General features: G+C 38.6%; 1 pseudogene across 1 annotated transcript; it reads right to left on the minus strand.

Moving 5' to 3' along the window:
- Positions 1–27,656: 27,656 nt before the first annotated feature.
- On the minus strand, positions 27,657–45,868 carry LOC308241810 (large ribosomal subunit protein eL30-like; annotated as a pseudogene). The gene is made up of 3 exons: positions 45,857–45,868; positions 39,442–39,665; positions 27,657–27,992 (listed from the first exon to the last, which is right to left on the minus strand). The product of its transcript is annotated as a large ribosomal subunit protein eL30-like (transcript).
- Between the last annotated feature and the right edge of the window lie 242,490 nt (positions 45,869–288,358).

The raw sequence follows: 288,358 nt of genomic DNA on the forward strand, positions 1-288,358 counted from the left end.
AATTAAACTATCAATACTCTACTTCTTATGGCTCAGAAATAATGATGAATTAGCATTGGTAAATATATGAACTTTGTAGTTACTAAAGACTCTCAAAGTAAGAAAGCCAAATCTTTGTACCACTATAATCCATTTAAAAACCATCAAGCAATTTCTATTTTAATTTTCTATTTTCTAAGATTAAGGTCACTATATTTAAACATTATTATTTCCATCAAAAAGAAAATGCTAAACAGAAATATATTAGTAACTTAAATTAAGAATAAACAAGGATTATAGATATGTTCATTACCTAAAATTTTTCTACTTTTAAAAACAGTAATTTTTACTCTTGTACTTTTCCCTTTCACCTGCACACTGTAAATAATGCTATCTATATGGTAACATAATAAAAGAAAAGGACCAACAGTTCCAGAAAAGGACCAACAGTTCCATAAAGTTATCTTCTACTAATTACAACATCTGAATCCTTTTGGACTTTTTTTTTTTTAATTTGGTTGCTCTTTCTTTGTCTATGGTGTTATATTTCCTATTTCTTCACACTTGGTATAGATATATATATATTTTTCAATTTTATGCTGAGTATAGAGGCTTTTATTGAGGAGTATTTGGATTATTTTGTCCCCCATTAAAGGACATTGCATTTTGTTTTGCAGGAGTTTAATGTACTGACTTATACTGTAATACTGTCAGGTTTGATCTTATTCTTTGTTAAGGAAATTGTATTGTGTTTTGCAATGAATATTAGGGCATAACACTAACTACATGGTGTGGTTCCTACTTCTAAGCCAGGGCACTTCCTGGATTCTCCACTGAATGTTCCATATGCTCAAAGGAGTCTTTCCACTCAGATAGGGCTGGGACTCAACTGTCTACCTGTAGTGACCCACTCAGTCCTCATTCACAGGCCCATGATGATTCCACACAGACTTCATGGAGCCCCTTCTCTAATAGCTCCTGTTTTAAGATATTCAGAGCTGTACAATCTGGCTGCTCCAGAAGCCCAGAAATCTAATATGTTTTTTCTTCTCAGCCCAGCAACCTCACTGCTCATTTGCCTCCCCATTTTGCAGCATAGAGATGTCTCCAGGTGGAAAGTTGGGGCCACAGTGACACAATCATCAGGCTCACCTTGTGTGTTTCCCTTCTCTCCACTCTCACAGTTCTCTACTTATTGCCTCAAACTCGAAATGTTTTGTCTCACGTACTTTACCCTTTCATGGCAGTTTTTATGAACAGATCCAATCTGTTACCATTTATTGTGTCATGACTGAAACCAAGGGTCCCACCATAGTAACATGTAACCAATACAAATTAGATCTTATCTCCTTTTTGATTAACGATTTCACTGAATACCCATATACTTAGATTAAATCCATATTCTCTACCAAGGCCTATTTGGTTCTACAGAGTCTATCTCCTGCCTTCTTTCTAACATCATCAAATAAAAATCTTCGCGCTCACTCGACTTCAGACAGGCTGCTTCTTTCAGACCTTCAGCACACTCAGCTGGTCACTATTTCAACACCTCCACAAAAGATCTTCCATCTGCCTGAGATGATTTTTCCTGACTCTTTGTTTACTAACTATTACTTCAATTTTCAGTAAAAATGCCATTTTCTTTTAGGAGTCTTTCCTGACCACCTATATGACCTATGTTTCTTTCTTTCATAACGTTCTATTTACTTTCCTTTGTAGTCCTTTCTTTTATGTTGTCCAAATAGTTATATGGGTGTTTATTAGTAGACTAGTGGCCCGGTGCACGAAATTCATGCACAGGGGCAGGGGGTGTTCCTCAGCCCAGCCTGCACCCTCTCCAATCTGGGACCCCTAGGAGGATGTCCTACTGCCAGTTTACAGGGATCGGGCCTAAACCGGCAGTCAGACATCCCTCTCACAATCTGGGACTGCTGGCTCCAGCCACTCACCCCCCTGCCTGCCTGCCTGATTACCCCTAACCACTCTGCCTGCCAGCCTGCTGGCCCCCAACTGCCCCCTACCACTGGCCTGCTCGCCCCCAAATGCACCCCCCACCAGCCTGCTCACCCCCAACTGCCCCCCAGCTGGCCTGCTCACTCAAAACTGCCCCCCCCCCCCCGCTGTCCTGATCACCTCCAACTGACCCCCACTGATGGCCTGCTCACCCCCAACTGGCCCCCCCTGCTGGTCTGCTTACCCCCAACTGCCCTGCCCCCACCAGTCTGATCACCCACAACTGCCATCCCATCCTGGCCTGATCACCCCTGGCAACCCAAGCTCCCACCCCCTCCTTTATTTCTTTTTTTTTTCTTTTTTCAGCCCCTCCTTGAGCGGAGGCCAGGGCTGGCTGGAAGCAAGTATCTAGGATTTATTTATCTTCTATAATTGAAACTTTGTAGCCTTGAGCAGAGGCCAGGGCCTGCCAGGATGGGCAGGAAGCTTGGCTTCCTCCATTGCCGGGGAACCCATACCTCCTGCTTGCTCCAGCTCCATGGATGGTCGCCATCTTGGTTTGGTTAATTTGCATACTTTCTCCTGATTGGCTGGTAGGCATGGCTTGTGGGCATAGCGTGTTTCTCTTTTATTAGTGTAGATAATATAAATTCAGTGTCTTAGCCAGAGTTTTCCATAGAAAGAGGACCGATGGGTGTGTGTGTGTGTGTGTGTGTGTGTGTGTGTGTGTGTGTGGTTATAAGAAACTGGCTCACATCATTAGAGAGAATGAAAGTCCCAAGTTCTGTAGTCAGCAAGCTGGATACCCAGGAGAGTTGATGGCATTGTTCTAGCCAAATGCCTTAAGACCAGGAGAGCCTATTGTTTAACTTCCATTCTGAGTACATGTCCAAAGGCAGAAGACTTATGTCTCAGCTCAAAGACAGGCAGAGAGGGCAAATTATCCCTTACTCCACCTTTCTGTTTTATTCAGGTCTTTAATGGATTGGATGAGACCTACCCACATTAGCAAGGGCAATCTACTTTAATTGAGTCTGCTGGTTCAAATATTAGTTTCATCCAGAAACACCCTGAAAGACATGCCAGATAATGTTTAACCAAATAACTAGGTATCCTGTGGCTCAGTGAAGTTGACACATAAAATTAACCATCACATTCAGTAAATGTTCATCAAATGATTAGAAAAGTTGAGATCCAAAGGATGCAGGGAGCTAGTAGTATAAAATGTGGTAAAGGAAGATGAATCTAAAGGCAGTGGCATGAACATATAGAAGAGCTTGGACTAAGGAAATGAAGGAAGTCAAGGTGTTTGGTACTGAGTGAGTCAGATGGTGAGTGTTCTGTGATGAATTCTGAGAAACTGCAAAGTGCGAATGCCCCACATTGGGCTGTCAGTTGCGAGTGTCCCTCCCACGTCCTGCGTGGTTCAGGGTTCAGGTTCAGGGTTCGGGCTCTGGAGGAGGCCACATGCAAATGAAAGAGACTAGACAAGAAAATATTAATTTGGGAATTGGGAGCCAGGTGGAAGCCCAAGAGAGGACTCCGCTTTGCTCTGGCCTTGCCATCCTTTTTATTGAGGTCTGGGGTACACCCATAGCCCTTAGGCAGGCAATTCCAATAATAGCTCGATGATAGCCCATCAGCAAGGATTTACATGAGACTAAAAGGTGGAAGTTGCTTCAGCTCCCTTTGTCTCCACCAGACAGTGGGTGTATGGCTCTGACCTTGGCCAGAGCCTCAAGGTTGACCAGCCTCTGGGTTCCTTGTCCACACCTCTGCTAGTGAAGGCAATGGGCAGCTTCCAACAGCAAAGGGGCCAGATTATGTATGACTCCATTGTTTCTTCTTATTCAAACTTGAATGACAGAGTTTTGATTTGAACCCCAGCAGCCATCAACAGAGTCTCCACTTGTAATTGTGCTAATGCCTCTATTGTCATCTGGAGGAAAATATTCAGCCCATGTTTATATTCCTTCCAATAAATAAGTTTTTGTATAATCAAAAATCAAATAATGCACATATAAAATACTAGGCATAATTATTAGGATTAGAGGAAAAAAAGTGAATTTATGTTGCTAATTCACCAGAAGCTTAGGCAGGGTTCAGTAGCATGAAAAAATATAATTGATTATGGGATGAGAGTGAAGGAGATGAGTTTGGAACTGCATGTTAGTCTTTAATATATGAAGAAAAAACAATGAAGGGACTCATTTTAAATGGTCAGAGTTTCATAATGTAAAGATATGCAGTTCTCTAAAAAGAAAAAAAAAATAGTCCTCAGAGCAATTGGGAAATTTCTGAACTAGTGCTGAAAAGAGTAATATGGAAACATTTCAAGCACTTCTTGTACCAGCCACCTTCAATTATGAGGATATTTTGATAAAGAAAACAAGAGTATTTCCACTTCTTATGGACTCTAAACAGAGAATTAGTTAGAGGAGATATTTTATGCACAATTCTTTGTTTCAGGAATACTTTTCCAAAAGATATAAGATAGAATAAAAGCATAGAAATAAACCGAATGACACCCGGTAAGATGAAATATTTAATTCAATATTTGCTCCCACAAAAGCTTTGTTAAACCCAACATGCTAACAGTGTTATGACTTTTATACTCATGTGGAATATTCAGTTATTTTTTCAACAAATAGTACCTCACACATTAAGTTACTTATCCATTTTCAAAGCCCAAAAACACCTCTAAAAATACACGGCTTCCTATGTTCATTTTTAGGAAGAAAATGTCATAGGCTGGAGTATGTAGGATATGAATGAGCAAGCAGAATAAACCAGTAAAATTTAATTAGACAATTTAGCACTCCATAAAAGCAGCAACACATAAAAGCAGGGTGTAAATAACAGGAGCTGGGCACTGCAATTCCAGTCTTTGAGGAATCAAGAAAGGGGCACTGAGCGTAGCAAACAGACCTGCCATTTCTACACACAGTACCTTCAAACACAGTCGTCATTGAAGCAGCCTGTACAATTGGACATTCTGCCCATGGTGTTCTTTGCTTTTGTCTGGTGGAGGTGGGGCAAACACAATAGACACAGAAGTAACTTCATATACAACCAAAACACGATATTAAGACTTAGGCTTTTACATTAAGTGCAATGAGACGGAAAAATGGAAGAAAAATCATATGTTAACTGTACAATTTTCAAAACAATGTCTGCCACAGTAATCATTAACTAATTCCACTGAGATACTGGAAAAAAGAAAAAGGAGCTCAGAGGTGAAAGATATAAGGCATCTCTCCCTTAAAAGAATGAAAAGGAAGAACAGCATCCTGTGCTTCCATAGCAATCATTTCAGGAATCTGACTTGTATTTTACTGTGCTATCATATTTTTTAAAAATAAAACCTGGTTGTCAAGGTGTCTGTTACTTGGCCAATTCCAAACATATTTCCTATTAGTCTCAAATTTTTCTCAGAAATTTTCTTCAACTGAAGTTATTTTAAATATTAAAATATTGAAATTAAAAAATCAAAATAGAATATTTTTATATTTAATCAAAGACTTGATCTCAAGCTCTTTAAATTTCACTGACATTCAATAAAACCTACAAAATTGGATCTTTTTTACATAGGTTCTTAACTACTTTGTTTTATTCCTTGACTAGAGGCCCAGCGCTTGAAATTGTGTGAGACCCAGATCCGCCATGCTAGTGGGACCCAGACTCCCTCCTGCTGCACTGGCGGAACCTAGGCTCCCTCCTGCCATGCCAGTGGGACCCACACTCCCGCCACGCCACGAGACTGAGACCTGCCACGCCACGCCGCGAGACCCATCAATCCACCTCTTGGTGACTGGTTGGTTGGTCATTCCAGCGTTACGTTGTTATGGCCACTGGCTTTTTATAATATAGATTATTATTTTTAATTTATAATATATATATTATATAATTATATATTGATATTTTATTTTAACTTATAATTTAGCTTATGTTTCTTTTATTACATATATTTTATAAATTGCCTTAAACATTTGTGGAAGAATGCAAGGAATAAGAAAATAGGTATGTAAATAAATATTATAATATTTCAAAATAAAGTAATTAACATCAAATTTAGTTTTATTTTCCCACCAAGAGTAGGTTTTTGAGCAGAAGATCATACACTATTTTTCCCCCAACTATCTTATTGGCCTTAACATAAACATAAACACACAATACATATTATTCAGCTTACTATATGGATCAAGTCAATCATCTCTTTTTAATAAACCTTGTGTATTTTATTCTACCATCTTTTTAATCAATCTTACTTTATTTTAAATATGATTATTTATATTTTGTTTTAAAATAATTTCACACATATATAAAAATTGCAAGAATAGTACAAAGAACAGAAATCCCCGTATTTTTATTCATTCGGATTTTCCATTTGTTAACATTTTACTATGTTTGTTCCATCACCCTATCATTTTTACTGGGGAGCATTTATATTTCTTTGTGGGTGAAACAAGGACACTCTACCACATAAACAGGAGCAACCATAATGTAACCATTCAAACTTGAAAATTATACACCATCATCCAGTTTATACACCACCATTAAATTGTGCCAATTGTCTCAATAAGTATATTTTTCTTTTCTGGTCCAGCATCCTGGATAGGACAGGTTGCCCTGTTTCTTCTTTAGTTCCCTTCAGTCTGGTACAGTTCTTCAGTCTTTCTTTGTCCTCTGTAAATTTGAAAGCTATAGAGACTATCCCTGTTATATTTTATATGTCACAGCCTTTTGATAAATGCTGTGGGTGAGATACTCCAAAGAACATTCCATCATTTGTTTCAAACATACCTGTTTCTCATCAAATCTCTACCCCCAGCTCAAGCATCCATTCATGACTTCTGCATGAATCAAACACCAAAGGGAGAGTTGCCCAATGATTTTCTATTTCAATCATTAATTGTATATTTTTAATTTGACATTTTACTCTGAGGAAGAGCTGTCTCTTACCCCTATTTGCTTATGTATTATTTTATTTGTATCAATCTGGAAACCTAGATTTTTATTTTATCTATTGGATGTGAGCTCAAATTGTCCTGGTTTTGGCCAGTGAGAACTCCCTCAAGGCTGGCTCCTGTTCTTGTGTTTTGTTCTCATCAACTTTGTATGCTTCTTTATTTCCTGGCCCAATAAAATGTTCTAGCTTCATTTTATACTTTTCCGACCCCAGACCTACCACCAACCATTTTTTCAAGGAGCCCTGGTTTCTTTTGTTGAGGATGATATCCATAGATTGAGAAATGAGTATTCAGAGTGCTCATTCTCCTTACTGTGGTTTTATTTTATATTTTCTAATGAAAAGTTATTTTGAACATTTTTGATGCTTCCACATCTTCCAGGGGTGGGCAAACTTTTTGACTCGAGGGCCACAATGGGTTCTTAAACTGGACCAGTAGGGCCGGAACAAAAGCATGGATGGAGTGTTTGTGTGAACTAATATAAATTCAAAGTAAAGGAGCGGAGGGGAGAGCAAGAGAACCTTCTGCTCTTTCGGCTCCGCGGGCCAGATAGAACAGCCGAATGGGCCGGATCCGGCCCGCGGGCCGTAGTTTGCCCACGGCTGTCTTAGACACAAGAAACATGACCAGAGTGACAGTATGAAGATTTAGTTAACATTAATTTTTATACCCAGGTATTAATTTATACAATTTATATGTATTAATTAATTCAATCCTCTTAATAACCCAATGAGGAACATATTATTCTATTTATTTTGGAATAATTTTATGTCATTTTTACATCTATATTTTACATTTATAGAAAAATCACAAAAATAACATATAGAGTTCCAGTACAGCTCTCATCTAGCTTAAAATCTTATACTACTATGGTACATTTGCCAAAACTATGAAACTGCCATAAGTACATTTCTATGAATCAAACTCTGTGCCATGTATGGCTTATGGTGAATATTATCTATGTATTTTGATGCATGCATAGAGATATGTATCTGATACCCCAGTACTATACAGAACAATTCCTTAATCCTAAAATTTTCCTTGCACATTCTCTTGTAGTCAGCAGTTCTTCTTTCCCCCAACCACAGACAACTGCTAACCTGTTTGTCCTTATCATTTATGCTTTTTCCAGAATATCATATGAATGGAATTCTACAATATGTAGATTTTTAGGTCTGTCTTCTTTCATTTATTTTTTATTTTTTTATTTTTTTAAAATATATTTCTTTATTGATTTCAGAGAGGAAAGGAGAGGAAGAGAGAGATAGGAACATCAATGATGAGAGAGAATCATTGATCGGCTGCCTCCTGCACGCCCCCTCCTAGGGATCAAGCCTGTAACCTGGGCATGTGCCGTTGGCTGGAATCAAACCTGGGACCCTTCAGTCTGCAGGCTGATGCTCTATCCACTGAGCCAAACTGGCTAGGGCTGTCTTCTTTCATTTAGTAAAATGTATTTAATATTCACTCATATTGTTGCATGAATCAATGGCTCATTACTTTATCTCAAAATAGTATTGCATTGCATGGCTCTCCCACAGTTCATCAGTTTTCCTATTGAAGGACATTTTGATTGCTTCAAGCTTTGGTCTATAGTGGGTAAAGCTGCCCTCAGTATTCTCATACAGATTTTCTGTGTATATGTTTTCAAATCTCTTGGATATATATAATAATCATGGTATTGTTGGGTTGTATGGTAAGGTTTTATTTGATTTTATAAAAATTTGCCAAATATTTTCCTAAACTTGTTCTACCCTTTCATAATCCTATCATCAATGAATGAGAGTTCCTCTTATTCCACATCCTCACCAGCATTTTTTGTAGACAGGTTTTTTGTTTTTGTTTTTGTTTTTGTTTTTTTTCATTTTAGCCATTTAAGTAGCTGAGTAGTTTTTTATATCTTCCTGTGGTCTTTTTTATACCAGAGGCCCAGTGCATGAAATTCGTGCATGGGTGTCTGTGTGTGTGTGTGTGTCCCTCAGCCCAGTCTGCACCCTCTCCAATCTAGGACCCCTCAAGAGATGTTAGACTGCCCATTTAGGCCCAGTCCTGGTGGGATCGGGCCTAAACAGGCAGTTGGACATCCCTCTCACAATCCAGGACTGCTGGCTCCCAACCATTCGCCTGCCTGCCTGTCTGATTGCCCCTAACTGCTTCTGCCTTCCAGCCTGATCACCCCCTAACCCAGGGGTGGGCAAACTTTTTGACTCAAGGGCCACAGTGGGTTCTTAAACTGGACCAGAGGGCCGGAACAAAAGCATGGGTGGAGTGTTTGTGTGAACTAATATAAATTCAAAGTAAAGGAGCGAAGGGGAGAGCAAGAGAACCCTCCGCTCTTTCAGCTCCGCGGGCTGGATAGAACAGCCGAAGGGGCCGGATCCGGCCCGCGGGCCGTAGTTTGCCCACGGCTGGGTTAGTGCCTTATTTCATTAGATGAACAGTTAACATCAATTATATGGCCAAAAAAGACCCATAGCTAGCTATAGATTCAGTTACATTTTTAACATATGTACATCCAGTTATATTCTTTTAACATATTTAAATCTGTTAGAAAAGAATGTTAGATTGAAAAGAATGTTAGGAAAACACAGCAATAAAAACCTATCAGCCCCCCCCCCCAACAATAACTTAAAGTGTATTATTTAGTGATAGTAAGTCAGTACAGGTAATATATATATTGAGGATGGTAGATATTTTTCAGTATATATTTGACATATAGCATCAATTCAAATCACATTTATCTTATTTATTTTACTCTGTTAGGAACATAAGGTTTTCAAATTTAGCAAACTTAAGAAACAGTAACATTTATTAGCTAATGTTACAAAATTCAGATCCTCTGTCAATGGTTCAGTTACAAACTACAGATACCAATGGAGGCTTATCTCCAGGAGATTGCATGTGAGAGCTTTTTTTTATTCCCTCCTTGCCTCTTTTGAAGTGCTTAAAAGCGTGTCAGAGGACAAACAGCACCCAGTATCACAGTTACATTCTTCATGCTTTCTTCTGTTATTACTTTCATGGCCGGTGAGAGATTTACAAATGATCTTTCTCACTCTTCCAGTCAGATTCAAGCACTTTCCTGATCCCTTTTCTGCAAACTCCTGGATATGAATGCATTTGGATATACTGTACCAGCCGTGGGCAAACTACGGCCCGCAGGCTGGATCCGGCCCGTTTGGCTGTTCTATCCGGCCCGCGGAGCCAAAAGAGCAGAGGGTTCTCTTGCTCTCCCCTCCGCTCCTTCACCAGCAGCAGTGTTAACATGGCAACGTAGGGAAACACGGCCGCAGCTCCTTCTTCTGAGTGGGCGGATTTATATCCGCCCATTCAGTAGAAGGAACAACCTCTCAATCTTCCAGAGGCTCCTTGTAATGCCCGCGGACGCGTCCCCCGACATCACCCTGGGAATGCGTAGACACGTTATCGTGGTGATGTAGGGAGACACGCCCCTGGAGAGCACAGTATCAGAGCATTAGCTAAAAAGGAGACCAACAACACTGTTCCCACTGAAGGTGATGTTTTCAAGACCAAAAACCTTTCAACCCAGTCTACATTGCCATCTACATCTACGTCCCGGGCATAATTTGGAAGTTGCACTAAAGAAAATGTTTAATTTACTGTTTACACATTTTCTTCTTTTCTATTTGTTTTAGTTTTAAATTATTTTATTATATTTAAGTTTAATTTGAAAGGCTTTTGTACCTTTCCTTTGTTAGGCAATTTTATTTTGCCTTTGCCATCTTCAATATAAGGTATGTTATTGTGCTATGATTCCTCCATTTTTTGAAGTTTCAAATTATAATAATTAGTGTTTACATTCTTCTTGTTAAAATGTTTGAAATGAATAAAACTATTGAAATAAAAAAAAGACCGTACTCTTTTATGTAATGATGTTTACTTTGAATTTATATTAGTTCACACAAACACTCCATCCATGCTTTTGTTCCGGCCCTCCAGTCCAGTTTAAGAACCCATTGTGGCCCTCGAGTCAAAAAGTTTGCCCACCCCTGTACTATACTCTTCTTTCTGCTTTTCACTAAGCACACGGAATAATACACTGCTTCTTCCTTAGACTCTCACCCTGAAACAATAAACTTAAGGTTCATTATTTTATTTTTTTCTCTCTATTTTGTTTCCATCACCATTTATCCCCCCATACCGTCTTCCACCTCTCCCCATACCCTCCTCCCAACAATCATCACACTATTGTCCTTGACCATGAGTTCTCTTTTTTCCTTTTTTATTCAACCTCTCTACCATTCCCCCAACACCACCAGAACTGTCTTGCCTGCTCTCTATCCATTATTTTAAATTAGACGTCCGGTGCACAGGATTCGTGAACAGGTGGGGGGCATGGCCTGTGGGGATCGGCCCACTGTGGGAACAGACACTCATCCCAGTCAGCCAAGCAGCTGCGGACCTGCCCTCTGAGTGGCTGCTCCCTGATCCGGTATCTTCTGTGGAGCTGGAGCACTTGCCTCTCCAGGAGCCAAAACTGATAATATTTTCCCCCCAAATCTAAACTATTCTGATAAGGTATACCAAGAGATAATACATTGTATGTTCAGAAAAATATAATTTAAAAGATTGGAATGAATGTTGTTTACTTTCATGTAACTCAAGTGGATAATCTATACTAATAAAAGGGTAATATGCAAATTAGACAAAATAGACCAGACATCTTCTGGACATCATTCTGGATGTCCCTTACCAGTATTTATATTTTTATTTTTTTACATCTTTATGGGCTCAGAACGCTCTGGTCCCTGTTGTATTTGCACACTCTCCACCTCCAACCTCCACCTCCACCTCCACCTCCAATTATGGCATCAGCTGGCATCAGTAATAATAAGGCTCATGATTGGAGGAAGCCTGTTTTGACAAGGTATGGGCAGCTATGCACCCATGAGGCTCCTTCCTCAGCTGACCTCCATGTATAAGACACCCCTCAATTTTCAGTCTAACTATTTTAGGAAAAAATAGCGTCTTATACACGGAAAAATATGGTATTTTACTTTACCAACAGACTGAGATAATTTTTCTCTTCACTAAGCAAGAACATTAAAAATGTGTGACACCAAGGAGATGTTGTTTTTTTTTAATAGAGTCAGAAAAGTAGAGTCAGAGATGTCAATATGGGGGAAGAATCATTGACTTCTTAAAGAAAAAGGTGACACTAATGTCTGAAGTCCTTGGAGACATAAAAAAGATGATGGTATGTGGTTGACACAGACTTTCTACCAACAAAAGTGTGTTATTTGCATAAAGCTTTTGTTTTAGTGCAAACTTGTATGTAGGGGGGACAGATGGTTATAAGAGTTATAAAGGTAGGACATGCTTTTGTCTTGTTCACATTCAAATGCAAATTTGAGGGACAGTCATACAAGGTCTATGCCTGCATTAATCTATTATTTACTAGTCAATGTATCTGGTTAACCCATGAAAACTTCTACCTTGTAATTCGTATAACAATTACTACAAAAGGTAATTATAAGAATGAAATGGAACAATAATTATAAAATACCTAGAACACTGGGAAACACTAATAGGTATTAAATAATTTTGTATCTCTTTTTTTTCTTTTTCTTCTCTGCTTATATTTTCCTTTGCATGGGGGTGGTAGTTTAAAAGTCCAAATATTAGATTAAGATTTATAATGGGATAAGTTATAATTTAATTTACTTAAATTATAATTATGACAGATTACTATTAGCATGGGGGAAATTACTTTACACAGTAAAGAGGTTACTGAGAGATTATGAGGCCATAGAGATTAAACAATTTTTCAGAGATTATAACTACATCATCTCAGAACTAGATTAAAATTCAATTTACAGACTTAAAACTAACCCTTAGCCAACAAAAGGGCTATGCCCTAATGAGAAATGAATTCATTTTCTGAGGGAGGTTTAGATGACTGAAATGCTTTCTTTAAGATTAAGGTTGTGGCATGTGATGGCTGCATTGAGCTCCTTATAGGGAACTCCACTTGTCATTCCTCTGCAATGCTCATAGGGAGTTGAATAATGAGCTAGCTTTCACATGGAAGGACTCTGAGCTGTATTCAAACCTGTTAGCTACCTAGTTTATTCTTTCAGCCATAATTGTTGAAACCAGGTCCAGTGATCCAATGTCAGTGCTCTGTTCCTTTTTCTCGTGTTTTTATAAGGGGCTTCTCTCTGAGCTGGACCAAGTTCTCTCATACAGAAGACGCCACTGTAGACAGTTAGGACTTTCTACCTTGTATTCATTGCATAGTAAAATATTGTCCTCAACAGTGCACCAATTTTATCTGTTATTTTGGTTTAACAACACTGATTCATATTAATAAACATTTTAAGTTTTAAAAAATCCAATTTTCATCATTTATTTTTATTCTTCAAACTTTGTCTTCAGGAGAACACCGAAATACATAAACCAACTACTAACAGAATTAAAGGGAGAAACAGATAAAACACATAGTTGGGGACCTTAATACTCCATTGAAGGCTCTAGATATATCATCTGAACAGAAAATCAGTAAGAAAATATTGGCATTAAATGACACATTAGACCAAATGGACATAATTGATATTTGCAGAATCTTCATCCCAGAACATCAGATTATACATTCTTCTCCAGTGCACATGGAACATTCTCAAGGATAGACTAATGTTGGGTTAAAAAAACTAGCCCCAACAACATACTACTAAAAATGACTGAATCAAAGAAAAAATAAAAGATGAGATCAAAAGATATATCGTAGAGAGAGCCCTGGCCAGTGTGGCTAAAAGGTTAGAGCATCAGATCTTGCACCAAAGGTTCATGGGTTCAATTCGTGTTCAAGGGCATGTATCTAGGTTGCATGTTTGATACTAGTCCCCACTGGGGCCCATGCTAGAGGTTACCAATCAATGTGTCTCTCTCACATTGATCTCTTGCTCTCACTCTCCCCATTCCTTCCTTATCTCCCTCCACTCTCTCTGAAAAAGCAATGGAAAAAAAAATATCCATAGGTGAGAACTGAAAAAAAAAGATATATATTGAAAAATGAGTATGAAAATATAGCATATCAAAACTTCTGGGATGCAGTGAAAGCAGTAAAAAGAGGGAACCTTAATACTCCATTGAAAGCTCTAAGATATATCATTACAGGTTTATCTCAAAACACAAGAGAAGTCCCAAGTAAACAACCTAACATTATATTTTAAAGAACTAGAAAAATAAGAACAAATGCAACCCAAAGTCATCAAAAGAAAGGAAATAATAAAAAAATTAGAGCAGAATTGAATAAAATAGAGAACAAAAAGTTTATAGAAAAAAATAATACAACAAAGAGGTGCTTATTTGAAAAGATTAATAAAATTGACAAACCCCTAAGAAAAAAAAGAGAAAAGACTCATATAAACAAAATCAGAAATGAAAGAGAAGTTACCATGTAAAGCATAGATAGACAAAAGATCATACCAGAATTCTATGAAAGACTGTATGCAACCAAATTCAATAACCTAGAAGAAATGATAAGTTCCTAGTAATCTGTAACTTTCCTAGACTAATCATGAAGAATTGAAAAATCTATAAAGACTAATAAAAAGTGAGGAAATTGAAACAGCCATCATAAATCTCCCTCCAAAATAGTAGTCCTGGACCATACTGATTCACTGGTGAATTCTACCAAACATTCAACCATTTGATACCTATCTTTCTCAGACTATTCCAAAAAATTAAAGAAGAGGTATACTTCCTAACACATTTTATGAGGTCAACATAACTCTGATACCAAAACCTGGCAAATATAACACACACAAAAGAAAACTGCAGACTAATACCTCTCATGAATACACATGCAAAAATCCTAAACAAAATATGAGCAAATTAAATACAACAATACATTAAAAATAATAGATCACACTCAAGTGGGGTTCATTTCAGGGTCCCACGGATGGTTAAACATACACATATTTATCAATGTAATACACCACATTAACAAAACAAGGGATAAGAGTCGTATGATTTTATCAATAGATGTAGAAATATATTTGATAAAATACAACACCCGTTTATGATTAAAACACTCAATAAAATGAGCATAGAAGGAAAATACCTCAGCATAATAAAGGCCATATATGACGAACTCTCAGTCAGTATCATTCTCAATAGTGAAAACCTGAGTTCCCTCTAAAATGAGGAATAAGACAAAGATGCCCACTCTCACCACTCTTATTCAACATTGGTCAGGAAGTCTTAGCCAGAGAAATAAGGCAAAAAGAAGATATAAAAAGCATCCAAATTGGGAATGAAGAAGTAAAAATGTCACTCTTTGAAGATGGCTTGATTCTGTGTATAGAAAACCTTAAAGACTCCACCAAAATATCTATTAGAAACAGTGAACAAATACAGTAAACTTGTAGGATACAAAAGCAATGTACAAAAATCCACTGTTTTCCTATATACTAACAATTATACTTCAAAAAAAGAAATTAAAAAAAATTTTCTTTTGAAATTACAACAAAAACAATAAAATACCTAGGAATAAATTCAATGAAGGATGTGAAGGTTGAAACATCTGGATCTTGGTTGTGGAGAACATTTTATGAATTTGACCCCAAAGGCAAGGGAAGTAAAGGCAAAAATAAATGAGTGGGACTATATCAAACTAAAAAGCTTTGGCACAGCAATAAAAAGAGACCAGAAAACAAACAAAAATAACCCCACAACCAATCAAATGGGAGATGATATTTGCAAAGAACAATTCCTACAAGGGATTAATATTCAAAATATTTAAAGAACTCATACAACTTAACAGCAAACAAACAAAATCCAATTTAAAAAATGGGCAGAAGACCTGAACAGACACTTCTCTCAAGAAGACATACAAAGGGCCAACAAATATATGTAAAGATGTTGAACTTCACTAGCTATTAGGGAAATGCAAATCAAAACTACAATGAGATATCACCTCACACCTGTTAGAATGACTATTATCAACAAGATAAGTAATAACACGTGTTGGAAAGGGTGTGGAGAAAAAGGAACCCTCATTCACTGCTAATGGACATGTAAATGGGTACAGCCCCTGTGGAAAACAGTATGGCAGTTCCTCAAAAAATTAAGAATAGAATTACCATATAACCCAGCAATCTCTTTTCTGTATATTTAACCAAAAAAACTTAAAAACATGTATTCACAATTATATATGCACCCTTATGTTCATTGCAGCATTATTCACAGTGGTCAAGACATAGAAATAGGTAAAGTGTCCTTCAATAGAGGATGGGGACAAAGAGATGTGATACATATATACTATGGAACACTACTCAGCCACAAGAAAAGATGAAATAGTGCCATTTGCAACAAAATGGATGGACCTTGAGAATATTATGCTAAGTGAAACAAGTCAGTCAGAATAAGCTAAGAACCATATGCTTTCACTCATATGTAAGATATGAAACTGAAAGTCATGGATACAGAGAACGGTATGGTGATTATCAGAGAGAATGGGTGAGGAGGGAAGTAAAAGGTAAAGTGAGCCAAATATATGGTGACAGAAGATGTTTTGACTTTGGGTGGTAGTACACAATGCAATATATAGATTATGTATCATAGAAATGTACCCTTGAAACCTATATGATGCTATTAACCAATGTCACCCCAATAATTTTAATAACAAAACTTTGCCTTCAGATTTGTTAGACTGAGTTAGTCATATACTAGTTAATGTCCTAAGCACTATTATGCAAATCTTCCCAATATAAAATTGATTAATTAATGGTTCTTTTAAAGTAGAATTACATCTTTCTAAGAGAAAGGATTCTAATCATGTTTTATTTTTCAACACTATTTGATATATTTTAGTTGAAATAATACATTAAAATTAAATCTGAAAATTAAGTTATCTGATTGTTAAATAAGGTTTCATATTGATACTGTAATCGTATAGTAATAATCAGGATGGATAGAATTAGCCTCTCCTCTGTTTTTATTATGGAATTTTTATTCTTTTCCAAAATCTGTCAAAAAAAAAAAAAAAACACCATAAAAGTAAATGATTATTTTTTTTTCTAACATTGTATTTTGTCAGCAAACTATTTCTGAAGCAAAACATATTCAAAGGAGAAAAGAAATGGACAGAAGAAGGAAACATAAAATACATTTAAAAAACACACACAAAGAAATGAGGGTAAATTGCATTCTGAATTATAATACGTTATAACAGTTGAAGTACATTTTAAGTTAGAGTAGTTCCAAAATATTTCAGAACAAATAGAGTGATAACCTTCTTATTATAAATACCCAAATAGACAAAAATAAAGCTAATTAAATGATTTTTTTTTAATACAGGTAGACCAGAACTACAATGAGGGCAATGTCAGTGTGGCCAGACTTTGGGGTTATAAATGAATAATCTGTAAATTGAAGCAGATTTGTATTTTAGGGGAAAAGATAAAGAATGATTCATGGTCCAAGAAAAAGGGAAAACTGAAAAAAGTGTCACAGAGCTAGTAATAATGGTATGGCTGGCTTGGATATTGTGACTTAATTTTTTCAGCCATTGGTCACTGCAATTTTTAGAATTCTATGGTTCATGAGCACTCAGTGTTAGAATTTCCTACATTTTATTTTAGCTTCTCTTAGCCACTGTTGTAATAAAGTGATAGTGCTTTACAGACGCTATGTGGTCAATGAAAATTTAATGTATGGATGAATTAGTGGATAAATAAATACCAAAAATGCATATAACCTTAAAGGAAATAATTCACTTCTCATATGTGACCAAATAATCCCTTTCATATTAATTAATTAATTAATTTTATATAGTTCTCATTACATACAATATTATAAAAATAGTATTTATTTACATCCATATAGAAAATATTTCTCAATATAAATAAAAATCTACCAAAAATTTTATATATGGAAAATGTACATTTCCCAGGTGCACACATTTGTCAGTTGACCTAAAAAAAATTTGTTTTTCTTTTAGCACTTTTAATTCTAATATGCCTGAAAGGCAGAAACTACATTATTATTTGGAAAGTATATAGATAAAAAAATAATATGTAGTTAATAAGTATGTTAAACATTTTAATCAATGTTAAAAGACTTGTTTATTTAATGAACTATATAACATTGAAGACAGTCTTTCCAGAATCTTGTGAGCTGGAGGAACAGTTTTCAGAACATAATCTTTGGTCTTTTCGATTGTAATTTTGTTTTAAAATAAAGGTAACCATTGTATAGATAGTGGAATATTCAACTCTAGAATCTTAATCCAAACTCTTAAAAGAAAAGGTTTCTTGTCTTAATAGTCAGGTAAGTTTATACCAAAAGGTCTTAAGTGAATGGAAGACCACATCTTGGCATTAGTACTTTTTTTTTCTGTTTAGTTGATGAAATATCTGATTAATATTTTCAGGGTAATAGTTGAAGAAAATGAAGGCAAAAAAGAAAAAAAAATCAAGAGCTCATGGACAATAGTGTAGAGATTGCGAGGGGGAACTCGGGTGGGGAGGTGAAGGAAGGTATGGAGGTGATAAATGGTGATAGATGGAGACTTGACTTAGGGCACTGAACACATCATACATTGTACAGATGATGTGTTGTAGAACTGTGCACCTGAAACCTATATAATTTTGTTAAATAGTGTTACCCTAATAAATTTAATAATAAAATAAAATAAATTTAAAAACAAAGGCAAAATAAATCACTATATAGGTGGTTGATTTCCCTCAATAATGAAGATAATGTTATAAGCCTTCAGGTACTAAGATATCTTTTTAAAGATTTCATGCTATATAACAAAAAAGGAATCAGTGAATTCATATATATCAACCTCCTAATGAAGAGATTCTAAATTCAGTACCAATGAATGTGCCAGCCCTGAAAATAAAATCATCAGAAACTGAGGAAGATAAGAATGTTAGATGCATAGCAAAAGACAACGGGTGGTTTCAGAAATTTTGGACTGAGCCTCTAGAAACCAAATTTAGGTTAAATTAGAAATCTTTACTTCTTTTGTATTCAGCTGCAAAAGCCACCTGACAATCACTGGGTCCCTCCTGCTGTTTAAAATGTCCCAAGGAAAGAAACATGACATTATATCTTTTTGTTTCATTTCAGTGAGTTTACTTTAAGGTCTTAAAAATAAGAGAAAATATGACAAGAATAACCAACAGCTTTTAAATATTATTTGTATATTTACTGCCTACTTTTATTTTTTCTCACAAATTTCTTTTTGTCATCTTTCAGCTGATTGTTTCGATGAATACAATTCTGCTAAGAAAAACGCATATTTAAAACATGAAATTTCCTGTATGTCATAAGTAAGACTAGGAGCCCAGTGCACGAATTCATGAACTTTGAAAGGAACTGTGGGCCACGAGGTTGCAGTAGGCACAGGGGCAGGTCTCAGCCTATCCTCCACTCCCCCACCCGGTCCCTCCCGCTGTGGCTCCAGGTCCCCTGTCTGCCAGCAGCCCCGCTCCTGCCGCTGTCACTCCCACGCGCTAACAGTGCTGGCCCTGCTGGCATCCACTGACAGCGCTGAGCAATTGGGCCTGGCACCAGCAGCAGGTGCAAGCAGGGCTGGCACCGTCAGCAGGTGTGAGTGGTGGATGCTGCCCCCATCACCCCTCAAAAGCAGGGGGAGGTGGAGAAACCCTGCAGGTACTCAAAGAGCATTACAAATGAATACCTTTCACAAAAATATTTAAAATTAATAAATCCTCTAAAGAGTTTTACAAGTTTATTTGACCAATATATCCTTTTAGGTGACATGTAATCAGTCCTCAACAGAGTCTCTTTAGGAAAACATACCCTGTTAGGGAAAAGTCCTGGCCTAGCAGTACATAGCACTGCTTGGGATTTCAACATCTGGCATTGACTACCTTTAGGACTTAAATTAGTCAATAAATTTTTTATTTTATTTGTAAAATGTCAAACCACCATCATATATTTTATTTTTTGGATAAAAGAAGAATATTGTAAGTAAATAGATTTAAGGAGAATATGCCTGAATTAATTACACTGCCCTTTAAACTGAACTAGCATATTCCTTGTCCTATGGCCTTTTTGGCATCTAAACATTCCAGACTTCAGCTGCATATTAGAATCATTCTGGGAACTTAAAAACAATCAATGCCCAGACCCTTTCCTAAATCAATTAAATGAATATTTTGGGTTGAGGCCAGGCATTGATGTTTTTACAAGCTCTCAAGATGATTCTAATATACATTGAAGGATGAGAAACACTGTGGTAGACTATATCCAAAAGGAAAAAAAGCAACCCTTTGAGTCCATTCTGAAGAATTGTCCAAAAAGAATATTGTATCAGGTAGTGACACAAGTCCCTTATCTTATAATACTTGTTATCTGACTCAACTTTCCATCCTATGCTAGTTACTCTAGTTACTGGGGTTCATCTGGTAATCTGGGAATAGGAGGTGAAGAGCAGAGGTGGCAGGCAGCAAGTGAAAGGGCAATGGTATTGGTTTAGCTTGGTTTTAGGGATGGTGGAAGGAGGCAGGAACTTAGGTTAGTGTTTCTCAGTCAAAAAGGGAGATATGGAAGAATGATTTACAATCATCCAGGGTGTGCTTCTAAATATTCAATCTCTTTCGCTTCACCCCACACACATTCAACTGCTCTGGAAATTTTGTGTAACTCTCACCTCTGCACTGGGAAGCACTAACCTAAAATTTTCATTTCCAGTTCAGGATCTCCGGTGGACACCATTCATATTGGTTAAAATGCAGTTAATTGTAAAATGCAAATACCATGAAGGGTAATACTGCCATTTATTTTTTACCTTAATGTAAAAAAATGGATAAGAAAAAAAGCTTTTAGAAATTTTGAAGGCCAGAGAAATAGAGAATGAATCACGAGTGAATGTGGGATGTGAAGGAAACAATGGAATATATTTCAATAAGCTTGAGGTATTGAGAGCATTTTTACCTATTTGATAACTTAACATCTACCTGAGCATTATAAGAAATGTCAATGGGCAGATATAGAAAGCCATAGAGAGAATAAAAGGTGCACAAAGGAGTTTACGGCCGGGAAAGAGGCAGCCTCTGCTAGTTTTATATAGTCTTTATTATTTGTATGACTCAAGATCTGGGTATATATGAGATTATATGTATCTTGTTCAGAATAATATCACCAATGAAATTATTGCAATAGCTTAATTATTTTGGAAACAGTAATATAGAGAACATTTTATCAGCATAGCAGCCTACCTTTTCAAAGCTAAATCAAGAGCCACAATTAATCAAATTTATACTTTTCTAAGTTCCTAGTAGTCCAGTTCAGTTTGAGTTAAATAAATTTGTTCTCTTAACCGATTTTTTTTCTTCCAATGGTTATCTTGTTCAAAATTACTGATATCTGGAAACCCTTGCTCTTTCAGCAAAGCCTCATATTGTAGCAGCCATGAATCAATAGCTCATATTGAATTGAGAGAAATACTGACTAAACCTCTTGCTACAAGACAGCAGTTGCTTCTCACTAACAATTAAATCGCCATGTAGGCTAAAATCCATCTTTCATAATAATCACCATAATGTTAGCTTATTTGATTCCATACTTCCAAAAGATACTGACTGTTTAAATCTACTGTTATTAAAAAATAAAATTTACAAAACTAAATCCAGCCTTCCTCATATCTGGCTTCTCTTAGTCAAGTCGTGGCAGCCTGGAAAGACTTTCTTATTGCCCTGAGCAAGCAGAGGTGAATTCTGGGTAACAAATACAATAGAGATTTACTGACTCTAGTCCAAGCTGTGACTCATTCCTCAGTCTGCCTTAAACTGAAGTTATGTGGTTTAAGTTATGGATGGGAGGGTATGAGAGGAAATGCCTGTGGACTGAGATGGCTTAAAGGGTACCTGAGAATCATAGGAATAGCATCTCGCTAGCAATCCTGATGAAACCTTGACTCATGATACCCACTCTCTAAAATTAGTGAGTGATTTCCCTATATATTGTCAAAAATTTTCCAGATTTTTCCAAAGCATTTTTGAGCTGACAAAAAATTACATCTGTTGCCCCTGTGCATGAAAATTCATGCACTGGGATGGGGGGGTCCTTCAGCCCAGCCTGCGCCCTCTTGCAGTCTGGGACCCCTCGGGGGATGTTCACCTGCTGGCTTAGGCCCGCTCCCCGGGGGATCAGGCTTAAGCTGGCAGTCAGACATCCCTCTGGCAGCCTGGGAGCCCTTGGGGAGCGGGCCTAAGTTGTCAGTCTGATATCCTTAGTGCTGCCATGGAGGTGGGAGATGCTTCCGCCACCACAGTTGTGCTTGCAGCCATCAGTCCCACTTGTGGCTGAGCAGAGCTCACCCTGTGGGAGCACACTGCCACCAGGGGGCAGCTTCTGCTTTGAGCGTCTGCCCCCTGGTAGTCAGTGTGCGTCATAGCAACCGGTCATTCCAACTTTGGGGTCAATTTGCATATTACCCTTTTATTATATAGGATATGTTAATTAGGTTAAAACTAATGTTGAAGCTAGTGTTCAAGTAGTAAAATATCTCAAGGGTGCTTTGTTTGATATTGAGACATTGTGAGGGATCATGCTACCTGCTTTATGAAACAAGACTATCTCAATATCATAAAAGTCTAGAAAAATTGCTCACCAAAATTAATTCCGATGTACTCTATGCTTTAAAAAATAATGTTTAAAAATTCATTTTTCTTCTGAGGAGACTGGCAAATGATGCAATTATTATTTGTATACTAAAAAGAGTACACTAAATATTTAACTATTTCATTTCGCTTTAACTATAAAGAGGGATATCTAAAATTCACTATTCACAGAGACATGATTAAAAATTATTAAAACTAAAAAGTAAATACATGAGGATAAAAATGAAATTAACATGATGAATAATATAAATGTTCAATAGATAGATAGATATAAGTAGACTGGAGGCCCAGTGCATAAAATTTGTGCATGGGGTGGTGGTGTCCCTCAGCCAAGCCTGCACCCTCGACAATCTCGGACCATCCCTCTCACAATCCAGGACTACTGGCTACCAACTACTCGCCTGTCTGCCTGCCTGATTGCCCCTAAAGGTTTCTGCCTTCCAGCCTGACCACCCCCTAACCACTCCCCTGCCAGTCTGATCAATGCCTAACTGCTCCCTTACTGGACCAATTGTCCCTAACTTCCCTCCCCTGCCGAACTGGTCACCCCTAACTGCCCTCCCCTGCCAGCCTGGTCGCCCCCAACTGCCCTCCCCTGCAGGCCTGGTTTTCCCCAACTGCCCTCCCCTGTAGCCCAGTCACCCCTAACTGCCCTCCCTTGCCAGCCTGCTCACCCAGAACTGCCCTCCCTTGCTGACCTGCTCACCCTCAACTGCCCTCCCCTGTAGGCCTGGTCCCCCCAACTGCCCTCCCCTGCAGCCTGGTCCCCCCCCAACTGGCCTCCGTTGCAGGCTTGGTCCCCCCTAACTGCCCTACCCTGTAGGCCTGGTCCCCCCAACTGCCCTCCCCTGCAAGCCTGGTCACCCTTAACTGCCCCCCCCCTACAGACCTGTTCCCCCCCCAACTGTCCTCCCCTGCAGGCCTGGGTCTCCCCACCTCAAGTGTCCTCCCTGCAGACCTGGTCCCTCCCACCTACTGCCCTCTCCTACCGGCCATCTTGTGGTGGCCATCTTATGTCCACATGGGGGCAGCCATCTTTGACTACATGGGGGCGGCCATCCTGTGTGTTGGAGTGACAGTCAATTTGCATATTACTCTTTTATTAGATAGGATAAATACAAACAAAGGTTCAAGGAGAGGAATCCACAGGTGTAACAAACTTTTGTGGAAACAATGCGATTTCAGGCTTGGGCATCTATGAAATATGCTGCAGGGATTATGTAAATCCCATTGCTTTCTGGCATCATTGTTTCTAATGCTTAACCCTTTCTTAATTGTATTGTTTCTCTGTACGTGTTTTTGTCTTGCTATTTTGAAGATTGTCTTTCAGCAATTTCACTTTGATGTATCTAAGTCTAGATATATTTGTGTGTTTTCTACATGGGATTTTTTGAGTTTCTTGGATCTATAAATTGATATTTATTATTATATCATATATGGGAATTTTTGACCATTACTTTTTCAAATATTTTTTCTACCCTTTTATGTTTTTGCAATCTATCTGGCAGTAACATTATATCCATGTGGATATGCTTATGATTTTCTCATAGGTCTCTGAGCTTCTGTTTAATTTTCTTAAAACTTTTTTTTTCTCCCTGTCTTGAGAATGACTAATTCCCATTGATCAATCTTCAAATCTATTGATTTGTTTTCCTGTTATCTCAAATATGCTATTGAGCCCATATAGGAAATTTTCCACTTCATTTATTGTATTTTTTTCAATTCTGAAATTTCTGTTTGTTTGTTTTTTATATATTTCTATGTATTTATTTTGATTTCTTATTTATTGAGTCACTGTAATCATACTTTAATTTTTTAAACATTGTGTTTTTTAGTTCTCCAATCATAGTTATAACAGCCACTTTGAAGTATTTTTTCTGTTAAATTCAGAATTTGGGCCCTTTAAAGACAATGTCTTTTCTTTAAGTATGAGTTACACTTTTGTATTTGTTTATATATATTTCAAGTTTTTGTTGAAATTAGTCATTTTAGATAATACACTGTAGCAGCTTTGTTTTCTGATAGTTTCCCTTTTCACATTTTCATTACTGTTGCTTATTTTATTTATTTATTGTACACTTGTCAATAATAAATATATCCAAAAAAAGGACTAAACTGAAATAGGTTCTTATTAGCCAATTTGGGATAATGGAGCATCAAAATGAATAGTAAAGTGACAATAGTATACTATAACACATTAATCTAAATAAATTGATGAGTCTATGAAAGATACTTGTAAAAGAGGGCAGGACACTCTTCTTTCTTTAAATATATCTTTATTGATTTCAGAGAGGAAAGGAAAGGAAGAGAGAAATAGAAGCATCAATGATGAGAGGGAATCATTGTTTGGCTGCCTACTGTACACCCCTTACTGAGGATTGAGCCCCAATCCGGGCATGTGCCCTTTACCAGAATCAAACCTGGAACCCTTCAGTACGCAGGCTGACCCTCTATTCACTGAGCCAAACCAGCTAGGGCAGGACACTCTTCTTTAACAGAAGGCATTAAAAGAAGAATACCAAAAATCTATACTAATAAGAGAGAAATATGGTAATTGACCATCACTCTGCGACACCCACAGCCAAGCAGAAAGGAATATGCAAGTTAACAGGACAAAGATGGAAGCAGCCACAGAGCAGGCCCGAGAGAGCAGGAGGCTTGGGTCGCCCCCGGTGATGGAGGAAGCTTTGCTTCCTCCCTCAACAGGGGCGACCCAAGCTTCCCGCCCACCCTGGCCAGCCACTGAAGGAGGGGCCTGTGGGCAGCAGCCACTGAGCCAGCCTGAATGCATGGGAAGCTTTAGTTGCCAGGCCTGGCCACCGAGGGAGGGCTCTGCAAACGGCCCTCAGCTCCTCACCCAGGCTGGCCACACCACCATCGGGGTGAGGGTCCCTGCTGGGGGACATGGCCAGCCTGAAAACGGCCCTCAGATCCTAACCCAGGCTGGCTAAGTCCCCATGGGTTGAGGGTCCCTGCTGTGGGGTATGGCCAGCCTGAAAACAGCCATCAGCCCCTCACCCAGGCTGGTCAGGCACCCTAGCAGGGACCCCCACCCTGAAGGGGGTGTGGCCAGCCTGAAAATAGCCCTCAGCCCCTCACCCAGGCTGGTCAGGCACCCTAGCAGGGACCCCCAGCCTGAAAGGGATGTGGCCAGCCTGTAAACAGCCCTCAGCCCCTCACCCAGGCTGACCAAGCCCCCCCAGCAGGGACCCTCACCCCATGGGGTGTGGCTGGCCTGCAAACTGCCCTAGCCCTTCGCCCAGGCCGGCACTGTCCCCAGTGGAGACCCCCACCCCCATGGGGGCATGGCCGGCTGCAAACTACCACAGGCCCCTTGCCAGGGCCACCTGGCCCCCAAGGGAACCCTCACCCTGATCCTGGATATTCTTCAGGGCAAACCAGTCAGCCCCAACCTGTGCACCAGGCCTCTATCTATACTAATAAAAGGGTAATATGCTAATTAGACTGGGAGACCTTACAGGAGACCTTCTGGACTTTTTTCTGGACAAAGCCATGGTGGCGAGGCTGAGGTAGAGGCAGTTAGGGGCCAAGAGGGGAGGGCCAAGTGGGTGATCAGGCCAGGATGGGAGAGCAGTTGTGGGTGATCAGGCCAGTGTCGGGGGGTTGTCGGGGGTGATCAGGCCAGCGGGGGGCAGTTGGGGGTGAGCCGGCTGTCAGTGTGGCTCAGTTGGGGGCAATCAGGCTGGCGGGTGGGGGCAGTTGGGGGTAAGCAGGCTGGCAGCAGGACAGTTGGGGGCAAGTAGGCCAGTGGGGAGGGCAGGTAGGGGCAAGCAGGCCAGCAGGGGGGGGGGCAGTTAGGGGTGATCAGGCTAGCAGGGGGGAGGGCAGTTGGGGGTGAGCAGGCTGGTAGGCAGAGTGATTAGGGGCAATCAGGCAGGCAGGCAGGTGAGCTGTTAGGAGCCAGCAGTCCCGGATTGCGAGAGGGATGTCCGACTGCCAGTTTAGGCCCGATCCCACAGGGATCAACCTATGAACCAGGAGATCGCGGTTTGATTCCTGGTTGTGGGCTTGATCCCCTATGGGGAGCATCTGATCAATGATTCTCTCTCATCATTGATGTTTCTCTCTCTCTCTCTCTCTTTCTCTATGAAATCAATAAAAATATATTTTAAAATATTGTTCTGTTAACAGACAAAGGTGTAATAAAGTTCTGTAATGGGAAGATAAAGCTACCACTGGGTTTTTTCTTATTTGATTTTCATTATTGTCTCATTTAACTTAAGTCGGTTAGAAAATCTACACATATTTCACACATGCTGTAAATAATGCATTCCAGAAAGGTAATAGAATTTGCATTTTTACTATCAAGCACTGCACTTGAATAGCTGTGCTTTAAGCCAGTTTTGTGGTGTTGGTTTGTTTTTTGTTTTTGTGATCTGTTTGTTTGTTTGTTTTCTTTCCCACAACTCTGTGATCTCTTTCCAGTAACTAACTATTGTAAGTTTCTGGCAAGCCTCCCAACATGAGAGACTGTGTTAGTAGACTTTGCCTTGAGCTTTGCAGGCCCCCTGTGGCTGGTTATAAGAGGCAATGGAAAAGGAGAAAAGTGCCGTTTGCCAGCCAGGACTAAGGAGAGAAATAACACAGACACTTTGAGACTCATATTCAATTAACCTTCCCTGCCTCCCAGCATTTTCATGGCAAAACCACTAATTTCCACAAAACTTATAGACAATTCAGCAAATATTTACTGAGTTCCCATTGTGTGAAGCACTCTGCCAAAGCAAGAAGGAGAGGAGAAAGGGAAGTAGGTGATTGATGAGGACAAGGGGTAAGAGTCTTAAAGTCTATAATTTTGGAATTAAATGGGTTCAGATATTTTTAACTTTTTTCCTCATTAACCTGTAGGTTTAGGCAAGTTAACTTCTGTAATTCTTTGTTCTCATTTGGATATGGCTATAGAAAATTAAATAAAAGTAAAATTATGTCTGAGTAATATTCCATTGAATATATAGTAAACATTTATCCACTCATCTCTTGATGGACACCTAGGTTGCTTCTAAAATATTGGCTATTGTAAATAATACTGCAAAGAACACACAGTGCATATATCTTTTACTTTTTAAAAACAAGTTCTGGCCAATTTTATTAAAGTAAAATGTTGCATGATTTACTTTTCACCAGTCTGTGCTGGTATGCATGTAATGATAGCAGAATCACCTGGATCAATGATAGCAGTACACATACTCTGTAGTATTTTTCACACTTGTGCCCAATTCAGTATTATTGTCACTGTGATGATTGGCCAACATGGCATAGTACTCTATTTCAGATTTCCTCAAGGCTGGGCAGTTGTTGGCAAGGATGACCAGTTTGCTTTGCCTTGTTTGATCATTTTCAGAGGCTGCTTGTACCCCAGTACATACTTTCCACTTTTTATACAAGTTGGAGCCTAGACTTGATCCACTCCAGCAACTCTTTTGTCTTCTTTGCAGCCACTATCTTCCTGCCTTAGGTGTGGCAAGGCCTCTAACTAACAGCCACCAAAATGGCCAGGGAGCTAGAAAGGCAGGAGTGCATATATCTTTTAAAATTAATGTTATCTTCTTTGGATAAATACCCCAAAGTGGAATTGCTGGTTTGTATGGTAGTTCTAGTTTTACCTTTTGAATAAAACTTCATGGTGTTTTCCACAGGGGTTGTACTATTTGCAATCCCACCAATAGTGCAGGAGGGTTCCCTTTCCTCTACATCCTTGCCAACAGTTATTAAAGAATGAAATCCTGCCATTTGCGACAACATAGATGAACCTATAGGGCATTGTGCTAAGTGAAATAAGTTAGATAGACAAAGGCAAATTCTATATGATTTCCTTTATATGCGTGATCTACAAAACAAAATAAATGAGTAAACAAAACGAAACAGAAAAACACCCATAGCTACAAAGAAAAAAACTTGTGGTTGTCAGATAGAAGGGGGTAGGGATGGGCAAAGAGGTGAAAGGGATTTAGAGGTACAAAATAAACAGTGGAGAAGTAATATATAGCCTAGGAAATAGAGTCAATATTATCATAACAGTGACAGATGGTTGCTACACTTATTGTGGTGATCACTTTGTAAGGTATATACATCTCAAGTCATTCTGTTTTGCACATGAAACTAATATATTGTATGTCAACTATATATTTTTTAAAAATTATAATTAAATACAAAAAATGCGAAAGTTTTGAATAAGTCAATAAGGAAAATTAAAAATAAACAAAATAGAGTGAATCAATATAATATTTTAAATTCTTGGTCTGCTACCTTGTAAGTGATTGAAAATAAGAAATGAATAAAACCAGTCTGGGAAGCAAACCAGTGTTTGGAAATATTGGCAAAACTTCTAGAGAAGAGAAAGTCGTGTAGACAGGATAGGTAGGGATTCAAAATCTAGGGTGTCTGATGGAGCTGAGTTATGCATTTATGGACAGTTTAGCTATAAGAGTACCTTCATGGTGTGCTGGGGCAGATCACAGCATTCCTTCCTGGCACTGCAGTCTAGGAGGGATAGTTTAATATTAAATAGCAAATTATAAGAGAATCCAGGATTAAATAAGTATTAAAAAGAGGTACAAACAACACAGAGAGAAAACTAAAATAATTTATTCCAGCTAAGTTGGGCAGGATGATAAGGAAAGGTTTCATAAGAGAGGTAGCACTGAATTGGGCCTTCGGGATAATGGCAGTATTGGAGGCAGAGAATGGGGAAAGATTTACTCAATGTCAACTACGTGAGAGCACAGGAAGTATTATAGAAATAAAATAGTATTAAAGAAATTATAAATGCACCAGAGGACTAAGCTATGTGAATTAATTGGAGATGCTTTTATATGCACAGAGGGCAAGTAAAGCCATACAGGTCACCAGAGATAAGAAAATAAAATGAAACCTGAGGACTGAACCTTGGAGTTTGCCAAAATTTGGATTTTGGGTAGGGGAAGTAGAGCTACCAGTGAACAATGAAACAAAGACATCTGTGGGGTAGGAAGTAAATCAGGAGCATATGGGAACTAAAAAGTCATGAAGGAAGTAATTCAAGACTAGGAATTTATCATCTGTATCAAACACTGTTAAGATTTGAGTGAAAAGGAGGCAGATAGATAACTGATAATTAATTTAGCAAGATGGGTAACTTTGGTTTAGTAAAGAATGGCTTAATGGATTGGTGGGGATAACATCCTTCACTAATTTCTAGAGAGAAGATAGTATAAAAAATTGAAGACACAATTGATAAAATGTTAAAGAAATTTTATTATAAAGTTGTGTTAAATCCTAATATCCTACAGCAGGGTGGGGAATGTCTGGCCCATGGGCTGTACAAGACCTGCAAAATCATTTGTTCTGGCCCTGCCAAGGCAACGGCAAGGGGGACTCAAAATTCAATAAATCTAAGAGTTTTCTTTCATAGCAGCATAAATTTATATTAAGTGAATTATATTAAGTGAATGATGTTATAAATATCCAAATGGCACTTGACAGAGAAAAGGTTATCCACCCCTGTCTTATAGGATAGCAAAGACATGTGACTGTGAACAGACGGGAGAGAGAAATTAGCTTGCACGTAGACTGAGAGTGATACTCATTGTCCTTGACTACACTCAGAAGAATACATTCAAATGCTAGAGATTCACGTAAGAAACCAATGTAACAATCTTCTCAGCTAGATTTGGTGCTGAGTCTGAACTACAACAGCAGCATTGGAGAAGGAGGGAAACGGAAATACTAATGAGACGATGGTGAGAATAGGGTTTGCTGAGTGGGTTTAGAGGGAAGAAAAGTGGCAGAGACGATGCGATGGTATTCAGGTTGTGTGATTTGGTGGATACCATTGCTTGGACAGAAAGCAGGTGGGTGACCATTAGAGTGGACGCCTGGTTCATCACACTCTCACACCTCTGAGGTTCGCCTCACTCTGCCCATGTGAACTTAAATGGCAGGTGTCAGTCAACTGACCCACAGTGAGCTGATCAGATGAATTTCTCATGACTGTGCAACCGGAGGTAGGGAAGAAGATACAGTCAGAGCCTCAGAACTGGAAGCTTCTAGTATGGGAATCAGGAGCTGTTGACAACCATCTCCCCTATCCTGTGGAGCAAGTGTGTGTGTGGTTTTTTGTTGTTGTTTGTTTGTTTTTGTGTGTGTGTTTTTCAATCCTCACCGAAAGATATTTTTCAATTGATTTTTTTAGAGAGATTGGAAGAGAGCGGGAAAGACAGAGAGGAATATCAATGTGAGAGAAGTACACCGATTGGTTGCCTCCTTCACATGCCCCAACCAGGGCCCCAAGCCTAGGAGTGGCCTGCAACCAAGGTAAATGCCCTTGACTAGAATCGAACCCAGGGCCCTTCAGTCCACAGGCCAATGCTCCATCCACTGAGTTATACCAGCTAGGGCACAAGTGTGTTTTTATTGGACTGAATAAAACCAGCACCTAGAAAAAAATTAGGGAAGACAAGTGTACAGGCTGAATATGGTTAGTCTAGTCATATCCTAATATTTCTCTAATACATCCTTCTTTAGCCTAAGTTAGTTAAAGTGGAATTTCTGTGTAAAGAGTGCTGGTTGATTAAGCAGTAAAATATACTCAGCTAAATTTTGCAAATATTAAGTGTGAGATATAAAAAAACAATAGTGGAGATACACAACTGCGGCACCCACGGAACAGCTGCGAGCCCCAGAACAACGCTCCCCAATTGGCGCAAACACACGGGTTCAGAGGAGCTCTATACTCCACCACGGAAAGGTCAGATTTCACTTAGGATAAGGTGAGGTCTCTGGTCCCAGGGCGAGAGAGGAACGCGCGTTTTGCGGGAGCTGGAGGACCAGGGAAGTCCGTGCCTAGAAAAATCCATGGCTGTTGGGGCTGGCGTGATCTGTGAATGTGGAAGGGGGTCCTCAGAGCTGCTAACAGAAGGGCTCTCTAAAAAGCAACCCATTTTGATCTGAAGTGCAGGGACACCCTAAGAATTTCAGGGGTGTGCTAGACTTACGCGCAGCCACGGAGTGCGCACACTTGGGCTTTTTCCTCTTGAAATTCTTGCTTCTGATTACTAAGCCCAATACATAGGATCACCCAGTTGGGGACACCCTGGGAGACTGCAGGGGAAAGTTGTTTTTCTGGAACCTGGGGATTGGAGTGGGGAGTGACCATCAGAGAGCCAGCTCTGAGGCAGCCCACTCCTACAAACCGGTAGTGAGTGCCACAGGGAAAGAAGGCTCTAACACTCCCTAGAGAGGCCATAGATAAACCCGGAAGTCAATCCAGAAACACTGCCACCCAGGGGCTGAATCACAAATTGACTCTTGTGTAATCAAAAATAAAGGAATACGAATTAAGACACACCACCTGCTTAAAATCAGGACTGGCTTACATCACTGAAGAGCAGTGGAACGCAGGGAACTGCAATACTGTCTGGACTGAGAAACAGGCGTGCCAAACAGAACAACAGAGGAAGTGAATGACCTTCACTACTCCACATTTTATTTTTATTTTTTATTTTTTTATTTTCATTTTTTGCATCTTTTACTCAAGAAACTAATTTTTTTCTTTTTTCCTCACTTGATTTTACCTTTTTAATTATTACATTTTTATTTTCAATCCGTATTATTACTACTGCTATTTTATCTTTTTTTTTTGTAAGTGTCATTTTATTTTCTCTTCATTTTGTTTTGGGATTAATGTTGTACATTCTATTTTTATCTTTCCTTTAGCATCATTTTACTCTATCTCAACTCTATCTTTATGCCATCACTCTCTTCCTCACTTTTCCCTTTTCAGTGTCCTGTTTATCTTACCCCTTTCCTGCTTTAGATTTTCCCTATTCTTTCTGTTTACCCCCGTTAAAATTTCACCCTACTTATATATCTAATCTCCAATCCCCTGCTCCAAGTCCATACACACCTCTCTCTTCACTGTCTTAATTATCCAAAAAATTGTTTTTCTCTCTGTCCTTTTGTTGTTGTTCACTTGAATGTAGATTATATCGAATTTTTATGCTTTTTTGTGAGATTGTTTTGCTTATTCTTCTTTTGTTTATTTTTTTGTTTGTTTAGTGCTTCTGTTTTCCCTTGCCTCACTCAATATTAGTTGGTGTTGTAGTTTGTATTAATATCCAGGTACTTGTTGCTGGCATTTGCTGGGATAAGTGATTGTTCTATTGGAGTTTTATCCCCAATATATATAGTCTGTTTCCCTTTCTCTCTTAGTCTCTTTCTTGTCTCTCTTACTTTTTTTTTCTTCTTTTTTTCCCTTTTCCCAATTTCATTTTGACACTCCTTTTTTTCTTCTTCTTTCTTTCTTTTTCCTCTTCTCCTTTCTCTCCTATCCCCTAATTTGCCTTTCTCTGGTGGTCACCTTTATTGGAGGTTATTAATATCATGAATACATTTCTGTTCAGTGCCTTGTGTGTTGTACCTGGTAGTGCTGTATTTTGTGCCTTTAAATCAACACAGGAGAGAGAGAACTACATAACCAGACACCCAGAGAAGAGAGACCATGGGGAGACAAAGACACAGCCCGCATATGAAAGAAAAGCAGGCATCACCAGAAAAGGAAGTAAACGAAATGGAGGCAAGCAACCTTCCAGAAAAAGAATTCAGAGAAATGGTCATAAGGTGGCTGAAAAGAATGGAAGACAAATTCAACAATATAAGCAAGAACCAAGAGGAAATAAAGAAGAACCAAGAAGAAATGAAAAATGACATCGCTGCTGTAAAGAACTCAATAGAAAGCATCAAGAGTAGACTAGAAGAAGCAGAGGACCACATCAGTGAGCTAGAAGACAAGATGGGAAAAAATACCCAAGTAGAGCAACTTCTAGAAAAAAAAAAATTAAAAGGCAGGAGGAGAGCCTAAGGGAACTATGGGACAATACAAAACAAAACAACATCCACATAATAGGGGTTCCAGAAGGAAAGGAAGCTGAGCAAGGAATAGGAAACCTCTTTGAAAAAATAATGACAGAAAATTTCCCTGATATAGAGAAGAAAAAACCCACACAAATCCAAGAAGCTCACAGAGTCCCAAGCAAAATGAACCCCAAAAGACCGACGCCAAGGCACATTATAATTAAACTGGCAAACACCAACGACAAAGTAAGAATCTTAAAAGCGGCAAGAGAGAGACAGAAAGTTACATACAAAGGAACCCCCATCAGACTAGCAACTGATTTCTCAACAGAAACTCATCAGGCCAGAAGGGAATGGAATGAAATATACAAAGTCATGCAAAGGAAGGGTCTGAATCCAAGAATACTGTACACAGCAAGGCTATCAATCAAAATTGAAGGTGAAATCAGGAGCTTCACAGACAAAAAAGGACTAAGGGAATTTATTACCACCAAACCAGAAATGCAAGAAATGCTAAAGGGTCTGCTGTAAAAAAAAAGGAAATAGGAAGCGAAGAAGGAACACAGGTGTAAAGAATAGGAATGGCGACAAATAAGTACCTATCAATAATAACTTTAAATGTAAAAGGATTAAATGCCCCAATCAAGAGACATAGGGTAATGGATTGGATAAGAAAACATGACCCATATATCTGCTGTCTACAAGAAACCCACCTCAGAAAAAAAGACGCACACAGACTGAGGATGAAGGGATGGAAAAAGGTTTTCCAGGCAAATGGAACTGAAAAAAAAGCTGGGGTAGCAATACTTATATCTGACAAATTAGATCTCAAACTGAAGGACATAACAAGAGATAAGGAAGGCCACTTCATAATACTAAAGGGAGCAATCCAACAAGAAGAAATAACTCTGGTAAACATATATGCACCCAATACAGGAGCACCCAAATACATAAAAAAACTCCTGGAGGATATCAAGGGAGAGATTGACAGCAATACAATCATAGTAGGAGACTTTAATACCCCACTATCACCATTGGACAAATCCTCTAAACAAAAAATCAGCAAAGAAACATCAATCCTAAATGACTCACTAGACCAGATGGAATTAATTGACATCTTCAGAACATTTCACCCCAAAGCCACAGAATATACATTCTTCTCAAGTGCACATGGGTCATTTTCAAAGATAGACCATATGTTGGGACACAGGCAAATTCTCTTCAAATTCAAGAAGATAGAAATCATATCAAGCATCTTCTCAGACCACAGTGGCATAAAACTGGAAATCAACTACAATAAAAACAACCCAAAGAAATAAACAGCATGCTATTAAACCATGACTGGGTTACCAGAGAGATCAAAGAAGAAATAAAAAACATCATGGTAACAAATGACAATGAAAACACTACAATCCAAAATCTATGGGACACAACGAAAGCAGTCTTAAGAGGGAAGTTCATAGCTCTACAAGCCTACTGCAAAAAAACAAGAAACAATGGTAATGAATTACCTAACCCTACAACTCAAAGAGTTAGAAAGAGAGCAACAAGAAAAGCCCAGTGTAAGCAGAAGGAAGGAAATAATAAAGATCAGAGCAGAGATAAACGACATAGAGACCAAAGAAACAATACAAAAGATCAACAAAAACAAGAGCTGGTTCTTTGAAAGGATAAACAAGATTGATGAACCTCTAGCCAGGCTCACCAAGAAGCAAAGAGAGAGGACCCAAATAAACAAAATCAGAAATGAAAGAGGTGAAATAACGACAGATCCCGCCGGAATACAAAGGATTGTTAAAAAATACTACGAACAACTCTATTCCAACAAACTGGACAACCTGGAGGAAATGGACATATTCCTAGAAAAATATAACCTTCCAAAACTCAATCAAGAAGAATCTAAACAGCTCAATATGCCAGTAACTATGGAAGAAATTGAAGCAGTCATCAAAGAGCTTCCAGCAAACAAAAGCCCGGGGCCAGACAGCTTCACAGGAGAGTTTTACCAAACATTCAAGGAAGAACTAAAACCTATCCTCCTCAGACTATTCCAAAAAATTCAAGAGGAAGGAACACTTCCAAGCTCCTTCTATGAAGCCAGCATCACCCTAATACCAAAACCAGATAAAGACAACACAATGAAGGAGAATTACAGGCCAATATCCCTCATGAATGTAGATGCCAAAATCCTCAACAAAATTCTAGCAAATCAGATCCAGCAGTGCATCAGAAAGATCATACACCATGACCAAGTAGGGTTTATCCCAGGAATGCAAGGATGGTACAATATCCGAAAATCAATAAATGTGATACATCACATAAACAAATTGAAAGATAAAAATCACATAGTCATATCAATTGATGCAGAAAAAGCATTTGACAAAATCCAACACCCTTTCTTGATAAAAACTCTCAACAAGGTGGGAATAGAAGGATCATACCTCAACATAATAAAATCTATATATGATAAACCCACAGCTAACATCATACTCAATGGGCAAAAACTAAAACCATTTCCCCTAAGAACAGGAACAAGACAAGGATGCCCACTCTCACCACTGCTGTTTGACATAGTACTGGAAGTATTAGCCATTGCAATTAGACAAGAAGAAGAAATAAAAGGCATCCAAATTGGAAAAGAAGAAGTAAAGCTGTCCTTATTTGCAGATGACATGATATTGTACATAAAAAACCCGAAAGACTCCATCAAAAAACTAACAGACTTAATAAGTGAATTCGGCAATGTAGCAGGATACAAAATTAATGCCAAGAAATCTATGGCATTTCTATGCACCAACAATGAACTTACAGAAAGAGAGACTAAAAAAGCAATCCCATTTTCCATCGCACCAAAAAAATTAAGATACTTAGGAATAAACCTAACCAAGGAGGTAAAAGACCTATATGCAGAAAACTACAGGACACTGAAAAAAGAGATAAAGGAAGATATAAACAGATGGAAGAACATACCATGTTCATGGATTGGTAGAATCAACATCATCAAAATGTCCATACTACCCAAAGCAATCTATAGATTCAATGCTTTCCCCATTAAAATACCAATGGCATATTTCACAGACCTAGAAAGAACTCTCCAAAAATTCATCTGGAATAAAAAAAGACCCTGAATAGCCACAGCAATCCTGAGAAAGAAGAATAAAGTAGGAGGGATCTCAATACCAGATTTCAAGCTGTATTACAAAGCCACTGTCCTCAAAACAGCCTGGTACTGGCACAAGAACAGACATATAGATCAATGGAATAGAATAGAGAATCCAGATATCGACCCAAACCAATATGCACAATTAATATTTGACAAAGAAGGCATGAACATACAATGGAGTCAAGACAGTCTCTTCAATAAATGGTGTTGGGAAAATTGGACAGATACATGCAAAAAAATGAAACTAGATCACCAACTTACACCATACACAAAAATAAACTCAAAATGGATATAGGACTTAAATATAAGACGGGAAACCATAAAAATACTAGAGGAATCCACAGGCAGCAAAATCTTAGACATATGCCAAAAGAACTTTTTCAGTGATACTGCCCCTAGGGCAATGGAAGCCAAAGAGAAAATAAACAAATGGGACTACATCAAAATAAAAAGCTTTTGCACAGCAAAAGAAACCATCAACAAAACAACAAGAAACCCCACTGTATGGGAGAACATATTTGCAAATGGTATCACTGATAAAGGTTTAATTTCCAACATCTACAGGCAGCTTATACAACTTAATAAAAGGAAGGTAAATGATCCAATAAAAAAATGGGCAACGGACCTAAATATAATCTTTTCAAAAGAAGTCAGAAGGAAGGCCAAGAGACACATGAAAACATGCTCAAAGTCACTAATTATCCAAGAGATGCAAATCAAAACGACAATGCGATACCATCTCACACCTATCAGAATGGCTATCATCAACAAATCAACAAACGACAAGTGTTGGCGAGGATGCGGAGAAAAAGGAACCCTCGTGCACTGCTGGTGGGAATGCAGACTGGTGCAGCCACTGTGGAGAACAGTATGGAGTTTCCTCAAAAAACTGAAAACGGAACTCCCATTTGACCCAGTAATCCCACTCCTAGGAATATATCCTAAGAAACCAGAAACACCAATCAGAAAGGATATATGCACCCCTATGTTCATAGCAGCACAATTTACAATAGCTAAGATTTGGAAACAGCCTAGGTGCCCGTCAGCAGATGACTGGATCAGAAAACTATGGTACATCTACACAATGGAATACTATGCTGCCATAAAAAGAAGGAATTACTACCATTTGTAGGCACCTGGATGGAATTAGAGAACATTATGCTAAGTGAAATAAGCCAGTCAATGAAAGAAAAATACCACATGATCTCACTCATTTGGGGATAATGAAAAACATTATAAACTGATGAACCAAAAGATAGTTACAGAGGCAGTAAAGCATCAAACAGACTGTCTAATTACAGAGGTAAGGTTAGGGAGAGGTGTGGGAAATAAGAGATCAACTGAAGGACTTGTATGCATGCATATAAGAGTAACCAACGGATGCAAAACATTGGGGGGTGAGGGCATGTATGGGAGTGGGGTGGGGGGCGGCAATGGTAAGATATGTACACATATAATACCTTAATAAAAAATTGAAAAAAAAATAAAATAAAAAAACAATAGTGGATTTTGAAAATTCAGACCTGGAATTCACAAACAAGTTAGAACTGCAGTTTAATAGTTTGGAATATAGTCAAATTATTAGGCAAGATGAAGGTTGCTCAATTTGTATATATAGGCATGGTAGGAGTATAGATTTTACACTATACACTATAGATTTTACACTATTGTCCTACCATGCCTATATATACAAATTGAGCAACCTTCATCTTGCCTAATAATTTGACTATATTCCAAACTATTAAATTACTAGTGTATATAACTGTTGAATATAAAGATGTAAAGAACAGCTGACTAAAGCCCACAGAAGATAATTTCAAGTAATCAGAGACATGAAGGAAAACAAGAATGCAGTGTCGTACAAAGCAAAGGGAGTAAGAATTTTAGGGAAGCACATGTCAAGGATGTCAGATTTTCTCAGAAAGATTAACTATGATGATCACTGTCACAAAGCCTCTGGGTTTGATATTTGATATTTGAAGGATAGTAAGAAACACTGAGGAAGCTATTTCAGTTTGATCAGCAGAGTAAAGAGAGAATCAGATGACCGGGTTTAGTCACTGTGTATGCACAAAGAGGAGATAGTTAAGGAAGTAGTGCTTTTTATGTGAAAGGAAGAAGAAAAACTGTAACTAGAGGGAAGACTAAGATGGATAAGAAGAATCTTAAATGTCAGTGATGCTCGAACATATTTGTTGCTGAAGATTGAATTTCAGGGGAAAGGGACAGATTGAAAAGCAAACGAAGAAAGAAAGGATGGAGCCAAGCTAGGAATGCAACACAGGATCGAATGAGCATTGGGCAGGTCATGTCTCCCCTGAAGGTAAGATGGCAGAAGCAATGAAAAGCAGAGCTATTTTCAGGTGAAAAAGTAGGGGATTTTCCTTATTCAAAGACCACAACTGAAGTAACAAGTAAGATAGAGAACTATCAGATATGAAGAAGGATTGTCACTTTTTTCCTTCCCTAGAACTCTGTCCACGATTTCCAACTGATTTTAAACATGTCAAACACCCAGGGACTGTGACATAAATGGATAGGATTAGAGGGAGCAAATACTGGGGTTTGCTCTGGGATCCGTATCCTGAAGAGGAAGACTCTGGATCTTGCCCTGCAAGGAAAGCCTTGCATTCCCAATGAGAAGGAACCTTTCTAGAATGTTATCTCCGTATACTAGCTAGAGCAAAGGACTATGAATTTGCTGATATAAATCTTTTCATAAAAGATGACTGATTTGAGAGGAAATTCATAGTTCCTGCAGGGCAACCAACCTCATGCTGCCTCAGCCTTGCAGTATGGATTTCCTTGTAAGATCCACCATCTTCCTTACCATAGAAAATTGTGTTATCAGAGATACTTGCTTTGGAACATTATAAGTGTATGTGCATACATATAAAAATACCATCCACTCACAATGGTATTCTGGGTCACTTTCAGGTTTACTGCTGGTTCTTTATTTGAATCCTGAATCAACAGAAAAGCACATTTGCACTCCAGCCTATGAGTCTGATACAGGGAGACATTGTAATTGCTGCGCATTCCTGAGTAATCATTTTCTGATGGGTTTATTGCCACCTCTGCCTTATCAGGGCATGGCACTGTTATGGACCCTGGTGATAAATTACCCTTTAGAGAGGGATAAGACAGTGCCACTTTAACAAGTGTAATAAAGCGCTTTTTATATTGGGAGAGTTCAGTGCATTTTCCATTCATCATACACCCTCAGTGATTTTACACAGATTTTACACTGTTGATTAGCTCATTAGTGGGGTTTAATTGGATACATTAACTGGCAGAATTACAGCTTGACTATGAACCAGAGGCTGCGGCATTATAAATGACAGACAAACCACAGACATGCATGGCCAGCCTGAAGGAAGTTCTTCTCTTTGATTAACTTTCATTAGATTTTAATTCTTTCCCACTCTTCACTCCTGTAATTGACTCTACATGAATATTTACTATGGATTGGATAAGTGAATAGATAAACTTAATGCACATTTTAACACTTCCTACTCCTTATAGTATTTTTTTCTGAAAAATAAAAAGAACAGTTTAAGAAAGTGATGAAATTAGCCTACAGGAAAACAAGAAATGCTTGTCATATAGAAATTCAATAAATTCACCTTTTTCAAAAGCCATAGTTTTACTGATTCATCGACAATACATAGTATGAATTAATTGTTCCCTGGTAGGCTGCATGTCAGTATCACATGGAAAGCATTTAAAAATACAGATTCCTGGATTATACCCTAATCTATCAAATAAAAGCTTCAAGAGGTAGGCCCAGACATCTTAATAATTGACGAATTCCCCAGCTGATTCTTTCACAGTGAATGTGGCACTGTGGTTAAAATAGCATGGAGTCTGCACTGAATATGAAGCAAAGTATTCACTTAGAGGACTTTAGAGGGATATGTTACCATCTGGAGAAAGGTCAAGGTCCTTTAAGAAAGAAGACAGAACTTCTCCCGTAGTTCTTGTTGAACTCTCTATGCATCTACTCCCATATTTTCATCAACTTTTTACTTCTTTTAGTCTTTATGAAAATACATTTTTAATTTTATTTTTTCTAAGAAATTTCATTTGCCTCAGTGGAAACTATAAGTATAGAGCTAATGTAAATTATTCTTTCAAAATATATCTTTATTGTTAGAAGTATTACATATGACCCCCTTCCCCCCACCCCATTGAACCCCTTCATCCTACACCCGCCCCCACCCCACAGGCCTTCACCACACTATTGTCTGTGTCCATCAGTCGTGCATATATGCATATAAGTTCTTTGGTCAATATCTCTCCCCCCCCACCTTTCCCTCTGAGATTCATCAGTCTGTTCCACGCTTCCATATTTTGTTCATCAGTTTATTTTGTTTATTATATTTAATGATATATAAGTTAGATCACGTGATATTTGTCTTTCTCTGACTGGCTGATTTCACTTCGCATAAAAGTCTCCAGGTCCCTCTATGCTGTCTCAAAGGATAAAAGATCTTTCTTTTTTACTGCTGCATAATATTTCATGGTATAAATGTACCACAACTTTTTTACCTACTCATCTACTGATGGTCACTTGAAATGTTTCCAGATCTTAAGAGAAATTAGCTACAATAATAACACTAAAACCCGAACACATGGAGGCTAAATAGCATGTTATTAAATAATGAATGGGTTACCAATGAAATCAAGAAAGAAATTTAAAACTTCCTGCAAACAAATGGAAATGAATACACAACAACCCAAAATCTATGAAACACAGCAAAAGCAATCCTGAGAGGTAAGTTTACAGCACTATAGGCCTACATCAAGAAACAAGAAAAATCGCTAATAAACTATTAAAATTTATTTTTGTTTTTTATTTCAGATAAGCTAATGATTGGTAATGGAAGAAGTGCTGGACCACAGTTGGATCAGGGTTCTAGTGTTAGCTTTGTTACTTTTGAGACACCTTTAGGAGTTTCCAACTTCTCTGGGCTTCAATTTGCTAGCCTCAAATTGGAATCAGTTATACATCATGTACCAGGGTAGCTATAAAGACTGAATGAAAATTTATCTGATTTTTGTGAGAATGGTGCATGTTGGAAAGGGCTATCTCCACAGGATAGGGAGAGTAGAAATCTGACAAATTAGGTAGCTAATTCACAAAGTAGCGTGTATAAGAAAGGGAGAATATATTTTACCTGAAAAACATGTACAAACCATGTCTCTAAAACAGAAAGCTGAGATAAAAGGAAACTTGCTGATGGTTAAAACTAGCTCACCTCTCTATCTGGTATTTTCAGGCTGAGGGCAGCCATGCACATAGACTGTCAGCCGGGAAGGCAATCACTAAACGAAGAGAAGACAAAAGGTCAAGTGTTGATTTGTAGTGGTGAGGGGAAAAGCACAGGAGGAGAATGGGGCTGAAGAAGAAAGAAATACAAAAATATTTTTCTGTGAGTTCTAGGAGAAGAGAAAGGCCAAGAAGTGAGAGGGGAAAAAAATACATTATATTGTCAGGGAGGGAGAGAAAGTACTATGATTAGAATGATGTACCTAAAAATGCAGGGGAGCAGTTACCAACAAGCTACTGTGTTGCAGGGACTTTGATCAATGATTTAACTGATGTGAATCCAAAGGATGCATTTACAGTGATTCTAAGTTCTGGAATTTAGTAGTTGATTTGCATTAAAAATCGTGATAAAACTTTTATTTACTCTGCAAAATTGTATCAAGAGGTTAACGATGGGTACTGAAATTCTACTATGAAAGGTAAAGGCAAATGGTCTCAGTGCCTCTCAGTATGAGTGAAGTAAAACTTTTAAAACACATCTTGAATTTCTTTTAAAACTTATCTTTATTCTTGAAAGTATTACAGATGTCCGCCTTTTTTTCTCCCGTTGACCCCCTCCTCCCTGGTCTTCACCACACTATTGTCTGTGTTTATGGGCTATGCATATATACATATAAATTTCCCCAGTTAATCTCTCCCCACCCATCTCCCCACCTCTGCCTGCACTCTGAGATTTGTCAGTCTGTTCCTTATTTCAATGTCTCTGGGTCTATTTTGTTAATCAGTTTATTTTATTCATTATATTCCACTATGAGTGAGATTATGTGATACCTGTCTTTCTCTGAGTAGCTTATTTTGCTTAACACAATGCTCTCCAAATCCCTCAATGCTGTCTAAAAGAGTAAGAGATCCTTTTTTATAGCTTTATAGTATTCCATTGTGTAAAAGTATCACATCTTTGTATCCACTCATCTACTGATGGGCACTTGGGCTGTTTCCAGATCTTAGCTATTGTCAATTGTGCTGCTATGAACATAGAGGTGCATATATTCTTTCTGATTGATGTTTCCAGTTTCTGACGATATAGACACTTCTCCAAAGTGGACATACAGATAGCCAAGAGACATATGAAAAATGCTCAAAGTCACTAAACATCAGAGAGATGAAAATTAAAATGACAATGATGTATATCACCTCACACATCCAGATTTTTTTCTAAACAAAATATGGCGTTATGTTTAGGTGGCCTAGACTCCAAGAAGTAGTAGATCAAAACTCCACACATGTCAGTGAGTTATATGTTTTAGAAACTTAGGTGTTTGGTAAGGCATGATTTTTCAGAAAAATTAGTATTTGTACTATTTTGCTGGGGATACCCTTGGGTACTTATTATTCCTCCTTATCTTTTAAAAAAATACATTAATGAGCTTTTTGGTAATAGCAGCCAAAATACATGTATAGTTTCCAAATACATGCATTTAAAAAATATTTTTTTGTGCTGTGAGAGCTAAAGAAAATGTAACCTATTAGATAAAGCTCTTCCATTTCAATTGGGTCTCTTTTTTTTTTCTGAACTTGAATAACATGCTATTTGTGCACCTTATGAAGTACCTCTCATATTTTACCTCCTATCATAGTTATTTGCATATGAACTTTATCTGTCTTCCTAGGTGATCTATATCTCAAGGAGAGAAATAGTGTTTAATAAAATATAAAATAGCCATATAGTTAATTATTATAATTCTCATAATACACATAAAGCTCTATTGAGAACAAGGAGTGAACCACGCAGAACAGAGAATGAAACATTCATTTATTGAGGCTTCCTTCAAAGTTCATACACTGAAGTCAACAGATCTCACAGCGTGGCGCAAAAGTTATGAATATACATTAATATTGGATTAACTATTTTTATATCTTGGTAGCGTCTAAAATGACTCGAAATAGGGGTCAATAAAATATATCTTTTAAGGGTATTGAAATGGGAAATAAAATATTATGCTCAGATATGAAAATAACTTGAAGAAAAATAGACTGGACAGAAATTGAACAATGTATTGAAATGAAATCACAAAGCGAAACAAAATATTATGTTTAAATATACATAGTGTAGGAGAGAATATTGCTTTAATATTGTTATAGAAAAGATTGGGAATCCAGGAAGAGTGCTAAAAAACAGAAAAAGTTGAAAATATATTTAGAATATAGATAAAATATCTCACTTTCGATTTCTCTAGTCAGAAATTCTGAAAAGCCTTATTATCCCCTGTCCCCCCTCCCCACTGGAGCTTAGACCTTGCACCTCTTGATTTAGACTAACTGAGCCATCACGTAGGGCAAAGATAGCAATGAGAGAAGAGACCCTACAAAAGGAATGGAGGCTGGAACTCGTCCCATTGTTTTTTACTGCCACAGAGCCCGAGAAGGCACTTTGGACATCAAAATTCACAGTTTTACTTACTGTACTACACGGGTGTGACTTCCTTCAGGTCTGGTTTAGGACACTCATTACCCATTGGCTCTGGAGCCAACACAGTCTCAGGCTGCTCAGCTGGAGCCCTGTCACTGTGAAAAGCTGTCACTAGTCTTCTTCCTCTAAGTCCAGAATCCATCCTGCACTTATTTCATACTGGTGGCTATGATGTGTTTCCAAACATGATAAGTCAATAAGAACCATGATGAGTACCTGCCTGACCTAATTTTTTCACTTATGGAGACACTTGCTTCCATTGAACTCTGTTGAAATCAGTGCCAATGTGCTGTCCAAGTCATCACACCCATTTTTATACTATAATTTGGAGGAAAGTAAGTCAATGACAGATCAGTTACAATATTAAACATATTGTCTTGAAACTCAACATATTCATTCATGAATCATTCATTCCATTTGTTTGTTCCATTGAGCAATTTCCAAATTAACATAAAATAATAATAAATAGAACTATAACAGAGTTATCATTGCTTGTTGATATTCACCACAATATAAACACGGATACTTACTTGTAAAGGATGGTGACAGGACTCAAGATGGCTAGCTGCAATTTGAAATTTAAATTTTGTTTCTCCAGAACTGTCTTGCCTTTTGGACAACTCCACTGCCTGTGTAAGGCCTAACCTATGCTAGGCATTCTGTAAATATTTGTTGCAAGGATAAGTGTGTCTCCCCAAGCTGGAGTGTTTCAGCAAACAGAAATTAGGTAAGTAAATAAAGCAAAAACAAGAGCTCCATATAATAAATTAACACTTACATCTGAATCAGAACCCAAATGCAATATTAGTTTCCAAAAGCACCGTATGGTGACAATGGAATATATGTGCATTCCTTTTGCCTTGTGTATTAGTCAGAATTCTCCAGAGAAACAGAGCCAGTAGGATATAAAAGGAGATTTATTATGAGGAATTACTCATGCGATTGCAGAGGTGAAAAGTCCCATGATCTGCTGTCTGAAAGCAGGAAGCCCAGGAAAACCAGTGGTATAACTCAGTTCAAGTCCTGAGACTTGATAACCAGGGCAACTACTGATGTAAATCTCAGTCCAAGAGCAGGAGAACATAAGGTAAGATGCCCCAGCTCAAGAAATGAGGCAGAAAAAGGGGCAAATTCCTCCTTCGTCAGCTTTCTTCTTCCACTCAGGCCCTCAACAGATTCAATGATGCCACCCACAGTGGGGAGAGCAATCTGCTTTACTGACTTCATTGATTCAAACACATATCTCATCTGGAAGCACCTCACAACACACCCCAAAATAGTGATGAATTAACCACATATCTAGGCACCTCCTGACCCAGGCAAGTGGATAAAATTAGCTCTCATTCCTGTTTTACATTATTTAGCTAGTTTGAGTATAGTAACTAAGTAGTTTAGTTATAGTTCAATTATACTATATTGTTTAGTTAGTTATGATATATTATGAAGTTTAGCTGTTAGAGGGTAGTTAGTGAGAGTAAAGAGTATATAGATGGAAGTGTGTGTTTGTGTGTGTGTGTTCACTACATGATACATGCCTTTGAACCTAGGACAACAAATAAATTGCATATTGCTTACCAACTCCGACATATTGGGAGCACTTACCTGGAGGATTGCCCTGAAAGTGATTGTGATACTGACTTTTGACTCAAAAGAAAACTTTCAAGATCAAATTTCATTATCAGTCATAGTCAGAAGCTGGGGGGATAGAGATAGCATATATGCAGTCTATTCTTATTTATGCACGTCACTGAAAATACATGTTAGCTATCTTTAGTAAAACATTAGATATTGCGATTTTATAATAAATCCCTACCCTTAAGCAGCTTTGAGTTGCAAATACAGATTGGATATAAAGGATCTTTAATATCAAAACTGTTTATGATATTGCTTATGCACAAGACTCAAGATGGGAATACAAAGTGAATAAGAAGCAGTCACTGGTCTCAAGGATTTTACAATTTAGTAGCTGCTCTTAACCACATATAGTGGCAGCCTAAAAAGTGTAGAGAGTTTAATGCAAACAGTGTTAGTAAAAGCTGGCCTTTGACTGTATTATCTATATACATGCTGTATATACTGTATACCTACTTGCAGTCCTCACCCAGCAAAGATAATAATAATGCAAGCAGTCTTGAGACAAAACAGCCATTTCATGTATTTTCCACACCAGTGTTTTCTCCCAGAATTGCGAATGCCTCTTTTTTTATTGCTGGCTCTTTTCTGCCCCAGATCACAGTGCTTCTGGAAGGCTGCTAGTGAATGAACAATTGTTTCTATTCTCAGGATAACATCTGTGGGAATACAACTCAAGCAGACATGCCCAGTTATGCAAACAAAAGCAACTTGCTTTCTATCCACAGAAAATCTGAGGCATGACCATGCAGCACCTGCTAGGAGGTCTGTGGGTGTCCTCCCTGTTACGAATTGCGGTTCTGATGACCTTAATTGTGTTGGAAAGAAGGAGAGTAGTGATTGGGTGGTTATTGGCTCAGAAATTAGGGCCGCCCATTGGAAGGCAGGTTTCTGGTTGAGGCATTTTATATTCAGTGCAGCTTGCTTATGTAAATGAGGAAAATGGCACACACACAAATCCTCAAAATAAAATGGCACACACTCAGCATTTCAATCTGAATTTTATCTTTCCCAGAATAGATTTATCTTTATAAAATGTCCAATCAGTCTTTCCAACCCTTGCACTATTGTTCTATTTAAATTAAACACATTTTCAATGAAATTATCATATTTTGCCATGTTAATTAATTTTTTGTTTTATTTTTATTGTCCCCTGTAAAAACATTTTGTTTATTAAGAATATAACTGATTACTGAATAAGTTAAGCTTTGCCATGTCATCACTTTCACTACTTAAATGTGTGTTAACCATTTAATAGCCTGTGAATTACTTAAATTTTTTATCATCTGCCCTAGTTAAGACTATCTGTCCCACCTTCATGACTCTCTATGACCTTATTTTACATCCCATTGAACTGTTCTCTGGAGAGCCTTCTCACTTTATTCATCTGTGCTTAACTTGGTCTCCTCTTTCCTACATGGAATCTTCTCTGGGTTGAATAGTTTGCACTTGGCCCTGGAGTTTTACTTTCCATCATTTTTTACCCTACGCTGTGCACCAGTATTTGACTCCATTATACTCCTTGTCCTATGATTTACAGTTACATTTGTCCAGTAAAAATTGCAGTGAAATATCCATGGATGTAAAATCAGAACGGCTATTACATTTCTGGCACCCTCTGTTAGTCAAAAATACTTAACAGTACTCTATTTCTTATACCTATAATCTTAGTCTTATGGCTTTACAGTTTATTCCTTTGGTGAAGGAACTTTCTAAAAAATAAGAAGTGCAAGAATGTGGAGAAAAGGGAACCCTAGCACACTACTGGTGGGAATGCAGATTGGTGCAATCATTATGGAAAACAATAATGAGTTTCCTCAAAAAATTAAATATGGAACTGCCATTTGACCCAGCGATCTCACTTCTAGGAATATATCCTAAGAATCTTGAAATACCAAGAATATATGCACCCCTAAATTCATAACATCACAATTTACAATAGCTAAGATCTGGAATCAGCCCAAGTGCCCATCAGTAGATGGATAAAAAAAGCTGTGGTTCATTTATACCATGGAAAACCATGCAGCAGGAAAAAAGAAGGATCTCTTACCCTTTGAGACAGCATGAAAGGACCTGGACAGTAGAATGCTAAGCAAAATGAGCTAGTCAGAAAAAGATAAGTATCACATGATCTCACTCATATGTGGAATCTAAATAACTGTGAGTGTACCCCCCACGTCCCATGTGGTTCAGGGTTCAAGTTCAGGGTTCGGGCTCTGGAGGAGGCCACACACAAATGAAGGAGACAAGACAAGAAAATACTAATTTGGAAATTGGGGGCCAGGTGGAAGCCCAAGAGAGGACTCCGCTTTGCTCTGGCCTTGCCATCCTTTTTATTCAGATGGTGGTATACACCCATAGCCCTTAGGCAGGCAATTCCAATAATAGCTCGATGATAGCCCATCAGCAAGGATTTACATGAGACTAAAAGGTGGAAGTTGCTTCAGCTCCCTTTGTCTCCACCAGACAGTGGGTGCTTGGCTCTGACCCTTGCCAGAGCCTCAAGGTTGACCAGCCTTCCGGGTTCTTGTCCACACCTCTCTGCTAGTGAAGGCAATGGGCAGCTTCCAACAAATAACAAAATAAACTGATGAAGGGAGTGGATCCAGAGACAGGGAAGAATGGAACAGAGTGCAGAATCTCAGAGGGAAGGTGGGGGAGGGTGGGTGGGTGGGAGGTAATCAACCAAAGACCTTGTATGCATATATGCATAACCTATGGACACAGACAATAGGGAGCTGAAGACCTGGGGTGGAGGACAGGGCAGACGGGAGGGTGTCAATGGGGGAAAAAGGAGGACAAATGTAATACTTTCAACAACAAAGATTTATTTTTTTAAACAAAGCACTTTTATCTCTCAATTATTAACCAATTAGTAGCAATGTTTGATGTATTAGGAATTCTAATGGGTAGCTATGGACAAAAGTAGGTAGGGCCTTATAGGAGCTGGAATTCATTTTAAAATCCTATGTAATAAAGAAGGAATATGCTAATTGACCATCACACCATTACTAAGATGGCAGTACCCACAGCCAATAAGAAGGGAGTATGCTAATTGACTGCCACGCCCTCAAATATGGCAGTGCCCACAGCCACAAGATGGTGGTGCCCAGTACCCTCAGCCCCCCAGCTGCCCAGGGCTGGCCCGAGGTGCAGGCAAGCCTCAGATGGCAGCTGCCCAGCCGATCAGGGCCACCGAAGGCTCAGGTAACTAGGGCTGGCTGAGGCTTGCACTGCAGGCAGTGGCAGCAGCAGAGGTGTGATGGGGTGTCACCTTCCCCTGATCGCCTGGTCGCCTACCACCCTGCAGGCCTCCTGGACTGTGAGAGGGAGCAAGCTGGGCTGAGGGACCCCCATCCAGTGCATGAATTTTCATGCACCAGGCCTCTAGTCCTATCTAATAAAAGAGTAATATGCAAATTAACCATCACTCTGCTACACCCACAAGCCACGCCCACCAGCCAATCAGGAGCGAATATGCAAATAAACCCAACCAAGATGGCTATGGCCACAAAGAGCAGGAGGGAGGCTTGGGTTTCCCTGGCAATGGAGGAAGCCAAGCTTTCTGCCTGCCCTTGCTGGCTTAGGCCTCCACTCAAGGCTACAAAGTTTCAATGATAGAAGATAAATAAACCCAAACAGAAATGGCAGCAGCCACGGAGCAAGCAGAAGGCTTGGCTCCGCTCCAGGCTACAAAGTTTCAATTGTAGAAGATAAATAAACCCCAGATACCAGGGCCTCCACTTGGGTTGCCAGGGGGCGTGGCCAGCCTGCAAACCACCACAGGCCCCTCACCCAGGCCGCCCCATGCCCCAAGGGAACTCCCACCCTGATCGGGGACCCCCTTCAGGGCAAACCAGCTGGCTCTCACCCGTGTACCAGGACTCTATCCTATCTAATAAAAGAGTAATATGCAGATTGACCATCACTCCAACACACAAGATGGCTGCCCTCATGTGGTCAAAGATCCTGCCCCCATGTGGACACAAGATGTCCACCACAAGATGGCCAGCAAGGGAGGGAAGTTGGGAGGGACTAGGCCTGCAAGGGAGGGCAGTTGGGGCGATCAGGCAAGCAGCGGAGGGCAGTTGGGAGGGACCAGGCCTGCAAGGGAGGGTAGTTGGGGCGATCAAGCCTGCAGGGGAGGGCAGTTAGGGGTGACCAAGCCGGCAGAGGAGGGAAGTTGGGGGTGACCAGCCTGCAGGGAAAGGCAGTTGGGAGGGACCATGCCTGTAGGGGAGGGCAGTTAGGGGAGACCAGGCCTGCAGGGGAGGGCAGTTAGGGGTGACCAGGCCTGCAGGGGAGGGCAGTTAGGGGAAAACAGGCTGGCAGGGGAGCAGTTAGACATCAATCAGGCTGGCAGGGGAGTGGTTAGGTGGTGATCAGGCTGGCAGGCAGAAGCGGTTAGGGGCAATCAGGAAGGCAGGCAGGCGAGCAGTTGGGAGCCAGCAGTCCTGGATTGTGAGAGGGATGTCCAACTGCCCATTTAAACGGGCAGTTGGACATTCCTCGAGGGGTCCCAGATTGGAGAGGGTGCAGGCTGGGCTGAGGGACACACACTCCCGTGCACGAATTTCATGCACCGGGCCTCTAGTTTATTATAAATGTGAGTCAGATTGAGATTGATAATAAGGTGAAGTCTGAGATATTTGTTTATGTTGTCCTTTGCCAAATAATATTTTTTTCATATTATGTAATTTATTCTGTGTGTGAAAATTTTTAGTCATTATTTGAACTAAGGTCAATGGCTTCAATATGTTTTATCCACTTCTATATAATATAAACATTCTGATATGTTCTTCTAATATGTTAGTAGATATTTTCAATTTACATGTACAAATTTAATCCATCAAAAAAATTTTTTGTTAGAGACTGAACATTATATTGTTGTTCTTCCAAATAGAATATTAGATACCCTGGTATCATTTTGGAACACTTTGGTCCCCCACTTGATGCAATTATTATTATTATTATTATTATTATTATTATTTCCACACAACTCCTTGGGAGCCAAATGACAGGTGTCTTTTCACTATTCCTTTTTAAAATATATATATTTTTATAGATTTCAAAGAGGAAGGAAGTGGGGGAGAGAGATAGAAAGACATCAGTGATGAGAGAGAATCATTGATAGGCTTCCTCCTATAGGCCCCACTCTGGAAATTGAGCCCACAATCCAGGCATGTTTCTTGACCAGGAATCTGACCATGATCTCCTGGTTCATAGGTTGACGCTCAACCACTGAGCCATGCTGGCTGGGCTTGACTATTCATTTTTAATACTTATTTAGCAATTTCACACTCATCCTTCCTTATGCACTTCAGAATCATTTGCTATAAAAAAAGATTATTTGTAATTCTGGTTGAAATAAAATGCATATATTTAAATAGATAACTATTTTACAATGTTATGCTTTTACTTCATTGCATCTATTTATTTATCCAAGTATCTACTTTCAATAGTGCATTTTTATCTACCGTGTGTGTGTGTGTGTGTGTGTGTGTGTGTGTATGTGTCTATGTGTGTGTACGCTTGTGTGCATCTGCATGCATGTGTGAATGCACACACATGACTGTGCAATTATTTTTATAAGGCTTTGATGATAGGATAATTCCAGCATTATAAATTAAGCTGGGAAGTTTTTATGACATTTTCTAAAGCATGAAAAGTTTGTCTCATGAACATATGTTAAAATTTCCAAGTAAGTAAAGCTACTGGGCATAGTGTCTTTTAAAATCATATACCTTTGAAAACATTTTCCTCTAAAGATTTGGAGTGTGGAATCTTTTATCTCTTCTTAGGCCAGTAAAAATATATGTTTTGCTGGAAAATCATGAAAGATATTATGCTTTTGCATAGAACTGTCACCTAATAATGGATGTCATTATCTTGTCTATAGTTCCAGCTTCTTAATCCTAAATTACATATTGGTGCATTTTCTTTCTCTTTTCTTAATGAGACTAATCTTTTTACAGAAAGAGAAGTTACCTCTATTTAGGATTTTAAATGTATTTTTTACATTAACTAATTTAAGTTTTTATTGTTATTAATTTCAACTCAATTTTTAGTTTATTTTTATAACTTTATAAAGTAAATATAACCTATATATTTTCTTTTATTTCTGAAAAATAAAAGTATTTAAACAAATACAGTTCATTTTTATAGGAAGCTCTAATAAGATATCTTGTCGCTTAAATCTCTTTCTTATTTAGAAATGCTATCCATTTTAAATTTTTTAGTGTTTCAAGCCATTTTATTTTTTTTTTTGTTTTCTCTTTAAATTTTATTTATTATTTTTTTAATTTTTTTATTGATTAAGGTATTACATATGTTTCCTTATTCCCCCATTAGTCCCTACCCCCCATTCATGCCCCCACCCCCCTGTTGTCTGTGTCCATTGATTAGGCTTATATGCATGCATATAAGTCCTTTGGTTGATCTCTCCCCCTTACCTCCACCGTCCCCCTAATGTTCAGCTACTTTTGTTGTTGACTTCTAGATTTATTACACTATAAGTATGAGAACATGGCTTGTACAATCAGGTTTTTTTTAAATACTCATCCGAGGATATGATTTTATTGATATTTTTAGAGAGAGAGAGTAAGAGGGAGAGGAGAGAGGGAGAAGAGAGGAACTTTGATCAGTTGCCTCCCATACAACCCCCAACAAGGGATCAAACCCCCATCCATTTTTGGTGCATGGGGTGATGCTCCAACCAACTGAGCCGCCTGGCAGGGCTGCAGTCACTATTTTTAACATTTACTGAAATGGTCTTTTTTTTACTCAAGAACAAGATTTATTTTGTAGAAGTTCAATAGACTAAAGAAAAGGATATGTTTTTTTGTTTCATGACTCGGGCATTCTTTAACTTTGGGTTTACATTCCAGTTTTCAAATTGCGTTCCCCTACTCCTGAAGCGAAAGTAATTGTTAGGATGTGAAACACCTGCACGGGTGAGACAATAGTCACCATCAGATGTTCTGCGAAGTGACGTGTTGTCCTGTTGCTCATTGGAGTCCTGCACCTGTTCTGCAATTTGGACTATATAATATGATTTTAGCTGCCTCCTCTTCTGCTTGAATTGATGTTTCTTTCTATACTATTAGCTAACATGTTATTCAAATTCCAAACATTATTATATTTCTCTCTTTTCTATTTCAGATCAAACCTTATTAACAAACCTGATTCCTACTCATTTTGTTCAGTCCCCTTAAGGTATACCCAGAAGTCTCAGGCTTTTAGAAAGGGGAAGGGAACACAATTAGCTTACCAAGAGCTGACACCTTAAAGGCACATTGTTAAAAATACCTATAAATCAAAACGCATAAAACGCATTAACATTTTTAAGCAGAAATGTCCCAAAGGCCACTTAGAGGAGGATGGATATGGGCTTTCTTTCCAAATGCTTCATATCATTTCTTTTAAAATATTTTTCTCTCTGATATTTTGGCAGGGGACAACCATGCTATTATATGTCTGCTTTATAAAAGCCACTTAAGGCAACTAATGTGAGAAAAATCAATCCGAGCTCACAATCCATTTTTAGTACCATTATAGTAAAACGTCTGTCTTCATATAACATAGGTGCCCATGTTTAAGATGCTTGAAGAAATGTACTACATCCATAAAAGATATAGTTGATGTAAAAGTATTGATTTTTTCAAAATATAAAGAGTAGGAAGTGCATTATTGAGTGGATATAATTTCTAAAAATTACCTGAGTGAAAATTCAAGAACAAGGGTGCATTTCTGGGATACCATTTTATATAATTTTACTCATACAAATAAGAAGTGGTTACCAAGCAGCAGCCCTCCCCACTATACCCAGGAGGCCCTTCAGGTCTGAGAGGAAGAAAAATGGGTCCATTTTAGTCTTCTGAGCTTGAGGTGTCTTTGATAATCCCAGTGGGATAGAAATCCCTAACAGAGTTGCCCACTGCTATCTTTATATCTAGATGTACCTTAGATTTCTATCATAACACCTAAGATATTTTACTTCATTTAGATTGTTCACACAATTAAATGTCCTCAAAAGCAAGGACTATCCAGAATCTTGTGTATTGTCTGATACATGGTCAGACAATACATGGTAAACGTGACAGGTTGTCTATGGGCTGGTTATATCACTGAATTTTTGTAAAGGTTCAAGGGCAAAGAGCAATACAGTAGTTTCCATGTACCCCACATTCTCCAGCAAGGTTCTACACACTTTTGTAATACATTAAAAGGGATTGTAAAAGGTAATATTTTGCCAGGAGAAGCCCATCTCTTCCTTTTGTTGTCGTTGTTGCTATAGATAGGGTTGGGGTATTGTGCAGGGTAAGGAGTCAGAATTTTTTGACATGAACTACTGTTGAAATTCTAGGGCACTTGGTCTCCCCACCATGGAGGAGGAGAATAAAGTGCTTCTCTATCATCTCAAGTTAATTGAATGGTGAGTACCTGCAGACCAAAGGATCAAGCAGGTACTAAAAGGGGGAGTAGATTCATGTCAAGGAAATTTTAGGTGCAAGTTCCATCGGGAGGATCTTTGAAGAACTCATAGAAAGCTAAAGAGTACTCCTTTGTCCCCCTGAAGACAATGAAACCTAATTAAAAGTTTAGCAAGCTAGTGAGGTCTTTGATATATCTTATCTCTCTTGTATCCACAGAAGCCCCATAGAAACCAGCATGTTGGGGAGGAGTAGAGAAGTAGTTCTCTAAGTATGGTCCTGGACTAGCAGGAGCAGCATCACCAGGGAACTTGTTAGACATCAAATTCTGAGACCTCACGTTTCTTATTCAGGGCCTCCTGAATAAGAAACGCCCAGGAGGAGGCAGAGTAACCTGTGGAAACAAGTTCCCCAGTTGATTCTGATTCCTGCTGAAGTCTGAGAACCATTGAGTTAGAGAAACAAAGAGGGAAATGCCATTCTTGTCCAAAAAAGTCCTGAGCTGTGGAAGGAAAAGAGCTCCCAAACAGATCAATATGACTTTTTGATAGGATATGAGGTTTAAATAACTAAAGTAGCGGCTTTTTCTTGCACTATAAAGGAACTGAAGTATTGACAGGCTATACTTGAAAGAGTAGAAAACAATGAGGTTAGAGAGTGTGTTGGATAATGAAAGGGGGAAAATAGCATTTCTGATTGTTCCTTACAGAGCTCAGTTCATTCAATAAACTTGTCAGGAATGTATCAAATAAATGTGTCTATGAATTTGAGTAACTGCACAAGTCTGAAGCTCAAATGACAAGTCAGAGGAAAAGATAATGGTTTTGTTTTATATTGCATATGGATACTAGTTAAAAGCCCTGAGAAATGTGGAGAATTGTAGAAAGGTTGGGGAACCAAAGACAGGACTCTGGAAATCCTAATTAAAAAAAAAAAAAATAAGAACTAGAGAAAGACAATTTCACAAGGCAGGTGGAAAAATAATTGTTAGAGATGTCAAAGAAAAGCTAAGAGAACTTGATAAAATATTCTACTTTGTAAGAAAGAAAATAAATTCAGCAGCCTTAATTTTCCATAGAGACCCAATCCAGTATGAGAGAATGTGGAGTAATTTTCTTTCCCAAGAAGCCCAGCAAGCCACAGAGGAGAAATAGGCCAGTGGCTGGGGGCTGGAGAGGAAAGTTGAAGGAAAGCTTTCAACATTAGAAAAAATGTGCAGATCTTTAAAAGTTGCAGGTTAAACGCCATTATACACGGAAAAGCTCGAAATTTAGGAGCAAGTAATAGGGACAGAACATTATCCAGAAGGACTAGAGGAAGTAAGGGATAATGGGCACAGGAAAACAATACATTTTATTAATTACAGAGCAGTTTGTTTAAATAGAATTTTATACTGGTTCATCACAAGAGCAATTGAATAACTGTTAACTATTAAAGTGTAATATTTAGACAGCAAATAGTTCTAGAAATCATTTAGTTAATCACTTAAAATAGTAAATTTTTTGTGGTTGTTAACATTCACCCCAGGATATTGCTTTTCATTGTGTTTTTGTTTGTTTGTTTGTTTGTTTGTTTGTTTTCAGAGAGAGAGAGAGAGAAAGAGGGAGAAACAAGAGAAACATCGATGTGAGAAAGACACATCAATTGGTTGCCATCCCCACTTGCCCCTCCCGGACAGGAGAGGGAACCCACACCCTTCTGTGTGAGGGCGGACACTCTAACCAGGGAGCAACAACGCTTAGGGCAAAAGTAGTAAAATTTAAAAAAATACTTCATTTTTATCTTAGGAGTTTTAATGTTATAAAATATTGGTTTATAATTTTTATTACACCCATGAACAATTAATTTCGAGCTGCATCTACCTTTTCTGAGAGTAGAATTTAATTCCACATTGACCTTTCAGTTATTATTTATATTATGGCACTAGGTATGATAGAAGAACAGTACCATCTTGCAATTCATATCCACATTGCTCCCCTTCTTTTATGTGGGTTTTGGCATTTATTAATTTAGTGATGATTGCAGTAAGAGCTATGGCTGTTCACCAGGAAATTGAAAACAGTACAAAATTATGTAAAAAATTTCCAATCTTATGACTCACAGCTTTTGTTTACACCATCATTTACTTATTAATTCTTTAAACAAACAGATTATGCCAGGTACTATTAGCTATGAGCACATAACAAGAACAGAACACACATGTCCCTGCCTTCATAGAAATTTAAGGGCCATGAGAAGGATATGGGAATTGACGAAGGGATCATCCAACAGTGAGATGCTTGCTCGGATGAGGTAACTGCCTATTGTGCAGGTGTACAGACAAGTGCTTGGCTGAGGACTTGAGAGGGGAAGTTAGAGAGCAGAGATGAGAGAAGGCATGAGTCTGAGGGGGTTTGAATCCACATTTGACAGTTATGGAGCATTAGTCACAAGTAGTGAGTGCTCCCAGAAGCAGGTAGAACAGAAATACAGAGGCCCAGAAATTACATTGAACAGTCTGGAGGTAAGTACTTAAGTTAAGGATCTGTTTTGACAATCTTAATAAAAGCAATGGTCTACAATATATGCATTGCAATTAGGATAAAGAGACATAGACAGATGTGAAAAAAACATTTTTCACATCTAAAGGATTTGCAACTGAAATAATTATTTGAAAACCCTGGTGAATGCAAGGAGGTCTCTAAAGACATGCACTTGAGTCAAGATACTGGTTGATCTTATCTAAGAAAGACAACAATTTACACCTCCTAACCTCCTCTCCAGACTGCATGGTTCAGTTCAAGATGCCAGGCCTGGTCATGAAAAGCAAGGATGGAACAAGCCTCAAATCTATGGCTGGGTTTGGGTAATAGGGGGTTCCACTATTATGATCAAGGTAACTTAGTGCAAAATATGGGGACTATTAGGAGTGGGCACAGATATTCTGGAAGATAGAGATGACCCCTTAAGTGTAACTGTCTCCCTTTGAGATTAGAAAGTGAAGTACAAGGTCCAATAGCAGGGTCACCAGCAAGGCAACATGTTGCCCTCTTACTCACACGACGAGTCTGCCTGCACAGAGGCATTGACTGTTGAAGGTGGCAACCACGGCACAGATTTCAGCACTGATGATAAGAGGCATCGCTGTCCATAACACAGGATCCTCTTTCTTACCCAGCTAATATAATGCTGGTCTGTCCCACATGTGGTAGGAGAAAGATAGAACATTATATATTTTAATCAAACATATTATATATATAACAGTTAAAGTAACTTGAGTAATGACCACGTTCAGGATGTGTCCAAGGGCATGGACGTCTCAAGCGATGCCAAATACGCTGGTCATTAGAAATGTCAGTTCAATGTACTGGGAATGCAGTGTATTATGCGGGGCTTTTATAATGACAATCACTCAGGGGATGATAGATTATTCTTGAATCTTCTACAAAAAAATCTATATCTATAAGAACACAAGTTTAAAGGGAGAGGATGAGAGTGTAGTAGATTGTAGTTATGGAATGGGAGTTTCAGAATTCACAGTGGAAATATTTGGGAGCATGAATAGAAGGAAGCATTACAAGAGTATAAAGATAGAACATGAAAGAATAACTTATAGAAGAAGCTTACATCTTGGGCACCGGTAAAGGGTTTCAAGGATGTGAAGAATGGTAGAGAGTAAACTTTGTGTAATAGGTGCATTTATTAAGACATGTACTAAGAAAATACCATATAAAGTTGGCTGGAAACACCATAAATGTTGTTATGCTGAAGTTGTGAGATCCTCTGCAATGTCATATGTTAAAAAACAGATTTCAAAAGTGCTTTGATTTTTATATGCCTTTAAAAAGCTAATGAAGTCACAAAACTTATGGAGAAATGTCACTATAATACTAAGACATTTTCTTATGTAGAAAACTTCCTAATATTTTATATTCATTAATCACTACTATTCCTATACAGATAAATGACATTTTCTTACTAATTTCATAGATCAAGCTTTTGGTTAAGAAAATAGACATTCTAATTCTATAACCATTAAAATTTTACCTATTTAATGCTTTTTCTCTGAGGCTACTATAAAATGTGAATATTTAATTAATGTTAGGGTCTTGTAATATGATTATCAATCTTGTACTCTGTCAAACAAATCATTTTATACATTATAATATATTCACTTTCTGACTTCCCAGAAATAATTTCAATAACTAATATTTTTAAATGTGACAGTTCCAAGAATATTTGTTTTTTAAAATGTGGCTTGAAAACTTTTAAATTTAATTCTTTATCTATTTGGCTTTAAAATATTTAAATGTTTCCAATTAAAATAAGAAAATTGCCAGGGTGAATAGGAAGGGCTGGATGCTCACTACAAGTAAACAATTCACATTTCTTCATAAAACATTTTTTCCACATCACCATGGTAACAGCCAAGAAGGTTGGCTGTCCAGGTTATATCACTGATGGTCAGTCCTTTCTTATAGAATCTAGTAAATGACTGTCAGGAAATGGTTTTACGCACTGACTTACATGCCAGGTTAAGCCAAGGAGGACTATGATTTTTGCAGAACTAGGGTTGATTTACAGATATATATTTTGGAGTATAAAATGACTCACTCTGTCACCAAGTTCATTTTACACATCAAGGACTTCAAACTTCTAGGTAAATAAGTTTTATTTATACAGGGGTAGATGGGAAAATAGGACTGTGTTCTATTGTGTTAGAACTGATAATGCAGATTTTGAGTAAATTTCTTGATATTTCATTTTAAAAAAACTTCTTACCGTCATATCACTTAAATTATATTGAATAAAATTAGATATTTTACCAGTTTTAGGTAAACATAGGGATTAAATCAATTATCAACCTGAATTTCTGCTATGGTGAACATCAGAGACAGAAGATATGGCTATATTTTCAATACCTTTACTGTCTCATCGTTATGAAGGGACAAATGAATCCGGATGTGTGTGCCTTCTCTGACACACATTGTTAAATTAGTATTTGTTCAATATTTAGGTACAGTTTGTGTTATTTATAACTCAAATTAATTAATATTGCCTTAGTGCAACACTGTAATGAAATATTTATGTATTTCAAATACGCATAGTTTTGTTTATATTTATGACAAAATGTCTAAGCTGCTTTTATAAGAGTCCTAATAAATTCTGATTAGAATTAACTTTACCTACTGAGTTAGAGCAAGGGAAGGGTAATTACTACAACTTATAAAAAGGAGAGTTAAAAAACACACACACACATAAAAAAAGACCTTAAAAAGGCAGAAATCCTGTATCTTCAGCAATTAAGAAAGTTTACATTCTCTTTAGAGACTACATTGTTTTAATCATGACTAAAGACTGTCCATTTCTGAGCAAGTCTGCTCCAGTTAAAGTTCTGAGAAAAGAATTGGCTTAGCCTGAGTCACATGTGATCCTCTACACAGGAGCTTGATATCTGTGGTCGGTAGCTTTTCAGCATCACACTGGACAGAAAGAAGGCATCTCAGGAGAATCAAGCCTGGACTAATAACATAAACACAGTTTATTTTTGTCATGTATTTGTGTTTTATTTTGATACATCACACATACACCCCCCCCACACACACACACACACAAACCCCTTCTTCCCCACATATATTTACTTCCAAAAATGTTCTTGTTTACACAATCAACCCACTTGTAATTGCAAACAAAATCACTGATTTGCTAAGAGTGGCAATCTAAAAAAATGTCTAGTTAAAGCCTACAAGGGCCAATGTCATGAGGCCTCTTTTCTCCAAATCTAGTATGTTTGGGGAGTGTTATGGACTTATGGAGGACTCAGTAATAAAACAAAAATATCGCCCAAAATCATGTGTAGTGGAAATTCAGAGAAAAGATTGAACTTCTCCAATCCTCCAGCCTAAAGCTTTCCAATAATTTAATTTTCTAGTCCATTAGTCACAACTCATGTATTAGTGGAGATCCTGACCCCAGGCCATCACTCCTTTTAAGCAAAGTATAAATGAAAATATAACGATTGAAATTTTTGCCTAATCAAAGTATTTTCCTTTTGTCCTCAAGGACTTCCTATTAATGAGGCTGTAATATTCCAATGCCCTCTCTTTGCTGTTGTCTGCATATTTTCAGAGCCAGCTGTAACTTGGACCAGGTTTCCATTCCTTAGTTAACTGATCTGAGCACTCCCCTGACTTTGGTGGTTGGCAGTGAGGAACTGGTACCTATGTAAGTAACTCGCTAATGCAACTGATGTGTTCTTTCCTGGGTTGCCCAGGCTTCCCTTACATGCACCAAGTTGGCCTGATACCCCAGAGTGGCTACACATTCCCAACTTTACAGCCAGATGAGTGAGAGAATCTGTGTCCACCTGAGATAGAGGGTACATCTTCAGACCAAGGATAAGTGTGCTGTCTCCCACAAAGCTCACTGATAAACCAGAATCTGTTCCTCAAGCCATCTGCAAATCCCTCCACATAAAACACTTTCTTTTTTAAAAATATATTTTTATTGATTTCAGAGATGAAGGAAGCGGGACAGAGAGATATAAATCATTAATGATGAGAGAGAATCTTTGATCAGCTGCCTTCTGCACACCCCATACTGGGGATCAAGGCCACAACCCTGGAATGTGCCCTGACCAGGAATCTAACAGTTACCTCCTGGTTCATAGGTCAACACTCAACCACTGAGCCATTCAGGCTGGGCATGAAATACCAATTCTATGTTTTCTTAATTTAAATGACCTTTGAATTTATGCTACCTAGTAAAAATAATACAAGGAGTATAGTATGAGGAACATGGTTAATTTTTTTCTAAAGCACATTTCTGAAGCACATTATCTTCAGACAGATAAGGCACAATAAAGATGATTCTCACAGGGATTTGGAAAATTGGATTTTTAATGCTCTTAGTTTTCCTAAGCAGTAGGATCAGCCTTAAAGTCCTACCTAGCAGCCAACTGTCAGTAAAATTCAGTAACTTCCACAATCAGTCTCTTCATATTATTTTTAGCAACAGAAGCAAACAGTAAGCTGTTCATTGTTCTCATATAAAGGTCCTAAGAGACAAAAATCTCAAATTTTGGTTTTGTTTTAATTTTTTAATTTAAATATTTCATGCTTGGAAAGTAATCTTCATTTTTGTGATAAGAAACATTTCCCATCTTCTTTGTCTTGATCTATATTAGCAGCTTTTTAGTCTCCTAAAACTTTACCAAGCGCTAACCATGAGGCAACATAGAGTAATTGATTAATGCAGTTGGCACTGAGAGGCATAGACTAATTCTATATAATCCAGAATATGAATAGAGACTTAGATTCAATTTACCCAATCTGAGTTTGATTACTATTTCCAAATAGACCATATTTCACAATGATCATTATTGTACAGTTTCCTTTCAGGTATCAATTTTTGTGTCATTTAGGTTATTTGGTTATCATCAACAAACTCCAACTTCAATGAACTTAAATAATAAAAGGTATAAAGGAGGATGAAAGAGGACTTATATTAATAATTATGTGGTTCAGACAATGAAAATCATCTTTATACAAGTTCTCAAGAATGACAAAATTGGGGCAGCTTGAGCATCTCAGCAGCAGGCACATTCGGACATCTCTTTAGAATGATGCAGTAACAATTCAGTACCAATCTCTTTATCCCTCTTTGTATCTGGAAAAGTGATTCTGAATCGGGCCATGGCTTTATCCAGGTGCTGAGCCCTGACCCTGGATCCGCAGACTCATCAGAATCATTGGGAGTAGAAAAAGGCCAGTTCCAAAGGAATGTTGTCTATGGGAAAAATAACAATTTTTGTGTGTTTTTTTTTCCCAGAAATATTTACTTCTCTCTTCTTTGAAGATATTTTTTTTTTACCTAAATAGAAATTTCCTAGTATGTGTTTTTAAAATTAATTATGACCTCCAAAAACAAAACAACATCATCAACAACAACAAAAGCTTGAGACAGAAAAAGCTTGAGAAAATAAAAAATAATACTGATTTTACCTGCTCTAGATCATTATAGTGAAATAAACATTGATTCAGAACTTGCTGTGTGTCAGGCATTGTTTTTTAAATAGAGTTTCTTAAAGTATGTCATTTAACCCTGATATTTACATGAGCTAGTTGTAAATATTATTCCTGTTAAGTAAGTTGTCCAATTTACCTAGCTAGGCAGTGGTAGAATTAAGATTAAAACTCAATTTTGTCTGAATTGAGAGTCACATTTTCAAAAACCAAACTATAAAGACTCATTTTATTACACTGATATGAAAATCTTGAACCAAAGAAGTTTTAAATGGCCAAAGAGTCCAAATGCTATACTAAGAAATGACATGTTAACTTAAATATTTGATTTCCTCAAGGTTTATATGAATAATAATGCTTATCAATTATGCAATATTTACATTTAAAACTCCTTATGACCAGAATTATTCTAGACTATTAGAGCATAATAATGTTATTTGAGTTCATTCTACTCTTTTGCCATAATTATCTGACACTTTAAATAGGAATCTATGTGATGACAACAGAGGGACATCGAGAGGTCCCCAATATATCCCCAAAAGGAATAATTAGCTTACTTCTCTAAGGTATTTGCCCAATTGACTTTTCTCACCTTTTTAGTTAAGTTTAACTGTATTCATCTATACTGGCAAGCAAAACAATTCACAATTGTTCACTCTTATCTTGACCTCTTCTCCTTCATGTAGACATCAAATCCATTTAAATACAGGTGTCCCTAAAGATGTATACACACTTTAAGAGTCAATTGCTTAATTTTGAAAATGAAATATATTTTAATAAACACTGCCTTTATAATTATTCAAAGTGTGTGTATACATTTCTTGGAACACCCTATATATGAAATGTCTCCCAAATGTAGCCATTTCTTTTAATTTATTATCCTTTTTTGGTTCAGGCCCTTAATATCTTTCAACTGCAAGAGCACTCTTAACACTATTTTTATATATACTGTGTTCATTTTTATGTATACTCTCTCACCAGATACATCTTCATTAAAGTGTCTGATCATATTTTCCTAAGTAAAATATTTCTGTTGGTTCACCCTTGCCTTCATTATAAAACAACCATTGCCATATGTTATAGAAGGCAACCAAACTGATACACAATTTGTCCTCAATTTACTACTTTTTTTTATTTCTTTATTGTTTAAAGTATTACATATGTCTTCTTTTTATCCCAGTGACCACTCCCCAGACTTCCCCCCCCACAACCCTGCACATGCCCTAACCCTCTACTGTCTGTGTCCATGGGTTATGTTTATATGCATGCATACAAGTCATTTGGTTTACCTTTTACCCTCACCCCCTCTCATCTTCCCCCACCTTCCCTCTGAGGATAAATGGTCTGTTTGATGCTTCTAGTTCTCTGGTTCTATTTTTGTTCATCAGTTTATGTTGTTCATTATATTCCACAAATGAGTGAATCATGTGATATTTGTCTTTCTCCAACTGGCTTATTTTGCTCAGCATAATGCTTTCCAGGTCCATCCATGCTGTTGCAAGTGGTAAAAGTTCCTTCTTTTTTTACAGCTGCGTAGTATTCCACTGTGTAGATGTACCACTGTTTTTTAATCCACTCATCTGCTGATGGGCACTTAGGCTGTTTCCAAATCTTAGTTATTGTAAATTGTGCTGCTATGAACATAGGGGTGCATATATCCTTTCTGATTAGGTTTCTGAGTTCTTGGGATATATTCCTAGACGTGAGATTACTAGGTAAAATGGGAGTTCCATTTTTAATTTTTTGAGGAAACTCCATACTGTTTTCCACAATGGATGTACCAGATGCATTCCCACCAGCAGTACATGAGGGTTCCTTTTTCTCCACATCCTCGCCAGCACTTGTTGTTTGTTGATGATAGCCATTCTGACAGGTGTGAGATGGTACCGCATTGTCATTTTGATTTGCATCTCTCGGATGATTAGAGACTTTGAGCATGTTTTCATATGTCTCTCGACCTTCTGTATATCCTCTTTTGAAAAGTGTCTATTTAGGTCCTTTGTCCATTTTTTGATTGGATTGTTTATCTTCCTTTAGTTAAGTTGTATGAGTTCACCATAAATTTTGGAGATTATTGGATATCAATTCACTTCTTTTATTGAACCAAATATAAATCATGTCTACCTTCTCCAAAAATCTCTGCTTCATATGACATCTCATATGTCCAAGATGGTAACTCACATTTATATTTGGGCTCCATGACTGTACACAGAGACATTTCTGTTGGTAGCCATAGCCTTTTCTTCATTCTCTTCCTGCATATCCTTATTATTATTTATAATATGCACGATATAAATATCACTTTCTGATTATCTCAGAGGGTTTACTCTGAAAGCTTACCTGCACCATAAGGGAATTACACATATGGGAAAAATAATCCACAAAAATTAATATGAACTCACTATTATCATAATTACTTTTAATTGTAATTATTTTTACATGGTTATCTTCCTGAGCAACCTCTGAATTTTTCAATAGCAAAAGAAATCTAGTTCACCTTGAGTATGCCCAGGGCCTACCATTAGGAAAGTCTTATATTTGGTGTTCAGTAAATTTTTAATCTAATAATTCAATAATTGAACTTCTGAAAACCTAAACATGAGACCTATCAACCACAAAAAATTCTCAGTTGTGATTATTTGATCTTACTGTGACACCTTTAATATATATATATATATATATATATATATATATATATATATATATGCTAGAGGCTCAGTGCACAAAAATTCATGCACTCAGAGAGGGGGGGTCCCTCAGCCAGGCCTGTGCCCTCTCGCAGGCTGGGAGGCTGGGAGCCCTCAGGGGGGTGTTCGACTGCCACAGAGGCAAGAGAGGCTCCCGTCACCACCCCTGCGCTCGCCAGCCATGAGCCCAGCTTCTGGCTGAGCAGTGCTCCCCCTGTGGGAACGCAATGATCTCCAGGGGGCAGCTCCTGCATTTAGCATCTGCCCTCTGGTGGTCAGTGTGCATCATAGCAACCAGTTATTCTGCTGTTTGGTTGATTAGCATGTTAGCCTTTTATTATATAGGATATACATATGTATAAATTTTTCCTTCAGAAGGCCTTACGGAAATGGTTGAACTGCTCTCAGAGTTACTTAATAATTATCTACATTTATTTTACCTGTAAAAAGGAAATCTGAACTTTGTGAATCAAAGAAAAGATGACCTTTTTTCACTGTCAGAAAATTAACAGTGGAGAGAATTATCTTAAAACAGCATGCTTGCTTTGAATCTTGTCTTACTCATTAAGATAAAAGGTGTTGTATTAGCTATTTTTATAAAGAATATGTTCAGATGATCAACTATACTTTGATGTATCCTTAAATATTCATCTTACCAGAATAATAAGAAACTTTTAATCAAAAAGGCTCCTAGGAAAGCTTGGCCTAGTGGGAGGTAGAAAGTGTTTTAAGTGAAGAAAATAGCAGGTTCTCAGGCAACTGGTACTCTGAGACCTCTCCAAATATGTCATAAATAAAAACCTTCAGAAGGGATTTCAGAATGCTCCATTAATTTTTCAAAAAATGTTTTATATGTTGCAAGTTTAAAAAAAATATTAACTTGATAACTCAGAAACCTAATGGAGATAAGTGGATAGTAAGTTTTTTATCTCCTTGCTTTTTCTTGATGTGAAGATTGTAAGGGACAAATGAAAGCCAAACAGAATGCATGGTTGGGTCTTTGAGAAGGTTATGGTTCTGTTCTTTGTTTGAACTCAGAATTGTAGGTATTCGGGGGGGTGCATATTTTAGTAATAAATTTAGTAGTTGTTTCAGGGACAACAATATTATGTGAGGCATCTTTGGGATACAGGACAGTGACTCCACACATCTACTCATGCAGCAAATATTGACAGACATTATTCTAGATGCTGGGAGAACCATGCTCCAAACAAAGCCTTTTTCCTCAAAGAGCTTACCTCCTACTGAGGAGAAATACAGAAAAATATAAATAAATATATAATAATATAATGACAGGTAAATAGATGGATAGAGCACATTTTAAGTTGATTAGGGAATGGCTCTCTAAGCTGGTTTCATTACAACCAAATAGGAATTACTAAGAGGGAAGGCCTTGTGAGAAAGGGAGAGAAGAGCATTTGCAAATGACCTGTGATGGGAAAAACAGTGTATTCCAGTAATAACAAGAGAGCAAATGAGAGCAAAGCCTAAGTTAGTAGGAGATGAAATCAAGACCTTGGGCATAGGCAAGATCTTTTAAGACATTGTAGGTTGTGGTAGGGTATTTGCATTTATTTCATTTTTGATAGGAAGCCAGTAAATAGCTTGAGCAGGAAAGCAATACAAGATTTGCATTCTCAAAATATGATTTTAGTCATTGAATTGTGGGGTCATTGTGGAAGTAAAGGGACTAGCTAGCAGGCTCTCACTGCCCTCACAGGCAACGGTGGCTCAGGGAGAAAATTTAGTGCTGAATAGTGTTAGAGTTGGGATATATTTTAAAGGTAGAGCTGGTAGAACATGTTGGTGGGGTGGGTATTGCATTACATTTTTTATGGCTAGCTCTGCCATAAAAAATTATAAAAGACTAGCTGGCTCAAATTATAGAAATTTATTTTCTTACATTTCTGGAGGCTAGAAGTCTGAGATCAAGATGTTGGCAAGGTTGGTTCCTTCTGGGATCTGTGAGAGAAGGTTCTATTTCAGGCCTCTTCTTGGCTTGTAGATGGTAATTCTCTCCCTGTGTCTTCTCACTGCCTTCCTTCTGTACCTGTCTATCCAAATTTCAAATATATATGAGCTATATTGGACTCAAGCCCACCCTAATGACTTTGTTTTATCTTAATTACTTCTGTATAGACCATATCACCAAATATCCTATATAATAAAGAGGTAATATGCAAATTGGCTGTCACTCCAACACACAAGATGGCCGCCCCCATGTAGACACAAGATGGCTGCCACAAGATGGCCAGCAGAGGAGGGCAGTTGTGGGCGATCAGGCCAGCAGGGGAGGGCAGTTGTGCGGGGGACAGGCCTGCAGGCTAGGGCAGTTGGGGGGGGACCAGGCCAGCAGGAGAGGGCAGTTGGGGGTGACCAGGTCAGCAGGGGAGAGCAATTAGGGGGGATCAGGCCTGCAACAGAGGGCAATTGGGAGGGACAAGGCCTGCAGGGGAGGGAAGTTGTGGGGGACCAGGCCAGCAAGGGAGGGCAGTTAGGGGTGACCACACTGGCAAGAGAGGGCAATTAGGGGTGACCGGCCAGCAGGGGAGGGTAGTTGGGGGCAACCAGGCCTGCAGGGGAAGACAGTTAGGAGCAATCGGGCCAGCATGGGAGGGCAGTTAGGCATGGATCAGGCTGGCAAGGGAGTGGTTAGGGGGTTATCAGACTGGCAGGCAGAAGCGGTTAGGGGCAATCAGGCAGGCAAGCAAGCAATTGGGAGCCAGCAGTCCTGGATTGTGAGAGGGATGTCCCAGATTGGAGAGAGTGAAGGCTTGGCTGAGGGACACACCCGTCCCACCCCCCATGCATGAATTTCATGCACCAGGCCTCTAGTAGTTATATATTGAGTTACTGGGTTTTGAGATTTCAACATATGAAATACTAAGGTGGGAGTTAAACAATTCAGCACATAACAAATATAGTTATTTTGGGTGAAAGAGAGGAGTCTGGGATACCTTTTAGGTATTAAGCTAATAAACTGGATAAATGAAATTTACATTACTTCAGGGTAAGAACATAGTTGGTTAAGGGGGAGAACAACCATAGCAGGGAAAAAAAGATTTCTGTTTTGGACAACTATAGTAGAAATTTTCATTATGTAGTTGGATATATAAGCCTAGCAATCAGGAAAAAAAAATATTAGGGTCAGAGAAACACATTTGAAATATATTTGACAGACACATGTGAAATGCATCAGAACAGAGATGGTGTTTAAAGCCAAGGGATGGATGAGAACACCTTGAAAATAAATGTAAAGACATAGTTCTGAGGACTTAATCAAAGGAAATTTTAAAAATCTAAAGCTCAGAAAAAGAAAAATGGAGCAATAGGAAAAGGATGTTGAAGAAGAACACTCATTGGTTCTAAAAGAAAACCAGTGGCATGAAGTTACTTAAGAGTCAAAGGAAGAGAGTGATTCAAGGGGAAGAGTTGTCAATGGTTTAATGCTGTTATGAAAGAAAGAAGGGAACTAACTGAGAATTTATCTTGGGTGTGGCAAGATGAAAGTCATTGGTGACCATCAAATAATTCCTTCAGAGTAATTTTGAAGAACAAAGATAATCAGAATGGGTTGAGAACAGAATGGCAGATGAAGACAAGGAAACAGCAACTATAGTGTATTTTGTGGAACTTGTTGTAAAAATAAATAACAACATGGATGAATCTTGAGAATATCGTGCTAAGTGAAATCAATCAGACAGAAAAAGTAAAAAACCACCATATTATTTCACTCATATGTAGGATGTAAAACTGAAAGCAACAAATGAACAAACAAGACATATAAGCGAATAAAAACTCACAGACAGACAACAGTACTGTGGTTACCAGAATGAAAAGTGGTTGTAGGGGAGGTAATAAAGAGAAATTGGGTCAAATATATGGTTATTGAAGGATATTTGTCTTTGGGTGGTGAACACACAATCCAATATCCAGATGATGTATTATGGAGTTGGACATTTGAAACTTAAATAGTTTTATTAACCAATGTCACCCCAATAAATTTAATTAAAAAAAGAAAATCACATCAAACACCTATTATTTTTGGTAAAGCATGATGCTTTAAGAGTAATCCTGTTAAATGGCATATGAAAAAAGAAAAAAAAAACTAAGAAATAAATGAATAAAATAAATAAATGTAATAAATAAAAAAGGTAAGTAGATGAATGGAGCTGTCATAGACAAGGTGGGGACCAGGGAGGCTGTGGAGTGTTTGTTCTTTGGGTTTGAAGTTGAGAAATATTGTAAGATATGTCTGTGAACTGAAGGAAAACAATTCAGGAGCATAAAAATTTTTATATACAGATGAGAGAGAATAATTCCAATAGCAAAATACTCGTGAGGCTAAAGAAATGCAATTCGTTGCACAATGTATTGTGATAGGAGGGAAGGCAGACTTTATGGAAACACATAAGAGTGGGTTATTAGATTTGTTGGTGGGAAGATAAGGTAATTCTAATCTGATGACTTTTGTCATTTTATTTGTTCCTTTATAATGAGACTGCAAAGTCTTTTCATAGTATACTTTCTAAAATATTAGTTTTAAAGCTTTATAAGGACACAAAGCATTCCCATTGTAGATTTTATATTGTGCTTATCATGATACTAGTGATTTTATTCCTTGTTTTTTAAACTTATGAGAATTTTTTTTCCAGAATAGTACAAAATCTGAAGATTCAAATAAGAAGTTGTAAAATTTTAAAAAATATTTTGGTGGAATGTTTTTTTAGTTACCAAAAGAGTGTTAAACTTTATGCTTATTTAAAACAATTTAATATGTGTTGAATGAAAAAAGAAAAAACTAAGGAACAAAATATGAGGCTAAATTTATTTCTCTTTCATCCTCATATCTCCCTTTCCTTTTCTCCCTATATTGATTTATTATTCAATTTACATGCCTTTCTTGGTTCTACCAATCACCTTTGAATTACTCATGTAGAGGTAATTACAAAGATAAATTACTAAGGATTTCTCATACTTTCTTCTTCTGATTTGCTGTCCTGATTTGCTGTCAGGTATTCAAATTATTTTTCCAGACTTCAGTTTTGAAAGATGAAAACTGAATTATCTATTCTGAATGGGAAAATGGAAAGGCAAGGCAGCAGACATTTCTAAACTTTTCCTTTGAAAGATGCCTTGTCTTTTTTAAACCATTCTGGATATGGCATTTTTAACCTAGAACAAAGGTAGGATCATAAAGATGGACAGCCATATGTTAGAAGTTAGAATACTGGTTACTTTTGCTGGGTAGAGGTGGATAATGGGTGGAAGGGGCATGAGGAGATTCTGGGGTGCTGATAAAGTTCTAATTTTTGTTCAGGTACTGTTTCTGGTTCATGCTCCAATACGGTCTGATAGCTTCATCAAGAAAAAATCAACCTGCACCCTCTCCCCTTCTCACTGTGCTATCCTCTGTTACACCTATTCAAAGAAGTTCTGCCAGGTGCACACTACATTTCCTGTTGGACTTGGATTTATGGTAGACCCTGCTCTAAATTTAGAGATGATTTTGAAGGGAAGAGCAGAGAGGTTAAGGCAATTAAAAAATCTCTGACACCTAGTATACATTGCCTGTGAAGCAAGTGCATTTTGAAATGGTTCCCCCTAGAGTGAGATTTTTCCCTAGATTTTTATCATTCTTCAGACAACCCGCTTCATGATGGAGACCAAGGATGGAGAGAGTTGGGGTTTATAAGGGATTCTCTTTAAGCCTATAGGACTGTTGGGTCTGTTGTTGTAATACTTGATATAAGGTCACAAGATTGCCTTTTGCCTTTCAAGCCAGGATAATATTTCTCAATGTCTTTTTTTTTTTAGTATAGTACAAATAATTAATTTTTAACGTAACTTTTACATTTTCCTGATAATAATGGAAATGATTCAGTGGGAAAAGTATAAAGAATAAAAATCACTTGTATGTAATCCCTACCTCCAAAATTATTAAAAATTCTAGAAACTTAGAAAGCTTCCAAAAGTGTTAAAATCTAGGGTAGAGGAAATTTCTCCTGACTTTTTCTAATAAAAACAAATAAATAGATAACTTTTGGAAATTGAGATTATATTCTTCATACTGTTTTGTCCTCCAGTTTTTACATTGAAAGTATCACAAACATTTCCTTACATCATTAATTATAAAATATAATAATAATGATTCCTTCATTTTATTTGTTTTTTAAATTTTATTATTTAAGGTATTACAAATAGTAGTACATATGTCTCTTTTCTTTTTATTTCCATCAATTAGAGATCCTATACATGAATTCTGGAAAACTCCATATAATGTAAACGTTTCTTCTAACTACCCATTTTATTATCTTTTCTCCCTTAGGCAGCAATTTCTAGATTGCTAAATTCTAGAACTAACATTTTTGAGATATGGCTTTAGCTAAGGCAATATAAAGGTTAGAGGTAAGAAATAGGAATCACTTCATATACTGTGATGACAGGTACATAAGACATGGAAAGCATATCATCCTATTTCAGGATAATTATGTTCTTATCAATCAATCAAATTAGCTTGAAACATATCTCTTGGTGGAAATGGAGGGAGCCATTATTTTTTAATGTTTAAATATGTGCTGCCTTTCAGAAACGTACGGTGACATTGAGAAGTACACACGAAACATTTCAAACTGAAAATGGATAAAAATTTATCTTGTGGATAATGTTAAGTTTTACCTGAAGGCTTACCTTTCGTTATGGCAATGGTGATGACATTGCACCACTTTAAATGCATCTGTATTGAGGTGATAAAACATGGCAAAATATTGGCTCCACAGAGAATTTCAATAATTGCTCTGACCCTAAAGGGTAACACATTAGGAACACCTCGGAGAGTCATGGAGCAGTGGCAGTGCCTCCAAGCAGAAGCTACCCTTTTCGTTAAAAAGCCATTATGTCCTTCTATGCCCTTAAAATGTAATTGGTGATGGCAATGGTTTAATCTCGCTTTTATATTTCTAAATAATGTAAATCATCACAAATCACTCTGAACATGGAGAACGTGAAGTAGAACTAGTCACTGATTTATTGCTTCAGTGAATGTCCAAGTGTGGCGAATGACCTTGCAATTTTGGGAATAGAAATTATGTCATAGTTACTGGACTTAGGAAATAAAAAGCAAACTAATAGCCTGACTCTACTTGGAGTCTTCTAATTTTATTCCACGTGATCTTTTGTCCTTGGTCTAACTGTGTGAGGTTTATCTAGAGACTGGATTTGTGAATGCTTCTTGACAGAAAATTATCAATTGTTTCCAAATTTTGCTACCCAAAGGAACACACACAATTAGCAGACTGATTGTTTTATTTATTGGTGCACAACATTCCTCACAAGACTGTTTCGCTTGCCCAGCAGATATGCTCCGTGCTCTTAAAGAATCTAATTTATTAGCTGAATCTATTAGGCTATCATTTTTATGAAATTAACTGTTAATATTATCATTATTATTTTTAATCTTCACCACATCCCCAATTTTAGGCAGAAGATATTTAAGCAACTCTCACCTAACACTCTGGAACCATTAAAATCCTCTTGCTGCTTGTCTATTTCAAATCTATTTGTTTCTGTTGGAAAAGTCAACTTTGTTTCTGTCCTTAGTGGCTGTGCTTTGGCTCATTAACTAGGATCCCAGTTATTCCAGAACTCTCTCTTTTTGCTAGGTTCTGCCTCAGTCAAACCTTCCTCCACTAATCTCCCCATCATCCCCACATTCCCAAAAGGGCATTTTTTTACCAAAATACATTTTGGGAAAACTAATTTCTCAAGCTGATTCAGCACAAACAGATGGTTCTCTGATCAGGTAAATTTGATAAATTCTGCATACTTTATGTGTAGTTTTCCATGTATACAAGAAGGTTGAATATGAAAGTTTTGGTTAAATTATAGCACTGTCTTCACCTTACCAAAAAACTTTATTTTTGCTAATTAACACCTATCAACAACTTTAACTGGAACCTTAATCACATAGGATAGAGTTTTCCCAAATACCAAAAAAGCACTGTGTAAACTTCAGACACTGCCTAGATACTTTGCAATGCCTCATTTCCCCCGATGGCCTTATGGCAAATGTTTAATATCACCTCTGTAGTTATAAAAATAATAATTAATAAGGACAGAAAAAACAGTGAGACCTCTGAACATTTTAAAACTCGTGTTATTTGAAACAATTCATATTTATTCATCCCAAATTGCCCAGCCCAAGGGGTGAAATATTGATTCATATGCTAATTAAATCTCACATGATTTTTTTTTTCAGTGGGTTAAGAATCAGAGTCAGACCATGTACCAGCTATAATTAACCTGTCTGGTCCACAGTTTCCTTTTTCATAAATTGAAAGCTATTTCAGATTATTGAGCACTAAATGGATCAATGTTTGTAACTTCCACTATGGTGCCTCATACACCCTGTATAGATCAGTTCCCTGTCTGCCCGCCTGAAGACTTCCCTGATGTTGATTTCCTGATTACTGGTCTGATCTTCAAAATATTATTTGTTTCTGGATTCCGTATTGCTGTTTCTCTACTTCCCTATTAGAAAAATGCTATGTCCCATTCTGCAGCCCTCTGATGACAAATCCCGTATGGGTTTGTATGACTATCTGTGACCTAGGCCCCCTGTACCATGTTTTACCCGCATGGCGAGGCCTCCTGCTGGCACCTGCTGCAGTGTCTGTACCCTGTGGGTGACCCACCCCGAGGAGACACCACAATCTGGCCACCCAGCCTGCTCTGTCCTATCAGAGGTGACCTGCCATCTCTTTTCCTGCTCCAGGATCAGACAGAAAATATTTACTTTATATGTTGAAGAAAAATCTCTTTTAAGTATTCAGTACTTTTGGATTTGCTACATGCCACATGGAAAATAGAGAAAGAAACACAAACCTGTTTACCATTTCATAAATTTTCCAATGAATTTGCATGTATAGAAAAACTAATACTTCCCAGTTCTGCTGATGAGTTTTTAAAAACTTAATATTTTTCTAAGTGGTCGAGATGATAAAACCATTTGTGCAAAATATATCTCCTAATAATGTAAGCCCTGTTTTCCAAAGGATTTTAGTTACAGATCATGTTAGTCTAATTTTATTTTTAAAAAGCATAACTATATGAACAATAAATATTTCCATTTGAAAAAATAATTCCTATTCCTGGGGGAAAATAAAAATGGTAAACTAAAAACTTAAACATACAGATCAGAACACTGTTTTGCCAATTATTAAAGATAATTCAGTATATGTAAATTTGTTGTTTCTATGTAAGCTTTTATAGAGACATTTTTCTCCAAGGAATTTTCATTTGAAGCTTTTTGGTGCCTAGATTAAAATCTGTAGTATGCACATTTTCCTGCCCAGAGACTGGGAGGTTACTCATAAGTGGCCTGCAGAAAATATTGGCAGTATTTTAATGTTGTTAAAATATTTCACAGCCAGAGATATATTTCCGTGTCAATCATCTCTTATCCCTAGGGAGCCCTGCACAGAGCTGAATGGGAATCAAAGTAGGCTTTGTGATTATTTGGGTCCGCCCAATCAGCAGCAATGCAGGACCCATCGGCAGAAGCTAAACTGGGCTGCATGGCATAGACTTGAACTCTAGTGCAGTCTCATACTTCTTTCTTGATTCTCAAACTTGGCACCAGCAAATCAAGCCTGCCTGTGAGTAAAGAGAAAATATTGCCTGACTAACCTAACATTGATAAAATGTCAACTAATCTAACCTTGCCTAGTTATGCTCCACAGGAGACAATATAAAGGGGGGGCGGTGGGGGGCGGGAGGGGGAGAGAGACAATATAAAAATTGGAGCCAAAACCGGTTTGGCTCAGTGGATAGAGCGTCAGCCTGCGGACTCAAAGGTCCCAGGTTCGATTCCGGTCAAGGGCATGTAACTTGGTTGCGGGCACATCCCCAGTAGGAGGTGTGCAAGAGGCGGCTAATCGATGTTTCTCTCTCATCGATGTTTCTGACTATCTATCCCTCTTCCTTCCTCTCTGTAAAAAATCAATAAAATATATTTTAAAAAAATATATATAAAAATTGGAGTGGGCTAAACTTCTGCCTTTAGGGCATGATCAGTGTATCTACTGGTGAAATGTGGCACAGGAAGTGGCCCTGCATTCTGACCAGATAAAACAAAAGGCAGAGTCCGAATGGGGAAGGAGAAGATGTATTTACTCCCAATAGCTTTGGTGCTAGAGATGAGAGGGGACTTTAGCCCTTTTACACAGCCTTCCTTCATTTATACTTTACCTCTTCTAGAGATCACTGAAGTGAAGCCAGCTGAGTGTAAACTTCGTCCAATGGGGGGCACAGACCTAGTCATATTCCCTGGTTGCTCTGGAGGAAAAATAGATATACATTAAAGCCACTTGAAACAATCAGCCACTTTCATCTTATTTGTATACTAGTGACCCGGTGCACGAAATTTGTGCACTGGGGGTGTGATCGCCCCTAACCACCTCTGCCTTGGTCCCGCCACCATGGCTTTGTCCGGAATGTCTCTTGGAAGGTCTCCCGGTCTAATTAGCATATTACTCTTTTATTAGAATAGATTACAATCACTTTGGCACTTTTTGCAAATGCAACACTTTCTACTAAATATTGGTGCCCCCCCCTCAAATAATGTATGCACACTTTGAATGATTATAAAGTCACTGTTTAGTAACATCCAGTTCATTTTCAAAATTTTAAAAAAATCTAAAGAAATGAATAATTTTTTCTTTGGCTAAAGCATGTTTTCAAACAGTTGACCAGTCTGGTCGAGGCACTGCTGATAACGGGAAGCAATGGAATCGCAAACATCAAGAATAGTTCTTTTGGTATTTATGTGGCTTCAATTTGTCAACTGTTGCTGGTTTTGTATCATGAACTTTATCTTTTATGTATTCCCATAAAAAAGTCTAGATAAATTTTCTTTGTTTAAAGCTTAGTCTGGCTTCATCCATTATTTCAAATCAGTTAAACCTGAAAAGGGGTGAAAATTAAGTATGTTATCAGCTGTTATAGTGTGTATACATTTTTGAGGTGGACACCGTGTCTCCAAAATGTATCCACATTTTGAATAACTATAAAGGCCATGTTTGTACATCAACTGCATTTTCAAACTTCCAGTAGCATTTTAAAATGAATTTCCTTTGCTCAAAGCTTAGTCTGATTGAAAAGAATCATCAATGGAGCTGTCAGCTTGTAAAGTGTCTATACATGTTTTGGGATACCCTGTATTGTATCGTCTTATAAAATAATCCTTGTACAGTCACGTGTCACCTAAGACTTTCTGACAACGATGGATCTCATGCATAACAGTGGTCCCATCTACACTAATAAAAGAGAAAGATGCAAATTAACCATCACTCCGCTACGCTACCAGCCAATAGGAGTGAGTATGCAAATTACCCAACAAAGATGGCAACGCCCATAGCAGCCAGGCAGCCAGCAACCAGCAGCCCCAAGCCCCGATCAGGGACAAACCTGCAGTGAGCCTGGCACCCCGCAGCCCCAAGCCCAACCATGGCGGCACTGGGGCTTGCAGGGGGCCAGATCAGGACACAAACCCGCAGGGAGGCCGGCACCCCGCAGACCCAAGCCCCCCCATGGCGGAGCTGGGGCTGCGGGGGGCCTGATTGGGTACACAAACCTGCAGGGAGGCTGGCACCCAGCAGCCCCAAGCCCTTGATCAGGGACACAAACCCACAAGGAGGCCAGCACCCAGCAGCCCCAAGCCCCAGATCAGGGCCACAAACCCGCAGGGAGGCTGGCCCCCTGCAGCCCCAAGCCCAGCCATGGCAGTGCTGGGGCTTCAGGGAGCTGGATCAGGACACAAACCTGCAGGGTGGCCAGCACCCCACAGCCCCAAGCCCCGGATCAGGGACACAAACCCACAGGGAGGCCGGCACCCAGCAACCCCAAGCCTGGATCAGGGACACAAAATCGCAGGGAGGCCGGCACCCCACAGCCCCAAGGCACACAGCTGAGGCGCTGGGGCAGCTGGAGGGAGTTGGCGGGGGGGGGGGGGGCAGTGGAGACACAAACCCACAAGAAACCTGTGGAAAGGGAGATAAACTATCATAACTTTATTTCCCTTTCCACAAGATGAGAAAACTGCCCCTATTTAGTGATGTGGCCCACACTTTTCTACAAGCACAGGGTTTGTTATGACCACTCTCAGGAAGTCAGAATACCGTCTCCAGGGAATAACACTACTGTGGCAAACCATCTAAGGGAGGAAACAAGCTTTTGTTGTGTTTATTCTGAAGGTCAGAGAACATGCCACCCCAACATATGCTGTGTTGTTATATTGATGATCTTGAGCTGCAGATGCTTGAAAAATAGCAAATGCGTGCAGAGGCTTTCACTGAAGTCTCCTGATCTGCCTAAAATCAGACCCCTCTAAAGGAGCTTAAATGTCATAGGTCCCCTTCACAGGAGAAGTGTCATCAGGCAGAGAAGACTGACTCCTGTCACAGGACAGGAGAGTAGAAGTTGACATCACACCCAAACTTTGTTACAAACTATTTCCCCCCACCCCCATTCATCTTTCCTAAAAATCATTTACTCTCCTCTAAGAGGCCTACATCTCCCATCCCCTTTCCCTAGAAGAAGGTATTTAAATCTGCATTCTAAGCCACCTTGGGGAGTTACTCATTTTCCCCTGGGATCTCCCACATATACATGAGGTACACGTTAATGAACTTTTGTTTTTCTCTTGGTGATCTGTCTTTCATTACAAGGACCTCCACTAAAAACTCAGAAAGGTAGAGGAAAACTATTTTTCCTCCTCCATAATTCTATCTTGGGAAATCAAGTCCCCAGCTGAACAATGAGGTTGGCTCAAGTTCCAAGCAGTCCCAACTGATGGGAGGGAAGCTTTCTTCTAGGGAGAAATCAATGATATTGGCATCAAAGTGGGACAGAGGGCACACGCATGGATGCTGGTACGAGTTTAAAGTGGTTCAACATTTTTGGAGGATGATTTGGCAAATTCGATAGAAATGTTCATGGTACATCCAAGAGTCTTCTAGGAATCACATCTGCTGAGATAAAGCACAAGTGCATAAGGCCTGGTCAGAACCCAAGATGCTACTGCAGGCTCCCCTTCCATGACAGGAAAACCTAGGAACAACCTGCATTTTTAGGACAAGGTGGCATCTATACTAATAAAAGGGTAATATGCTAATTAGACTGAACATCTTCCGGACAACCTTCCAGATGTCCTTCTGGACGTCCTTCCTGACAAAGCCATGTTGGCGGGACCAAGGCAGAGGAGGTTAGAGGTGATCAGGCAGGCAGGGGAAAGCAGTTAGGGGGATCAGGCTGGCAGGCAGGTGAGTGGTTAGGAGCCAGAGGTCCTAAGGGGTCCCAGATTGGAGAGAATGCAGGGCGAGCTGAAAGGACCCCCTTCCCATGCACTAATTTCATGCACCGGGCCTCTAGTCTATATATATAAAAGCCTAAGTGATAGCTATGATGAGCACTGACCACCATGGGGCAGACACTCAACACAGGAGTGGAAACCACAGACATGGAAATATGGAACAGACTGATGAATCTCAGAGGGAAGGGGGAGAGGGGAAGATGGGAAGAGATTAACCAAAGATCTTATATGCATACTAGAAGCCCAGTGCACAGATTTGTGCCCCAGTAGGGTCTCTCAGTCTGGCCTGTGGGGATCAGACCGAAACTGGCTCTCTGACATCCCCCGAGGGATCCCGGATTGCAAGAGGGCGCAGGCCAGGCTGAGGGACCCCACTGGTGCACGAATCCATGCACTGGGCCTCTAGTATGATTATAATAGAGCTGAAAAATTCCTGTTGCCTAGTGATATCATAGCTGTGGAAATGGCATAGCACAATGGCAATGCATTTCTCACATGTCTGTGGTGATGCTGGTGTAAACAAATGTACTGCACTGCCAGTCATATAAAAGTATAGCACATAGTTATATACAGTACATAATACTTGATTATAACACTGTGGATGAAAGGGGCCACATGCTGACCTGACAAGCTCAGGGAAGGCCTGAATGGCAGTCTTGCAAACTCAGAGACCTAAAGTAACTACAAAGGATGGTCTGAAAATTAATCTTAACTAAAAGCAGTTATAGTGGGTAGTTACATCCTAGGCCAGTATCTTCACTGACAAGGTCAACCTTTACCTTAACTGAGCCTATTTGTCTTTTTGCATCTATAATAACATATCCTTGAAAAGTCTGGGCAACTTGTAACTTCCCTTTTTTCAGACCCCTTAGGCACAACCTAATGTGCCTGGGAGGCAGGACAGATACCACAAATGCCTTCATTGTTATCATGTTAATTGTTCCTGCACCCACCTAAGTATGTGTCTATCATTTTACTTTTTATCCAATCCCAGAGGTTTCCCCACTTTGCTTTCTCCTGCCTTTCTAGTCTATCACCAATGGATTTCATGTAACCCACCTACGTCCCTCCTTTGATTACAATGTATAAAAATAGAGGAAAGCCTGCCATTCTCTGGAGCATTATCTCAATTCCTTGAGGTTCTGCTTCCCAGCAATTGTTGACAATCTGACTCAAATAAACTTACAAAAATTCTTTACAGGTTTGATTTTTTTTTATGTTAACAATACTTAATCTATATATATAAAAGGCTAAGGGACCGTCCAACAATCCATCCGACCAGCCAGTATATATGACACACATGGGCAATCCTATATTATAAAAGGCTAATATGCAAATCAATCAAACAGTGAAATGACCACTCACTATGACATGCAATGACCACCAGGGTGCAGATGCTCAATACAGGAGCTGTCCCCTGCTGGTCAGAGAGCTCCCACAGGGGGAGCGCCACTCAGCCAGAAGCCAGGCTCACCAGCAGGCTCAGTTTATCAATCATTGTTTTTATAATGTTGTTTTTATATTGTTTTTGTTATTTTTATATCATGTCTTTGTTGTTTTTATATCATGATGTTATTGTTTATTTATTAATCAATTTATATATTATTTTCATATGCAATTTGCTAATAGTCTTTTATCTCTGACACTTCCATTATAGAGAAAGGGCAAATAGTGATATTAAAATATTTTGTATTTTAATTTTATAATACTATATTATATATACTACTAGTGGCCCGGTGCATGAAATTCATGCACATTAAAAGAGAATTAATTAGAGGAAATATTTTAACATCACTATTTGCCCTTTATAATAAAAGTGTCAGAGATGAAAGAAAATTAGTAAAATGTATATGAAAATAATATATAAATTTATTAATAAATAAACAATCACAGCATGATATAACAACAAAGACATGATATAAAAACAACAAAAACATGATATAAAAACAACACTGATACAAACAATGACTGATAAATTGATTAAACTTATTCTAATATCTCCCTGTATACCACATTAAGAGTGAAAACACTTTCAGAGTGCTTGACTAATTTCCCTTGGGATGAAGTATTTACAATTTTAACTTTAACATCACACGCTCTTCGAACTCGAGAGAAAGCAACATATAACTGACCATGTGCGAAAATGGGTTCAGGTAGGAATATTCCTTCTCTGTCTAGAGTTTGTCCTTGTGATTTATTAATAGTCATCGCAAATGCTGGCATCACGGGAAACTGTCTTCGAATTAATTTAAATGGGAGGTCAGTGTCAGACGGGGAAAAATCAATTCTTGGAATCAGAACAACCTCTCCTTCTGCAGATCCTGTTAATACTTCAGCTTCGATAATGTTAGGTCACAAATCTTTTGATAATAAATCTAGTACCATTACAAAGACCCCATTTACTATTAAGATTTCTCAGTAGCATGATGATTGCACTCACTTTCAATTTTAATTTATGACACAGCATTCCCGAAGGAGTAATACTATTAAGAAATTTGATGGGAAAATTTTCCTTTACAGCATTATCTACCGAATCAATGGAATCATCACTCAAATATGTGTGAAAATCTCCATCGAGTATATCCAAAATTTCTTCATTTAATTTTTGAATGTGCCCACTTTTTCGACAAAGAATCACACATTTAGATATATTTTAATATTATCTATAGATATAGTATTTCCAAAAGTAACTTCAATAATAGATCCATTACAAATCATTTCACAGGGGATTTCAATAATATCCATTCCTAAATGAAAACTACTATCAAGTTTGCCATCTCCAAGTTTTACTAACCATTCACTATAAGTAGAATCCTCTGATCTCATATTTGTTTTAAGAGACAGCTTTCTGAAACATCCCCAAAGACTACAGTACTTTAAACTCACTTGTACTATGGCTGATCACATAGCATGTGGCACAACACTGAGACATTGTCAAAAATCCCCTCTGAGAAGGAGAACTTTCCCACCAAATGCAACCTTCAAATTCATAATTTCTCTTAGTAATCTGTCTATGGCGTTTATAGAATGACTTGATGCCATGGTGCATTCATCAATAATGAGAAGTTTGGCCTTTTTAATGGTTTTAGCAACTTCACTCTTTATATCGAGTCTAGAAATTGAAGTTTCATTTAATGGAATTGGTAATTTATATTGGGAATGAAAGGTTCTTCCCCCAAGAAGTAAATTTGCAGCAATTCCTGTAGACGCTGTGGGTAAAACAGTACCACCACAACCTCTAATATTATGTATTAAAACTTTATAAAGATATGTTTTTCCACTGCCAACTGGACCATCCAAGAAAAAGCATTTGGGGTGTACAGTTTGATCTTCGATGGCTGAAGTTATTCTTTCTACAACGCCAAAGTCCTGTGTCATCCCTCAGACTAATCCCTCCTATGGCTGCCTTACCCAGACCATAGACCTCCTGGCCAGGGCTTTGCCCTCTGCTCAGCCTCACCTCCCTGCTCATCCAAGATCGGCTCCACCCCCACTAACCCCCTGCTGGTCCCTTAGCCTATGTCATTCTCACTCACCCTCTCAAAATCCAGGACTTGAACCAGACCTCCGGCACAGGGGTGCAGAAGGGCATCCACCACAGCTCTGCCCCCACTGTGGACCTCCTGCTGTTCAGTCGTCCATCTGGTCATTTTGGTCGTGATGGCCTCTAGCTTTTTATATATTAGGATTTTGACATGTATTTTTTTGCAGTAACATAATTACCGCACAAATCTTTTAAATAATTTCCTTTTAATGTGCACGAATTCGTGCACCAGGCCACTAGTAATGATAATAAGCAAGTATATTACTTGTTTACGTATTTACTCTCTATCCTTTTTATCATTGTTTTAGAGGGCATTCTTTCTATGTATAAGAAAAACATTTGCTGTAAAACAGTATGCCATGTTATGCAACCAACAACCTCATTCCTCTTATGTTTACTATATCTCATAATTGCATCAGTTTCTCTTGTGCCTGATTTAATCTTGTGTTGTTTTGTACAGTAACATTCTGTACAGACTTGTCACCTAGGAGCAATAGGCTATACCACAGAGCCTGGGTATGTAGTAAGCTATACCATATATGCTGTGTAAGGGCACTCTCTGATGTTCACACAATAACAAAATTGTCTAAGGATGTACTTCTCAGAATGTATCCCCTTCATGAAGCAGCACTTGGCTGTGCTGGAGTTATGTTTGTGTGTCTGTTTCTCTATGCAAAGTAGAAATTACCTCATATATCACCTCCCTAGCATTTAACAATTTAAAGATTCCAATTATATCCTATGTTGTCTTAAGTTGAAAGATTATAGACCCTTGCCTAGGAAAATTACTAATCCTATCTAATAAAAGAGTAATATGCAAATTGACCACACCTCTGCTACACCCACAAGCCACACCCACCAGCCAATCAGGAGTGAGTATGCAAATTAACCCAACCAAGATGGCTGTGGCCATGGAGCGAACAGGAGGCTTGGGTTTCCCGGCAATGGAGGAAGCCAAGCTTCCTGCACACCCTGACTGGCCCAGGTCTCCTCTCAAGGCTACAAAGTTTCAATTATAGAAGATAAATAAATCTCAACAAAAATGGCTGTGGCCACGGAGCAAGCAAGAGGTTTGGGATTCCCCGGCGATGGAGGAAGCCAAGTTCCTGGCCTGCCCTGGCCTCCGCTCCAGGCTACAAAGTTTCAATTGTAGAAGATAAATAAATCCCAGATACCAGGGCCTCCACTTGGGTTGCCAGGGGTCATGGCCAGCCTGCAAACCACCACAGGCCCCTCGCCCAGGCCTCCCCAAGCCTCAAAGAAACCCCAGTCCTGATCCAGGTCACTCTTCAGGGCAAACCAGCTGGCCCCCACCCTTGCACCAGGCCTCTATCCTATCTAATAAAAGAGTAATATGCAGATTGACCATCACTCCAACACACAAGATGGCCACCACAAGATGGCCAGCAGGGGAGGGCAGTTGGGAGGGATCAGGCCAGCAGGGAAGGGCAGATAGGGGTGACCAGGCCTGCATGGGAGGGCAGTTAAGGGTGACCAGGCCTGCAGGGGAGGGCAGTTAGGGGTGACCAGGCCTGCATGGGAGGGCAGTTAAGGGTGACCAGGCCTGCAGGGGAGGGCAGTTAGGGGTGACCAGGCCTGCAGGTAAGGGCAGTTAGGGGCAATCAGGCTGGCAGGGGAGCAGTTAGGCATCAATCAGGCTGGCAGGGGAGTGGTTAGGGGGTGATCAGGCTGGCAGGCAGGTGAGCAGTTGGGAGCCAGCAGTCCTTGAGAGGGATGTCCGACTGCCTGTTTAGGCCCAATCCTACCTGGATCGGGCTTAAATGGGCAGTTGGACATCCCTTGAGGGGTCCCATATTGGAGAGGGTGAAGGCTGGGCTGAGGGACAACCCCTCCATGCACAAATTTCATGCACCGGGCCTCTAGTTTTATAATAATATATATGCCTTATCTAATTCATGCTATATTACAGTTACAATTGTAAACTATTCTTTCAGTTTTTCTTCTAACCAAATGTTTGAACATATTCTCCTAAAATGTTATTATATTTAAAGGAATGAAGAATATCACACATATAGAAATGAACAATAAGGAAATAGGCCCATGCATACCCACCACCAAGATTATAAAAATACCATATCTGTTTCTAAGAATCTAATTAAAATAGAACTAAAATGATACAAATGTAACTAAACCTCCTGAGTCACCTCTCTCAACTTTTCGTTTCACAGAGATAAGAAGAATCTCAAGGTTGACATATTCCATTTGTAATTCTATATTAGGATTTAGACACTTATATGTCATTACTAGTATAATATTAAGACTTTAAAATGTACATTTTGAAAAATTATATAGTTTCTTACTGCATGCATTTTTATTTCTTTGACCTAATTAATGTATCAAATTCATTTGCACTATTTGTTTTTGTCACACTTTTATCCATTTTTATCTACATTTTTGTACCAAGGAAGAGTTAAATTATTTTTAGTTCCTGATTTAAAATAGATTGAAATAATTAGCATTCTTTTTGCCCCTTTGTTCACAGGAAGATATACAAAAGTTTATTTACTGGGTCAAAGGATATATGTATAATCAACTTTTTTTATACTGCCAAATTAATTTCAAAATTATTTGTAGCTACAAAAAGTCCCATTTTCTCATACTATCACCAAATAACACTGTCATCAGATGTCAATTTTAGTCATTATGATGAATATAAAATAATATGTAAATATTCTTACTTGTATTTGTGCCATTTCTGGTAAGAATAATTCTATTCAGATACTTTGACATTTTTTCATTTTTTCATCTCTTCTTTCTTATTGATTTGTTGGAGTATTCCTCTAATTTCTTTGTCCTATTTGTACCCTGCCTAAAATATATTTTCCTACACTGATTTAATAAAGATATTCTCTCTCTCTCTCTCTTTCTCAATATCTCTCTCTCCTTTTTTTTTGGTGGGGGGCGCTGGGAAATAATTTAATCATGGCTGTTTAAACACAAATATATTTTGCTATTTTGCTTAAATCTAGTGAAGCAACATATCATAATTTGATTTTAGAATTTTTTTAAGAATTTATTTTTCTTTTTGATCCACAATGGATTTGTGTATTTTAAATAATCAGTAAAAGCTCATGAATCCTATTATTCTTTTAGATGTCTTAATCCTATTATTCTCTTTGTATATTTATAACTTTACTAGAGGCCCAGTGCATGAAAATTCGTGCACTCGAGGGTGGGGAGGGGTCTCTCAGCAGATGTCTGACTGATGGCTTAGGCCCATTCCCCAGGGGGAGCGGGCCTAAGCCACAGTCTGGCCTCCCTCTGCAGGAGGCAACCCACAGGCTGATGGGGGACGGCGCTGGCTGGCGAGCGGCTGGCCCTGCCCCCTGATTGCCCATCTGCCACCGCCGGTCACCGCCAACCCCCAATCGCGGTCCTCTCCCTCAGCCCGCTGGCACCTGCCTTGGATGGTCTGGCGCTGCCCATTCGTTCCACCATTCGGTCTATTTGCATATTAGGCTTTTATTATATAGGATTTCATTGGAAATTTATTTTGACATACTATGTGACATAGGGATCTCAATTATTTTTCTTTTTATGCATAGTTAGCTAATTTTCTCACTTATTTGCACTACTTTTTCATATACAGGGTGGGGCAAAAGTAGGTTTGCAGTTGTGAGTATGCAGAACACAGAGTTTATACTTGTATTATTAGTTATTAATTATCATATTATTTTCCATATGAGCAACTGTAAACCCACTTTTGTTCCACCCTGTATAATGATCACATGTCTGGATTTGGTCTGTTCTGAGACATTTTTTTTCATTTTTTCCAACTTTATCATCAAAGGAGTTCTTGTCTTTGTTTGATATGGGTAACAGTGCCCTTTGCTGCCACCATCCCGCCATTGAAGAAGTCAGGGCAACCAGCCTCCATGTGGCTGTACTGCTTCCGTCGGTGAGAGTGCAGCCGGAGCCCTGGAAGTCCTCCTACACAGGCAGCCCAATCTTCCTGTACTTCCTTCCGCCACTATCTGCCTGAGGGCCATGGTGAACAGTGTCTTTGTGCGTTTTATTACCATTTTTATACCAGCAGGCAAAATCAAAGAATTTCAGCTCATCTTTCTTGTCCTATGATTGTGTTTCTCTTTTCTGAGTACATCTTTCCCCATTCCCAACAGAGACACAAAGACTCACGCCACTCAGGAATTCTGGAAATTGTGCAGCCAATATTTCTTTTAATATTACCAATTTCCAATGGCATCTCCTTTTGGAATTCCTATAGGAGTTCATATTTTTTAAGATTCTCATTTTATTAACAGTATTTCTGAATTCCTTTATCCTAACTTTGAACTTCATACCTGTGCATTTCAGGTAATGTCCTGTATTTTATTGTGTGTGTGTGGGGGTGTGTGTGGGTGTGTGTTTCTTCATTGTGCTTTTATGCACAAACTTTGGTGCATTTTTTAAAATTATCTTCATTGCTAAAAGTATTAGAAATGTTCCCTTTTCCCCCATTGACAACCTTCCTTTCTTTCATCTCGTAGTTTCTTCATTTGCTTAGTAATTTAGTTAGTTTATTGTGTATATTTTATTTCAATGATTATATTCTTTGCTTCTAAGAATTTTGGTAGTTTGCAAAAAATAACTGACATGTTTTTCATATTTTCTTATTTTTATCTTACAGTAATATTAACTCATTGTTATGTCTTTAATCTTTAAACATACTTCTTTTGCATTTTAACAGATTCTTTTATCATGAAAATGTTTGAGGATTACTTAGCCTTCTGACTCTCTCCTGGTGTTGGTTTCTCATTAACTTCCACTCTGAAGCTCTACCTCAGTGGGCTTTATCAGCAGTTATCCTATCCTGTGGCCTGAGCCTTTAGTGTTTGATTTTACCAAACACTTAGAAATAGTTTTTACTGAGGGACCAAGTTTTATGATCTTTCCTAGTTTGGAGGATTTAGATCTAATGATCTATTCAAATAGGAAGTTTGCAAGGTGCAGGGCACAGTGATGAATTCTAACAGACTTTCTTTATTCCACCTGGTCCTCTGAGAGACAGACATGTTTCCTTTTTTGCTTATTTGTACCATTGTACAGATGATCTTTTCTCAGTTTATACATTTAATAATTTAATAGGTCTTTATATTCCTCCAAATTATGTTCAGGCTTCTCAGTTCCACCTCCCTGCACTTCACAGCACATGACCAAGTGAATGGATTAATGTGGTAGCCACCTTGACCCTTTCACCCCCACTTAATTGTTGCCAAAGTGGCATGAAAAGCCCTTGCTTTTGTTTTCAATTTCTCCTACATTTCCTGTACCTTGTCATTTTTTTTTTGTACTCCAATCTCAGGCTTAAATATGTGAAAATGTTTTATGCAGTTTTCTTAAATATTAGTTTTGGGAAAGTCTGCAATTTACCTCGTCAGAAACATCTTTGGAATGTGAAGTCACATGACTTGCTACTTAACTAGCTTTATCTAATGATATTAACATGTCAAAAGAGCTCTTATTCTGAGGAACTAAAAAGTAAAGTTTAAAAACACAAATTGTTATTTTAGCAACTTAAGCAATGATGTAACAGTGATGCACTATCAGTTCCTTAAAGTAAACAGAAACCTAAGAGTAACTTGATTATGAAGAAAAAAAAATGTCTACAGCATATCTATAATAATAAAAGGGTAATATGCTAATTAGACCCGACAGCAAACAACCTTCTCAACATCATTCCAGATGTCCTTCCAGACTAAGCCACAGAGACGGGGGCCGAAGTAGAGGTGGTTAGGGGTGATCAGGCAGGCAGGTAAGCAGTTAGGGGCGATCAAGCAGGCAGGTAAGCAGTTAGGGGCGATCAGGCAGGCAGTCAAAGTGTTTAGGAGCAATCAGGCAGGCAGGCAGAGTGGTTAGGGGCGATCAGGCAAGCGGGTGAGTGGTTAGGGGTGATCAGGCAGGCAGGCAGGTGAGCAGTTAGGAGCCAGTGGTCCCGGATTGCAAGAGGGATGTCCAACTGCTGGTTTAGGCCTGAACCCTGCCTAAACTGGCAGTTGGACATCTCCTGAGGGTTCCCGGATTGTGAGAGGGTGCAGGCTGGGCTGAGGGACCCCCCCAACTCTCGTTCATGAATTTCATGCACTGGGCATCAAGTCCTATATAATAAAACCCTAACATGCAAATCAACCTAACCACAGGATGACCAGTTGCTGTAATGCACACTGACCACCAGGGGGCAGATGCTCGATGCAGGAGCTGCCCCTTCGTGGTCAGTGCATTCCCACATGGGGAGTTCCGCTCAGCCAGAAGCTGCGCTCATAGCTGGTGAGCACAGAAGTGGTGGCAGGAGCCTCTGGCCGCCTCTGCGGCAGTACTAAGGAGCCCTCAGGGGATGTCCGACTGTGAGTGGGCCTAAGCCATCAGTCGGACATCCCCCGAGGGGTCTGTACTGCAAGAGGGAGTAGGCCAGGCTGAGGGCCCTCCCCTCCCAGTGCACAAATGTCGTGCACCAGGCCTCTAGTGGTATTATTTGTTTGCCAGTGCAAAGAAAATATTATGTCTAGAATTCTCTTAACTAATAGGCTCAATATAAATTAAAGAATAAGATTATGAAACATTTAGTTTGTCTTTGTTTAAAAACAAAAAATATTTTAAGTGTATTGTCTTAGTAACAATGGTTAAATTGCATAATCTCCTTGTATTTTTAGTATTTTCAACTTTAAAATGAGAATGAGAATTGATGTACTTCATGGATATATTGTGATGATTAAATAAAAATTTTAACCAACATAATTAGAACAACCTCTACTATGTTGTGAGTACAAGAGAAATGTTTGCTATTGTTCTTGCTACTAGTATCTGTTTTGGTAGCATACAGATGCATAAGAAAGAATCCTAAATTTATGTGATGGTTGATTTTGTGTGTTAGCTTGACTGATTGCAGGGTGATACAGACAGTCCTCGGGTTACGTCGGACTCAGCTTATGTCATGTCGTGGTTACATCGCCATCTTCCATTTATTTATAAAAAAAAGTTCTGTCATTTTGAAGTGTGTACATATGTGCTTTATGTTTTTTATGATTTATTTACCACAAGTAAAGGTCAGGAATTGTTATCTTTAAAATTCTTTTTACTGTTTCACTTCATTACTGCTGTGTATGTGCTCCATGTGAGTGATGTAGGTGCTTATGTAGGTGGGTTCAGACTTACAGTGAAAATCGCGTTATGTCACCATAGGAATGGATCTCCCATGTAACCTGAGGACCTACTATATTTGGATTAGTGGACCCAGTTTGAGTAAGCATCATCCGATCTGTTGAGAACCTGAGTAGAACAAAAAGTAAGAGGAAGAAAGAATTCGTCCTGCCTGTCCTGGTGGCTTGAGCTGGGACAGTGGTCGGCAAATTCATTAGTCAACAAAGCCAAATATCAACAGTGCAACGATTGAAATTTCTTTTGAGAGCCACATTTTTTAAACTTAAACTTCTTCCAACGCTACTTCTTCAAAATAGACTTGCCCAGGCCATGGTATTTTATGGAAGAGCCACACCTAAGGGACCAAAGAGCCACATGTGGCTCATGAGCCACAGTTTGCTGACCACTGAGCTGGGACATTGATCTTCACCTGCTCTCTGTGCTCCTGGTTCTCAGGCCATCAGACCTAGATTTGAATCTACAACATTGGCTCCCCTGATTTTCAGGCCTTCGGACTCTGAATCACACAACTGGCTTGCAGCCGCCATAATTACATGATCCAATTTTTTATAATAAATTTCATCCTATATCTATATCTAATTGGTTCTGTTTCTCTGGAGAACCCTAATACAACTTAGTATTGAAAACAAAAATTAAGTATTATACTAATGGATTCTTTAAAAAATATATATATATATATATGTTATTGATTTCAGAGAGGAAGGGAGAGGGAGAGAGAGAGATAGAAACATCAATGATGAGCAAGAATCATTGATTAGCTGCCTCCTGCATGCCCCACACTGGGGATTGAGCCTGTAACTTGGACATGTGCCTTGACCAGGAATCAAACCATGACCTCCTGGTCCATAGGTTAATGCTCAACCACTGAGCCACACTGGCTGGTATATACTCATGGATTCTTAAAGTAAAAAAATGTATATAGGAGATTGCAAATATGATTTCTCTCTGGCATCTGAGGTCTCACTTTGGGGAGATTCAATACAGAGGATTGATCAAAAGGGCTAGAATCTAGAATTATAAATGGTTTGTTCAATCACATGGCTGGCATGGATGACTTAAAACCTGGGATAGATGGATCTGTTAATGGGGGCACCTGCAGATGTCTTTTTCTGTCGCTCTCAGCCTGGTGGCCAGGTTCTGACAGGAAGTGTCCTCAGAGCTTCTGGAGAGGTCTGGTCCATAGTGTTATTTCTGTTTCACTGTATGGGTCATGATCACACCCATGGGAAAAGAACATGGATCCCACTTCTCAATGAGAGAAGTATCAAAGAATGCGCACCTATGTTTTAAAACTGCCACATCACTTATAAGTAATTTTTATTTAATAATCTGCATAAAGGCAGATGTTTTAAAATAAATTAGGTTTTACTTATAAAAGCTTGTTCAATATATCTACACTAATAAAAGAGAAACGTGCAAATTGACTGTAGCTCTGCTACGCCCACCAGCCACCCGCACCAGCCAATCAGGAGCGAATATGCAAATTAACCCAACAAAGATGGTGGCGGCCATGGAGCTGGAGCAAGCAGGAGGCTTGGGTTGCCCCTGGATATGGAGGAATCCAAGCTTCCTGCCTGCCCTGGCCAGCCCTGGCCTCTGCTCAAGGCTACAAAGTTTCAATTATAGAAGATAAATAAATCCCAGATAACTGCTTCCAGCCGGCCCTGGCCTCTGCTCAAGGAGGTGCTGAAAAAAAGAAAAAAAAAGAAAAAAGGGAGGGGCTGGGAGCTTGAGTCGCAGGTGGTGTGGCCAGCCTGCAAACAGCCATCAGCTCCTCACCCAGGCTGGCCAGGCACCCAAGTGAGGACCTCCACCCTGAAGGGGCTATGGCCAGCCTGAAAACAGCCCTCAGCCCCTCACCCAGGCTGGCCACACCCCCATGGGGTGAGGGTCCCTGCTGGGGGGCTTGGCCAGCCTGCAAACAGCCCTCAGCCCCTCACCCAAGCTGGCAACACCCCCATGTGGTGAGGGTCTCTGCTGGGGGCTTGTTGACCCTGCAAACAGCCATCAGCCCCTCACCAAGGCTGGCCAGGCACCCCAGCAGGGATCCCCACCCTGAAGGGGGTGTGGCCAGCTTGTAAACAGCCCTCAGCCCCTCACCCAGGCTGGCCACGTCCCCCCAGTGGGGACTCTCACCCTATGGAGGCGTGGCCAGCCTGCAAACCACTACAGGACCCTCACCCAGGCTGCCCCACCCCCCAAGGGAACCCCCACCCTGATCCGGGACACCCTTCAGGGCAAACCAGCTGGCCCCACCCATGCACCAGGCCTCTATCTATACTAATAAAAGGGTAATATGCTAATTAGACTGGGAGACCTTCCAGGAGACCTTCCTGATGTTCTTCTGGACAAAACCATGGTGGCAGGGCCGAGGTAGAGGTGGTTAGAGGCCAAGAGGGGAGGACAGTTGTGGGTGATCAGGCCAGGATGGGACAGCAGTTGTGAGTGATCAGGCTGGTGAGGGGCAGGGCCGTTGAGGGTTAAGCAGACCAGCAGGAGGGCCAGTTGGAGGTGAGCAGGACGTCAGTGGGGGTCAGTTGGAGGAGATCAGGACAGCGGGTGGGGCAGTTTGGAGTGAGCAGGCCATCAGGGGGGCAATTGGGGGCAAGCAGGCCAGTGGGGAGGGGAGGTGGGGGTGAGCAGGCCAGCAGGCGGGGCAGTTGGGAGTGAGCAGGCCGACAGGCAAAGTGGTTAGGGGCAAGCAGGCAGGCAGGCAGGCAGGTGAGCAGTTAGGAGCCAGCAGTCCTGGATTGCAAGAGGGATGTCCAACTGTAGGTTTAGGCCCAATCCCTGTAAACCGGCAGTAGGACATCCTTTGAGGGGTCCCAGATTGGAGAGGGTGCAGGCCTAGCTGAGGGACACCCACCCCGTGCACGAATTTCGTGCACTAGGCCACTAGTTGTTTGTATAATATGTAAAACATTTAACCAAGAACAGATTTTTTTCCATGTAGCATTTATTAAGGGTAGTTACAAGTATACCCTTTCTGAGTATCTGAAATTTGAATTTATGTGTCATTTGGATTCTATAAGTTCATATAGTTTTCCTTAGAACATAGCATACATTTTGTTGTTGTTCCTGTTAAATATTAAAATTTGTCACAATTTTCCAACAGTATCAATTATTAATGATCATGTATTAAGATTAACCATGTTAAGGCAAACTATTAATGGAGAAATATCACACATTGTGAAATATACTACATTTCCAAACAATTAATTTAAACATAAGTAGTATAATGGTGACATTTTTTGGGGGGAAAAAAGTAGGGTAATACCACCAGACAGAAGGTCACAGAGTTGCAGTAAACTTAAAATGGATAAAAGATTTAAATGTAAGTCAGGAAACCATAAAAATCCTAGAAGACACCATAGGCAGCAAAATCTCTGACATCTCTCACAGCAATGTTTGCTGATACAACTCCTAGGGCAAAGGAAATTAAGAAGAAAATAAACAAATGAGACTACATCAAAATAAAAAGCCCTGCACAGCAAAAGAAACCATCAACAACATGAAAAGGGAGCACACTGTATGGGAGAAAATATTTGCCAATGATAAATAGAAAAGTGGTTAATATCCAAAATATATAAGGAAGTCATACAACTTAACAAAAGGAAGAGAAACAATCCAATTAAAAAATGGGCAAAGTGTCTATTAAATAGACACTTCTCCAAAGACATACAGATGGACAAGAGACATGAAAATATGTTCAAAGTCACCAATCACCAGAGAGATGAAAATTAAAATAATGAAGTACTATCTCCTGTCAGGATGGCTACCATCAACAAACAATAAGTGCTGGTGAGGATGTAGAGAAAAGGGAATCCTAGTACATTGATGGTGGGAATGCAGACTGGTGTAGCCACTATGGAAAACACTATGGAATTTCTCAAAAAATTAAAGATGGAACTGCCATTTGACCCAGTGATCCCACTTCTGGGATTATATCCTAAGAAACCCAAAATACCAATTCATAAGAATATATGTACCCCTATGTTCATAGCAGTGTTATTTACAATTGCTAAGATCTGGAAACAGCCCAAATGCCCATCAGTAGATGAGTGGATAAAGAAGTTGTGGTACATTTATACTATGCAATACAATCCTATCTAATAAAGAGGGAATATGCTAATTGACTATCACTCCATCACAAAGATGGCTGCACCCACAGCTGAGGCCAAGTTCCCATAAGGAGCCTTAACGAGCAATCATCAGGGACCTGAGGCTATGTCCTCCCCCGCCCCCATGGGGCTTGACAGGGGACCTCAAGGTGCACTTCCCATCCTGGTGCTGGACTACAGGACCTCAGGCTGCACCCCCTGCCCCAGCGCCAGGCGGGTGGACCTCAGGCCATGCCCCCCACCAGGTGGGGCTTGCCAGGGGGCCTCAGGCCATGCCCCCCACCAAGCCAGGCTTGACAGGGGACCTCAAGGTGCACCCCCAGTGCTGGGTCAGGGGAACTCAGGCCCCACCCCCGCCCAGCTGGGTTTAATGGGGGACCTGAAGCTGCTCCCCCCTGCCAGTGGGGCTTGATGGGGGACCTGAGACTGCGTCCTCCTCCTGGTGCTGGGCCAGGGGACCTGAGGCTGAGCCCCCCGTCCTGGTGCTGGGCTAGGGGACTTGAGGCTATGCCCCCTGCCCGGCAGGGCTTGACAAGGGTGGGATTGGCCAGGTCTGGATCTAGCCCAATGCAGGGGGCCAGTGGGTCTGGGTCTCATGAGATTTTGAGGTGCATGTGGGTGGGCAGACACTTGATCCTGGGTCCTATGGTGAGCCCAGACTCTGACAGGAGGAAGGTTTTCATACACATTTTACTACTTTTCTTTCATCTCTGACACTTCTATTATAGAGAAAGGGCAAATAGCAATATTAAAGTATTTCCTCTAATTAATCCCCTTTTAATGTGCACAAATTCCGTGCACTGGGTCACTAGTACAGCAATAAAAAAGAAGGGTCTCTTACCCTTTGAGACAGCATGGAGGGACGTGGAGAGTATTATGCTAACTAAAATAAGCCAGTCAGAAAAAGACAAGTATCACATGATCTCACTCACATGTGGAATCTAATAAACAAAATAAACTGATGAACAAAATAGACACAGAGACATAGAAGCATGGAACAGAGTGTTGAATATCAGAGGGTCAACAGTGGATGGGAAGAGATTAACCAAAGAATTTATAAACCCATGGAAACAGACAATAATGGGGTGAAGGCCTTTGACGGGGGGTGTGTGCCAGCTAAAAGGTGTTAATAGGGACATCTATAATACTTTCAATGATAAAGATAAAAATTTTAAAAAGTGATAATATTAAGTAAATATTAATTTCAAATAATATTCATAATATTTAAGAAGTCTTATTACAGGGGCTCCCTTCAAAACTACCCTTAGGTAACTACTACAGCACCAGTAATAATGACTACTTTAGTCCAACCCTACTCAATTTTCAGTTGGAAAAATTCAAGTCCAGAAAAATTAAAGGGAAGCAGTTAGGTCAACAATCAATTAATTAGTATTAAAACTACACAGTAGTCCAGGTCCTAGATCTGTGGAGTTTTAGTCCAATATTTACATTATGCTTATTGTATTTGTGAGTATTATTAGCTCTAATATTAATAGTAAAACTGTACTGGAACAAAAAAAGGGTCATTTCTACCAACCAATTAAAATTTTGGTTATTTTTTTAAAAGAAAATGATTTCTCTCTCACCTTTTTTTTTTTAACTTGAATCTTTTTTCTCCCTGAGATTAAAATATGCACACAAATAAATATATAAATAGATAAATTGAGTGGATATTGTGATTCAAATGTAAAGAAGTCAGCAGAGCTTTGAGTTCATGGAACTTGCACTTGTAGTCAAGTGATGGACAATTAACCTTCAAATGATAATGTGATTTACCATGGTAGCAGAAATGTGAAGGGTTGCCATTGGAACCCATAACCCAACCCAGAGATTGTGTCTAACTGGCTCAGGCCTGATGGGGTTCAGAGGTATATTAGTGTGAACACACATGTGTGTGTGTGTAGAGAGGGTACATGCATAGCAGTGTTATTTACAATTGAGACATAAAAGACAGAATTAAATGTACAGTACGGTGGCTATCCTATCTAATAAAAGAGAAACATGCAAATTGACCGTACCTCTGCTATGCCCACAAGCCATGCCCACCAGCCAATCAGGAGCAAGTATGCAAATTAACCCAACAAATATGGCAGCAGCCACAGAGTTGGAGCAAGCAGGAGGCTTGGGTTGCCCCTGGCAATGGAGGAAGCCAAACTTCCCGCACACCCTGGCCGGCCCTGACCTCTGCTCAAGGCTACAAAATTTCAATTATAGAAGATAAATAAATCCCAGATACCAGAGCCTCCGCTTGAGTCACCAAGGGGCATGGCCAGCCTGCAAACCACCACAGGCCCCTTGACCAGGCCACCCCATGCCCCAAGGGAACCCCCACCCTGATCCGGGACACCCTTCAGGGCAAACCAGCTGGCCCCCACCTGTGCACCAGGCCTCTATCCTATCTAATAAAAGAGTAATATGCAGATTGACCATCACTCCAACACACAAGATGGCTTCCCCATGTGGTCAAAGATGGCTGCCCCCATGTGGACACAAGATGGCTGCCACAAGATGGCCAGCAGGAGAGGGTAGTTGGGAGGGACCAGGCCTGCAAGGGAGGGCAGTTGTAGGCAATCAGGCCAGCACGGGAGAGCAGTTGGGAGGGACCAGGCCTGCAAGGGAGGGTAGTTGGGGGCAATCAAGCCTGCAGGGGAGGGTAGTTAGGGGTGACCAGGTCGGCAGAGGAGGGAAGTTGGGGGTGACCGGACCTGCAGGGAAGGGCAGTTGGGGGGGACCCAGGCCTGCAGGGAAGGGCAGTTGCGGGGGACCCAGGACTGCAGGGGAGAGCAGTTGGGGAAGACTAGGCCTGCAGGGGTGGGCAGTTGGAGGGAACCAGGCCTGCAGGGGAGGGCAGTTAGTGGTGACCAGGCCTGCATGGGAGGGGAGTTAGGGGCAATCAATCTGTCAGGGGAGTCATTAGGGGGTGATCAGGCTGGCAGGCAGAAGAGGTTAGGGGCAATCAGGAAGGCAGGCAGGCGAGCAGTTGGGAGCCAGAAGTCCTGGATTGTGAGAGGAATTGGGCCTAAACGGGCAGTCAGACATCCCTCAAAAGGTCCCAGATTGGAGAGGGTGCAGGCTGGGCTGAGGGACACACACCCCCGGGCACGAATTTCATGCACCAGGCCTGTAGTAGTTTATAATACTGTGTTGAATATTTAAAAGTTTCTAAGAGGGCTGGCCATTGTGGTTCAGTGGTTGAGCATGGACCTAAGGAGGTCAAGGTTCGATTCCTGCTCAGGGGCACATATCTTGGTTGTAGGCTCAATCCCCAGTAGGGGGCATACAGGAGTCATCCAATCAATGATTCTCTCTCATCATTGATGTTTCTATCTCTCCTTCTCCCTTCCTCTTTGAAATCAATAAAAACATACCTAAAAAAATAAAAGTTGCTAAGAGAATGGATCTTAAAAGTATTCATCACAAGAAAAAAAAGTTTGCAACTATGTAAGGTGATATATCTTAGGATGTTAACTAGACTTATTGTGGCGATCATTTCATAATGTGTGCAGATATCAAATCAATATATTGTATACCTAAAACTGATATATTATATGTGAATTAGAGATAGAGAAATAAAGAGAGAGAGGAAAGAGAGGAATCCTAACCAATTCTAGAAGTTCCAGGGAGTTTTCTCAGAGCAGTGATCACTAAGTGACGCTGGAAAGGTTAAACAGAGCAAGGGGGCAATGAAAAGAGCAGCGTTCGCCCTAACCAGTTTGGCTCAGTGGATAGAGCGTCAGCCTGCGGACTGAAAGGCCCAAGGTTCAATTCTGGTCAAGGGCATGTACCTTGGTTGCAGGCACATACCCAGTGGGGAGTGTGCAGGAGGCAGCTGATCGATGTTTCTTTCTCATCGATGTTTCTAACTCTCTATCCGTCTCCCTTCCTCTCTGTAAAAAATCAATAAAATATATTTTTAATAAAAAAGAGCAGCGTTCATGGAAGTTATGTTTAAGCAGTGAGTGTGGACTGAATAGCAGGCTGTCTATATTGAAGAAGGGTTGGACTGATTGTATAACAGAGAGGAAAACAGCAGGAGTTTCTTTTTAGTTAGCCAATTAAGCTAGTCACAGGTTTTTTGAAAGATATTAGTTGAAGGTTTGGGTTGCAGTCCAAATGTAGCAGGACACAGGAATAAGAAACAGTCAGATCCTTTTAGATATAAGCAGCAGAGAAGCTACAAAGTCAGGAACAGCAAGCTCAATTCCAATCTGCTGCAAATGGTGGCAACAGCAAATGAAAGAAAATTCTTTATAGATAAAAAGTTATTGTGATTATTTGGCTCTTCTTTCTTTAAACAAATGAAGAGTCCTATACACAAAATAATCCTATACACAAATGGAAATTATAGTTACTTGTATAATATTTAAATATCACTTTTTTTCACAAAAATGCTGAATTTGTAGAATACACTGTGCACTATAGAATGCACTATATGGTGAAAACAAGTTCTCTAACGTTTACTGATCTGACTGAACCTGGTCTTCGGCAAACATCACAGTGTGTCTCTTTCCTTTTCCACTAACACTCATTTCATATCACTAAGCCAAAGCATGTTCAGTAAATATCCACCACTTTTGTCTTTATAGTTGGTGATTCTGCTTTGTGTTTTTTTAATATATATTTTTATTGATTTCATAGAGGAATAGAGAGGAAAAGAGAGATGGAAACATCTATGATGAAAGAGAATCATCGATCAGCCACCTCCTGCATGCCTCCCCCACATGAGAGGTCAAGCTTGCAACTCTGACATGTGCCCTGACCGGGAATGGAACTGTGACCTCCTGGTTCATAGGTCAACACTCAACCACTGAGCCATGCCAGTTGGGCTGCTTTGTGTTTTTAGTGAAAATAAAGTGAAAAGAAAATGATAAATCTTTTTAAAAGTTAAGTGAGATGACTAAGCTAGTGCATATACCATTGCTTTATTGTGCAATAAGTAAGCATCCACATTTACAATTTTTGAATCTCTTTTAGAACAAATACTTCTCCATGATTCCACTGCTTTTTGTGCTCATTTTTAAAAAGATGCACCTCTTCATTCATTCCTTACTAATGTATCATTTTGGAGTGTACCACCATTACAGCACAGTCTATTTATTATTGAAAACAGCATCCTGTTTTTGAGCCCTTAAAAATTTATCAAGCCCAGCTGGTGTTGCTCAGTGGTTGCGCATTGACCTTTGAACCAGGAGGTCACAGTTAAATTCTGGGTCAGGGTACATGCTGGAGTTGGAGGCTCAACCCCTTGTGTGGGGACGTGCGGGAGACTGCCGATGGGTGACTCTCTCTCATCACTGATGTTTCTATCTCTCTCTTCCTCTCTGAAATCAATAAAAATATATTTTAACCAAATTTTGTCAAGTTATTATGAAATAACTCTCTTTTCAATTTTTCAAATTTGAAATTGTTGCAAAAAAAGTGTAGTCCACCCCTTGGGTAAATTTGAGACCATCTACATAGAAGCCATAATGGAAAGCCCAGTTCTAAATGAAGTGGCCTCATGAAACAACATATTATGAGTAAAGAAAAGGGTATCTTTGAACAACCTTCAGAGATTCTAAAATGAAGAGTCCAGTAGAAGAGGGGAAGGGAAAAATGAAGTTTCCTGCGAAGGACTAGTTATAGAGATGGGAAGAAAGAGGGAGAGTGACACGTCATCTGTGCAAAGAGAAGGCTGTTTCACAAAGAAAGGAGCATTCAGCAGAGTAGACTGATAATGGGGGGTCAAGCAAGTGAAGAGTAGAAAATATTACCAGTTTTCAATCATAGCCATGGAGATGAGGGACTGATAATAAATAGCAGGAAGAAGATTAAAGAGAATATTCTAAAAAAATACTAAAACCTCTCTAAGTAAGACATATGATGAATATGTCCATGGATCACTGTCAAAGAATATATGTACATAGTCAAGATGATAGCAAATGGACAACACATTTCTAACAAACATTTAACACTTTTTAAAACAATTTATATGTGAAAGGAGAGACAGAGGACTGTCACTAAAGGAGGTACTGAGGTCCAAATGGAAAGACTCCAGGGAGAGAAAGAGTTTACAAAACAGAGCAAAGGAATAGTTAGTGGTATAAATGCTCTGAGAAGGAATGAGGGGTGATCTCCATAGCACCCACAGAAATTGGCTGGAAGTACCATGAGCTGAATTGCTCCTCTCTTAGAGCAGCAGAGAAGAATAAAAGGAGAAAAAGATGCTGGTAATTTTGGTAGTTTTGAAGGGAGCCTCTGTGATAAGACTTCTATTTATTTTTTGTAATTTAAGCAAAATAGGGCATAATGAAAGTCGATGATGATTAGTTAATGGTTGAACCGATCTGCTTATTTTGTAATTATACCCAACAATCTCCAGCTGCTCAGGAGCAGGCTGGGCTACAGAAGGTATATGGTTCCATTCAGAGCTGTGGTTTTTGCCTAAGACAGGTGTTATGAGAAAAATAGAGAGTTAAGGTAATTTGGGACGATGGCAAGATTGTTCTTGAAATGGTGCTCCTAGGAATCCAATCCAGCAGTGGTTACAATCAAAGAAAAATATTGCCTCCTGAGAATTCAGCTGAAATAATGGGGTCAGGGACAGAAAGTCTCCATGAAGGATCTTAAAGCCATCAGGGTGGCATTGAAGAAGTAAGCCGGAGGGAAGAAGATTTAATCAGAGACTGTGATTCTTGAGTTGGTGAAATTCATAGGTACAGCAATTTGGCGTGATGATAAAGTTTAAAATGAGGCTGTACTTGTACATTTTTGTGGAAATATTAATTATGAGAAAGGAATTAATATTAATGATAATTGCTTATATTTACTGAGGGCTTATTATGAGGCAGGTAGTATTTTATCTGCTATTTTTTCTCTGAACAATCTTGAAATGAGTTACTGTATTGTCCCTGTTTCACAAATGAGAAAGTTAAGGCACTACCAGTCTAGTAACTCATCTTCAGATCAGAGCTGTCTGCTTCAGAAAACAGTTGGGCAACCAGCCTACACTGACCTTAATTGCATCTTTAAAATGCCTGGCATGAGCTCTTCTATGTGGATGCTAAAGTCATCCAACATGTTAGTATTTGCAGCAGAAAAATAAGACTGGAATCAAAGTGTTAAACTTTTCAGTGAATGAGGAAAATTGGCTCAAAGTCAGATCACAGTCTTAATGGGGTGGGGTTCCACCGAGTTGCATGGAATCAGCTCTATTTAGTCAAGTTGAATGAAGGAGATAATCTGGTAAGTCTGGGAAAGAATGTGCTCTAAGGGACCCATCTGCAGCACATGGCCTTATGATGATGAGGGTAAGAATATATACTTAGCAAATATTTGAGATAGTTCCAGGAAAAAAAGGATTTTCAAGGAAGGCCCACTTTTCAGTTAAAGAAAAAAGGTAGAATGATGAAAATGAGACTGAAGATACAGGGGATATGTTTGTTCAGAAGAAAGAAATCCAGATAGTTCTGTGGAAGAGTTAGTGAGGTAAGTGGAGGAAATGGTTTGGGTAAAATGCAGAGGGCAGAGTGCACTATGAGAAAGGACAGCGTGCAAGGCCAGGAAAAGCTAGGGTTGCTTATACCTTCGGTAGTGGCCAATGAAACAGACCCCAACATTCCATCTGAAGAGCGGTTCGGGGCCTGACTTACATTGTGGGTTGAAGGCAGTCTCAGAAACAGCACACTTCAGACTATCCATTGGAGCACTTGCTGATAAAGACTCTGAGGTCACACACTATCTCAGCAGGAAAGATCAGTGTGACTGGATAAATGGCTCTACCAGGGAGGGACACAGAAGACTTTGGAGAATATGTAGCTGAGCCTGCTAATCCAGATTCGTTATTTATCTGCCAATCAGACCTTCCCTAAAAGTAGCATTTTTGTGATAAAATAATTAACAAAGAAGCTACTTATCACATGCTTTCCTAAAGAAATGATTCTTTATAAATTATGTTTTTAAGAGATTGGATTTAAAATAATGCACCAATCTGGGTCAGGAATAGATAGCATGCTCCAAATGTTAAGTTAAGAATATTGAAATAAAAGACTATCGACAGAGGTGAGAAGAAGCCTAATGGAACCAAAAGAGACATCAGTACACCCAAAGACTGGAACAGCATGAAGTATTGATGCTCCTAGGCTTGAAGGATCAAGGGAAATCCATGTTAGCAGAATCTAGATAATTGGGCTGCGTGATTCTAGCTGTGGCAACTGACAGGACAACAGAATGGCTGATATACTGTATAGAGACCTGACAGGAAGAAAGCTGGAAAAACGAGCACTTGGACCTTTTTCTACCATGCTTATTTAACCTCCTGCTAGTGCCCTTCTCTGGAAACTAGGAAATGTGCGACACTGGAAATGGCATTCATTAATGTCAGCCTGCCTGGAGCAAGATCATAAGGCAGAGAGTGACTGGAAGGCCGCTGCACAATCTCTCCAAGAAAGATGATGTCATCATGCTCAGGGCTGTCACACAGGATTGTGCTCATTGTGCACTGCACAACCCCATTAGGCACCATTCCCATAGACCACGGTATTGGGTATAATTTGTACAGTCACCCATTCGCTCTTGCAGCCACATCTGTGCTTTATCAATCTTCAAATGCATATCCAGATTGTGGGTTGTCTTTTTTCTTACAATAGTTAAATTCACATAAGGATGTACAGAGGAGAAAAAGAATAATTTTCCTTCTGTCCTTCTGAGTTCTAAAATGAGACCCCTTTTAATAAAAGACAGATAATCAAGGAAAAAAACCCTCAGAAGTTTATTTACATGTATACTTGGAAAATAACCAAAGAAAAATGCCCTACGTGGATGTGAATTTAGACTTCAATACCATCTTAACAGGAAAAGGGGAGAGGAAGTGTAGGCCTCTTAGGGGAGAGTAAATGAATTCTAGGAAAGATGAATGGGTCCTGAGAAGAATAGATGAGAGGTAAGATAGTTTGTGACAAAGTTTGTCTGGGTATGGTGTCAACTTCTAATTTCCTCTCCTGTAATAAGAGTCAATCTTCCCTGGTTGATGAAACTCCCAGGGAGGAGATCTATGATAATTGAATTCCTTTTGGAGGATCTGTCTTTAGACAGATAAGGGCAGTTCAGAGAAAGTCTCTCTGTGCATCTGTGTTTTTCAAGTGCCTATAGCTCAAAGTAATCAATATAGCTAAAGCAGCATGTTTTGGAGTGGCATGTCCTGAAATCCTACAGTGATAATTTGGGGAGGCCTATTCTGCAGCCCTCCAGAGGGACCCAGACTATCCTAATATGGAGTAACAATATCTGTCACAGATTAAGATTTAACGGACAATCCATGTCCATTAATTGGAGCACAGCTTTATACAAGTGCCTTACACGGGTGCCTGTATATTTCCTACATATTTTTTATATTAATACATGATTTTATATAATCCCCAAATGAAACTCTAATCACATCAACAAATATTTTATTTTCTAGTAACAATATGTGAAATAGAAGATGTTCTCAATGCAGTTCTAGCCTTGAGATGTTTAATTAAAGGAAGACTGTAGGGTGTACTGAGTGGAAAACATAGATGGTTTGTAAAGCGTGTTGATATCTTCATCACTGTCATTATAGTTTCTTGCAAATTAATTTCAAGTGTTTCTAATGAAATCATAATTATAAATAATGTGTTGTCTACTTTTCTTTTAGTAACACAGTCGGAATGAGTTTGGGAGAAACAAGAAATTAATGAAAAAATAAAGTGATGTCCTTGGCTACCAATTAAAATTTATAAATACAACTTGAATGTAAGTCAAAGAAATTTTAAAAAGTAATTTTAATGTCCATCTGCACTCATAGTACTTAGATTTTATAGATTTCTAAATTCAGATAATATACTTTTGCTTGTTTAAATTCCAGTATATAAACCTTATATTTACAAAATATCATATTTATGAAGCAGCTGAGTAAGAAGAAAACAGAAAGATTGCAAAATTGACCAAATATGTATTTTTCTCATCTTTCATATCTTATTCAACCACATCATGTTACTTAAAAAATAGTCAGGGCTGCTAAGAGCATATCACATTTTATCATATATTCACCTATGTATCTATAAGAAGAAATATTGTTAGAATATGCAGCCAGTTTCATTATCAAAACTTATGGCAAAAAAAAAAAAGCAAAATAAAACAAAAATACTGACAGGGGTTTAAAGAAAAGTGTAAGGTCAGAAAGGAAAGGCTAGTATACAGTATACAGTATAGGGCAATTTTACCAAAGTGTTTTGTTCACAAAACTCCATTGCATATTATGTAAATATGTGGTAAGGCTTAAATACTGTTTAAACTAAGTAATACCATGTTTTAAAACCTTACCTAATACGAAAATTGTAGACTATGATTTATATTCCTATTCAGATTACAGAATATGATTTGACATGGTGTCTTCAAATAAAGGATATCTGTGACAGGAATGCATAGAAATGATACAGAGAAGTGAGGGGAATTTTTAACATATTCATATAATCTCTCTATTTCCTTAGCAAGAATTTCAATTCAAAGACACAGATTTTCACTCAAACTTCTGAAATAATGGATTGTATTATACTGTCATTCTAAATACCATCACGTCAGTTATGTCTCAAAGTTCAATTAAAATGACAATTGTAACCCACATCAATAGTTTTGGAGTAAAATTGGAAATGGAGGGAACTTCTAAATGACATTTAATTATGATCTTATGGTAGAAATTATTCTAGAAAGGAAGGAAGTGCAATAGAAAACAAGATTTCATATTTTGGAATTTTCATTCCTGGAGACAGTCACAAAAGCTGTGGCAAGGTTTGATTAAGTCTGCATGTTGTTCTTGACCTCATTAATGGAGTCAGCTGATGGATTTCCAGATCAATTTGTATGCAAATGAACAGAAATAGGAATGAAGTTTCACAACTAATCTGCCCACTCTCACTGAATACTTTTTTCTTTCTTTCCATCTTCATTTATGCACAAGTGGTGATTATTGGTGCCCTCATAAAAGCGTTTTGATAACTAATTGTATGTGTTAAATGCAAAAGGAGATGTAATTTCTAAAGTTCGTTTTATGTGTGGTATTTCAATATAGCCTAACATTTTCTGAATACTTTTACAGCTGTGATTTTCTTTGCTCTTAAATTATTTTCATGCATTTGAATAAACTGGGAAGAGATTGGTCAATAAGAACAGAACACAGCACAGTTCAAGACCAATCGCTTTCCAAGGTAAAGAGGACATCTAGTCACAACAAACAAAATTAGCCAGAGAGAGACATTTAATTATGGTATCGAAAAGTTTGCAATTGTATGTTGTAAGTTTGTATACATTTTTAGGATAATAAATGCAGTTATCAATCTAATTTCTCCATAAATTTTATATGGTTCACATTTGTTTGATTATAGGCATTTATTCAATTAAAGTCAGTCAATGCATAACCCCTGGTGAAGTATCTGCTTATGATATATTTTACCAGGCATTATTAGAGATGTTACTTTTAATTTTTTATAATTATATTAAAAATATTCAAACTTGAACTAGATTAGTAAGGAGAATAAACTTAAAAAGGGGAAGTTAAGAGGCTTAAAGGAGAACAAATCTGTAAGACTTATGTTTGGATATGTGGAAGCATATGAAAAGGAAGACTAGATTCAGCCCCTCACTGAAGAACTCCTCTATGACACAAAAGAGTGATGAATCACCCAATAGGAACATTATTAAGCACATTAAATAGATGGCTTAAAAGGAGCAAGCCTTTATAAAAAGACACTGTAGTTCAGGTTCTATTTCAGTGAGATGAACTGACATTAGGTGATTTTTTTTCCTCTTTCTCTCAAGAACCTATTAAATGATAGTCAACAACTGTGAAAACAATGAACAAAGATGCTGTTATCTTAGCCTTTTTTAGAGAGAAAGGGAGAGAGAGAAATGTCAATGCAAGGACAAACATATAGATCAGCTGCTTCCTGCACGCCCCCACAGTACTCACTCTGCCTTCCACCCAATTGAGGACATGTGACCTGACTGGGAATCAAACAGGCACCCTTTAGGTGCAGGGACGTCGCCCAACCAACTGAGCCACACGGGCAAGGATGTTATCCTAGTCTTAAAATGCTAAATCCTCCCTTATCATGGCAAAAGGCAATAGATAATATTCATAGTTAATACATTAATTTATAATTCCCTAAGATATAATCTAGAGTTGGGTAAGTAAGCAACTGAATAATAGGTGCAGATAATGGTTTTAAAACATTTGTGGGGATGAGGTGGGAAGCAGTAGGGCAATGGACTGTTGCTTTCCTCTATAAATTTTATATACAACTGGATCTATGGAATGTGTATATGTATGTGTGTTTACTTTAAGGAAACATAACTATACTAAGGGGAAATATAATACTTTTATTTGAGATAAAAAGTATTGAAAATTCTACATATTTCTTAATATTATTCTTCTTTTAAGGGGGAGATTACTAATCTGCCATTTAAACTTCCCACTGCTGGTTTATAATTTAACTAGAGGCCTGGTGCACGAAATTCGTGCATGGGGGGTGGGGGGTGGGGGAGTGTGTCTCTCAGCCTAGCCAGCACCTTCTCCAACCTGGGACCCCTCGAGGGATGTCTGACTGCCCGTTTAGGCCCGATCGGGCAGTCGGACATTCCTCTCACAATCCAAGACTGCTGGCTCCCAACTGCTCGCCTGCCTGCCTTCCTGATTGCCCCTAACCTCTTATGCCTGCCTTCCTGATTGCCCCTAACCTCTTCTGCCTGCCAGCCTGATTGATGCCTAACTGCTCCCCTGCCAGCCTGGTCACCCCTAACTGCCTTCCCCTGCAGGCTTGATCACCCCCAACTGCCCTCCCTTGCAGGCCTGGTCCCTCCCAACTGCCCTCCTCTGCTGGCCATCTTGTGGTGGCCATCTTGTGTCCACATGGGGGCAGGATCTTTGCCCACATGGGGGCAGCCATCTTGTGTGTTGGAGTGATGGTCAATTTGCTTATTACTCTTTTATTAGATAGGATAGTCAATACTGTTCTCTCTTGTAGATATCAGTAGTTTAAAAAAATATAAAACTTCTGAAAAGTTAAATTATGTTAGGGTATTTTTATTTAAATTATATATATGGGTTTACCTACAATGCTCATAAACCCTGTAACTCTGATGTGTTCTTAATTGTTTGCAAATGTGGTATATTTTTATATACCATACAATATGCTATATGATATACCATAGAATATTATATATACCATATATAGAATATATATAATATACCTCATAATATGCAGAATTAATGCTTTTCAGTATTGGCCATAGTTTAAATTAGCATGAAGATATATACAACCTCCATATTTTGGCATCATTATTTATTATCAGATCATCAAAAACCTTTTTAATTTCTTTGTAAAAATAAGTTATTTGTAAAAATATTGCCCACTGTTCTTCACGTGTACTGAAAAATAAGGGTTCTCATTTAAATTCACTTCTATTAACCTACCAATCCCTGTGGATTCACAGAAAACCTCCACCAGGCATGAGATAGCAGAGTAATGCAAGTTATTAGAAGAGCTCAAGGCCCACAATCCTTTTTATAAGACAATATGCTTTTGTTAAAATGCTCTGATTTTTAAAAATTTAACAGCTTCATGCAGATATAATCTACTTGTTGTAAGTGTACAATTCAGTGATTTTTAGTACTTCCACGGAGTTGTGCAAACATCACCAAAATCTATTTTTAAGAATTTCCAACATGCCAAAAAATATATTGTGCCTATTTATAGTCACTTATTCCCACCCCCAGCCCTACATAACCACAGACCTACTTTCTGTCTCTATAGGCTTTATGGATAATTATTAATGAATGATTTGTGATTATATGTTATGTTTTTAGTTAACTTAAAAGTTTGAATTCTTTTGTTCAGTTAAGGTTTTAAAATTAAATAATTCTTAATGTCTTATTTTTGCTTAGTACCTTTCAAAAGGTAGAGTGTGATATATATGAGTACTTTCAAAAATCAAAAATTAAATTGTTTGACTCTAGGTTGCTTTTTTTCTCTTTTGCTTTTTACCCATGTCAATTTAAAACATAATAAATCAGAACTGGTGATTGACTGGCTAATGACTATTATAGTCATATAAATTAACCAGATAAAATGCATAAATTAATAGCATGGTCTGAAAAACACTGGTTCCATGCCAAATTTTCCTCACCTCAGAAACTCAGATTCAGGATTAGATCGCTGACTATTGCAATTGACTAAAGGGTTTATTCTCATCACAAATCCAGGGATTTGCATGTGTACGTTGGGCTACAATTATACAGATGTTTCCCTGAGCTGAAGGTTAGCCTAATTGTGGCTAAACATTTATAAACAATGATGTGACTCTCCAGTATAGTAATGTGAACAATTTCTGAAAATAATTAGCTAAAACACCATCGTTTTGTAGATGAATATAAAACAATATAAAAATATTTTAATGAAAATTGTACATTGGTTACATGATGGTTTTGGTAGAATGAGCCCACTAGCATAATATCTTTTACTCCATAGCATGAGTAAGAGGAAAGGTTTGTTTTTCTCAAAACTGAAATCTTGTCAGCACCACTGCAGATTTATGAGGCAATGTTCTAATCCCTCATGATTTCTGTCCTGTTGTTCTCCATTACTCCTTCCTAAGGAAGCTGTATTGCTGTGTACTCCTCATGTCATGCTCAGTGGAAGTATAATTGACTGGAAGACCACCTACACTATGGTGCATTCCCACACAGATGAATGGATGCTGGAAAAGTTGCACATCCATTAAGCAGGGCATTAGTTTTGATGTTATTCATTTATCTATCAAATACACTTAGACATATGAGTTCTCTGAAGGGTTGTTCACTGAGAAATGGTGCTTTGCTCTCAGATAGGGGAAATGAAAGATATTGCTGCTGTCAAGGAATTTAAAGGCTTTTATGCAAAAATCTGAAAATGAGAATTCATGTCATTCTTCCATTGTTTATTCTGTGATGCTTTAAAGTGAAGTATTTGAGAAGGTTATTTTCATGTTATGATCAGAGAGTAGACACACACACACACATACACACACACACAAACTTAGTTTGGGTTGCCTTATTTGATCTCTGAAGAGACATGTATGGTGACTTAGACATTTCTAGTTAAATGTAATTTTTTTAAAAAAATAAAAAACTAGAGGCCCAGTGCACAAAAATTCTTGCACTCAGGGGGTCCCTCAGCCCTGCCTGCACTCTCTCACAATCCAGAAGCCCTCAGGGGATGTCCAACTGATGACTTAGGCCTGGTCCCGGCGGGGAGCAGGCCTAAGCCGCAGTCTGGCCTCCTTCTGCAGGAGGTGACCGGCAAGCCAATCAGGGGACTGCATGGGCAGCAAGCAGCCGGCCCCACCCCGCATTGCACCACCGCCACTAGTGATCCTGGAAGGCCTATCTGGGGATGGTGAGTGGCCAGCCCTGCCCCAAATCACCCTGCCACAGTCGTCGGGTGCCCTCCTTCTCTGGGAGGCAACCCCAGTGGGCTGATCTGGGAACAGCAAGTGGCTGGCTGACCCAAATCGTGAGTGGCCAGCCCCGCCCCAAATTGCCCCACAGCTGCCACTGTCCATGGCCTCCCTCTGTGGGAGGCAACTGGGCAGACAATCAGAGATCAGGGGATGGTGCTGGCCCCCATCACCCCGCCACTGGTCACCGCTGCCCCCCCACCCTATAGCCATCCCCTCCCTCTGCCCACTGCACACGCCTTGGATGACCTGGCACCACCTGCTTGCTGGCCCTGCCCCCCGCCGACCGGTCATTCCACCGTTCAGTCGATTTGCATATTATGCTCTTATTATATAGGATAATATAACATAATAAATGAATGATTAATATGTCAGTTTTCATTGTTAGTATAAATGGGCTGCATTTGATGTTATGTGGCATAAGAGGAAAGCTGGGAAGGGCCAGTCAATTGAAATAGATGAGAAGTATGATCAATTTTGCGAAGAAGTACAGGATGTTATGTGAAAATATAGTGGGAACATCAATTCTAGTTTAGGAGTATTGAAAGCTCCTTTTAGGACATGGCAAATAAGTCTAACTCTGAAAGTTGAGCAAGAATTAGAAGCAAAAAGAAAGAGAGAAGAATGTTCAGACACTAGAAATAACAGGTGTGCATACTTTGTTATAAGAAAAAATGAAGCACCTTTGAAGAAAGAGTTCAGTTCTTACTGAAGCATAAAGAACTAGAGAATGTGGGAGGGGCTAGGTCATGCAGGACCTTGCAGGCTATGGTTAATACTTTTAGAATTTGTTCTAAGGAAAATATTAAGGATTAATTAGAATAGTGCTAAAATTGGATGTGAATTCCTTATAAGGACCATTTGGACTGCTGCTTGGAGAAGAAATTAGAGTAAGAAAGATGAAATTATGGTTATTGTGGAGGGCAAGACCAAGGGGAGCTGGTTGGCACTGGTGGGTTGAGAGAGGATATAGAGAAAGGGGGAAATAAGCACATCTGAGAAATATTGATGGAAGGTCTATAAATACCTAGGTATTATATTAGACTAGAGGCCCGGTACACAAAATTCATGCACAGTGTGGGGGCATGTCCCTCAGCCCAGCCTGCACCCTCTCCAATCTGGGACATCCCTCTCACAATCCAAGACTGCTGGCTCCCAACTGCTCGCCTGCCTGCCTTCCTGATTGCCCCTAGCCCAGCCGTGGGCAAACTACAGCCCGCGGGCCGGATCCGGCTGTTCTATCTGGTTCTCTTGCTCTCCCCTCTGCTCCTTTACTTTGAATTTATATTAGTTCACACAAACACTCCATCCATGCTTTTGTTCCGGCCCTCCGGTCCAGTTTAAGAACCCATTGTGGCCCTCGAGTCAAAAAGTTTGCCCACCCCTGCCCTAGCCGCTTCTGCCTGCCAGCCTGATCACCCCCTAACAACTCCCCTGCCAGCCTGATTGATGCCTAACTGCTCCCCTGCTAGCCTGATTACCCCTAACTGCCCTCCCCTGCAGGCATGTTCACCCTAACTGCCCTCCCTTACAGGCATGGTCACCCCTAACTGCCTTCCCCTGCAGGCCTGGTCACCCCTAACTGCCCTCCCCTGCAGATCTGGTTCCCCCACAACTGCCCTCTCCTGCAGGCCTGGACCCCCGCAACTTCCCTCTCCTGTAGGCCTGGTCCCCCCCAACTGCTCTCCCCTGAAGGCCCGGTTGCCCCCAACTTCCCTCCTCTGCTGGTCTGGTCATCCCTAACTGCCCTCCCCTGCAGGCTTGATCGCCCCCAACTGTCCTCCCCTGCTGGCCATCTTGTGGCGGCCATCTAGTGTCCACATGGGGGCAGCCATCTTTGACCACATGGGGGCAGCCATCTTGTGTGTTGGAGTGATGGTCAATTTGCATATTACTCTTTTATTAGATAGGATGTTTGTATATGCATTATCTTGTTGAAATTCCAAATTATTGTAAAATAGTGATCATCATATTATTTGTAGATCTGCAACAATTGAAACTTAGAGAAAACTAAAATATTGAAGCTCAGTTAATCAGAGATATGACAGACCTTGGACTAAACTTGATCTCTATGAATTAAAAATCAACCATTTGCTGAATCATAGTCAATATTTTTGACTATCATTTAAATTAAAAATTATATTTGAATAAACTATCTTTTGACTTCCTTGTCACTAGATGTTTGCTAATTCTTAGCAAGGACATCATTTTGAAATCCTCATTGTTTCCTAATTTATTTCAAATGGTAAATAACACCTTGAAATTTTATATAACACAAATATTTTCTAGCTCATACATATCTAGTCTAGGATCATGCATTGTTCATAATGTTTCTACTTGTTTTTTAAATTATTTTCTTTTTAACTTTCCAGTCTAGAGTAGAATATCTAGAATGTCTATGTCTGTATTCTCTAGATACTTTGATGTACATTATTTTAAAAGGTGGTCCACACCCTTGCCAGTTTTGCTCCATGGCTGGAACATCGGCCCTCAGACTGAAGGATCCAGGTTTCAATTCCCATCAAGGGCGTGTACCTTGGTTGCAGACTCCATCACGGGTGCATGAGGGAGGCAACTAATTAATGTGTCTCTCTCAAATCAATGTTTCTCTCTCTGTCTCTCCCCCCGCCCCTTCCACTCTCTCTAAAAACCAATGGAAAAAATATATCCTCAGGTGAGGATTAACCAAAAAAAAAAAAATCCCCACAAAACAAAAACAATCAAACAAACAAAAACAAACCAAAAAAAGGTGGTCCACTCTTAACTCTCAAGCAAATGACAGGTTTGTCTATTTCTGCATTACTGAAATGAATTCAAGTGAAATTTAAACTTTAAAAGATATGCACTGTAAAAATATTTTTTAAGAAACAAAATTTTATTTACCATATTTTATTTTATTTATTTATTTTTAATATATTTCATTGATTTTTTACAGAGAGGAAGGGAGAGGGAGAGAGAGTTAGAAACATTGATGAGAAACATTGATCAGCTGCCTCCTGCACACCCCCTACTGGGGATGTGCCCGCAAAACAAGGTACATGCCCTGGACCAGAATCGAACCTGGGATCCTTCAGTCTGCAGGCTGATGCTCTATCCACTGAACCAAACTGGTCAGGGCTACCATATTTTATTTTATTTCATTTAGAAGTTCTCCCATCTATTAAGATTTCACTTTGTTTGCAGTGTATGGTAACATTCTCTATACTGTATTAAGATATATCTACCTAAGGGCAATAAGGTATATTTTTAAAATCAGATTTCTTAGGAATCTATGTTCATGAAGGACACACACACACACACAAATAAATAAATAAATGACACATCTATGAGTTGAGGACTATCAATTAATTTTTTTATATTTTTTACATGAATTTATTTAATCAGACCATATTTATTTATTTATTTATTTTAAATATATTTTATTGATATTTTACAGAGAGGAAGGGAGAGGGACAGAGAGTTAGAAACATCGATGAGAGAGAAACATCGATCAGCTGCCTCCTGCACACCTCCCACTGGGGATGTGCCCGCAACCAAGGTACATGCCCTTGACCGGAATCAAACCCGGGACCCTTCAGTCCGCAGGCCGATGCTCTATCCACTGAGCCAAACCAGTTTCGGCCAGACCATATTTATTATGGACGTGCTATGAACCAGATAATGTTGTAGGGGATGCAGATACAGTAGTGAGCAAAAAATAAAGAATAAATGTTTTCTTAGGAAGTGTAAACTCTAGCTGTACAGATGGTCAATAAGCAATTCTAATCCTATCTAATAAAAGAGTAATATGCAAATTGACCGTACCTCTGCTATACCCACCAGCCACGCCCACCAGCCAATCAGGAGCTAGTATGCAAATTAACCAACCAAGATGGCGGTTAATTTGCATATCCAGGAGTAGAGCGAAGACTGAAGACACCATAGAAGGAAGCCAAGCGTTGCAGAAGGGAGCGAAGCTGCGGAGAAGCAAGCAAGTGGGGCGGGGGAGAAGGGAGGGAAGCAGGCGGGGCCAGGGAGAAGGGAAGGAAGCAGGCGGGGCGGGGGAGAAGGGGGAAGCAGGTGGAGAAGGGAGGGAAGCAGACCTCCACAGGAAGCCCTATTGCAGGAATCTTCCTACAATGGGCCTCTAGTAAGTAATATAAAATATAAGTTTTATTTACCACCAGTAGTTTACTAGACATTCTTCTGTTAGCTGATGATAAATGTCAAATTAAACAGATATGGCTCCAGCCCTAACAGAGCTGACATTCCTTTTATTCAACTAGACAATTTTGTATGGGCTCACGGTCAACCAGGGCTATTGCTGTTTTGTCTCTGGGAGAATTTTGACCTCTGTTCTTCACTCACTGATCTGGGCTCACTACACTAAATTTGACTTGTTCTTACCAGCAGTGAGAATGTTTTTGTCCAATTTGAAAGTATAGAATATAGTATTTCATTATATTAAAATAGATTGTGTTAAAATTGGATTTATAATCATTCTTCTCCAGAATATAATCTCCCATCCTGTGGTTACTTAATCCTGTGACAGAGATTGTGATGTCTAATCATGACTTTTGAATTTATTTTTTCCTTTCTTTATATTTCCACAATTTAATGTTCTTATTTTTATTATACCTTCTCACTTATGCACAAACCTTGATTTTTAATATTTATACTTACTACAATGAGAATAATACAATCTGATTTTTAGATAATTATTTTAAGATGGTAACAAAAGAAATACTTATACACTCATTTTTTTAAAAATATATTTTATTGATTTTTTACAGAGAGGAAGGAAGAGGGATAGTCAGAAACATCGATGAGAGAGAAACATCGATCAGCTGCCTCCTGCACATCTCCCACTGGGGATGTGCCCGCAACCAAGTTACATGCCCTTGACCGGAATCGAAACTGGGACCCCTCAGTCCGCAGGCTGACGCTCTATCCACTGAGCCAAACCGGTTTTGGCGGAATACTTATACACTCATAATTTTGCTATAAGCTTTTGTATTCTTTTGGGTTTTTTTTAGTTTTGGTGGCATATCTGACATTTCACTGGTCTTTATTTTTATTAACAACAACCTCATACACATCTGCCAAGTCTTCAAAGAACACAGATAAAATCATGCAAATAATTAAATATATTGAGATACATAAATCATGTACTCACATCCAATGTCTAATAAATTTAGACTAGTTTGTTACCTTAAACCACTTCAGAATTCCTGAAAATTCTCTCTATGATATATCTTAGATTTCTGGGGACAAATTCAATTTCAGAGTTTGTCCTATTTTCAGAAGAAGTATCAGACTCTCTGTCTTGGCATTTGCTTTGGAAAATAAGATGATCGTTTCTATAAAATAAGATTAGTAAAAATGCATATTAAATAGAGAGGACCGACCGGTGTAGTTCAGTGGTTAAGTGTCAACCCATGAATCAAGAGATCCCCAATTCTATTCCGGTCAGGGCACAGACCTGGGTTGCAGGCTTGATCCCAAGTGGGGGGTGTGCAGGAGGCAGCTGATTGATGTTTCTCTCTCAGCAATGTTTCCATCTCTCTATCCCTCTCCCTTCCTCTTTCTCTAAAAAAATCAATAAAAACATTTTTAAATAAAGTGAATAGCATAGTTTAAGTATAGTCTGTGTTTTTTGAAATTTGTTTTGAAACACAGAGAATTGAAGGTTTGAGAAAGTTTATCACACATATTAAAACTCTTCAAATTAGACAGAATTCTCTGTATTCTCACATATCAATTATCTACTCTTTGTGTTGTTTCAAAATAGTACAGGTAAGGATCAGATAATTATAAGAAATTGAAAGGATAAATTATGTTTTTAATGACTTACTTTACCATTACTTGTGCCATAGAAAAATATACATTTTATTTCTAAAAGTTTTAAGCAAGCACAGAATATAGTAGTATCTCATATTTTGCTATTTAGAATTTATGGCAGGTGAAATAGCCACTTAAAATTGCATGCTGTTAATATATTCAATGGCTCTGATGTTTTGTTTTATGTGTCAATTTGGTTAGGCTAAATTAACCAAACTAATTTAGGTGTTGATGTGAACTAAACCTATTCTGTAAATGTGAATAACATCTACAATATGTTGATTTTAAATAAGGGAGATTTACCTTCTATAATGTGGTTAAGCCTCATTAAATCAGTTGAAGGCTTTAAGAGCAAAAATTAAGGTTTCCTTGGAGGTAAAGAAATTCTGACTCAAGACTGCACAAGACAAGCATCAATTATTGACTGAGTTTCCAACATACCAGTCTGCCAATTTCTTGAAATAAATCATCTCCTTTCTGTATCTCACTATGTCTCCTTCCATCTCTTCTGCTCCTTCTTCCTCATCCTCTTTCTTCTCATCTCTTGTTGGCTCCATTTCTCTGTAAAACTCTAATTAATACAGTGGCTATTAGAATAGGTATCAAAAAGAACAAGAAAATTATTCTGTCTGTTGACACGATGGGTATAGATTATTTGGCAGACATATGCTTAGAAATTTTGTTTTTAATTACAAAGGATATTTTAAAGTTCTATATAATTAGTCATATAGATAAATGCATATTTCAAATTCTGTAGGATTTTTTACAGCCACATTGAAGGTTAAGATATTTATTATTAATGCTGTAAAGGTAAATATAGTTCACCTATCCCAGTGGTCGGCAAACTCATTAGTCTACAGAGCCAAATATCAACAGTACAACGATTGAAATTTCTTTTGAGAGCCAAATTTTTTAAACTTAAACTTCTTCTAAGGTCACTTCTTCAAAATAGACTCACCCAGGCTGTGGTATTTTGTGGAAGAGCCACACTCAAGGGGCCAAAGAGCCGCATGTGGCTCGCGAGCCGCGGTTTGCCGACCACTGACCTATACCATCCTAATGCAGAAATAAGAAGAGGGAACAAGATGTCAGAGACACAAATGATCAGGTTTGATATCTTAACTTCCAACAGTGGGAGAAATCTTAACATTAATGAAAGATGGATCATTAGGGTGAGGAAAAAGTCCAAGTTCCTATATCATCCTCAGTTTGTAACTACTGAGGAAGATTTTCAGGCATGGTGACCCCACGTGAAAACAAGAAGGCCGAGGAACAATGGCTGCTAAACTACTGTGTGTGGAACATACAGGTTAATCAGCAATGGCTGCTTCTGCATGGCCAAGATGCCGTCCCCAAGGTGGCCATGTTTGGACCATGAAAAAACCAGGTCTTGCACTTAGGACCTCTCTTGGCTCCTTAAGGATCCAGGAGTTATTACTCTTCCCTGGAAAATGCAGAAGTCAGCAGTTTTGCTATTAGGACCAAAGGGGCAAAGTCACACCACAGTAAAGTTATGAAATGGGCAGCGGGGGCTAGAGGAAAGATTGTAGAAGTATCATTTGGGGGCTCTGTAGCACCAGTAAGAAAAGAAAAAAGAGCAACTGGACATAAAAATCAGTGGAAAAGGAGAGGAACACACAAACTTTTACATGTAGCTTAGAAATCAACTGCCCATAAACACCGTGTCCTGCGGGTTCCCCTTCCCCATATATACAGATTGCACCATCAGGAAGAGCAATTGCATAGTAGCCTTTACCTGAAAAAGACTGAGTTAGTTACCTGGAAGACATTTTAAAACAAAAGAGAAGGAAATATGTTAAAATGATAAGTCAAAATCTATACTCCATTTCCATTCCCAATGGCATTCATGAGAAAGATGAGACTTGTTTTGAAAACAATGAAATTTTGTTAACTGTGTATATCTGGAAACTAGTGTGTTACATTTAAACTCCATTAAAATGTTTGTAGTGAAATGGTTCACTAGACTGTCATTAAGGAACCAATTCCCTACTATATGACATGTTTCAATTACTTAACAAGGAGAAAGGATAATCATTAAGTTGCACATTCATAATCCTTTAGATATTAAAGTATATCAACATACTTAACAGTCTTATTCTACCTTTTAGAATCTAAAGTGTAAGGGACCTTGATACATTCACTCTTGTGATGACATTTAGAAAAAAATATATTTTTCTCTTTGTTGAAGGCATCCCCCAACTTTAATATGACAAGGATTTTCATGTGAACTCATAAAAAATTCAAATTCCATAAACCAGAGTAATACAGGATAATTGTGAAATATTTATATGTACTCCTTCAACTGCAAAAATAGTCTGCTGTGTACTCAGAAGATGATTTTAACTAATTGTTTTAGAAGGCAGATTGAATTTTTCATCATATGTGCTATACAAAAGTTGCTAATAAACATTAAAATTGAGATCCTCAAAATTCTATTCATGATTTTCCCTATGATGATTGCAATAGTAAAAGATTTTATAATTTTGACTTTTTTTATGAAGAACTAATACTTAAACTAATTTCTTTAGCAGATAACAGAATATTTTTTTAAAAATTAAAAAAACAAACATCGATTGATTTATTGTTAAGTGGAAATGAGGGAAACCAAGTTTTATCACCACTTCTCAATGTTTGAAAGGAAATTTTAATAAATACCAACACATAACACATAAAATTGTATTCTCTTGGTGAAAACACACACACACATTATAAGCTCAAAATTATAGCAGTTAGTTATATAATAGTTAATTAAGAATAATGAGATTCTGTTGAGGAATAAAACAATTTTAACTTTATCATGTGGAGCAAGAGTTGCCAATTTATAGCACTTTGCAATTCAGTATCTTTCTGAGTTTGATTTGGTTTTATAGAAGCAAATAAATCTTGACTGAGACAGAAAAGTATTTGGAAACTCTTTTTTTTTTTTTCTTTAATAGATCACCATGCAATTGTATAATATTTTTAAACTAAAAAATTCCAGAAACTTTAACAAATAATGGAAATTTATTAAAAATATATAACAATCTGTCCTATTCCTTAATAATCAAAGTTCAATCGGTAAGTAATAAATTTGATGGAATTAGGAAAAGATAAAGAGATTTCAAGCAGTTTGTAGTTTAACGATCTGGAAAACTGTATTTTCCAGTTAATCTGTAATATTATGACAGTCTTCAATTATATCCTAAAACAATTTTCTCAATGCTTATCTTTATAGATATTACCACTGGAACCCCAGTTTTCCTTTGATTCTGTCTTCCTGCACCCACTGGCCCAAAGGAACACACGAGGAGGAGTTTGCAGTATAGAAAGAAAAAAAGGGAGCTTATGCTCTAAAAACCCCATGACATGTCAGTAACAGATTATGTAGGTCAAAATCACAAGGGTTGGGCGGTTCAGGGTCATGCTAGGAGCTGACTGACTGGAGATGAGGTAAGAGTAATCAATCATCTTTTTCAGGTATTGAGGACAGTTCTGAGATCTTTTCTAGAGTCCCTCTGTTGGTCTCATTGAAAGTAGCCAGGGGTTTGTTCCACCTTAGGGATCAGAAGCTGAAACATAACTTAGGTTGAGATGTTGTCTTTAGCTTGCCAGTGATCCAGACCCTGTGACCACTAGTCATGTCCATGTTACTGTCTTCTGCTGCCTTGGGGAGTTGCTGATATCCTAGGGAAAGGCTGGGTCTCTGAGGGGGGCAGAGAAAGAGAGAGAAAGAGAGAGAAAGAGGTCATTTCTAGAGCTAAGATTTAACTAAATTTAATCAAAGTCATAGGGACCCTTAGTTTCATATTCACTTAAATTGCTTAGGAAATTTCAATTTTATTACTGGCATTTTATATACAAATTAAAGTATAGATCTTTGCAACATATAATTGTTAAATGGAGTCTTCATTTATGTAAAGTCAGCCCTGAAAATAATAATGAACAATCCTGCCACTAATAGAAAAGGACAAACAAAAAATTAAATAACAACAACAAGAATTAAAATGGGCCCTAACTGGTTTGGCTCAGGGGATAGAGCGTCGGCCTGCGGACTGAAGGGTCCCAGGTTCGATTCCGGTCAAGGGCATGTACCTTGGTTGTGGGCATATTCCCAGTGTGGGGTGTACAGGAGGCAGCTGATTGATGTTTCTCTCTCATCCATGTTTCTAACTCTCTATCCCTCTCCCCTCCTCTCTGTAAAAATCAATAAAATATATTTAAAAAAAAAGAATTAAAATGGTAAACACATGGCACTGCTTGTTAAAAGTAAAGTTGTTATTGCCCAGCCCCTGTGGCTCAGTGGTTAAGCATTGACCGTGAACCAGGAGGTCACAGTTTGATTACTAGTCAGGGTACATGTCCAGTGTGTGTGGGGAGGTGTGCTGTGGAATGAAAGAGACAAACAAACAAACAAAGAGAAGATGGCTCATCTCAGATGTCACTTTTTATGTTAGCCAATTCTAGAATAATGCTCTCCTAAAACTATTGTGAGTGGACTTTAGAGGTGCCACTTGTCTGGGTACCCATTAGAGGTGCCTACCTGTTGACAAGTCCCTTCTACCTACTTAAAGTGACTTGTCAGGCATTTCATTCAAGGGACTCATCATTTTGTGAAATACACTTTTACAACTGTAGATGTAACTCACACCACACAATTAATGTAGTCTTTTATTCATACACTGGAGGCCCAGTGCGAACCCTCAGGGGCGGGAGACGACCCGGCGATCAGGGGAAGGCAGCACCCCATCACACCTCTGCTGCTGCTACTGCCAGCAGTGCAAGCCTTGGCCTGGCCCTGGTTACCTGCGCCTCAGGCCAGCCCTGGGTGGCTGGGGGGCTGAGGAGACTCCGGAGGCGGCACGCAAAGCAGCTGGACCTGCCTGGGGGTAGGTCCAGCCATGCCACGCCCATGCCTCCCCGGCAGGGCTGAGGGGACTGAGCACTGCCATCTTGTGGCTATGGGTGCCACCATCTCTGAGGGTGTGTGGCATCAATTAGCATATCCCTCCTTATTGGCTGTGGGCAATGCCATCTTTGTGAGGGTGTGATGGCCAATTAGCATATTTATCTTTATTAGATAGGATATAAACTAACAATCATTAGAAAATTTGAGAGCAACCATGAGCATGAAATAGATGGACCAAAATGAGTACAAATAACCTTTAAAGAAACATAATTCAGACATTAAAAGAGGACATTAAAATTCAAATTAGTATCACTTGAGAAATACAAGAGACAGCATATCTCCTAGAAGATAACCAGCTATTTTGAAAGAGCAATCAGAGAATAAAGAGTTCCTAGGAATTACAAAAATGATAAAAATTATTTAAAATATTAAATGAGCAGACTGAACATTAGAATACATGGGACAAAAGATTAAGCTATGTAATCAGCATATTAAACATTAAGAAATCTTTCAAAAGGCAGAGAAGCCCTGACACATCATCCCATGCACCAAAAAAAAAAGGTTGCAGGTTCAATTTCTGGTCCAGGCATGTATGGAAGGCAACTCTCTCTCTCTCTCTCTCTCTCTCTCTCTCTCTCTCTCTCTCTCTCTCTCTCTCTCTCCCTCTCTCTTTCTCTCTCTCTCTCTTTCCTTTCTCTAAAACCAATAAACATACTCTTGGATGAGGATTAAAAAAAAAAGGCAGACAAAACCCAGCATTCCTAGACCACTGACTCATAAAAATAGCATCAATGTGGTAGGTCCCTGAACCTTTGTAGAGTTTAGTCTCCTGCCTCTTGAGCACAGGTTTGATAAAGCATCACAAGTTCTTGTTACTTATTGCTTGTAGGTCTAATTAATGCAAAATCAATAACATGGCAAATCTCTAGATGGACCAGGTCCCTTTTGACTATAACAGAGAGCAACAATATGAGAATTCTGTTAATAGCTTAGCATGTCAAACTTATAGTACATTCAGGACTGGGAAGATGTCTACAGCATAGGTCTGTGGACCTAGGAGACACATTATAAGGATAGACCTAAGATATAAATTCATTGTTATTTAACCCCTAAATGCTCATAATCTAATGTGGAGTCAATATGGTGTTTTGGATCTCTGCATATCAAAGTCATATCAGATATTTTACCAACATACTTAAAAAGGTAATATAGTCACCTTTCCCTTGTAGGATCACCTAAGTCTTCCTAAGAAAGATGAACAAGTAACATGTGTATGTATACATATGTACATATGCAAACGTACATATATACTAACACACATATATCATTTATATGGATAAAATTAGTGTGCTCAGTAATGTGTATGTGTCTGCGTGTGTGTCTGTGTATGTGTGTTAGGATTCTTAGTTCTGTATCTGGCTGTTCTACCTCCGGACTTGACCTTTGGATAAGCTACATACAATAATACTATTTCGCCTTACCAACATATTTCTTACTGCTTTGGTAAATGGACTATCCTATAGGCCCTCTCAAGGAATAAATATATTTAGCTTTTAAGTTTTCTATTTTTTTCAATTTTATTGAGATATAATTGACAAATAACATTGTATAAGTTTAAGGTGTGCAATCTGATTATATATATATATATATATACATATATATATATATATATATATATATAAATATATATATATGTATATATATATATATATATAACCTAATAATAGACAAACATGTAAATTGACCGTACCTCTGGTATGCCTACCAGCCAATCAGGAGTGATATGCAAATTAACCCAACAAAGATGACGGTTAATTTGCATATATAGGCACCAAGCAACCGGGGTGGGCGGGACGCTTGCATTGTTGCCATGGCGACAATGCAGGCGTTCTGCCCCACCCCCGGTCTCTCGGGGCCTCTGGGCAGCGTGGGAAGGCAGGGCCAGAGCTGAAAGAGGCAGCTCCAGGGTCAGTACAGAAAGGCAGTGCCGGCAGCCAGGGAAAGGAAGGCCAATTCTAGCACAAATCTTCGTGCATCGGGCTTCTAGTATATATAGATAGATAGATAGATAGATAGATAGATAGATATAGATATATAGATAGATATATATATATACATATATATATATATAGATATATAGATAGGTATATATATATATAGTGAAATTATTACCATAATAAGGTTAATTAACAAGTCTTTCACTTCACATAATTAGCATTTTTGTTTTGCTGTTACAGTGAGAATATTAAAGCTCCGCTCTTGTAGTAACATTCACATATAGAATATCGCATTGTTAACTATAGTCACTATGCTATACATTAGATCCCTGGAATTTACTAATCTTAGAACAGAAAGTTTGTTCCTTTCGACCAATGTCTCTCCATTTTCCCCACCACCCAGCTCCTGGCAATCACCATTCTACTCTCAGTTCCTATGAGTTCAATGTTTTTACATTCCACATACAGTCAAGCACCATTTAACAGGGGAATTGATTTTGAGAAATTCATCCTTAGGCGATTTCATAATTGTGCAAACATCATATGCACTTATACAAACCTAGGTGGTATAGCCTACTGAAGTAATTGTATGTGCTTTATTTTTATAAGATAAAAGTGCAGTAGATTTGTTTACACCAGCATCACCACAAACACCTGAGAAATTGTAGTGTTAGCCCTGACAGTGGGTTTTGGATTTTTTTTTTTAAGGTTTTGTCTGACTTAAAGCTTTGATTGTCTGACTCTGAATGGCTGACCAAAGCACTGTGGCATCCACTTCAAAGAGGCGTCTATTTCAGAGGCATCTGCTTCAAGGAAGGCTATAACCCACTTCCAGGTGTAGGATGAGATAAAGGGTCAGACTGCCTCCCTTACCCAGGCTTCTTTATTTTAGAGATCTGGTTGATTTCAATAACTGACCATTTAGGCTACTTGTTTTTTCCCTTCCTTCGCTTTAAACTTTTACTTTTATGTTTTAAATTCACCAATAAAGAGTAAGCCTGCAAAACCCAAATCTAGGTCACAACCTTTGCCCCAGTGAAAGCAGAGTCCCAGGCTACCAAGGCTCCTGCTCTATCTCCTTTTCCTCTCTCTGTCCCCTTGACATGGCGGTATGCTCCCTGCAGTACCTTGTACCTCCAGGGTCTTTAAATAATAAACTTGTTTTTTCTGCAAAAATTCCTGGCAGCTATTGCTGAAGGGCATATTGGAATCAAAATAAGAAGCACAAGGGTCACTGCAGGGGAAACACTGGCTCGGAAAGAGAAGTCTGTAGGAAGGTCACCTGGCCTAGCTGAGTGCCCCAGCTGACAGCATTATCACTGATAGACTGAGACCTGTACACAATGGGTTATGTTAGGATGGCTAAGATGTCACAAGGCAATAGGAAAGTTTCAGCTCCATTCTAACCTTGTGGAACCACCAATGTACATATGTGGTACACTGTTCTCTGAAACATCATATGTGTTTGCATAATATCATTCAGAAATACAGTAATTGTTTTTCTCTTTCTTGTTTCACTTAGGATAACGCCCTCAAATTCCATCTATGTTGTTGTAAATGGCAAGATTTTCTTCTTTATTATAGCTGAATTTCATATTCATATTTATATAGATATATTGAAGGAGGAAGTTTTGAACCCTGAAGCTACTTTTAGGAATATTGATTTTAAGCTGTTTATTAAGAAAGAATACGAAAACCTTTAACATTCCTGCCTATGAGATTCAGATGGAAAGGCCTGCTTCAGGAAGGAAATCGTGGGTTGTTGATTTAACCTAACCTGATTAAAGTAAGTTACACAAGAGGGCTTCAGGCAGGGGCCTATTAGCTGGATACCCTCTATGACCCATTGTTTCTGAGTTGCCTAGCCAGGATTTTCCTGCAATGTATATTCTGCTCTTCCTCAACTACCTGTAAATAGCCCATTCTTACCTTAGAAATCTAATACCCTGTCCCCTCCCATTTTTCCTTGGTCCAAAAATGTCATATATACCCAATGTTATCTCATTGTCCTTGGAATTTTTATGTTTATGTGAATTTACCATGAGCATGAATTAAAATTTTGATTTTCTCTTATTAATCTGTCTCTGTTAATTTGATTATTAGTCAAATTAGAAAAAGTTAGAAGGTGGGAGGAAAACCATCAATTTTATCTTACCCTTACAATGCAAATATATATACACACATATATATATATGTATATACACATATAAATATATATGATAAATATCTATAATAATAAAAGTGTAATATGCTAATTAGATTAGACGTCCTTCCGGACGAAGCCAGGGCTGCGAGAGAAGCCCGGGTCCTGGGTGCCAGAGGGAAGCCAGTGCCAGCAGCCAGGGGAAGGAAGGCCTACTCTTGCACGAATTTCATGCATCGGGCCTCTAGTATATATGTATCTCACATATCTTTATTCATTCATCTGTCTGTTGTTCCCATGTTTTGGCTACTGTGAGTAATGCTGCAATGAGTATAGCAGTACAGATACCTGTTTGATATTCTGTTTTTATTTCCTTTCTTTAAATACCCAGAAGTGGGATTGCTGGATCATATGGTGGTTCTATTTTTAATTTTTTGAGGAAGCTTCATACTGTTTCCACAGTAGCTCCGGCAGTTTACATTTCCACCAGCAGTGTACAAGTATTCCCTTTCCTCCCAGCCCAACCGGAATTTGTTATCTCTTGTCTTTTTGATAATAGCCATTCTAACAGGTACAAGATATATCTCACTGCAGTTCTGATTTTCATTTCCCTGATGATTAGTAATAAATCTGGTCTTAACTCATTCTAGCACACCCCTTTCCCAATCATTTTCACTTATTTATCAACATATTCTCAAGGAAGCTCTGGAATTGTTACCTTATTTAATGAAAACTGATGCTTTCTCCAAGCATTCAGACCACCCTCTGTAGGAATATAAAATTCTTTGTCACCAGAGCGTGCCCCAATATAGACAAACTCCCTTAACCTACTTTCCATTTCTTACTGGCACTTATTAGGCAGAGCTTGCAGCTCCTTTGAGAGATAAAACCTCTTCATTCTGATTAGGTCCACTACTTTCTAGTTGGGTTATACTGAGTTTTTAATCTAATTAAGAGTGTATTTCAAATAGCATATGAGCTCACTGATATGTGGAATCCAAAAAAGTTGAACTCACAGAATCAGAGAATAGAATGGTGGTTGCCAGGGGCAGGAGTTGGAGGACATGGGGAAATGTTAGTCATGAGTACAAACTTCTTGTTATAACATTAAAGAGTTATAGGGATCTAATATTCAGCATGGTGACTATAGTTAACGATACTATATTGTGTATTTAGCACCTGGTTGTGAGGAGGAAACTGGTCTTGCAGAACTTGTTATCTAAATGCAGAGGCCATGGAACTGTGAACAATGCACTGCCCTAAGGCGGGGGGGGGGGGGGGGGGCGGAGGAGGAGGGTTGTTATGCTGGTGCCAGGATGGACCATTGGATGTGGCTTGACACCTGGGGGCCTTCCTGCAGGGCCAGGAAGGGGGCAGGGGGCATATCTGCAAGACAAAGACCCCAGCTGGATATATATACACAGGCTCTCTGCATGTTTCTTCACTCTGATTTGGAAATTATTCCTGGAGTTCACTAATGTTAATAAACGGGATCCCTCCCTTTCTCTGGGAAGCGTGCTTGGTATTTCTTTGGTCTTCTGTAACAGTTGGTGTGGGTTAGTGGTTGATTATCAACCTATGAATCAGGAAGTCACTGTTAGATTCCAGATCAGGTTACCTGCCTGGGTTGAGGGCTGGGTCCCCAGTAGGGGGTGTGCAGGAGGCAGCCAATCAATAATTCTCTCTCATTGTTATTTCTAGCTCCCTCTCCCTCTCCCTTCCTCTTTGAAAATCAATAAAAAAAATATATATATTTTTAAAAACGTTGCTAATGGAGTAGATCTTCAATGTTCTTACAACACACAAAAATGGTAACTACCTTCCTGCAGTGTTCACTTTTTTTTATTTTAAATTGTTTTTTTTCTAATTACCATTACTCTTTTTTTATTGTTGTTTTGTTTTTAAATGTATTTTATTAATTTTTTTTTTTTTTCAGAGAGAAAGGGAGAGGGATAGAGAGTCAGAAACATCGATGAGAGAGAAACATCGATCAGCTGCCTTCTGCGCAACCCCTACTGGGGATGTGCCCACAACCGAGGTACATGCCCTTGACTGGAATCGAACCTGGGACCCTTCAATATGCAGGCCCCCGCTCTAACATAGTCCCACAGAGTTCCTTTTCCCTATGGCTTATAAAGGCTGCAGATCCTGGTGCCTTGATATCCCCTCTGATTGGTCACTATTCCCTTAGACTGGTTACCATAGTAACTCCTGGGCTCAAAGGTTGAACCTCACATGGGACTTGTGAGGTTCTCCCCTCTCCTTCCTTATTGTTTTCCTATTCCCTTTGGGCTTTCTTCCTCTCCTTCAGAATGAAGGGCTTCCTTCTCTTTATTTTGTCAATATAGACCTTTTACTGTTTCCATCTCTCTCATTCTATGGAAATGTACCTTCTGCTGCTCTGCAGCCCTGTGTTATTCCATGGTCCCCTTAATTTCCAAAATTTCTAAAATTTCCTAAACCTGTCCTATTTTACCCCTAAAATTCCTGTTTCACTTTGAAGCAAACATTACACCTCAGTGTTACTCACACTTGTGACAATGGGCGTAGCATTCAGTCTTTGGCCAAGGTGTCCTGGGCAAGAAAGAAGAGCCATACCTAGACTTCTATGTGAGGATACCAAAGTTAGTTCCTCAGAAAAGGAGATTGATCATAGTTTTCATTCATGAACACATCTAGAAACTGGGGATTGAGGACAGCGGCCTGGAAAAGAAATTAGGACAGAAAAACAAAGGTATTCTCTACATTCCTTCTTAATGCTTATTTCCTAAATTATCATGTCATGATAAGAACATGGGATGAGCCTATGAGTCTGTGTTCTGCCTGGCATTTATTTAATACAGTATAGCAAAAACACACTATACTGAGTGCATATATATATATATATATATATATATATATATATATATATATGGTACAATTTTATTTCCTTGTACAACTTTATGTGAGCTGATGTGCACAGGCCTTAAACTAAAAAATAAAAATAAGACTAGTACATAGCTACAATTTATTAAATCAATGACATATTTATCATATGTGACAATAGAAGCTTATTTCAGGGTTAAATTAATGCAGCCTTAAGTTAAAATACCAGTGATTTCTAATGGATGATTTTTATCGCTATCATTCAGGTAGTTCATAATGCAAATATTTTAAGGAGCCGTGTAATTCCACACTTGCCCAGTGATGTTCATTTAGAAGGGAGAAATAAAATATTGACTACTTGATATGTGATGGGCTTTAGAGGGTTTTAGCCTAGTTCTTGGATAACTTCGAGTACAGAGGTATGTAAGAACAGTGCAGATCATCTGAACTTTTTACCTAGTTACAGGTAATCAAAAATAACATCTTTGCAAAGCTCTATGTATAGGTAGGAAAGTCAACCGCAGCACGGTTAAGTCAACATTTGGTACCTTTGAAGTATGGTAGCAATAATCTCAGGTAGAAACTGCAGTTTTAACTTTAACTTTAACCCTGCTGTTTTGGGTTCTATACTTATTTGCTTGCTAAAACAATAGAAAAGCTATTTTGATTTTCTGAACTTATGTATGCTATCCCAATCGATTGAATACTTCATGGATGGTGGTTTGAATATCCCATTGATTGTAATCTTACTGGTTATCAAAGCACATTCTTCTGTACCTGGGAACCAAGACAGCACAATTACCCTAAATTGCCTCAGTAGCTACAGAAAATGTGTTTCGGTTGACTCAGTGGTCCCAAGACCCAAAACTATAATTAATCTTTATAGATAACTAACCTGCTCAATTTCGCTTCTGTAACTGCTTTGTGCAAACCAGGTTCCTCATTCCAAACCCAAAGATGTAATTGATACCTTTGTGATATTCTACCTATATAAGCCAGATGAAGCCAGTATTTCGGGGCTGCGAGATTTGGAGCACTGTTGCCCCTCGTAGCCGCTGGCCTTTGAATAAATGACTCCGTAATTTGACTTTTTGAGGCATCCTTTGTGAGATTCAGGGTACAATACAACACCTTCATGTAAATGTTTTGTAGCAGGCCTCATTACATTATTTTATATGTGTCTTCTATTTTGTTTGCTCATTTCTTCATAATACAGAGGTATATTTTGCCCCTCCCTTTATCTCCTGAACCCCACTAGAACAGAGAGTTTGATCGGCACTCATCATTAATATCTGCACTCCTCGATCATTTTTTCCACTAGGCAGCAGATAGATCCTATCTCCCTGTGCTCTATCACCTCATCATTTCTTCTCTCCCCTCCTCCATGCCCTACCAAGCCTTGGAGTATATGACCGTGAATGTGCTCTCAATTCACAGACTTGCATATTTGTTCTTATACACCTCTGTATGGGAAATGGTCCAAGAACTAGGCCAAGCCCTCTAGCATATCACGTATCAAATAGCCAATATTTTATTTCCCCTCCTAAATGAACATCACTGGGCAAATATCCTGGTCCCTAAGGAATATCAGAATGACCTATTGAAGACTGTGCAGCCTTTTCACAGACAAGAGCCTAAAACATTTGCAGATTAGAGAGTAAATGAGCATATGCTAATACTTTTCTTATGAATAGTTATTTGTGTGTTGACTATTTAATGAAGTTATGGACTGTACCCTTTCTGTGAAAGTACATTAATTACGAATCAATTAAACTTTATATTGAAACACTGGTTACTCTGCTGCTGTGGGATATTTAGGAAATAACTATATTGTCATTTTGATGTACTTTGGCTGCTTTGAATCACAACATTTCAGTGGTGATGTGCTGGCAAATTATTCATACACTAGAGGCCCAGTGCATGAAATTTGTGCATGGGGGAGGGGGGTGTTCCTCAGCCCAGCCTGCACCCTCTCCAATCTGGGACCTCTCGAGGGATGTCCGATTACCCAGTGGTATCGGGCCTAAACGGGCAGTCGGACATCCCTCTCACAATCCAGGACTGCTGGCTCCCAACTGCTCACCCACCTGCTTTCCTGATTGCCCTAACCGCTTCTGCCTGCCAGCCTGATCACCCCCTAACCACTCCCCTGCCAGCCTGATTGATGCCTAACTGCTCCCCTGCCAGCCTGTTTGCCCCTAACTGCCCTCCCCTGCAGGCCTGGTCACCCCTAACTGCCCTCCCCTGCAGGCCTGGGTCCCTCCCAACTGCCTTTCCCTGCAGGCCTGGTCTCCCCCAACTTCCCTCCTCTGCCAGCTTGGTCACCCCTAACTGCTCTCCCCTGCAGGCTTGATCGCCCCCAACTGCCCTCCCTTGCAGGCCTGGTCCCTCCCAACTGCCCTCCCCTGCTGGCCATCTTGTGGTGGCCATCTTGTGTCCACATGGGGGCAGGATCTTTGACCACATGGGGGCAGCCATCTTGTGTGTTGGTCAATCTGCATATTACTCTTTTATTAGATAGGATAGAGGCCTGGTGCATGGGTGGGGGCCAGCTGGTTTGCCCTGAAGGGTGTCCCAGATCAGGGTGGGGGTTTTCTTGGGGCGTGGGGCGGCCTGGGCGAGGGGCCTGTGGTGGTTTGCAGGCCGGCCACGCGCCCTGGTGACCCAAGTAGAAGCTCTGGTATCTGGGGTTTATTTATCTTCTATAATTGAAACTTTGTAGCCTGGAGCAGAGCCAAGCCTTCTCCTTGCTCTGTGGTGGCAGCCATTTTTGGGGAGGATTTATGTATCTTCTATAATTGAAACTTTGTAGCCTTAAGCGAGGCCTGGGCCGGCCAGGGTGTGCAGAAAGCTTGGCTTCCTCCATCACCAGGGGCAACCCTAGCCTCCTGCTCTTTCCAGCTCTGTGGCTGCTGCCATTTCTGTTTGGATTTATGTATCTGCTATCATTGAAACTTTGTAGCCTTGAGTGGAGGCCTAGGCCAGCAAAGGCAGGTGGAAAGCTTGGCTTCTTCCATTGCTGGGGAAACCCAAGCCTCCCTCCTGCTCTCTGTGGCTGTAGGCATCTTGGCTGGGTTTATCTACATATTTGCTCCTGAGTGGTTGGTGGGCGTGGCTGGTGGGTGTAGCGGAGTGATGGTTAATTTGCATATTACTCTTTTATTATATAGGATTTGTTTATATTAGGTCATGGGATGTAAAGACAGTGTGAAAAAACTGCTCACTAAGAATGAACTCCAAACATAATGTGTAAGATCGAGTAGCTATGCAAAGGCAGTCAGGACTTCTCAATTAATTTCCCTTCCAATATAATTAGTGCCGCTTATTAGAATGTGATGCAAGATTAGAAAAGGGGTCTAAATGCTTTGATGGTGTGTGTGTGTGTGTGTGTGTTGACTACTGAAAGGAACTGAACAATTCAGATTAAATATATTTTAAGAACAAAAACTTATTTAAAAATACAAATGCTTAGAGAATAACACATTACAATAAGTACATGGAAATACTAATAATTGGCATCCAATGCCCTGAAGAGGTTTTAAATTGGAACTTTCAAAAGAGAAATGATTCTTTGCTTATTGTGTGATGTGAAACATACCTGTGACATTAGAGAAATATTGTATTTTTGTTTTTTGTTTTTTTGTCATATTTATTTCTAGCATTGATATCATTAACTGGTCTCACAGGGAAAACTAGTGGTGACAAATCTTGCACCAGGAATTTAATTAATATGAATGTCTTCAGAATTTCCACATTAAAGGTAAATATGTTGTTGTTTACTTTCTAAACACAAAGCAAAGGAACTCTCAAGGGTGACGTCCTTTAACAGAACCAATATATATGACCCATAGTTTAGACAACCTGTTTCAACTTTTGGTTAGTGAGCTGTATTAGGCATGCAGATGTATTATTTTTATTCTCTCCCTTTCATTTTTTTCTTACATTCTAAAAAAATTTCAAAATATTAACAGCCATTTTTAAAACTTAGAAATTTTATAGTCCCATCACAAATAAGGGACTTTTTAAAACGCAGCAGCAAATTTTTATTTACTTGTGGTATAGGCATAAGAAAAGGTAACTAAATGAGTTTTTCATCTCCAGGAGGTACTCCTATCTTCTGTTGATGATGACCATCCTGGTTTGCAGCAGCCACCATCTAAAAGACAAGGGAAGCTTTTCCTGGCTTCCACTTACACATTTACATGGCCACAGTGGAAAATGTAAGCCTCTCAAAATATCTCTATCTTAGCTGTTTTATAAAAGTATTGTTCAGATATAAAGGAATTCTATTCCATTCTTTGAAATGTAGAGTGACTTTCCTCCAATGGGGGTGAGGTGGGGGGATTTATGTATAATAGCAAGAGGTGTAGTCCTTAAAATAAATTGAAAGCATTGTTCCAGAGCTGTATTCTAATACCATCCCTATTATCCTCATTCAGACCAGCCCAACAAATGAGGCAGTACAAATACCCTATACAGAGCAAAGTGAGCTACAAGCCTGGCACACCTGATCACTGATTACACAATTACTTAAGAGGGAGAATCTGAGAACAAAACCAAAGTAATTAAGTAAAGGATATAGTTTTGTTAACAATAAGCAAACTAAATTAACTAAAACACAGAGTTATTACTGGGAATGGAAAGATGTAACATAAATTATCTCAGATGTGACTCTTGAAAGCATTGCTTAGTAGTCCACTGTCTTGCATCATTTAACAACAGAAAATTAAGACAATGGGCACAAATGTGTTTTTCACTTTCTGAGGTGCAATTTGGTTCTATTGCTTTCATTGTGTAATTTAACAAGCAACGAAAAAAATAAAAAATTTTAAAATGTCTTTCACTGGTAAATTATAGCAAAGTGTTAATAAATATTTCAATATATGTGTACCATTTTTTTTCTAATGAGAAGGATATTAGTAAAAACAATTTACCTTGAAGACATAAAATAACAGAACATCAGATTTATGTATTCTCTGGAAAGGAGGGGAAAATAATATGGCAATCTATATATATAAAAACCAGCTGGTAGCCATGATGTGCACTGACCACCAGGGGGCAGATGCTCAACACACGAGCTGCTGAGTGGCAACAACTTTGCAGAGTGCCCTCTTGCACTCTGGGACCCCTCAGTGGATGTCAGACTGCTTGTTTCAGCCCAATCCCTGCAGGCCAGGCCGAGGGACCCCACATGCTGGAGGGACCTCACTCACTCTACAGATGCCCTTTGAGCCCAGACGCTGACCCAGGTGTGGCCGGCTGGGGAGGGACCGTGGGATGTTGGCTCCAGGGCATGCCCGGCCCGTCTCGCCCAGTCCTGTCCCACCAGCCACCTTCTAATTAATTTCCTTTCAATGAGCACAAAGTCATGCACTGGACCTCTAGTAGTTTATAATCATGCAAACTTAGAAGGTCCTAGATTTCCATTTTTAAAATTATTTCAAAAAGTTAAGTTTAGAATATATGGACATTTTCACCCTGAATTGTTATTTATTTCTATCCGGTTAAAGCAATTTGTAGTTTCTATTGACGACATGCTCAGGAGCAACTGAAACATTAGATGGAAATACATGCAGCTGTCCTTATTTGAGTATTTTCAACCAGAAAATGGCAGTTTCATAAAATCGAAACCAAAGTGTTAAGCAGTATGTGTTTTCTGATGAGAGTTCAGCACAGCAATATCACATGAAGGGGAGAAGTTTACTGATACACTGAAATGTGACTCAGCCAGAAATCAAAGAATTCTCATCTATATATTACTTCTATCTTATTGTAAAACCATTGATAATTATCTTTATATTCTCAAAGCAACACATCTCCATCCCTGTTGATTGATTTTTATTGGATTTTATGATGGTAGATGGTATGCTGGGATTTGAACACATACTCAAGTTTGAAATAATGCTTTCCAATGGAGGAGACTGATAGGAAATGGAAATATGTCACTGGGACACATGTGACAGAGGAATGAACAGAATGTTGGTTGTTGTTTTTTTAATGATCTGGAGAATTCCAGCTCTTCAGAAAATATGGTGAATCAGGTCACCAGCTATTATATCCATTCATTTCTGTACCTGTTTATGTACAATTAAGGAGAACATGAAAATAGCCAACTTTTGACCTTTTGCGCTCATTAACTTGTAATACATTAAACCTCTCACCTGGAGCATCATACTTATTCTTTACAATATTCTTTAAATTAAAATTGAGATAAGCTCTCTTGTTTTACTAGGTATACTTTTTTTTTTAGTAAATTTCTGCCTTAGTCTCACTGATTAATCATTCATTCTTCACATAAATGGTATATGTTCAATCTTGAAGAAAAGTCATAGGATGAGGCAAAAATATTATTTAAAAATGACATTCTAAAACAAAGACAGGACATCAAAATAAACATAGAGTAAGAAATGCCAACATAAAGAAAAGTATTATAACATCAGTTAGAGTATAAAAACAGACTGGAGTATGAGAGGAAATTTTGTAAAATAAGGGCAATATGCTTATCTTCTTTATCATATTTTAAACATATAAAGCTGTGAAAATTGAGGCATTATGAAACTAATGCATAAACAAGTCAGTGGATATAAATAAAAAGACTTTCATATTAGAATGTTGCCAAGATTATTAAAATTATGGTGTTTAAAAATTGTTAGTCATTTAGAAAGTAATTTTATCTTACATCTTACACTAAAACAAAATTTGCCTATACTAAATATGTATAAAACAATACTATTTCTAGAATAAAATATAGACACAATACTATCCTCTGTAAGAACTTTTTATGCTTAAGTCTATGGACATTATAAAGAAAGAAAAACATTAGCAATTTTTGCAAAATGAAAAGAAGAATTTTTATGGAAGGTATCTATGTATATGTGTTTAAATATATGCATAGAATTTTATTTGTTTTGTATAAAAGAAACTGATTTTTGCATAGATTTTATTAAACTCACATTGTTTTTACTATCTTTTCAGATGAGTGGTTAGTACGGTAAAAAAAACAACATCAAGGGAAAAAAAGGAATGTAATTTTTGACTATTAAAAGTAGTATTTTTTTTTCTTTTTTTCTTTTTAATGGATGATAATAGATACTTAGTGTTCTGATCAGTTCTTCTTCACCCAATTGGTGAGAGAAGGATTTCTGCCCTAAATAATGTGAAATGACCAAACACAAGGTCATGGTGAGGGAGGGAGGGAGCTGGAGTGGGGAGTATGTAAACAGAAGCAGGTTCTCTCTGCTCTAAATACATTTACAGCAGTTTATTGGTGACATAAAATCACCATGCAGAAAAGGAGGACACTGCATGCCACACCGGGCCGCACAGGTCCAGTCTTGCACTCTGGAGGGGGCTGTGGGAGTTCGTTGGCCTTCGTAGTAACAGGAGTGGAGGGTCCCCTGTTCTGGTAGAGACGTGAAATTTATTAGGTTGAGGATAGTTGGATTGTGGCTGGTTGGTCCAGCTGATAGGGAAACTAGCCGGAGGGGGAGTTTTTCCTACTAGTAGGGGGCATGTCTAATAAGATCAGAAGAACTCACAGTTAGAGGGTCTTATGAGGCTCAGAGATGTCAAGGCAACACATCTTTGTGAAATCTTAGTCCTTATATTACAATCAACCCCTTTATGCCTTCTCATGAAATATCTATTTTAATGATAACTAACATTTTAGGAAATGGAAAAATCCTCCTTAGGGAGCCAAGCAGACACTTGACCAGAATGGTACAAGGTGAGCTGGTTGTCAAAAACTTGAACCTTAGAGGTATCCCCCTTTATGGACAATCGAGGCAATTGAAGGACCCGTGTGGCAATGGGGTAGGAAACACATGTCCCCAGGGAGCATGCATTTAGATTAAGTAATGCCTGTGGCAGTAGTGACACTCAGCAGGGTATCCAATTTCTTACTATTTTGTAAGTTAAAGAGTAGATTTTGAGGAGGTCATGGGCCTCTTCATTGAGGCAGGTCCACGATGGGGTATTTTAGCACAATAGTTACAGTGCAGTAGCTAAGTGAAGCATACCTGTTTGTCCTCTGGTTTATATTCAGCAGTTCTTCTAAGACTACAAGAGGGATCATGCCTAAATTTAGTGGGATACCCAGGTGTAACTGTAATTTGAGACCTAGTATTAAGTCCATGAGCCTTGCCAGTTGGTGTATTTCTGCAGATGTTCAAGTCAATTCAGAACTACATTGTGGAGCTATAAAAGCCAATCAGAACGCTTTTATCTTTTCCTGTGTAATTTATTATTTTAGCAAGTTTTGAACTTCCAATGGAGTCATTTTGTGAACATCTGTTTTAATTATTTTGTTGGTGTCGAGGTATTTTGGTGTTTTTTGTTTTTTATCCCCCTACCTTTTTAAATTGTCATTAGATATATTTAATGCAAGGGGTTCTGTTTACCCTGCAAATATTTATAAATTCCCTCCTCCAGAGAGCCTGAGATCAGTATCCTCAGGAATAGGGACCTCCTCAAAGCCAGTGGTTGTAAGGTTGAACTAACCCCCTTCACTGTACCACAGTTTTCTACTATAATTCCATGGATTAGGTCCTTTGTTATAACAGAAGCCTAAGTGTGATGCAGTGGGAGAACCCTGGCCCCAGATGTCAGGGATGATGGATCACAACCCTGCCACAGGCTGAGCAGGTTTGAGCTTCTAGCTTGTAGATGTACTTTGGTTGATGGGGAAACGTCAGTGGAGGAGCCTTTCCTGCTATGTGGGCGCATGAGGTGAGTGCAGGTGAAATGAGGGCCCAGGGAACCTCCAAGTGCATACATTTTAGACCTCACATTACACCTTGCTATGTTGCTTTCGGATATATTTTTTAAAAGCGTTGTAACAGTTTAAAAAACAGAAATTGCATCTGTTGCAATTATATATTTACAATAGAATTTTTACATCACTTTTTTACATTTTGTCTTTCTTGTTGCCAACCACTTTCTACTCCATTGACACTCTCCCCAATAAAAAACTGACATCATTTTTACATGTTTGAGTGGATTCAAAGGTTTTAAAAAATCTTTTTGTGGAGGAACCTGAGTAAAACTATTATGCCACTGCTCTGGGGCATAATCTCCTCTGCCTGTTCCATTGTCTGCCTTTGCTTTACCTCTGCTCACTGTAGGCATATTGGACACTTTTTCACATACATCAAACTTTTAAACACATTTGTATTCTGCCCAGTCTTAAAAATGTATATTATTTTTCAGTGTCTGCTATTGTTTGAGTTAAATGTATAGTATTAGACCTGAATTCTACATGGCTGTTGCCTTTTAAATTTCCTTATTTTCCTGAAGGATTTTATTTTCTCTATTATATTTCACTTTATTTTCATATCCTATTAAATAATACTTACAAATGAAATAAATACATCTGAATTATAAATTTAGTCCATTTTCTATTGTTGTATTTAAATTAACCCAAGCGATATTTTCTAAGCACTCATATTTAAAATACTGTTTACATTTGCTAGATTATACAAAATCAGCAAGGATAATTACCTGATTGCAAATGGTGGACAAGCTATTATAGATCTATTAAGATATACTGCTTATTACTCAATTAATGAAAAATGCAATTAAAAAGAGAGAAATTGAATTAATATATTAGAAATACAGCTGTTTCCTAAGATATGAATCTGTGACTTGGTCAAGATGCTTGGTCAACTAGAATAAAATTAAAGTGTTTTATCCTCTTGATTCAGCCGAGGTTCTCATGGGTTTTTCAAGAATAAAACCTTTTCTCCTATCATTTCAACAGTCAAAGGTATTTGACAGTGATTTTGCATACTTATGACATCAAAATGTTGTTGAACCCTATGTACTTTTTCATTTCCTTTTCAGTTTTACTATTAAATCCTACATCTAATAATTTTATTATTAATCTTAGTGTTACCCATAATAGAGAAATTAGGCTTTTGTTTGTCCTAACAAGATTAAAAATATTTTTGTGGCATTTTATTCATAGATGAAAAGGAACAGAATTTACAATTGATGAGCACCTATCATATTCTACACAATCACAAACATTATTGTACTTCATGATAATTCAAAGGGCTATATATGTAACTTACAGATGAAGGAGAGAACCAGAGACATTAACTGACCTGTTCTGCACCACAGAGTAACTAAATGGCTGTCTAAAGATCTGAGCCCAGACTGGTTCCCAAACTCTGTGCTCTTTTCATGTGTACTAAAACTGTCTTCATATGGAAAGATCGGAAAACTCTCATACAGTTTTCTCCTTTTCTGTGACATATCAACTGGGGTTAAATTGTTTAATAGCCTTAGAACAAACACCAGTAATTGGTTCCACTATGGAGAGATATATAGGATTTATTCATTCTTTCATTAATCAAATATTTATGAAGTGATTACTATGTGCCAGGCACCAATATATGCACTGAGAGTAGAATAGAAGTAAAACCAAATCTATGCTCTACAGGAGTTTATATTCAACTAGAGGCCCAATGCACAAAATTCGTGCAAGGGGCTCGGCCTTTGCAGCCCCGGCCAGCCCTCACAGCCCCTGCTGGCCCTCACTGCCCCTTGCAGCCTGGGCCAGCCCTCTCAGCCCGGCTTCATCCGGTAGGTTGCCTGGACGGTCATCCGGAATGTCCAGACCGTCATTCTGCTATTCGGTCTAATTAGCATATTGGCTCCTTATTATATAGGATAAGCAAAGCAAGTTTTATATAAACAAATATAATAATACGGTTACATAGGGGCTCGAATGAAAATACAAGAGGAAGGACATGGTAAATATCAGGACAATTCAAGGCTGGGGAGTTTTGCTGTAACTGGAGTAATCAAGAAAGGTCAAACTCTCAGTCCATAGGGTTTAGGATTGCAAGATGTATGTTGCTGAAGAGGCAGTTAACACATGGACTTAACAAAAATGCATGCTAGTAAGGGAAACCAATATGGCTAGGAGACTATTTTAGTACCGCTTGGTAGAACTTTTGTAAAAGATAAGCCTTGTAAATTAGATGCATTATTTCTTGCAGCTGCAGGTAATGTGGCTGCAAAGTTGGTGTGTGCAAAGAAGTTGAGTTCAAGTCATGGATAAAAGATTACTCATGAGTTTAGAATTACTCATACATACAAATCTTCCATTTTATCTTCATATGTTGTCATGGCCCTTAATTAACTTTACCTCTATAATAACAAACAAAGAAAGCACAGCCATTCTAGATTGTAGTATACTAGTACAAGACTCATTCCATTTAAGTAGTGCATTTATGTTTCCTTTGAAGGCACAACAGATCCATCAACATAAATGTATACACACTTTATATAACGTGAGCTTTTTATGGGTACTTTATTGGCTTTAACCTTTATGATATAGTAGCCATTTCAACTCTATATATTCAAACATATTGATTTTTCTCAATCCACTATCATTGCTACACCAGCATTCCATTTAAAAATTGTAGGCTAAAGCAGCTGCCTGCTGATGGTTTCTATTGATCATGCATTGGTATTTGTATTCATGGTATAGCAGAATACTATAAATTTCAGGGGGTATTTTGGTATTGGTTTCCATTTTTAACTACTAATAGTGTTTTGCTTATCATTGAGAATTATTTCTAAATCAGTCAGCATTAGTAGAAAAAACTAAGATAGGAAAATATTTTCATGGGTAAAAATTCAACTCTTTTGTTCCATGAAAATTAGCATTAAAACTAAATGATGTCCTAGCCGGTTTGCTCAGTGGATAGAGCATTGGCCCGTGGTCTGAAGGGTTCTGGATTCGATTCCAGTAAAGGGCTTGTACTTTGGTTAAAGGTTCCCTGGCCCTAGCCCGGGTATGTGCAGGAGGCAACCAATTGATGTGTCCCTCTCACATCAATGTTTCTCTGTCTCTCCCTCTCCTTCCCACTTTCTCTAAAAATCAATGGAAAAATATCCTCCAGGAGGACTAACAAAAACAAACATAAAAAACAAAAAACAACTCCTAAATGATAAGCCCTGGTTGGTGTTGCGCAGTAACTAGAGCATCGACCCTCACATCAAAGGATCATGGGCTTCCCTGTCAAGGGAATGAACTTGGGTTGCAGCTTTGATCCCCAGCCCACTCAGGGCACATACAGGAGGCAACCAATCAATGTCTCTCACATAGATCTCTCTCTCTCTCTCTCTCTCTCTCTCTCTCTCTCAAGTTAACAAACAAACAACAAAAACTAAATGATAAATGTTAATGAGTATATACTTCATTGATTAAAACAAATGTTTTATTTGAATTAGTCATATTTACAACAATCTATACACCTACCTACCTTTCTTTCTACTGTCATATAGCCAAAAGAAAATAACTACATTTTAAAAGGGCATGAAGAAAAAGTTCATGAAGAAAAACAAAAAATATTTAATATCACTGATAATTAAAAATGCAAATGAAAACAAAACTGCAAAAACACCTAAAATGAAAAAAAATATTTAAATTACAGTGTGTTGAGGTTTTAAAAACTGCTGTAATTTTATTAAAAGTAGTTTATTTTCAATCTTATACAAACTATTTGAATTTATTAAAATACACTAAATAGCCAAAATAAAATTTTGTGAGTAGGGCAAAGGGAATATATGGGTAGGAAATACTTGCATGCAAAATTGCATCCTAGATGAGCTAGAGGTAGCTAAAATATCTGCTCATGTTTTCTTAAGACCAAAACAAAAAGAAAGTAAATTAAGTTATTCTTAATGTCTTAACGTACAAAATCAAGTCATTGATCAAAATAGTTTTTCTTGACACTAGGCTGAAGGGAGAAGATATTTTCCAGGTTTTTCCTGGGGACTATACTAGAGCACTAGAGCATATCCTAAATTACATCTCTACAATAACTAGAATTTGGTTCCCCTTGTTTGTTACAAAGTGCATCAATGCAAACTAATGGTATGAGGCCTACCATAAATCATTGAATTCTAAAGGTAACCAAATGAAAGCTGTTCAATGTGCGCATCATATTGATCCTAGGAATAATATTTAGAATATCTAAATAAATATATGTACTGGCAGTCGGACATCCCCAGAGAGGTCCCAAACTGCAAGAGGGTGCAGGCTGGGCTGAGGGCCTCCCCCTCCCCCCCCCCCCACATCCAGTGCACAAATGTTGTGCCCTGGGCCTCTAGTCATTAAATAAAATGGGATAAGAAAATTAAAGGAAAAGCTTCAGCATCTGTGCTTTCAGAGAAAAGGTAGGAGAATGTTTTGTAAGGATGTATAATCAGCATACTAAGACAAATGATGTGAAGATGGGACTCCTAATAAGGGGAGACATTTCCCAATTATTTAGACATGACAAAGCAGTACTTTTCCAAATATCAGGGGCCAGAAAAATTACTTTAAAATCTTAGTAATAATACAGACTTGTTAGATCCTGACCCCAAAAAGTCATTTTCAAGAGACCTATAATGGAGTCTGGGAATCTCCACTCTAGTGAACAGACATCTGAAATGATGCTGCATCAGGTAGCCCTGTGTAGCCACCTTGAGGAACGCTCTTTCTAGAGGACCAGTGTAGTTTAGTGAAGAAAAATCCAAGTATGACTTAAGTGCAAAAGGTTGATCAAGTCTTCTTTACTGGGAGGTTCCCTCAGGAAGAATCTTTCCCTGCAGGATAAGACATGATTGAATGGATGTCTAAAAATGTTCTAGGAACTTAATAATTCTCTGAAAATAATAAAATAATTATATTCACAATGATAGTCATTAGAGTAACACATATGTATGTAATGATTAAAATTAATAAGCAAAATACCTAACAATATGATAATACTTATATAAATTATGCCAATGTTATTGAATAGATGATATCAAAATAATAATGATAATAGCATTTTATATATAATAAAATATGAATATATAGTGTTAATTGAGACAACATAAATAAAACTAAATGTGCATGATGATGGCAACTATATAAATTATGCATGTGTATTATACTATCCACAAGTAAACTTTGGAGAAATTAATATGATTGTGTTTGAAGAGGGAAAAGAGCATAGTTTCATTAATGGTTTATAACAATAAGCTTCAGAAGTATTCAAAAGTTAGTATTAAAGTTATGTTAATTAGTTACATTAAAATGATAACTTGCATGCTTTTGAAAAGCTAGGATAGTTTAATACCTTTGGATGAGCATATGCTGATCTATATATATAAAGCCCTAATATGCAAATAGACCAAACGGCAGAACAACCAAACAACTGAACAAGCATTCGCTATGACGTGCACTGACCACCAGGGGACGCGCGCAGACTGTGGAGGGCAGGCTGTGATGGGATGGTGGAGCAGGTGAGCGGGGGCACCAGACCAAGGTAGGGCGCCAGTTGCTGTCATCAGGGCAAGTCTCCAGAGGTTACTGAAAATTCTTTCCTCCCACGCACCATGGTCCCACCTGGCACTCGCACTCTCGGCGCCATCATCGGGTGAAGTGGCGGCTGCCAGCCCTGATTGCCTCTCAGGCGTTCTCCACCTCCTCCTGTTCCTGAGGGGTGATCGGGGCCAGCAACCTCTGCTTGCACCCGCTGCTGGCGATGGCCCGCTCACACCTGCTGCCAGTGCCAAAGCCACCACTTGCACCCTCTGCCAATGCCGGCCCCGTTCACACCCACAGCCAGCACCGGAGATGCTGCTCACACCTGCTGCCAGATCCCAGTGCCGGTCCTGATTGCTCAGTGCTGTCAGTGGTGCAAACAGTGGCTGCCCGATTGCCCCTGAGGGCTTTTCCACCTCCCCCTGACTCTGAGGGGTGATTGGAGCAGCAACCGGCACTCATACCTGCTGACAGTGCCAGCCCCAATTGCTCTGCATCGTCAGTGGGTGCGAGCAGGGCCAGCGCCATCAGCACGTGGGAGCAGCGGCAGTGGGAGCGGGGCTGCCGGCAGAGGGACCAGGGGCCCTGGAGGGAGGGGATGGGCGGGGGCACGGAGAATGGGCCAAGACCCACCCCTGTGCCCACTGCAGCCTCACAGCCCACAGTTTCTTTCAAGGTGCACGGATTCGTGCACCAGGCCTCTAGTATATATATAAAACACTTGGGGAAAATATTGTTACCTCTTCAAAGAGTTTTTATTTTAATGTTTGATATGAAATTCCCACAAAAAATTTTTTTGCTTGTTTTACAAAATTCTGGCTGCATAGAACTCATTAATTTGAAGAAAGAGCTTCAGTGAAGCCTTAATGATGAACTTCCATAGTAATAAGATAAGTAATTTTATTTGTGTTGAAGACAATAGTAATCAAAACCCCAAACCTCAAAAGCATTAACATGTGCTGTGAAAATACAAAGGCAATTGACTATAAGTAAACTTCTGTTATTTGTAGAAGGATTTTATGCTCTATGAATATTATTTCAAGTGACAATTTTTTGTCACACATCCATTGTTTGCTTTTTTAGGTCAGTTAATTAGAAAGGACAGTCCATGAATTTAAAGCTCATTTAGGTTTATCACAAAACATGATCTTCAAGCTAACATATCATATGCAAAATATTGCTAATTTTTTTCTATAGTCCAAGGGTGAGAAAGAAAGTGAAATGATTTTATTCCTGTTGTATTCTGATGTGTATTTAATGTGAAAAGGCTTTTATATTTTAAACTTGCACTACTAACATGATTTATCTAACACTAACTGTAGAAATACAGTCCCCAGGGAATGTTGTTATTTCTTCTCTCTTAAGTGTATTCTGATGAAAGCCAATAGAATATTCCTTAAGTATACTCTGGGGTATTGCATTCTAACATCAAGTAAACACTGGAATTTTAATGTACCCCAAATTTGATTTTTATGCTGAAAAATTCCCACCTATTTCATTTCAGAACTCACATAACATGCTCAGCAATATTTAGCAATGTGATACTTAGATGATTTCAAGAAACCCATTTCTATCGTGTTACATTGTTGTAATATTGATGTCATCTTTAGATTGCATAAGAAAATGAATTGCAATTTATAAATGTATAAAAATAATTTGTTATAAAATCATAAAATTAAACTTTTTCACCTGTTAATAATGAATTTCTATAGGACCGTGACATCTATCCTCTATTGAATTACTAGAGGCCCGGTGCATGAAAATTCATGCACTGGAGGGGGGTTCCCTCAGCCCGGCCTGCCCCCTTGCACAGTCTGGGAGCTCTGAGGGGTGGGAGGCAACCCGGCGATCAGGGGAAGGTGACGCCCCATCACACCTCTGCTGCTGCCACTGCTGGCAGTATAAGCCTCGGCCGGCCCTGGTTACCTGAGCCTCGCGGGGCCTTGGGTGGCTGGGCAGCTGCCATCCAAGCCTTGCCTGAGCCTCGGGCTGGCCCTGGGTGGCTGGGGGGCTGAGGGGACTGGGGGACTCCAGAGGCAGGCACCCCAGTGGGGCTGACGGGACTGGGAGCCACCATCTTGTGGCTGTGGAGGCTGCTATCTTTGAGGGTGGGGCAGTCAATTAACATATTCTCTCCTTATTGGCTGTGGGCACCTCCATCTTTGCGATGGTGTGAGGGTCAATTAGCATATTCCCTCTTTATTAGATAGGATATCTGCACTGTCAGAGAACATTAGACACCTCTTTGACTCATGTTTTCCAAATCATCTGTCCCTTAGAGTTCAGGGTAACGTCTAATATCCTAAAACCCATATATTTATTTATTTTCAAAATTCATTGTTAGAACCTCACTACAATGCATAGACATGAGCAAGGCTTCTTTCCAATAATTCCTAAGCAAACAGAATTTGCTTCAATTTACCTTAAACACTTCATCTACATAAGCAAACAAAAGTATTGACTCCTACTTGTAGAGTTTCAAGAGAGTTAAATTAATATTAATAAACAGAATTTTGGGAGCTCCTCTCTCCACCAGAAAGTTCTGGAACTCTGAGGAAGTTATAAAATATCTCTATCCAAGTATTTTTGGCAATCCCAGGAGGTGTCTCATATTTATCACCAATAACGTCTCCATTAAATCATGTTTTGTGCAAAACTCTCTGTTCTCTTGCTCTGCTGTGAGGATATACTTTCTGCACAACCATTTAGTGAGTGGGGAGACAATTAAGCCAGCTACTGTTTCTACTGCCTTTGGCCAAGGATCTAGAACTTCCCTACCACTCACTTCTAAGTGACTATGGGTTCATTCTTTTATTTATTTAAATACATTCAGTAAGCTCTTAACATATGTGAGGAGCTACAGCAGACACTGGGCAAAAAAGGATGAGTATGCCCTAGCTCCTGTCCCGAAGCTGCAGACAACAAGAAGATAACAGAGTACGGGGAAAAATAACTATTCTCTCAGAAGCACTGAGGGCTGCAGACACACAAAGGAAGAAAATAACACTATTTCTAGAAGTTAGAAGTGGCTACTAGTAAAAGGTAATGACAAGTTGAAATTTCAATAGAAACTAACCATATAATATCTGTGGGTGTATAGGTAGAATACATAATAACAAAGTTATTATTTTTTGTTGTATTTTTACTAATTCAAAACACCCTTTTTTGAGACTTAAGTAAGTTAACACATTTAGAGTTTTTGAACGAGTATGACTGTATATAGTAAATGTTTCAAAATGTCAGATTATCATCATACATCATTCATTATAGAAAATATTCACATATCATTTATGTTTTATAGATTATACTAGAGGCCCAGTGCATGGATTCATGCACCAGTGGGGTCCCTCGGCCTCGCCTGTGGGGATCGGGCCGAAACCCACTCTTCGACATCCCTCAAGGGGTCCCGGATTGCAAGAGGGTGCACACCAGGCCAAGGGACCCCACTGGTACACAAATCCATGCACTGGGCCTCTAGTATGCATATAAGATCTTTGGTTAATCTCTTCCCACCCTCCCCCCTCCCCCCTTCCCTCTGAGATTCATCAGTCTGTTCCATGTTTCCATGCCTGTGGTTTCCACTATTGCGTTGAGCGTCTGCCCCTGGTGGTCAGTGCATGTCATAGCTACCAGTCAATTGGTCAGCCGGTCGCTTAGGCTTTTATATATATAGATAATTTTATTAATATGTTATAATTATATTATTTAATAAAATGTGATAATCACCACCTATCTTCATTGTACCAATAGGAATAGGAGGTTTTGATAGAATTAATGTCTTATGAATGTAACATCCTATCTAATAAAGAGGGAATATGCAAATTGACCATCATGCTGTCATAAAGATGGCGGCACCCATAGCCACAAGATGGCGATGCCCAGTCCCCTCAGCCATGCCAAAGTCCCACAGTCCTTTCAGCCCAGCTGGATGGGGGGGCGACAGGCACACGGTGCGGCCCGACCCACTCTCAGCCCTCTAGCTGCCTAGGGCCAGCCAGAGATGCAGGCAAGCCTCAGATGGTGGCTGCCCAAGGCTCAAGTAACCAGGGCCGGCCGAGGCTTGTGCTGCCAGCAGTGGCAGCAGCAGAGGTGTAATGGAGGCATCGCCTTCCCCTGATTGCCAGGTCGCCTCCCACCCCTGAGGACTCCCAGACTGTGAGAGGGGGCAGGCCGGCCTGAGGGATCCCCCCTCCAATGCATGAATTTTAATGCACCAGGCCTCTAGTAAATAATAAGAGATGTAGGCCATTCCTACACTCAGATCTGCCTGATTCTATAGACTTCCTTTATTATAACAAACTTCCTAAAAAAACTTTTCAGCTAGGATGAACATTATGTGCAAAATAGCCAGAAAAGAACTGAACTGTAGAGTAGTAAATACAAGGAATCACACATTGTTTTCCACAAGTTGGAGCTAAAGCTGAATGAGGAAAACATGAGCGATACACAGAGGTCATGTTTTTACCTTTAATCTAAGAGTAATGAGAACCTTTCAGTTTCAATGTGTATCTCAATATATTTACTTTCTGGTTCCCGTGAGGAGAATAAATTGGAGTAGCACAGGAAGGGATGCCAACCAAGCAATCAAATTGACCAACCGTTCATTTGGTGGCATATTGATGGCATTGTACTCCTTCCACTGTGGAAAGGACTAATCGTTTAGGGAGTTATGACAAACCAATATTGTGGCCGGGGCTACTGCAGGGCTAGTGCCTGTGTGATACCACCACCACCACTGCCAGAGGCTGATAGCCGTCTCATAAGGATCGCTTCTGTGGATCTTCAACACCTTGGCTCTGCTTCTCGTGACTGTGGAGGCACTGTGGTTTGCCTCAGTGTTCCTCTTCCTGTAAATTTTCTCAGAACTTGTACCCAATCAAAATCCTCCCAAAGCTGTGACTGGCTATGTTCATTTAGTGTTAAACATACGTGAGTCTGTGCATTGTGAAGCATGAACTGCACTGGAAGCTGTTGGTGACCTGGATTCCTTTATCAGCCAGTGTCACCACACCTCTCCTGCTCAGAGGTTGAGTGGCTAAGGCTCAGATCTGTCCTGCTCTCCAGAGAACAACCATGACCAAAGGAGACCCCTTGTACCACTTCCCCATAAGGATTCAGTTTGTGTCCTGGCTGACATTCTGGACCTAGAGTTCCTCTTGTGAGCATACTGAAGCTAAACTCTAGCTTAAACCACAGCCTGTTGAGCTGTGTGCTCTGCAGTATTCTGATCCTGAGAAAGAGAACATACACTGAGTGACCAGATTATTATGATCTCTGAACGCATGATAATCTGGCCACTCAGTGTGTGTGTGTGTGTGTGTGTGTGTGTGTGTGTGTGTGTGTGTGTGTGTATACATATTAGAGGCCTGGTGCATGAATTCATGCATGGGTGGGATCTGGCCAGCCTGGCCAGGGAGAGGGAACATGGGCGGTTGGCCAGCCTGCCTGCTGGTTGAACTCCTAGTCGAGGGGACAATTTGCATATTAGCCTTTTATTATATAGGGTATACACTGAGTGGCCAGATTATTATGCATTCAGAGATTATAATAATCTGGCCACTCAGTGTATATATATATCACATGAGCCAGTTGCAGACTCTCCATCTGGGGAACCCAACCTAAAAACATGGAGAAATGCTATGTACATATTAATATATCCTTGAAGCATCCACACACTCTTTTTTTTTTTTTTTTTTTTGGTATAGCAAAGGTGGAGATTTATTGAAGAACAAGTACAGACTCCCATGTAGGGAGGGGGAGAAGGGTCCCCCACACACTCTTGATAAATGGAGAAAATGGTGCAAATATGTATAAGGTAAAATTGTTTAAATCTCTATTTTTTAACTAGACATTTTATTTCTAAGGAAGTATCACTGCAGAAATAATAATCATACAAAATTTGAAAGAAATATATGCATAATTTAATATTATAAAATTATTTCTAATGGCAAAAATGCTGAATATGCATTAATATTGGAATGGTTTAAATAAATCATAACACGTTCATACGTTCAATGAAACAGGATTAAGTAGACTCATTTGCTGTAACAGAAATATGCCCAACATATGGTAGGAGTAAATGAAAGTGCTTAAGTGCATGTAGTTTCCTGTCGGCCGCACTGAGTTCTTTTGCACGTTCTGCCTCTTATTTATTGCACGGTGGTGAAAAAAGTAATTAACCTATGTACACCACATCTCATTTTCTTTATTTTTAAAATTGTTTTTTAAAAGATATTACGTTCTAAGCACTTAGAACATAATTAATGGTCAATGTAAATTAGCTGTTCTTTTATTATTATTATACTAGAGGCCCAGTGCACGAAATTCATGCATGGGGGGGGGTGTCCTTCAGCCTGGCCTGTGCCCTCTTGCAACCTGGGATCCCTCGGGTAGGGTCCCTAGGCCTGGCTGGCAATCAAGGACTATCAGGGCTTTCCTTCCCCTGGCTGCCGGCAGCTGGCCCCGCCCCTGCCACTGCCACTGCTTGCCATCTGTTGGTGCTGCCCCCCCTTCCCCAGCCACTGGTTGCCTCCCTCTGCGGGTGACAAGCATGGGGTGCAATTGCTTGGCTGGCCTGGGCCTCCCTCTGTGGGGTAATGGATCACGGGGCTTCACGATCAATAGCCCAGCAGAGGGAGGCCCTGCCCACCCTGCCAGGGCTCTGGGATCAATCATCGCGCAGAGGGTGGCCTGGGACTCCCTCTGCGGGGGATCGTGGGGCAATGGCGGGGCCCCCTGACCAATCGCATCGCACCCGCCTTGGCTGGCCTGGCACCAGTGCGTGTCACAGCGTGGTTGTCCGGAAGGTCATCTGGACAGTCATTCTGCTGTTCAGTCAATTTGAATATTATGCTTTTATTATTATAGATTTTAAGTGAAAATGTTAGGTAGCAGAGCACTGATTCATTGAGTGTATTTAGAGGCTAATCCCCTGTTACCTCAGAAACTATGTGTAATCCAGGAAAATTTCTTTTTAAAATATGTTTTATTGGTTTTAGATAGAGAGGAAGGGAAAGAGAAAGAGACACATCTATGAGAAACATCAGTCAGCTGCCTCTGGCACGCCTCCTACTGGGGATCAATTCTGCATGGGATCACACTCAAACAACTGAGTCACACCTGCCAGAACTGGGAAAATTTCAGAAACTCTCTAAACTCCAATTTCTTTGTCAGCCAAATGGATACAATAACAGTTTTTTTTCTTTTTGGGATCGCTACCTTAATAGGTGTAAAAGATATAAAAGCCATAATAGCTAATGCTGACTAAATGGTAGGAATTGTTCTAAATGTTTAACACGTATTTTTCATCGTAGTTTCATTATAGCCCTAGGCATTAAATATTGTGGTTACCCTGTTTTATAGATGAGGAAATTAAAGCACAAGATAGTTAAAGAATTTGGCAAGAGTCATATAACTAGTAGAAGGTGAATTAGGTTTTTAATTCAATCTGGTAAATTTCACAGCCTGTAATCACAAAACTTTTGAAATAATGAGATTCCTAAGATAAAGTAAGGGTTCAATAAATGGTGGATATCATGAGAGGTTTAATGTATCATTTTTTTATATACACATACATATGTGAGTGCGTGTGTTTGATTATAAATATCTAGAAGGAGTTTAAACAATTGTTATTATATCTGGGAATGTGATTCAGGGAGATTGGCAGAGTACGTTCACTTTTTAATCAAATATTCTATTTTTTAGCAATATTAGCATAAGCATGCATTCTTTTGAAATGAGTAAAAATATAGTTTCAAAATCACATTCTATAAAGTTCCATGATGTATCATTCTTAAATACCCCTTATTTATTATATTGATAAAGTTCTACTGCAAGGGTGGTGTAGCTCTTCTAAAGAACGTAGCTGAACTTCGATTCTGTTGGTTAGAGTTTCTCTTAGGATGTCACAAGACTTGGCTTGTTTACCTGAGGTCCTGATGGTGTAAAGAGTAAAATACAGCGGGAAAAGGATGGACATGCAAATCAAACTGGCCAGGGCACACATCCCACGTTTACACCAGTCCAGCTATCTGCCTTGGAAAATTTCCCGAGTTTCTGATTTTTATCAAGCAAAAATAACCTTAAAGGGTTGTAGTAAAATAACTGAAACAATGTATATGACAACATGGGATATAATTGGTGTTAATGAATTAATTATTATTATTTTCCCATGTCCCTCCACAGATTGTTCTAGTATATTTCAGTCTATTTGTGAAAATCAGTTTTCCAGTCCCCAAAGTACCGAGACAGCCAACTACAAATGAAGAACCACAGGGCATGGAAAATGGAGTCACTAAGTAGACATAGGAGGAGCTTTCGGCAGAGAGAAGAGTTACACAGGGAGAAAAAAAGACAGTTCACAATTTCTGAATCTCAGATAACATTTTCTCTTCATTGGACACAACCCTCTGAGAGTACAGGGGAAACGGGAAACGAGGCCGCCACTCTTCGCTTGTTGTTTTCAGTGTGAATCAGGTGGAGCTGAGAGGCGAAGCATGACAGCAGCAGTCCCTGGAGTGGGCAGTTCAACCTGTTTCCATAAGCCAGGCACCCATCACTCACTGAACGAAAGGAACACTGGGTGCATTGATGCCGTCAGCTTCCGAGCAAGCCAAGAGATGAGTGCAGGGAGATGCAAGCAGTCCGGTGAAGACATACACAAAGGCTTCCAACAAAGGGGTGCATTTTCCAGGTGGGATCCACCTTAACAGAGTAACAATAGTGTCTCTTCACAGCTTAGAAATAAAATTGCGTCTGTTTCCATTGGCATCTGGGACACAGTGACTTTAAAGAGGCATTTTAATCACATTGATACAAGTTGGTTTTCTTTCAAAATGTAACCTTTGTCACTTTCAGTTGACTATTTTATTTAGAGAGAACTAAGTTTTTCCCTGCCATGTACTAGTATTATGCTAAGTGAAATAAGTCAGTCAGGGAAAGACAAGTATCACATGACCTTACTTATATGTGGACTCGAATAAAATAAACTGACAAATAAAATAGACCCAGAGACATGGCAGCATGAAACAGGCTGATGAATCTCAGAGACAAGGCGGGGAGGGCAGGGGAAGAGAATAAACAAATAACTTATATGCATGCTAGAGGTGCGGTGCATGACATTCGTGCACTGGGGTGGGGGTGTTCCCTCAGCCCGGCTTGCACCCTTTAGCAGTCCAGGGAGTGGGCCTAAGCCACAGTCAGACATCCTTAGTGCTGCCACAGAGGCAGGAAAGGCTCCTGCTACCGCCACTGCACTTGCCAGCCGTCAGCCCAGCTTGAGCATCTGCCCCTTGGTGGTCAGTGTGTGTCATAGCGACCGGTCGTTCCACTGTTTGGTCGATTTGCATATTAGCCTTTTATTATATAGCATATGTGCAACCCATGGACACAGACAATAGTGTGGTGAAGGCCTGGGAGGAGGTGGAGCAGGGTGGAGGGGGTCAATGAGGGAATGAAAGGGAGACATCTGTAATCTTTTCAACAGTAAAGATAAATTTTTGAACCATATTATAATAATAGGAAATAATATTATGTAATATCCATTCTGTCCTTTAAGATGTTGGATTCCTCATTAGGCCCTAGGAATACAAAAGTGATTCTGACACCATTGCTCCTCTCAGAGAAGTTCATAGTCTACAGGGGAAAATAGATGTCTGAATAGATAATATCAATAATGTAAGAAAAGTGGCAATACTCACATGCATAAAATGGCACACTTCCCTCATGAAAGTGCTAATTACAAGCTTAGACTTTGAGGGTAAGTGGACATTTCCAGATTGAATAAGCAAGACAAACACTGCAGAGAGTATAATAAGGATGTTCACTCTTTTAGCTCATTTAACGTATGTCAGATACTGAGGAAAATACTTTATATGTATTACCATATTTGACGCCCTTTGGTACATAAGTAACTAAGAGGATCACATAAAATGACTCAGGCTTTGAACCCAGACAGTCTGACTTCACTCTCACCCTCTTAAGCACTTTACTGGAGAGCCCTTGGGTAAATATGTTACCATAACACTGTAGAAAAGTACAAAAGACAAAGACCAGAGCATCAGTTAATGAATGAACATCTATTCTGTGCCACACACAGCGGCGTAAACTGATCAGAGAAAGTTAAGAGGATGCTCTACTAATAAAACTATCAGGTTGAAGACCAAGTATTGAGAGAAAGAGCAACTATTGGCAATTCATTGCTGCCAGTAGATGAGGGATGCGAGATGGAATAGACGAAGATGACTCATCGTTTTGCTTGAAAATGTAGTAAATGTGCTGACATATATAAAGCAGATAAGACATTAGGAAAAAGAACTTATTAGAGGAAAATAGGGAATTCAATGAAGCCTTGGGTTGTCCCTCTGAAAATTAAATATGTAGTTGTATTACCTGCTTAACTACCTCTCAGCTTGGTTAAGAATACCAAATTATACGGTGATGCTTACATTTCTAAAATACTATGCAAATTTTAAAACAAGCGATCTTACCTCAATGAAAACCCACAATGATGTAAACTTATTTCGTCCATATAAGCATGGAGGACTCGGAGCGGGTCTGTCAGGGAGGTCAATGGCTACCACAGCAATCTGGCACAGAGCATATACTTAATACATATTCGTAGAGTGAAAACGAATAAATGAATGCACAGGTTCATGGTGAGATTATTTTATGAATTGATTTGTAGAGCACAAATGAGAGAAAATGGAACTGAATTAATACAAAAGAGAGTTGCAATGGATAAGTCATTGACATCTTAGACTTGTATAGATTAGAGATGTTCTGTAAAGGGAGAAACTATCTGTGCTGAGGTTGCTCTTCCTAACTTGGATAGTTTCAAGCAGGCCCAGGCCTAGAGTTAAGCAGACATGGGAAATGGGGAGCATTGTTTTATCCCACAGAACTGACCCTGAAGATTCTAAGCCTATATCCTCACTCATGTTCAGTTGATGTAAGCAATACATGTCCTTAGACATGTGGTTGGTCCTTGTGATTTTAGTATTAAAGCTCTCATTTACTTTTGTTTACAATGCTACTTTTCAAACCCCGCTAAGATTTTATACTAATTTTTATAGAGAGATTAATATTAATCTTATTCTTTGGTCAAATGTTTACTTGGCTTCAAATTCATCAAAAAGTTTCCTTGAAGTTGTGTTTTTATTCTTCCTCTCATGACTCCTCCATCTCAAGTGTCCTTTCTCCCTCAATCCTCTTTTAATGTACTTATGGTATAGTCATGGTATTTGCATCTATTTCTGTCATTTTTACTCAGAACTAACAATTATTCTGTAAATAAAGGTGTTTCTTTCACATTCTCCTATTATTTATATTTATATCTATTTTTATTATGTAATAATTTTACTTTGTTGCATTAAAATGTTTACTATCTGTATAATTTTGTTAACATTTTATTATTTTATCTCAATAATAGTTTCATATACTTAATTTGTTCAGTGTATATTTTAATCTTAAAACTTAAGAGCAAAATTATAAAATTAAATTATTTAATTTAGAATTAAAACATTTGAACTGACAGCAGCAGTTAAATTGTAGCCATATAAGTCATAAGCATATATTACAATATGGAAATTTATCAACAAACTAGTTGATAAACTTAGTTCTCTGCTAGTCACCAAGCTAAAAACTGGCAATCTAATAGTCAACAAGATAAGGATGGTCTTTATTCCAAAAAATGCATACATTAGAGGAAAATACACATGTATTAATGTTAGAGTGTCATATAATAAGTACTCTAATAGCAAAGAGTCATATCACTATCCTATCTAATTAAGAGGAAATATGCTAATTGACCATCACTCCGTCACAAGGATGGATGCACCCACAGCTGAGGCCAAGTTCCCATAAGGAGCCTTAACAAGCAATCAGCAGGGACATGAGGCTACGTACTCCCCCACCCCCATGGGGCTTGACAGGGGACCTCTGGCTGCGCCCCCCACCTTGAGGGGCTTGACGGGGGACCTCAAGGTTCGCTTCCAGTCCTAGTGCTGGGCTAGGGGACCTCAGACCTCTCCCCCTGCCCCTGCACCAGTCCCAGGGACCTCAGGCCATGCCCCCCACCAGGTGGGATTTTACAGGGGAATTCAGGCCATGCCCCCCCACCCCAGCGCCAGACCGGGGGACCTGAGGCTGCGCCCCCCTGCCTGGCTGGGCTTGACAGGGGACCTCAAGCCGTGCCCCCAACACAGCAAGGCTTGACGGGAGACCTCAAAGTGCACCCTCAGTGCTGAATCAGGGGAACTCAGGCTGCACCCCTGCCCAGCGGGGCTTTACGGGGGACCTGAGGCTGCCCCCCCACCTGGTGGGGCTTGACCTCAAGGCATGCCCCCCGCCCTGGTCTGGACTGGGGGACCTCAGGCCACACCCCCTGTCCTGGCACCGGGCCAGGGGACCTTAGGCTATGCCCCCTGCCTGGCACGGCTTGACAAGGGTGGGACTGGCTGGGTCTGGATCTAGCCCAATGAGGGGGGGGGGGGCGGCCAGGTCTGGGTCTCATGCAATTTTGAGGTGCATGTGGGTGGGCGGGGACTTGACTCTGGGTCCCGTTATGAGCACCAGACTCTGACAGGAAGAAGGTTTTCATATACATTTTACTAATTTTCTTTCATCTCTGACACCTCTATTATAGAGAAAGGGCAAATAGCAATATTAAAGTATTTCCTCTAATTAATCCCCTTTTAATGTGCATGAATTTCATGCACCGGGTCACTAGTAGAATATAAATACACATATGTATGTCTGTATCTATGTATATATACACATCTATATACACACATAAATGTTTGTGCACATGTGCATCTATATTTATATAACCTACTAGAGGCCCAATGCATGAAAATTCATGCCCTGGAGGGGGGTCCCTCAGCCTGGCCTGCCCCCTCTCACAGTCCAGGAGCCCTCAAGGGCAGGAGGCGACCCATCACACCTCTGCTGCTGTCACTGCCGGCAGCACAAGCCTTGGCCGGCCCTGGTTACCTGAGCCTTGCGTGGCCCTGGGCAGCTGGGCAGCTGCCATCCGAGGCTTGCCTGTGCATTGGGCCAGCCCTGGGTGCCTGAGCAACTGCCATCCGAGTCTTGCCTGCACCTTGGGCTGGCCCTGGGAGGCTGGGGGGCTGAGGAGGCTGGAGAACTCCGGAGGCAGGCGCATGGAACTACCGAGCCCACCTGGGGGCAGGCCCGGCCTTGCCACACACCTGCTGCCCTGGCAGGGCTGAGGGGACTGGGCGCCACCATCTTTGAGGGCATGGAAGTCAATTAGCATATTCCCTCCTTATTGGCTGTGGGTGTTGCCATCTTTGAGGGCGGGAAAGTCAATTAGCATATTCCCTCCTTATTGGCTATGGGCGCCACCATCTTTGTGACGGTGTGAGGGTCAATTAGCATATTCCCTCTTTATTAGATAAGATTATTCTTTTGGTTACTTTATTGTGTCAGAGTAGGAGGTTGACTTTCATATGGTAATGATATACATGTTTCCAAAATACAGACATCCACTGCATTGATAATAAGTTATTTTTTAAATTAGCCTTGTATTTTTTTAGTCTTGAGTGAAATATAAGAATTTGTATTAATTCAATATTTTACATTTGTAACATATAAGAAAATAATATGACTTTATGACTGACAGGTAATATAGCAAAACCTCTTTCAAAGTGGTTGTTCTATTTGAAAACACTCATTAAAGTTATTAAAAATATATAAAAACACTTTCAGCCCTGGCCGGTTTTCCCAGTGGTTAGGTCATCAGTGGCAGACTGAAGGGTCACAGGTTCGATTTCCATCAAGGCACATGCTTTAGTTGCAGGCTCCATCCCTGGCCTTAGTCAGTTGGGGCACTTGCAGGAGGCAACCGATGGGTGGGTCTCTCTCACATCAATTTTCTCTCTCTCTCTCTCCCCCTCCATTCCACTCTCTAAAAAATCAATGAAAAAAATATCCTTGGGTGAGGATTAACAAAAACAAACAAACAAACAAAACACACACATTTATTTGCATTAAGCATACTTTAAAATATAACTTTATATTTAAGAATTTTCATGTTATAGCCTTTGAATTCTGATCAATGATAAATATAACTTCACAATAAAATGTCTTTAAAATAATTTTATTACAGGTTATAAAATTTAGCAAAATAATAACATAAAATATCTGCTTAATAATTAAATAGTTAATTAAGAAGTAGCATCTGAAGAATAAAAACTCTATTATTTTCTTTGCATTGTCCCCACAGTGTTTAGTAAAGAGCCATAGGTGCTCACTAAATGTTGATGATGGTCTCACTGGAAGCTTAGTATTTTTGTTTTTATTTTTTTTAAGAATGCTTTTTTTAAAAAATGATATATTTTTTATTGATTTCAGAGAAGAAGGAAGATGGAGAGAGAGATAGAAATGTCAATGATGAGAGAGAATCATTGATCGGCTGCCTCCTGCATGCCCCTCACTGGGGATCGAGCCCACAACCCAGGCATGTGCCCTTGACCAGAATTGAACCTGGGACCCTTCAGTCTGCAGGCCGATGCTCTATCCACTGAGCCAAATTGGCTAGGGCTGGAAGCTTAGTGTTGATGACCTAATGAATTAGATGTCCTCTAATATCCTTTCCTTCTCTAATATTATATTATTTTTAAACCAGTGCTATATATCCATTTCCCCATAGAGAAGTATAAAGCATATAATGCTCTTTAAGTAATAATGATCTGCTGAGTGACACAATGTACACATTATTCAAGCTAGTGTTTAAGACAAAAATCTCAGATAAGGTTCTCATGAAGAATTATTCCCAGATTTGAAGAGAATGAGTTAAAGCAGTGGTTGGCAAACCACGGCTCGCGAGCCACGTGCGGCTCACGAGCCGCGGTTTGCCACTCTGTTGACTAATGAGTTTGCCGACCACTGAGTTAAAGTAATCTCTGTCTTTCATTTATTTTTTCTTCTTAATTTTAGTTTACATGGGACAATTTATTTTTTGGCATCATCTTGTATCTTTTTTTTCTTACTAGAGCATAGATTACATGCCTTTCAATGATTAAAGTTGAACAAAGCATAGTGAAAACTTTAAAATGATTATAAGCAAATACTGGTTATTAAAACTGAGCTATTTAGAGTTGCATAGTGTTGAATAGTAATAATTATAGACAGGTCCAGAAAATCATCTTTGAGTGTTTTTTATTATACATTACATTTTTCAAAGCTTGGTTTGGTCACTCAGTTCCTGAAAGGTATCCTAAAGGATGACTAAAATTAATTAGTTTGAAAAGTTATCCTATATAATAACAGGCTAATATGCAAATCAACTGAACAGCAGAATGACTGGTCGCTATGACGCGCACTGACCACCATGGAGATGACGCTCAATGCAGGAGCTGCCCCCTGGTGGTCAATGCGTTCCCACAGGGGGAGCGCCATTCAGCCAGAAGCCAGGCTTAAGGCTGGCGAGCGCAGCAGCATTGGCGGGAGCCTCTCCTGCCTCCACGGCAGCGCTAAGGATGTCTGACTGCTGGCTTAGACCTATGGAGAGCGGGCCTAAGCTATCAGTTGGACATCCCCTGAGGGCTCCTGGACTGCAAGAGGGTGCAGGCTGGGCTGAGGGACTCCCCTGAGTGCATGAATTCCGGGCTTCTAGTTTGAATAAAAAGACTATATAAACTTTGAAGTGGAGACCTGCTAAAAGACACTGTATATGATTGATTATCAAATACATGACATATAGGAACTCCTTGAAGATTTCAGATTGGGGAATCATGTTGCTTTTATGTAGTATGGATATTGATTGGATGGGCAGAAAAGCTGTGGGTGAAATACACAGGAAAGATGAAAACCCTTAGCAAACATGTAAGAAGCAGGTAAATGAAAGCTACATTCAGTAAAAATAATGTCACCTTGTCTGACACACAGATTTGAGCAGGAAGAAGAACAGACTGGACAGACTCCAGGGGTCTGAAACAGATTGCAATGAAAAATGGACTTTAGTCAGAGGCTGAATAACAGCATCTCTTGCTTGTGAAAGCCCTCTGAGGCAGAAATCGCTTTTTATTTTCTTCCATACCAGACTGGGAAGGAAGGCAGGAAGGCAGGAAGGCAGGAAGGCAGGAAGGCAGGAAGGCAGGAAGGGAGAAAGGCAGGAAGGCAGGAAGGCAGGAAGGCAAGAAGGAAGGAAGGAAGGAAGGAAGAAAGGAAGGGAGGGAGGGAGGGAGGGAGGGAGGGAGGGAGGGAGGAAGGGAGAACGGGAGGCGGGGAGAAAGGAAAATATATATTTAGGAACTCAAAATATGTCCATAATCTGCCATGCAAAGCATTGAAATTCCATTCAATATTGTTAGAATACATTTATACAAACTTTCTGAAGTATTGGACAGTCCTATAAGCTCTGTAAACATTGCCAGGTAGAAAAGTCAAATCAGTCAAATCGTTTATATATACTTGTCTAGTTTTCTTGGGGTCTTTTAAAATGGAGATAGATACAATAAGAGCATTACATGGCAGAAATTAAAAGTAAAAGCCTGACTCTGCCAAGTCTGTTTTAAGACTTTACAATTTCTAATCTATAGGCGTAAACATGTGCATGACATACAGTGGGAATAGAAGAAAGAAAAAAAGGACATGTGTGGTGCAAGGGAAGTCCATGGACTTAAAGCCAACTAGACCTATGTGGTAATAAGTCCATCTTCTTTACTGTGTGAATTTCAGACTCTAAGCTTCTTGACTTTCAAATGTCTTACCTATGTAACAGAGTAAATTATTTCCATCTGATACTCTTGATGTGTCTAGTTTCATGCTTGGCACTGAAGCAGCACCAAAGAAATGTAGCTCTCATTCCAGGAATGTCATTATTTTATTTGTGGTAGGTTTTCAGTCAGTCAGAAAAGATAATGTCAGAAATGTTGAAGTTCAATATAAGGTTATACCATGGTTTTTAAAAAACATATCTTAATTAACAGCATCGTTAATTTTATACCTCTTTTTCTCTGGGTTTCTTAGAATTGTGCAGTTGGTATTAAACATCAGTTAATATATGATTCAAAGTTCAGCTGAAGAAATTTAACCCCATTTTATATTACCAGAAAGGGGTCTTTTTTTTGTAAGCAATAAATGGTTGCAGAAGTTTGGGAGGGACTGAAAAAAAAAGCTCTCTAGCTTGATCTTTCTGGAACTAATACCAAAAATGTGCTCCAGAATGGGCTGTCAAGAAAGCCCCTGTTCCTTCTGTGATTGGTAAGAAAGGTATGTTTGGCATCAGGAAGCCACTGCTACAATCTCACACTATCTCTGCTGTAACCCTCATATACAAAGTGGATGATGACTCAAGCCATGCCTCTTTCCCACATAATTTAGTTCTAATTACAAGATGTGTTCAATTCAAACAGATTTGTGATGCCAAGATCATATTTGAAATTCTAGGTTCAAAGAAGATTAGAAAATTATTTTTTTTTTAGCTCTTGAGCCCCTTCTGTATAGCAACTTTCATAGAAGGCAGTTAGAATGGATGATCATCAATTCCCTGTTGTATTCCTACTATAGTCCAATACTCGCTACTTAATAATCTACTTCCATCCTTAAATTTCTAGACAGCAGTATTTAGTAAAACAGGTACCTTCCTGATAAATATGAACATTCTTCATACAAATGAAATAGCATCCAAATTTTACTGAAAAGGCACATTCTACATGACATTTATTTCTCCTCTAGTTCCATTAAAATTTTATTGTGATAGTCATTCCATTTACCTCAAGGATAAAAGTAAAAATGTTTCCTATATAAGGGGGAGAGAAACATAAGAAGTTTTCTTAGTATAATGGCATAAGGAAGAAAATATGAGTCGTTTCTTTATTCTCTATATTTGCATAAGATAATAATTGAATTTTCAACTTATTTCTTCCATCATCCAGTTTTTATTTCCTTTGTTCACAGTTACTTCCTTTACTCTTCAGTATCCTTTATCTGTTGGGGTACCCTAAAATGTCTAACCCATGATGTGCTTGCATATGTGCGATTACTCAATTCTTCTATTAATTAAATCACTGAATATAACAGTGTATTAAATACTTCCCCTCCCCCCATATTGTGTTAAAACAATCCCATTTACTCACGGTAATCAAATCAGTCATTCCAGATGATAAAGTATTATTCTCCTTTTTTTGCTTGTTGGTCTAGTAGCCAACAAGAAATCCCAAATGACCAGGTGGTGATCACAAAAAAGGGCATCACTGTTGTTTTATCTGGTGGAAATATTTATTGAAGAACACTAAACCAAGAAAAGGAGAAAATATATTGTGAGTTAGTCATTAAGTATAGCATAAGAAATGCTGTTTCTAATCCACCCAGCGATTCTAGTTTTAGATGTTCTGATAATGGAGAACTAAGCCTGCCTCCTTGATTGGCCACTGATTTATAGAATATTCTGTCTGCTCTAGGAGCCAGCTTTCAAAGTATTGTTTCTAACTAGCACAACACAAAGTCTTTGTACAAAACTTATTTTTCAGTTATAGATGACATATGATATTATATTAGTTTCAGACGTACAACATAGTGATTAGACATTTATATACCTTACAGAGTGATCACCCCAGTAAGTCTAGTAATCATCTGACACCATATAAAATTATTACAATACTAGAGACCCGATGCATGAAGATTCATGAAAGAATGGGCCTTTCTTCCCCTGGCTGCCGGCACCGCCTTCGCTCTGGCCTGGAGCCGCCTTTCTGCCTTCCCATGCTGCCCAGAGGCCTGGAGCGGCTGGGGTGGTGCAGAACGCCTGCATCATCGCCATGGTGATGATGCAAGTGTCCCACCCGCCCCCGGCTGCTGGGCACCTGTGTATGCAAATTAACCCACTATCTTTGTTGGATTAATTTGCATGCTCACTACCGATTGGCTGGTAGGTGTTGTGAAGGTACGGTCAATTAGCATGTTACTCTTTGATTAGGTAGATTATTGACTGTGTGCTGTACTTTATGTCCCATGATTATTTTTATAACTGACATTTTGTACTTCTTAATTCCTTTCACCTTTTTGCCCATCCTCACAACCCTCCTCCCATCTGGTTGCCATTAGTTTGTTCTCTGATTCTGAGTTTGTTTCTTAAAAACAGAGTCTGTAAGAGCCTATTCAACCAGCTGCTTCTGACTGATAGAGTAAGATTGATGAGTTCTTTGGGTATAAACCAGTCACCTCACTACTTTGGCTGGAAAACAACTTCATTCATTTACAAGTAGAATATCCTGATGTTTAGTAAATAAGGTGTTCAGTAAGTTTATGGTGCCAATTATTGGCAGAAGCACGGCAGAGAATATAAACTAGAATATGTGTCTCTTTACGTAAGAAAATCTTCCATATTTGATGTGCCCCAAGTTAACTAACTGGCCCCCTAGAGATATATTGCTATTTTGAGACCATAATTCCACTCTACTGCTGGCATTGGGCATTCTAAGTTGCATGGCCAGGTAAGCCTTGTAAAGAGAAAAGCATTCTATATACACCCATTCAACATTTCTATGTCAACCAGCATGATCACATTTTGCCCTAAACCCTTTAATTAAGTATGAGGTGCCTAGGGGAAAAGGCTAAGTAATATTACTTTAAAATGTTGTCTTATTCATTCACCTGAGAGCTTCTACCAAGGGATACACGTCACACAAATATCCTCTCATTCTGGGTCTCTTTTGAGAAGTTAATAGACTTACCTTTTCCCCAAACCTCTTTGTATGCTATCTATTTTTAAAAACAGTTTCTTTCTAATTCCCTGACCATCTGGCCAAACTATTGCCCACTGTTCTTGACTAATGGTTACTCTATACTTGCAGCCAGTTCTTCTGCCACACAATGTGACAAACATGTACCCTTCACAGTTTTGCTGAATGGCAGAACCTTCCCCATGCACCTTTTCCAGCTGGTAGGCTGCTGAAGAACCACAGGCACACTTTGAACGATTCTAGCCTATGTTGAAGAACCATTTGTAAGGCAGCCTTTTTTTTCTTTTGCAATCAACTGGTTGTAGGGAACTCTGAATATGGGCATGGGTAAACTGAACTGAAGAGGAGTCTTCATGCAGTAGAGATAGAGGTACTGAGTACAGAGACTTCTAGTCACCCAATTTTACTTTTTATTAATATTAGAATAGTTTTAGTTATAAAAATTATACTTTTATAATCAATATAAAACTTATAGTTATAAATATTAAGTATAAAATTAAAATGGGGTCTTAAAGGGCTGCCCATCTACCTTTAATCTTTGGTATTCCACTTCTCTAAGCATGTCCTAGGATCACCATTACTGATCCCCTTGGGGTTGCATAGAGCCATGTTATTGTTTGTGCTCAGTCAGTAGAAATGTGTGTATAACTTTCAGAACAAAACACTTATTTGCTAGTACAGACATTTTAGACCTTCCTTTTATAAGTAGCCTCGCCACTATATTCAAGATGGTAGTTGCATCAACAGTCTGAGTCCTTTAGAGACTATGAAGGAAGCCTCCCGCTCACCAGCAATGGACATGCAGTTTAAATTAACTTTATTTTGAGCTTCCTAGGTTTGAGGGGTTTGTTAAGTAGTACTGCTTAGCCCATTCTGAATACTATACTGATTATCACAGGTGTTAGGCCTTCACTGCAAAAGAGATTATAATGTAATTATTTTAGGTAATTCATGGAAAGTCTCTGGAGCTGGGACAGTGTCTGGAGTAGGATTTGAAGCTGGGTTTGTCCTTTTGTATTTCTATACTCTCTCAAATAGCTGAAGCAGTTCACTCATCCAGAATCCACGCATTCTTGATTTTTGTCATAAGGGTGTATTTTAGCAGCTAATCAGCTCACCAAATACTTTCCCTCAATAAACACTTTCTCCCAGGGGGAGAGATAATCATTTAATCTGCTGCTTTGATATAGCATGATGAAATAACAGTGTTCTGTGCTCTGATGTTAGCAGGATCCTCATTGTCTTCGAACACAACTAGGTCAGGTATTCAATAGCAGATGCCCATTTCTTTTAGAGGTATTACCATTCACAGATTGTGGTATCAGTTTGGATTTATTAGCAAAGACAGAAACTATTCAAGCTAGCATATGCAGAAGAAATGTATTTTAATGAATGTAATTTCTTACTGAATTGTTGGCAGGTAATAGAAACAACCTTTAGGTTGAGATCTCGAGAATAAGTTCCAAGCCAACAATAGAACTGGGCTTTCAAGAGGACTGTTTTTCTTGCCACAATCAGGAAACTTCCTGCTAAATCAGGTATTTGTTATTACAGCTGCTTGCTTCATAACCACAATACCTATGAACACACACACACACACACACACACACACACACAGTCTTGCACATAGATGCCTTGTACAATGCTTTTCTCTCAGTTTTGAATTCAAGAGTCATTCAAATGTGTTTTACTTAAGGACTCTTAATCACAAGAATCCCATGTTCTTGTTTTGTTTTGCTTTAGTAATTCAGCATTTGCACTATCAGAGAGCATATTAGAAAGAAGTTGAGATGGGTATTGAATAGCCTGAGCCAATGTATCTGCCACAGTTTACTTACATGGGAGTAATTTACAGAGTAAAAGCCTAATAGTGGAAAAGCTTTAGAATTAGTACTTCAAGCATTTATTCCGTAAAATTATTGTCAAACTTTCAGGTGAATTCACAAATTTAAGTACATCATTTGTTCCAACTTTTGGGATACAAAGATGAATTATACCAGTTCCTCACCCTTATATGGCTAACACCATATAATGTAGGATAGACTAATAAAAGCTATAGTAATTCAGGTATTAACACTGTGCCAGGAGGTGAACAACATGCTGTGGGATTAATTTAGCTTTGGGTGGGTACACAATGGATATTTGAGTACTTCTTAAAGAAGTATTTTCCTGGTATTAGATAAGATGGAAGCAGATTTGAGGAGACAAGAATATGAGTAAAGCATGAGAAGATGATTATCCATATGGAAATGTATATAATAAATATCTGTTGCAATAATAAATAAATAAGTAAATAAATAAATAAAAACTGGGATACAGAAGGCAGTTTTGACTAATGAGGTGAGAGTGGACATCAAGAGGTATGACTTGCAGGCCAGAGAACGTAATTGTTGGTACAATGCTACATTGTTTTCTTTGCTCTCCTGCTAAGCCACCAATGTCCCAAGGAGACAGCCCCAAACACGGAAAATGTAAGAACACAGAACTCTTTTGTGCAATGAAACTTCGTAGTCATATTTTCCTAATAATAATTCTGAAAATACTGAAGAGGGTAGATTATAAGGCAGATGGCTGGGATCAGACAGATCAGAAAGCACGCTAGGTCAGGGTCCATGTCCACTGGAGGAGAAGCATTAGTGGAGACGAGGAAGCTCATTTCAGAGACATTAGAGGGAGGGAGATGAGAGAACTTAGTTAAAACAAATGTATAACTGAAGAGGGAGGGGAAAAGCCAGAAATATGTTCCAGATTCCCTTCTTGGCTTTCTGAGTAAAAGGCGATGTCTTTGTGGGGACACAGACATTTAATGCTCAGCAAATCTATGTTGCTCGTGTCTCTTGCTATAAGGTAAGATCATATAAGGATTTCTTGCAAATGAGCAATGAGCAGAAATATGTGTCCCTCCTGGGAAAACATAACTTACGGTGGGAAACTCTCTAGATCTTTCTTTCCTCACCTTGATGGCCGTGGAAATCTAGAGCTGAGATGGCTGAACCACTTCGGGGCTGGAGATCCCTGAGTCCCTTGGTGGGTATAGGCAACCTAGAATTCCATCCAATCCTCGTCACATGCTGAGTTAAGTGAGATATGAACTTTTTCATGTGTAAATTGACTCTGTTTATGAGGTTGATTTTATGAAAGCTTACTCATCTTACCCTAACACAGAGTGAATAGAAGATAATAGTGATAATAATTATAAAATTTATTGTATATTTATCCCATGCCAGTCACTGTTATAAGCATATTCACTAAATGTAACAATTCATTTGTTTCTAAAATAACCCCAGAAGGAAGGGTTGTTTTATCTTAATTTCAGAGATAAAGAAATCGAGGGAAAGGGAAGTTAGGTACTTTGATTTCATATGGTTAAAATGCTATGAGCTTGAAATTCTGGACCACATTTTACACACATTCTGAATTTGAGACAAGAATATCTAGCGTGCATATAGAGATATGTTCTTCATGCTTAAGAGATTTAATTTTGTGATTCATTACCACAGAGATGATATCTGAATACATGGAAGCAATGAATGTATTTGGATACATATTAATACAAAAAGAAGGAAGATTGAGATAGTGGGAACATAAGGGGATTTTTTATTTTGAAACATGAAAAGATAAGAACAATTACAAACACAGTGTTTTCAGGACTGGAGTGCCTCTCCCTGGCCCTAAGGTTCCAGATCTAGGCAGTTTTATCAGACTTTCAAGGCTTAAGTAGGATGGTGGGTGGAATTGGAGACCACTGCATAGAGGTGAGGTCCCCAAAGACCTGCCAGCAGTCAGCAGAGCTCCTCACCATGATAGATAGTGAGATAACTGTCTGACTCTGCCATCCATCCAGGTTCAGAGAGGGGGGGAAAAGAAACATCTATCCTAATACTTTCTCCCTACACACCCATAATCCCAAGGGTTTGGTGGCAATGATTGCAATTTATCTGTGACTGTAAAATATCAAGCAGATAGCCCTAGCTGGTTTGGCTCAATGGATAGAGCATCGGCCTGTGGACTGAAGGGTCCCAGGTTTGACTCCGGCCAAGGGCACATGCCTGGGTTGCAGGCTCGATCCCCAGTAGGAGGCGTGCAGGAGGCAGCCAATCAATGATTCTCTCATCATTCATGTTTCTATCTCTCACTCCCTCTCCCTTCCTCTCTAAAATCAATAAAATATATTTAAATATATATATATATATATGTATATGTATATATACATATATCAAGCAGATATCTATACATATATATAAAAGCCTAAGCAACCAACCAAACGACTGGAATGACTGGTCAACCAGTCGCTATGACATGCACTGACCACCAGGAGGCAGACACTCAATGCAGGAGCTGCCCCCTGCTGGTCAGTGCACTCCCACAGCCAACCTCCCATGGCCGGTCAACCTCCTGTGGCCCCTCCCCCCGATAGGCTTCGATCACTGGCCAGATCAAGGGACCCCACCTGTACACGAATTCATGCACTGGGCCTCTATCCTATATAATAAAAGGCTAATATGCAAATAGACTGAACAGCAGAACAATCGGAACAACCGAACAACCGATCGCTATGACGTGCTCTGACCACCAGGGGTGTGTGCAGGACATGGCAGGAGTAGGCCACGACGGGATGGTGGAGCAGGTGAGTGGGGGCGCCAGACCAAGGCGGGGCACCAGTTGCTGTCATAGGGGCCAGCCCTTGGTGGTTACTGAAAATTCTTTGCTCCCATGCCACAGTCCCACCCAGCATTTGCACCCACAGCGGCGCCGGAGCTGCCACTCGTACCCACTGCTGATCCTGATCACTCGACGCCATCAGTGGGTACGAGAGGTGTCTACTGGCCCTGATTGCCCCTGAAGGCTTCTCCACTTCCCCCTGCTCCTGAAGGGCGATCGGGCTGGAAGTAGCCACTCGCACCCATTGACAGCTCTGGCTCCGCACGCACCCACTGCTGGTGCGGGCCCCAATTGCTCCATGCCATCAGCTAGTGCAAGTGGGGCCAGCACCATTAGAGTGTGGAAGCAGCAGCAGCAGGAGCAGGGCTGCTGACAGACAGGGGACCTGGGGCCGTGGTGGGAGAGGCCGGGCAGGGGCGCAGAGGTTGGGCCAAGACCCGCCCCTGTGCTCATCACAGCCTTGTGGCCCACAGTTCCTTTCAAGGTGCACAATTTCATGCACTGGGCCCCTAGTTAAAATATAAAGCTGTTCAGTAAATAATGAAGAACTTGCAATTTACTAACTTTGATAATGTTTCCTTTCTCACTTTTCAAAATTATTCTTATTTCTGAGTGCTGAACTCTTAATATTCCTTCTTCTGAACAATTTTTCTCCTGTCCTATTCATTATTATCTCTCAGGTTCAGCCATCTGTTTGACTTCTAGGGGCCTTGTATCTGAATCACATGATTTCAACTACATTGTGCATATAAATATTCTCAAATATCTACTTATATCTTTATGTCTAGCTTGAATTTCTGCTTCTCTCTAACAGTATTTATGCCCTACTGTCTACAACACATTTCTAATTAGTTGTTCAACCAATATACAGAGAAAATGAAGGTCTTTTGATATTAATGTTTCCCAATGTTTTCAGTGCTATGGGGTTTCTACAGGGCAAAACATGTTCTCAGGGACAAAATATGTTGCTGCAAAACCTTTTGGAGTCACTAGTTCTTGGTTTCAGTCCTGTCTCTGTTACATTCTGAGTCTGTTTTCTCATGAGAAATTAAGGATTGCTGAGCCTACTTCACCCATTGTGAGTACTAAATAAAATACTTCACAGAAATTACTATATAGCAGGTATATAAGCAATCTCTCTATACAGGTGAATTACTCACACACACACACTAGTTTGGGTTTTCAGTTATATTTTCACTACCAGGCAGTCAATTGGGCCTATATATCAGGATTTTTAAATTATACTCTTCAAAAATTTGTCTGATTCCCAGGGTTTGCTAGTTTGGATTTTATGCCAATTTAGAATCTGAATTAAGACTAATACTTTTTACTCAATAGTAATATGCATACCCTCCTTTATGGGTTGAATTATGAATATATGATTTTAAAAAAAATTAATATATTTTTTGGCCTCTGTCCTTTTTAAATCGGGAAAACATTTTCATTGACAATTATATGAATATTTAAATGCATTTGATTTTTCTGATTATTTTATGAAATTCTCTTTGTTAATAAAAACTAAAATCTTAACTCTGACACAAATTAATTATCCATTCACTATGTTTTGGAAATTCGACAACCTTATTTTATAATAACCTATGTTCAAATCTGAAGTAGTTCCCTCTTCCCCCCAATTATGTAAACAATATGTGCATGGAGTTAAAAACTTAGAAATGTTGGGAAAACCTTTTAGGAATGTGATTAGAGTTAGAATAGATATACCTTAATGCTTTTTATGTGCAAAGAATTTGATAAAGATATGTGAGTCATGAAGATACCTTGCTGTTATTTTTCGTGAGAATTTTCAATCAGCTTTCAGGTTCCAATTTTGACTGTTCTGATAAGTAGACATCTATTGAATAATATAAAAAATTTTATACATGGAGATTGAATTTTGTACATGGATACTGCCTCAGTGGGGAGTATCCTGAAATTTAATTGCTTTTCTGTATTTTATTGTAAACCAATAATGGGCCAAGAAATGTGTCCGTGGCAGTGTAGGTTATCAGCAATTTGTCTGGTAAGTGGATCAAAGGTTCTCCTTTCAACCACCAACTGCACAAGATAAAAGAGATATATTATAGTTGGTACCTTTTCTTTTCCTTATAGGTTTCTCACTTTCATTTCAAAATGCTAATAAGTAAAGTTTATGCCTCAACTTATTGTTATAATGGCAGTTGCTATGGGCACTTTGGCTCATACTGCAGGGCATTACTAGTATATCTCAGAACAAGTACAAGCTGGTTAATAAGCATCTGTTTAAAACTATTTATTTTTAGAATTCAGTTTAAATTCATAAATTTTTTCTATTTTATAATTTTACAATGAATATAATTTGAAAAAGAACCTAATGTTCTTTTTCAAAGAACACTCACCTGACAATCATATTACCTGGAGGCAGGATATTGGCCAGGAACATTCACTTACTCAGTTACTCATTCAGGGTTTACTATTTGATGGGCCCTGGATATACGGATGAAAAACATAGACCTCACCTCACTTCAGAGACACTATGGCCAATCAGGTGACACAGTTCAAGCATGCCTGCCCTTTCCACATATACAACTTTTACTCATAGAGCTGTTAGCCTCTAAATCACATGTGTCATGTGAGCCTTACTGGCTCAGCCGGCAAGCACTCTGGCTCACAGCGGATTAAAATAACTAAATCAAACCTAAGTGAGGCTGCTAAATGGCAATGGCATTGACAAGAAGTGAAAGCATTTTGATTGTGAGAGTGAATAGAAAAGTTTTCCCCACTTTGCATCCCACTTATTCAACTACAAAATATCTCACTGACTTTTTCAATCCTCATTCGTTTGTTTAACATTTACTGACTATTATGTACCATGAGCTCTACATGGCTCTGGATTTAAGTAGAAGTAAAATATGGCTTCTAACTAAAAGGGACTCCTAGTATTGTAAATATGTGTGTGCATTTGTGTTTGTGTGTGTGTCTTTGACGGGGAAATGGAGATAGTTGGTTTAGGTTTTAAGACTCAGAATAAATCAGAGAGAATACAGTGTCAAGGGAAAGCTTTTAACTAAAATAAGTTACTTTATAGTAAGAGTTGAGCCTGAAATTTCTGGCAGATAAAGTAATGAAACCACTACAAAGATGGCATGATGACAATGATATCCTTGAAAGGGCAGGGTGAGGATATAGTTGGAGTAAAGATGGTAGGAGTAAAGAACCCACTGTGATAGCAGAAATAAATGCATGAGAATCTGGGAACATGACATATGTTAGGCAGTGTGAATGTTTGCTGCATTGCTCAGCAAACAGTCACTATATTCTCTGTCCTGCTATGAGTGGAGTACATTTTATACATCATTGATTTGGGTTTTGACTACATGACAAATGCTTTGGCCATTGGATGCAGAGCCTCAGTTCCAAATGCAGGTCTTAAGAGGCATCAAGTGTTTTTCCTTAACTCCCTGGGAACTTTTGATCTACACCATTATGACCACTGGACCCCACATAGCTTTGGCCCCTCTGGCCTGAGCTCCAAATGAGACAGGTGGAGCAGAGTCTCCCTGTACACCTGTGAGAATAAATAGTTGTTGAGAATAAATTAGAATTACAATCGAGAATAGTTGCTCTTATGTGTCACTAGATTTGGGGAAGTTGTGTTTTTTTTTAATGTAAAAATAGGTCAGTAATAAGTTAATTGGTAGCCTGAATGCACATGCTAAATTATCAGACAAAGGTGTATTCCTAGAGAAGCCTGATATAGAAAAAGGGCTGTAACTTTCTCGCTCCAGAGAAAGAGCAGCATGTCTAAACAAACAAACAACAGAAATCTCAAACTGTGGGTCTGCCTTTTTGCAGTTGTAGGTCACTGGCATCAAATACATTGGAAACCCACAGCTTAGAGAAAACTGTATTAATACTAGAGGCCCAGTGCACAAAATTCGTGCATGGGGGTAGTGTCCCTCAGCCCGGCCCGTGCCCTCTCGCAATCCAGGACCGCTTGGGTAGGGTCCCTAAGCCTGGCCGGAGATCAGGGCCTATCAGGGCTTTCCTTCCCCTGGCTGCCAGCAGCTGGCCCCACCCTGCCACTGCCACTGCTTGCCATCTGTGCAGCGCTGCCTCCCCTCCCCCATCACTATCACCTCCCTCTGCGGGTAACAGGCATGGGGTGCTATTGCTTGGCTAGCCTGGGCCTCCTTCTGTGGGGTGATCAATAGCAGGGCCCCCAGATTGATCATCCCACAGAGGGAGGCCCCACCCACCCATTGCAGCACCACCAGCCGGGTGGCCTGAGCCTCCCTCTTTGGGGTGATCATGGGGTGATGGCGGGCTCCCCCAAACAATCACATCCCACCTGCCTTGGCTGGCCTGGCACCAGTGCATGTCATAGCATGGTTGTCCGTAAGGTCATCTGGATGGTTGTTCTGCTGTTTGGTCATTCGGTCAATTTGCATATTATGTTTTTATTATTATAGATAGTCACCAGCAGCCTGGAACAAATGAGACCTTCTATTTAAATGTAAAAATATCGGAGAGCCACCCACAAGAAGCAGTCTGAGAAAGCTGCTTAGCCTCCAAGCAGTACTGCTTCAAAAGTAGCTAAGGAGGATTACAGATAAAGAAGAACCTCCCTGAGGGGAGTAGCAAGAGAGGTAGAGACCAACGGAGAAGGGTAGCCACCACCAGGAGCAAATCTGGAGTCAATCAAAGAGCATCATCTACCCTCTGGGTAGTGGCATCTGGCAACATTTGCCCAGCAGACATTTAGAATTTTTGTGGTCCGTCAACTACTTCTGACTCTTATCCTTTTTCTTGTGGATGAAAATATTTAATGAGGATATCCTAGCTCCTTTCACTCTAGAAAGTTGGCTGTGTAGAGAGTAAATGACTTGTCTCTTCCATCCTTAGATCTTCAGATCAAGAGGATCTGCACCTGGACAAGATGCAGATGAGATTCTTGTCCTAAAATCTGCTGCTGCTGTGACAGATAAGTCTTTTAGTGGGTTTTTGTTGGTTTGTTTGTTTTTCATGCAAGAGGACAGGTGGAATATTTGTGTAGAAGAGGATGGACTCTGATTGTTAGGTGATTGTTCAGCAGATGTTCACTCCCTCCTACTTCCCAGTATGGGTGCAGTATATTTCTAAGCTCATTTGATTTTGGATTTGACCATGAGAACTGCTTTGGTCAATTGAAATGGCAAAGGAAATAGCGATGCAAAATCCAAACATAGACCTTAAGACACACCACAGCCCTAACTGGTTTGGCTCAGTGGATAGAGCTTCGGCCTGTGGACTGAAGGGTCCCAGGTTTGATTTTGGTCAAGGGCATATGCCTGGGTTGCTGGATCAATCCCCAGTGGGGGCCATTCAGGAGGAAGCCAATCAATGACTCTCTCTCATCATTGAAGATTCTATCTCCCTTTACCTCTCTCTTTCTCTCTGAAATAAATAAACATATATTAAAATAAAAAGACTCACTACATTCCAGTTAGTTCTTAGGGTCACTATAGTGATCTATAGACCCATGGGCATGAGAATAAAAGCTTATTGCTGTCAAATACAGACAGGAAACTTCTGTGAGGAAAAATAGGACAAGGATATCTGCTGAAAGTAAGTAGGAAAAGTGGTGTGATAAGGACCATGATTAGACTATGGAATTATTTTACAAGTGGTAGTGAAAAATGGCAGAGAAATAAGAAGCCATGTAGAAAAAGAATCTATGGCAATATTAAAAACAAATTTTCTTTCTTCTTTCTCACAATCAAAAAGTCTGCTACCTGCTTGTCAACTCACAAAATGAATTATATCCCAGTGCTTTCCTGCTCTTTTAGAGACCTCATGATATTTGGTATTTTTTTAAACTAATAGATTTTCAAACCCTGTCTCTCATAATTATAAGCTTACTAAATCTACTCTTCAATAATTAAAAAGAATCTATAAAAATATGTATGAACAAGAACACAAAAAAATGTATTATTACCCTGTTTTGACACTCACCGATTACTAAAATTTATGTCAAAAGATTTTCAAAAGCAAAATGGACACTTGAGATTTTGAACTAGGAGAACTGTAGTTTTTGCAAAGGGCTTAATTTTTAAAAATGCCATTTTGATGTTAGAAGGTGTGTCACTCACTAGCAAAATGATTCATTGGTGCTTACCAACCACTTCATAATTTTTCTTGTTTTCTCAATTTCCTACCCAATTCCTACAATAAACCAACTATTACTGTAGGTAACACTGTTAGTGTTACTGTCCTTATCTTACACTGAGGGTCCCTCAGCCCGGCCTGCCCCCTTTCACAGTTCCCTGTTGGGGAACCTCAGGAGCGGGAGGCAACCCAGGCAAGCAGGGGAAGGCGATGCCCCCATCACACCTCTGCTGCTGCCACTGCCGGCAGCGCAAGCCTCAACCAGCTGTGGTTACCTGAGCCTCGGGCTGGCCCTGGGAGGCTGGGCATGCACCTTGGCCAGCCCTGCTTGCTTGAGCCTTAGTCAGTGGGGTGTGCAGGAGGACCTGAGGCCCCCGGAGGGGCTGAGGGGACTCCACCAGCAGGCCTGCGGAGCAGCCGGCCCCGCCCCCGCTGTGGGCGCTGCCATCTTGTGATGGCATGGTGGTCAATTTGCATATTACCTCTTTATTATATAGAATTACACCACATCATAGTGATGGACAATATTGAGTTCAGAAGCAAAATTTAGCAATGTATCTTACATTTCCTTATCCTCATTCCTAAATACTTGTGTCGCATGTCACTCCAATAACCTTAATAAAAGTTAAAGATTCCTAAACTCTATTCACCAAATTCACCAAACTACTAATTTCCAAATTCCATTCATGTAGAAATCTCTGTAGCATGAAATATTATTATTTGTTATTATTTCCTTTTTCAAATATTCTTCATTGGTTTTCATGACCTTATGTTAAGTTTTCTGTTTTCCAATTCTTTTTAATTCCTTCTATTTATCTGTACCCTTTATGTCCTCATTACTTAATTTAAGCAGCTATTAAGGGTTTTCATTTTTCTTCTGATATACTTTCCTTCTACATTCTTTACCATGGCAATTCATACACTTGCATGGTTTTTATGCCCAAAGTCATAATTATATTTCTGTTTTTTCCTTCCTTTCTGGATTTCAGCTCAAGTCTCCTCATATTCTCAACTGTGGCCATTGTTTATTTGTGATTTCATGAAATAATATTTTGTGTATTGTTTTATGCTTCTATTAAAATCTTATATCCTTTAAAACACTGCATTAGTTTATTAAAGGTAAATATCTATTCTTTATTTTCTAATCCCCCCTGAATCTACTGTAGTGTTTGGATATAAATGATCAGTAAACACATTTGCATCCACTTGTACATAAAACATTTTTAAAAAGCCCAATGAGAGCCACTTGGAGCCTGGAACACATCTTATGATCCCTTGAGATCATTACTCTCTTAACTCAAGACAAACAAACTAGTTTTTATAGTGGTGTCTCTGATGAAGCAAGAAAAAATTAAACATTAAGTGTATTCAGTCAAAAAAGTTGAATATATGGAAAATAAAGTGTGAATTATTCAAGAAAGCTAAATTTTGGTCTTAAAGATCATAAACTCATGGTACAAATATTTATTATTTTAGATACTTTTCAAAATGAAATCACACAAAGTTGCTATACTAAAAGCACAATTTGCCAAGTACCTTCCAGCATATTCTACATTCAGAGTTGTCAGTATTTGATTATTATCAAAGAGCTTTCTTGACTATTGAACAATTTCATAGTTTTTTCTCTAGATAAATTGTGGAGGTCTAGTCCCAACAATATGTGTTATCTTCTTTGAAGAAAAGTAAATATCAAGATTGTATTGTTTTCTAAGCAAAAGCATTTTCTACAGCAGTTTTTCTTAGACTTATTCCCCAGAGTAAAATTACTAAGCTGAGGCAACACACCTTTTGGAGTTATAATTTCATTTTTAAGGTGTATTATTTTTTAAAGATGTGAAAATACTAGATGGCTCAAACCTTTAATAAAAATAGTTAATGGATTTAAAAACAAAGCTATATGATTGGGGAACTAACTACATCTAGAAGAGAATGAAACAATGTCACAACAATCTCCAAGTGATAGAATCATTTTAACCAGTTTAATGCCTCTAAGTCAAAACAAGGTAAAATACAGTACTGTTGTGGGCACGAGATGTAGCTTGATTAAAATATATTCCCTACCTATGTTATAGTGAATAATTGTCATTTATTTACAGTGTTAACTTTTTAATATTACTGAGAGGAAAACAAGTATCTTTGTAAATTTAAAAATTCTTATGTTTTAATGTTTTCTAATAAATGTTGATATAATTACTGTAATTATATATTTTTTAGTTTGTCTAAATTTCCCAAGATTCTTAACCTGTAATAAAAACTATTTAATAAAGTTGTGCTATAATACTTGACTAAAAGACACAACGATGTGAGAGAGACACATCAGTTGGTTGCCTCCTGCGCCGGCCGCTGTCATTGAAGCGAACCTCTGGTAGTTACTGAAAATTCTTTGCTCCCAAGTGCCGAGGTCCTGCCTGGTGCTCCCACCTGCTGCCAGGGACAGCCCCGCTCTCACCTGTTGCCAGCATCAGCCCTGCTCGTACTCACAGCTGATGCTGGAGCCACCACTCACACCCACTGTCAGTGCCCAGCGCCGGACCTGTTCACACGACACCATCAGCAGGTGCAAGCAGCGGCTGCTGGCCCTGCTCACACCTGAGGGCTTCTCCATCTCCCTCTGCCCCTGAGGGGAAATCAGGGCAGCAGCTGCTGCTTACACCCACTGACAGCACCGGCCCCGCTCACACCCACTGCTGGTCCAGCTCCAATTGCTCTGCACCTTCAGTGGGTGCCGAGCGGGGCCAGCGCCATCAGTGCATGGGAGTGGCAGCGGCAGTAGCAGGGCTGCTGGCAGACAGGGGGCAGGGGCCATGGTGGGATGGAATGGGCAGGGTCACAGAGGATGGGCCGAGACCAGCCCCTGTGCCTAACGCAGCCTTGCGGCCCACAGTTCCTTTCAAGGTTCACGAATTCATGCACTGGGCCCCTAGTGTTCATATAATTCTTGTGCATACCAGTATATGTTTATAGCCATTTTATTCCTAACTAATGGCCTGGTGCATGAAGTTCATGCATGGAGGGGAGGGGTTCCCTCAGCCCAGCCTGCAACCTCTCCAATCGGACATCCCTCTTGCAATCTGGAACCACTGGCTCCTAATCGCTCACCTGTCTGCCTGCCTGATTGCCCCTAACTGCCTCTGCCTGCCTGCCTGATTGCCCCTAACTGCTTCTGCCTGCTTGCCTGATTGCCCCTAACCTCTCTGCATTCCTGCCTGATTGCCCCTAACTGCCTGCCCCTGCTGGCCTAATCTCACCCCCAACTGCTCTCCCCTGCCGGCCTGATCTTGCCCCTAACTGCCTCTGCCTGCCTGATCACCACTAACTGCCCTCCCCTGCCAGTTTGATCTTGCCCCCAAAGGCCCTCCCCTGCTGGACTGATCTTTCCCCCAACGACCCTCCCCTGCCAGCCTGATCTCACCCCAACTCCCCTCCCCTGCAGGCCTGGTTGCCCCCAACTGCCCTCCCCTGCTGGCCTGATCTCGCCCCCAATTGCTCTCCCCTGCTGACCTGATCGCCCCAACTGCCCTCCCCTGCCGGCCTGATGGCCCCTAACTGCCTCTGCCTGCCTGATCAATCCTAACTGCCCTCCCCTGCAAACCTGATCTCTCTCCCAACTACCCTCCTCTGCTGGCCAATTTGGTTCTGATTGATCTGTTTCTATGCCAGTCAGTGTCAAAAGCTCTGCCTCCTAGGCAGCCATTGGCTTCTCACAGTTCACCCAGATTTGGTTCTGATTGGTCAGTTTCTATGCCAGTCTATGTCAAAAGCTCCACCTCCTAGGCAGCCACTGGCTCCTCACAGTTGACCTAGATTTGGTTCTGATTGGTCAGTTTCTATGCCAGTCAGCATCTCTGGGCCTATCAACGGGGCCTGATCAGAAAGGTGGGGCTGATCAGCAGCCCTGGTGGAGGCCTGGAGAGAAATGGAGGTGTGGCTGCTGGCCAGGCCCGAAGAGAAAGAGAGAGGCAAATGCTGATCAACAGCTGCCACACAGGCTACGCATCAGTCCCTGCTTCTCTCTTCAGGCCTCTCTCCGGGCCTGATTTGCAGCCCCCTCAGCAGTCAGTGCTGAGTCACCACACTTGCAGCCACAGAAGTCAGTGCTGGGTCTCAGTTGGTCGATCCTCTGGTCATGTGGGACCCAGGGTTTTTATATATTAGGATAGCCAAAGATTGGATAAGACCCAGATGTCTTCAACAGTTGAATGGTTAAACAAAGTTTGGTAAATCCATGTGATAGAATATTAATTAGCAACAAAAAGGAACAAACTATTGATACATGCAACTAGATATCTTCAGATATTATGATTTGGTATCATGAACACCTTCTATGAATGGCAAATATAACAGCAGAATGTTTGTGAGCTTGTAGATGTCCTTGGTGGGAAATGGACATTTCTATCTATCATGTTTCATTTGTAAAGAGAGATACTAACTTCAGAAGGTAGCATTTTTTTGTGTGTTGGAGTTTGTTTGTTTAGAGGTAGTCAATTCCTAGTCTTTGAATTCAATTGTCACTCTGATGCTTACCAGATGCAAGTTGTCAGAAAAGGCATGTAACCTATATTGCTTCAGTTGTCTTACCTATGAAATAAGAATAATAATGCCACCTATTTATAGGACACTTGGGGATTAAATAGGATGCTATATAAGATACTACTCATCATGGCTTCATTAAGAAATAATGGCTATTGTTATATAATAAGAGTGATGTTATACACAAGATATTTAATTATAAGAATTAGTGTTTTAGTAACACCAGCTAGTACAGTTTGTTTTATTTTGTACTTCTTAAATTAGTAGAAAGTCGAATAGATCAAAATATATTAATAGACTATTTTAAAAGTATGTCTCTTTATCAATGTAGAAATTGAAGTCCTACTCTATAGCACTCAATAATAAAAAATAAAAATAATATTTGAAAAAATTAGTGCACTAGGTTATCATAATGAAGACACTATTCCTTGTTTTCCTCATAATGGCCATGTTTGTTTGAGAAAATCAGAGTTCTCCTTGCATTATGACTAAGATATAAACAAACTGATCTTCCCTCAGATAAAAATTATATATTCTGCAAAAATACAACCATCTGGAGACTCTGAAAAGTGAACAAAAGCAAGAAGATTCTAGAGGAGCTCTGAAACTTGGAAGGCTAGACCTATAGGTGAGTTAGTTACACATTTAGGTTAGTTTCTAACAGCTGTTTCTCATAATGATAACAGCAATATTTTATTTCAATGTTGTCTTCTTGAGACACCCCTTAGGGTTCCCCCACCCAAGATTCTGCCAGCGAAGCAGGTTTATAGCAGAATTATTTACATAACAGCACAAACATGAAAGACTGCATCTGAGCCTCCATGCTGGGCCCCCTGGTTCTGAAGTTCTCTGTGCACATCTTGATGGCTCTTTATAGGAGAAAGTGCGTCCTGCCATAGCCTTTAAGATGGAAAATAGAAACTTGTGCCTGGCCTCTGGTCCCTTGCTGTAAGAATAAATGGCTGTGATTCATATCCTTACTTTCTATCATTTCTATATTATATTCTTTACCTTCAAGTAAATATAGATTTGGAAGCACTATGATTTTGGGTCCTGTGAGACTTTTTAAACATTGAACTCTATTTATCTGCCAATGTTAGTGCAGGTGGTATGTTTACTGTTTACATATATAATATATATATATGTGTGTGTGTGTGTGTATGTATATATACTACATATATGTATGTATGGATATATATGTATATATAATTTAATAAAGATAATTATGATTGTAATTAATTAGTCACAGAACTACATTCAATTGATAAAAGAAGTTAAGTAACCTATTTATAGGAAAAATATTCTCTCTGAATTCAAATGTAGACAGAATAATTATATATATATATATATTTTTAGTTTTTTTCTTCTTTACTGTTCAGCTGCATTATTGATCTTTGAATTATTTGTTTTAATCTATGGGAGATTAGAATGAATGGTCGTAAGTGTGAAATATTTGCAAAATTATACTAGATACCTCAATAAAACTACATTGACTTTCTATGAAATGTTCTTTCATTAATCAACATATAGCAACCTGTATTTTAGAATAATAGTTGTCAATTTTCTCTTAAAATGTACTTTCATTGTATTTTCATTGTGCACTAAATGTATAGCTAATATTCAAAGAACATGGACAAATTGATTTCTGAGATAATTTGCAAAAGACCATTGATTTTGAAAAACAGGTTACTATTGCGATATTTTGGTCACTTTTATTTTCTACTTCATGGTTATAGAATAAAATTAAGTAGATTATTACTGTATCTGATTAGGTTGGTGTGTGTTTTTTTTTTCCCCCTTTGGGATATAGCCCCTGATGCTATATGCCTTGCACACTCTAATATGCCTATGTGACCAGCATGGCATAGAACCCCAACTGAGACTCCATTCTGGGTTCCCTGCTTCTGAGGTGTCCTGAGCACACGTTAGTGGGTCTTGCTTTTACAAAGAACTTGTGTCCTTACGAGGGAGGGTAGTTGGAGCTCCCATTGGCCACTTCAGAGTCCGGGCCCTGAGGCAGTTATTGAGGCAGCCTGTGGCTGTGATGCATTTCCTTACTGTCATGCAGTTGTCTGGTGCTGAAATAAACTGAAGATTTGTCCACATTATTCTGATGGTCTTGTGAGTTGTTTTTAGACTTTGAAGCCTATCTACATTCAACCATTAGTGGAAAAACCCACATTATGTTTGGCCTGAAGGACTGGACAACAGACTGAGGAACCCACAGTCTCTTATAGTTGATGGGAGAATCCAATTCTATGTATAAACTTTGCCTATATCCCTGCTGATCCCTAAACCACATATGTTTGGGGCAAACAACGAAGAGTACACCTTACAGAACAAAGAATTGGATTGAGATTTGAGGTGCTGAACAAAGACTTTACAGTTTGAAATCAACCGAGTTAAATACCTGCTGAACAACCTTAAAAATAAGCCCTATTCAGAGGAAAATAACATAATTCTTATATGGAGTCTGCACAGTATAAGGACATAATAGAACACTGTACTTGATTCTACAAAGAATAAAGTAGAATCAAGAAAAATGTGACCTATTTTTAAAAGAAAGAAAAAATCAATGTAGGACTATCTCCAGAGGGCCCAGGTGTTAGAATTAGCAAACAATAACTTTTATACAACTATTATAACAATGCTCATGAGGCAAAGAAAAAATATGCTTTCTATGAATGAATGAAATTATAGAAAGTTTAAGCAGAAAAAAAGAAACTATATTTAAAAAGTCTAATGAAAATAACAACTGAAAAATATAATAAATATAATACTTGAATTAATTTGAACACATTTCTTTACCCTTTAAACTGTTTTTTCTTCCATAAAATGATCAGCCATATAGAATCTCCATCTATTTTGCAATCTTGTTGCTTTTTGTAAACTCTTAATGACTTACACAAATGTCATATGAACAAAATGACACATTTTAGTTTATATTCTACTTATAGACATAACCATAAGTACATAATGAACACTGGTAAATAATTAGACTCATATTCATATTCTACCTGAAAGTATATCCACTTCTCAGCTTCAAAATCCACACCTTATTTAGAAACTATAATTGGTGCAACATATATATACCTCCTAGTTAAGGAACTAAGGAACTAACAAGGTAAAATATGAATAATTTTATATCTTATCTGTGTGATTCAAACACTAATTACTTAATGGCAATGATCACTGTAAGAAGAATACAGTAAGTGGAAACAAGCACAGCAGTTTTACTAGTGACTCGCAGAGCCTTGCAAATGTGATCAGTCTTTTTTTTTTTAAACAACTTATAAATAACAAATTGCATAACAATTAATAAATACAATTCTTCTATGGGTGTGTCCTCATATTACTAACAAAGATCCTGTTCTCTGCAGTACATTGGTTTCACTCATGTTTCCATCACTGGCTCCATTTGGACCGGAAGCCCCCTTTGAGAATTGTGAAATATCTCTAGTAGAGAAATCTATACATCCTGATGGACTATGAGACAGGATGAAATGAGAAAGTGCTCCACGTATCACTTGTCATATAAACTAAACATGCATAACAATCCGAGTTTTGTCATTTAATAAACATGCCTGTCCTAATGTCTTCACATTACAATATAATCACCATATTGTCATAGACATTGCCTTCAGTGAAGATCACAATGAAGTTCTTGGATCCCTTGAATGTGCAAGCTCCCTATTTTGCTACCAGCAGTTCTGGCTCTCCATTTGCGACATTTAGCTGTGTGCTGTTACAATCCTGGTTTAATCTATTCCTCACATTACAAGAGTCAATTCAATCCTCATTTTCATAAGGCAACTTTCTCAAATTTTGTAACTAAAAAAAAGGAAAATTAAATATAAACTGTATAATCCCCCCAAAACTCCTTAAATATTTTCGGGTGAATATTTTACTTTCGCTGAATAGAAAATTATTTTTTAAATGCATATTTGTATGTATGGGTGCTAATTTAGCACAACATACATAAAATCATTGTAAACACCATGTTTTTATTTAACCTGAAAAAATAATTTTGGACTGTGAACATGTGCTTTTAAAGTTCAGGGTTTGAAACTAGTTTAAACGTGCTCTGAAGGGCCCATCTGTGACAAGCTATAACATATTTGACAGGGTGGCAGATCACCTCCTGATGAGATGGGTCATTTGAAGCATTAAAAACCTAGAGTCTTGCTTTTTTACTTTTCTTCACCAAAGAGCTGCACGGAGGCATAAATTGGGGGATTTAAAATGATGTAGTTTACGAAGACCTGCGGTGAAAATGACTGTGTTTTCATTGAGCACGTTTTTGTTTGTTTTGGTTGCTATTACTGATCCCTTTCTCTTTCCCACTTACTTGCTTTTAAAGGATTTCTTTTCAACTGAACTACCAAGCAAGACTTTCTGCTTCAGTTAATTCAGCTCACCACTTGTATTTGTATGTGTTTTATCTTTTCACGTTCTCAGAACTCCCAAGGTTCATTCAGTCCCTTGCCCACAGCCCTTCAATTGGTGTGCAATTCCTTTTATCTCTCAAAAGACTGGATAGTCACTCTCCACCTCTATATAAAATGCATTCTCATTCAACTCAGTAAAATGGCTTTCAGGCTCTGTGCTTGTAAACTGTAGGGCACACTTGCCCATCTTTTAGGGAACTCACAAAACTCTCTTTTTAAAAACTGATTTTTTCCCTCATTTGCTTAAAGTGTACGTCAGTTATAATCTCAATCAACAGTGCCCAATTTATTCAGCAGAAATATTTCTTCATAAATTAAATGTCTCCTGTTTTCAGCCATCGTGGTGGCTGCAAGATGAGATAATGCTATATGAAGTAATGCACTATATAAGAAAAGAAAAAAGAATCTTTCAAATAAAGGAGTTACTATCTTGAGATTTTACCCAAAATAATCAAATTAACCAGAAACAATGAAAACCTGAGCTTCTAACAGTACAAATATCTGATGAATAACATATTGCAAAGCTAATTAAAACTTTCTCTTAACTCTCTTTTTTATTTTGTTCAGGTATTATCTGACTTATGTTTTATAGCAAGTATTTTATTATGCATGATAGCAAAGTGAGAGTATTAATAAAGATAAGCATAGCCATAAAGAGTCTAAGCTTCACTATATAAGAGAAAAAAACTCAGAAGTAACATCTCAGATTGACACATTGAAGATTAATAGGGCTTTTCCTGTTTTTAAGAAGCACACTCTGTGGCAACACAACTGCTGAGTATTTGCATAAAACAACAATTTCAATATATTAATTTTTCATATATAATGTGACCTAAACATAGGTTAATCTTAAAAATTTGCCATTTCCTAATATCAAATGAAAAAATATATTTAATGCACAAAATGAGAAAAGATACTCTTCTATTCATTACTATTGTTTCACAATTATTTGTTTCTAAAAAAAAAATAAGGAGTATGTCTTTTCTCATTTTGAGAGTATATTTCAAAATTACTCAGGTGTTGTCTGGCCAGTATTATTCACTGGTTGAGCATATACCCATTAACCAATAGATTACTGTTCCCGGTCAGGTCACATGCCTGGGTTGTGGGCTTGATCCCCAATAAGGGGTGTGCAGGAGGCAGTTGGTAGATGCTTCTCTCTCTCATCAATTGTCTGAGAAAGGAGGGGTGTTATCCAAGGCATCCCTTCAGATAAACTTAACCGTGCAGGTGTTCGGACATTCCAAGTAGTTGCCAGCAAAGAGACTGCTCTCAGCAGGCAGGACCAAGGGTAGGCATTAATATCTGACCTTATAATTAAAACATGTGAGTAATTTTATAGAGACTGCCAGAGGAATTATGCCATATAAATATATGCAGTTGCAATTCACACAGCACTTTATCCTGTATAATAAATAGGTAATATGTAAATTGACCCTCTCGCCGTCACCAATGATGGCCGCCCCCATGTGGTCAAAGATGACCATCACAAGATGGCCAGCAGGGGCGGGCAGTTGTGGGCAACCAGGCCTGCAGGGGAGGGCAGTTGGAGGTGACCAGGTCTGCAGGGGAGGACAGTTCAGGGGCAACCAGACCTGCAGGGGAGGGCAGTTGGGGGTGACCAGGCCAGCAGGGGATGGCAGTTGGAGGTGACCAGGTCTGCAGGGGAGGACAGTTCAGGGGCAACCAGACCTGCAGGGGAGGGCAGTTAGGGGTGACAAGGCCAGCAGAGGAGGGCAGTTGGGGGAAACCAGGCTGGCAGGGGAGGGCTGTTGGGGGCAATCGGGCTGGCAGGGGAGCAATTAGGCTTCAATCAGGCTGACAGGGAAGTGGTTAGGGGGTGATCAGGCTGGCAGACAGGCGAGCCGTTGGGAGCCAGCAGTCCCGGATTGTGAGAGGGATGTTCCAGATTGGAGAGGGTGCAGGCTGGGCTGAGAAACCCTCCTTTCCCCCCAGTGCACCAATTTTGTGCACCGGGCCTCTAGTTACTTACATAATTCCTGGTGCTGTGGGTACAGGCTTAATGGGATCCCAAGATGTGGCTCTCCTCTTGGGGTAGCAGCTGAGCCGTCTCTGGCTGGCAAGTCAGGTCAGGAATGGGGTTTAAGTTTCAGGGTGGCATTGCCGTCAGAGATCCCTGTGCATAGCACGGATGGATCCGAGGCTTGGCGGTTCGTCTGTCTTTTGGCTGGAGTGGAGCAGGGAGGGGAACTGCACCCAAACTGAAGGCGATCAGCGAAGGCAAGCTTCCAGAGATCGAGGCATCAGCGAGTCCAGTGATCAAGCAATGATCAAAGAGGTCTCTTCGGGGATCCGTTTTTATAGCCTGTTTGTACCCACAGCAGTCTAGGTGTTTATCTTACAACTACGTCTGGGCTACCAGTGTTAATTAGCAGTTACATAGATGAATATATGTTTATTATAGCAAGTCACTCTAAGTCAGTAATCGAAGTTCAAATCCTTATCTATGGGATATACACATTCAGGGTAGTGGGGTATGTGTCATTAATATCATGCTTTAAGTTTCAGGAAAGTTAACTCAAACATTTTAAAACCTTTTTAAACATTTTTTAGACATTTTTAAACATTTCAATATGTTACTACAACATCAATGTTTCTATCTCTCTATCCCTCCCCCTTGCTCTCTCTCTAAAATCAATAAAAACATAATTTAAAAAATTAGTCTAAGTGTGTATGCCAGCAAGATGGCAGAATAGGAGGCTCCAGGCTCCTCTCCTACAGACCAGCTACACCAGGATCAATTACCTTTGTGAGAAATCCAAAAATTGGTTTAGACACTCCTGCAAAAGGGAAGATGAGAAACTACCCACAATGACTAGTAAGAAAAGCTGAGTCTCATTCTGGCTATAAACTCCATCCCCAGAACAGTGCCATACAATCAGGAGGAAACGCTTAATTCCCAGATTCTCCCTGAGGAGTGAAGAGTTTGGACAACATAACTAATGCCCCAACTTTCCAGCTGCTACTCAAGAGTCTGGCTTACAAGATTCCTGTTTCTGGGATGTGGCAGGGCCAGCATTCAGTAGACTAAACAAAGCAACAGTTTTTAATGTATCTGAGGGAACTTCCTATGGCTCCTCTCTTCTGCCCAGCTCCCTCCAGCTATAAAATCAAGCCTTCAGGTTCTCAAAACTAACCTTCCTGGACTAAATATTGTTCAAAGCTATATTTGAAAGCACTAGAATGAAAACAATATCAGGGCAAAAGCAGAGAAAACTTGATCCCTGAAAGAAATGAACTGTGCTGATATTTCTCTGACTTTTCATCATAGTCACTCTCAGTTCATTGGCTATGGAATGGCTACAACTCAAAAAGGAACCCGCAGTTTTACTGACTTGAGAAGTGTGTGCATAGAGGGGGATCTCAGAGGGAAGGAACTACCAAAGAAGGAGTCCTCAAAGTCTCCATTTTCTCTTTGCCCAAATACTTGACTGACTCCACAACAGAACATCTACGGTCAAGATGGCAAGAACCATTACAAAATCAAGAGCAGGAGTCTGAAACAGCTACAGGAGACACAGTGTGAGTCCTGCTAAAATTAGCCATCTGTTTGAAGAGAAATCAATACTCTTCAGAGGAAGATAACTAATTCTGAATTGTCCACAGCATGTCAAATAAAATATCAAGTATAGAAGAACAAGGTAAAATTGCAGAAAAATAGAAGATGAAAACCGGAAAACAGATAAAAAATTGAAAGCATATTAAAGGTGAGAAGAATGCAATATACAATAGGTCCTCAGATTACGTCTGCAATCCGTTTCTATGGCGACATAATGCTATTTTCGCCTTAAGTCGGAATCCACCTACATAAGCACCTACCTCACTCACATGGAGCACATACACAGTAGTAATGAAGTGAAACAGTAAAAAATATTTAAAAGAAAGATAACAATTCCTGACCTTTACCTGTGGTAAATAAATAATAGAAAACATAAAGTACATATGTACATATGTCAAAATGATGGAACTTTTTTTTTTTTAAATAAAATGGGAGATGGCGAAGTAACCACAAAACGACATACATCGAGTCTGACCTAACCCGAGGACTGCCTGTATATAGAACTTAAGGCAAGGGTAATAGAAATATGTTTGTAAGCTTCTTGAATTATTCAGGAAGTAGTTTGTTAGTAATTCGAAGTATACATAAATTATTGGGTCAAAAGGCAACCATTTTTAATTTTTGAAGAAACTCTATACTGCTTTCCATAGTGGCTGCACCAGTCTATATCCCCACTAACAGCCACAAGGGTTTCCATTTCTCCACATCTTCACCAATACTTGTTGTTTGTTGATTTACTGATGGTAAGTAGCCTCCTGGCAAGTGTGAGGTGATATCTCATTGTGGTTGTAATTTGAATCTCTCTGATGACTAGTGACGTTCAGCACTTTTTCATGTTTATATTGTCCATTTGTATGCCCTCTTTGAAGAAGTGTCTATTCAGGTCCTTTGCCCATTTTTAAATTGGGTTGTTTGTCTTCTTGGTGTTAGGTAGTGTAAGCTCTTTACACATTTTGGAAATTAACCCCTTATCAAATGTATCATTGGCAAATATGTTCTTCTTTTCAGTTGGTTCCCTTTTAATTTTGTGCATGGTTTCTTTTGTTGGGCAAAAACTTTTTAGTTTGTTGTAGTCCCATGTGTTTATTTCTTCCTTTGTTTCCCTTGCCCCAGGTGATACATAGACAAAAAAATTGCTATGAGAAATATCCAAAATTTTACTGTCTATGTGTTCTTCTAGAATTTTCTTGGTTTCATGACTTACAGTTAAGTCTTTGTGACTCCAGTTTTGATAGTTACTTATTTGTGAACCCCTGGCTTATAATAACTAAGCACTGGAACCTGGCCTCTGTGGTTTTAAGATATCTTTTTTTTTCTATGAGAGAGCCAGATTCTGTAATAGCTTCTTTAATCATTAACCTTGGCCTATAGAGAAGAGATACCACACTTCTTAGTGATGCTGGTGACCCTTTCCCCAGCACACAGCTATGGTTTTGTTAAATAATGCTTGCTCTGACATATCATCTAGTGGGTCTTCCAGCCATGCATCTTATATCCATTCCACCACCATCTGCTATGGGGTAACTTGTTCAGCATAGACCTTTTCTTTTTTCATGAATTTAGAAGCCATCCTAGTGGTGAGTTGGGCCATCTTCTGCATTCTTATATCTCATGAAAGTACTCCTAAGGCAATAAACTTCCTATCCAATGTTATGTTCCCGATTCCTTAAATAGGCATCCTCAGAAACCGATACCTCCAGCTCCTGCAAGTAATGCTGTCTGGGTCCTTTATGATATAGTCTCTTTCTTCCCTAAGCAACTTCAAAAAGCCTATGCTTATCCAAACCCTAATCGTGGTTATGCTATAATTGAGCTTGCATTTAGATTTACCAGATGGTAGCGGGGGTTGGGATGGGTCCTTGGAGTGGGGATCACATATGCTTTACCAAAGGCAGTCCTCTGTCTTCTAGGAGGGCTTGCAAGAGATGGCTGCTCTTCACTAGTCAGTGCAGTGTCAGAAGTTTCAGAGAAATCTAAGGTCAAAATCTCCATGCCATCCACCCAGATGCCTTCATCCCATGTGTCAGGCTGTTCCAGGTTTTCCAAACCAGGTCCCTGACTGACTTGGAATAATAGACTTGCCTTAGTTGGGCAAGTGGGTTTTTGGCTTTTGCCCACTAGCCAGAGAATTTCTTGATGTATATCCAAGGAGGCACTTTGATTTTTACACTTCACTTTCAATTGTCTATAACTCATTCTGAGCTGTCCATTGTATTTTTACTGCGCATCAGAGCTGCTTAACAATAGTTAGTTGATTCTTTTATCTATGTAGCTATTTTCTCCATACATCTCAAAGTCTGATACAAAGAATATGCTAATTCATCCCCCTCCAAGCCAGTGTGATCCCTTTTACCCACTTGGTTTACCACCAGTGAATATTCTAACTGGACTACTGTCTTATGCCACAGGCTGTTTGTGTTTAACCTACTATTAGTGATTATGTTTTTATTAATAGCCAGGTTGTAAATGATTCCATCTTATCTCCTCTTTTGTTTTGTTTTTGACCAGTCCCAGGACCAGCTCTGATAGGTTAAGTTCCTTAGAAACATACGCCAAAATCAACTTTGGAATGGGAAATGTTTTAGAAATCAAGATATATAAAGGGAAGGCAAAGGAAACAGAATTGGGGAAAGAAATCAGTTGCACTCAAATGTAAGCCAAACAAAGCATCAGCCAACTTAGTGGGGTACTATGGAGGACGTATTAAACACTAGAGTGTCCCTTCTTAGTCTGAAAAGACCTTGTCTTTATACTTCTGCCTTATTCAGTCAATAAATGTGAGCTGCTCTGTAAAGAATTAATCAAGGTTCTCCAGAGAAACAAAACAGATGTGTGTGTGTGTGTGTGTGTGTGTGTGTGTGTGTGTGTGTGTTTATATAAAGACAGAGGGAGACAGAATGGGAGAGTCTTCTTATAAGGCATTAGCTCATGATTCTAACTGGGCAGGAAAGGAAATGAAGACGGGAAACTTTTGACAGGGATAAATTAAAAAGAGCAAGAGGTCCTATAAGTTCTAAATACTGTATGCGTAGTGGGGGTTGAGTGAGGATGTTTGTGGTCACAATCTGGGGAATTACAAGTATAATTTTGTGATGAAACACTCAAGAGGAGTCAGGATTTGGCCATGTGAGTGGGCATTTAAAGTAGACATTGAGGAAACAGGGGCTTTTGTGTGGCTGTTTAATAATCTCAGGCTATCTGAAGACATCTAAGATGGTAGAACTATTACGAACCAGGTGACACATTTTTAAAGCATGAGAGATAAGAACCAAGAGTTTATCAAACCATCTTTATAAAGTGGAGTGGAACAGTGCATACACTTCTAAGTAGGAAGCTTTATGGTGAGGGCAAATGTGGAATGCTTTGAATGTGGCAGGGCACAAGGAAGAACATTAATCTTGGGAACTAAATGAAGCATGGAAAAATGAGTAGCTTCCATCTTTGAGGGCTTCTGAGGAAACAGAGAAATATTAATCACAGAAGAGAGATTTGTTTTGTTTTTGCTTGTTTTTTTAAGCTAGACAATGGGGATTTTAGAGGCTATTGTTGAAAGGATTTGCAGGGAAGAGAAAATTGGATTTTAGTATCAGCAGGAGAATACTAGAGAAGACGGTAGCCAGAGAGTCACCCCGTCTCTGGGTCTACATCTTGAGAAGTGATCAAATACAATAGGACTGTAAAACATGATACATGCAATTGTCATTATGGGTCCATCACAACAACCCCTGTTGGGCGGATGGTTGCTGTCAGAGCCAGGAGGTTCAATGGCTAAATCAGTGTGGTCCCTTCCAATAACAATGAAACTGTAGCAGAGCCGTCCTGTGCCTGTATGATTGAGAGGAGTTAGAAGAAATGGGCAAAAATTGATGATGATGTCAGCAAATTTTTGAAGACTGTTTTGTGGACTTCAGTGTTAGGCACAGCAGACCTATCTATTTACCAAACCAAATACTAGGCACGTGCCCAGGGAGACAGTGCGATTATGATTGTATGCCACAATCTACTTATTTTAAATCTAAAGAAAATTTATTTTATCTAGCACCTGGTTTATATTTTATGTCTCCAGGTAGAAACTATTTGTCATTCATGGTAAGTTTATGACTCAAAATTTAGAATCTCCTCTGTAATGCAAAGCTTAAAACATAGATGGTATTTCTTTAGCAATTTTATGAGTTATTATTGGTTATCTTTTTAATATATTTTATTGATTTTTTTTTACAGAGAGGAAGAGAGAGGGATAGAGAGTTAGAAACATCAGTGAGAGAGAAACATCGATCAGCTGCCTCCTGCACACCTCCTACTGGGCCCTTGACCGGAATCGAACCTGGGACCTTTCAGTCCGCAGGCCAATGCTCTATGCACTGAGCCAAACCGGTTAGGGCTATTATTGGTTCTTTAGGACATCTCAGGAGTAGGCAATTTGCTGTATGGATGTCACAAAATTGACCTATGGGTCCATTGTTGGTAGTTATTATTTTTCTTGCTTCAGTCTCTGTCTCCATCAATTTATGTGTCATGCTATTCTGTGAATGTTTTTCTTTCTAGTGCTCTCCTCCCTTCTCTCCTCTCCTTTCTTTTCCTTTCCTTGCTTCATTCCTTCTTCATTTTTAAAAAATTTTCTTGTTCTTTCTTTTCCCTTGCTTTTCTTCTTCACCTTTCTCTTTTATTCTTTTTTCAGTTTTGTTTTGTGTTTAATACCTAACTTTTGGGTGACAATATTAAGTTGCTTATGATTTGGGGTTTATATGTACTTTATGAGATGATTCAGAAACTCATAAAATAAAGTGGAAAAGAAGTGTTCACTAAATTGGTGTGAACAATACCGAAAGGTAAAATCAGAAAGGCAAAAAGAGAAAGAATTACAGAGAGAAATAAAGGGGAAGCAGGCAACAAAAATCACTGAGAATAAAAAGTATACACTTAATTTCTATGAATATATATTGAGTGCCTCCTAAGAAACAGAAATTATTATATGCATTAAGAAGAAAATAATGGTGACTAAAATAGATTGTTTGCCTTATAGTAACTTACAGTATAATTTAAAGCATTAGTATATTATTTAGTCATGTTCCTCTGTCCCTTTAGGATATGGCATTGTGAATATTATTTTTATCTAATTATCTGATTAACCATAGTTTATATTTTGACCTTTTTACTTTATACTCAAACCTCCTTAAGGTTTACTCTGTTTGGCAAAGTCACAATAGTCTACCAGGGGAGAAATTATTCTTTCAGTTGAAGTAGCACTAAGTAGAGAATATTTTACCCATGGGACTAAAGAAATAAAGTTAAAGGGCAGTGGAGAATGCACTTACTACACACAATATACCAGGATGAATAACTAGTTTAAACCTGACAATAATGGAAATGATTGCTGTCAGTTTATTGAAAATTAAACCAGAGGTAAATAGAAAGATAGATAGATAAATAGGTAGATATAAATAGATATGACTATTGATATCCAAGAAAATACACAGCTAATTGCTGTTAAAATTCTGAAAATTATTTTCTGTATATTAAATTTTAAATAAATATATTTATACATTCATTGGAGAATATATATTATTTCAAAATTTGTTTTATTATATCACATAATTATTTGACCTACATGGCATTTTCATTATAATATAATTATAGAACCAAAAATACCTTGTTATTTGAAGGATTTAAATTGAATTAAAAATGTATTGTCCACAATTTCCTAGAAATTCTGGTTACTAATTTCTGAATAAAATTTTATTAAATGATAAATTTTAAAAATTAAAAATTTAGCCCTGGCTAGTGTTGCTAAATGATTAGAGCATTGTCCCATGTACTGAAGGGTCAGTCACAGGTTCAATTCCAGTCAAGTGAATGTACCTAGGTTACAGGTTCAATCCCCACTCCACAGAGCAGGACTTAATTCAGTGGGGCTCTGGTGTCCACTGAGTCCTCCCCTTGAGTGTGTCACTGTGGAGGTGGTTGGATGGTGCAATGACATGGTATAAAGCTGTCCAGCAGGAGCACTGGCTCTGGGGCCTCCCACAAAGTGCAGGTCAAGTTCAGCCACTATGCCACGACATGTGTTCTGCCTGTGGCAACTGGGCATGAGCTACAAAGTGATCTGCAGATGGATGCTACTTGTGTTAGATTTGGAGGTATGCAGGAGAGGCCAAGCTGCAAACGAAGGTTGGCTTCTGCTAGTACTGGGCCTAGGACCACTTAGCAAAATGTATGGTGTATGGTGAGGCCAGATGCTGCTTGTTTGAGAAATTTTAGGAAAGTCTGAAGCATGACCCAAGACAGACCATTTGTATGAAAAAGCTACTGGAAACAGCTTGGTGAGCCCACGAGTTAGATGGGGCAAGGTCTCAGGGAATCACCAGGGTGGGATAAACAGTGATGGAGACTCAGATACCGTGCATGCTTGCCTGCTGTATGGGGGGGAGGGCTTAGAAAAGAAACAATGGCCCAGCCAAACTTCTGTTTGAGGGAAAGCTGCCCCTCCAGTTCTTGCTGATTCCAGACAATTCAGTTCCTCCCCATTTGATATTTTGGTCTTATTGATTGATTTTTGAATGTCGACTCTGCAGTAAACTGATCTGGGTCACATAGGACTAGGATTTGATGGTAGGAATTGAAAATCTAAAATCAGTAATCTTCCCACTAACATAACTAAATGAATCTGGTTTATTTATTTATTTTTTAAATATATTTTATTGATTTTTTACAGAGAGGAAAGGAGAGGGATAGAGAGTTAAAAACATCGGTCATTTGCCTCCTACACACCTCCTACTGGGGATGTGCCCTCAACAAAGGTACATTCCTTTGACCAGAATCGAACCTGGGACCCTTCAGTCTGCAGGCCAATGCTCTATCCACTGAGCTAAACCGGTTAGGGCTGAATCTGGTTTATTAAGTTCTGAAGTATACTAAATGATTTTTGAACAAGCATGTGTCTACTTCAGAAGTCTCTGAGTCAAAGCAATGCTTCTCTACTTGAAAATGTAAAGCTGGTGCTCTACACAATCAAATATTCTTAAAACCATTATCATAAAAATCCATAGGTCTTTTTCATTAATTCTTCCCTTGTTATAGCCCTCTGTTCTCAAACAAATGCCCTTCAAACTCTGCTATGGCATTTCCTGATTTCTTAAACTTCAAAACAGAACATTAAATGCTATTTAGTCACTCACAGAAGCAATACCTCATTCATTAGCCTATTAGGTGAAGCTAGTAATGATAATGGTAGTGATTATGAAATAGCAAAAGCCCACACTTGTAGAGGGCCCCCTGGGAAGGCACATGGGCATTCCTTAATTATTGTCAGCTGAACCCAGTGGTGTTGGCAAAGCCACGCCCTGGGAACAAGCCTTGCCAAAAGGGCAAGGGTGTTGTCAGCTTGACTTTCATTTCAGCCCGTGGTGTGGGGAAGTGGTTTGATATCTAAATCCAACCTAGCACCAGGAATGCTCAGGGCCTACTCAAGATGCAAATAATCTACTTTTGTCTTGACCTTTTGGTGAAACTTCCTGGTATTTGGGCTATAAAATAAACTCGCTGGGTTGGCTCTGGGTCCCTGTCTGTCCATCAGAAGAGGACGGTGGTCCCACCCGGTCCCAGCTTTTTCCTTCTATCTCTGTGTCTTGTCTCTTTCTTTTATTTCTCAATCCCCAGACGCCCCTACTCAGGAACTGGACCCACTCTCTAGCCATGCTGGACGCAGAAAGAGAGAAATACCTACACACACTGGTATTTTCCCCTCCACATAGAAAGGGCAAACTTAGTGATTACCTTGCATGCTTCATTTAGCAGACTGATAAGAGTACAGGAAAAGGTTTATTCAGGAGATCTTACAGTAAGTATTGGGGGGAGGCTAAACTAAGGGCATTCTATTTAATTTTGTATTTTACATACTATACTAGTTCCACTTATGTCATTCAGCATTATTTCAATAATTTAGATGTATAAAGACAGACAAGTTCTTTTCTAGATTTGCTTAAGCAGTAATCCCATGCTATAAAATTCCTCTGATATGCTGTTTTCTTTGAATTTATCAATTAAGTTCACATACCATCTTTTTTTTTTTTTTTCAGTTTGCAGCACTTAGAAAAATGGTGAAAATTATTACATTCTAAGTGATGATATTCTAAATTCAGACACACTTTAAGGTTCCCAGACAGATCACTTCTCTTTGTTCAGGCTCTACATAAATGTGTGCAGCCTTTGCTCACTGCCTTTGGAAACCTTGAACAAGTAGAAATAATTGAGTGCTTCTTGTACACATCAAAGAGAGATATTTCATAGCAATAATTACTATGGTGGTTCTTATCTCTTTATTTATTTTTATTACTTGTGTTTATAAGTGGAAGCTATTCAATTTGGAAATATAGTTTTGATTTTGACAAGAAAAATAATAGAAAGCCTAAATGTCTGTGTTTTATTTACTTTTATTTATTTTTTTAATATATTTTGTTGATTTTTTACATAGAGGAAGGGAGAGGGATAGAGAGTTAGAAACACTGATCTGCTGCCTCCTACACACCTCCTACTGGGGATGTGCCCCCAACCAAGGTACATGCCCTTGACCGGAATCAAACCTGGGACCCTTCAGTCCGTAGGGCAATGCTCTATCCACTGAGCCAAACCAGTTAGGGCTAAATGTCTGTGTTTTAAAATACAAACCTTATTTTTCATTAGTGGGTTTAATAGACATAAAGTTACTTTGTCATGTTACCATAGAAGTTTCAAAATGCTTAGTCAGCTTTTGTCTTCCCTCCTTGGCAGGCCTCCTCTGCCTGAGACAATGTTTTGAGTATCACCACTCGCTCTGTTGTCTCTCAGGTCAGTATTTCAAGTTCTTGGAAGAAGAATCTGCTTGACTCAGGCTGGGTCAGAGGTCAATGGGGATAGCCAGATTAACGCCTGGGAAAAGGATGGGCTCACCTTGAGAAGAAACATTTTTTTTTCCTTGGTAAAAGAGACTGTTACCTTTAAAATGTGACAAATATTCTCTCCTTGACCAAACTACTCTTCGCAATTGAACTCTTTTCTCAATTAGGCCCTGACTTGGAAGCTTCCTTGTTTGTCCCTGCATTGTCTAATTTTAGCAAAAGGCCTCCTACGTTAGTTTAGGCAGCATTCCATATCCTCGATATCTGATCACTCTTGCTCTCTGATCGGGTTTATCATCCTCAGTCATCCCCCATGTGATGTCTGATCACCCAGGCTGGCCTTCCTAAGAGTGCTGGTAAGTCAGTTTTGCCAGAATCTCCCTGAGGAAGATTCATAATTTAATGCAGTACTTTCCACAATCTATATATAGAAAATGTTAGTAATTTTCCATGCACTGTTTCTCATCCTGCTTCTTGGTTTATAAATTCCAACTTTTCCTTGTTGTATTCAAACTTGAGTCCAGTCTCCCTTCCTGACTACAAAACTTCCTCCCAGTAGTCCCTACACTTATCACGAGGGTCCTGAATAAAGTCTATCTTACTGATCTTTAACAAAAGTTATGCTTTTTTTTTCTTTCACAAATGAGCCATAGACTCCTCAGGTGGCATAAAAACTATGACCCACTTTGCACTTTATTTACAAAAGCATAAATTATACTAAAACAGATGTACAAAGTGTCCCATGTTAAGTGAAAATCTGTGGCTCTTAGGAGCCATGTGGCAAGTCTTCCAGGAGACACTCAGCAATATACCGCTTAACAAGTAAAAGTCCACGTGACATTGTTTTTCTTCTTTAACACAAAACAGTAATACCGACAGAGTCAATCTATTCACCTGGTCATACATCTATCTAGATTCAAAGCAGAGCAAACAGGTCTTGCTTCGGAAATAAAGCATATGTTTGGTGGATGTGTTTTCTGCTTGCAGTAGCTGGAGGAAAAAATATTATGTGGGTGATGTATGTCAGAAGGAAAAACTGTATTAATAAGAAGTCAAGGAAGAGAAACTGGAAAGTCTTTGGGATTTTCAGTCAGAGACACTTGACTTCAAATGTCCAGATCCTCACATTCATTTAACTTTTTGAAAAATGTACTTCTGGAAAAAGTAGTTTAATAAAGTTATAACACTTACATCATGGCATTCTTATAATAGTCCAATGAGACAATACTTGTAAAAACACATAGACAAAGCTAGCATTTCATAAACTACCTTTCTTTAAGAATAACACACCTTGTCATAATTCGTAACTTAATTAACATGAAATTCTTATAAAATACATATAGGGCTTTAGAATCTAGGCTAGATAATCTTAAGGTGGATCTTGACAAGTAGGGTAGTGGTTGGGATTGGGCAGAATTTATAACCTAACATTTTCGGTTTGGTGATTACTCTGAAAAAGTTATCATGAAACAAGTATTGATGAGCAAGCTGTTCATCACAGTCTTATCCTCTAAAAACAGGTAGTTCCTTGGAGCAAGCAGTTGGGGCATTTTTTCTTGGTCTTAGAGTTCTTTAAGACAGAGACAAGGAATTATTCTGCCTCCTGTTCTGAGAAGGAAATAGCAAAAATCAGGAAGAGACCAGCTAAAAGTGTGTCATGAAAGATCATCTGGGAAGACCTATCTGGATGCATAAATGTTCAGCAAGAAAACACCCACACAAGTGTGGGCATAAAAATAAAGGCCTTGTAGCACATTTTCTTGTTTATTATAAGACTTCCTAGAGGCACAGGATATAAAAATGATTTGAGTTTTGTTTTAATGTAAGAATCCAACTCCAACTAGAAGTTATAAAAATGAATTACTTATGGAAACACTCAATAGCAGAATTCTGAAAGACAATTGAATGTTAACTTATAAACTGCTAGTATATAAATTTCCCCCTTTTAACCTACTTTTTACTTTCCTTTTTTAAAATGTCTCATTGTTGTCACAACGTATCCTGTTTCACATACAATTAATTTATAATAAGGAATAACATTGTTGAAGTGAATTTTATATTTAAAATGCTTATACAACACCTATTAAAATTATTTCCTTTTTGAGAAATAGAAAAATTAACCATTTGGGGAATGAATAAGAAATGTCCACTAATTTCTCATGTCACTGAAGCCTGATGACTTGTCTCTATGAATGCACGAATAGATTGAACCTGCATTGATATTGGCAACAGATGGCAATGAAGGGAATGAGGTGAGAGAGGGGGCGCCATACACTTGATTCATTTGTGATGCAAAAAATTCTCCAGATAAATTTTAAATTGACGGAAAAAAAACCTACAGATATAAAATAATACAGTGGGTTTTTTAAAACGTATATCGTGAGCTAGTGTGTGTATGTGCATGTTTGTGTGCATATGTATGTATTATTTTCAAAATATTTTGTATTAAAATCTGGACTGAGAGGTAAGTAGAAATGAAGAACTATAACAAACAATCTTTGCTTAGACTGTTTTTATAGTTTAGTAACTTACTATCCAGTGAGTTACTCTAACTATGTACACAAATAACATCCAGCTATGGAACTAAAATAGCCCTGAATGAATTACTTAGATAGGGAGCTCATTAGGAGTCCCAAGACAGAGAAGCATCTTCCAGTTATAGGTAAGATTGGAAAGTTAGGTAATGTTGAGTAAGATTTCGGTAGATGATCCTTTCTCATGTTATGCCCTACTATTCATAATTTAATGCAATACATTCCGCAATCGATATACAGAGAATGCTTTTAAATCTACTACTGAATATCCTCAGGTTATAATAGTGGGATAAGAAAGGGTAGTTCAGAGTTTTTACCATTGAATGGAAAATGAGAAATTAGTGAACCACTGTTATCTAAGTATAAAATTATCACAGTGGGTGTTGCTACAAAGAAAAGTGCCAGGAGGTATTGATCACTAACTTCATTGGAGAAGTCCCAAAAGCCTATCACAAAACAAGTGATGACGAGTCTAAGATTCAAAAGAAAAATACAAATTAACATGGCATAGATGGGAGAGGGTGGAGAAAGTAAGATGATTCCAGGAAGAGGAAGGGAGTACGGTGAGTTTCAACAACATGAGAAGTCCAGTGTGGCCAAGTCACAGAGAGCAAGAAAGAAGATAGGACAATATGAGTCAATAAGGAAAGCCCACTGCATGGGAGAACATATTTGCCAATGTTATCACCAATAAGGGTTTAATCTCCAACATTTACAGGGAATTCATACAACTTAACAAAAGGAAGATAAACAACCCAATCAAAAAATGGGCAATGGACCTAGATAGATACTTTTCAAAAGAGGACATAAGGAAGGCCAAGAGACATATGAAAACATGCTCAAAGTCACTAATCATCCAAGAGATGCAAATCAAAACAACAGTGCGGTACCATCTCACACCTGTCAGAATGGCTATCATCAACAAATCAACAAACGACAAGTGCTGGCAAGGATGTGGAGAAAAAGGAACCCTGGTGCACTGCTGGTGGGAATGCAGACTGGTGCAGCCACTGTGGAGAACAGTATGGAGTTTCCTCAAAAAACTAAAAATGGAACTCCCATTTGACCCAGTGATCCCACTCCTAGGAATAAAGCCCAAGAAACTAGAAACACCAATCAGAAAGGATATGTGCACCCCTATCTTCATAGCAGCACAATTCACCATAGCTAAAATTTGGAACCAGCCTAAGTGCCCATCAGTAGATGAGTGGATTAAAAAACAGTGGTACCTCTAGACAATGGAATACTATGCTGCTGTAAAAAAAAGACAGAACTTTTACCATTTGCAACAGCATGGATGGAACTGGAGAGCATTATGCTAAGCAAAATAATCCAGTCAGAGAAAGATAAATATCACATGATCTCACTCATTTGTGGAATATAATGAACAGCATAAACTGATGAACAAAAACAGATCCAGAGACCGAGAAGCATTGATCAGACCATCAAACCTCAGAGGGAAGGTAGGGGAGGGTGGGGGTAAGGGGGAGAGATCAACCAAAGGACTTATATGCATGCACATAAGTCAAACCCAAGGGACACAGACACCAGGAGGGTGAGGGCATGAGTGGGGGGTGGGGGGGTCAATAGGGGGATAAGGGCACATATGTAATACCTTAATCAATAAAGAAAAAAAATTAAAAGAAAAGAAAAAGAAGATAGGATAAGAGATAGGAAAAGTTTTGGGTTGGATTGTTGGATTTAATTTCTGTCCTAAGAGAAAGTAATTTAAGTAGGGGATTATATAATTAGATAAACGTTTCACAAGATTACTCTGGTTTTAGGTTATATAATTGTTGGAAAGTACCATGAATGCCAAGTATCAGTTTAGGCAAGAGTAGTTTGGGCTAGAGTGCCGGCAGTGAAGATAGAGGGCTAAGCACTGCTTTATGAAGTATTGAGGATGAGTTAGAGATAGATATGATATGCATGGTGTGTGGAAGAAAGTTGTCCAGTATGACTCCAAATTTATAATTTGTCAAACAAAATAGTAATGTTAACTTCAGTAGAGGACCAGGTTTAGAGGCAGCTTATATGTTTGGTTTGAAAATGTTGATTTTTAACTACATTAGACATTAAATTAGATGCCTTGCTTATCAAATGTGAAAATGGCAAAAAGGTCTTAAAAGGGCATGGAATAAAAACTTTTAAAATAACTTCTTTTATAAAAAAGTAGTAATAAATACTGGTATCAAACACAGCAGTTAGAAGTTAATTTTAAGATATAGACATATGATAACATCATTTTCTTCAAAACCTATTTTTCTTAAAAGCAAGTCAATAAAAATAGGTTAAAGACTCTGAAATCAATTATAAAATAAGGAAAACTTTAAAGGGAAACATGCAAATAACTATTGCATCAAGAAAAGCCCATAGCTAATTGTTTAAACTGGTTGTTTGGTTTTAATTTAAATCTCTATTTGTGTTCATATTTTACTCCCAATTAAATGATTCTGTTCCCTAGAGCGTCAGCCTGCAGACTGCAGGGTCCCAGGTTTGATTCCGGTCAAGGGCATGTACCTTGGTTGTGGGTACATGCAACCCCAGTAGGGGGTGTGCAAGAGGCAGCTGATTGATGTTTCTCTCTCATTGATGTTTCTAACTCCCTATCCCTCTCCCTTCCTCTCTGTAAAAAATCAATAAAATATATTTAAAAAAAAATGATTCTCTGTGACATAGAAATCTCTATTTTAAAAATAAAATTTTGTTGAAAATTCAGGATATTGAAAATATTAAAAAGTTAGGTATATACTATATGATATATTTTCTTTTTTATTTGTTGCTAAAAATCATACTGATATACCCTTTTCTGAATTATAAGTGACAAATCATTTTTACCTGTGAATATTGTGTCATGCTTGCTTCCTCAGTAGTATTAAGCTAAAAAAATCTGTGATTCTGCTTGAAGGCTGTCCCCAGCATACTGGTTGTCTTCACTATTATTATTCATAAAACAAAATGTGATATGCAAATTGCTTTATTTAGAGTATACTTTTCCACCATCTTTCAATTTTGGCTCTCCATATTTATAATGTATTCCTTTGATCTTATGCTTTGAGTAAATATAACAGTTTTTTCTCTAATACATAACTCATGGAAATATCCCAATGAAATTGACACTTGAAAAGGAGTAGAGCCCTAGCTCCTTTTGCTCAGTGGATAGAGCATCAGCCTGCAGACTGAAGGGTCCTTGGTTTGATTCCAGTCAAGGGCACATGCCCGGGTTGCAGGCTCGATCCCCAGTAGGGGGTGCGTGCAGGAGGCAGCCAATCAATTATTCTCTTTCATCATTGAGGTTTCTACGTCTCCCTCTCCCTTCCTCTCTGAAAGCAATAAAAAATATATTTTAAAAAAATGACAACAGCTCAGGTGAGAGCAAAGTTAGTCCCACATGCAGCTAGAATAGGAATTTACCTACCTGGTATTAGATGAGAGATTCAGAGGGTGCATGCCCTAAACATCATACCCTGCCATGTGTGTGTTTGGAATTCTGCAACAGTGATTTTATTATTTGAGCTAAAACTTAAATAGTAGTGGTACTCTCTTGTTGAAGATTGAATTTTCCTCTGTGATCTATTCAGATTTATTGAACTACTATCAGTCATCAACCATATAAAATGCAAATCAAACACCTGGGATTTAAGGATATGGGCCGAATCAGTGGTCCAGAGTAGGACTCATTAGGCAGAATGCAAATGTGAAAGTTTAGAAAAGCCCTGGAAAATTAGGGAAAGAGGCCCTTCAGAGAGGGAAAAGACCCTCTTATAACATTTGAGAGACCTTTAAAAGGCAAACTGCGGCATCACAAGTGTCCCTAACTAGTGTTGAATTGTAGCATAACAATTAAATCTGCTAATATAAATATCTGGGGAGTTGTAGTTTGCATCAAAATTTATATATCACATTTTTAACAAAAAAGAAACAAACAAAACCAAGGTGAGTTGTTGTTGTTTTTTTTTTCTCAATTTAAGAAAACCTAAGTCTAATTGATTAAAAAAAGACCCTATAAAACGCACTCATATAGAAGTTACAGATTATTACACTCTGAGTTTGAGCTCATACAATCTTTTTATTCAATGCTCTCACTAGGATTATATGTCATTAGTATTTGTGTTCTTGGAAATCAGCAAATCTTCAACTTTAAAAAAATGTTGTGATTTACTGCCCATGACAAATAAATTCATGGATGCCTTAGATTTTTTTATTTTGATGCTGTATTTGCATTACTGTGTTAATCATTAGTGATTATCTAAGAGTACGTATTTAACTTTTAATATTTGCTTTATCATTTCTGTTTGGTATTCAGTTAATACAGCCAAATTTCCAAGACAGAAATTCTCATCATCCATTGTTATACAAAAATTATAAATTATGAAGGTCAAAACTATATGCATAATGGAAAGCCATTTTCATAAAAAGGACTTTGATTTCTGAAACTACTTAACAAATGGAGGCTTTTACTTCACATCACAATGATAGGCAGTGAAATGCTCTGCTTTGTATCTAGTGCCATCAGGAAAATAACCGAGGACAATTAACATGTAAATTTGTACCAAGTGGAGATGCAATGTGGTTAAGACAAATGACAGTTTTACAGTAGTTGAACTAGCTAATACCAGTGGGTTGTCTGAATTAGAACATGACACACTGTAGTCAGAGATGTTAGATCAGTAATGGTTCAGGAAATAGATTCTCTAGGCAGACTTCTCCACTTCCTAGATTAGCAAGTGACTTCACTTCTTCTGGCTTCAGTTTCCTCAATGATAAGTTGGGGAATATAATGATAGTTCTTCACATAATTGCTATGAAGAATAAATGTATTTAAAATGTAATGTGCTAAAACAGTGTTTGGAACATGGCAAGCATGTAAGAAAGGTCAGACACCATTATTCCTCCTTGTAGCAGAGGCATATTCAAAAGGATGCCTGTTAGAACTGCCGGAAGCCAATTCCAGCATGTCAGCAGGACTGAATCATCTAGAAATGGCTGAGGGCATTTCCCCAAACCTGAAAAGGATGATTGCTTGCTGCCAGACAGCTCAGGGCATCTTAATCAACATGTTATTGCCTCCTACTGGCCAAACACCTGAACAGCCATAGGCAATTCTTCCAATCTGACAATGGATTCTGTACCTAACCCTACTTTTTGATGTGTATATCTCCACCTTGCTTTAGGACAAATTGTGTTAATAAAAAGCAAGGGGTCCTAAGATAAGGAGAACTTAGTTCCTTTAGCTAAGTCTTCTCTCACTCCTCATGATGCCTTTCAAAATTATGTTTCATCTCTGGACTCTTATTTAATTTACACACAGCACTTCTCCAGATTTCTGAACCCTTCTTCATGCCGGATCAAGACCACTGGCATTAAGAATGATCACCTCTACATACATGCTGTGGGCATTCATTTATTTTCAGCAAAGTGATACCATCTGCAACATAGATATTATGTCAAATTTAAGGTTTTATTTATTCTTTTAAGTTGGTTTAATAATTTTTAAAATAATATTTAAAATATGATTAAAGTTCTGAATAGTGATTGATTTATGGTAATGACTATGCAAGTTTTTGTTAAGCAACTATGAAATTCTGTTTATACATTGGTTTAATTTCTGAGGAGGGCAGAAAACATAAACATAGAGAGTTTAAACTTAGTTTTTCTTTCTATAGGTTTTATTTAATTATTTATATCCTGACAAGTTCATTGATACTTTAGATTTACAGGGGTCCTCAAACTACGGCCCATGGGCCACATGCGGCCCACTGAGGACATTTATCCGGCCCGCTGGGTGCCACTGCCTGTCCTGCTTAGCAGCCAACTCCTCCTAGGCCCACAGTGCACATAGGAATTTGTTCATAGTTTGTTTTTTTTTAACTATAGCCCGACCCTCCAACGGTCTGAGGGACAGTGAACTGGCCCCCTGTTTAAAAAGTTTGAGGCCCCCTGTTAGTAAGAGGAGAAGGGAGGGAAAGAAAGAGAGAGAGACCTTTCAGTTGCAATCAGGGATCAGATCAAACCGAAACCTAGGTAAGTTTCCTGACCACCAATTCAACCTGTGACTTTTAGGTGTGTGGGCTGTTTTACAGGTTTTAAAAAACATAGCAAGAAAAATGTTCTTATCTGAGACTCTGTTCAAATTGTTCCCATTTAAAACTATTTGCACATTAGTAAAATATTACAGAGATGTTTCATACAACTTATTTGAAGACATTTAAAAATAGTAGCACTGAACTAGGAATCAAGAGATATTACTTACAGGCCCAGGTGAACAATAAATTAACTATGTAACTGACATCAAATTCCCTGAACCACTGTACTCCATTTCCCCATCCACTCACTGATATTTGAATTAAATAAACTTCGAGGCAGGGGATCCCACAATGGTTCTTTGACCAACTGCATCAGCATAATCTGCTATTCAATAATAATAAAAAAATTCAAATTCCTTTTTAAACATTCTGATTTAGAATTACAGGAACTAAAGTACTGGAAACTGCATTTTTAAGTGGTTCAATCTAATGTTGGATGACTTTTAAAAATTGCTGCTCTGAAAACTATTGCTGCTCCAATTTATGTTTCTCATTCAATAGTTCACAATCGAGACTCCAGCTCAAAGCTTTCAATGAAGAGCAATTTACTGCCTTGAAGGCAACCAATGAAATTTGAAGGTATCCTTATTTGTTCCACTTATTGAGCCAAAAACTTGTTTCTATAATTTAAAGCATATACAAGTGGAAATTACAATAACGGTGGCAAAGAGAATACTAACATAAGGGTAGGGTGACATTTTGAGCTCAGAATGTTTATTCTAGACATTGATACTATGTTATCATTTTGGAATAGATTTGTATAGCTTTATGTATATTATAAAGCCACCAAAAGCCATTGGATTATAGGAACAAAAGCATGAATCCTTCCTAAGTATTGACTAATAAATATTTGTTTCTTACCATTTAAAATAGACCAAAAATAGATATTATGTCAAATTTAAGGTTTTATTTATTCTCTTAAGTAAAATTTAGATCACATTTCAAGTAATAGTATAACTGATCTTGCTATTCACTCTGATTGAACATATGTGACTTGGTAATTGTTGAAAGAAAATAAATTGTTGAAAGTAAAAAATAACACCAGAATTTCCAAGGAATCTAGACTTTTGAGTTTGTTATTGTCAATAAACAAGTAGGTAAACAGACAAGATTAAACTGAGTTTTGAAACTTTTTGCATAGAACTTTTTTTTTTTTAAATATATTTTATTGATTTTTTACAGAGAGGAAGGGAGAGGTATAGAGAGCTAGAAACATCGATGAGAGAGAAACATCGATCAGCTGCCTCCTGCACACCCCCCACTGGGGATGTGCCCGCAACCAAGGTACATGCCCTTGACCGGAATCGAACCCGGGACCCTTCAGTCCGCAGGCCGACGCTCTATCCACTGAGCCAAACCGGTTTCGGCAATTTGTATAGAACTTTATCGAATACCTCAAATCTAATTCTTAATATTCTTTTCTCATCCATAATACACTAACCTTTTTGGATTATATGCATACTACTATCTTTACCCTCTATAAATTATATATTTATTTGAAACTCAAATAAAGCAATATATTATTGAAAAAAATGGTTCATAAAAATTTCCAGCTGTATCTGTGGTAACATCCCATATTCAAACAAACATATTTTCATTTCCTTAACAAATTATATGAATAATTAAATTGGTATTATATATGGAATTAATATAGACCAAAAATAACAGCTCTGCCCATCAGCTCACATTTTATGTTTTGCCACAATCTTACCAAAGCACTTTGGGTATTTAGGAATTTTTAAAATTCTAATACTGTGAATAATGAACCATGATGGTACTCCAACATTCTATGAGTTTTGAATGTCCCTGAATAATAAATTTGCCTTCAGGGAGGAACTCTGACACTAGAGAGTGTCCAAGATTTCTTAGAATTCTATAAATAGTTGCACTTAATGGGCTGCACCAGAACTCAAGGGAATTCTCTTTATACAATGCCCTCCATATAATTTTATAAGCAATATGTCTTAGTCCTAAGATTTTAATTTTTTTTTATCAAAGTAAAAAGTTATTTTTAACATGAGCAACATTTGAATTGCCCTTGCATCTCTAGTGTCTTCAGCAGAAAGAGGAAATGTTCATTATTACAGTATAGAGTGAAAAGAAGTCTGCAAAGTTCAAGGAAGTTAGACGTGTTTCTATTGATTACAACGCTGCTGAGAGTAGAAAGGGATAGATAAAAGCCAGAAAGTTTGGAGTAGTTTAAAATTCTCTCTCCAAAGATTGAGCCTTTTTGGAGAAAGAAGTCAATAAATTACATGTCATATTTTAATAACCTTCAAGCACAAAACTATGAGTGTATTATGTATGTGTATGTGTTTTTCAAAAGAAAAAATAATTGTCATTTATAAGCTTCTGTTCTTTAGGAATATTTTATAGATATTCTAAGGAAAATTGCAAGAAATGACTCACAGTTGTCATAGTATCAGAGTCAATATGGTTTGAATGCAGTGAACTGAACCTTGTTTTGAAAAAGAAGGAACATATACAACCTTGTGATGCCTAAGGAGAAGCACTGTCTGGTAGAACATTCTGTGATGGTGCAAATGTGGTGGCCACTGGCAACATGCTGTAATTGAAGATTTGAAATATGGTTCCTGTGACTGAGAAACCCAGTTATTAATTTGATTTGATTTTGATTAATTGAAATTTAAATGTAGATAAACACAAGTGATAGTGGCCACCCTGTTTGTCAGAGTACATATAGAATTTGAAATGTATTAAATATGTGATCTCCTAAAATGTTTAGGTTAAAATCTATTGATAAAGGCGGGGTTGAAAGAGGTGAAGGGATTAAGCAAAAAAACAAAAACAAAAACAAAAACAAAAACAAAACAAAATAAATAAATAACCCTCATTGATATAGACAACAGCATGGTGACTACCAGAGGAAAAAAGGGTGTGGGGGGAGGAAGAAGAGGGTGAAGGCAAGATAAATGGTGACAGAAGAAACTTGACTTTGGTTGGTGAACACACAATGATAAAATATGCATGTAATGTATTATAGAATTGTACATTTGAGACCTAAATAATTTTATTAATGAATATCACACCAATAAATTCAATAAACATGAAAATAATAACAATTCTAATTAATTATAGAGGTCACAACAGATGAAAATATTATTATGTCGTCTTATATATGTCATATGGAATATATGTCATATCAAATAGCAGGTTTGGTTGGGGGTATGATGTGCCCAGAACAGACATACATCTTAGTTACATAAGTTAAATCAAATCTGACAGCACATAAGAATCAGATGTAAACCACAGAGCCACACCAGCCAGGTGAAGTAGCCAGTCTCTTGTTAAAGCACAGAGGTTTCCATTTGCTAAGACTGAAACATCTGCATTTCTAACAAGCTCCAAGTGGTTCTCTAGTGGTGCTCCATAAACCACAGTTAGGTTAGCGCTCAGTGGTTACTTAATGCAGTGGTCTCCAAGTTCAGACCCTGAACCAGCACCTTCACCATCAGAATTACCTAGGAACTTGTCAATAGTGCTAATTCTCGGTATTTACCCCAGACATTTTAAATCATAAACTCTAGGGATGGGCATAGTTTTTATAAGCCCTCCAGAGAAATCTGATTCATGCTGAAGTTTGAAAACTACTGGCTCAGTGGATTGTGATTGCCTAAGAAACTGAAAAACATGTGACTGATTCTAAACAAATGCAGTCAGAGCAGATGCCAGATGCTATATTTATTAAATCACTCCATTACCTTACATTTACTTAATAAACTATCTTACCTAATAATAGACAAACATGTATATTGACTGTACCTCCACTACGCCACCAGCCAATCAGGAGTGATATGCAAATTAACCCAACAAAGATGGTGGGTAAATTTGCATATGCAGGCGGGGTGGGCAGCACCAGGCTCCGCCCTCGGGGCCCCATTCCATTGGGGGCCCAGGGAGATGGGATGGGCAGCACCAGGCTCCGCCCTCGGGGCCCCATTCCATTGGGGGCCCAGGGAGACGGGATGGGCAGCACGAGGCTTTTTAGGCTGCTGTAGGGCATGAGGGAAGGCCCACATTTCCTACTGTTTCTAACAACACAATTGTCTATTTATTGTGCCTGAATTCTTCTGCCCCCTTACAAGGACTCTAAATTCCCTTGGGGGTTGATTTTCAATGATAGCTGTTCATGGGAATTACTTGAGGAGTGTGTTTGTGTGTGTGTGTAAAATATTCCAAACAACAAGTCTACCCCTTCAGAAATTAGTGTTCCAATTCTGTTCAATTTCTATAGATTCTGATTTTGCTGATTTGGAGCGTATCCAGACATCAGTAAATTTTAAGAGTCCCTGAATGATTCTAACCTGTGGGTTAGAAGCCACTGCTTATGTTTATGCAAACACAAGAGCCAAATGTCCAGGTAAAATACAGAAATCTCAATTGTACAGCTCAATAAATGTTTACCTATGTCTATACCCAGGTATAGACATTCAGAATGTTCTGTTGAATCTTTCTCCATTAGCAATAAAGGCAGAACCAGCTACTTATCTTGGAGAGAGGAAAAAGAGAAAATAAAGGAGAATGTGTGGGAATATGTAATAATACCTCAAAACAGTACCTCCCAATAATTTTATTTGTTAGATTATAGGCTCTTACTCATCTGTGTTGTACTTACTGGCAGTCGGACATCCCCGAGGGGTCCCAGATTGGAGAAGGTGCAGGCCAGGCTGAGGGACGCCCCCCTCCCATGCACAAATTTTGTGCACCAGGCCACTAGTATTTTATATTAGCTAAATGCAGAAATAGCAAGTCTTTTTAAATACATTTTTATCGATTTCAGAGAGGAAGAGCGAGGGAGAGAGAGATAGAAACATAAATGATGAGAGAGAATCATCAATGGGCTGCCTCCTGCACATCCCCCACTGGGGACCAAGCTTGTAACCAGGGCATGTGCCCCAACCAGGAATCAAACAGTGATCTCCTGGTTCATAAGTCACCGCTCAACCTCAGAACCACAGCAGCCAGGTGAAATAGCCAGTCTTTCTATAAATATTATTTCGTTGTGCTGAAATTTTGAATCTTATTAAATGGTTAAAATAGGAAATATTTACTATATACTATGAAGTAATGAATTATAATATGTACTGATATTTTATGTATTTACATGAAGACAGTAGTCTTCTGGATGTTTTCCACTTAATCTCTCTTTTTAACTGTCAAAATTAAAACACATCTGAAAAATGAATAAATCTCAAAGGGATTCATTTTAGAGTGAAACAGGATAATCCTATTTTGACAAAAAATATGGGGAAGCATGTTCTTTCATACAAAGCTCATCAGTATACATCAACATAGACACTTTGGGAGCAAATTGGGCAGAATCTATTAAAAAGAAAATGTGCTAGAAAAATACTTGTGCATATACACTAGGATATATTGTATGTAATATAAAAAACTGGAAACAACCAAAATATACATCCCAAAGATCTAGTGAAATAAGTTGTCACCAAATTTGTTTGTAGAATATTATGCAGTAGTAAAAATAAGTAAAACATATATGAACTGCCACGGAAAGATATCTAAGACTTAATGTGTGTGGGAGTTACAGAAATGGACAGTGTATACTGATTTATGCAAAAAACTAAATGGCAGAAATAATGCATTGGTCTCTATGTGCATTTGTTGTATATATAGAATAATTTCTGAAATATAATTGATAACACTGGTTTTCAGTAAGGAATGCACTAGGATTGAGAACAATAGTCAATAGAGAATTTATTTGCATGCTGAATTTTATAAAGTTGACAACATGTAGGCATATAGAATTGTAATAATCCCAGAAGCATTTATGTATTTGTAGATTTTTTTTTAAATATAAAAATATAGCACCAGATAATGGCCAAGATCTAGGTAAATACTTTAGAAGAAAATTTTCATTTTATATGTTTATCCTTTTTTACTTTTTAGTCAATTTACTCTTTTTCCTCTCTATGTAATAAACTTCTGAATCATTTTCTAATACCAGTGGTTTTATACTATTTATACAATTTCAGTGAATTCCTTTCCAATAGTTTTGCATTTCAAGGCAAATTTAATTAAGTTCTTATTTAAAAAGAAATTATTTAAAAAATTGTCTAAGACAAAGGTACTCCTCACTTTACCTTTCTACCACACCTACCAATAAGGTCCCCAGAGTCACCAAGTATATTTATTCCAGTGCAACATACATTGGACACACAGAGGTTTATGCAACACAGGAATAGGTGAATGAGTGAGAAAGATCCTCTCTGTTTTTTAAAACTTCCTTCCTGACACTTAGATATAATTTTTTAAATGTTGTATTACACTTGGGTTTAATAGTGCTATTTTAATATTGAGGTTACTTTTAATACTGCTTAAATTAACTGTGATGATCAATTATATGTGTCAATTTGTCTAGGGTATAGCTCCCAGTTTCTAAAACAAACACTAATCTGAGTATTGCCATGAAGATATTTTGTAGATGTGATTAACATCTACCACCAGCTAACTCTATGAAAAAGGAATTATTTCTGATAATCTGCAGGTGGCTGACCTGATCAGTAGAAAGGCCTTAAGAGCAGAACCCAGGTTTCCGTGGGAAGAAGTCCCACCCATGGACTGCAGTATAAGCTTCAGCGTGAACGTTTCCAGGCTGCCCTGCCTAAATATGGGGAAGTGTCTTTGGAATTGGATAATGGTAGAGAATGGGAGAAATTCGAGGTCCATGATAGAAAAATCCTAGATTGATTTCTTTAGAGAGAATGCTAGCAGAAATATAGACATTAATAGTGCTTCTGGAAACCTCTCAGAAGGAAGTGAGGAGCATAGTAAAGAGCATTTCTATTAACTTTGAGAATACATATGTTGTTATGAACAGAATGTTGGTAGAAATATCAACATTACAGGGCTCAGAAAGTAATGAAGAACATATTAGTGAAGCTGGAGAAAATATGATCTTGTTCTAAAGTGCCAGACAACTTGATTAAATTACATAGAATGCAGAACTTGTAATCACTGAAGTTGGATATTTAACTTGACGACATTTCCAAGCAAAGGATTTTATGTGTGACCTGGCTTCTTCCTGCTGTTTACATAAACACGCAAGAGTAAAGGGATAAATTGAGGAAATAATTTGTGGTATAGTAAGAGAGATATTTGGTCTTTGATCCAGTTCCTGGTACAAAGCTCCTAAAACCCATGGAATTTCCTGAGTGAAAGGATGATAGGGGTGTTTTTTGTTCTAATACAGTAACCTGGCCCTAGATAGTTCCTGGATGGGGGATCTTTGCTAGAAAGACCAAGCATTGATTAGAAACTTGGAATGTTCATACTCACCCCTCATAGGAACTGGAGAATGAGTTAGCCATCAATGGCACAATCATGTTTATGCAATGAAACTTCTATTTAAAAAACCTTAAAGAACGAGGGTCAGGGACTCTCCAAGTTGGTGAACACAACCACACGGTACACCTAACTCTACAGGGACAGAGGTTCCTGCACTTGGGACCGTCCTGGACCATGCCTGTTGTACCTCTTCATCTGGGTATTCATTTGTATTTTTATTATAAACTGTAGCAGTAAGAGTAGCATTTTCTTGAGTTCTATGAATCTGTCTAGAAAACTATCAAAACTTAGGGGTAGGATGTGGGACTATCTGATTTGGTAGCACAGTTGGACAGAAGTATGGGTGACCAGGGCTCCTGACACTTGTGGCTGGCATGTGAAGTGGGACAGTCTTGTGGAACTGAGCCTTTAAATTGAGGGGTCTGACCTTGACACCAGGTAGTCAGTGTTGCAATTGAATTGAGTTGGGGGATACCCAATTAGTGTGGAAGAATCAGAGAATGGGTTGGTGTGAGGGGGGAAAAACAAACAAACAAAAACTCTCAGAACTGTTAATCAAAAAGAAATTAGCACCTGATGATTTGGTAAATTATTATTCAATTCAAATTGTAAAAAAAAAAGATTGGGTAAAAATAAATTAAAATTAATAGCTTAATTATTTGGGGGAAGTTGGGTTGGTTTCAATATATTTTGCATGTGTGAGAGACACATTTTGGGTGACAGAGGACAGATTGCAGTGGACTAGTTGGTGGCTCTCATAAGTAATGTCCACATCTTATTCTCTGGAACCTATGATTATTACCTTATTTGAAGAAAGGTGTTTTGCATATGTGATTCAATTAAATGCCTTGAGGGGGAAAATTGACCCTAGATTATACAGTTGGGCCCTAAATCCAATCACATGTATTCTTATAACATAGAGGGAAAATAGACTAAGAAACAGAGACGAAGACAGAGATAGAAAAGAGGAGAAGGCAATATGATCATAGATGCAGAGTGTATAGTGATGTGACCACAAGCCAAAGAACACCTGGAGCATTAAAACTTGGATAAAGCAAAGAAGGGATTCTCCTCCCAGGGCTTTTCAAGGGAGCCCAGTTCTGTCCACACGTTGATTTTAAACTTCTTACATCCAGAACTATGAGAATACATTTATGTTGGTTTAAGCCACCCAGTTTGTGCTGATTTGGTATAGCAGCCACAGGAAACTAATAATTAAATCTTTCCAGAGAAAGTTGCCATTTGTAAGTACATAGAATCAAATGGAAGAGTAAAATAAATGGCTTGTCCTCTGTCTAGATTAGTGCAAATTATACTCCATTTGAAGCTTATCAAGTTGTAATAGAGGGTAGGAGATGTTATATGAGTGTAAAGGACATTGTGTGCATACCTATGTATTCCCTCTCCAATTGAAAATAATAGAAATAGCAACAATATACTAGGATTTGACTAATATTTTCATTTTGACTCAGAAAATTAAAACCCCTTATACTAGAAAAAAATAATTGCTATGATATTTTAAAAGGCTAAAAGTAGATTCCTGTAGAGGGCTGCCTGGGAAGGCACATGGGCATTTCTTTAAATTATTGTCAGCTGAGCCCCGAGGCGACTGGCAGAGCCGCGTCTCGGTTATGCCCTCCCCAAGAAGGTGGGGGGTGTTATCAGTACTTTGAGCGGGCTTTGATATGTAAATCCAGGCAAGCACCAGGAATACTAGGGCCTACTCAAGAATGCAAATAAGCTCCTTTGATCCTAAGTTCTGGTGATACTTCCTGGTATTTGGAGGTATAAAATAAATGTGCTGCGTGGGCTCCGGGGTCCCTGCCTCTCCATCAGAGAGGATGGCGTCCCACCTGGCTCCCAGCTTTGTTTCTATCTTTCTATCTGGTCTCTTTCTTTCTTTTATTTCTTAATCCCCAGCTCCTCCACTCAGGAACCGGACCTGTTCCTTTTCCGTGCTGGACACGGAAAAGAGAGAACACATCTACATTTGGCGCCCCGGAACAGGGACTGAGTACTGAGGCAAGAAGCGAGGGGGTCACTCCTAGAAGTGTGCGCATCACAGATTGAAGGTAAGAAGAGGAGTGTATTGTTGTGAATTGAATTGAATCAACTGGGTGTAAAATATGGGTAATTCAGGGTCTCAGGAAAGAGATCTCTACTCTCAAATGCTTAAAACTATGCTCAAAGCTCGAGGATGTTCTGTTAAGCGTAGTCAGATTCTTGAATTTTTAAGTTTTATTAATGAAACATGCCCCTGGTTTCCCAAAGAGGGAACCGTCGATATTCAAATGTGGGAAAAGGTTGGAAAGCAGTTGCGTGACCGATACACAGCAGAAGGTCCAGAGAACATTCCTATTCCCACGTTTACACTATGGCCATTGATTCGTGATTGTCTTGACCCAGCGCAGGCGAGTTCAAGAATGCCTAAGCAGGGTGCAAGCCAAGGCTTTACAGTCTACAGTTGAGGAGGGTGAATCTCTAAAAATACCACCCCCACCCTCCGCGCCTCCTCCACCTCCTCCGCCTCCACCCGCTGCTCCTGCAGCTGCTCTTACATCTGTAGTTAAGAGCCTGCCTTAACAAGGATTTACCTCCTAAATATGAGCAGGAGCCAGAGATTGAGGTAAAGAGAGGAAAGCATCACCGTGAGTGGGATAATTCAGATAATGAGGAAGATCTTGCTCACAGTTTTGCAAAAATGGCCTTCGCCACCCGGCTCCCAGCTTTGCTTCTATTTCTGCCTCTTGTCTCTTTCTTTCTTTTATTTCTTAATCCCCAGCTCCTCCACTCAGGAACCGGACCTGTTCCTTTTCCGTGCTGGACGCGGAAAAGAGAGAACACCTCTACAGATTCCTTTCAATGTATTGCTGTATTTTAAGTTATATTTTTAAGCTATTCTAGAAAACCAATCAATATTATAAGTATGATCGCTTACAAGGAGGTCCTCAATTTGAGTGCGCTGGCTAATACTAGACAATACAGCCAAACAACAGAGGCACATATTCTAAGTAGAGCATTGAAAAAGATGAAATCTGTAGGGCTAAGACAGTGATTCTCACATCTGCATAAAGCAGTGGAGAGAACAACAGATTTACTTGGCTTTTTCAAATTGTTCATGCTCTTTGGGGATCTCACAGATTCCCTTTAAGGGAACATCCATCACTGGCTCCAAAAAAATTACTACCATTATGAGCTTTTCACTAAACATATTATCTAATTCTCTTCAGCTATTAAAGCATCCATCTTATATAAAAACTGCTGTTTGAAATTTTAACCCTGCTATTTTGGCTTCTGTAAATGCTTGCTTGCTTAAATAATAAGGAAAATAAGACTACTCCCATTCCAGAGAGGCCATAAACCTTCCCCAGATGAAGTTATCAGTGCTGGCACCATGCCAGGCCTTTGGTTGTGGTCTCAAAGCCCCAGCACGTTGGGCTCCTTAAGAGCTTGCAAAGGGGACCGGAAAACTCCATATTTGGGATACAAAGAGGGTAAAAAGTTATAAATGGAGAAACTTCATCCATGTTTTTTGCCCAGAATTTGAGAGACATTTATCTCTGGGCCCACACGTAATAATAATGATAATAATAATAATAAATGTAACTCCATCTCTCTAAGCATTGCTTGGTTCTTCTCCATTTTTTCTGTAACATTAAGTCATAAGAAAAAACAAGTATTAGCTATTGTTTAGAGTTCTATTAATTGTGTGTATAAAAATGTGTGCTAAAATTATTCATCTTTCTTCCTAATATATTTGCCATTTTTGTATAAATGTAAAATTTGTGTGATATTTGCCATTCTTAGGTTTTTCAAGACAAGTACTCAAAAGAATGGTTATTTCCCTCTGGGCAATTTGCTTGCTCTTAGAAGACAATTGCTTCAGTAATATAACACTATAGCTTCATTGTTTCAGCAGGTAAGATTGCTGTGGTTAAGATATAGAGGTCAAAGTTTTCAACCACTGCTTCAAGGGAGAACTAAGGATTCACAAGATGCCACTAGGTATTCTGAGAGATGCTGAAAAGAAATGATTTTGAACTTTGTGTGATCTACACTGATAAAGTTCAGAGTGGTAAATAGCACCTTTGGCAATCTATTAGCATTCTTTCAGACCCACATAGCAGTGCACAGTAGGACACTATTTTGTTGAGTGTTCAGAGTATATTCACAAGTTTTGACATCAGATTGAGGTTTTGCGGGGCGGGGGGGGGGGGGGGGGGGAGGGGGGGGGTGTGGGGAATTAGTTGAGTGCTGAACTGAGAAAGAAAAGACAGTGGGCTGATGAGGGCAGCCCCTCAGTACTAAATTAACTCCCTAATTCTGCTCTTAAGCACCACCTATTAAATTGCTGGAACAAAGAAGTCCTACTGGTATAATAAAAAATTGGAGAAAATGTTTCGTTCCATGACAAAAATTTTATGCACCATAAATCAGGAGTCCTCCTGCCACTTTGCTGATGTAAATGTTGCAAAATGTGGATAGTGTAGGTTGGAAGAGTTGTGAAGTTGTAATTTTTTGGTGACTTTCTTTTTAAATTATACATCATCCATCTGTTTTATATTTATTAATATTTCCATTTATAAACAAGCTTGAAGATCTAATATGGTGTTTTCTGAGCATGAGGTGTGAGACGGAAGCGGGTGATTTCAGGCTTAGGTCTATGGATATTTCTGATAAGGCTGATAAATGATTGCAATCTTCAAAGTCATTTCAAAGTAATTAAACCAAAGCAATAAAGGAAAAACAAACAAAACAAGCCTACGGCAATAGCAATAACTAAAAATACCCTTTCTTTACTATGAAAACTAATATCAATTATTTTTACATGACCCGATACTCCAAGTTAGCTGATCATTCTATTATACATAGTTTGTTGCTAACAATATCTAAGTCAATCAACATGATCAGAAAGACACAACCACAGACTACAGTTACTCAACAAGTAAAGGTGCTGGGAATGATTCTTGGAATCTAAAACAAACAAACAAAAACAAACAAAATACAAAATAGTATAGATTTGTTAAAAATAGTTGCATTCCAGGAAAAGTTTCAGGAATCAAGTTACTTAATACAAGGAGTTATTGCTTCCCTCGATCCCCCAAAATTCACATGGTGGTGAGAACATAAAGATGGGAGCAGGTAAAATGATAGAAATAAAATGCTAAGTCAAGCTGCAGCTAGATAAATTGAAGACTCCACTCTCTATCAGTATGAATTGAAATTCTAGGACAGAGCTCCTGAAACTGAAGAGATTTGAGAGCAATAAATGGAAAACTTTTACTTTCAGATTGATGGGTAAACAGATTTCTCCATTAAATATCAAGTTGTAGCATTTGTAAGAAATGTAATTGTTGGTGAAATTCATGAATGATGTTTTCTTGCTGCAAGGTTCTCTCTGAAACAAGAAAATGCCAAGATGCTTTTAATGTGTTGTCTTCATATCTATAAAGTTCTGCCAGTAGGAACTGTGTGGCTTCTTTACTGTCATTTCCTCAGTGTTTGGCTCCATGAGTGAGAGGTTTTGTCTCTTATTACAAAATATAATCTTGACATTGTCATAAAGCATTGCTTTATTCACAGAAGAGTGCTAGAGACAAAAATACTTGGATGATCATTCCCCTTGAGCATATTAAAAAATAAGCTATGAAAAACTGGACAAAGGGCACATAAATCTTTTATTACATACAGAAATCTGGATTCCTTGGAGTGAGAGTTCTCCACAAAGCATTTGGGCTGGAAGGTGAGGTTTAGTATTATATTTCAGGGAATATTAATCAAAATTTTGTTGAATGCTTTGAAATTAATTTGTATCTGCCTAAACTAAACTAATATTAGCTGAACAACTCTTCCAGGCTTGGGAGTGACAAAATTCTTGTTCTTTAAAAGGAAACTGAATCTTTGAAAAATCATGTTGGAAACAGAAGTCTTTAAATGTTTCCAGATTTGCTTGGGTTTGACAGTGAAGAGAGATATCAGCAAATATCATTCCAACCCACATTAATTAAAGGTGATATTAACTGCCTGCCAGAAAAAAGTCTCTTCATGAAAATCTTAATATCCAGAGCCTTTACAAATGTTAATAGCCTATTAGTAATATTGAGTCAGTTATATCAAGAAACAGAATAAAATAACTGAGAACTAAAGAAAAACAGGAAATAGGTAAAGGCCATTGGAGTAACAGATAGTTACTTAATAATGTTAATTACTTCAAAATAATGTTAATTTATATGGTCAACATTGCAAAAAAGATGGGGAATTTTCATGAATTCCCCCCCCCCACACACACACACACACATATCAAATGAATACTCTAAAATTGAAAAATAAAATAACTAAAGTTATAATTAAATAAGAGTCTGGAGAGGAAAAAAATAATTGAAAATGCAGAAAAAGCCATAAGAGATATAAGATATATGGGAGAAATATCTAATATTTAGAGAGCTGGAGTCCTAAAAATGAAGAGAGAATGGGACAGCTCATAAACAGATAGGATAGGGAAAAATAATCATTAATATTTTAAAGATTGACTTCAGACAGATAAAAAAGATATTATCAAAAAGTTGATTTATTCTGAAAACTTAAGACAGATTTAGCATTTAAAAATTAATCAGTGTAATGTTCCATATTAACAAGGTATTGGAGGAAAATCATATGACCATACAAGTAAATGACACAAAAAATGCTTAATAAAATTTGCCAAAATTCACAAATTTTAAAAATAATTAGACCAGGAATAGAATCAAGCTTACTTAATATAATAGAGTATTCACCAAAAATTCTACAGCAAACATTCCTCCTAATGTTGATATATTGTAAAATTTTACTGTGAAATTAGAAATGAGAGAGAGCAGCTTTCTAACACTAACAATTTCTATTTAATATTTCATTGGTGAGATTTTAGTGATGGAAGAAAAATAATTAAAAGATATAGGAATTGGAAGGAAGTAGTGACATTGTCTTTATTTATAGATTACATTATACAGTGCATAGGCATTCAAAAGAATATTAGAAAGAGACACTAAGAATTAATATGTGACTTTAAAAGGTCACTGAATTGAATAGTGGCATATAAAAATAAGTTATGTTTTTTCCCTACAAACTACTAAGAAATGTGATTTTGAAAATATATAATTCACCAAAAATAAAACAAATTGTGCAAAACTTGTACACCAAGAAAAAAAATGTTATTAAGATAAATTAAGAACAACTGATCAATGCAGAAGACTTTCTATTGTAAACTCACCTCCCATGTAAAATTTCAGATTCAGTACAATCTCATTCAAAATCTCAGCATGTAAATTGATGAGCTGATTTCAACTCAGCTAGAAAAGAGATAATCAAGAATAGTGAAGATAAGCCCTTGCCAGTTGTTGCTCAGTGGTTAGAGTGCTGGCCTGAGCACTGAAGGGTAACAGACACATACCCGGGTTTCAGGTTCTATCCCTGGCCCACTCAGGGGGTGTGTGGGAGGCAACCAATCGATTTGTTACTATCACATCAATGTCTCTCTCCCTCTCTCTCTCTCTCTCTCTCTCTCTCTCTTTCTTTCTGTCTCTTTCTCTCTGTCTCTCTCTCTCTTTCTCTCCCACCTTCCACTCCCTTCCACACTCCTACAAAAAAGAAACAATGGAAAAAATATCCTTGGATGAAGATTAACAACAAAACAAAATGATGATGGGATAATTATATACCTGCATAAAAAATATAAACCTATCTACCTCACACCATACATAAACCAGATAGATTTTGACCCGTTTGAATAAGAAAGTAAAATACTTTTAGAATAGAACATAATATCTTTATGACTTTGGACTAGTCAACTAATTTTTAAACTTTCTGCAAGAATCACTAATCATAAAAAATATTGATAATTGAACTACATTAAAGTTAAAAATTTTAGTTCATTTAAAGAAGCCATTATGAGAAAGAAAAGGCAAGCCACAAAGTAAGAACAGACATTTATATTTATCAAAGGACTGTATTTGGAATAAACAAAGAATTCCTAAATATCAATAAGAAACAGAAACAACCCCAACTTTTTAAAGCTTGGACTTTTTCTTAATAAAAGATGATACCCAAATAACCAAATAGCCTAAGTAAAGATTTTCAACTTAATAATCATGAAGGGGATAGAAAATAAAGCTATAATTAAATGCCACTATGCACCTACCATAAAAGTTGCAACAACTGAAAAAGGTTAAAAAAAAACCCACAAAATTATCTCAAGAGCTGGTAAGGCTATGGAATAATGAAAAGCATATTAACTATTGGTTGGAATGTAAATTGGTGCACTGCTTTAGAAAACACTCTTGTAATGTTTACTAAATCTGAGCTTATAAATACTCTCTGATTAGAGGCCCAGTGCATGAAAATTCATGCACTGGAGCGGGGGGACCCTCAGCCCGGCCTGACCCCTCTCACAGTCTGGGAGCCCTCAGGGGCAGGAGGCGACCCGGCCATCAGGGGAAGGCGATGCCCCATCACACCTCTGCTGCTGGCATTGCCGGCAGCACAAGCCTCGGCTGGCCCTGGTTACCTGAGCCTCAGGCGACCCTGGGTGGCTGAGTAGCCACCATCCAAGGCTTGCCTGCACCTTGGCTGGCCCTGGGCAGCTGGGGGGCTGAAGGGACTGGGGGACTCTGGAGGCAGGCGCGGAGTGGCTAGGCCTGCCCCCAGGCGTGTGCCTGCCGCCCCAGCGGGGCTGAGGGGACTGGGCACCACCATCTTGTGGCTGTGGGTGACACCATCTTTGAGGGCGGGGCAGTCAATTAACATATTCCTTCTTTATTGGCTGTGGGTGCTGCCATCTTTGCCACAGCGTGAGGGTCAATTAACATATTCCCTCTTTATTAGATAGGATACTTTCATGTAGACCAAGAATGTCCATGCCAGTTTTTCCCAAAACTTCAAACAACACAAATGGTCACTAGTAATAGAATAGTAAACTATGGCTATAAGCAACAAGTGATAAACCTCACACACTTAATGGTGGGTGAAAGAAGCTTAGAGACAAAAGAGCATGCACTATCTGCTTTCATTTATGTGAAACTCAACCACAAGCAAACCAAAGTAGTGAATTCCTTTGGGAGGTGCTAATAACTGGGAAAGAATGAAATGGAGACTTCTGGTATGTTTTTCAAAAATAAGAGATTTATAGGGGAAATACATCAGACTTTACTGATAGCAAAAACACATTTGTATTCTGACCACAAATTCTGTTAAGTAATATTTTAAAATTAAATCAAATTATCATCATTATGCATAATGTTTAAGTAAGTCAATGTTGTTGAGATTATGGGTAGAGTTAATAGCTAACCTTACTTGTACATTCCATAATTGAAGACTGAAACATTTATGTTCAAAGATAGTAAAATTGTTGACATCCCCTTTTCCTAACCAAAATGTTTTTACGCTCTTGCAGTTGGGAAAGGTAGAAAATCAATTTCAATTTCTCTAATCAATTTCTCTCTTAATTCCTTTATTTTTTAACTTGAACATTATTTGCCATTTATTAAGAATAATGTGCATACATTGACATTTGTAAGCAATGAAGCAATGGTACTGTAAGATGCATATATCATAGTTAATCTGTTTCCATTCATAAGCAGTTCAGTCATTTTAACTAAAAAGCTTTTTTAATGGATAACTTAGTGGACAAACTTATGAATCAGTATGTGCTTGTTTTCATTGTCTTAATGCTCAAATGTAGAGAGGCAAAATAAATGAAAGAAGATACATAAATGCAATAATAATTAGGGAGTGTTGGGAACTGTGGCCAACCAAAGAACAAATAATCTGTATGAAGTGTCATTCGCTGTTTGGGTACTGAAGATTATTGCTATATAAAAATGTGAACAAATTGATGATCTTCCTAAACATTGGGGGGTGAGGGCATGTATGGGAATGGAGTGGGGGCGGGGGGCAATGGTAAGATATGTACACATATGATACCTTAATAAAAACACTTTCAAAAAAAATTGCTGATCTTCCTGTTTCTTATTTTAAAATATGTTTTGATTATTTTTAAAGAGAGAGGAAGGGAGAGGGAGAGAGTTGGAGAGAAACATCAATGTGAGAAAGAAACATTGATTGGTTGCCTCCCCACTGAGGACAAAACCTGCACCTGGGCATGTGCCCTGACAGGGAATCGAACTGGTGACCTTTGGGTGCATGGGACAATACAACCAACTGAACACACTGGCCAGGGCTGATCTTCCTGTTTCAAGAGAAGCTGATAATATAGATTTTTGTTTGGATTTAATATCTCTCTTTGAAAAAAATGTGGGTGGGAAAATAAAACATTTTTGTAAACCAGATCCAAACCCTAGTCTTCTAATTGGCTATCTCTCCTTTTTTTTTTTATTGTTTAAAGTATTACATAGGTCTCCTTTTCCCCTGATTGACACCCCACCCCCACCACTCCCATCCCCAATCCCCCACTGCCCCAATGTCCGTGTGAATAAATAAGAACAATATTCAAATATTCATTCCGATTCCATCAGTGTATACTTATAATCTTAAGACATAAGACATCTCTGTAAGCTCATTACCTGAGCTTAAATCCTAGGTTGTGAGTGGGCAAGACTTATTCCAACAAAAGTACCATTGGCTGGAGACTGATTTTTGTCATAAAAACAGGAGGACAGACATCTAAGTATAAGTGTGTAGTTCTTGCTTACCAGGGAAAGAAAGAAAGATTGCCATGCAGTTCAGGACCACTGTTGAGATAACTTTTTCCTAATTCATATTCCATCAAGGTATCTTCTGGAATTTTTAAATACTTCCTTTTAAGAAGCTCTAAATAAGAGTATGCCTATATTAGCAAGAGGGGGATTTGGCCATGGAATCTGAAGGAGCTATCTGTATGTGTAAACTTTGCTTCATTTTTTGCCTTTAAAATAATTTGGGATTTTCTCTCTTTTTCATAACATCTGTAATCTGAGAATCAATTCACCTTTACAGTGAATTGGAATATTCCATAATGTGGTTCTCAAGCCTTGATCCAGTAGAGTTTACAAGGCCAGTACAAACCATAACAATGTCATTAATATTTTGTAGATCATGGCTACATTTCCATTTTTTTTCATGTGCTGAAGAGAGTGAGGTGACTAATCATCAAAAATAATATTTCCAGAAATCAGTTACAAACAGAACAGCGCTATTCTGCAACTTAGTAAATGAAGCATGATTTTTATTTGATGCACTGTTAGAGCCAGTGGTGTTATATATGCCAGAATTACTTCATATAAATAAATAGAAGGCTAAAAATTATGTGCTTTTACAACGTTCTGGAATACTACATAGGAAAAAGGAGAGATAAATATGAGCAATATTGGCTTAAAAAAAATTCAGGCTATAGCAACTATTTCAAAAGGCTAGCAACATTACTTTTTATTTATTTCAATCCCCTTAGCTATTCTGAATTATTTAAATGATGTATGTTTATACTATGTAGAACCCAATTGTGTGTTTATCCAGAGGCCGATTATAGGACAATGCATTTTGTGTAGAAGTCTTTTTTTATGTTAGATTTTTTCACACAGAAAATCTTAAAGCAGCATGGGTCAATCAATGGTCTAAAACTTGTGTCAGTCCTTTTTATTGCAACATAAAATTTGGAATCTTTCTCTGGAGTAAGCAGAAGATGAGCAGTCTTATAAGGTGTGCAAATGATTTTGCTTTTTTTCTATGATATTTGTATGCCTATTTGCTACACATATTATTATTTTTAGAGTGATGGCAAAATAACATGTAAGTGTGTGTGTGAGTGTATGTGTGTATATTGTCATAAATTCTTAGATGGGATCATATGGAATTGTATATAATAGTATATAAGAGAAATAGTTCCTTTGTTTAAGTGGGCAGTTTGAATCCTGGTATTCATTTTGAACACCTACTATTTTAGTGAATTTTTAAAGGTCCTTTACCTCTTCCAAGCCTTACTTTCCTCAAATAGGTGACAAAAGTAAACATTTCGATTCCATAGGGGTGTTTCCAGAACTGAACCAGGTGATACTTTGCATTTGCTACATATTAGCTCTTATTATTATAATTATCATTCAAGAGAGCTCTGAATATGGGCAATTAACTTCATTAAACCATTGAGTTACAATCTCATTGTCTACCCTCAGCTCTGAAACTTACTTTAATTTCCAGCAAATTACTTCACCTCTCTGAGCCTCAGTTACTTATCTGCCAAATAGTGACAACGATATTACCTATCTTGTTCTGATGTCTTGAGGATAAATGAGATGAAACATGTCAAGCATTTAGAACTGGGTGGCACATAGTGCTCAATAAATATTTATTAACAAAATCATTAGTTTATCACTAAATAGATTTTAATTGAATGAATTAAACTTTAATGTTTTTATTTAATTCCTCTGGATCTTTCTTTAATGCTCCTTTCAAGTTCTGAGCAAATTTCTTACATAAAATTTAATTCTGTTTATACCTATGCATCATCATTTTTTTCTTAAATCAATATAAAACTTCCTTTGATACTTGTATGTGAAAACTGCATTTTTCTTTATTTTGTACCTCAAGGCAAAAACAAAGCAAAACATCACTTTTTGTATACCATGATGATTATTGGCAGGCTTGTTGCTTCCCCTCAGGGGTCCTCCACCAGAGCCTTACTATATAGCAGAGGCACAGAGTTAAAATTCACAGAAGACCGTTGTTCTCAGCAAGGGCTAGTAAAACATTACTGAAAGCAGACCATTTGTTCGTTATTGCATTTGTCAAACCAAACAGGCTAGTGCTGGAGTAGTATGACTTAGTGGCAATCTCAGACATGAACCCCAGTACCCCTCCCACCTGCTGGATTCGAACCTTCTAAACAAAGTCACTGGCTGGCACTGGCAAATATCCCTGAGGCTTCAAGGACTACCTGGGCATGGCTACAAGGCAACGAATCAGTGTCTGGTGATGAGTAGACATTGCTCTCAGTACATGACAAATCTGTTCACAGCTACCTATCTTACTTAACGCAGAACAAATTTATCTCCAAGTGGCAGTACAAAAGCCCATTTGGTAGGTGTGATTTTAAACTGCCAGTATCGGCATTGTATTACTTCTATATGTTTTGTGAGTCTCTCTCCACCATATCACTGTATCTTTCATGAATAAGAATATATAATATTTGGAACTCTTATGCAGATTAAATAATTACAGTGATAGAATGCTTATTGCCCTCTAAACCATATTTGAGATCTTTGAATATAGCAGCAAGTAATATTGTTGTTTAACTGTTTTTTTTGGGGGAGGAGCTAAATCAAACACGTAACTTTTTGATAAAACTATCCTATTATGTTTCACAGCTTTTCTCTTTATATTATTTCTCAAAATGGTTCTTTCCCAATATTTTTGAGATACTTACTTTTCATATTATTATTGTACATTACCCAAACAAGTACTTAAAAAGGAACCGTTTATACTGCATGCAATGTACACTTTAATTCACGTTGACAAATACACTTACAGAAATTGAGATTGTCCGCAGACTGCATGTAGTTTGTACACCCAATGATTTTTAATGATGAATATTTATGTAATTAAATGTTGATATAATTATACTATCATTTTTTGTTATATATTTTTCAACAAAAGTATATAAATAATTAGTATATACTCTGGAAAATGGCTTAATTGGGGCAATGTCTCTTTCTATTTTCTTCTGTAATTTTCTATCTCAAGCACTTATATGTTACCTGTGAAAATACTGATGAAAAAAAGTATTTAGAGATCATCCGTGATACATGTGTGAATTAATGAAAGAATCAGGTCATTGTTACTTTGTAAGTTTTCCTGAAGTATAGTAGCCTTGTTTCTTGGCAGTAACAAATGGCATTGTTGCTCTCCCCACCCTCCTTATGGTAGGGAAATAGAAAGGGCCCAAATTTTTGTCAGCTTTAGGAATTTAGGCAAATGTCTTCATATAGGTTGTCTCCCTTCTTTCATGTGTATAAAAGGAATAATACTCCCTTCTTCTCAAGTTTGCCCAGAGTCTAAAATGAGAGGATGCATATAAAATACATAGCACAGAACAGACAAATTTAATTTTCCTCCTCCTTTTCCATTTTGTTAAACCTGGTAATTAACAGTCACAAAAGGATCCCTTAACTATAATTTAATGTGAGATGCAATTGCAAGGATATGTTGGCCTCTGAAAGAGAAATTGATGCTTGATAAAGGTGATTCTTACTGGAGTGAATAGAACTGCACAGATTAGAGACTGCAAAGCCATGAGTATAATGTCAGCACATAGGTTCTTGCAGAGACAAACGGCATGGCATTTAGGGATTACAGTGCAAAAAAAAAAATCACAAAGTAATAATAGATTTTAGAAAAGCTTGGGAGCAAACTAATTATAGTTTTTAAATTATAGAGAAATGTAAAAGAGTATATTGCTTTTTGGCTGTCAATTTGACTCACTGAAAGAATAGAGCTTACAACGGCACTGGCAAAGTTAAATTAAAGGCACTCTGACTTTCTCAAAAGTTACATTCATTTCTAGAAATCTATGAATTTGCTTCATTCAGGACTACAAATGCAAGTGTGAGTAAACTAAGAGAATGAAACAAATTCTATCTACGCCAGCTACAGCGATGAGACACAAGGCCCCTTTTCAAGTTTAGTTAAATAGCCAGGTAGTGAGGCAATACCTGGAATCATAATGTGTGTTCCAGCAGAAAGCAAAATATTTAATACTATTATTATATATCAGGAGAATAAAGACAAGAGGGAATCAGGTCAAATGGCAGAGGGATAATTTGGGGAGAAAAGAATAATATAAGGATTTCGAATACAGTAATGCATTGTTTTTGTTTATATTAATTCACTTAAATATGTATATAGAAAAAACATATCTTGGATTAAACTTGAGAGATGCATGCATATGTTTAAATGTGGTTGAGGTAGAAAATAGGGAAATCTGTTTGGACAAGGCTATCTTCCAAATCTGAAAAAATGAGTTGTTTTCTCAACCTTAGACACACAATGCAGAGTGCCCACATCAGTGGCAAACTAGTGGCAAACCCACACACACTCTCTCTCTCTCTCTCTCTCACACACACACACACACACACACACACACACACACACACACACACACACAAATGGGCATTTTGCTCCAAGGGGACAGGCCACGGCCACTCTTGGTAAGGGCAGAAAAGGAGGGCTTCTTTGGAGATCCGTCATTCTGGCCTAAACTGCCCTCCAAGCTCCTCTAGTGCTGAGATAGGGCTGCGGCATTTCTTTTCATTGATGACAGCAGGCTGAGTTTGAACACACTGCATGGTTTGAGAAGAGGGGTGAAAAGGTAGAGAAGGCAGCTTTTTACGGACTGTGTACTAGTAAATGCTGCCTATTCAGCTGAAACAAGCTAGTGAATCTGGAGGCTGCAAATGAGAGAGGAGAATCACAGGGGTCCCTGTTAAATTCAGCTCCTGCTCTGGTTCAGTTTTATCACTGGCTAAACAAAGCTTGGGTTTCAGTGAGGTGGGCTTCATCAGTTCAGACCTAGTTGCTTCTCCCCCACGAGCTGGGTCAGTTTGTGACTACTCTAACTGAAAGTCCATAATAAATATGACTTGTTTAATCTCTTACATGGATGGAGAGGCGCTCGGGATTCTAAATCCCCATTTACTCTTAATCCTGCAATGCTCTGATGTCTCTAGCATGAGAGAATTAGACTCACACACACTGGGAGGCCCGAGATGGTTTTGCCTCTAAGACACAGTCAGTGTATTTTGGCTCCTACATTCATCATGTCCTACTGTCCTTGATTGAGGGTGGGCTTGAACAGAAACAGAGTTACCTCCAAGCTGCAAAGCTTAATCCGGTCACAGTTTAGCAATGAAGACAGAAATACATAATGAAATGCCATTAATCCACATGTGTAATATTGGTTTCTAATTTGAAGCATCGCATCTAATTATCAGTGGATTAGTTACTCAGATTCATAGCCTGGTGACTATGGGGGAAATGTGCCGACTTCTACTACCTGAACTGTCAGGAAATAGAATGTCTATTTCTTATGAAGGCAACTAGGAAATCTCTGAAGCCTTCACATAGTTACAGATTTATGGCTCAGTCCAAGAGAGCTCAGAAAAATCAGCTCTGCTGCTTGTTATTTCTCCGTAGCTCTCATCCCAGACTTACTTGCAAAGAGCTTCATCTGAGAAAAAGCACTTTATTTCAGTGCAAAAGTTAGAGGCCATTATTCTGCTGGATTTCGGGGTAAAGGGCATCAAAACATGGCAGCCACGTTTCTGAAGCTCTGACTTTGAAAGTATGAAGGAGTTCAACATTTGATCAGGCTTTTAGGGACATGCTTCTTATTCATGGCATGAACTGCTAACCTCTGGATCTGTTTGCTTAGCTACCACAGAGTGCTTGCCCCCCAGAGCAATCTTGCTTCTGCTTCCATCTATTGTGTAAGGCTAGTTTCAGAAAGAGCTTTTGAATTCTGGGAAACCATAGGCACGGCCATATTAAAGCGACAACTACATGGTCACAAAGACTGGCCTCTTCAGCAGGGACTATAAATGTTTGTAGAAAACATTGTCTGTCTGGACTTCAAAGTACCCACAGCCAGTCAGCAGGGAAGTGTGAGGCTGTCAGGTACACATAACCAAGCCATTTGTGGAAAATGTCGAAGAGGGAAAAGGGAGGGTAATGAAGCAAGGATGCAGCCAGGCTCAGGCTGTTTTCCAATCTATTGAGCTGCATTTCCTTTCCCTAATTGTTTTTCACCCTAGAGGTTAGAAAACAAAAACAAAGAGGAAAGGGTGGGGAATAATTTCAGTATTATAAAACTAAGTTTCATTATTGCTGCTTTTAATTTTTTTTCACAAAGGAATGTCTACAAAATTATAGCAGTACTCAATAGTAACTTTGTAGTAAAGGATTTGTAAGCAGTTCCAATATAGACCACTATTTTTGAAGATTTCTATTTCAAGGGAAAAAAAATTCACTTTGAGGTATAATTGGCATAAATATTCTCTACCCAGGAGCATTTTGCTTTGCTTACTATTTTTTAAAAATTCTCAAAAAATGATTTAATCATTTTTCTAAAAACTTTCATTACATCTTATATGAATGTTGTAAAGACACTCAAAATTGAGGTTCAATATATTGGTTATCTAGAATATTATTACAAAAATGGTAGTCTCCTTAAATGCAAAATTTACTTTCTTTCTATCATGATCAACCTAGCAGAATGCCAGTCATCTGTGAAATTGGGGAATAAGGATGGTGTGAGTAAATTAAGTGCCTAATAAATTCCTAAAATCATGTAGATGGTTTGCTTCTTTCCTTTTTAATAATCCTCACCAATTATTCAGCAAACTAATGTGAAAACTTGACCAAAGATGGCACTATATCAACTGACTTTCAGAGGTTAACACTATTAAGCAGGAAAATGTTCATTATCTATATATATAAAGAGGTAATATGCAAATTAGCCAGGACACCATAACAGTCACAACCGGCTCAGGAAGAGGCTGTGTGCACAGATGGGCAGGAGGGGACTGCGTGCGCAGTGAGGCAAGCCATGGATGGCACAGGCCCTGAGTGGACACACACATGGGGGGCCTGCCCAAGCTGCCACAGCACAGCTGGAGAAGGCCCAGAGCAGACACACCACGGCGCGCCAGCAGTCCTGCCTCTGAGCGTGAGCTGCAGAGGAAACACCTTTTCTGATGGCTCATTGGCTGAGCTCCCTGTACGCCACTTGCAGTGTTCTTGGTAACTTGGGTAATAAGAATCCAAGAAGGTGATCTAGGGTTTTTCCACCACACTCCTAGAGGAAAAAACGAATGTCTGCTGCTGGAGGGCTAAGAAATGTCATATCCTGCCCTAGCCGTTTTGGTTCAGTGGGTAAAGCCTTGGCCTGCGAACCACAGGGTTCGGGTTCGATTCTGGTCAAGGGCATGTACCTAGGTTGCAGGCTCCTCCCTGGCTGGGGCCCAGGTCAGGGCTCACGCAGGAGGCAACCAATTGAAGTTTCCCTCTCACATTGATGTTTCTCTCTATCTTTCCCTCTCTCTTCCATGCTCTCTAAAAATCAATGGAAAAATATCCTCAGGTGAAGATAAAAAAAAAAAAAGGAATAAAGAAAGAAATGTCATATCCTATGAAATACACATCTTGAAAATGCCTAAAGAAAGTTGTCATTTTTTCGTGGTGAAGGGACTGGAGTCCATGTTGATGAAAACACCTTGGTGGCTGTGGCGGCTGGCAGTGGCAGCAGCAGTGGGGTGATGGGGTGGCGCCTTACCCTGATCAGCCCAGTTGCCATAAGTAGGACATCCCCAGAGGGCTCCTAGACTGTGAGAGGGGGCAGGCTGGGCTGAGGGACCCCCCTCCAGTGCACGAATTTCATGCACCGGGCCTCTAGTCTTATATAATAAAAGCCAAATATGCTAAGTGTCCAGTTAACCATTCAATCAATCAAAGTGTAATATGCTAATGATATGCTAAGGCTGCTCAACTGCTCACAATGACATGCACTGACCACCAGGAGGCAGACAGTCAACTGGTCGACCAGTTGCTATGACGTGCACTGACCACCAAGGGTCAGATGCTCTGACCAGTAGGTTAGCTTGCTGCTGGAGTCCAGCCAATCGGAACTGAGCGAGACAGGCTGGACATGCCCTGGAGCCCTCCTGTGGTCCCTCCCTAGCTCCGGTCATGCACTGGTGGGGGTCCCTTGGCCTGGCCTGTGCCCTCTCACAATCTGGGACACTCAGGGGATGTAGGAGAGCTGGTTTTGGCCCAATCTCACAGGCCAAGCCAAGGGACCCTACTGGTGCACAAATTGGTGCACCGGGCCTCTAGTAAGTCATATAAAAGAAAGTTAATTCAACAGTGATCTAAAATGAGGCCCATGGCTCTTGGGCAGTCTTTGAGGAAATCCATGAATCCCTGACACCAGTTCAACAGGTTTTGTGTATGTGCATGCAAATAAGGAGCTTGTCTCTTTCTCTATGAGGATTAAAGGTGGTATGTGACTGAGTGTGAATATCACAGAAATTCAGATATGAGGACATACTAGAGCAAACAGTCTCAACTCGTCTGTTAGCCCTTAAAAGGTTAAAGGACACCTCACAGATACCAGGATACACTGGAAAGTCAGTGGTATGCTACTGAGTCACAATAGAAGAGGGGAGGGGATGGATGAATGGACATAAGCATTCAGTAAAGTTGTGTTATCTTGGGCAAGTTACTTAACTTCTCTGTTACAATGTATACACCTATAAAATGGGGATAGTAACAGAATAAAAATTACTTATGAAGAAAAAACAATTTGAATATTGAAAGCATAGGCTTCAAAAATATATACTAGAGGAGAATTTTTTTAAAAAATGGTTTGCTCTACGAGGAGCATAATTGATTTAAGAGTAGTGAAAGGGTTAAAGAGAATAAAACGGGGCAGAGAAAACTTATTATTCTTAGCAGATATCTTGCAGAAAGCTTGCAGCCTTGAGCATGGCATAGCCCACATAACCAGAAGACACCTGGCATCGGCAGGAACCAAGGACAGACTGAACCCTTAAGTCAGCAGAATGGCTTGCAGGCAGCAAGGATTAGTAAAAATCTGCTGCTCCCTCCATTGTCCACTGACTCCTTTTTTGTTGGACTCAGCCCGTCTGCACCCAGACGCCTGAAATAAAAGCTTTTTTGATACATTATGGCCTCATGTCATAGGTGGGCAACCCCGGGCCACTCTGAACCTTTCATTTGACGCCAAAACCCAGGAAGGTCTAGTGAAGGGTCTGGTAAGAGCCATCACAGGGTTCCAGCAATGGGTCACTTGGTACGCAGGGAGACCGTGATCTTTTGGCTCCTGAGCTACCCTTGTGCCCGGGGAAGGCCCCCAGCCATGCTTCCACACGGCTGAACTTCTGCTGAACTTGTGACACTTATTTTGGCCCCCGTAGCCTTCCTCTGGACCGGTCTGAGTCGTGCCCATGACTGGATAGTGGACCTCTCCTTGCCTTGCCTCTTCCTCCATCAACACCGGGCATAGATTCATGGGTAAGTGGGTTTAGTCTGTTCTCCTCCGTCAGGACTGTCCTGTCATTTTGGGTTTGGAGCCAGGCTCTGGGCTGTTACTGTATGGCCAGCCCCCTGGAAATCCAGTGTTGGTCGGGACAGGTCCTCCAGGGGAACCAGGCTCCCTCACCCACTCTCCTGAGGGGGACGCCTGTCATGGAGGGAGGGCTTCGTCCATTTCTTGTGAACATTAGGGGAGATGGGGACACCTTGCTCTGCCTTAACTTCATGGAGAACAGACCTTAAGCCACAGCCCGTCACCATGGGGAATTTGCACCACACCCTTGCGCAGGACTTACGCCCTAAGCAACTTATTTTTTATTGCAACACTGTCTGGCCTCAGTATATATTAGACAATGGGTCCCAATGGCCTGAAAACAGTATTTTTGATTTCCAAATCCTAACTGACCTTGACAATTTCTGCTGCGGGCAGGGCAAGTAGTCTGAGGTCCAGAATATCCAGGCTTTTTTTTTTTTTTTACAGTCACGGACACACCCTTCTCTCTGTAACAACTGCTCTCCCTCACAGATTTTCCTTCCTCACTCTAAACCCCACCCCCAGGATCTCAAATCCTCCTTCACCACTTTTGATCCCACCTACCATCTCCCTGTCCCCCAGCCTACGGCTCCTCAGCAGTCTGAGAAGGCAGTCCATAAAGCAGTTAATTATATATTAAAAAAAAAAAAAAAAAAAAAAAAAAAAACTAGCAGAGGTCACCCAGGAAAGACAGGAAAATCCAGCAGTCTTCCTCTCTCGCCTTACACAGGCCTGAGAAAATACACCAAATTTAACCCTACAAGCCCATAAGGGAAAAAAAAAAAAAAACAAGGAGACCTTTTAACATGATCTTTAAGGTCTTTAATAATAGAGATAAGGAGACCCAAATCCAAAAACAAAGACAAGATCAGGCCAAGGCTGGGGCCAGACAAAGGCCTTTTAGCTCCTAGCCACCACTCTCATGAACCCCAAACAAAGTGCCAGTCCTCCAACCAAGGGTAAGTCAGGGGCGAAGCCTACTCCAGGCACATGCTTCAAATGCAACCAGACAGGACACTGTACCAAGTCCTGTCCAAACCCGAGACCCCCACCTGGGCCCTGCCCAAGGTGCGGGAGGGAAGGCCATATACATATATATATATATTAGAGGCCTGGTGCATGAATTCATGCATGGGTGGGGTCTGGCCAGCCTGGCCAGGAGGAGGGGACATGGGCCGTTGGCTGGCCTGCCTGCTGGTTGAACTCCTGGTTGAGGGGACAATTTGCATATTAGCCTTTTATTATATAGGACATACACTGAGTAGCCAGATTATTATGTGTTCAGATATCATAATAATCTGGCCACTCAGTATATATATATATATATATATGCTCTTTAAGACAGGAATGAAAGGGCAAAGAGAATAAAATGGGGCAGAGAAAACTTATTGTGTTTAGCAGATATCTTGCAGAAAGCTTGCAGCCTTAAGCATGGCATAGCCCAGATAATCAGAAGACACCTGAAATCAGGAAGAACCAAGGACGGACTGGACCTTACATCAGCAGAATGGCTTGCAGGCAGCAAGGATTAGTAAAAATCTGCTGCTCCCTTCATTGTCTGCTGACTCCTTTTTTGTTGGACTCAGCCCGTCTGCACCCAGGCACCTGAAATAAAAGCTTTTTTGATACATATGGCCCACTCCGAACCTTTCAAGTAGTCTGTCTGTTCTTCTCCCCAACTCCATTACGTGCACATTTTAAGAGACTTCTTCAGCTAGATATATTAGTTAATGCATATTTGTGATGTAGCTATGCTTCAGATGCTTTATATTACATGAGCATTATAGAATATATATGATTAAAATATTAGTTTTTCCTGAGCAAAGTATAATCTTTAAATAGACCTAAAACACTCTTTGTATTCTGTACATTGATGATTCAATATTATTTAGTTTATAATTTTATTCCTCCCAGGATCTGAATTTTAAACATTTCCAAAGTTTGTGAAGGCCCAGAGGAGTGATTATTGATCTAACATTAGGAGTTATTTCAACTTCACCCTCAACCCTCTATTCAGCACAGATGTAAAGCCCTCAAGTAAGGAACAAAGAGAGTAATGAAAATCAAAATTTGATTTTGATTATATATGTCATAATATATAATCTCAAGCACTTTAGATTTTTATGGTGTCTTGTTTCTTATTGAATTTAATATACTTAATCACTTGGCTAAAATACATATAGTGCTCTAGGGTTTTCATTGGGGAGTAGTCTTTAGTGTATCCATCATTATTATACTCATTGGGTATGAAATTATTAATTACTAGTGGCCCGGTGCACGAAATTTGTGCACATTAAAAGGGAATTAATTAGAGGAAATATTTTAATATTGCTATTTGCCCTTCCTCTATAATAGAAGTGTCAGAGATGAAAGAAAATTAGTAAAATGTATATGAAAATAATATATAAATTTATTAATAAACAAATAATAACATCCTCACGTCCCCCAGCCAACACTGGGCTGGGGACACAGCCTTACATCCCCCAGCCAGCACCGACAGGGGACGCAGACTCACGTCCCCCGGCCTCACCACGCACACAGCCCCACCCACTCAAGCCTGCTGTGCACGCAGCCTCCTGCTGATCGGTCATTATGACGTGAGGCCATCACAACCATTTGCATATTAGCCTTTTATTATTATAGATCCTTTTCTTTCTGTTATTAACTTCAAGGAACATATGACTGTCACACAATATTATATTTTGTTTCTCTTATTTTTATCTCCTTTGTGCACTTTTTTCTACAATCCCTCTTCAACTCTTTTAACTATTTTCCTACCAGAACATATAAAAATGTAATGATACATGTATATTATATAATGGAATATATATTAAATGGAATATATAAATTTGTTTATATTTTATATTACATATGTTTACATTTAATTAAATATGTTTTTCATGGACTTAATTTGGGGAGAGAGAGAGAGAGAGAGAGAGAGAGAGAGAGAGAGAAGAGAGAGACTAAGATATTGCCCAATAAGTTTGCCATTTAGAGTCTGAACAAGCCTCTGCAGAGACAAGATGAAGTTTCCCTGGGATTGCTGTATCTATTAAAAGAATTGGTGAATTTTGTGGTGACTCTACACTGTCTCACCTTAGTTAAACTGGATGTACATGTCCTACAATTTCCCTACCCGTATGTTTTCAGCCTACTTCGGCCTTGGTAGAAATTTGCAAGGCATTTACTAGTAGAAGGCAGAAATAAGACTTAACCTTTACACTCTGAAGGTAGATGCGGAGGAAAGCAGTTTGCACCCATAGTTGCTGCTTCACTGGCTCACCTAGTTATCATCATGCTATACCTGGACCCATAATTCCTCCAGGTCATTCTAGACCTTCTCCTTCAGCTATTCTAAGTCCTTGTCCCGTTGTGTGTGTGTGTGCAACTCCAGGACAAAGAATGCAATTTTTTTTCTGCAGGAATATTAATAGCAACAAGCTTGGAGGAAATGAGGCCAAGTTGCTTTATAGTATGTCATGAAGGTCCCTGTTTGTCCTTTCAAAATCCAGTTTGTCTACGTCCAGCTTTCCTTTTGAACTGTCAGTCTGGCTGGCCTATAGTAACTCTAGGTTTGTCACCAGATTTAGGACAACAAACTGCTGTACCAGCCCTTGCAATTGCATGATCCCTGTCAAACAACATTTACTCTGTATCTCCTTTAGTAGTTTTGCTCCTGTGATCAATCTCAGACTAATGTAAGATGTAATAGAAAGAGGTGCATCATGCAAAATTGAGAGTCTCTCAGTGATGGGGGTAGGGATTAAGGAAAATCACCAAACAAACACACCAAAAACGTTCCCTGTCCCCGGGAAAGTGGGCTTAGTACTTCAGCCAAGCCCAGAAAGCAGGCAGCTTGACAGTGCTTGTTTGTAGTAACTGTAAGCATGCAGGCTTTCCTTCTAAGTCAGAGCCTACAGGGGGCGGCGGGCGGGGGGAGGGGGGTGGAGGAGGGGAGGGCAGTAACTGGCATTTTGTCTGAAGTTGGAAACTTTGACTTTTTAAGTACAGGACTGTGCAGCCATTGTACAGAAATAAAACTGCTTTGTGATACAACATGACACAACTTGAATTAGCTAAGTGTGAGTAGAAAAGTTGTGGGTACTTAAAATTTCAATTCAGTTACTGCTGAAAATTAGTCCCACTGAACAAAGTTATATGGATAATATTAAATGTGGGGTCTTTAAAAATAATTTTTTATTTATTTTAGAGAGGAAGGGAGAGGGAAAGAGATAAAAACATCAATGATGAGAGAGAACCATTGATCGGCTGCCTCCTGCACACTCCCTACCTGGGATCCAGCCAAAAACCCAGGCATGTGCCCTGACCAGTGAAACATAAATTTTAGGAGTAAAATAGGACAGGTGTAGGAAATTTTAGACATTAAGAGGACCATGGAAGAAGTACAGGGCCGCAGAGCAGCAGAAGGTATATTTCCATAGAATAGGGAAGCTGAGGAGCTGCAACAGGTACATCCTATCTAATAAAAGAGTAATATGCAAAAAAACCACTACTCTGCTACAAACATAAGCCACGCCTACCAGCCAATCAGGAACAAGTATGCAAATTAACCCAACCAAGATGGCTGTAGCCATGGAGAGAGCAGGAGGCTTGGGTTTCCCTGGCAATGGAGGAAGCCAAGCTTTCCGCACACCCTGGCAGGCCCAGGCCTCCACTCAAGGCTACAAAGTTTCAATGATAGAAGATAAATAAATCCCAACAGAAATGGCGGCAGCAACGGAGCTGGAGAGAGCAGGAGGCTAGAGTTGCCCCGGCGATGGAGAAAGCCAAGCTTCTGCAGCCTTGGCCAGTCTTGGCCTCCGCTCAAGGCTACAAAGTTTCAATGATAGAAGATAAATAAATCCCAACAGAAATGGCTGCGGCCACAGAGCAAGCAGGAGGCTTGGCTCCACTCAAGGCTACAAAGTTTCAATTATAGAAGATAAATAAACCCCAGATACCAGGGTCTCCACTTGGGTTGCCGGGGGGCTTGGCCAGCCTGCAAACCACCACAGGCCCCTCGCCCAGGCCGCCCCACACCTCAAGGGAACCCCCACCCTGATCCAGGACACCCTTCAGGGCAAACCAGCTGGCCCCCACCCATTCACCAGGCCTCTATCCTATCTAATAAAAGAGTAATATGCAAATTGACCATCATTCCAACACACAAGATGGCTGTCCCCATGTGGTCAAAGATGGCTGCTCCCATGTGGAAACAAGATGGCCGCCACAAGATGGCCAGCAGGGGGGCAGTTAGGGGTGACCAGGCCAGCAGAGGAGGGAAGTTGGGAGCAACCGGGCCTGTAGGGAAGGGCAGTTTGGGGGGACCCAGGCCTGCAGGGGAGAGCAGTTGGGGGGACCAGGCCTGCAGGGGAGGGCAGTTAGGGGGTGATCAGGCTGGCAGGCAGAAGTGGTTAGGGGTAATCAGGAAGGCAGTTGGGAGCCAGCAGTCCCAGATTTGAGAGGGTGCAGGTTGGGCTGAGGGACACCCACCTCCGTGCACGAATTTCGTGCACCAGGCCTCTAGTTTCCATAGAATGAGGGAGCTGGAAACAGCAAAATGTCTATATTTACAAAATAAGGAGAAGGAATCCCTTCATCCAGAAGGAGAGGAAGAAAGCCCAAAGGGAATAGGAAAACAATAAGGAAGGAGGAGGGGAGAACCTCACAAGTCCCATGTGAGGTTCAACCTTTGAGCCCAGGAGTTACTATAGTAACCAGTCTAAGGGAATAGTGACCAATCAGAGGGGATATCAAGGCACCAGGATCTACAGCCTTTATAAGCCATAGGGAAAAGGAACTCAGTGGGACCCTTTCTCCCTCCCCACGTGGGAGTCTGTACTTGTTCTCCAATAAATCTCCACCTTTGCTATACCACCCTCCGTCCATGGATTCATTCTTCAACTCCAACAGACAAAGAATCCGGGTTCCAGCCCAAAAATTCTGTTTAACCAGGAATTGAACTGTGACCTCCTGGTTCACAGGTCAACACTCAACTATCGAGCTACACCAGCTGGGCTCAAATGTGCTTTTGATTGCATCCCACTTGTTTGATTGCTTGTTCACTACATTCTTTGTATCTGTAAACATGCTTTCTTTACTTCACAGGTGTTTCTTTACTTTCCTATATACCTGTTCGATTTCTTCCTGTTTTCTAGTATTTTTTCTGACTTTCGTGTTTGCTGTTTTGAATTAACATTATTATCTATTTATAAAATGTCTCCTTAAGCAATTCAGTTTCTAAATTCTGCATCTGTTTCCTTTATAGTCAGTGACTAAAAAACAAACAAACAAAAAAATCAACCAAACAAACCCAAAATGCTGAAGCATCAAAGAAAAGTTACTAGTCAAAAGATCTGAAAGTGTTTTTCCCTAGAATGAGGTAGAAATAACCATGATCCTTTTTGGAAAGCATTAGGATATGAAGATGCTTTTTAAAAAGATACCTGTTTTCAATTTAGCCACTGCAGGTTCATGAAAGTGCCCTTGTATAATAGTACTCAGAACTTAGAGAATACAGCCTGATAGAACATGAGGATTTATTTCCTAGTTAAATTTAAATTCCAAGAGAAAATAGCCTAAGAAAATGTCTAAAAGTGTGTATCTTTTTAAAATTCACAACTAACTGGTGTGATTCAAAGCTTCAACTAAAATATTACAAAGTAAGTAAGAATAGCAACAAATCTCAAACACGAAAACCACTAATTGTATGCAAAATTGCTTCATCTCTGGCCTGCTTATTTGAAATACATGTGTTGGTCTTTGATGATTCCACTTCCAACTTTAGTGATTGGTTTATGGTGGCTAAATTGGCTCTTCCTTTCGACAAAATCACTTTGAAATTGAAGTTTAATTATAGACGAAGGTACAGATGAATGCTAAGTGAAAGTGGAAAATAGCTCTGAAAGGAGATTTGTGTTGGCTTTCTGTTCTACTCCCCCAGCCTACCCTGGGCAGCCCAATTGTGTGCTGTGGGGCAGTGGTAATGACAGAGAAATCATTGAAGCCCAGGTGGCTACAGATGTTGTACTGCAAGGCCGACTTGAAATGCTACCACTAACACAAGTTTATCTGACTCAGTAAGTTTCAATGAGCAGCCAGTGCTACCATTTGGCAGAATATTCAGTTTCAGTAATGAACAGAGGAGGAAATATATCAAATAAAGGAGAAAGTACCCATCTTAAGTAGTCAGTGCAAAAAAGAGTAAGTTCAAGAGAAAATTGATAGGACAACCACCAGAGAGTAAGAGAGAGGGGGCGTGTATCCAAGAGAGAAAAAGGCAGAAACTGTATTCACACAAAACTGAGTGGCACTAATATTACAGTGAAAATTTACTCAAGAAGAGTTAAGTTTTCTGTAAAGAAAACAATATTCATAATATTCATTCTCCAGTCTGGTTACCCTGGCAACATGGCTCCTTTTTTTTTTTTTTTTTTTACAATAATGCCATTGTAACAAGAAAATAAATGAACAAAAATGATGTGAAAAGTGATTAGAAGGCAGGTCCTAATCCACCTTGGGAAATGCTTAGGGGGAAAATTGAAAGCTATTTGTCCCCAAAGAAGTGAAATCGTAGGCTAATTCACAGAATTGAACAAAGATGAAATAGACTGCTTTTCGTGTCTGTGTGCTGCACAGTTCCAGCCTGCGACCAAGGCGGGTCGAAACCCTGCCTGTGCTGCTGTGCACGCAGGGGCCACACTCTGGTTTCCTTCCAGCTGCCTCCATCCCCGTGAGGGTAGGCATCCTTGGTCCCTCTGGGATGTGTGCGCTCAGGGCCCACGCACCACCTTCTGACCGTGGCACTGGAATGAGGCCCCCGAATGGCTCAAAGTCTGTGTTCACAACCTGCCTGGGTCCTCTCCAGTATGGACTCCACCACTGTTGTGGGTACCTCTTGGCCTAAGGGTTGCCAAGGGAGGTTGTTTGTGGAGACTTTGGACAGATCTGGAAATTCGGGCTGGAGCGTTCGGCCGATGGTATAAGACTGAGCCAGGGCAAGAAAAGATGGGCACACAGCATAGTCACATTTAGTCACTACACCCTGTCTTCCCAGGTAATTTTGAGAAATGCCCTATTAAAAGTAATAGATTAACACATATTTAAATTTGTTATTTTGCATTTAATATAACATTTAAATATTTAGACATGAAATTTGAGCCTCTATTTCTGCTCTTTTTGATCTTACAAATGTTAAGGGTAGGCCTGACCCAGTAAGTCATAGATAGTGGCACTTACATATGTGTTGGAAGTTCTTTTCTGTAAGTGCTTTAAAGGCAAGGATGATCAGTAACCCACACACATTATGAATACGCTTGGAGTGTGTCTGAGAAAAATCTGTAAATACAGAATTAAGATAATTAATCTTATTCTTGTACATATATGAAATTGCCTATGGACTTCTGTGCATATTCTCATTGTGTACAAGAAAAATGAGCAGAACAAGAACCAAGGGAGAAGGTATTTGCAGAGGCAGGCATATGCATTAAAAAAAAGCCTCAATATTTAAATAACAGTGCACATGAATTAGCGTTATGGACACAACTCAGGCACAATACACATTTTAAAAAATATCATATTATTTTCACATTTTTTAGTCCTAAAAAAAACTCTAAAACAGTGTGACCTAATGCTTCTCAAGTGTTAGTAACTTCCTTTTTATTTTATTTTTGTCTCAATGACTTCTCAAATTTTTAAAATACTGTCCCCACCACTCAATCAATAGAGACAATGGATGTGAAAGCATTTTGAAATTACATTATTACACAAATTTAAACACTTTCATACATGTTATATTAAATCAACAAAACATTTAATGTATATATTGTATTTTATATAATAAGACCATATTTTATATGTAAGTATTATCCTAATTTAGTGAACATTTATGAAAATGTTGCATCATCAGCATTGATTGTGAATAATGACCTTGGTAAGACATACCTAAGACACATAAACTGGAAGTTAAAATCTATTCTTCACATTTGATTTTAGTATTGAGTAAAACCTTCCTTGTTCTAGTTACTTGTGTACTTATGTAATATCTACTGTTTAGAGTCAAGTCCCAAATCATGGTGCCATTCACCATAAACAATGTTGCAGAGAGCTAAGTGGCGACACACAGTGCAGGCTTGATGATGAGCAAGCACAGAGAAGGTCTCTAGTCCAGGGGAGCTTGCAATGTAGTTGGGGAAATGTAAGGGAGAAGCCCTGGATCTTAATAAACGTGTATTTTTACTCATTCAGATAAGTGGTTTGTGTTTAAGGAGAGTGGTCTATAGGAGCATCTCAGAAAGCAGTGGTTTTCAAGCTTTAACACATATCCGAATACTCTGGAGGGCTTGTTAAATAAAACAGATTACTGCACCCTAACTCCAGAGTTAGATTTTGCACATCAAACTACTTCCCAGGTGAAGCTGATGCTACAGGTTCAGGGACCAAACTTTGAGAAACACTAAATCAGAATCCTCACCCATACTGGGAGATGATTGCTCTTACATTTGTATTCAGCATGCAAAACAACTTGAGTGCAGCGAATGCTAAATAAACATGTGCTGATTTCAGTTATGTGCTTCTTGTAACATATCCTACTTACCAGAGATTTCATTCTTTTGACCATTTACTCAGGTGCGATCCTGAATTTATTATAATGAACACAGTTAATTGAGCAGAAAACCCAACAGTGGTAGTTTTGTGACTAGAAATAAAAAAATAAAAATCACAACAAACTCCATATCTTATCTTTTCCTCTTTGATTATTGCCATTTATAAAATTACATTTTAGTAATAGGAAGCGCAGGATATTTTCTATGAGAGAAAATTAAGAATGATAATTACTATAATGGAAGCAATAAGCAATTACAACAGAACAGAAGGCATAACATAATAAATAAAAGTAAGTTAAATAAAATTCTGTGCCAAGATGCCATTGGTGTACAGCTTATTGTTTAGTTTAAACTGAAAAAAATGTACAAAGAAATCATGAAAAGTTTCATGGATTTAAAATGTCAGTATGTCAAAATATTGCAAGCTACACCAAAGTAGTTAAATGATGAATAATTCATATTTGTAACATTTTGTTCAAAGTTACCCTATTTTGGTTATCTTTAAGTAATGATCACTTTACTCATACTGAAAAACTAAATATTAAAAAATGAAAAATTAAGCATTATGAAAACATAATACTATATTACAGCTTTATGGCTGTGTTTACTAAAATAAAATTATATAGATAGGTATAGAAAATTAAAATTCACTGTGGTTATAATTTTATAACAGTATTTACAGACATTTGATATTAATAAAATGAATGATTATAAAAAATGCATTTTAGGGATAAAGTTGCAATGTACCAGTAAATTATTCACAATTTTTCCTCTGGGCTACAGCTACACACTGCAACAACACTATAATTTTGAAGTAATGGAAGAAATGACCTTTCTATGCATTTAAAAGGAGCTATTCCTAAATATTTCCTTCAGGCTCTTAAGTTGAATCTAAATTCTTCAGCCCAACACTTTTGAGGATTCTACTTGCTTCTATAAAAATCAAGTTGGTTTGTTCCTTTGTTTGCTTAATCCTATAAAAAATTGTTAAAAAGAGTGATCTAAAGCTTCTCAAGCATAGCTTTGTTCAAAGGACATTGGCTTCAAGAACAAATTGAAAGTATTGGCACTGGCTGTTCTGGCTCAGTTGGTTGGGCATCATCTAATGCACCAAAAGATAACTGGTTCAATTCCTGGTCAGGGCACATGCCCAGGTTGCAGGTTCAGTCCCCTGTAGGGGACGTGCAGGAGGCAGCTGATCAATGTTGCACTCTCACACTGAGGTTTCTCTCTCTGAAAATCAATAAATTATTTTTAAGTATTAGATGTGTGTTAGATGGCAATTCATTACAGTTTGACTTATCATGATAACACTAGAGTCCTGGTGCACGAATTCATGCACCAGTGGGGTCCCTCAGCCTGGCCTGCAGGATAGGGCCGAAACTGGCTTTCCAACATATCCCGAGGGGTACCAGATTGTGAGAGGGCACAGGCCAGGCTGAGGGACCCCAATGGTGCATGATCAGGGCCAGGAGAGACACGGGAGGTTGGCCAACTGGGGAGGTACCGCAGGAGGGCTCCAGGGTGTGTCCGGTCCGTCTCACTCAGTCCCGATCTGCCAGACTCCAGCAGCAAGCTAACCTACCAGTCAGAGCATCTGTCCCCTGGTGGTCAGTGCACATCATAGCAAGCGGTTGAGTGGCCTTAGCATATCATTAGCATTTACACTTTGATTGGTTGAACAGCTGACAAGACAACCAGACACTTAGCGTATTAGGCTTTTATTATATAGGATAGCTCACCAAAAATAGTAAAAATTTTTTAAAGTATTAGATGTGTGTTAGATGGCAATTCATTATAGTTTGACTTATCATGATAACATGGTTCACCAAAAATAATATACATGCCAACATATAAATTTACCAATATGGAATGGGCTATAACTAATACCATTCATAGCTATCCTATGTAACTCAATAAAAGCAAAATTGGAAATAATCATTGCATTTTTGGTAAAATTTCTGTTTCTTCTTGAAATAATGTGCAAAAGGGAAAAAAAACAGTTGAACTAATAATAAATGCAGACCTTCTCATTCTGATTTAATTAATTTGCCTTTCTCAATAACCATGGCCTGTGGTAGTTGGCATAGAACAATATTAGAAATCTTGGAAGTTAAATTATGATTAATTTTAATATAAGTAAATGCCCTGAAAGAAGTAGCAGAACCTATGAAAACTATAAAATGGGGGTTATGAGACTCAGCTACATCATCATCTCTAAGAAATTGTTTCTTGACTCAAACCGTTGTAGTCAGAGTAGATTGCATACCCCTCCTCTGTTCAATAGCAGCAGTGCTTGACTCTGCTGTGGTCCAGCTCACTACATGTTTTTTTGTTTGTTTGTTTTCTTTTTTTATCCTCACCTGAGGATATTTTTCCATTGAGTTTTAGAGAGAGTGGAAGAAAGAAGGAAAGACAGAGAGAAATATCAATGTGAAAGAAACACATCACATCGATTGGTTGCCTCCTGCATGAGCCCTGGGCCATTAGATTTAATGTTCATTCAAAACTGTTACTCAATGTACTTATCCCAAATGTGCTAATGTTCAGTACAAGAATAGAAACTCTGTTCCAGGGTGTGTCATCTAATGAACCAAAAGATAACTGGTTCAATTCCTGTGCCCTGACCAGGAATTGAACCAGTTATCTTTTGGTGCATTAGATGATGCCCAACCAACTGAGCCAGAACAGCCAGTGCCAATACTTTCAATTTGTTCTTGAAGCCAGTGTCCTTTGAACAAAGCTATGCTTGAGAAGCTTTAGATCACTCTTTTTAACAATTTTTTATAGGATTAAGCAAACAAAGGAATAAACTAACTTGATTTTTATAGAAGCAAGTAGAATCCTCAATCCTGCATGAGCCCTGTGCAGGGCTGGGAAGAAGCCTGCAACCAAAGTATGTGCCCTTGCCCTTAATCAAACCCTGAACCCTTCAGTCCACAGGCCGATGCTCTATCCACTGAGCCACACTGGCTAGGGCCAGCTCACTGCATGGCATTGATAATACTCATTCACTTATGTCTGCTCCTTTGAGATTTTAACTCTTTAGATTTATTAAATACCTTATTCATTTGTTTATTCTCTTTAAATTTAATTTAATTTTAACTTTCTATTAAGACTTTATGTGTTTGAGCAGTTTCCAGTTCAAATTAAAATTGAGGGGAAGATACAGACATTTCCCTGTATATACCCTGACCCTACAATGTACAGCCTCCCCCATTATCAACACCCATCCCCAGAATGGTACATTTTTTTTTTAAATCAAGGATAAACCTACAGTGACACATCATAATCATCAAAGTCCCTAGTTTACATACAGTTCACTATCAGTGTGGTAAATTTTGGTGGGTTTGGAAAAATGTATCATGACACACACCCATTATTTTAGTATCATACAAAGTATTTATCACCCTAAAAATCCTCTGTACTCTAATCCCCACCACACACAAACACACACAACATTCTGGAAATCACTGATCTTTGTATTATCTTCATAGTTTTGCTTTAACCAGAATGTCACAATATATGGCTTTTTCATATTGGCTTCTTTCACTTAATTATGTCCATTTAAGTTTCCTCCATGTCTTTTCATGCTTTGATTTTTAGTGCTGAATAATATTCCATTGTCTGAATGTACCACAATTTATTTATGCGTTCACATACTGAAGGACATCTTAGTTGCCGCCAAATTTTGGCAATGATGAGTAAAGTTACTACAAACATCCATGTGTAGGTTTTTGTGTAGAGGTACATTTTTCAGCATCTTTTAGCAAATACTAAGGAGTACAATTGCTAGATCATATGTCAAAACTATGTTTAGTTATGAAAAATTGCTAAACCAGTGGCCTTTACTGTTTTGTATTCCCACCAGCAATGGATGAGAGTACTGTTGTACCACATCCTCAACAACATTTGGCATTGTCAGTGTTTTGGGTTTTGGGCCATTCTACTAAGTGTGTATTGGTATCTCATTATTTTAATTTTAATTTCTCTGAAGACAAATGACTGAGGATCATTTTTTTCATATGTTTATTTTTCAAATGGAGAGGTGTGAGTTAAGGTCTTTGGCCCATTTTTATATTGTGATTTTTTTGTTTGTTTGTTATCTTATTATTAAGTGTTAAGTGTTCTTTGTATATTCTGGATACCAGACCTTTACAAGATATGCCTTTTGCAAACATCTTCTCCCAGACTGTGGATGGTCTTAATCTCTTGAAAGTGTACTTTGTAGAATAGAATTGTATAATTTTTAAAAATATATATTTTTACTGATTTCAGAGAGGAAGAGAGAGGGAGAGAGAGAGAGAAACATCAATGATAAGAGAGAATCATTGATCAGCTGTCTCCTACACATCCCTTACTGGGGATCTAGCCCACAACCCAGGCTTGTGCCCTGAACAGGGATCGAACTGTGACTTCCTGGTTCATAGGTTGATGCCCAACCACTGAGCAACACTGGCTAGACAGAAGTTTATAATTTTAATGGAGTCAAGCTTATCAATGATTTCTTTCATGAATCACACCTTTGGTGGCATATCTAAAATGCCATTGCTAAACACAAGGTTATCCAAATTTTGTTCTAAGTTATTTTCTAGGAAATGTCAAGTTTTGCATTTTACATTTACTGGTAGGTCTGTGATCCATTTTGAGTTTTTTTTGTTGTTGTTGTTGCGGGTATAAGGTCTATGTATACATTTTTTGGCTTATGGATGTCCTCTTCTTCCAGCACCATTGATTGAAAGGATTATCTTTGCTCCATTTTATTCCCTTTGCTCCTTTGTCAGAGATCAGCTGACTGTATTTATGTGGAATTCTACTCCTTTTAAAAACTCAACACTGAGCAGAGTGTCTGGCACAGGGTAAGTTTTCACATTTTTGTTCAATGAATGAGTGAATAAATGATGAATATAGGTTTGAATATGATGTTTTATGTATTTAATTTCTAAGTTGTTTTTTTTTTAAAAAAAAAAGCAGTTGACAAAAATACATAATAAGATAAAAATAGATGAAAGTAATCATTTTGAAAGAAAAACGATTAGAATAATGTTAGTGAGCAAACAAAATAGAAATTTTTAAAAATTGTTATTTCTAGGTTAATATTTAGTTCTTAACATCTAAATGGCTACTTTACAGTAAGGAAGGCTGTTACACTCTATAACATTCTGGAAAAGGCAGACTAAGGAGGCAGCATAATGATCAGTGGTTGCCAGGTGTTGGGGAGGTGGGGTCAGAATGACTAGGCAGAGCACAGAGAAATTTTAGAACAATGGAATTCTCTGTATGACAATACAATGATAGATGCATGTTAGTATACACTGAGTGGCCAGATTATTATGATCTCTGAAAGCATAATAATCTGGCCACTCAGTGTATTTGTATCTCAAATGGGTACCAAAAGTATTCTAGACTTTTGCTGGAGATCAACCACCTATTTGCCCTGAGCTTTCTATCAGCCAGTGCAAAAGGGAAAACTGATCAGGTGCATGACTTATAGTATCTTTGATATCAAATAAATGAGGTACTGAAGAGAAGGACACTGAGTGGCCAGATTATTATGCGTTCAGAGATCATAATAATCTGGCCACTCAGTGTATATTTGTCTAAATCTACAGAATGCACAACACCAAGAGTACATTGCAATGCAAACTATGGACTCTGGGCGATTATGGCTTATCAATGTAGGTTCATCAATTGTAACCAATGTACCACTCTGTTGGGGGATGTTGACAGTGGGGAAGGCTATGAATGTGTAGGGTCAGGGTATATATGGGAACTTGCCCTATATATGGGAATTCTCAGTATTACCACTAATTTTGCAGTGAATGTAAAACTGTTCTAAACAAATAAAATATTAAATTATGAAAAAAGAAGCAAATAACGAAAGGGAATTAAAAAAAAGGAATACTATTGATAAGAATGGATTCTATGATAACAAAGGTGCTAATTTGAAGAGAAGTATGGTTAAATTAAAATAAGTACCCAGATATAAACCAGAAGCTTTAAATATGTTATTAGTTCTAGGTAAAATTTAAATTGTAAAATTCTCAGAAATTAAATGAAAGAGAGACACGTATCTTAATGTTAAAAGTAATTACAAAATAAAAATGATTTTTTAAAATTAAGATTCTAGAGATTTTCCCCTGATGTCTCTCAAAGAGAAAACTCTGGACTATAGTGGACAGTATTCTTTAAAAATCCATCTAGTGACTATAGACACAAAATTTTATGTGATGGCTCCTAGCACATTTCTCAATCCAAACTGAGCACATGTTGTCACAGGAAAGTCTAATATAAGTTACTGTTCAAGAGGTGAAACCATTGAGGTCCAAATGCAGTTCTCTGGCTTGCTATAAAAGTATTGTGCCCAACATCAAGGGTGATATATGAGTCAGCACATCCTCCTAAAGCACCCCCATTAATAGCAACCATGGCTTTTTGTTTGTTCATTTTGATTTTTTTAATATTGAGGAATAAAGAGTATGATGTTATAGTCTCTGGAATCTAGAGACCTGATTATCATCTTATTGAACAAAGGCAGGCCTCACTGTTTTACAATCAGCTAAGGATGGTTGATATCTGAAAATAAAATTAGATTTCAAAACAAGGGGTTTGTTTGAATAAGTATCCGGCCATCTTTGCAGGAGAGCAGCAGCAGAAGTATTCAGAGCCTGATTTTCCTTAGCAAATAATTCTGCATCTCTTCCAAAATAGAAATAAAAAAAAATGATTGAGGCCTTAAAACTTATACTTCACAAGATGGCCTCAATAATTTTAGCTTGATTAATTTTCATAGCAAATATTATCAATCATTCACCAGGGTCTATAAAATATTGCATTTTAAGCAATTTGACTTCCCAGTGAACCATTAAAGGCTAAATTAGTTGTAAAATAGACCCTGAGGTAACTAAACATCTTAGCAAGCTGGATGCGGTTGTTGGATAGAATCCAATTAGACACTGGAGAACATGTGCCAAAAACTGATTTCAGATTTAGAGTAGTTCATTTTAAGTCATTCCATCTGACAGCAATTGCCAGCTACTAGATCAGGATAATAAAGGCATAGCATCAACATGTTGCAGAATATATATCTTTTGGTTATCTATGGTAGTAGCAACCATTCATTCAGCTCATATAAGAGCTACAAGTCATTAATCCAAAGTTAAAGAAGAAGAATATTAAAAACTTTGATTTTGAAAAACCGGGCTTTGGTATATTTTTCAAGGTCATATCACCAGCAGTTTCTTGGGTAGAAAATTATGTATCTATATATTAAACTCACTTGTATTGTTTGTATTATGCTAAATAGGATTCAATATACTGTTGAAATTGAAAGTTACATGTGCAAAGTTATAATGACATCAATCACTAGAAGTTTGCAGATAAAAATTTGCATCATCTATTTTTGCTATTTCTCAACCATCTGCATTCTTAGTGGATATTTATATTTTGTCATGTCACAGCAGAAAAAAAAAAGGCAAAATTCCTCCATGATTGAATTTGAGAAGAAATACAAAAAGAATAAAATATCTAAATTGTATTTTTATCATTATAAAAGAAAAATAATTTTTTCTTATAATTGAAATTTTTATTAGTAGACAATTTTTATAGATAATACAATTACTTTCTTTGACTCCTTTGGATAATTTAGAATGCATGACACTCAGGAAAATTAATCAAGACAGTCTAGACTAGGATCCTTTGCAATAATAAACTTAATTCATAACCACTTGCTGGTTATTATACCTCATAAGTGTATTTACAGGGCTGAAGTAGTATAATACAAGCATATATTACTCATCTTACGTTGATGATTTAGAAAATAAGTGAAAGAGCTCATCATTTACTAATTCCTTATACCTTTATCCTGATCATGTATATATAGCCAATGAATTCAGCTTGAAGAAATTAGTATTAAAACAGTCTGTGCTGAAGAATATATGACTGGACCACATTCCAGACTTAGTAGGATGAGGGAAGTAGGTCAATGGAAAGCAGCCTCTGCTCTGTCTCCCAAATGAAACTGGTGTAACAGAGTTTCCATAAGAATGATAACATCTCGGAAGCATTTAAACATAATTGGATTGCTCTCAGTATAATTACGCCTATAAATGTGATTTGAGTCTTCCTATGAACTTCTGTATCTAATTGGCAAATTTTAGTAGGTGGATAGAAAAGTAATAAATACAGGATGTTCATTTGTGTTTCAGCAACTTAATTGGTACTTATTAATAATGTGTTGTCCTCTTTATCTTTTTTTATCTCATTGTTGAGTTTCAGAAATACTCATAACATTTATGCATACATTTATACACATGTGCAAATATATGTATTCTATAATTATTCATATTGGTGAATAACAAATTGAAAAATAATCAATACTATTTTTTTATCATCTGTCTCTGAAAATCTTGGTGTTTATCATTAAATTGATATAGAGATAATCTAAGATTCTGGTGTTAAAAGCCTAATAGCAATGCATGGTAGGAAATAAATCAATTAGGACTTATATGTGTCCAATCTATTTTACTTATGTCCTATCTATTATTAGACAAGGATTGATGCCCACCCACATGTGTTTTACATGAAAATTCAGATTAGAAAGAATTGGTTGAAATATAATATCAAGTATTAGAAATTAAAATGCAAATTCACTTAATGATAAAATTGTATTCTCTTGAATGTTATTCTTAAATTAAAACTAAAAAAAAATTATTGACTTAGCCAAATATATCAAACTTAAAAATCAATTATATAACTCTTATACTTAGTCAAAATTACTCTGGAAAACAAATGAAAAATAACTACCTAGTAAAATGCCTGGCAAATATAGTTTTAATATTTTTTATCTTTGTCTATACTGAGAAAAATTTCTCAAATATCCATATCTAGTCAGAAGTATAACAATCATTAGTGTAAACCCATGCTAAACACAACATACTTCCTCTGCTATATTGATGTTTCTGGAAACTTTCTTTAACTTTTAAAGTCATATGATACTCAATAATTATCTTTATGGAAATTCTAGATCTCTTTTTCAACCCATTTCATTTTTATAGTTAGTGCTTTCAGTACTTACCCAGTCCCAATGTTCAAGCAAGGATGAATGTAATGCTATTGCAGTCATTAGGAAGTATTGGATTTGGGACAGAGTCACATTATGGATTACAAGCATGGTTAGAAATAGAATATGGATAGAAACCTGAAGATGAGTATAAATAAATCACCACTCATTCTTTGTATAGTTTTCTACTCACAAAATCACTAAGAGAATTGAGATGCAAGCTATCATGCTGAGCTGTAGCTCCATTACTTTTCTGCTTCTATGTTAAAAGATCTACTTAGTTTTATATTTTAGGCTTTGAAACAGTTAATAGTGACCACTGGGCAGTATGATATCCTACCTGTCAAATGATTAGTGTAGAAGATCTTAATGTGTTGTGAGTAGAATAATATTGCATATTGAATAAGGTATGGCAATAACATTATACATACACCACAAGATCCACTTGTAGAAAAAAAAAAAAGATAAAGTGATTTCTTAGTTATAGTGAAGCAGAAATTGCTGCAAATTTGAATTTCATTTAAATTGAAGTTTTCTGCCAGGAACAAAAATGCAGTTGTAATACAATGGTTACCCAGTGTTTTAAAGAATGATCTGATAATGTTCTTTTACAAAATGAAAGCTCAGTTTTGTTATTTGTTTAGGCATAGACAATTTGAACAACTTTGAATTTTTGTCATCAAATGACTGCTATCTGCTGAGTCAACGATTTCTCTGAGCTTCATTTCTTCAACAAATGGCAGCATTAATCAAAAATAAAGGCCTGTTATAATAAAAGCAATTAAAACTAAGACTGGGTTTAGGAAATTTATGAAAATGTTTTATAAAGATCAATTTTTATCTTGAATCCTTCAAATAAGCAGAAGATGCTACAAACAAACCTATTTCAGAAAAAATATACCCTGATTAAAAAATAAAAAAGAAGAAGAGAAAAGAAAGTAGAAAAATAGAGAGAAAAAACAATGGAAGTTTCTAGCCTATTATTCTGTACTAGTGACCTGGTACACAGACGTGTGCACGTTGAAAGGAAAGTAATTAGAAGGTGGCCAGTGGAGCAGGACTGAGCTAGATGGGTTGTACACACCCTGGAGCCAACCTCCCATGGTCCCTCCCTGGCCTGCGGCACCTGGGGCAGCGCCGTCGCTCGAAGGGCGTCTGCGAAGTAAGTGGGGTCCCTCTGGCAAGTGGAGTCCCTGGGCCTGGCTTGCGGGGATAGGGCCAAAACCAGCTCTCCAAGGTCACCCGAGGGGTCCCAGAGTGTGAGAGACCTTCCTTTCTAGTTCCATGATGCGTCACCTGAGAACTGCCGCTGCCAAGTCACGGCAGCTCGGCAGCTCCTGCGTTGGTCAGTGTGCGTCATACCTACCATGCAGTCAGACGGTCACCTAGCCTTTTATTTTTTTATTTTATTTTTTTTTAAAGGGAGGTGTTTTTTTTGTTTTTTTTTAATATATTTTATTGATTTCTTACAGAGAGGAAAGGGAGAGGATAGATAGTTAGAAACATCAATGAGAGAGAAACATCGATCAGCTGCCTCCTGCACACCTCCCACTGGGGATGTGCCTGCAACCCAGGTACATGCCCTTGACCGGAATCGAACCCGGGACCCTTCAGTCCGCAGGCCGATGCTCTATCCACTGAGCCAAACCGGTCAGGGCAGCCTTTTATATCCTGGTGGGGCAAAAGTAGGTTTACAGTTGTGAGCACACTAAGTACAGTTTATTCTTTTATTATTAGTTATTAATTATTATATTACTAGAAGCCCGGTGCATGAAATTCATGCACGGGTAGTGTCCCTAGGCCTGGCTGGTGATCAGGGCAGATTGGGGCCTTCCTTCGTTCCATGCTGCCCCCTGGTGCCATATCGTTAACTAAAGTCATTGTTCATTACTTCTCATGTTTATCTCAATGCAAGTCTTTATGGCTTACTCTTTGAAGGAAGAGAACTAGGAAACACGCTTATTGGCTCTTGAACACTTCTATCTCAAAGTGACCATTCTGAACCCCAGAGGGTAAATGCCCCATCTTGGTGAGCCTTGGTTACCTTCATTCTGAATACAAGGCAGTAATCACCACTTTAAAAATGTATTCTTCAATATATCATAAGTTCCAATTATTTGTATATGGAATTTCTCACTTAACAATAGCACTGTGTGTTAGTGACTGCCTTAGATTTTTAGTCTTTACATTAATTTTGCTTTTTTAAGAATGTCACCTTGTAATAATATTCAATAGCTAGTTTAAGTATCTTGCTAAACCAGTGATAGAAAGAATAATAACCTACAAAACATTGTATCTTGTATGATAAGAAAAAATTCAAGGATTGCCATGGCCGGTTTGGCTCAGTGGATAGAGCGTCCGCCTGCGGACTGAAGGGTCCGGGGTTCGATTCCAGTCAAGGGCATGTACCTTGGTTGCGGGCACATCCCCAGTAGGGGGTGTGCATGAGGCAGCTGCCTAACTCTCTATCCCTCTCCCTTCCTCTCTGTGAAAAATCAATAAAATATTTAAAAAAATTCAAGGATTATATTAATGGACAAGAAGGGTGCTGTTGACCCACAATTAGCCTTGACCTGCAATTCCAAATCTATTGAAATAATAGGAATGACCCTCAAAAAAATGAAAGTTCCCATTGTTCTAATGTCTAGTATCTAGCCACTTAAAAATAACAATAATATCAATTTTTAAAATGTCAATATCAAAATCAGCATAGGGCTATTAACTAACAGTTTAGTGTTGCAAATATGAAAAAGTACAAGATTAACAGAAATGGATCACTTTTGGGAAAATATAGAAAAAATCTAGTAAAATTTTAAGGAACATTCTTTCTGTGATTTTATATAGGTAGACAGGGCGCTAAAATCTCTTCAAAGCTTTATTTTTTTAATTAGAACTGCAAATCACTTGAAAAATAATAGTTTTATATTGCATGTGCTATAATTTTCATACTGTATATATATGAGGCCTATGATTTCCCCCAAAGCTATCAACTATATATTTGTGTATATAAACTATCAACAAAATATTAATTATATTGCCCTAACATTTAAACATAGACATTACTTTTAGACTTCTAAATACTTAAGTCTTTAAAAGTTTAATATGTTTATAAGGGTAAAGTGAATAATAATCTACTAATAGAGAGTAGCATCAATAACAATAAAGACTAAGGAAGATAAGAAATGTTCATCTTCTAGCTTGTTTTAATTTGAAAGGATTTGTGAATTATGTCAAATTCCTTAAATGTTAGAACTTGATCAAACGTGATGCGTTTAAAGTGTTTTATAGAATAAATATGCATATAACATATTTTGCTCTTTTCTATGGTAATTTAGAATATTTAGTGCATATATTCTAAGAAATCTTCTTTCTGCTAGTTGTCAACAAAAATTAAATTCGAATTTGTAAAAGGAGTTAGTGATACCAAATTTTTGAACTGCAACCCGGATTCTTTGTCTGCCGGAATCAAAGAATGTATCCCTGGACAGGTAGTGGTGGGATCGGGCCTAAACAGGCAGTCGGACATCCCTCTCACAATCCAGGACTGCTAGCTCCCAACTGCTCACCTGCCTGCCTGTTTGCCCACAGCTTCCCTCCTCTGCCAGCCTGGTCACCCCTAACTGCCCTCCCCTGCAGGCTTGATTGCCCCCAACTGCCCTCCCTTGCAGGCCTGGTCCCTCCCAACTGCCCTCCCCAGCTGGCCATCTTGTGGTGGCCATCTTGTGTCCACATGGGGGCAGGATCTTTGACCACATGGGGGCAGCCATCTTGTGTATTGGAGTGATGGTCAATCTGCATATTACTCTTTTATTAGATAGGATAGAGGCCTGGTGCACGGGTGGGGGCCAGCTGGTTTGCCCTGAAGGGTGTCTCAGATCAGGATGGGGGTTCCTTGGGGCGTGGAGTGGCCTGGGTGAGGGGCCTGTGGTGGTTTGCAGGCCAGCCATGCCCCCTGGCGACCCAAGCAGAGGCCCTGGTATCTGAGATTTATTTATCTTCTACAATTGAAACTTTGTAGCCTGGAGCGGAGCCAAGCCTTCTGTTCCCTCCCTGGCAGCAGCCATTTCTGTTGGGATTTATTTAACTTCTGTAATTGAAACTTTGTAGCCTTAAACGGAGGCCTGGGCCGGCCAGAGTGTGTGGAAAGCTTGGCTTCCTCCATCGCCGGGGAAACCCAAGCCTCCCTCCTGCTCTCTCTGTGGCCACAGCCATCTTGGTTGGGATTAATTTGCATACTCGCTCCTGATTGGCTAGTGGGTATGGCTTGTGGGTATGGCTAGTGGGTATGGCTTGTGTTATGGAAATGTACTTGTTGCTGCTTCCTTGTCTTATGGAGATGTAATTTCTCTCAGTCTGTAGCCCTGTGTTTTTTCCATGGACCCCAATTCTAAAAATTCCCTAAACCTGCCTATATTCCCCTAAATTCCTGTTTCACTATATCTTAAATATAAGCATTTGTATTAATAAACAAGTCAACTGAACTTTGCTCATTTCAATCAATTTTTCTGGACACAAAAGTTTTCTATATCTACATTCTGTTATCTTACATATGTATTATATATTTTGGAATAGGGTTTCTATTGCTGCTATAATATATTTTCATATATTTCATGGCTTGAAATAACAAGAAAAATTACCTTATGGTTCTGTAAGTCAGAGATTAAACATGCGTCTCACTGAAGTAAAATCAAATTGTTTGCAGGGCTGTGTTCTTTTCTTGACACTCTAGAGAAAAATACATGTTCTTGTATTATTCACCTCCTAGAAGTTACACACATTTTGTTCATGGACTCTATAACATTTAAATAAGGAGGCCATTAGAATTGGACGGCTCTAATGCCTTGTTAATCCACCTAAGCAAACCAAAATTTAAGCCAGAGTCAATGCACTGGGATTTAGAAAAAAAAAAACTTAGGGACAATCAATCACAAACAGCCAAGTAGGCATTTCCAAATAAGGCAACTGCCTAAGCTATAGTCATTCAAATAGTTTCCTTGTTTTGCTTCTTTCTGCATCTTCTCTATAAAAACCTCTCTCCTAGTGGCTGTTGGTGTAGTTTTACTAACTGCTTTCTGGTGCTGCCTCATCCAAGTCAGTATATGCTTAAATAAACTCTTGAAAACTGTAATGTGCCTCAGTTTATCTTTTAACACCTGCTTCTATTTTCAAAGCCAGAATATTGTATCCCTCTGACTCTTCTTTTGTTGTGTTATCTCTTTAACCATTAATATGCAAGCACTTGCTGTTGTTAGGAAGTCAGGTGATTATAATTAATCCACCAAGATTATCTAAATAATCTACCCAAATTTCAGTCATTAAAGATAATCTTTTTTTCCTGTAACAGAACAAATTCATGGACTCCAGAGATTAAGACATTAAGATGGATATCTTTGAAGAGCTATTATTCTGTCTAATACAGCTCTCCATTGAGTAAGCACTTATTTTACACAAGTAATAATCCATTGCTGAGCAGATATCATATGCTTATATAGGTCCTAGATATATTTGAAATATTATAGTAATCCATTGAAATCAGCTAATAGTCAATGCAGCTGCATTATTAAATAAATTGTTACAATGGCATAAATACAATGTATGGCAAATGGAGTATTGTACTTGTTCTTTGGTGAACAACATTTATGTAGTCCTTTCCTCTTGGATTTTATTGTCCACAGAAGAGATAAACATTAAACATACAGACATACAAAAAATCATTACAAATATTTAAATGTTCTATGAGGAATACACAGAGGGACATGAAAATGAAGAGCAGGAATTTACCTTAGTTTGGGCGGTTAGAAAATGTTTTCTGAGAAAGTAGCATTTAAACTGAGACCAAAGTATAAAGAATTAGTTGGTAAATAAAGGTGGCGGGGAAGGGCGGTGCAGGAGCTGTGCTGAGGTGTATTCCAGGTAAATGGAACAGGCTAAGGTAGAGCACTGACCTGGGCATTGGCTCAGATGTTTGTGGAACTTAGAAAAGACTGGCTGGCTGGGTTATAATGAATAAAGGGTGGCAGTGCATTTGCCTGAGAACCCCTTAGGGGTTAAGGGGCTTGCAGACCAGGTCAATCAGGTGCAATAGTAACTCAGATGAGAAAGTGAGTCATTTTCCTTTTGATAATATGTGAAGACAAACTATATGGGATGATCTTTCAGAAGAACTGACTCTGGAGTTGGATTTTGAATAATGAATAAGTATTTATCGTACATACCAGGGAAAGAATGACATTCTAGACAGAATGAATAGCATGCACAGAGACAAGAAGGCAAGAAACAGCAATTTTGTGTCACGTAAAAGTTTTATGAGCCTGCTCTCTCAGATGTAATTCATCTCCTCAATAAAAGGAAATGGAATATCAAAGGCTGGGTATTATTTTACTAGTCTATCTAAATTGTCATTAATCTATTAATCTGTCTCTTTTTGGGTAAACTTATTAATCCATCACTGAATCTACTTGACTGAGCTGGAAGTTTAGGAAAACAGATCCAGGTTCGAAGTCTTGTTTTGATAATATATTTAATCAACATATTTATCCTTTGGACCCATTTCCTCATAGTAATTTTTATAATTGTGGATAGTCTGACATGCTTCCTTGTTATTATGGGTATAGTAATAATATATGTTAAATATGACTGCTATGCAGTCCATATTCACTTGTTTTGCTTTATTTCCTCTATATTACATAGTATTATATGGATAGCACTGTACATTTGAAAATGCAAATATAGTATCTCATTTTTAATTTTGCAGCATTTATAAAGGGGATAAGTCATATATAGATACAAGACATAAGATAGAAAGGAATATTTAATAATTGGCATGTCTTATCTATGACTGGAATTCAGAATAAGAAAAGGTTCAATATAAAAATCTTAATAGAGGTATTGGCCTTAGGTGATGGAAAGATTTGGGGGTTTATTCAGGGAAGGGCTTTCTATCCAGAGAGAACAGCCAAAGCAAAGCTCTAAAACGATAAAAGGAAAGTAGTGAGTCCTCCACCGTGGTGGGAACACCAGGAACTCACTCAGAGAAACCCTGGACAGCCACCGCTAAGCCTGCAGTCTCTGAGTGACGCTCAGGCAGCTTCGGGAGCGCTCCTGGCTCATCCAGCTTTCTCTCACTCGTCTACTTAGTGTACAGCTTTGGTTTATGTATTTTTATTGGTGAGTAGGTACCTGCTTCTAGTTCCTTTTTTAGTTCATGATCTTTTTATTACTGTTGATCACCGGGAAGTCATACTTTATCTGTTGTTAAAATTGTCATTAAATAGCCCAAGGTTTTATCTCTCCATATGTGTATATATTAGCAGAATGTTTAGAAAATATTTTTATATTACTTTCCTTGAGATAAGAAGAATTGTAGTTTATCCAACTATTTAGCAAAACTTAGTTCAATAATATAATTTTTTATGAAGAAAGTAAATAATCCTTGCATCATGGACATATGTATTCTTCTTTAAAAATATGATTAAACTTTTTTCCACTAAGAGAAAGAGTACAATTTACTTATCACATTTAAATAGAAACAACTGTAAAAACATATATTCTTGTTCATAGATTTTTCTATAGTTGAATATTTTAAGTTGCTTGTGTCTGTGTGTATGGCTGTGTGGGGTATGAGTGTGGTTTTATGAGTGTATACTTTGAATGACATATTGAGATTGGACTCTTTTAATTGCTTTGGAATAAGAACCTCAAAATTTTAGGCCGTGACAGGAGGAAGCAAGTCAAATTTTGTTTTAGTGTACCCCGAGTCTCACAAAGGACGCCTCAAGAAGTCGAATTATGGAGTCATTTATTAAAAGCTGGTGGCATACGAGGGAGCAATTCAGTACTCCAAATCTCGCAGCCCCAAATAGCTTGCCACATCTGGCTTATATTGGCAGAATATCACAAAGGTATCGATTACATCTTTGGGTCTGGGATGAGGAACCTGTTTCATGCAAAGCAATTACAGAAGCAAAATTGAGCACGTTAGTTATCTAAAGTATCTACAAATCACTGAATCAAAAGAAACACATTATCTGGGACCATGGGGGCAATTTAGAATAATTGTGCTGTCCAGATTCCGGGACCACTGACTCAACCGAAACTCATTACTGTACCTACTGAGACAATTTAGGATAATTGAGCTGTCCTGGTTCCCAGAAGAATGTGCTTCAGTAACCAGTGAGATCACAATCAATGGGATATTCAAACCACCATCAATGGAGTATTCAATCATACATAAGTTGAGAAAATCAAAATAACTTTCTATTGTTTTAGCAAACAAATAAGTACAGAAGCCAAACAGCAGTTTCTACCTGAGTCGATTGCTACCATACTTCAATTTGAAGAGGGGTCTCAACTGTCATAAAACATTGGATATTTATTTAGCTTTTTATAGATTTCAAAGATAATTCTGAAAAGTTTATTTTGAACAACTCATTTAAAATGAATTATAGTCCTAGGATAAAGGATATTATTTTCTTTGCACAGCTGAGGAAACAGAAGCAATGGAGGCTAAAGTGAATAGTCCAACTTCACGTAATTACTTGAGACTAAGGATACAACCTAGAGACCTGGTTCCAGAGCCTTAACAACTATTTTATACTCCTTGGCCTCCCCCAGGTATAATGAAAAGAACTTGAGTATCATTTTCTTCTTTGCTACACAATTTTGGCTTAGTCAGTTTATTTATGCTCGTGGACAAATGTTGGGGTGTTGGGAATGCTGAATAGGTATCTTTGGAGCAGAAATAATTTGATCTTTACAGAAGCACAAGATTAGGCCTAGAACTTTAGTTAGCCTTAAGGCCAATGTAATTAATGAACTAAAGTCTTAAGACTAAAATAATTAACAAAATATGTACCTAGTAAACCAATTTACGTCACAGCTCGAATATAGAGACTTTTGGTTTCAGGAATGGTTTAAATCTTGGAAGAGATATTATGCAGTCTCTTTCAGCTTATATTTTCTCCCTTGGATGAGACCTAAATCACCTAGAATTCTATTGAATTCTATCTTCTGTAAAAGAATGCCTCTTTTCCTCATTCTTCTTGTAAATGTGGGGCCATTTAGAACATTAATTTGTGGGAATGGCTTCAAACATAATTCTCTTTCTATAATCATACCCTATCCAATCTTATGATCACTATTAGATTTATATCCCTTAAATACTGTTTTATTTTTATTTTATTGTTCAGTCAGAGGCAAAATGTTTATAATAAGCCATTTTGGGGGGCTACAAATCCATACTCTATACCAGCTATCTGAGGAACCCCTTTCAGGGGAAAACTTTGCCCACTGCTTCTTTAGAATCAATAAAATATTAACACCCATAGCCACAGCTGGCCACACCAGGAGCTGCCTCTGAAATGAAGGAAAAATAATTCAAAAGCTGCCTTGTGATTTATGACATACAGGCTTGCTCGTATAAATGATGTCAATCAATTGTTTCAAATCTGAAAAACTAAGAAACTGCTATTTTGTGGTCATATTATTCAAGAGAGATATAGCACAGGTGGCATGGGCACAATAAAGTTCAAGAGAATGTCAGTCAAGAGAGAAGATGCAGAAAGAAGTGGCTGTTACAGAGACCGTTTAGCTCTGAGATGTGGAGATGTAGGTTCCTGGTCTTCCGGGAGCTTCCACCCACTCAACTGAGGGTTGTCAGTCCAGTGCTTTAAAACCTATAGACCCCTTAATGTCCTTGTTTTTTCTCATCCCATCTAGTTTTCATTTGAGATAGTTTGAACAGATTATAGTTGCAAGTAGACAAAAGTTGAGTAAAACAATAAAACCAAACTTCACTTATTGGCATTCCCCTCTTTTCAGAAGATTTTCCTCATTTTTTTTCCTGTTGTAAAAGTGTCATGGGACTATTATAAGATACAAAATAATTTAAACATATACACAATCTTCATGTGTGTATTCAAATGATAGGTTTTTACAGATATTCAAGAAGTAATCATCTACAGCTGTATTTTTTTTCCTCAGCATGTTTTATACTCAAACATTACTCATTTTGTTACAGAAGACCAAAGAAATACCAAGCACGCTTCCTAGAGAAAGGGAGGGACCCCGTTTATTAACACTAGTGGACTCCGGGAATAATTTCCAAATCAGAGTGAAGAAACACACAGAGGGCTTCACTTTTTATAAGCTCTGGGGTCTTTGTCTTGCAGATATGGTTCCGCTCCCTTTCTTGGGCTTACAGGAAGGCCCCCAGGTGTTGGGGGTCCCCAGGCCATATCCCATGTCCTGGGGCCAGTGATAACGACTCTCTTCCCCCCCCCCCCTGCCACACACACACACCCAGGGCAGTGCATTGTTCACAGTTCCATGGCCTCTGCATTTAGATAACAAGTTCTGCAAGACCAGTTTCCTCCTCAATCTGACAATACATTATGGATATATCCTTTTAAGCCAACAATTATTCGTTTGATTTAATATCTTAAAAAGCAGTATAAATGTAGCAAATAATGATTATGAAACAATTTGTTCAACACTTCTCCAATTGAAATTAAACAAAAGAAAATAAAGGAGAATAAATTAAATATATGTCTTTGTGTGTTTATATATACAATTTTGAATATATATATATAATTGTAAGGATTTCAGATGGTTTTAGAGTCCAGCTCTAGCTAAACTTTAAAAAAGTAATATTTCTATTGTTTTTAATAAAACTATGACAACTTATGATACATTGTATAATGCTACCATAACATAGTACCATCTCCCAATAAGCAGGAAAGACTACCCAAAATATATAGTAAAATGAAAAATAATCTGAGTAAACATTGGAATGTTATATTTTGCTATTAACCTTTAGAGCTTCTCTATTCTTAAGAAAAATACATTGAATGAAGAATACCAGTATGAAAGTGTATTCAGCTATAATGTCTTCACAAAGGCCATGGATTTAACACTCTAACATAAATTTCAAAGATAACCCTATTTGTTTGAGCAACCAAGTAAATACACAGCATCAATTACTGCTGCAAAGAAGGATAATTTCAAGTGGCACAAAAAATAAGAGCTTTTCTTCCTTTATTTTCCCCAGGTGAAGAAAACTAGTAATGTCTGATGCAAATGCAAGCTCAGGGACTTAGGATTTAATGTCAAATTTTGCGTAAAAATGTGCATGAAATTTTTTGTACAATAAAAGTGACTGCTAAACTTGATAAAGCATGAGACTCAGATAAAAATCAGAAAATTGAAAAAAAATTAAGGTGGCACAATGTAAAACTAGAGAAGGACCAGGACAGAAGTAGGTCCCTTTATCAAATATTGAATTTTCTCCCTGCCCTATAAGAGGGAGACAGCTGTAACACTAGAGCCACCCTGCATATCATTCATTTGTGATAATTATTTTATGGATGATTATGCATTAGATAAGTGTTTAGTAGATTATCTAAGGCATATCCTTATTATCAATTATTTTTTAATTGGGAGTGTAAGGAGCTCCATAATTTTACAGTGAATTTGAATGAGGATATCCTATAGACCTTAATATCAGTTAAGTATTTTCAAAGCATAGTTTAATAAGCTAATGCCTTTTGCTCTGTCAGTTCATTTCAAGTGTTACATCAGCCATTGTTTTATTTTTCTTAGAGCTCTTTTTTTATGTTTAACATTTTATGGTAGCATTTATAAATGCATTTTATTTCATTTAATGTATTTAGTTGATGTTATTGCTGAAAACTCCATGATTTTTGTTTGTTGGTTTGACACATATTAATATTTAGAAGAGCAAAGGAGAAATTGCTTTCATTATTCACCATTCATTATTTCTGTTTGCAGTTTATTGGGTTCTATATTAGAATAACTAATTTATAAAATTGATATTTATTTTATCCCATATTCTATACCACTTGCATGATATAAATTGTTAAATAAGTTGTGAAATCAAGTAAAGAATGATACCTTTAATATGGTTTAAATGACCAAAATAAAATCAGCTTTCATCTTATAATAAAACTAGGAGCCTGATGCACGAAGATTTGTGCTAGAATGGGCTTTCCTTTCCCTGGCTGCCGGCACTGCCTTTCCTCTCCGGCCCAGCCCCTTTCCACTCAGGCCCCAGAGCCGCCTGTTTCCGCTCCAGCACCACCTTCCCAAGCTGTCCAGAGGCCCTGAGAGACGGGGGTGGGGCAGAATGTCTGCGTTGTCACCATGGTGACAACACAAGCATCCTGCCCCCCCACCCTGTCACTCAGCCCTTGTGTATGCAAATTAACCGCCATCTTTGTTGGGTTAATTTGCAAATCACTCCTGATTGGCTGGTGGCGTAGTGGTCAATTTACATGTTTGTCTTTTATTAGGTAAGATGGATAATTCCATCAGTAAATATAGTTTAAATGAAATTCATAATCTTTATTCTTCTAGAAACATTGGATATTAAAGCACTAGAGTCATACTGATTATGTTTAATGAGTTTCTTAAACTAATGGGTCACCTGTTGGTTCAGGAGCTAGTGTAGATCTTTAAGTGAGTAAAAATGAGTAGTTTTAAGTTGATTTATAGTTCCTGACATTAATGATGAAAACAATAATGATAATAGAGCTTTCCACCAAATTATTTAATAAATATAGTCAAACATTTCAATTATGAATATGTCTATTATGACCAGGTTGCTATACCATCTAGTGTATGATATTGGGGTTCATTAAGAACTAATTCATTAAGAAAATGCATAAAATCTATTTCTTGTTTATATTTCTTTGAATTTTATAGTATATAAAATATCAATATGGTGACATTTTAATATAAGAATCCAAGTGACTCAAAAGTGTGTGCACAACTGGTCTACTTGTAAATTTTTACTTAGCAATAATAACAACTCCAACATGAATAGTAAATCTTTACTTATAAAATTATTTTACTGGTTGAATTCTACTCAGTGTGAGTCACTATACAAAGCAATTGAATAGTAGTGAACCAGACAAACAAGGTGGATAAAAATATAATTCAACAAATACACAGACCAGGTACTTTCAGATTGTATAGGTACTATAAAATTTCTACTTGAAGCAGTTTCAAATTATTATTATGCATATTAATCTAATTGATATTCACAATAATGCGGACTAAGCAATATTATTATAAAATTATACTTCTGCTATACCCTTTACCCCCAGGATACAGCAACTGGGAGCTTCTGGTATGGTGAAAAGATTTTGAAGCTAAGCAGTTCAGGCTTGAAAAATATCTCTACCACTTATATGACATTACTAGTATGTTCTGCACATTATACTTTATCTTCTTAGCCTCCATTTGCTCATCTCTAAAACTGGAATGTGCCCTAGTGGGTTTGGAATAGTGGATAGAGCATCAGCCTGCAGACTGAAGGGTCCCAGGTTCGATTCCAGTGAAGGGCACATGCTTGGGTTGTGGGCTCAGTCCCCAGTGAGGGGCGTGCAGGAGGGAGTTGATCAATGATTCTCTCTCATCATTGATGTTTCTATCTCTCTCTACCTCTCCCTTCCTCTCTGAGATCAATAAAAAATATTAAAAAATAAATAAATAAAATAAAACTGGAATGTGATCCAAAAAGGAGGCCATACAATTAAATGAGGAAAGCATAGTCTTTTCAACAAATGGTACCAGGACAACTAGATATCTGTAGGCAAAAGAATTAAGTTGGACCCCCAACTCATACCATATACAAGAAAAATTCAAAGTGTTCTTTGATTTACATGTAAAAGCTAAGATTATAAGGCAAATAAACAATAGTGATTAATCTTCTTCACTTTGGATTAGCAAAGGTTTCTTAGATAAGGCAGCAAAAGCATAGCACCAAAATAAGAAAAAGATAAATTGAACTTGATTAAATTGAAAATTTTTGTGTTTCAAAGGATACCATCAATAAAGTGGAAGAAAATTTCTACAAATCACATATCTCATAAGGAACGCATATCTGAAATACATAAAGAACATGTAAATGTAAATATGTAAAAAACTCAACAATAAAAAGTCAAATAACTCAATTTAAATAATGGCCAGAGAAATTGAATAGATTACTGATGAGAATATAAAAATGCTACCAGTACAGAAAATAGTTTAGTAGTACCTCAAAAATTTAAACATAAGTACCATATCATCCAGACCTCCCATTCCTAGATGTATACCAAGAAAATTAAAGACACACTTTCACACAAAAACATAAACACAAATGTTCATATCAGCATTATTAATGATAGCTAAAAATTGGAAACAATCCAAATGATGAGTAAATAAACAAATTGTAGTTCATGAATACAATATAGTATTATCCTACCACAGATATGAATTAAGTACTAATGCGTGCTAAAACATGATCGAATCTTGAAAACATTATGCTAAGTGAAAGAATTTTTACAGAAAAGACACATATTATATGATTCTATTTATACTATATAATAAAGAGGTAATATGCAAATTGACCATCACACCCTCCTACAAGATGGCCACCCCCATGTGGTCACAAGATGGCTGCCACAAGATGGCCGGCAGGGGAGGGCAGTTGGGGGTGACCAGGCCTGCAGGGGAGGGCAGTTAGGGGCAAACAGGCTGGCAGGGGAGCAGTTAGGCATTGATCAGGCTGGCAGGGGAGCAGTTAGGCATCAATCAGGCTGGCAGGGGAGTGATTAGGAGGTGATCAGGCTGGCAGGCAGAAGCAGTTAGGGGCAATCAGGCAGGCAGACAGGCGAGCAGTTGGGAGCCAGCAGTCCTGGATTGTGAGAGGGATGTCCGACTGCTGGTTTAGGCCCGATCCCAGATTGGAGAGGGTGCAGGCTGGGCTGAGGAACACCCCCCCGCCTGTGCACAAATTTCATGCACCGGGCTTCTAGTATAAAATGCCCAAGTAGACAAATACTAATTAGTAGTTACAAAGCCTTGTAACTACTAATGTGTATGGAGTTTCTTTTGGGGATGATGATAATGTTCTAAAATTATATAGTAGTGATGGTTGCAAAATCCTATCTAATAAAAGAGTAATATGCAAATTAACCATCACTCTGCTACACCCACAAGCCACACCCATAATCCATGCCCACTAGCCAATCAGGAGCGAGTATGCAAATTAACCCCAACCAAGATGGCTGCGGCCACAGAGAGAGCAGGAGGGAGGCTTGGGTTTCCCAGGCAATGGAAGAAGCCAAGTTTTCCGCACACCCTGGCCGGCCCAGGCCTCCGCTTAAGGCTACAAAGTTTCAATTATAGAAGATAAATAAATCCCAACAGAAATGGCTACCACCACGGAGGGAACAGAAGGCTTGGCTCCACTCCAGGCTACAAAGTTTCAATTGTAGAAGATAAATAAACCCCAGATACCAGGGCCTCTGCTTGGGTCGCCAGGGGGCATGGCTGGCCTGCAAACCACCACAGGCCCCTCGCCCAGGCCACCTCACGCCCCTAGGGAACTCCTACCCTGATCCGGGACACCCTTCAGCGCAAACCAGCTGGCCCCCACCCATGCACCAGGCCTCTATCCTATCTAATAAAAGAGTAATATGCAGATTGACCATCACTCCAATACACAAGATGGCTGCCCCCATGTGGTCAGAGATCATGCCCCCATGTGGACACAAGATGGCCACCACAAGATGGCCAGCATGGGAGGGCAGTTGGGAGGGACCAGGCCTGCAAGGGAGGGCAGTTGGGGGCAATTAAGCCTGCAAGGGAGGGCAGTTAGGGTTGACCAGGCCTGCAGGGGAGGGCAGTTAGGGGCAAACAGGCTGGCAGGGGAGCAGTTAGACCTCAATCAGGCTGGCAGGGGAGTGGTTAGGGGGTGATCAGGCTGGCAGGCAGAAGCGGTTAGGGGCAATCAGGAAGGCAGGCAGGCGAGCAGTTGGGAGCCAGCAGTCCTGGATTGTGAGAGGGATGTCTGACTGCCCGTTTAGGCCCGATTCTGGTGGGCCTACACGGGCAGTCAGACATCCTCGAGGGGTCCCAGATTGGAGAGGGTGCAGGCTGGGCTGAGGGACACCGCCCCCCCATTCACGAATTTCATGCACCGGGCCTCTAGTTAATACATAAAAGTTTTTGTATTGTACATTTTGAAGAATTAATTTTATGCTATGTGAATTATGCCTCAAAAAACACTGGAATGTAATATTTAACCTTAGAAATGTTCTACACACGTTAAAGAACATATATATGTGTGTATATATGTATAAATATATATATTTATATATATGTAAAACACCTATTATATCATGCCTGGTAGCCAGAAAGTACTCAGTATGTGGTTGCTATTCTTTATGTAATCCTATCTAATAAAAGAGTAATATGCAAATTGACCGTCACTCCAACACACAAGATGGCTGCCCCCATGTGGACACAAGATGGCCGCCACAAGTTGGCCAGCAGGGGAGGGCATTTGGGAGGGACCAGGCCTGCAAGGGAGGGCAGTTGGGGGCGATCAAGCCTGCAGGGAAGGGCAGTTAGGGGTGAGCAGGCCAGCAAAGGAGGGAAGTTGGGTGCAACCAGACCTGCATGGAAGGGCAGTTGTGGGGGGGGGACCCAGGACTGCAGGGGAGAGCAGTTGGGGGGGGACCAGGCCTGCAGGGGAGGGCAGTTAGGCATCAATCAGGCTGGCAGGGGAGTGGTTAGGGGGTGATCAGGCTGGCAGGCAGAAGCAGTTAGGGGCAATCAGGAAGGCAGGCAGGGAGCTAGCAGTCCTGAATTGTGAGAGGGATGTCCAACTGCCTGTTTTATTTCTGTTTTTATTTCCCAGTAGGATCAGGCCTAAACGGACAGTCGGATATCCCTTGAGGAGATTGGAGAGGGTGCAGTTTGGGCTGAGGCATAACCCCCCCCCCCCCCCCCCCGTGCACGAATTTTGTGCACCGGGCCTCTAGTTGTTTTGAGGTGCATGAATTCATGCACTAGTGGAGTCTCTTGTCCTGTCCTGTGGGATCGCTCTGAAACCAGCTCTCTGACATCCCCCGAGGAGTCCCAGATTGCGAGAGGGTTCAGGCCAGGCCGAAGAACCCCACCGGTGCACAATTGGGCTGGGGAGGGACGCGGGAGATTGGCTATCTGGGGAGGGACTGTGAGAGGGCTCCAGGGCATGTCCAGCCCATCTCGCTCATTCCTGATTGGTTTGACCCCAACAGCAAGCTAACCTACCAGTTGGAGCATCTGTCCCCTGCTGGTCAGTGCGCATTATAGCTAGTGGTTGAGCGACCTTAACATATCATTAGCATATTAAGCTTTGATTGGTTGAACAGATGACCGGACGACTGGACACTTAGCATTTTAGGCTTTTATTATATAGGATATTTGAGACCTCTAAATATCTTGGCACTAACTCAGCAGTGGGCAAACTACGGCCTGCGGGCCGGATCCGGCCCGTTCGGCTGTTCTATCTGGCCCACGGAGCCGAAAGAGCGCAGGGTTCTCTTGCTCTCCCCTCCGCTCCTTTACTTTGAATTTATATTAGTTCACACAAACACTCCATCCATGCTTTTGTTCCGGCCCTCCGGTCCAGTTTAAGAACCCATTGTGGCCCTCGAGTAAAAAGTTTCCCACCCCTGCACTAACTAATGCATCTGTCTTTTAGAAAAGGGTACCTTACAGACTGAAAGGAAAGGATTTTATTTCTGTTTTTATTTTCTTTGTAATTTTCTTTACATAGGTGATGAATAAAAAAATTAAATAGATACTTATTAGTATGCTATACCACATTATGTAAAGTTTTGTTTTTCAACAATCATTTCAATTTTAGAGATCCACAGAAACTAAAACTTCAAAAATAACTACTTCAGATAGTACTATATTAAAATCATTGTCCAGATTCTGTTTTAAACTTAGTCTTTTGGGGAAAAGATTCATTTTGTAACCAATAAAAAATATTTAAATGTGGTATATGCTTGTCAATTATGCATAGCATTTAAGTGTCCTGTATGAGAGAGTCATTAGCAACTATAACTAAAGTCTATATTTTTAAAAAATATTTTGGAGTGAGATGGGAGTTCTGTTTCTCTTCTATATTTCTAACATACTTAACTTTTCTAGAAAGCCAAAGAGCCATTAGATTTAATGTTCATTCAAAACTCTGTTACTCAGTGTACTTATCCCAAATGTGCTAATGTTAAGCACAAGAATAGAAACTCTGTTCCAGCTGTATTTGCTTTTCTTGTTTTGCTTATCAAGATGTCTTCTCATTGGAAGAAAAATTATAGTGTGTTACAGTGATAGATATTGGTTCAATTGACCTTTAATTCTAATTTTTTTTCCTGCTACATGATAGGGTTGTGTATCTCTATATGTAAGTTAAAACTGTCCTCACTACTTGCTTTGGCAAATGATATATGACTGCAAAGACCATGTGTAGCTTCCAGGCAGAAGCCTTTACTAGACAATGTGTACTATGACCCCTCCCTTCTGCTAAGGTGCCCGGAGATATTCCAGATAAAGGAAATTCCACTTCTCAGCGTCCTATTGTGAGGCAAATCTGAGACAAATGTATAGCCATAATGAGAAGTGTACCTTTGGGTTTGCATTTCGTTTTTATGTTGTTTAAGCCATTGAGATCGATCACTGTTTTAACAGGATAGTCTAGCCTCTTCCTGGTTAACATAATGACTTCTGGTATTTTAGAAAGCTTAAGATATTAATATTTTACTTAACATTTAAACTTTAGGTCAAATGAAACACTCAACAACAACTTAAGCACTCTGTAAACATACTCTTGCAATATATCCATGTAAATTAATGCATTATTCAGAAAGTTTAGAGATTTTTTAAGTTTAAGTTTTATCTGGAAGAAGCATATTGATCAGTTTTATGGTGTGAAATGTTGTTCTTAAGTGCAATGTGTTTATAGTGAAATGTGTTATCCAATATGCAAACATATGTTCATTACTTGGAGTACAGATTTCTTCACATGACACCTAAATGTAGTTTACAAAACTGGAAAAAAGTGGCTATTTTAAATTAAGTAAACCTATTTATACATGTTATTCTCTCTACTAGATGAAGCAGAAGACAGTAATTTTTCAGTCTAGAATCAAGCACAGTCTCTTGATTTTTTTGTTTGTTTGTTTTGTTTTTACATGCACCACATCCATTCCTTTCCTTAGGTCAGGTTTTGAACATCTTCCTTTGGGATTTTTCAAAGATTTGCCAAATTGGTCTATGTGTCTTACCCATGCTTTAATCTTTCCTTTGCACATTTCCACAACAACTTTTATTACATAAAAACCCTTCTTTCATTGGTTTCCTTTTGGATGCCTAAACTCTTATGCACAACTTACAAGATCTTGCTACTATGCACACAGAGCGAGTGTTCTACCTGACTAGCCTTTCGCTTTCCTATACTCTATATCCAATCATACTGAGGTATTCACAGATCTGATAAGAGGTCAAGATGTTTTAATCTTGTGAAAATGTTCACAATACTTTCTGTATTAACAATATTACCTTCAAGGAAAACATGTCCATAAATACAGCAACATCACCCCAAACATGCAATCATCATCTCTACCCTAATATGAGTAAATTATCACCTCACTATCTGCTTCCTGTTTATGTGCTTCATCTCCAATTGTTTTCCTGAATTTGTACATATAATTCTAGCCCCATCTCAATTTCAATATAAATCTCTGCTGACTAAAAATTAATTTAAACTCATACCTGTGTTATTCCATTTTCCTCTGTGAGTCTCCAATGGCAACCACTTTTCCAGGCATATCTCCTGCTCCTCCACTATATGCTCTCTTCTAGCCTGACAGTTTGAAGTTCTCACCATCTCCAAATACGGTTAACCCTTCTGAACCCTCATGTATCCTCTTTTTCCTCCTTCATATTCATTTGTCTAAATGTTATCACTTTGTCTTCATAGTTCATACAGTTATTCTATGCAAGTGGTTTTTAAAAATTACATAAGCTAAAATTAATATTTCTAATTTGTCCCCTCTTCTTCTCATCTATTCTTCAAGAAATGAACACTGTTTACTGTATCTGTCTTTATCTGTTGGTGATTATGGCTAGTATAACATTTTAAATAGAGTATTATATTTCATAGATTTATTCTACTGTAGGCTTTAATGTAAGTTAAAGTAAGCTCTTCATTATTATTTGGTTTTTCTTTTTGTGACATGTTTTCATCCATTTAAAAAATTATTCTTATTTATTTTGTTTGAAATAAAATGAGCATGTGTTTTTAATGTGATAGGAGAAACAGTATACAAATGGTGTAAAAGATAATAACCTCTTCTAACCTCCATTCCCACCCCTGTGGTGTAATCAATCTTAGCAGATTGCTGTATTTATTTGCCCATTTATCTGCAGTCATCCAATCCTATGGAACATATGTGTGTATCCATAGGAGTGGCAGACATTGTTAGACACTCATCCAATATTCATTTTTCTCTCCCTCCTTGCGAATAGAACAATTTAAAAATATTTACTATAATACCCTTTCTTTCAGATAGTGGCACAATATGACACACTTCTTGGCAGTGAAAAGGATGCAGATGTCAACTGGATAGGCTTTTAGAAAGTTTTTACTTTGGAAAGAGAGACTTAGCAATCCCCTCTTAAGTTTGTCTGTTAGATTTTTCTATTCTGAGATAGTTCTGACAGTTTCTAGGCCTTGGAGATGGCTTGGTAAAACTTTTCTCAAGTGAGTGAACTAGCCAATTATTGAAAAAATATTTGGAAAATTGTTAATAGCTGCAAGACAAAGACATAAGACATCCTATCTTCAACACAAGGACTGATATCTGCTTATTACAGCACAATAGAACATAGCATGGTTGATTTGTTAAATCCATCAGCTGTATTTATAAGCTATATGTTGTAGAAAAATGAATCACTAATTATGAATTAGAATCTTGGATGATATGTACTTATGATTTCTGGGATAGAAAGTTAAAGGCTTGGTATCTTAATCAACTTCTTGCTTTTCACTTATTTATTTAATGAGCAAAATTATATATTTGCTTTGTGAAATTCAAAGAAGGATGTTATTGTAGAATGGAGCATATAATGTTCAGGTCCTGTTTGATACTGAGTATATTAGCTAAATTTCTAGTTTTCCTTAGTCCAATGACAACTTTAATAAATAAGTACAGAAATACTCAGTTGTATTTAATAATTATAATTTATTAAACCATCTCTGTTTATTTATATTTGCCTCTAATTTCTTATCTCTTTTTCTATGAATAATAGGTTTATGTTTTCCATGCAAAGAATAATGTAAATTGCATATTTTTATCAAATAGTTATTACTTGTGTGTTAGCATGAGCATTGCTATTTCATATTCTTTTAACTTAAGATGTTTTTCTTTATACTAGAGTACATTTCACTCTATATACATATATTAATGTAAATAGTTTGATACAGTTTTTGAAATTAAATTTTTTTATGGATTTGTTTTAAATGTAGTGGTGAAGGGTAAATATGAGTTAACTATAGTCTCAGAACTTGAGGTAAGGGAGCATTTTTTCATGTAATTTATAACCTTAAAAATTTGGCTTCCAGTATTTATAATTCAAAATCAGTAAATCTCAAATTTATATAATGCTGAAATACAGTCAGTAAGTTTTCTTTTAAATTTAAATAACACCTTTTCCTTCTTTTTGTGATCTTGTTGACATTTGTTCCTAGAATAGTTGTCTTTTCTACTTAACTTTTACTTCTTGATTTTTGATTTATGCTCAGTTGCTACTAATAAACCACATTCTCATCTTTATTTTATATCTTTTCATTAACCTCTTTTTAGTCAAATGTGTGTATATAAATTTTCAGCGTTATAGCAAATCTAAAAACTAATTTTATTTTGCCTTTAGCATTTGACAAATTGAATCAGAATGAGAGGTAATTGACCTGATTATGGGAGCCAGCAAAAGAACTCAGGGAAAAGGGTATCTGGCCATTCCAATTTCAGAGTAGCCAAAAAAAAAAAAAAAAAAAAAATCAGATCAAAATCAAGGCTTCAATTAACACTACTAGGATACTATTATGAAAATTACTGTTTAGCTTCTGAGCAAAAGTGTTTAATGTATCAACTGGGATGACTAAAACATTACTGAATTTTTAGATAAAATTAAAAAAACACATCAAGTGTTTTGTAAATTAGAAAATACCCCATAAACTTTATCCATTGTTATTATTATTATTATTGATAGTAAATTATGAGAAAAATAAGTTGATGACAGATATTTAGAAAAACAGCCTACATATACTGACAAGATTCTAGTTGTAGTAAGACAGTGTAGTACAGGGGTGGGCAAACTTTTTGACTCGAGGGCCACAATGAATTCTTAAACTGGACCGGAGGGCCGGAACAAAAGCATGGATGGAGTGTTTGTGTGAACTAATATAAATTCAAAGTAAACATCATTACATAAAAGGGTACGGTCTTTTTTTTTTATTTCAATAGTTTTATTCATTTCAAATATTTTAACAAGAAGAATGTAAACACTAATTATTATAATTTGAAACTTCAAAAAATGGAGGAATCATAGCACAATAACATACCTTATATTGAAGATGGCAAAGGCAAAATAAAATTGCCTAACAAAGGAAAGGTACAAAAGCCTTTCAAATTAAACTTAAATATAATAAAATAATTTAAAACTAAAACAAATAGAAAAGAACAAAATGTGTAAACAGTAAATTAAACATTTTTTTTTAAAATATATTTTATTGATATTTCACAGAGAGGAAGGAAGAGGGATAGAGAGTTAGAAACATCGATGAGAGAGAAACATCGATCAGCTGCCTCCTGCACACCTCCCACTGGGGATGTGCCCGCAACCAAGGTACATGCCCTTGACCGGAATCGAACCCGGGACCCTTCAGTCCGCAGGCCGACGCTCTATCCACTGAGCCAAACCGGTTTCGGCAAACATTTTCTTTAGTGCAACTTCCAAATTATGCCCGGGACGTAGATGTAGATGGCAATGTAGACTGGGTTGAAAGGTTTTTGGTCTTTAAAACATCAACTTCAGTGGGAACAGTGTTGTTGGTCTCCTTTTTAGCTAATGCTCTGATACTGTGCTCTCCAGGGGCGTGTCTCCCTACATCAGCATGATAACGTGTCTACGCATTCCCAGGGTGATGTCCGGGGACGCGTCCGAGGGCATTACAAGGAGCCTCTGGAAGATTGAGAGGTTGTTCCTTCTACTGAATGGGCGGATATAAATCCGCCCACTCAGAAGAAGGAGCTGCAGCCCTGTTTCCTGACGTTTCCATGTTAACACTGCTGCTGGTGAAGGAGCGGAGGGGAGAGCAAGAGAACCCTCTGCTCTTTCAGCTCCGCAGTCCAGATAGAACAGCCGAAGGGCCGGATCCGGCCCGTGGGCAGTAGTTTGCCCATGGCTGGTGTAGTAGAATAATAGGAGAATTAGCTAAAGACTCAGGAATATGTGTGTGTGTCGGGGAGGGGGAGAGGGTGTTCAACAGTTAGCTTGATGAATCCCAGGGCAGATAAATGCAGTCATTGTCTAGTGAGGTAGGCAAAATGCTAAGATGAATCTCACTGAATCATGTGTGTCCTTTTATAGTTATCTCCCCTTAGAGCTCAGTAGAACCTGTGACTTACTTCTAGCCCATCGAACATGACAGAAGTGAAATGGTCACCCCGTGGATTGGTTATATAAGACTCCATTTAACTGACTGGGGTAAGAGCTTCTCCTACTGGCTTTGAAGACTTAAGTGGTTATATTTGAGTGGCTGTGAGAAGGCCAGATTTTAGGAAATTAAGAGGTAAGGGGCCTCCAGGAGCTGTGCAGCCCCAACTAACAGCCCGCAAGAAAGTGGAACCTCAATCAGTATACTAGTAACAGCAAGTAACTGAATTCTGTGAGTAACCATGAGAGTTTGTAAAAGGACCCTGACTTCTTAGAAAGAAAGCAGCCTGTTCAATGCATAGATTGCCACCTTGTGAGACCCTGAGCAGAGGATATAAACTTCTGACCTTGACACCTGAGAGATAATGAAGATATGTTGTTTTTTTTAAATCATTATGTTACAGAAGACCAAAGAAATACCAAGCACGCTTCCTAGAGAAAGGGAGGGACCCCATTTATTAACACTAGTGGACTCCCGGAATAATTTCCAAATCAGAGTGAGGAAACATGCAGAGAGCTTCACTTTTTATAACCTTCTGGGGTCTTTGTCTTGCAGATATGGTTCCGCCCCCTTTCCTGGGCTTACAGGAAGGCCCCCAGGTATTGGGGGTCCCCAGGCCATATCCGCTATCCTGGGGCCAGTGATAACGACCCTCCCCCTCCCCCAGGGCAGTGCATTGTTCACAGTTATTATGGCCTGACACACCTTGCAAGACCAGTTTCCTCCTCATTCCCACCCCCCCTCCCCTTGTCCCATAAGCTTCTTTTAGCCTTGTGGAGCAACGAATCCGCAGGGGGTGTTTCTGGTATCCAGGTGTTCAGTCCTGCAACCTTGAGAGCAGTGGGGGTGGTCAGGATCACGGTATGTGGTCCCCTCCAGGTAGGAGTCAGTCCTTGGGTGGTCTTTACCCAAACAGAGTCACCAGGTTGGAAGGGATGGACCGGATCAGAAGTAGGCAGAACGTCTCACATTTGCTTCTGGATTGCTTTCTGGGTAGACTGTAAAGCCTGTAAGAACTTGAGTAAAAATTAGTTATGGAGTTCAGCCTTTACCCACCAGAATCTGTAGAGGCCCCACTGGTTTAAAGGGCAGCCTTCCAGGCCACTTCATCTATGGCCCAGTTCCCTCTTGCCTCTGTGGAGTCCCCATACCCTGCAACAGCACTACGCATGTGAGTTGTTGCAATCGCACACCCACCATCAGCACAAATTGTCACTGATTCTTCTCTTGCCCACCAGAGAGCCTGAGTGAGGGCAATCAATTCGGCCTTCTGTGCTGAAGTCCTGCGGGCGAGCGCCTGAGATCAGATGGTTTGGTCCAAAGCAACTACCACCGCCCCCGCATACCTGATTCCTCCCTGGACAGAACTGTTCCCGTCCATGAATAGTACCTCATCCAGCGATGCCAGTGGGGTGTCAGTGAGGCCCAGGTGGGCTGTCTTTACAAAGTCGTCGACCTCTAAACAGTTATGTAGAGGTTCCTCAGGGTCATCATCAGGAAGTAGGCTGGTAGCAGAAGAGCCTGAAACTGGATGACTCGAGCATTTGACATCCAGCACTCTGGTGTGCTCCCGAGCAAAGCCTCAACCCCATAGCTGTGGCCGCTCCACCTGGAGGCAAGCAGGCTAACCGGATGCAACAGGGTCGAGTCTCTTGGACAAGTAGGCTACTGGTCTTTTCCAAGGCCCAAGATTTTGGGCGAGGACCCCTTTGGCTATGCCCCTTGTCTCACATCCACATCTGGTAGTGCCAGTTGGCCCATCATCCTTGCTCTGCTCATGTCTGTCTTACTGCCGAATATATTACCTCAAGGATCCTGGCTCTGAACTCCTTCAGGGAAAATGGGTGTTGAAATTCTCTTCTGTAATTACTTCCATGCTGAGATGGGTCAGAAATTTCTCTCAGAGCCAAGAGATCCTTGCTGTCTGTCAGAGGGACGATGAGGCCTGGGCACAGAAGGAAGTGGGCTTGTGACCCGGCAGAGACAAACTGCAGCAATTAGAATAGTAAGAGTCAAAACATCCTTGTCTCTCTGGAGCCATGTCCATGAACACGCAGGCATCTTCTAAGTCTATTATACAGTTTTCTATAGGCCACTGTCAGGGCTGTGCGTGGCGGCTGGTTCCTCTTTCCAGCCACAAACACAGTCTGTCCAATTCCCCAAAAGGTGTGTATTCTGGCACAGGAGAAAGTTGCTTCGCTGTACACAGGTAGCTTAACCCCTATACAACTGGGCTTGGACCTCTGCCTAGCAAACTGCAGTCTACAAGTTCAATATGCAGCCTCCGGTCCTCCCAACCCAACGGGGTCTCGGCCAGTCCCTCAGTCAGACTTCTCTCTTGGAGAATCTCAAAGTCCTCCCTCCCAGGTCCAGGGAGAGCGCCTTTCCTTTGCCCTTTTGTTAACCCTGTTTACTAGTTACAGGGTCCTGCTATAAGCTGCCAGTCCAAAACAGCCAGAGTTGCAGTTAGAAACAGCCCTGCATATTACAAAGCGCTCCTGTGGCAGTGGGTTGGGTACCAGGCCCCTGCCTTCATGCCCGTCCCCTGTGGCAAAGCAGTGATCAGGCCTCTCCCAAGGGAGTGCACTGGAAGGGGATCTCAGCCCCTCCTCTTCCAGCAGCAACGGGTACTGAACCCTTTCAGTACATTTGACCAGCTTCATTCCCGGCCACTTTTACAGATTCCGGGCCCCGTTATCTTTTAACCAGCAAGCCAAATGACTCTGGCCTGTATTATTTCCTATTGTGAGTTAGAGGAAGACAATTCCTACAGAGGGAAGAAATAGAAACAGTGAGAGTTTCAGAGAAAACTATAGGCCTTCACTGTAGTAGCCCTCCTTCCCGGAGGCTGGGGTCCGACCTGTGGAGGAAAATGACTCTTAGTCAGCCTGGAAAAGAAGACAGAGGATGACAAGGGTGCAGGGAAATTTTACTAAAAGCCTGGAGGGTCTCCTGAAAGAAAAGATCCTTAATTCAGCACAGGCAGGGGGCAGGGCCTGTAAAATCTCTCCACCTTGCGGAGCTGTGAGCCCTGCCCCTGAAAGTCCCAGTCAGACAAGAAAAGCCACAAATACCTTTAATTCTACCCAGAATTCCAAAATTTCAACCTAACACAGCAAAATCACAGAGCAAACCAAAGTCCCTAGTACACAAACATAGACAGAAATGTTTACAAAGTAGGCTGATTCCTCCCGTGATAGAGAGCAAACGTCTCTGAGAAAACTAACTCAACAGCGCTGCTTGAGACTTTTGCAGACCATCACGGGTTCAGCCTTCAGCAAATCAAATGTTTTAACCAGATGAGCGAACAGAAAATCAAAGTAGCTTTAGCTTTCACACAGACCAGTTAATCAGCAGATAATTATGCCAAGACAGACAAACATCCATACTCACACTCTCTCAGTAGACTAGCCCAGACTGGAGCCCATCAGATAATACCCAACTCCCTAGATGGGCATGGGGCAATCCTGGCACCCACGCCCCAGACCAGAATTCTTGACTGACGTATTGGTGAGAACCTACTGGAGGAGTTAAGGCTGCATCCAGCGCCCCTTCTCAGTAGCAAATTTGCTAGTCCCCCACACAAACAAACAGAAGAGTGAACCCATAAATCCTTAATCGAATCTGAATTCACTCACCTCTGGAGTCCTGATTCCTGATTTACCTGACGAAGTCCTATGACTTCCGGCGAGATGATCAAGCTCCCCCTTCCACTCACTTGGAGTGGACCTGACTGACTGGGGCCCCTACCTTACAGATTCTGTTGACAGGTCCAGAGGTGTCCGTCCACTTTCTCCAGATGCCGGCCGGGTCCTGGGCTGAGGTCCGGGAGCGTGCCTGGAGTTCCCCCCAGTTCAATTCTGCTAAAATCAGCAGCGCATGCCTTCCGGAGGCCTATTCCGCAACCCCAGGCCCCAAACCCTGTCCACTCACTGGATGCTAAACAAAGCCAAAATGTGTTTAGCTTCCTGGTCAGAGGGAACCATATGTTACAGAAGACCAAAGAAATAACAAGCATGCTTCCTAGAGAAAGGGAGGGACCCCCGTTTATTAACACTAGTGGACTCCGAGAATAATTTCCAAATCAGAGTGAAGAAACATGCAGAGGGCTTCACTTTTTATAACCTTCTAGGGTCTTTGTCTTGCAGATATGGTTCAGCCCCCTTTCGTGGGCTTATAGGAAGGCCCCCAGGTGTTGGGGGTCCCCAGGCCATATCCGATGATCTGTCCTGGGGCCAGCGATAACGACCCTCCCTCGCCCCAGGGCAGTGCATTGTTCACAGTTTTTATGGCCTGACAGGCCTTGCAAGACCAGTTTCCTCCTCAATTAAGCTTTTCATAATGTGTTATGCAACACAGAAACTAATACATCTATTTTGTGAAATGGTTTGATCAAGGCTCTAGGGGTAAAAGGTTCACATTTTTTTTTGCAAGAATGGAAGTATTTTTATACAGGTATAAAAACATATTATGAGAAGGCTTGAAGCTAACTTGTAAAAAAATAAAAATTAAAAAACACATTCACAGATATATCAGGATAAATTTTCAAAATAATTACAATGTTATTTTGATATTGTCTATGTAGTTTGATATTATAGAATCTATTGAGAAGTTACTTAGATGCTATTACAACATAGGTATCATACTTTTCTGTTAAAGGCATGATATTTAACATAGAAAACTTTGAAAAAAATAAAGCTAAGGAAACTAACTATGAGTAGCTACTCTATCAGAATTCTTTTACTAAATTTGTACCACATTTTTATTTAGGAATGCAGACTATTTTTTAAATTTTGATTTAAATCTATGAAATAATACTTTATATGTATATTTTTAAATCATTATAAGATTGTGTTTGTAAGGTGTAGCGAAGTGTTTGCTAATTTTCTTTACCAAGTTAATGAAAATGTTTTTACTTCAAAATAATCACTATGATGAGAAAGCTATAAATTAAATATGTTCACAGCTTGCTTGTATAAATGTAAAATATTATGATATTTTGGTAACACTTATCCATCAAGTGACATAAACAAATCAACCCCTTTGAACTAGTTATTCACAACCAGGAATCTACACTAAGAAAACATCTAAAATTTCTTGAACATTTTTGTTCATACTGTTTGTTGGTCTATTATAGCATAAAATTTTCAATTAATCTATATATCTAATTGTAAGGAAATTATTAATTCTACCAAGTATTAAGATAATTTCATAAATACTTTACAACTAGTTGTTTTTTGACATCTTTAAAACTAGTTTGCTCCCATTCACAGAGGAAACTGTGTGGGAGAAGTAGGTCCACTAGCTGCTGACTTTTAATTCAACATCTCCTGTTCCCATGCCCTCCCTAGTCCTTGCCTACAGCACTACTTCTTCCTATAATAAAAAGCAAGGTTTAATCATTGGGAACATTTCTGAATAATATAGTTTTTTGGGGTTGGTGCATGTGTGTGAATGTGTGTATGTGTATGTGTGTGTGTATGTACACCCTGCAAGTGAAAGAGTTTTTGGACAACCTAAAGAAAAGTTGTTGGTTTTGGGGAATAAAAGTTAAAGATTTGGGTTCAAAGTTAAAGATTTTGTTCTCTTTCTTCACCTTCCTCCCCCTTCTCCCCCCCAACCCCCCCGCCATTGAGCCAGAGAAACAGAATCATGGTTATAGCTTCTTCTGACAGGAAAGCAGAAGAACAAATCCCAGGCATCAGTAGGTGGTGTGACTGGGGTGATAGCCTGGGAACAGCAAAGTGTCCTTGGCGGTTATATTGGAAAAAGTTTCTAGGATGACCTGACTTCTTTCCTCATTCTCAAGTGACCATCTCTACCCCATAGATCAAATGAACTTCTTTTTTTTAGAGTCTTTCTCAACTCTCTCCCCCAGCTCCAAGCCCTAAAGTCCATGAGGAGTGGATTTATAGTGAGGGGATCACTGTTCCCTGGATGAGCAAAAAATGGTAAGTTGTCCTACCATTTCATATCTATTTTTTTATTATATTGTTTAAGCAGTTGAATGCTCCAAAGAGACCTCAAAAATGAATAATTAAGTCTAACAGACTTTCATTTACTGCTAGTTGCTCTAGGCAGGCTGCATCTATCTTCCAAAACACAGATATGGCCTCCACTGGTGAAGAAATCTAAAGCACAGTGTAAAATAGATCTATGCAAATTACTCTTCTCATTAAAAGAAAATTACTCATATTTCACATGAATTGCAAGTTGGAAAGATGGTTTTTTAAAATTTTTGTCAGTGTACACCTCAAAATTAATAACATTTTATGCTTTATAACATTCTTGATTAGTTTTCAAAATAAAAATGTAAGCATTATACATTTTTGCTTTTGAAAATTTAAATTAACACTAAGTATTGGAAGAATATCATTTGTGGTCACATCCAATATGTATATATGAGACATAAATTTTATATATATATATATATATATATATGTATATTTCTCAAGTAAAAAGAATTAGTGCTTTATTTAATCTAAACACAAATCACAAACACTTGGAATTCAAAGTATTGAAATGCTGTTTCTTTTAAATTTGCCATTAAGATGATGAATACTATACATATCAAACTATTTGTTTCAGTAAAACATGGGGCTTCTTCAAGTAGCAATCTAAGTATAAGAATTTTCTTGTCATGCAAAGTTTTAAAAATATACTTTTATTAATTTCAGAGAGGAAGAGAGAGGGGGAGAGAGATAGAAACATCAATGATGAGAGAGAATCATTGATTAGCTGCCTCCTGCACACCCCACACTAAGGATCCAGCCCTCAATCCGGGCATGTGCCCTGACTGGAAATTGAACTGTGACCTCCTGGTTCATACGTTGATGCTCAACCACTGAACCATGCCGGCCGGGCCAAAATTTAAAGACAGAAAACATAACTTAAACTGGTTGACTTATTCTTTTAAAGATTGGAACAAACATTTTAAAATGTTTTCTAAATAATTTCATTGGTTTATTTATCATTCAAGTATTTATTTAGTCCCATTTTATATGAAAGAATAAGCTTCACAAGCTTTTTGTTATTTGAAGAGAAATAATGTCTCTAGAAATATCATATTTGACTTTCAATCAATTTACTAAACTTTTTAAAATTTCCATCTATGAGGGACAATGAAGGGCCAGTGATATATTTTTGATTATCCATTAAAAAAGATTTAGCATTGCCAAAACCGGTTTGGCTCAGTGAATAGAGCTTCAGCCTGCGGACTGAAAGGTCCCAGGTTCGATTCCGGTCAAGGGCATGTAATTTGGTTGTGGGCACATCCCCAGGGGGAGGTGTGCAAGAGGCAGCTGATCGATATTTCTCTCTCATCGATGTTTCTGACTATCTATCCCTCTTCCTTCCTCTCTGTAAAAAATCAATAAAATATATTAAAAAAAAAAAGATTTAGCATTCAAGTCTCATTGAGGAAAAAAAAAAAGAGAAAAAGAAGGTCTTATTTTTCAAGAATGGGATCTTGAAAGATTCCTGACAGGACCCCTATCAAAGAGTCAGTGCTTAACATAATTTGCCTTTACTCTTTTACATGTTCATTGTCTGGCTTTCCACTAGAGGGCAGGGCCTTCTCAGATATGTTAACTGCTATACCATCATGGCAATTAGTAGGTGCACAAAAAAAAAACACACAAAACACAACAAAAACAAAAAACAAAGGAACAAATACATTGCCTAATTCATTGGAATTATGCAATCCAATCTTTGGATTCTGCATGAAATTATATGCTTTAACTTGGCCCATTTTCCCACTGAACTTTACTGCTTATACCACATACACCAGAAGGTTCATCTGTTTGGCTTGTGAGTTTATACTTTGGATATGTACAATTATCAGGCTGCTCTGAGGTTGAAACATCAGAGTGCAAGGATCTCAACTGAGCCAACAGACACAAAACCTTTGTGAAAGCATTCTGGCTGAAACTTCTGGGTCTACAATCAACTAGGTTTTATCTACACTGTGATGTGAACAGCAGGAGACTCTAAACATCAATTGTCCAATCAGCCCCATGAAGATAGTATGTGGCTGACTTTACAGAAAAGTATAGCAAAGATGGTGATAAAAGCACAGTGAATCTGTTGATATACTCTTTTCTGTGTCTAATATAGTCCATAAAAATACAATGTTTTAAAATATGCTAAGATTTTAGTCAAAAATCCTCCCGTAGTATTTCAAATAAATATTCTCCCAAAGATTAAGCTACAATCAATTTTGAAATGTATTTATTCCTTGTTAACTAGTATGCATTGCTGAGAAAGCATCAATTACTTTTGAAGGTTTTTCCATTAGCACATTCAGTATGACTATACAAAACTTGAAAGGGTGAGGGAATTTTGAGGGAAGGCATTTTATGCAGTGAGAACAAGAAGCACAAGGTCATTGATATCAGGCCTGATATGTTTGAAGTACAACCAGAAGACGGGTGAGCGGGAGCTGATCCTTGGCAAGGACAGAATAAAGCACAAAAGAGAGACTATCATAGAGTTTCATAGGATATTTACTCTGATTGAGATGGAGGGAGAATGGAGAGACTTGAACAAAAGAGAAATATAATCTGCCTCTAAATTAAGAATAATTTTAAAACTAGTGGGTAGACTAAGAGGTATTTTTATAATCCACTTAAGAGCTTGATTTTTCAAATGGCTAGCCAGTTACCCAATGGCATTTGTTTTAAAAAAATGTTTTTCTATTGATATTTAATGCTTTCTTTCCTTCTACTGGGTAGAATTAGTATAATATTTAAAACAGTATAATACAGGCATATACACAGAACCAGAAATAGGTCTAAGATTCATCAAGCATAAAAAAATAAAGTCAGTTAAGATTTTTATTGTCATTATACTGAATAAGGTATAGTGAAAATGGGCAGCTTTATAATATTGAGGCATATTGTCCAAGACAAATTATAATCATTGCTTTCTTTTGTTAAAAGCTTACTATGCACTGTCATCATTTGGATCACTATATACTTCAACTCATTTGCCCTCCATTATAATGTGAGATAGACACTAATACTATATCATTCCCATTTCACAAATGAGAAACTGAGGCCATGTGAAGTTAAGTGATTTTTCCCAAGACCGCGCTTGAAGCAGGCAAATCAGAGCCATCTGCCTTTCATAAATATCTGTTCAGTCTGACCTCTTGCATTTCATCTGATATTTTGTTGCTACTTCCTTATTTTTCCTCTCTCTTTAGTTTCTCTTTGCTATGTTGTCTGTCACCTCATAAGACCTGTAATCTGTTTTTATTCTCTCAGAACTAATTTTTGTTTTTATTTAAATCATAACTTAAACCTGCCTTTCTTACTGTAGCTTCAGAAAAAAAATCCACTAATTTCCTGATATGGAAGGTAATAAAATTGATGAATGAATGAACACTTTTTCTTCAACCTCTTTTCTCTTGATCTTAATCTAATTAACATATTATGGAAGTTTCATCATATTCATGGATGGTCCCTAATAGTATTTATTCTGTTTCACATAATATAACCTGACTTTTCAGAAAAAAAAAACCCACACAACACAAAACACTATATTACCCATTTCTCAATACAATCATCACCGTTATTCAGTTAAGCCTGTATTTTAGTGAACATGCTTATCTCTTTTAATCCTTTTACAGCATATGATATCAGTAAGATGCATGTCATCCAAAATACCAGGCTAGACTCAAAGGAAGGAGCAGTGAAAATTGGTGGAAGAAATAGCAATAACTTAAAATATGTAGATGATATCATCTTAAAGGCGTAAAGTAGCACTGATTTGGAACAACTTCTGATCAGAGTGAAAGAGGAAAGTGCGAAAGCAGAACTGCATTTGAACATCCAGAAGACATCTTGGCTGCAGAAGAAATGCACTTTTCTAACTTGGCCCGCTCATTAATTCACATGGGGACTTCAGCCAAGAAATCAAGAGAAGGCTGAGACTTGGAAGGCAGCAATGGAAGAATTAGGAAAGGTCACCAAGAGCAAAGATATGTCATTAGAGACCAACACTAATATCATCCACACTCAATTACTGTATACCAATGTGAAAGTTGAACAGTGAAAAAGGCTTATTAGAAAAAATAAATGATCCATTTGAAATACGGTGTAGGAGGAGAGCTCTATGACAGGCAGAAAGAAGAACAAGTGGGTCATAGAGCAAATTAAAACTGAAATATCACTGGAGGCAAACATAACAAAACTGAATCTGTCCTAATGTGGGCACATCATGATAAGGCAGGGGTTTTTTTTTGGAAACGGCAATAGTGCTGGGAAAATAGAAGGCAGCAGGTAAAAAGTAAGATGAAATATGAGATAGATTGACTCCATAAAAGAAGCCATAGGCATGAGTCTGCAGGAGCTGAGGAGGGCTGACAGGCCACTGTGGACATCACTCATTCATAGGGCCAACAGGAGTCACAGCCAACTGAATGGCACATAACACAAAATGCTTTGGAAGCATATTTACTAAATCTCACCAAATTGCCTTTAAATTTTAGAAAATATATCTTCCATAATTAAACCTACACAGTAGGCACAGAATCCAAGAACATCAGTCTCAATGATGTTACTGACAATCATTTTTACCTTTGACTTCAGACTGAGAGCAAGTAGCTGGAGAAATTCCAGAAACCACTGTCACATTCAAAGAAAATAAGATGAAGAGAAGAAAAATACCTAAGTGAAGAAGACAAAGTTTATCTTTTTTGCTTCTCTGGTAGGTGTAGAAAAACTCTGTAACAGAAGACATGAGCACATTTACTTTTTCTCCCATGTTTTTTGTGTCCTCAGTCCAATTTTTGAAATTTTACTGGAAGGAAAAGTGAAATGAACATGGTTAGCTTATGTGAATTATCTGGGATTTCTTAATGTTGATAATTCTATAAAAAGTCTCCTAACTACTGCCCTCTTCATGGGTGAGCTATTTCTTTTGAATCATCTTGTGAATATTTAGCATATTCATGAAACACTGAATTCTAGCATACTAAATATGTCTTCCTGATTTCTTTATACATGTTGCAAAACTTCCTGTGTATATAATTCAGAATTCACAATATTTTCGTTCATAATCTATAAACATTATTTCACTAACTTTGGGCACTAAATACTGTCCTGTGTATCAGTAGGCTGTGCTACATTTTCATATTCTCTAGAGCACCTGAATGACCTCTAACTACTGACTTTGTTATTGTTGTATATTTCTATGCAAGCTGTTTTTCTTTGTCGAGTGTTTTGTCAGTTCATTCTGTGCTCTTACTACTTGATCCTGTCGCTCTTGTTCTGGACGTTCTTTTTAATTGCCAGGATATAATTTATTACTTGCTGAAAAGTTTCTTTTATCTCTTAAGATGTGTTTTCTTGCAGAATAGATTGTTTCTTTTTTTTCAGATTGTGTTTGTATGCTCAACCTTTATTCTTTTTTTCTCTCCTTTCTCTCACCTTTATGTTTCTTCACAAAATATTTACCTAGTGTTGAATTTTTTTAGACATAACGTATTTTTTCTCTGTTTATTTGATTTTGGATAATTTCACTTAGACCATTTAATTTCGCACCTAAATTGACTGTGAGGATTTTTATTGACTCTCTTTCCTTCCTTCTCCCAGAGGCATTGTCTGAATAATTCAACATAGTAAGTATTAATATGAGGACTAGAATTTAATTGTAATTTTTGTTTTGGCAATCCTTCAGATTGCTGAAAACATGACATTATTTAATAAACTTGTTGCATTTTATAACTGTGATTGTTAAGCTCTATACGAAAAGGCTCCCCATCAAATTGTCAAAAAAAGTACAGTTCATGTGTTATGGACAGCTTTGTAGTTTTAGGAATTAGGTTTGAGGTGAACAAACACTTTGGTTGTACAAAACACAGACTATTAGGTTTGTATGACCATTGCTGCAGAATAAACATATTATTCCTCAGACAAACTCTTCTATGGGCACATATATTTTAATAAATTTTATATTTTAGAGCACTTTTAGGTTTACAGCAAATTAAGCAGACAGTCCCGAGAATTCTCACACATGCCCTGCCCCCACACATGGACACCTTTCCCACAATCAACTTGCCACACAGATTGGTATATTTGTTACAATTGATGAACCTACACTGACACATAATCACCAGGTTCATAGTTTACATTACGGTTCACTCTGGTTTTGTACATTCAATGCATTTTGATAAATGTACAATGACATGTACCCACCATATTGCATAATGCAGAATATTTTCACTGCTCTAAAACCCCTAAAGTCATCTAGATTTTTTTCTATTGTATCTTCTAGGAGTTTGATAGTTTTGCATTTTACATCTTGGTCTGTGTTCCATTTTGAGTTAATTTTTGTGAAGGATATAATGTCTATGCTGAGATTATTTTCTTGCATGTGGATGTCCAGTTGGCCAGCACTGTTTGTTGGAGAGATAACTTTAGCCCATTGCATTTCCCTTGCTGCCTGTCAAAGATAAGTGGACTATATTTATATGGGTCCATTTCTGAGCAGCAAGACATATTTTTAAGGTAACTTGTAGAGTGATTTTATAATCTAGATAAACCTATAATTGCTCTGGTCAGAGGGAATGGGTGAAGCCCCACCTGCTGAATCCTTCTCTCCTTTACCCCAGCGATTGCTCAAATAGAATAGTTAGTATTCAAAAAAAAAATCATGATAAAAAATCACTGTGATAAATCATTTGATTTAAGTTTAAATATAGATATGTACCCCCCCACACACACCACACCACACACACACACACCAGCCACAAAAGTTTTATGCCTGGTGGATTCTCAATTTTTCTCAGTAGCAATGTGTGAGAATTTAATCAAGTGTGTAAAGTTCTCAAGCACTCATAATGTAATTTGCATGGTAGCTCTTATTTACCCTAAAAAGTTAGTACTCTGAGTAATGCTGTGATTATCTTTGAATATATTCTTTTCTCAAAGCTTGAACACTCTATTTTTACTGCTCATTTTTTAACATAACGATTTCACAAAAAGGAGGAGCATCCTCTCATTATTTAGAAAGTATGAACACAGTTTTCAATGTATCATTATCTTCACTATAACAGTTCTGGTGAAGCTCAGTGTATCCTGATTAATTTAGAATAAATGGAAATCAGAAATTTGCAACCTAATGTAAATGGGTGGCTCAATATAAGTAAAACTAGGAAAGCAATTGTTTTAATCAATTTAAGTCTTCTCCATATCTTATTTAGAAAGACAGATATAGGGCAAGTGTTTAAGGGAAAGCCTCAGGGGCCTTCTCACTGAAACCATTATTGCATGATTGATCCTACTGTGAGTAGCTGAGAGAGAGAAAACAACCTCAGTGGAAATATGTCAGCCAGGATCCTAGGATCATAGGACATGAGTCAAAAGTTTGTTGGATGCAGACAGCAACAACAACAAAGCTCTATATCTTCCAGAATTTGCTAAACTATGGCAGTTAAACTTTGGTAAAACAGAATCCCATGGCACCCCATATATACATATATCTTTCCAAATAAAATAAGAAGAACTTAACAGATTGATTAAAGCAATTGCCTTTCTTCTTTTTTTTTTTTTTACCTATATTGAGCCACATAGAAAATAGGTTTCTTCTTCACTATTTAATTTTTATCTTGATTATTCTGTATCTTATAGATCTGGTATTTAAGAAGCCTACAGCAGTTGCTGTCCTTACTCTTTTCTAAAATATATTTTTGTTGATTTCAGAGAGGAAGGGAGAGGAAGAGAGAGGTAGAAACATCAATTATTAGAGAGAATCATTGATCAGCTGCCTCCAGCATACCCCTCACTGGGAATTTCGCCCACAACCTGGGCATATGCCCTGACCAGGAATTGAACCATGACCTCCTGGTTCACAGGTTGACAATCAATCACTGACCACACCAGCTGAGCTATCCTTATTCTAACTGTAGTAATAACCATTACAAATCATGGTAACTACTATAAATATCACTATTTTATTTAAGAAAAAAATAAAAGCATAAATTTTAAAAATGCCTCCTTTCCTTATGATTCTGTGATTTCTCAATCACTTCGGGTGACTACAAAGTACAACAGCAGAATCAATGCAAATTTTGTTTTCCTAACCCCTTCTTCTGCGGAAACAACTAAGTTCTAAGGGTGGTTTGCAACTATGGTGTGTCATGAACCTCTTGTCTATAGCAGCATCTGGTGCTGCTGAATGCATGTACCCTGGTTGCTATGGTCTGAATGCCCCACCCCCCAATTCATATGTTGAATCCTAACCCCTAAGGTGATGGTATTAGAATGTGGGCCTTTGAGAGGCTCTGTCCTTATAAATGGGATTAATGCTCTTATAAAAGAGGTTCGATACAGATACCTCACCCTTCCACTATATGAGAACACAGAGAGAAGATGCCAGCTATGAACCAGGAAGAAAGCTCTCACCAGAAGACAACCATACTGATGCCTTGATCTTGAACTTTCAGCCTACAGAACTGAGAGAAATAAATTTTTATTGTTTATAAGTCACCCAGTCTATAGTATTTTGTAGTAGCAGGCCAAATGGACTCGATCGTAGTCTACAGCACAACAATAGCAATATTTTAAATAATTATTTATAGGCACCTTTACATAGGAATAACAACAGTACATAGTTATATTGGTATTGTGAGCATTGAGTTGACATAGCAAAAGTTCTTAATATAATGATTGTCATGTATAAAGTTGTCTAAGTTATAATTATCACATCAACACTGCCATTATTATTTTATGTCCACTCTTATTAAATACATATGATTATTGTTTCTAAAATTTCCATTTTTATCACTTTTTTTCTTACAAAACTCAATGTATCCATGTGTGTTTATAGGAGAAGCAAGAGGTAATAGTTGGTAGATTAGACAAGAAGGGACAAGAAAGCAAAAAGGCATGCTTTAGTCTATGTAGACAAGACACATAGCATGTAAATTTACATAAGAAACACAGACACAGAGCTGTAGAAAATTTTCAAGAAGTGTGAAGGCTCTGAGATTTTATTTTACTTACAAGCTGACAAGGTAGCCTGTCACAGTTTCATATGTACATGCCAGCAGCCTCCTGGGCTAAAGATAAAGGATTGTATTACTCATAACACAGCAAGGAGCATGACCTTCATGTTCTTATTGGTTCCCCCTTGCTCACCAAGTTCCACAGGGGTGATGAGAAGTGGGCTCTTTTGGATATTACACACAGTGGGTTGTTTCCCAGCTGAGGAAACCCAAGGTGAGGGTATTACCACTCTTGTAAAGGAACTGCTACTCTTTGTCTCAGATGCGTATATTATTTTTATTAACCCAGGGAGCAAAGCAATCTACTTTCTACCATAGAGGGAGGTACTATCTCTGTCTTCTATGACTGTTTACTATGCAAATATTCTTTAAAAGGCAGCACAGAGCAAAATCTGATACTTGACAGATGCCCTTGAGAATGGCTTCCCAAAAAGCACATCCATTGTAATGACATCTAGTCGATCTCTTTCCCGTAAGACACATAATATCTTAACATCACAGGGAATTTATTAAAACATATTTTAATTTATATTACTTTTATTATGTTGCCTTAATTAAAGTGATTCTGTGATGACAAATAAACCTCAAAAACCCAGTAGCTTAATACGGAAGTTACATAATGTACATATATATATATATACATATATATATATATATATATATTGACATTGCAGATGAAATAAAAAAAAATAGTTCCTAATTAGTATGCAATTCTTCAAGTAGTGATATAAGAAAACTATCTTACTCCATATCATGGCTCTAATACCTTTAACACAAGGCTTCCAAATTTGCCACAGTCATGGTTTTCATTCCATCTATTTTAAAAGAAGAACTTTGTTAGTAAATCATATGTGGGAGGTATTTATGGGCAGAACTATAAGTGACACACATCCTTTCACCCACATCCCATGATCATATGGTCACATCTAACTGCAAGGGGAGCTGGGAAATATAGTTTAATTCTTTGTTTAAGAAGAGAAACTTGTTTTAACAATCTCCCACTTGTTCAACTTAGGTAAGTAATTCTTAAAGTTGGGCTTTTCAAAACCTATGTACAGAAAAAATATTTAAAATATACATTTTATTTTTAGTTTTTCTGTGTGTTTTAAGTAGATCCACTAACTATGGTGTAGAGTCAATTTTAAATTATTTTTCCACAACTCAAAAGTAATTTTCATGTGACACAAATACATTATTGGTTAATCCTCCATATCAGATGTATAGATGTAGAGTATTAAAAAGATTGAATTAAAGCCAACTGAGAATAATGTTTATAAATGTATGACTAAAGTATCTTCATTAAGAAGCAGAAATAAAAAATGTGGTATTGAAATGTTTATATCTAAAATAATTAAAATAATTTCAGGGAGCAGGTTCAGCCTAAAATGTTTTCTTATATTTAGAGGATAGATAGTGAGAGAACTTGTTGGTTATAATAGGTCTGTCTCAAATTATTTACCTGCATTGCATGTAGAGAAAAAATTAAAAACTAAAATAATGCTTGGCCTCGTGGAGAGAAATAGGAAGGTACATCATCTTCTTACTAGTAAAATGTGACTTAGTAGATGGCTTAGTTCTCTGAAAAATGTTACCAGAAATTTCTCCTACCTCTTGAGGAACCAGTATTGGGGAATGGGAGGAGGAGGAGTTGTTAGCAAATTTTTTTGTACCTATAGCTTTTACTCTAAATTAAATTTAATGTTTTAATCACTTCATTTTAGTTTCTCATGTTTATAACTTCATTCTGATCATTGATTGTGTAAGTGTTCTCTGTGCATGATCTTTGCTTTCATCTCTCTGTGTTTTTCAGCATCGTGTAGTCACCATGTCTCCTTGTTGCTATGTGCAGTTTCTATGGTATCTTTTGCCATTAATTTTGTTTCTCAAAATAACCTCCATTCTTTCTCTTTGAAAATAAGCATCACAGAGGGAATAAACATTCCTAATCTCAGATAATATCAGAAGATTTTAGTCTTATAAAATAAACATGTGTCATCTTTCCGTTAGTTTATTTTGTTAAATGATAATGTTGGAGATAGATCTTTTACCTATTTAGTTGAAGTAAATATGTGACATGGAAATTTGGAAAAAGATAAGGATGATATGCATAAAATTCATTATACTCTCCCTGTTCAAAACCTGTTATAGCATGTTGTTCCAACAACAACAAACTCAGCTACCATTTATTTAGCACTTAGTGCTCAGACTTCAAGGCCAAGCACGTTTTTCTCTTCTACACCAGGATTCTGGCTGAAGAAATATTCACATGAGGATTTGGAGGCACATGAGAATCAGGTAACAATTTTATTAATTTGTGAAAGCAACTTAAATGCCACATGTAAAGGTTCTCTTTTACATGCTGGAGTCAAGAACATGATAAGGC

This window comes from Plecotus auritus (genome assembly GCF_963455305.1).
Source record: "Plecotus auritus genome assembly, chromosome: 1".
In the NCBI taxonomy this organism is placed as follows: Eukaryota; Metazoa; Chordata; class Mammalia; order Chiroptera; family Vespertilionidae; genus Plecotus; species Plecotus auritus.